Source organism: Rhinolophus ferrumequinum, chromosome 6 (assembly GCF_004115265.2).
Source record: "Rhinolophus ferrumequinum isolate MPI-CBG mRhiFer1 chromosome 6, mRhiFer1_v1.p, whole genome shotgun sequence".
In the NCBI taxonomy this organism is placed as follows: domain Eukaryota; kingdom Metazoa; phylum Chordata; class Mammalia; order Chiroptera; family Rhinolophidae; genus Rhinolophus; species Rhinolophus ferrumequinum.
In genome coordinates, this window is record NC_046289.1 from 1,474,296 (window position 1) to 1,712,729 (window position 238,434).

Here is a 238,434-nt window from a genome sequence, read left to right on the forward strand (position 1 = left end):
CCACCGCCCTGCTCTAGGCAGCCCAGCCCCCCAGGGCCGCCTGCCCACTCCTCTGCCCTGCTCAGTTCTGGGGCCCCATGCAGCTTGCCTTGCTGTGTCCTAGGGGCCTGGCTTGCTGTCCCCACCCTGGGAGCTCAGGTCTGCAAAGTGGCTTTCCCAAAGGACCTCAGAGGCCAGCGCCACTTCCATTGTGTGTGGCTTTGGGTAAAACTTTCAAATACCAGACCAATTACAAACGCTGTGATAGCCCTAAGTGTAGGTTTTATTGTGTACCTCTCAGCCGCTCCAAACCCCCAGAACCCACACACAGAACCTCCCTGGAGCAGGCCTCCCTGGAGGGGGCTCGGGCATGGCCCCGCCTCCTGCCCTGCGCCTCTGGCTCTGGGTCCCACAGCCTGGACTGCACTTGGCCTCTGGTCCATTGAGTGCAGGGCCCGGTGCCGGCCTGGGGAAGAGCTGGTGCTCGGAGGGCGGGCAGAGGGACATCCTGCCTAGCCTCTGAGGGTGAGGGCATTCCAGCTGTGATGTCACTCTCGCTCTCTCGGCCTCTCAGAGGCAGTTGTGGCCATGACGCATTTCCTCCTCCTGTTCCTGTGATTCACCTGCACTCAGGCCGTCACCGCATTGCACTGGCCTTCCCTCAGCTGGACGATGACCGGCTTTGTGGGGACCCAAGGGCAGGAGGGAGCCGTGGCGGGGCCAGCCCATAATGGCTGCAGGTGTTTCTGCTGCTGCCTCAAGAGGGGCCCCAGCTGCCTGCTGGGAGCAGCAGCCCTCCCCACCCTCAGCACTTTGCAGTTTACATGGCTCCATCTCCCCATTGTCTCAAGGAGTCAGGGCAGGACCTGGGATTTTCACATGGCTCCCAGGAAACAGCCTCCAGGGACCGTGACTGCCCAGTGAGGGAATGGGGACAGGCCTCTGCACCGCACCCCGCGCTGGCCCAGTGCTGACCCAGTACCAGGCTTTAGCCCCAAGCCCCAGGCGGATGGAGGAGAGTCTAGGTCCCTCCCCAAGAGTGTGAGGGGACAGGCTGTTGAGGATGGTCCGGGGATGGGCACAGCCAGTCCTGGCGCTGTCTATGAATCGAACCTGCCTGGGGAAGGTCAGAGGTCAGAGGCAGCCTGGGAGGGCGTGGCCTGCCTGGGCCAGGAGGTGGGCAGAGCTGAAGGAGGTACCACATCCCAGCCAGACAGGGGCAGGGAGACTCACACACCCCTGGGTGCTGTGCGTGCTCACCCCAGCCTCACAACAGCCCTAAAGGAGGCTGTTGTCACAGGTGGGGGCTCAGGTGCACAGCAACACGCCCAAGCTCTCCTGGTTGGGAAGGCTGCAGGGGACCTGGCTTCTTCCCTGTGTGCTGGTTCCCAGGCTGGAGGGACCTCGCAGCCTGGTTCTGCCTCTCGGGGCCGGGAAGGCCACCTCCCGAATCACAGTGCCCCAGCCACAGTGTCCACCCCTGAAGGGGTCCAGTCTGGGTCTATCCTGTTGCTGGGGGCCCAGGAGTTGCCCAGGAAGCGTGAGGGAGAGAGCCCAGCAGGCACTCAGCCTGGTGCTGGGCGTGCCCAAGCCCAGCTTTCGGAAGACGGAAGACGTGAGGCCGGACGACTCCAGGCCTGCCAGGACTGGCTGAAGTGTCTATTTTTACATCCACACTTCCTGCTGCTTTTCCTGTTGTAGGGAGAGACTGGTGCAGCTCCATGGGGCCTGGAGTTTCTCTGACAAGCAGGAGGCAGCCAGGTAGTGCCTGCGCCCTGAGCGAGCAGGGGCCTGTGTCTGCTGTGAAATGTGTGGTCACACACAGCCCCAAAGGGCCCTCCTCCTGCAGTTGGCCATGGGGACACCTGTTTGCCAGGAACATAGAGGGCGGTGGCAGGAGCCAGGGATACTGGAAGAGCTGGCTTCATGCCCACAGAGGGTGGCACTGAAGGGTCTGAAGGAGCCACTGCCCCCTTGCCTGGTCTGTCCTGCCCACTGCCCTCCTCTCACCCCTAGACTCACTCTCCAGGCCCTTCCTACTGTGAACCCAGCCTAACAGCAAATGTAGGAAGAACCAGGGAGGAAGGAAAGAGTGGACAGGAGGAGCTGGGGATGGAGCTGCTCACCCTTCTTTCAAAAGAACTTGATCATGAATTCGCCAAACTGGGCTCTGGATCCTGGGTGTGGGCCCTGGGCAAGGAAGCTAACTCTCCGGATGTCAGCGTCCTCACCTGTGACATGGGGCTGTAGCAGTGATGATCTCAGCCTTGCTCGGGGTCATGGCCATGGCAGGAAGGCCCTTAGGTTTTCTGCCACCAGCACTAAGAAACCAGTTCCGGGAAACTCAAGCAAAAGGGGCTGACCGGAAGGAGTGAAACTTCTCCCAGGTTGATGGAGACGCTTGACCAGTGAGCCTGGAGTGCTGAGATTGGGGGCCTCTTCCAGCAGGCCACTGTCTCCATGGGCACAGCGGGCTCAGTGCCGGGGCCCCCAAAAACGTTTTTATTTCTTCTAGAATCAGAAAGAACAAAATGTCTCAATGTATAATATGAATGTATTCATCTTTATGCTAACGCAGTTGTGAAATGTGGGCCAATATGGAGTCAGATTTCCAGAAGGGAGATTCTGATCGGTCAGCTTGAGTCAAGGACCTACACTGGGACCAACAGCTGAGGCCAGTGGGCAGGGTGACCAGACTCAGGCCTCCAGGTAAAGGGAGAATGGGGCGTGGCTGAGAGCCCCACAGTGGGGGTGTATCCCTGTAGGGACACTGTCCTCTGTTTGCCCTCTGCACTCTCAAAGGTGGACAGCACAGATGGGTACTGACAGCAGGAAACCTGGGCTGCAGACAGGGGCAGACCTCACCCACCAGCTTTGGATCTGCTGCCCTCAGAGCAGCCCAGCAGAGACCACTGTGACTGGGGCCGTTTTCAAGGTCAGTGTTGCCAGCACTGACCTTAGTCATGGGAAGTGTCAAGGACACTCCCGAGCACCCTCTAGTTTGCTGGAGGTATCCCCAAAGTGAGGCCTCCACCAGGCCTCCCTCATAGTTGGGGTGGGGTGGGACTCTTCAACCAAAGGGATTTGGGATGCGGTACAAGGGGCGGCCATCCTTACTGGCCATGGATGGCCTTCTTTGGTCCCCTCAAGTTTCTGGTGATTAAACAGGTTTGGACCAACGGTGGGACTCTAGGGGAGCCTTTTCCTCTCTGAGCCTGGTTTTCCTCTTCTGTAAAGAAACTCAACTGCAAGGACGAACCTCAGCATTGTCAAGGTGACGGGGACAAGAAAATTGGCAGGAGAATCACAAGAGGCAGGGACAAATTCTCGAACTAATGTTTTCTGAACCCTCAGTGTTGGCACTTGCTGAGTCCCCCAGGGCAACTTAGGGTCTTGAATGGAAATGTTATCCCAGCCCTCCCACCCCCCCAGCCACCTGGCCTGCACTGTCCAGAGGCCTCAACAGACGTGGGGGGACAGGCCACCTTTCAGCCTGCGGCTGGGCTCTCCAGGCCCTCCAGCCCTCCTGCGCTCAGCCTCTGAGCACACAGGCTTTCTTGGTCTCGCAGTTTCCAGCCCTCCAGTCATCCCCATCGGGGTGCCCTGCGCACCACGTCAGCCCAGCTCATCCAGAGCAGACAGGCTGGGAAGCCTTCCCCAGGTCACAGAGCCCCTCGCCCCTCCTCTGTACACCCAGCACCGTCCGGACGCTGACTGCCAGCCAGCGCCAGGATTGTGTCGTGCCCTCTTCACGGCCACCCTGAGGCAGCGCCGTGATGCTCATCCCCATTCAACAGATGAGGAAACTGAGACTCAGGCATCATATCGCTTGCAGGTCAGTATGCATCACCTCTTGAGACGTCGCTTTGGTCAAAGCAGCTTATAAGCAGTAGCTTCCGGGCTGGTCTCTTGAGACAACCGTTCTAGGGCTGGCTGCGTCCAAGCAGTGTCAGGTATGCAAGGAAGCATGGACCAGGTCCCCCTGCCAGGCCTGCCCCTCACAGGCAGTCTCCCTGCCCAGTTTGTCCCACTTGACACTCAACCAGAGTGGGCTGTGGCCAGGTCTGTCCCCCAGCCCAGCGGGGAGCACCTGAGGCCAGGCCAGGACCCCCAACCCCGTTCCTCACAGGGTCACACATGGGTGTTAGCAGGGCTCAAGGGACCCCACCCAGGCCTGCGGCCTCCCTACTGGCCCCTTCTGCCCCAGGGCCCACTGTTGCCATCTGACTCACACACACACACACACACACAGCATTCAGCCCGAGCTCGGCCTGGGCAGGGCCATGAATAGCCCCAAATCTCTGTAAAGCATTGGCTCCTTCCCATGCTGTTTGTTTGGGGAGAAGCACCTCTGCCCCGCGTGGAGCCCAGTGCGGGGGACACTGTGGGCCTTGTTGCCAGAGCTGTGTTTTCACAGGATGGCAGGCCAGGGAGCAGGTGGGCATGCCCCACCCCTGAGTGAGAACCACGCCTTCTGGGGTGGTGGGCACACACCTCTACTTTCTTCCAAATGTTTCGAGTGGTTGTTTACACTTAGCACTCTCACGGCCTGGGAGGGGTGTTAGTGAGGTAAAGCCACTGAGGAACAACCAGCTTCCTGCAAAGCCCCTGACTGAAGAGCTTGTCCTGTCTCCAGAGATCCGAGCAGCCTTTCTGTGGGTCAAGTTCTTTAAGATCTGATCCTAAAAGTAAGAGACTAGTAAACAAGTCTAATCCTGAAAGCCTGGCCAGAAAGCGGATAGGACCATAGCCTCCGTGAGGCAGACAGAGGGCTGCAGGGGTGCAAAGCAGGATGGACGCCAAAGGGGCTCAGAGGGTTGTCCTGGGGGAGCCTGCTTACGGGCGGCCGGGTGGGCTTCCCTGGCAGGGCCAAGAACAGGGCTGGGAGTCCTGCAGCAAGACTTAGGGACGGGTGCTGCCAGGTCCCTGGGGGCTCCGGCCCCAGTCCTCCTTTATTTCCTGGATTCCGGGAAGGCCCGTGTGGGGACAGAGCCCCAAAAAGCAGTTTCCCGGCTCTCGGTCTCACATAGAAAGGTGCTGGCTCAGGTAGTAAATGGCCATCGACTGTGATTGGATGGCCATCAGCTGTGGCTAGTTGACCGTCAGCTGTAACCAGTGAGCCATTGGGCACTAATATAACTGCCGTGGCTAGGCTAGCAGATAATGGGGGCTAGCAAGAAGATGGTGGCTGAGCCTGCAAGCGGCACAGTGAGGGTTGAAAATTGTGTTGCACCTGGTTCCTGTGTCTCCAACTCAGCCACCAGCGAGAGTACAGTGGTATGACTCCCCTACCTATGGCTCCGTGGGTGTTCCTTTTTGGCCTCGCCATGTCCTGCGTTCTTATGTGGGGAGTGGGACCAGAGACCCCGCCTGACACCCTGCGTAACACTTGGCGTAGTCAGCAGGATCCCCTGCAGGCTGCCCCGCATGACAGCCCCAAACAGGGCTGTGCCGATCCTGCAGCTCTGTCAGCCCTTCCGGTGGCACCGGGGCAAGCCCCCCACATGGCTGGCTGGGGCCTCTGGGAGTGTCCGGCCATCTGGAGTTGGGGGCTGGCAGGCAGGAAGGCCCCAAAGCCTCACAGGACAGTGGGGAGATGCAGCCAAGGACAGGGTCGTAGAGAGGAGCCACACGGGGAGGCCGGGGCTATTTGGGGACAAACAGACAGTGGCGGTGGCCACACCTGGGCTCTGGCCCTTCTCAGTCTGAGAGCTTCTTATTCACCGGCCTTGTCATGCGGGGTCTCCCGCTCCCCACATAAGAACACAGGACATGGTGAGGCCAAAACGGAACAACCACGGAGCCATAGATAGAGGAGTCATACCACTATATTCTTGCTGGCGGCTGGGTTGGAGACACAGGAAGCAGGAACCACATGATCTGCAACCTGCCATCCACTTTTCTGCCAACCAACAATCTCACTTGCTAGCTGCAATCCGTGCCTCTCTGCAATCCACAATCCGCAATCCACAATCCGTTTGCCAGCCACCATCTCGCTAGCCCCCATTTGCCGCTAGCGCAGCCACGGCAATTATATTAGTGGCCAATGGCTCACTGGTTACAGCTGACGGCCAACTAGCCACAGCTGATGGCCATCCAATCACAGCTGACGGCCATTTACTACCCGAGTGAGCACCTTTCCACGTGAGGGCGAGAGCCTGGAAACTGCACTCCTGGTTCTGTCCCCACAGGCCTCCAAGCTCTTTCCAGCTGGCGAGGTGGTAGGTCCCAGGCTGTGCCCCGCCATGTACTGACTGGGCAGTCATCCGTTAGCAAGACCGTGACAACCAGTCCCATGAGACACTGGCACTATTTAAGGGTGCGGGGCAGCCTGCGGGGAAATTGCAGCACAGGGGAGAGGACAATGGCAGATTGTGAGGGTTCAGTCTTGGGTGCTTAGGGAGGAGGGGGGCAGAAAGGTGGGAGATGCCCTGAGATCTCTGAATGCTTCAGTAGGGACCTTGTTACAGTGACCCTCGGGCAGTAAGCATTTCAGGCTGAGCAGTGGGCTGCATCTAAACAGAGAGGTGATAGGGCAGTGAGGGTGTGGAGAGGGAGGATTATGCCCAGGGCAGGAACCCTGGGACTCTGGGAATGAAGCCAGGGGTGGTGGAGTAAGGTGGCAGGGTCCTGGGAAGGAAGCAGGGAAAGTCACCACCCTGCCTCCCCAGCAGGCCTCACTAAAGCAGCCACCCTTTCCAGCCAGCTGCCTCCAAAATGCCACAGCAGCAGAACGCGGAGGGGGCCCTGGGCCTGCCAGGGCTGTCCTCAGGAGAGTGCTCGAGAATGGGTCCAGGTGGGTGGTAGGACTGCTGTCTTGGGTCAGGGGAAGGAGGAGTGAGAGGAGACATGGGCTTTGGCACCTATTGGTGACTTCCAGCCAGCGCATGGGGCAGAGCTGACTGGGCACACGAGTTGGAATACACATGGGGTGGGGAGCTTACTCCCACACCCCCAGTAGCCTGCTCCCCCCAGGAGTGATGAGAGGCGGGTCTTGCTGCCTGGATCCCCCAAACCCCCTGGCCTGGATCAGGAGGATGGGAGAGTCAGTTATCCCAGTGACTTCTCACTCGGGGACCCTAGAACAAATAGGCCAAAGCAGACATGAATTTTCCTCCCACCTCTGGTAAATCTGCCCAGAGTAGGCACACCTCTGGGCACTCTGCCAACCCCCAAAACCACATGTGGGGGAGTCGCACAGAGGGGTATAAGCACCAAGCACCCCTGCAGAGCCAGGCCACATTTAAGGCAAATTCTCTCCAAGCTATTTCACAGCCCTCCAAAGGCAGGTCCCTCAGTTACCTCCCAGGGCTCCACCCAAGCAAGCCAAGAGGCCAGTCCTAGTTAATGGGCCCCTCTTTATTCCAGCTTTATCAGCTAATGGCAGCTAAAAGCGATTTTACACAAAATAATGTGTCAGAGATCATTTATCCTGGGCACAGCTCCCAAATTCCAAGCTGCAACCAAAAGCCAAATGTGCTAGTTAATGATTAAGCCTCTGAAGTCGGCCGCCTGAGGGGCAGAGCACAGGGAGAGGTTCCAGGCAGTCCCGGCAACAGACTCCGCCCAGCAGGAACCAGTTCCTGCCCAGCGGGGGAGGGGAAGCGTTTCTCCACCAAGGAAGAGCTAAATGTTGTCTAATCTGGCACCGGGATGGTGGCAAACTGGCTTCCCATTGTCTGTCATGCAGCAGGTCAAGGTCGTGGCTAAAGATGCACACACCTGAGATCTGGATGAAGGCCCCCTGGGAGATCAGAGCTCCCCGGTAACAGGCAGGGGTGTGTGGGGGGTGTGTGGGGGTGAGTTGGGGGGGCTGCCACTACTGCCCTCCTCTGCATCAGGGGACATCCTCAGGAAAGGTCTTGCATTGCACAAGGGGCTTAAAGCACATGAAATAAATGGGTGTAAGTGAGCACCAGAGTAAGGACCTATTTGCCAGAAAAACTATTTGGCGACAGAAAGCACATGTGGGCTGTTCTCCCAGGTGGTCAAGAGTTTTGGATTTACATTCTGCAAGACCTAGGCTCCAATCCCAGCTCTGCCACTCTTCAGCTGTCACATGATGTCTCTAGGCCTCAGTTTCCTCATCTGTAAAATGGGGATGTGGAACCTGACCTCAAGGTCATCCTGAGGCTTAATGAGATGACACATGGCACAGGGTGAATGATTAGCAGCCATTGTTTTTTATCACAGTTATGATCACAATAGGATTCTGTTCCTTTTTGCAAGGTGCTCTGACCACAGCTTCCTACTCTCCATTGGTGTGTCTGCTGGTTGGGGTTGGACAGTGATTAGGTTCAGAGTTTGGGGCTGACTGAGGAGGCATGGGGGAGTGGAAAGGAGGCACCAGTAATCTTGTCTTCTGGGGGGGAGGGGGCCAGGAGTCAACGTGAAAGTGTATATGTATGTCACAGCTGTTTGATACATAATTCACGTACCATAAAATGTACCTTCTAGAGTGTACAGTTGGTGGGTTTAGTATATTCACAAGGTTGTACAACCATCACCGTCTAATTCCATCATTTTCATCATCCCTAAAAGAAACCTTATACCCACTAGCAGTCATTTCCCATTTCTCCCACCTCACAGCCCCTGGCAACCACTAAGCTACTTTTTGTCTCTATGGATTTGCCTGTTCTGGACTTTTCATATAAATGGAATCATAAAAAACGTGGGTTTTGTGTTTTTGGCTTCGTTCACTGTGCATCATGTGTCCAGTGGGGTAGCAGCTGTCAGTATCTCATTTTTTATGGCTAATAATATTTCATTTGTTCATCCATTCATCCACTGGTGGACATTTGGGTGGTTTCCACCTTTAGGCTAGTGTGAATAATGCTGCTAAAAAGCATCCGTGTACAGGTTTTTGTGTGGAGGGATGTTTCCACCTTCTTAGTTGTATACCTAGCAGTGGAATTGCTGGGACATGTAGGAGGAACAGTGTTATTTAAAGTCACCCAAAAAGCAGTAGAATAAACAACAGTAATTACATAACTATAAAGGTAGGAGGGTAACGTAATTTATTTAGATCTCCATCTTTCATATTAAGGAGTCCATAGTGTCTGAAATTCGGTGAGTCAGAGACTGGAGATAGACATGTCATTGCAGAGCTGTGGGGGCAACTGCAAGCAGAAGTAAGCACGGTGAGGTAGAAGGCCGACCCTGGGAGACCCTGGGGGACTCTGGGGCAGGGAGGTGGCTGGGCTCAGTGTGGCTTTGCAGCAGTAGCACCTCGTGTCATTCGATTTGTGACCATGAGTATGCTGCTTGCATCAGGAAGACACTGTGTTCATTACACAAGGTTTGGAGTCACCGTCCATTTCAGAACTGAAGATGTAAGTTAGGAAAATCGGGTTCCATGTACCATTTTCCAGGGACAGAGCAAGACAGGTATGTGCACCAGCAGTTGGCTTCGCCTCAGCACGTCATCTGCCTCCCTCTCTCTTCTGCCACTAGTCCTTGGTCCACCCCTGACACAGGGTCGGAAGGGGGTGTCCTTGTCTTCTCCCAGGGGAAAGCCTTCCAAACCCCTAAAGGCCTCTGTCCTGTTCCCTGAGCCTTGTCTTCTGCAGGCTAAACTTCACCCACCCCCTCAGCTGTTGTGGGCAGCCTCTAAGGTCCCTTCCGGCCAGGAGGCCTGGGGCACTCGGGTGTGCAAGGACATATAAAAGTGATCTCCTAGCCTCTGTTAGGAACATGCCACCCACCCACTCATCCATCCAACTTCCCTTCCTTCCATCCTGCCTCCCGGCCTTCCTCCCTTTGTTCCTCCCTCTGTCCCTCCCTCCCTCCTTTCTTTCCTTCCTTCATTTGCTGATGCCTCCTGGGAGTCAGCCCCTTGGGACCTGCCCTCAGAGAGTACCCAGTGCAAGGACTAGACTGACCTGTAAGTCAGCAGTGACCACATGAGGTGACAAGTGCCAGGGCAGAAGCCACCCTCCAGAGCATCAAGGCGGACTTTGTGCTTGGGGGAGACAGCAAGGCAGACACTTGAATAAAGAACCTGGGAGCCTGGGCAGCAGAAAGCTGGAGAAACAGGGCTAGATCTGACCATCTCGGGGCTGGGTCAGAACCGGTACAATGGTGCCCTCAGCAGCATGTGATTCTACAGCCATCCCCAGCCTCCCTCAGCGGACTCTGTTTTCAGGGACCCTGGCAGACACCCTCCAACACTAGGATCATACATGAAGTGACAAGCTGGGGCTCTGGAGCCCCTCCAACCTGGGTCCCGCCTGCTTCCCCAGCGGGGTTTCAGCCTTGGGCAGTGACTTTACTGAGCCTCCATTGTCCACCTGTATAAGCAGGAAAATGAAAAATAAGTACCATGAAATGTTCTTGGGGGTTCATTTGACAAGAGTTTACTGAGCAACCGTAAGTCAGACACAACAGTTCTAGACTCTGCGGGTGGAGCTGTGGGCCAAAGTCCAGCCCCAGGGCCTATGAATTAGAGTGTAGCACACAGTAGGGGTGCACAAAACAGTGTCTGTGCTTGTTACTTTCTGGAAGCTCAGTACAACACACCAGGCCTCACTGGACAGGGCAGTGAACCCACTCCAGCTTCATCTTTCCATTGTGGGCAGACCCCAAACCCATCGTGAGGAAAGTGCCTGAGGATTCTGCCCAGTGGAGACACTGTGCTGACCGGGCTGTGGTTCTAGAACCTCCTTTCCCCTTAAAAAAGAAATCAGGACCTCAGCTGTGGGGTGGGGACACAAAATGAATGGAAGATGGCCCTGCTCCTGTAGGCCCCACCCTGTTCAGGGAGAAGGAATGGCCTCCTTTTCAGCATCCTGGCCCCTCAGGGGCCAGTCACACCGCTGCCTCTGAGGGAAGAGACACGCGGCAGTGCCTGAGGGAAGAGACACCGCGACGCTGGGTCTTGTAGGATCAGGTCCGTGTGGCCGAGTTGGGCCATGTTGCTGGTGGCCATTGTGGAAGTGACCTACAGACGTCCCACAGCAATGGCACCTCTGCCCGAACTCTAGGCTGCCTGGCCTTGGGGGCTGCCGTACTGCAGCGTCTGGGAGGGGGTGGCTGGGAGTGGTGGAGTGTGACTCTGGAGGTGAGGAGTTAAACTGGATCCCCTTCAGGGAGGTGAAGTTTTGCGGAGGGACTGGGGGGATGGGCAGGCGAGAGAGGCTGAGCCAGGGTGGTCAGGAGCGGGTCAGAAGGTCTGGGTGGAGGCGGAAGCCTGGAGATGTCCGCTGAGAACCCTCCCAGGGCGGGGGCCTGGGAAAGGCGGAAGGTGCCGCGGGGAGAGACAAAGCGCCCCTATTGTCCGCATTGTCATTGTTGCCACGTCCATAGCCCTGGATCAGAGGAGTAGGGGCTGACTTCCGGCGGGGAGGGCACCCCCGCAGGACCCTGCCGCGTAGCGGGGCAAAAAGCCCCCACCACGGGAAGGAAGTGTGGGGTGCAGAGAGGGCCCGCCCGGCTACCAAAGCTGGCCCCGCCCCCGCCGTCGAGGCCACACACCCCGCGAGGCCCCCTCTCCGCCCCCCCACCCCCGTGCCCGGAGGACCCCAAGGAGCCTCCGCGGTGGATACCCGCCCACCTGCCCCTCCTTGCCCGGCGCATGAGGTCCCTAGCCTGTGTGCTCTCATCCTGGCACAGGGTCCTTGGCAGGTACAGTGTAGCACCTGCCCCACTCTGTGTTCTCTCTGCCCGGGACAGTCACAAACCCTGGCGGAGGAGGGGGAATGGGAGATTCCTAAAGGCTGGACCTTGTCTGAGCCTGGTGCCAGGGTGAGACCATCAGGACAATAGGAGAGGTTACAGGAATGAAGAGGGCTGCGGCCTGCCCACCTGGTTAGTGGCTCTTCCTGGCAGAGTGTTCCATCACTACAGCTGGCTTTACCTGGGCAGGTAGGCTGCTCAGGGCCCTTCACCTGGACCCCCTTCTCGAAGCAGGAAGCACTGTCCTCAGACCCAGGGCGAGAACATCAGCCACCACCATCACAGTGTCTACCTGCTGACCTGCACACCCCTGGGGATTATCGCTCCACTGATGGGTGATTCCACCTGAGCAGCCAGTGTCCAGAGACTGGGCCCACCTCTAAACTGGCCAGAGCCCGCAACAGGCTTGGTCTAGCTGGCAGAGGGTGACCAGGGGATGGGCCAGAACACGGCTGCAGCCCTGAGGGGCCCACACAGCATCTGGTGGACAGGGGCCAAGGGTTGAGGACAAGGGTATCAGTGGTGGAGGGCCCTTAGGTTGGAGGGGCTGTAAGAGGCTTCTGCCTCTGAGCTACAGAGCAGGGACTGACCTGGTCAAGCCCCTTGGGCTTCAACTCTGGCTTTGCCCCCTGGGGCTGGGCTGGAGCTGGGGGTGGGGGCAGGAGAAGAAGTGCAGTCATGTGTTTCCAGCACTCTTGGGGCGGGGAGTTAGGCCACACCTGAGACTCCATCTGTGGGGCATCAGAGGCCCAGTTCTGTGCCCCGTGTACCCTTCTGATCAAGGCCAGGGGCTTCCTGCCCAGTTCTCTGAGGCCAAGGCCTGGGGGTAGTTGGGAGGTGGAGCCTTGGGAGCTCTGGATGCTAAGAGACGGTTGGAGGAAAAGCTGGTCCCAGGATGTGGCCTCAGCAGCAAAAGCTCTTGGGAACATCCCACAGTGGCCCAACGTGGTCACGGGACACACCATCTCACACCCACTGCACTCACAGGTGCCCTCACACTGCACACCCAAGGCCAGGAAAGTGGCACCAGGCTCAGCAGCTCAGTGCAGCTGGCAGACCCACATCTGGACAAAGCTCTGCACCGCCTCCTGCCTGGGGGACACCCCCTTTCTCCCCTCTTAAGGGCAGTTCAGAGATTGGAGGCAGAGACAACGGGCCTTGAACGCCATGAAATGGGCCTTGGACCCCTTGAAAGTCCAACAGGGGTCGGACTTTATCCTGCAGGCAACTGGGAGTCAGAAGGGTCCCAAGGTGGCCTGGTCTGATCTGGGTTTCAGCAAACTGCTGCGGGAAAAGTGCAGCTGGGGACAGGTGCCCAGTGAGTGGCACTGCTGTCTGTGGAGGACAGTGGGGGTTGGGCTGAGCAGGGACTGAGGGGCTGCGTCAGTAGGGCTGGGGCTGGGGCTGGGGCAGCCAAGGCCTCTAGCATTCGCCCCAGAATGCTTGGGGATGGCTCATGCCACAGTAGGTCTTTGGGCCCCCACCCGTTCCCTGAGACCCAGCAGGGCAGGTGCTACTCAGCTTCCTAAAAGCTCTCTTTGGAATGTGCTCTCCGCAGCCCACACCCAAGCCGGCCAGGCTGCTGTGCACACCCAGACGCCCAGCTCCAGTCGGGCAGGTGTGACCGTGTCCCCAGGACGCCCTGCACACTGGCCTGTTACTGCAGCTCCTGGAGCCTTCCGGAACCCAGATCCCCACCTGAGATCAAACCGAAGACCTGGTTTAAGGTCCCTCGCTTGGCTTTTAGCCTCCCAGTGCTGCCCCACTTCACTGTGTCCTTGGGCCAGCCCCTGACCTGCCCTGGGCCTCAGCTTTCCCATCTGTAAAGTGAGAGGAGATGGACGATTTCCCGGAGTCTTCCTCACCCTCCTCCCCACCCTGTGCACTTCTGGGTGCCAGGCCCTTGTTGAGAGATGGGGTCACAGAGGGGTGCAGACACAGTGGAGGGACAGACATGTACTGGGAAGGTGGTGCATGCGACAGTGGGGACAGAGAAGAAGGAGAGGGTGGAAGTCAGGGTGGTGACATCGGAGTTAGCCCTTGAAGGGTGAGATGGGGCACAGCTTGGGGTTGCCTCCCTTCCCTCTCCCCCAGCACCAGCACCCAGCACTGCTCTTGCCCCCAGGCCTGGATGACAAAAGGATAAGTTACTAGAACACATAAGTTACTAGCAGCAGCTACAGGTAACTACCTACTAGTAGGAGTGAAGCCTATTGAATTACAAAGGCCTGACTCACTGGAACTTGGTTTGCCTTTGGGCAGCATACACCTGGGCCTTAAAGTAAATCTCATTATCTGCAACTCACAGATGAGAAGACTGAGGGTCAGAGTGGGTGCAAGTCCCTGACTGTCAGTGCATAGCCATGTAGGGTGGCCTTGAGCCAAAGTTGGGTGGGAGGGTAGCCCTGGGGACTCAGAGTGGGCAGGGTGCTGAGGACCCCTCCCTGCAGCCCTGGGCAGCCCATCCAGCAGAGCCCTGGGAGTGAAGCCTACCCAGGGTGACCTCTCAGGAGAGAGGAGCCAGGGCCCAGCTCACACTCTTCCCTTTGGCCTGCCCGGAATTTTAGAGCAGGAAGTGGGGCTGAGCTCTCTGAGGCTGTGTCTGGCTGTAAGGAGTCCCTGCGATAAAGCTGTGGAGTACTTACTTAGCCCAGTGTCCGAGGTAGACAAGGTGAGAGGTGGGTGACCCAGGGACAGACGCACAGAGGAGACAGTGTCTAAGCTGAGCCTTGAAAGCCCACTTGAATTCTAACTTGTGAAGACGGAAGAAAGGGCATCTTGGGGTCAGGTGACAGCAGGACAAAGGCATGGGGTAGGGAGGTGGGCAAGGGAATGGCAAGGGGAGGACGGGGCAGCCAGACAGCCTGAGGAGCTAGAATGGAGGTGCCAGGGGCACTAGGGAGCAGACGAGGGGCTCCTGTAGCACCTGGGACCCCTGAGGCCCCTGAGAGTTCACTTCTTTTTGTTTAATTTATTGGGGTGACGATTGTTAGTAAAATTACATAGATTTCAGGTGTACAATTCTGTATTACATCATCTATAAATCTCATTGTGTGTTCACCACCCAGAGTCAGTTCTTTTTCCATCACCATATATTTAATCCCCCTTACCCTCATCTCCCACCCCTCACCCCTGAGAGTTCACTTCTGAAGGGGCACCAGGGAGGCCCCACTTTTGTTTGCCTTCAAGGCCAGCCTCCTGGGACAACATTGCTGCCCAGCTAGTGGCCTCCGGCCAGGAAGGCATGGGGGCAGGGAGGGCAGGGCTTAGGGACTGGGGGCCCACACATACGCATGTGTCCACACACACACAGCCTTGGGGGAGTCAGCTCCACAACCTCCCCGCCCGCCCAGCTGCCTGGTGGAAGAGATGCATAGCCTCCGAGGAGACTCGAAATCTGAGTCTGACAACCCACCAGGTGGATTGTTTTCCAGGCCAGCAGGCCCCGTGCCAGCACCTGCAGGCCCAGGCGTGACTGTGTCTGCTGCCCCGCCTCCCACCTGGCACTGCTGGTGCTCCATTGCACTGGGCCCCGGGCAAGGGTGCTTTGATGGTGGAACTGCAGACAGTCACGTGTGCCCGCAGGTGTGGGTGCACCTGGAACTGAGCTGAGGCTGCAGGGGCACCAGGCCCAGTGCAGCCTGTGTGAGATTATCCATCCTCTCTGGGCCTCAGTTTGCTCATCTGACAAATGGGACAACAGTGCTCACTTGCTAGGGACTGCTGTGAGGTTAAGGTCATGTATGTAAAGACACCCTCGGGAGCGCACTGCAGGGAACATGTCACAAAACAATGTGTCACCTGACAAGTCCACTCAACCTTTGGGGAGGTGGCGGGGCAACTGGAGCTGCCAGGAAGGCTTCCAAAAGGCAGGATTCTGGAACGCAGGCTCACCTTGAGCCCCTCCCGTGTCCTTCCGTCATTGGAGCCCCTCACCTCTCCTTCAGCCCCTCTCCTTCTGTCTCCTACTGGGCACCTCCTCTGAGCCCTGAAGTGTGAATCTGGCCATTGGGACCTGAAGGGCTGGACCCCTTCCCTGCTAGCTGTGGCCTGTCGCCATCAGGGGAGAAGGTCACCTGCATTGCACTGTCTCTATCCCAGGGCCTGTGCCGATTGCCGGGGTGCCTGGTGAGTCCTTCTGCAGCCCCTGCCCAGCTTGAGGCCGAGGCTCTGGAAGCCCCTGGAAGGAGCAGAGAGTTTCCGTTACAACCTCCAAAGCACTTGGCATGTAGCTCAGCTCGTCCCAGGGCCTAATCACACAAACAACATGAATAACATGGACTCCAGCAGCCTGCTTGCCAGGGACGGTGCTCCCTACCCACCATCTCATATCTGGACAACCACCCAGCCAGGGGCACAGGAACTGTCACAGCCACCCACTCAGGCTCCAGTCCCTGCCCGGACACTTAGCAGCTGTGTGGCCTCAGGCACGCTGCTCAACCTCTGACTGTTCACTCAACCTAAAAAGCAGGAGTGATTATTGTAGTTCCTTCCTTCTCGGGTCACTGATTTACCAAGCTGGTAAGTGCCTAGAAAGGAGCCTGGCTGTTAGGGCTAAACGCATGGTTTGCAGGTGACACGCAGCAAGAGGGTGAGGAAGCTGCAGAGAGAGGCTGGTGGGAAGAGAGCCACTGGCTCCTTCAGTCAATTACTCATTCCCTCACTGGTTTGTTCATTCAGTGTACTTATGAAGCACCTATAATGTGCTGGGTACTGGGCAGATTTCTCCCTCATAGAGCGTTTGTTCCAGAGGCGAGAGGCAGACTTAAAACAATATGTAGAATGCCATCTGGGGTGCTCTGGAGAATGTTAAAGCAGGAAAAGGGCGAAGGACAAAGGGTGTGCCTGGTGTCGGGGAGGAGCGGGTGGCCTCACTGATGGGACCGTGGGGAGCACAGACCTAACTGAAGGGAGGGCGGGGCGTGAGCAAGGCTGGCTTCATGGGCCCTTCACTCAGGCCCCGCCCACTCCTGCCAGCCTTGAGATTCTTAATAATTTTATCTTTTCCCCCCATTTCTTCTACCTCCCCCACCCCCCCGAACTCCAGTTCAAGCCGTTGTTTCTCAGTCTAGTTGTGTAGGACACAGCCCCCTGGCCCGTGCTGGTGTTATGAGCCTTGCGCTCCCCCCGCTCAGGCAGTCGGTTGCCAGTCGTCCGTCTGCTGCTCACAGCAGCTCACGGCAGCTCTCGCCGGCTGCCGGCCGCTCACACTGGCCACCGCCCACTCATGGCAGCACACAGTGGCCCATGGCAGCAAACAGCAGCTCGAACTGGCAACCCTGGTGTTATGAGCATCGCGCTCTGACCAACTGAGCTAACCAGCCACCCCTACGTTGTAGTACATTTAATGACACTTTTCTTTCTGCTCCTTGGATGAGGAGTCCCACATTTACATTTTGCTGGCTCTAGTTATGTGGGATTTGAGGGAAGGACTTCCCAGGCAAAGGCTCAGAGGCAGACATGTGGTTGGCATAACTGAACAAGGCGGCTATGTGGCTTGATTGGAGAATGCAAGGTGGAGAGTTGCTGGGGATAAGGTGAGAGAGGGCACAGGAGATGGCATTTGTGTCAGCCCTGTAGGCTGTGAAGGGCCTTTGGCTTTTGCTGCGTGAGATGGAGAACCAGTGAGAGTTTTGAGAGGGGAGTGAAATGATCTTATTTATTTTTAAAGGATCACAATGGGTGCTAGGCTGAGAATGGACTCAGGGTGGGCGGTGGTTGGTGGGTGGGAAGCGGGCAGCAAAAACAGAAGCAAGGAAACCAGTATGGAGGCTGTTGTAGTGATCCAAGTAAGTAAGGGGTGATGCCACCTTGGCCTGGGGCAGTAGCAGTGGAGGTGGCGAGACCTGGTCAGATTTGGGAGATGTTTTGAAGGGTAGAGCTGAAAGATATAGCCTACTTATAATGATTTAAAATTCATGGTCCAAAACCGCGACTACTTTTGCACCAACCTAATACCTTGGATATGGGGTATGAGACAGAGAGGACTTAAAGACAACTCTGAGGTTTTGACCTGAGGGATTAAAAAGATGGGGTGCCTTCAACTGATATGAGGAAGACTGTGGGAGACATGAAGGTGGGTATATCAGTTTCCGATTGCTGCTATAACAAATTACTGCAAACTTGGTGGTTTAAAACAACCCACATTTATTCTTTTATGGTTCTGGAGGTCAAAAACTTGAAATCAGTCTCACTGGGCTAAGGAGTCAGCAAGGCTGGTTCCTTCTGGAGAATCTGTGTCCTTATCTTTTCTAGCTTCTGGAGACCAGCTGCAGGGGTCAGGACCCCTTCCTTACATCCATCACTGTAACCACTTGTTTCTGTTGCCTCCTTTTTATAAGGACCCTTGTGATTGCATGTAGAACCCACCTGAATGATCCAGGATCATCTCCCCATCTCAAGAGCCTTACTCAATCATACATGCAAATCCTTTCTGCCACATAAGGTAACACCCACAGGTTCTGAGAATTAGGATGTAGTTATCTTTTGAGGAGCTGCTATTCAGCCTACACAGGGAGTTAGAAACCAGGGGTTCAGTTTTGAACATCTTAAGCCAAGATGTCTATTAGATATGCAAAGAGAGATGCTGACAAAGCAGTTAGAGAAAGGAATATGAAGTTCAGGGGAGAAGTAAATTTGGGAGTCATGAGTGTGTAAACAGCATTTAAAGCCATGAAACTGGATAAGATCAGCTTGAGATCATCATTTCATCAAGTTGAAGAAATCTCCCCCACAAAAGAAATCAGAGAAACAAGGAGAGAAAAGAAAATTAAAAGATTAAAACAGGAGGCCCAACATCTGAATGTCAGGAACTTCACAAAGGGAAAAAAAGAGAGAGAAAAAACAGGAGAAATGAAGTTATCAAAGAAAATTTTAAGAAAAACTTTGAGAACTAAAGGATCTAGCTATCCTAATAAAGAAAAGCCCAAGTTACCAGCACAATTAATAGATAAAAATCCACACCAGTGTACTTTATCTTAAAATTTCAAATCAACAGGGATAAAGGAAAGACTGTAAAAGCTTACAAAGAGAAAAAAACAGATCATCTTAAAGCAGATTATCCTAAAGGATGAGGTAGCAGAATGGCTTCCACAGCAGCACTGAAAGCAAGATGACAATGGAATGACTGTCTTCAACATTCCAATAGATGATGATTTCCAACCCAGAGTTCTATACCCAGCCAAACTATCAGTCAATTGTGAGAACAGAATAAAGACACTTTCAGAATGCAAGATCTTAAAAAATGTACCTCCCATATTCCCTATGTCAAGAAGCTACTGGAAGACGTGCTTTGCCATGAAGAGGAGGCAAACTCAAGAAAGCAGAAGATAAAGGATCCACCAAACAGATATCCCATGCAAGAGATTCAGTGAGGAGACTTCCCAGGACAACAGCTCTGCACCAGACTGGAGAGTAACCCATCCAGACTGCAATGTATTATATTAACTTCTCAAAGAACAAAAAATTATAGAGGAAAGAAAATGTAATCATAACAGATTTTTTTTGCTATAATTAAATATATATATTCCTTTAAAATCTTGCCTTCTATAAATCCATTCACTAAAAATAATGGGGCTTACAGAGAAAAGAGGGTTAGACATAGACTGTTCAAAACCTATGGAACATTTTTAAGACATTGGGTTTATCAAGGTATAATTTATATACAGTAAAGTTTTTCCTCTTGAAGTGTATAATTTGATGAGTTTTGAAAAATGTAAAAAGCCAAGTAATCACCACTACTATCAAGACAGAATATTTCCATCATGTCAAAAAGTTCCCTCCTACCCCACTGCAGTTAGTTCCCCGTCATCTTGCAGCAACTACTATATCTGTCGCCATGATATTTCTGTCCCTACAATATTCCATAATGTCATAAGAATGGAATCATACACTGTGTAGTCTTTTTTGTCTGACTCCTTTCACTTAACCTTATGCTGCTTTTAGATGTAACCATTTTGCTGTGTAATCCATTAGTTTGTTCCCTTTTATTGCTGAAGTCATATTCCATTGTAGAGTGGTACAATGTTCATCATTTGAATGGAGGTTGTGTTATTTCCAGTTTGGGGTTATCACGACTAAAGCTGCTATGAACATTCACTTACAGGTCTCTGTGTGAACTTACATTTCCTTTTTTTTTCTCCCCCTTTCTTCTGGCTGTCCCCCCACCCTCCCAGTTCAGGCCGTTGTTTGTCAGTCTAGTTGTGTAGGACACAGCTCCCTGGCCCATGCTGATATTATGAGCCTTGCGCTAGCCCCGGCTGAGTCAGTCAGTCACCAGTCATAGGTCGGAGGCTCACAGCGTTCACGGCAGCTCTCACTGGCTGCCGGCCGCTCACGCCGGCTGCCGGCTACTCATGGCAGCACACGGTAGCCTATAGCAGCGCACAGCAGCACACGGCAGCTCACGCCAACCTCTGGCTGCTCACAGCAGCCCAGCTCCAGGGAGAGCTGTTGTTCACAATCTTAGCTGTAGAGGGTGCAGCTCACCGGCCCAGGTGGGTTGAACCCGCGGCCTTCAGCGTTAGGAGCACGGCGCTCCACCCGCCTGAGCCACCGGGCCGGCCCTGAACTTACATTTTCATTTGTCATGAGTAAACGACTAGAAGCAGGACTGCTTCTCATTTTACACACACACACACACACACACACACACATACACACACACACACCACATTTCATTTTAAAAAAGTACCAAACTGTACTCCAAAGGGGTTGAAACACTTGGCTTTCCTACCAGCAGTGTATGAGAGTTCCAGGTGTTCCACCTCCTTGCCAACACGTGATATCGTCAGTCTTATTCATTTTGGTCTTTAAGCAGGTGTGTGATGGTATCTCACTGACGATGACTAATGATGATCCTTTCACATGCTTACATGTCATCCATATCTCTCCTAAAATGTGTCTTCAAATCTTTTGCTCATTTTTTATTGGGTTGTTTGTCTTACTGAGTTATAGGAGTTCCTTATATATTCTGGATGTAAGTCCTTCATTAGGTTTGTGTTTTGCATCTTGGAACTTTGTAAGCAGAGCCCTAATTAAAACAACAACGATGCTGATAAAAGTACTTACTAACACAGTCATTTCTCCGCTGGTATTAGCACCTAAAATCACAGCTGCTCCCTGCTTTGCGGCCTTAGCCTTCAGGCTTCTGCATCTGCCTTGGAGATGTTGACCCTTGAAGACGTTCACCTCTAAAAGAGACCAGATTCATCAGTAAGAAAAATACAATCTAGAGGAAGATTTCTTTATCAATCAAAAAACAAACAAAATGTTTTAATCCGAGGGACCATCTTTGCAGCTTCCTCACCAGCTCATTTGTTTGGCTTTCCCAAACAGATTAAACTGGAGGGGAGGGTAGTGGTCCTACACCACACTATTTCTGCACTGGCAGAAGGCTTCTCTGGGAGATTTTTTTTTTTTGGGGGGGAACAGGACTTTATTGGGGAACAGTGTGTACTTCCAGGCCTGTTTTCCAAGTCAAGTTGTTGTCCTTTCAATCTTAGGTGTGGAGGGTGCCGTTCAGCTTCAAGTTGTCCTTTCAATCTTAGGTGTGGAGGGTGCCGTTCAGCTTCAAGTTGTCCTTTCAGTCTTAGTTGTGGAGGGCGCAGCTCAGCTCCAGGTCCAGTTGCCGTTGCTAGTTGCAGGGGGCACAGCCCACCATCCCTTCTGGGAGTCGAACCAGCAACCTTGTGGTTGAGAGGACGCGCTCCAACCAACTGAGCCATCCAGGAGCTCAGCGGCAGCTCAGCTCAAGGTGCTGTGTTCAATCTTAGTTGCAGGGGGCGCTGCCCACCATCCCTTGCGGGAGTCGAGGAATCAAACTGGCAACCTTGTGGTTGAGAGCCCACTGGCCCATGTGGGAATCAAACCAGCAGCCTTCGGAGTTAGGAGCATGGAGCTCTAACCTCCTGAGCCACTGGGCCGGCCCCTCTGGGAGATTTTTGAGCTTACCTATTTTCTTAAGACCTTCACATATTGCTAAGGGCCCCTTTGGAATGCTTGTCCCGATAGCTTCAAAACATTAACACGCTGGAGAACATTGTGCATGAACAACTTGACTTCGGGTTGTATTGACGTCACTCCCCTGCTACCAATCACCTGTGAGCTAATTTGCATTAATAAAACACCTGTTGTAGCAAACATGGTCTGTACATAACTTAGCAGTAAACAGCATTCACACGGGCACAATAATGGAATCCTGGATATTGTTTAAATCAGAAGTATGATGTAACTGTATGGTGAAAATGGAAAAGATGTGTAAGGGAGTGTGGGGACAGAGCCAGGAGAGCAGTTTCCAGGCTCTCGGCCTCATGTGGAAAGGTGCTGGCTCAGGTAGTAGATGGCCATCCGCTGTGACTAGTTGGCCATCAGCTGTAACCTGTTAGCCATTGGCCACTGATATAACTGCCGTGGCTAAGCTAGCAAGCGCGGATTGCAGCTAGAAAGTGCTGTTAGCAAGTGGATTACATTGTGGACCATGTTGATCCTACTTCCTGTGTCTCACCCGGCTGCCAGCGAGACTGGGGTACAGGAAGACCCCTCATTGGAGTATTGGCGGATATTTGCTTTTGTGTCTTGAGCAGCCACCATCGAGAATATAGTGGTGTGACTCCCCTATCTATGGCTCCGTTGGTGTTCCTTTCCTGCCTCACGAGATCCTGTGTTCACCTGCCGGGAGCGGGAGCGGGAGCGGAGACCCTGCATTATAGGGAGTAAGACTGCTAAAGCCTCATCTGCCATAGTAGTTAGTCAATAATATCTAGAATTGAAAAATCAAGACATACCAGGATAAGCATAATATTTATAAATATGGAGGTAAGACTGTGGGGACAGAGCCCCAGGCTCTCGGCCTCATGTGGAAAGGTGCTGGCTCAGGTAGTAGATAGCCATCAGCTGTGGCTGGTTGGCCATCAGCCGTAACCATTGAGCCATTGGCCACTAATATAACTGCCGCGGCTACAGAGGGAAGTCGAGGAGAGAGGAGGAGATTGAAGGGGAGTGGAGGAGAGTCGGTCGGTTGGCAGCAAAGCGGACAGCAGGTCGCATGTCGTGTAAACCCAGCCTCCAGTGAGACCATAGTGGTATGACTTCCCTACCTATGGCTCCGTGCGTGTTCCTTTTTGGCCTAGCCACATCCTGCGCTCTTGTGTGGGGAGCGGGAGCTGAGACCCTGCAGGCCGCCCCGTATGACAAATGGCACAGCGAGCAGGGTCTCCCGCACGACAAACACACACGCGTAAAAATTGAAAGAGTCTGGCCCTGGGGCATGTGATTCTGAGACGGGCCTGGGCCTGCTGTTTTTCATCAGAAGCCTTTGCATACTATGAATGAGTCATATTTGATTAAAAATCAAGTCCATGAATTATTATGATAAAAATAAGAATTTTGAACATAAAGTTAGGTGTATTGTCTATACAGAACTATTTTTGTGTGTTTGGGTTTTTGAAATGGAACTTGAATTCTGACTCCAATCACTATGCTATATATAGAGAACATTAGTGACAAGAAGCAAGTGCTGTGCTGTCACCTATACCAGTGTGTCTGTGTGTGTGTGGACGCGTGTGTGTGTGTTGTGTGTGCATTCCCTTCTGGCCCTGCCAGACACATCTTTCAAGACCAGTGTTCTTCAGCAAGGCTCCGTACAGCCTTGACGTGCCGTTCACACCTGCCTCAGCTGAACCACCCTCCCTGCTCAACCAGGCAGGCTTAGGGGTCGGCGAGTCCCCTTCACAGTCACAGAGAGGCATGTCCGGTGTCCTCCTGGTTCACATTGGAGGAGTTTTCTACATGTGTCCAGAATCGTCTCAGGCACCCCAGTACACATGGTAGTAGTCACACTATCTCCAAGTACCAAGAGGGTCAAGCCCGCCGCCAGCTGCCTTCTTTGGTGTTGGCAAAAGGACAGATCCCCTGTTACTGCTTGAGTTCATGTCTGTGTGGGGGTGTCTGAGGCGCGTGAGCCAGTGAGAGGAGACGCTGTGATTCAGCCGCTGGCGGTGTTTCAAGGTCAGGCTGGCATGCCTGGGCACCCAAGGCTACAGATCAGTGGAGCATAGTGGCTCTGGAGACAGGGACCCTAGTGGTCTGGCAGCAGTGTCTCACCCAATACAGGATAACAGCAAATGGCTGTGTGGTATTCATTGTGTGCCACACCCATCATTTTATGTAATCCAGACAAAGATCTTTGAAGTAGGCACTGTAAATATCCCCATTACACAGATGAGCAAACTGAGGCAAGAAACGTTGGGTAACTTGCCCAAAATTACACAGGCAGAACTGAGTAGCCGGTAGTCTAGCTCCACAGTCCAACTTCCTAAGTCCTATGTGAAAGCACATTTTGTTAACTTCTTCTTATAAAATATTCAATTAGTTATTGCAAAATGAATTCTAAGCTCATAAAACGAAGCAAGGTGTGTACAGAGTGCAGGATTTAGAGTCAGAAGAACTGGGTTTGAATCTTAACTGTGTCTGGGGAGGCCCATCTCCTGGGAACGCATCCAAACCCAGTGAAGTGCCCTGGTGGGAGGTCAGAAAATGGATCCGGCTCCTCCTTCCAGGCCTTGGACAGTCTGTGTCACTTGGCCAAATGTCATTGCTCTCGGGGTCAGGCCTCCTCTTGGTGACTCTTCGTATAATTTGCTGGTGACCTGCCCTCCCACCTCCCTCCAGCCCTGGGAGTGGTAACTGTCCCATCTGTGCTGGTCCTGGAGTTGTGTGCTCTCTCTTTGGTCCCCCTACCCCAGCTCCTGTAAGCAGTCCCCCTTTGTAAATAACCGTCCTGGAATTTCCCCAATTTGCGGAAGCCATCTGTTTTCCCACAGGACCCTGACTGATGTGACAGCATCATGAATAATGGTGGAAAGTGGAAGCACCTGAAGGGTTGGAGAGCACGGCGCGGTGGGGGGAGAGGAAAGGTTGATTAGGGTCCCTGCACAGCGGCTTGGAGGGAGGTGAAGCAACTAGTGGAAAGGATGTTGGGGAAAACCCACTGTGGGAGAATGGGGGAAGGGGATTCCTGGGGCAGGATGCGTGAAAAGAACTAAAGACCCGAGACTAAAACGCGTTAAGGCACGACCTCCAACGAGCTCCCTGCGGGCAGGAACTGCGACCTCAGCTTCAAGTCTGGCACAGACACTGTAAAGGTCGGAAATGAATGAATCAATGAATGAACCCAGGAGCATTCTGGCGCAGACAGATCCCAGGAGGAGGGGAGAATGCGATTTAGGGCTCAGACGAGAGTAGTGTGTCTGGCAGACCCTCTCCCGGCGAGGAAACCCCGCCCCAGGAGACCGCCCACTGAGGCGGAGCGTGGGCTTGCGATGCAGGGTTAACCGCAGGGGACAGGGAGAAGTGCGCCTGAAACCGCAGCCGCGGGGGGGGGCACATGGTCAGGCTGGGTTCGAGCCCCGGACACCGAGCAGGGGCCTGGACAAGTGCCGAGACCACTCTGGGGTCCCCGCAGCGATGAGCTGGGCACTTGCTGCGTCCTTGGCACGCGGATTCCTCTCCCACAGGCCCCACCCCTAGGGCGGTGACCCTGCCCGCACCTGCGGCGCAACAGGCCTCTGCCGGAATGAGAACAGCCTGGTCGGCTCCCGGGACCCCGCCCTGAGGTCCCCACTCCTGGCATGTGACAGCCGGACAGGAACGGTTGTTCTGCGCCAGGGCGGCGGTCGCTGGGTTTTCGCTGCATTTCCTGAATTGTGACAAGAACAGGTGGAGGCGGCGGTGGGAGTTAGGCGCCGACTCCGTGCGGGGCGGGCGCGGGCGACCGGGTGCCTCCAGGACCAACAAAACATGCAGAACAGACAGATCGCTGGCTGTGTTCGCGACAAGTTCCTCTTTTCCAACCTTGATGGCAAAAATACCACTTAATGCCCTAGTGGAATGAATGGAACCGCGACTGGTCCGCAGCCAACACTTGTGAAAACAGGTTTCCCGAGAACTGCGGGGGCGGAACATGAACCTCCGTCCGCACTGTCACCACCCCAACACTGGGGGAGATGGGGTCACCGGGAATGCGGGCTTGAGGGCTGCCTGCGGGTGGAGTGGGAGGGGAGGAGTTGGCCTGGGGCGGCTGGAGGTGGGGGCACTGTCTGGCAGGGGAACGGAGGCCTGAGACTGGGGAGCAGGACGTCCAAGCCCCAGGGGTTTAAGTACCCCTACGCCCTCAAGGCTGTGGAGAGCCACTGAGGGGTCCCACTGGGGTGGCAGGGTCTGATTTCTGCTTTAGAAACACCCTTCTACCCGTAGGGAGGCCAATTGATGAGATGAGGACGGCTTTGGTTGGGGTGAGGCAGGAAGAACAGCGGGCGGGATGGGGGGCAGAGACGCCCAATATCTGGCAGGAGTGGGGGATGGATGGCAGGGATGGGTCCTGGCCCCCGATGGACAGGGTAGGGGGTCCTGAAAGGTGCCCTTCCCCAGGGAGGCCTGGCAAATCGGGACATGGGCACTGGACCTACCTGCGCCTGCTCACTAGGCACGCAGGGGGCTCTGGATGCCATGCAGCCTGGGCCGCACCCCAGTCCCCCAGCCCTGGGCAGAAGCCTGCGGGCCATTCCCGGTCTTCCCTTTCTCTTCTCCCCAAGTCCCACCCTTCAAAGCACATCCCAAATGGGACCCCTTCCCCAAATCCATCACCTCCACCTTCAGCCTCCTGAGGGGCCACCCTCCTCCATTCTTGCCATATTCCACTGGGTACTGGAAAACATAAATCAGCTCTCTGTACTCCCCTGGAAAATCACCAGTATGAGATCCAGACTCATCGTGTCCACAAACCCAAACCTGACCTCACTTCCTTCCACTCCCCTGCCCACCCACGAGCCCCCAGCGCTGCTGTAAGCTCATCCCGTCGCCTGTTCTTCACACACTCCCCACCTGGACGCCCCCACCCCCAAGGCTGCCTCCTCCTCCATATTCAGGTCCCAACTCAAATGTCGCTTTCTGGCAAGAGCAGTTGTCTCCGTCACATTATCTGGCTTTATTGTATTTTCAGTGCATTTACCACTGTTTGAAAGTTATTGCTTTTGTGTTCTTGTTTTTATCATCTTTTCCTCTGACTGGAGTATAAGCTCCGTGAGGACAGGGACCTGTCGTGCTTGAGGTTGTGTCCCTAAGGCCTGGACTAGTGCCGGGAACACAGGAGAAACCCAGTCAACACTTGTTAACTGAGCAGGCTTGCTGGCCCCTGGGGGAGACAGGTGTGTTGCCAGGTCTAAGGTGACAGGTTGTGACGAGTGACCCAGGACTCAGCAGTGTGGGAGAAGGCAGTTGGGATGAGTTCTCCTGGGGGTATCTGGAAAAACCTTGAAAAGAGGAAGGATCTGAATTGTGACAAGAACAGGGTTGCACTTCTTGAGGAAATTGACAGAGCACTTCGAGACATAGGGAGGAGGGGATGGCCAGGGTTTGTGATACATGGGGTATGAGATCCAGGTGTGCGGTGCTGGGGGCATGGGAGATTAACATGGCAAGGTAGACTGGGGCCGTGCTATGAAGGGTCTTGTCCTGGACAGAATTGTGCCCCCCGCCCCCCAAGAGTCATATGTTGAAGTCCTAACCCCTACTATACCTCTGAATGTGACTGTATTTGGATATAGGGCTCTAAAGAGGTATTTAAGGTTAAACAGAGGTCATATGTCTGTGCTCTAATCCAATATGACTGGAGTCCTCATAAAAAGAGAGAGACACAGGGATGTGTGTGCACACAGAGAAAAGACCATGTGAAGAGCCAGCAAGAGGGTGGCCATCCACAAGCCAAGGAGAGAAGGCTCAGAAGAACCCAATCTAGCCTGTACCTTGATCTGGACTTCCAGACTCCAGAACTGGGAGAAATAAATGTCTGTTGTTTAAGCTGCCCAGTCTGTGATCTTTTTTGTTATGGCAGCCCTAATAAACTAATACAGGTCTTAAGTTTTAAAAATTTTCATTTTAAATGCTAATATATTCACCTGGTTCAAAAATCAAACATAGAAAGTAATAACGACCAGAAGATCAAGGTCAACATCAATGATGATACATCAAGTTGATAGTGTGTGCCCTTCATATGATGTGATGAAAATGGCATTTTATCTCTGTGGTCTTCCAAAACAAAAACAGAAACCTATTAACTTCAGTTTAATCATGAGAAAAACATCAGATAAATCTCAAGTAGGCACATTCTAGCAAACACCTAACCAGTCCTCTTCAAAATTGGCACGGTCATAAAAAACAAAGTCTGGGAAACTCTCACGGCCCAGAGGAGCCTAAGGAGACATGATGACTAAATGCAGTGTGGTGACCCTAGCTGGGCCTCTGGGACACAGGACATTGGGTAAAACTATGGAAATCTGAATAAAATATGGGCTTTAGTTTATAACAATGATTCAATATTGGTTCATTAGTTGTAATAAATATACAACACTAATGTAAGGGGAAACAGGGTGGGATGTGGGAGTAATATCCCCGTATTACTGTTTTTCATCTTTGCAAGCTTTCTGTAAATCTAAAATGTCCTAAAAATAAAGCTTATTTTTCAAAAGTAATAGTGGAAAGTCGTACTCTGATTTCTGTCCCTTATCTACCCATTCCCACGTACAGTCATTGTTTTATTAGTATTCTGTGGATCCTTCAATAATTTCTTTATGCAAATATGAATCAATAGTGATTTTCTTCCCAGATAGCCTTTTTATTTCCTTTAAAGGGTATTTAATCATTTTTAATATGAAATAGTTCAAACATACAAAGTAGAGAGAAAAACACAATGCACCTCATATACCGATCACCCGTATTCAACAATTACCAGGAACTGGCTGCGTGTTCTTCACTGATCCCTCCCATCTCGCTCTCTCTCCCTTTTGCTGAGCTTTTTAAAGCAAATTCCAGGCCCCTGACATATGTGAGTGTGCATCTCTGAACAATCTGGACATCTTTTCCCATCACCTAAAGTCCGTATCCCACCATCAACGGTGATTCCTGAAGGGCCTCTTGTGAACTTCAGTCTGGGTGATAGAAGACGTAGAAGCGCTTTGAAGGGCGGAGGTGTGTACGTGTGACCTAATTATGTCTGTGTGTGGGATGGTTTGGGCATGGATGAGGTTAGAGCAGGGAGGTCAATTATGAATGCCCTTGGTCTAGATGCCAGGCGATATGGCCTGATCCTTGGCGTTTGCGGGAGGATGGAGAGGAAGAGGACCAGGTGGAGAGCCTCCAGGGCGAGCCACGGACCAGCCTGGCCTCAGGTGGATGCCTGCCTAGAGGATAGAGGGGCCCTTCATGTGAGGGTGGGGCAGCTGCCGCTGTCTGTGCCCACAGGTCCTGCAGGCAAGAGTAGGCCCCAATGGCTAAGACTCCCCTTTTCAAGGGAGTGGGCTCATTTTGACCACCTCACCAAGGTGGCACTTCTCTACAGTGCCCTGGCAAAGCCTGTCCCTTGCCTGGCTTAGTGGGCCAGCACCCACCACTTCAGGACTCATGAATATCAGCATGTCAGAGCTGAAAGGCCCTTGGAGGTCATGGAATCTAACCCCACTCCAGTTATAGGTGGGGAAAACTGAGTCTCAGAAAAGGGGTGCAAGTCCCTAGGGCCAGCCACATGGGGAGTCAAGCAGAGCTGGAATTAGAACCCGGCTATCTCACTTCCTGCCTATGACCTCCTATTACCTAGAGCTTCCTCTCCTGTCCCAACCTTGCTCCCAGAAGAGATGTGTCATGAGCCAGTGATGCCCAGTGTGTGTTTAAGAATCCCTGGGTGGTCCCTCTCCCAGGGACATTTGTACATTAAGCCTGCTGCTCATGACCGCATAACTACTGACAACTGCTCTTTATGGAGCAGCTACCATGTGCCACCAACTGCGCTAGGAGCTTTTCGTACATCGTGTCTGAACCTCCCCAAATCCTATGAGCCAGGCATTATTATTTCTGTACTCTGCCATTATAGAGATAGGCAAATAGAGATACAGAGAGATGTAGCTCGTCTGAGGTCATACAGTGAGGGTTTGGAGGAGGCAGTGTCTAACTGAAAAGTCTACACTCTCAAACACACACCCCCTCACAGACCATAGTCCCTGAAGAACAGGGTTGGTCCCCATGATGGGGACAGTGGTATCTCCCTGGCCTCTCTCTTTGCTCCCCAGCTCCACCCAGCAGCCTGGAGCGTCTTAGAGGAGCAGACAGGTTACAGACAGAACCTGACCACCACTTGCTGCCTTCTTCAAGGACCTGGGCCCTTCCCAAGGTGGTTTATGGTCTTTGGTGTTTGGGGCCATAAACAGACCTCCACGTTCCGGGTCCTCGTGGACGTTTCAGTAGTGCCTGTGGAGTACATCAGTCACAGTCTCATCTCTGTCAGCGTTCAAGTGATTGGCACAGTGTGGAGGGCATAGAAAGGATACCCGCCTGCTTGGTAGCTTTTCCTAGGGTCTGCTCGGTGCCCTACCCTGGGCTCTGCCCACATGGGTGGTCTTGTAGAGGTCTCTGTCACTCAGGCGCTCAGGCCAGAGGTGAGGGTGTCACTGGAGAGAAGGCTGTAAGGAGAGACCTGGAGCCAGAGATGAGGACTGGGCCCTCGGACGTTCAGCATTGAAGGATGCTGGCACAGGTGGGCACAGGCGTTCTAGGCCGGGGATACTGCCTGTGTGGAGGACCAAGGCAGGAGAGCTGAGACGTGCCCCGGAACGCCCGCTGGCCTAAGGAGCAGAGCACCGATGGAGCCGCAGAAGACGCGGGGGTGGGGGACAATCAGGGGCCCAAGGGACGGAAAGCGCCAGGCCCACTTGGGGGTTCACCCTGAGCAATGCGGAGCCTGGTCACATGGATGTTTCGGGGCTCACCCACGCCCCTCGTATGTACGCAGCCCCTTCTCTGCAGCCCTGCGAGGCGCGGAGAGCAAGGGGTCAGGCAGCGGTCAGACGCGGGCGCGCGCAGTCGCTGTGGTATGCGCCCCGCCCCAGGCCGGCCTCCGGGAGCCGGAGGTTCGAGTCCCGACCGTGATGTGACTCGCCCCAGGGCCCCGACCTGGCCCTTCCTTCTTTGGGCCTCCGTTTCCCTATGTCCGAGGTCTCTGAAAGTATGTGTTCTTGGTCCCGCGCAGCCATGGGCCCACAGGCCGACACGCGGGGCGGGGCAGCAGCTGGGCGCCCGCAGCGCTCCCGCCCCTCCCCCCCGCGGGAGCGCGGACGCGCACGGGCGCGCTCGCACCTGGCCGCTGCCGAGAGTGAGGTTGGGTGGGCGGGGTCGTGAAACCCCGCCCCCGGCCCCTCCCCCTGTCCCGCCGAGCCAATCGGAGGGGGTGGATGGCCCGGTGCGGGGCGACGCGCTGGGGGCGGGGCCTGCAGGGGCTGTGGAGAGAACCCGCGGGCGGGCGACGCGAGGCGGTCGGGCGGAGGCGGTGGCGGCCGGTCCCGGGACAGCGACGCAGCGCGCCGGCGGCCGCGACAGGGCCGGCTAGGCTCCGCAGCCTGCCGCAGCCGCCGCCTCGCCGCTGAGGGCCCGAAAGCACGGCGGCGGCGCGCGGCCTGTGAGGACGGCCAGAGCGGCGGGCGCGGCGCGGCGCCGAGCGTCCTGTCAGGCGGCTGAGGGCGTCGCGGACCCGCGCCGCGATGATGCCGGTGGGTGCGGGCGGCGGCGGCTTCCTCCGCAGGCCGCCGGCCAAGCCTCCTTCCTCCTGCGGCTCCCCGCCCCCGAGGCTCGCGCGAGGCCGGGCGGGGAAGGAAGTGGCCTGGCGGGAGCGCCGGGCCCCGGCGCCCCCCGGGAGGGCAGGTGGGGGCGCACCGGGCTATCAGCGCGGGCGGGGGTCGGGATCTCGGGGTCGGCGGTGGGGGCGGGGGCGGGGTCCGGGCGGGCCACCCTGCGCCACCGGGACCCCGGCCGGCGCCCCTCAGCCACGGCCCTTCCTGCCGAGCCTCCCCGGCTGGGACTGCTCGGGAGGGGAAGCAGGAGATGAAATTGGAGCCCGTCATTTTTCCATCCATCCTGGCGGGTGGTGGACGGGGAGGCAGGGGTGTCGCTTGGCGCTCGCCCAGTTTCGGGGTCTCACCGCGCTTCTGTGACCGGCGCCTGAAATTTGCTGGGTTCGCGTTCTGGGAGTCGGCGGTGTGGGCACCCCCAGGTGGTGTTCCCACGCTTGAAACCCACCTTTTTCCGTAGTGCTGCCCTGATTCCGAAATCCTGTTGTATTTAGGAGCTCACCTAGGGAATGGATTTACAGAGCCGTTTTAGGAATTCCCTTCGATTGTGCTTTGACGTTTGTACGTTTTGCTTTAATGAGCCTGGTTGTCACTGCGCTCTGAAGGTTGAGTGAGGTTCATTTGTGGTGGTGCCGCCTTTGTCCTGCCCTCAAGGAGGCGTTCTACCAGACAGAAGACACCGGTCGTTAGACTTGCCATGCTCTTGCCGGACCCTTTCCTGCAATCTAAATAGCAGTGGTACTGAATTATAATTTTTCTACTCTGGCTTTTTGTGAAGTAAATGTCATGACTTATAGGAAAAAATGTAGGACTGGTGGTAGCCAGTTGGATGTATTGGTTTTCTGATTGCCTATGTGCTAAGTAAAATTCTCAAACACATTTATAGTAAAGTAACAAAATCATTCTTTTAACATACAATTTCTACATTGAGAATCACACTTCAGAAGGAAAGTGCTGTTTCTCTGTATTTTCTACTCGAACACTGTTTTTCTGCTATGCTGCACTCAAGGACATTTAGATTAGATTTTTTCCCCTGGATCTTTCAAGTCATTTCCTGTCTCTTGATAATCTCTTCGCCCCTTTTTGAACCGATTCCAGTACATCGTGTTTGCAGAGTCTTAAGGTTTGACCTAGCTGATCCTTAAATCCTTCTTTGGCATTAGGGCTTGTTGAGTTTCTAAACATTTGGTTTTAAATGAACGATTGTCTGGTAATGGAAAGAGAATTGGATGAGCATCAGAAGATTCAATCAAGTACTGGTTCTCCTACTTTTTAGCTATGTGACCTTGAACAAGTCAAGGCCCTTGAGCCTGGAATTGGCTCTAAAGTAGGGATGAAAACATACCGATTGCCGAGGACCGTCCCTAGGATCAAAAAGAATGTGTCCAAAGTGCCTGTCAAACAGAATGCCATGCAAATATTTATTATTGTTGAGATGGCTCTGAATTGTCAGTTTCTAATTTTAACCTTGCAAGTTAAGGCATTTGGAAACTGTTCCCTCCCTTATTCTCACTGGCTGGATTTGGAAAAGGCATTATGGTGTTTTGGAATTTTGAAAGCAGTTTGAGTTAAACCTGTAAGAGTTGATTGATGTATTATACTACATAATATTGTAATATTGAAGGATACCTATAGAATTTTGACTGATTTCATCATTGTTTAATGTTTAATTTTAAATACCCTGTTAAGAAACTTGGCTTATATTTTTCATATGGTACGTTCAGACATTTTACCTCTATTCCTCGTGGTTAGAGTTTCTAGTCACTACCTTACCAGGTTCCTTTTTAAAGAAGTTTACTTAGCTGGATCTGGGAAATTTCATAATACTCAAAATAATCAAATACTGTTTTTAAAAAAACATTAACTATTTGAATTATTTACTATTAACTATTAACTATAAACTAGTAACTATTTAAAACACACTGCTTTTGTTTTAAAATGCCTTCTGGAAACATTTTACTTCTCTTAGTCCCTCTTTGTGGCCTTTACTTTTGTATTGCCTTCTTGATCCGTAAAAATACTACTTGTAGGATTGAGTTCTATCTCTATTAACAGTCAAGGTTGGCTATAAATTTAACCCAAGTTTTAAGAACATGCATGCAATTCTTACTTGATACCATCCTAAACTACATATCCAAGATATAAATAAGATTGTCTTCCTTTATTGTCTATTTTGTATTCATTATCATGATCAATCATCCAAGCAAGATCGGCTCATATTTTGCATAGTTTGTAGTGAGCAGCACTTCCGATAGGAATGTAATGTGAGCTGCATAAACCGGATGTTAAATCTTCTAATAACTACATTAAAAAGGTGGTATTTTAATAATATCTTTTATTAACTCAACATGTCAAAAATCCTATCATTTCAACATGTACTCAATAAAATTTAATATGATATTTTATGTTTTTTCGACTAAATCATTGAAATCTGGTGTGAATCCATTGTGAATCTGGTGAAGTTTTACATTTTATAGCACATCTCAGTTCAGACTAGCACATTTCAATTGCTCAGTAACCACACGTGGTTAGTGGCTACCATATTAAGCAACACAGGTTTGGAGTATATTTTAATTTATTTGAGAATTGGCAGTTAGTGTGTAGTGCCTATGGTAACTTTTAATTGATCAGGTGGCTTACTGCACCACCCAGTCTCTCAGCTGTGGGGAATAAATGGGAGAGAATCTGGCCATGTTCTCATCTGACACAATAAAGTCTTTGTAGAAGTCTTCAGTTTGCCTGTTACATAAAGTTCCATGATTGTCTTCTTTTAAACAAAGTTATATTTTGGAAATTTCCCTCATTGCAATAATGTTGAATGCTAGCATCTGTAGTCATTCACCTTTTTGTCAGTGGGTGAGATTTTAAAAATGTTTTCCCAAGAAACAAATGGGCTATGCTTTAAACATTATTTGTTGGCTTGTCCCTAAGATCTGGGCCTAAACGCATTTAGGCTATCCCTAAACAACTTTGATAGAAATAAGAATTTTAATAAAAATAGCCAGGCTCAGCATGAAAAGGATGAAAACTGTCAGCATCATTCTTTATGAAAGAGTGAACATTTTGCAGCTGGTAAAATATTTCGTGCAGAGGTGAAATATATCTGGGGAAAGGCACTAAGGACACTTTCCTCTTCAAAGGAATGTTAACTAGAGTAAAGGAAGTTGTATGGCTCTGATATGTGTTTTACTTGCAAGAAAAGGAGCCTGGTGGTAGTGTTTTGGTGGTGTTAGCAGTGGGCCTCCTTACGTGCAGTAGACTCCGCACAACGTGACCAGCTGATTCCATTTGTTTCAGTCCTGGGAGCCCTTTCAGCCTATGCATTATAGGCTGTGGGTTACATTAATTTGTGCTTAATATTTAGCTCTCAATAAACAAACATTCACTTATTTCAGATACTCACTTTCTCCCCAACAATGTAGAAACGTTTTGAGGTATTGGAATAGGTCTTTCTCTTTTTAAACCATCAGCTGTAATGTAATTGATAAACAACAAACTGAAAGTAGGGAGACTTAGCTTCTAGTCCTCTCTTGTTAGTAACTGTGACCTTTGGACTTAATCTCTTTGGGCCTCAGTTTCCTGTTGTAAAATGAGTTGGTCCTGGTGATTATCGAGTGGTTATGGCTGATCCTGAACTTGCTACATAGCAGATGCTTCTGTGAAGGTCCATAATACTTCTATTGGCTTCCTTGGAGGTTGAGGCAACCTGCCACTCTTCGTTTCGGTGGCCTTTTGGTGAGCCCAAGTGTCTGTATGATCGAGCAGATAGGAAGAGCTCAGAAGATGTTCACTATTATTGTTAATAATTAAGTCACTTGATAGGCTTGAATTTATAGCCTAATTCAGTAAACAAAACACTGAAGAATGGAGACGTTTTTAAAACAAAAACAAAAAACTCTAGTTTTTTAAAACCTAAATTACAAGCATAATATTACCATTTTAAATAATAAAACTATTTCTAGCCTTCAGCCTGCCCAAAAAAATCCTAAAGGGAAAAACAAAGTCTTGATCATACAAAGATGTGTATATAAAAGCTTTTATTATTACAGTCTTATTGAACTTAAAAATAGTCTATATGGATAATTCCTCTAAAGGCTACAGTATTAAATACAGCCATAACGTTTTGCAGCTTTTTGACTTCCTACAATGTAATTTAGGAATTGCAGTCGGTGAATGGTGTTTGTCATTAGGTGAGAAGGCGCTGTGTCATAGGTTCTGTGGTGGTGTCTCCATTCTTAAGGAGAACGGAAGCTCGCAAGGTAAGGACACTGGGCTAAGGTCCCCGGCTAGTAAGTGGTGAAACAAGGTTTCAAAACACACTGTCTGACTCAAAGCCTTTGCTCTGGGCCTGTGTGCCAGTGACTTAAGGGAGTTTGCTGTAGTCAAGGCATTTTGCTAAAGGGGCTAATTGAGCTTGGCTAAATTTTACCCCCACCCCATGCTGAGCTCCAGTGGAGCTTAATATTTAAAAGATCCCAAGGTGAATTTGTTTTCATAAAATGTGATAGTTTTCACCATCTTGAAGGCCAACTCTATTTTAAATGTAAATGTGTTAAATGTATCTTTCCTTTCTCAGCGTCCTACTGTGAACAGTCTATGCAAGTGTATATGCTTAAGAGTCACTTAGGACTTTTAGCATGATAGGAACTTAAAATATCACCAAGTTATTTACTGACGTTATATAACTGGCTGTCAGCATGCGTTGTGTGTGTGTGTGTGTGTGTGAGTGTGTGTGTGTGTGTGTGTCCAGATGGTCAGTAGTTTCTCAGTGAAAGTGTGGTGGGATTGGTGCCTTGAAGTGCGGTTGCTATAGTTACTTCACAAACTATCGTTCTAGGCTGAACGGAGGATCAAGTTCTAGTATGACACTTTCTTGGCTTGATTGCTTTGTTTTATTTCTCTGCAAAGATAGCTATATGACTGTTGTTCACACTAATTGGTAAGCAAAACCTGCTGTTACTGGATTTTGTAAGATAAAAATCTTTGCATGTGACATCATGCAGAACAATAAAAGACTGGAAAAATGAGGTAGTTTTGATTTAAATTAATAAGTGACATTCGAAATATTAAGTGTACAGTTCAGTGCAGGATCTGGCTAGTGTGTCTAGAGTACATGTGAACTGAAGTTTTGGCCTAACCATGAGTTACGACATATGTTGTGATTATAATCATCGTAGCTCAGCAAATGGATGCGAAGGTCCTGTGGTAGGAACACGCCCCGCACGCTGGAGAAACACCAGGAGGCCCGTGTGGCTTGAGCAGACAGGATGTGAGGGGAAGAGTGGAGATGCAGTCAGAAAGGGGGCGGTGGGGGTGGGGGTGTAGGATCTCGCAGGGCCTTATGGGCTACAGTAAAGACAAAGGGCGCGGAGAGAGATGTCTACTGGGAGAAGTGAAACACAGTGCTTTACTCGTTGCATCGTAAGTCGTTCTGAGTAGTGGGCATTGCCTAGGTGACTTCACGGCAGCAGATAAGAGTGTGGGCCCTGGTGTCAGTGGGCTTGCGTGGTGATTCTGGCATCACCATTTATTGGCTCTCTGACCTTGGGTAAAGTTACTTGACCTCGCAGTTCCTTGGCTCTAAGCAGAAGATGGTAATAGTAATCTTATAGGGTTGTTAGTAGGATCAGGTAGATTATTACGGTGAAAGGTCCCTGCTGTGCAGGAAATGCTCAATAAATATTAGATATTTATAATAAGTTTCACTTGCTCTGGAAAGCTTCCATGATCTTTGCCTTGGCCAAATCCACCTATAGAGGCATCCAACCTGGTGGGTTTTCTTTTACAAAATAGAATTCATGTACCATAAAATTCACTTTTTAATGTCCACAAATCAGCAGGTTTTAATGTATTTACAAGGTGGTTCACCATCACCACGCTCTCATTTAAGAATATTTTGCCTGGTGTGTCTTTGCAGTACTTGGCATAGCTGCAGTCTGAAACATTTGTTTGTGTGACTGATTAATGTCTGTTTCTTGTCCTAACTATACTTTTCGTGAGGGCAGGAGCTGTCTCTCTCTATTTGCCACTGACTGGCCACGTAGTTGGTGTTCAATGATGGTTGGTTGAATGAAGATATGATATTGAAAGTAGTGTTGGACCCCATTTTGAAGAGGTGTGTGTGTGCTGTAACAGGGTTCACATGTGATCCTGTGGATGATCAGAAACGACCAAACAAAAAAAAAACAAAAACAAAAAAAGAAACCACCAAACTTTTTTTTTAATACTTTTTTTTAAATTGGGGAATATTGGGGAAACAGTGTGTTTTTCTAGGACCCATTAGCTCCATGTTAAGTCATTCCTTTTTAATCTAGTTGTGGGGGGCGCAGCTCAGCTCCAAGTCAAGTCATTGTTTTCAATCTAGTTGTGGAGGACGAAGCTCACTGGTACATGTGGGAATTGAACCGGCGACCTGGGTGTTATGAACATGGCACACTAACCACTGAGCAAGCCGGCTGCCCACCAGCGACTCAGCTCCAAGCTCAAGTTGTTGTTTCTCACTGGCCCATGTGGGAATCGAACCGGTGACCTTGGTGTCATGAGCGCTGCCCTCCAACCACTGAGCCTACCGGCCACCCCCACCAAACATTTTTAAAATGTGGAGTGATACAGTCGAATTTGTGTGAAAGAGAATTCTGGCACCAGGGGAGAATAGACTGTGGAGTGAGGGAAACAGAAAAGGAAACAGGAAGAGCAGTTAGGAGACCAGTTGGTGCAGGCGGGACTTGAAGAGAAAGATCCAGTCAGTAGGAGCTCACGTAGATCTGATGGAGTGAGTGTGAATGTGAGTGTGAGTGATTGTGTGTGTGTGTGTGTGTGTGCATGCGCATGAGCAAGTGTGATGGCTCGCATGTGTGTACATGTGAGTGTGTGTACCCATGTGTAAGGTGTTTATGATTGAGAGAGAGGAAGGAAGTACAGTGGCTGGAGTTGAGGATAACAAGTTTATTGCTTCTGCAGCCAGGCTTGTTTTTCCTTTCAGTAAGATAGAGAACACTTAAGAAGGAATAGATTTAGAGGGCTCTAGGGGAAGAATGAGTTTATTTTGCCTGTGTTGAGCTTGAGATACCTGCTGTATCCAGAAAGACATTACTATGAAATCTTAGGGTAAAATAAATATGTCAAAAAAAAAAAATTTGTCCTATATTAAGTGGTTTTTAATGTGTATTTGCCGTTTTAGATTGCTGCCTGGGAATCTGTGGCGCACCACACACGTCATCTTTTGTGTTGTGAGTTTGCCTATCAGCCCCACCCTGAGCTCCCACTAGACCAAGCTTCCCTGGGCAGGGGCTGCCTGGGCCTCCCTCCCCCATGTCTGCTCCCAGCACCTGGCGGAGTTTATACGCACACCTTTATAGCAGTGTAATCTGGGTCTCTGCATTGATAGTTTCTGTTTCGCTTTTTACTCTATTGCATGTTTATATTTCTATCTAATAGCAGTCTTGAAAATAATATCAGTAAATAATGGTTAACCTCACAAATGATCAAGGTATAGACAGATTTTTGTGGTAGAACTAGAAATGAGAAGTGAGGTTTAGTCAAATGTGAAGGAATATGAAATAAAATTTGACAATTTTAGGATTAACAGGAAAAAACACCCCTACAGTAGGAACAAAGGTCTTTTATGATAGGAAATACAAATGTGAAATGGTATAGCATAGTGGTTATCAGCGCAGACTCTGGAGCCAAGACTGTCTGGTTTCAGATTCTAGCTTTGCCAATTGCTAGCTCTGTGACCTTGGACAAATGATTTAACCACTTTGTGCCTTATTTTCTTCTTTAAAATGGGTTTAATAACAGTATATTTCAAAACGCTGTTGTGAGGACTGTCAAGTGCTTAGAGCATTCTGTTAAGATATGGAATAAGCACTCAATAAGTGTCTGCTCTTAAGTTTTGTCCGGCAGCCGTAAGGCTTCAGGCAGATGGGATTCAGTTGGAAAAGGCTCGTGAGTGCACTTGGTCCCCCTGAGGTACGGATGCTCCGTCCTGCAGGCTGAGAGGACTCGGGGGTGATGGCAAATCTCTCAAGTTGGTAGGACAGAGAGGGAATGGTTAAAGTTTACCTTCTCTTTCCAGTACCCTCTGTTATGCAGACCACAGTTCAGAACTAGAGTCAGTGGTTTATCACTGATAGAATCACTTACTGTTGTATCCGAGCTGAAAAGCTCTCCCACTTCTTTCTGGCTTTTACCTAGATGGCGCCTTCCAGGTCACCTTGTACAAAATGCCCTGCCCTTACTGCGCGTATTTCTCATCCTAGTACTTATGTCCACCTGGCATTTATGTGTGGAAGGTCCATGGGAGCAGGGCTTGCTTACCTTCCCCAGGCAGCGTCCCCGTGCTGAGGACGTCGCAGGCCTGGGAGGCATCAGCAGGCATTTGGTTACTGACCGGCCCCAAAGTGTGTAAGGTGCATCACTCAGTGCTGGGTCTGTGAGCGCTGGGCAGTCCCTGCTCTCAGGGAGCGCACAGTGGGAACAGTCATGGGAACAAAATACCATTCCGAAAGAGAAGGAACCCACAAGTGACAAAGTATGGTGTGGCACCGTGGCGAGAGGCGTCTTCTCAACCGTGGGATGTCGGGAATTTGCAGAGGTGATGGCATTGGAGTGCAGTTTAGAAGGATGAAGAAGACTGGGTGGAGGTGATTGGGAAGGGCTCTTAGGTAGAGGGCGTGACATGCGCCGGCCACTGACATCTGATTCCCGGCGGTGTGGAGGGGGGAAGTGCCCGAGCAGATGAAGCAGGAGGGAGGTTAGAACGGTACGGGGAGGTTGGATTCTGAGGGCCAGCTATGACCTGCATAAGAATTTGAACTTGATCCTGAGACAGATATGAAACTGTTGAAGGTTGTTCTTTTAATTGTGGTAAAATATGAGAAAATAAAATTTACCTGTTTGTAGGTAAATTTTTTTTTTAACTTTTTATTTATTTAAGTATATTTTTCCAGGACCCATCAGCTCCAAGTCAAGTAGTTGTTTCAATTTAGTTGTGGAGGGTGCAGCTCACAGAGGCCCATGCAGGGATCAAACCGACAACCTTGTTGTTAAGAGCACCACGCTCTAGCCAACTGAGCTAACCGGCCGCCCACAGGTAAATTATTTTTAAGTGTACAGTTCTGTACACTCATATTGCTTAGCAACCATCACCACCACCATCTCCGCAACTTTTTCATCTTCTCAAACAAACTCCAGTTGCAGAAATTTAGTGGAGTTGCGAATGCTCCAATTTAAGTTACCGTTGATGCTTGGTGTCTGGAGTCAATGAGAAGAGTGTTAGGATAAGACGGATAGTCGAGGCAGAGAGGATCTCTGAGTGGTCCGAATGTTGTCAGGGAATCTGGCGTTGAGGCCACCGTCAGTGGAGAACCCTCGTCAGCCCTCACTTAACCTTCATTCTTGACATGTTGCACAGTTCTGATTTACCTAACTTCTAAATCTTTAGACGCTCCATCGAGGTGGCTAGAGAGGTGTAGCTGTGGGCGCACAGACTGCTGGAAACCATAGAAAGGCACAGCTTTCCACACAACCTGAGGTTGTGATCAGAGGGTGGGCATCCTGCCTCAGTCAACACCGGAGATCTCACGAGTGCACATTACACACAGGGTGGTAGTTCAAGTTCCTCCTGATGGAATGAGTCCTCAAGAAAAGAGTCAGTAATGCCAGTAATGTAGACAGCAGCTGGATACATTTTAGGTGAGCTCTGTCCAATAGAAACAATGTGAGCCACAGTGCAATTTTCAAAGTTCTAGTAGCCGCATAAAAAGAAATTAATTTTGGGTGGCCAGTTAGCTCAGTTGGAGCCATGTGTGGCCAGGGGCCATATCGTATATGTAAAGAACCTAGAACAGTTCCTGGCATATAATAAGCACTATAGATGTGTGCTGTTATCCCCCAAATATTTATTCCAAAATGTTAAATGATTTTGATTCAGTACTACATTTTAAAGACATTCTTGCTTTGGAGACTGCTTAATTTCAGATCCACATTTAACAGGTTTTCACAGGTAAACAAAAAAATGTTAAACTGATTCTGTGAGGATACTTTCTAATTGACATTAGGTAATTAATTTTCTTGTTTGCTGCAACATTGAGGCTACTTAACCACCAGAGAAATAGTGTAATTAATAATTAAAGGGTTTAGGATTATAATTAAAATTAGGAAAATTTGAAAGAATCTGCCTACCCCCTGGCTCCTAGACAATCTCCACTGCCCTCCGTGGCTGACTCCTTCAGTCTCAGCCTGCGTGTGGCTTCCTGACACCAGCCTCTGGATCAGGCAGCCCTTCTGTGGGATCTCATGACACTCTCAGTTTCCCACTCTAGTTCCTGGCGTCTCTTCTCTGTCTCCGCTCCAGGTGTAGTAAGGATGGAGATGGGGCCTGTCTTGTTGACTGGCTGTGCCCCGAGCCTGGCCCAGGGCCAGGTTGGGCTCCCTAAAATTTTCCTAAATGAATGAATGAGTGATCCTGCAAATGGGTCCAATTTGTGTTGTGTACAAGGTAACACTTTGCTTTCACACTCTGGGTTTTGGCTTATTGTGCCTGTTATACTGCAGTGTCTTGCCATAAAACAAATAAACCCGAGTCCACTTTATACTCTTACATGGTTGTTTGTCTCTAGCATTGGGAAAATCCTCAAATATCATTGTTAACAGAGAGTGTCCTGTGGTCCAATTGGTTTCTGTCAGGAGTCCTTTTGGAGAGTTGCTAGTAATTAGATACTAAGGCTGATATGGGGTAACTGGGAGGGAAAATGGGATAGTTTTACAGTGGTAATAGTAGCTGTTCATGCTTTGGTAGTAAAGTCAAAGTAGCTACTGGGTTCCATGACTAAATTTAATGGAAAAATGAACTTTTCTGTTTGTGTTGCCAGCTGTTTTTGTTATGTGAAAATTTAGTAAAGTCTTGATCTGAAGCTTTATGGTTAATGATACAATGGAAGAACCCGTTTCTAGAAGTTTGAGGTATTGGATAATATTCAGAGATGACTGGTGCTAGAGATTACCAAGGTCAAAATTCTGCACTACTGTGGAGTCAGGCGAGACAGGACGATACACTTGAGGTTCTCAGGTTTTTGGAGGCTCAAACAGACATTTAGATCTTTGTGAAATCTCACCGACTTCATATCCCACCCCCTCCCCAAGTAGTACCTCGCATACGCTACGTTTAAGTGGCTTATACTTTTGTTACGAAATTTTCAATTTCTTGTGGGTTGAAGCCTTATTAGTTTGTCATAAAACCATGGGTTACAATCTCTGTTACCACAGAGTGAGGAGGCGGCCAGACAAATCACTGCTAAGATCCTTTCTAGTGCTGACTTCTTATGATATGTTAGGGTGGAATAGAGGGGCCTGTATTCAAAAGACCTGTTAGGGAAGCTTCTGGAGAAGCAGGTGGGCTCTGAGCTTGAGTTGCACGTGAATTCTGAGACTGAGAGAAGCCAAGTGGCCCAGGTAAAGTGAGAGGCAGCTCTATGCAGGGTGTTGGATTTGTCGTTACAACAGATAGGTTTGTGCCCCCACGGTATGCTACGGCATTGTGAAAAATGTGAAGGGCATAGTAGGGAAGAGAAATGTAGTACCGGAAAGGTGACATTCAGCAGGTGTGTACGCCACAGTGCTTGTTTGCTTCTATGATGTGCCAGCACAGGGCTCGGCGTTGGGCACAGACAGACACGGTGCCTGTCCTCAAGGGGTTCCCAGCCTAGTTGATGGAAACATGCAGACAGGTACGTGATGGGACAGAGTGTTCGAGGACGCAGGCTTTGGAATCAGGTAGGCCTGGTTCCAGGCCTGGCCCTGCCACCTACTAGCTGTGTGACCTTAGACAAGTTACAGAACCTGTTGGAGCCTATCTGCTCATCTGTAAAATAAAATAATTATGGTGTGGCCAAACAGGAAAATAATATATAGACTACGAAAGAATGAATACAACTGTGTGTTCTCATGGAAAAATGCCCGAAATATGGTGTTGGCTGAAAAAACAACATTCTACCTTATGTGGTCTCACTGTAAAAAGAAGTAAAGAATTTTATGGTGTAGAAAAAGGTCTGAAAGGATAGATACCAGCTGTTTAAAGTATGGATTTTTACGGGGACTATTTTTCATTTCCTCCATTGTTAGACTCTTTAAAAAAATGTCTATTAATTTGCCACCTGAAAATAATAAAGATAATTGTTTTAAACAGTCAAAACCCTCACCCTCTTCCCAAGATTTCTGGCAGGACTGATGCGTGGAGGACGCTCAGCACGAGGTCTGGTGCAAAGGGTCAGTACGTGGGCACCACCGCCGTGTCTGCTGGACGTAGCTGCTGGAGGAAGACTCGTAGGCCGCAGAGCCCGTGCAGGTTGGAGTTGGGTTCTGAGGTGTGAATTCCAAGGCCAGTGGATGGCTCAGGTGTAGGTAGGAGCTTGGTTGTCTGGTGGGGCCCAGATCTGGGCCTTGGAGTCCTCGTGGGCCATGAACTTCTGCTGCTTTAGGTCAAAGAGCCAAGAGCTACCACTGGGTCACATGTACCAAGCACACATGAAGCCTCTCCATCCCCTCCCCCCATTCTGTTGGGAGAATAAGAACATTGTTCACCTCACCTTGAGAGAGGTAGCCTGCCGACTTGTGATGCCTGTCTTAAAAGAGACCTGGGCCTGCTGGGCAGGTCGTGTCAGAGGCTTTTGGAGTTTAGTTCCTGGGTTTAGATTGGGCCTTGAGCAAGGCGTCGGGCCTCTCGTGACCTGCTCCTGCAGCCTGCTGCTGTTCAGTGGGGTGGGGCGCCGACCTCCTCACGTGCATGTCATAAATCCTTCTTTTCCTTGTTCCTGTCAGATGAAGGATTCGAAAAGAATTTTTTGGTGGTAGGATTGATGGGTCCTCTTATAAAGCTTACCTTTCACCTGCTGCTTAAGTAGATGGTGAATCTTCATGAAAAAAAGAGAGATCTGTTCTGTGGGTTTTTGTTTTCTCTTTAGACCTGACTTTAAACTATCTGTTGCTTTGTGGTATTCCTCTCTGGAGAGTGTTTTACTGTGTGTGAGACAATGTAGTTTTCCATAGCCATGATTTAGATTGGGTGCCATACATGCAGGTATGCAAGGGAAATTTTGACATTTGCCTGTTGTCCTGGCCGTCTGTCATTAGCTCCTTTTTTCAGTCAAAGTGGCCATGTTTATTCTTCATTATGTGGTCACCTCAATTACTGTATCCCTGTTGAATACCTTGGACTTATTTGTTATGAACAGAATTGTGTCACTTAGTTTACATTTTCCAGGGTCCCATTGATATTTATGGAGCCCTCTGAGAATATTTTCAAAGCATATTATAGCTCCATTTTGTGATCAGCTTCTGTTCATAATTTGCACTTGATTATGTGTTCCTGTGTCAATTTTGTTTCATGATTCTCTTTTGTGACTAAATTTCAGTTCATTTCTATAATTTTAAAAGTCCTGGGGATTTTTCCTAACTTTTCAATGCCCAAATTATAGTCAGGTATTTAAATAAGAGGGAGAGGAAATTAAATTTGAGAGAATAGTGTATGTCAGGCTTCTTGCTAGACATTTTACAGACCTTCTCATTTAATATTAAGTAAACAATGTCACTAAATAAACTGCTGAGAGGGAGGCAGCCTGCAGGGCTGAGAATCAAGAGACCTGATTTCAGCCTTGGTTTTGTTACTAATAAGATTTATTAACCTTGACAAATTATTTCCTTCTCTGGGCTTCTGCTTCCTCATCTGTAAAATGGGGAAAGTGGTGGTTATGGTGGTTAGATTAGGTTCCTTCTGGCTCTGACATTTAATGACTGATCTTTATAATAGCCTTAATTTGAAACTCAGCATATCCCTTTTAATTGAATTGAATGCTTACAAAAGGATTAAGAAGCTTAATCTACTCTAAGATTTAAGAAGCTTAAATTTATTCTAAACTAACTCAAATTACCAAAAAATATTTTTTATCTTTCCTTTTCCCCCCACATAACTTTAGTGACTATTGGGAAAAAAAAGAAAATCAAGTCACCTATATGATGTGCTCTTAGATTTGCAGCTAAAAATGTGTGCTTTTTTTTTTTTTTTTTAAAGATTTTATTGGGGAAGGGGACCAGGACTTTACTGGGGAACAGTGTGTACTTCCAGGATTTTTTCCAAGTCAAGTTGTTGTCCTTTCAGTCTTAGTTGTGGAGGGTGCCGTTCAGCTTCAAGTTGTTGTCCTTTCAGTCTTAGTTGTGGAGGGCGCAGCTCAGCTCCAGGTACAGTTGCTAGTTGCAGGGGGCACAGCCCACCATCCCCTGCGGGAGTCGAACCAGCAACCTGCGGAATTGAACTGGCAACCTTGTGGTTGAGAGCCCACTGGCCTATGTGGGAATCGAACCGGCAGCCTTCAGAGTTAGGAGCATGGAGCTCTAATCGCCTGAGCCACCGGGTTGGCCCCTAAAATGTGTGCTTTTAACAGGAGTAGTTCGAATGTTACCTTAGGGAACACAATACCGTGTTTCCCCGAAAATAAGACCTAGCCGGACAATCAGCTCTAATGCGTTTTTTGGAGCAAAAAAAAAAAAAAAATTAATATAAGACCTGGTATTATATTATATTATATCATATTATATTATACCCAGTCTTATGAGACCTGGTCTTATAGTGAAATAATACTGGGTCTTATGTTAATTTTTGCTCCAAAAGACACATTAGAGCTGATGGTCCGGCTAGGTCTCATTTTCGGGGAAATAGCGTACTTCATTTTTGTGTTAAAATATGGATCCTTGTGAGGACATCCTGAGTACCAAGCCAACAATAATACGTTAAGTATTTTTGAGACCAGAGGGGAAAGAAAACGTGGGCACTGTAGGAGGACAGTAAGACTAAAGGAAGATGATCTGCCAACCTGAGCCCCATTTTCCCTCCTCTTCTGGATGGAAACAGCCAGAGCTTTCAACTCGGTGCAGAGCTGGGACTGCCCTGTGTTTGCTGAACAGGCTTGCTGGGGGGCTCTTGACCCTATGGAATGGAGGCAAGGCGGGGATTCTCCCCCCGACAGGATGTCCCTGCTTCTCACACCTGCCTCGGGGACTGGATCAGTGCTGCTGACCTTTTCTCCCTACGCCCGCCCGCTTTTGTTTTGGTGGTAGTTGTAGGCTCTGCCTGTTTGCAGGCAAAGGACTAGTCAAGACCTGGGAGGAAGTGGGGGGTGATGGAACAAGCCCAGCTTTGCACCCATGGGGACTGGTGTCCACATCAGTAACTGCGGTGCCCCCGCCCAGGGCTGGACCTTCCCGACGCCTCAGGGTCCTCATTTGTAAAACGATGATGGTTTTAGTGCCTGAGTTCATTTTGGTTGCCAGTGGTGGAAACCAGCTTTTACTTTCTAACATCTTAGAAAAGAGGGGATTTGTTGGAAGGACACGAAGGGAAAGCTGAACGACTAAATCTTCAGGTGGAGCAGCAACTGGGACAGCTCTGGGGGCCTTAGCAGCAGGCGTGGCAGACCTGCTGTGTGGCACAGCCGGTCTCGTGCGTCCGCACCTGCTCCGTCAGTGATGCGGCAGCGCCTCCTTCACAGTCTGCCCAGTTTCTCTGCGTGACCTCCAGGGGCCTCACTTGCCCTGCATTCTCACACCCGCCTCCTCAGGGCTCTTCCTCCTTCAGCGAGGACTTTTCTAACCACCTTGTTGAACGTTCGCATTGTCCCATCCCCGCTGTCCTTTGCCTGCAGTTTTTCGCCATCGTGTACATCGCCCGCCAGCATACCATGTGTTCTGCCGACTTACTCTCTTTCCCCAGACTGTAATCAGACTCCACGTGGCCGGAAACCCTGTGTGCTCTGTCCGTGCTGAATCACCAGTGCCTGGCACATAGTAGGCACTCAGCAAATGCTTGTGGACTGAACATTTTTGTCAAGTATCTTCCTGAGTTGAGTCAGCAATGGCAAGAGGGGTGGGCATCTAAAGGAAGGATGGTGCCTGAGAACTTGCCAAGTGTGAGTCCCAAAGAGGAGGGGAGACCGTTGTCATCTGAAAGCCATCCCAGTGTGGGTCTCAGTTTGCCGTGAAGACTGAATCAGTTGGTGTGTGACTGCCTAGTAGGTGCTGAGAAAATGTTCATTCTTTTCCCTTTCTGAAAGCGTATAAGTTCCTGACAATATTAACATTCAGAAATTCAGTCATTCTCCATAATAGAGGTGGTTGTAGAAGAGGTGGTAAGGAGAGATATAGAAGAAAGGTAAAAATTACACTGTGTAAAATAACTACTCATACGCAGCCTCGTGTTTTACTAAGTGATGGAATACATAATTCTCTCTTCAGAAGGAATGGTGTTGACATTTTGCAAATTGCACACAGGTTTTTATAGAGGCTCTCTGGTATCTGCGCAGACCCAAACCTCAGGACCCAGGTCAGGGCGAAAAAGAGGCGAGGTCAGGAGAGTGGACAGGCATCAGTTTTCATCTGCGCCTTTTTCTCCCGGAGGCAGTCTAGACTATTGAGTACATTTATCTGTGGGTTTTATAATGAATGTACTAATTCACTCTTTTATATTCATACTTACAGTGTTTACTCTTCAAAGGTCATGTACCTTATATGTATAAAGTGGGTTCTCCCATTATTAAAAAATAGTGTGATTTTATATTCCTATCTGTTAACTTTTGGATAAAGATTGTTTCTTATAGTTTCATCAGGGTGAGGAACTCGAGTAGCTGTGTGGTTTTGTTTTAAGTGCTCGTGAACTTGAGCAGTGTTTGACTCCTGAGCTATTGGAGGAGAAACCTAAGCTTTAGACTCAGACACGCCGGCACTTTGTAGTCATGTGACCTTGGGCAATCCTTCGGGCTGTCTGCAGTGACGGGATCCTCCTAGCACCTGCTCCATAGGCCTGTTGGGAGAGGTCCTTGATGTAATATGGGTAAACAGAAGCCCGTCCGCCAACACAGTGAGTAAGCACTGCCATAATAGCTATTTCTATAATTAATAAGTTGTAAAAGTCCTTTGATGGTAAGTATCTTGTTATAAACTTCATTCTGATTTTAAGCATTTAAAATATGTCAATATTAGCAGAGTTTGGGGAAAAAAGAGAAAAATTTGTAGCTCTGTACATACTTTACCTCCAACAAGCAATTTTCCTAAGCATAAAATGTAACAGGCATTTATTGTGAAAACTTATTTAAAAACTTTGAGGTTTCACTTTTTAAAGTTGATAATGAAGCTTAGGTAAGCCTTTTTTAAAAAAATAAATAACAGGTCTTATATGGAGATTAGTAAATGAATGTTTTCCTTTTCATAGTGGTTTTTAGATCCTGGCTACAGTTGTTATTGAACAGTGCTAGCACTGGACTTGTTCTTCCGTGGAACTCACCTAATTAGGTGAAACTTCATCCCCCGTTTCACTCTGCTGTAACAACGGTGGTCTGTCTCGTTTCCTTAGGACGCCTTATCATGGTCTAGGTCATTAGTGCCTGATTTAGATCCCACAAGGCCTCAGGGACATCTGTTTCAGCATTTCCCTTTGTAAGTGGCATAGATAATCGCCAGGCACTGGAACTTCTGTTTTCCATACTTCAGTTTTACGTAGTTTTCTAAAGATGAGAGACATTTTGAGAATAGTAACTCAGAGCATTATAATCAAATTCAAAGTAGTGTCCTTATTTTCAAAAGCTGGCTCAAATCTGAAAGAGAAAATGGACAGTCATCTGTAAAAAGATTGGAGTGCTATTGGACCTAACTTTCCTTTGTAAATTTTATTCTGGTTTTGTATCAGGCAAATAGTATTTACTGTGGTGTATCTATACGCATGATTATATTCAAGTACTCTTCAGAGACATAATTTGCTAATTATCACTGTTGTTTTAAACTTTGTTTCCTACTGACAAAAGGATTAGTATTCAACTTTTGGTATTAACAGACATGATAAGACAGGATTTGTGGAACTATAAATGTTTACTACTTGAGAGAAGAAAAATATATACAAGGAAATGATATAATGTTTATTTAAAGTTGTTTCCATTGGGAAAATATTTTACTGACTGTATAATTTGAATGATTGGCATAGCTAGATTTTTTTTTGGCCCTGCCCCGCCCCCCATTTTTTAAGCCGTTGTTTCTCGGTCCAGTTGTGTAGGGCACAGCTCCCTGGCCCATGCTGGTGTTTTGAGCCTTGCGCTCCCCTGGCTCAGGCAGTTGGTCGCCGGAGCCACAGCAGCTCACGGCATCTCTCGTCAGTTGCTGGCTGGCCACTCATGCCGTCTAGTGGCCACACGCCAGCTGCCGGCCAGTCACTCACAGCTGCCAGCCAGCGCTACCACTGGCCACTCACGGCAGCACACAGCCACTGGTGGCAGCTCACACTGACCTCCGCTGCTCGAGGCAGCCCAGCTCCAGGGAGAGCTGTTATTCACAATCTTAGCTGTAGAGGGCGCAACTCACTGGCCCATGTGGGAATCGAACCCGTGGCCTTCACTGTTAGGCGCACAGAGCTCTAACCGCCTGAGTTACAGGGCCTCCCTTTTTTTTAATTTCTTTAAGAACAGCTTGAGTGAAGTATAATTCACAGCCCCTGGCAACCTCTAATCTACTTTCTTTCTCTATGGATTTGCCTGTTCTGGACGTCTCATGTAAATGGAATCGCACAGTATGTGACCTTTTGTATCTGGCTTCTTTCATTTGGCATAATGTTTCTAAAGTTCATCCATATTGTAGTATTCATTTCATTCCTTTTTATGACCAAGGTAATATTTCATTGCGTAGATATACCACAGTTTATCCACTTGTCTGTTTGGGCTGTTTCCACTTTTTGGCTATTATGAATAATGCTGCTATAAACATTTGTGTTCAAGTTTTTGTGTAGACATGTTTTTATAATTCTCTTGGGTATGTTCCTAGGAGTAGATAGATATGTTTTTTAAAAATACTATAGGAATATATTTTCTTGAAATTTACAAAGAAATACGTAGATAGAGGAAGCCTTATTCTGAAAATTGTTGCTACACCTAATTTAAATTTTGAAAGGTCAAGAAAATTTAATTAGAACATCTATATGGTTTTAGTGAGATTATAGTTGATTCATTTAAAAATGCATTATTTTTTGTTCTGATTCCCTTGTATAATGATTAACTTTGCATCATAGTTTCAACTATAAAACTAGGTAAAACTTTTGTTAATTGAGAGGTTAGTAAATAATGAGGAGTATGTTGTAAGTAGGAGGGTTCGTCTTAAAACTTCTGCTGTCTTTCGTTTTTCATTTTGAAGCCGTTTAAAGTAGTGGTCTGTGTCGTAGCTTTGGAGTCAGACCAGGGCTGAATCCTGCTCTGGTATTTGTTAGCTCAGTGACTTTGAACAAGTCCTCACCTTCCCCAAGCCTCCTTTCCCTAATCTGTAAAATTAGGGGTGGTATGTGTTTCCCAGTTGGTGTGAGAATTGAGAATGTGTGAGTACATGTCACAGTACCTGATAAGCAGCGCTGGGAAGCCGTGACAGGACTGCTTTTTGTCCCCAGTGCAGTGATTTTTCATTTAATCCTGGTGGGTTTCATGAGGCCCTGCGAGCAGTATCTTTCAAACTTCTTGAACCATGACCTACACTAAGAAACACCTTTTACAAGGTGACCCAGCGATTCACACACATATGTCTACATATGCATATATATAGTCAGAATTGCAGGAGACAGCATTTACCCTTACATGTGTACCCTTATATGTGTATTTTCTATTTTAAATTAATAGACTTTATTTTTTTAGACCAGTTTTAGGTTTACAGAAAAGTTGAGCCCCAACAGTTTCCCTGTTATTCACATCTTGCATTAGTGGGGTACATTTGTTATAATTGATGAACTAATGCTGATACATTATTAATAACTGAAGTCCATAGTTTACATGAGGCTTCACTCTTCGTGTTGTACAGCCTGTGGGTTTTGACCAATGTATAATGTCATGTATCCACCATTATAGTGTCACACCGTGTAGTTTCACTGCCCTCAAAGTCCCTTGTGCTCCCTTTGCTTATCCATATCCCCAACCCCTGATGTTTTTTTAAAATTTATTGGGGTGATAGTGGTAAACAAAACTACATAGGTTTCAAGGGTACAATTCTATAATACATCATCTGTATATTGCCTTATGTGTTCACCACCCAGTCAGTTCTCCTTCCATCACCATATATTTGACCCCTTTTACCCTCTTCTACCACCCTCCTCCCCACTTACCCTCTGGTAACCACTAAACTGTTGTCTGTGTCTATGAGTTTCTGTTTCTTTATTTGTTTTGTTCCTTTGTTGCTTTCAGTTTTTTTTTTTTTTTAAGATTTTATTGGGGAAGGGGTACAGGACTTTATTGGGGAACAGTGTGTACTTCCAGGCCTTTTTTCCAAGTCACGTTGTTGTCCTTTCAATCTTAGTTGTGGAGGGTGCCGTTCAGCTTCAAGTTGTTGTCCTTTCAGTCTTAGTTGTGGAGGGCGCAGCTCAGCTCCAGGTCCAGTTGCCGTGTCTAGTTGCAGGGGGTGCAGCCCACCATCCCTTGTGGGAGTCGAACCAGCAACCTTGTGATTGAGAGGACGCGCTCCAACCAACTGAGCCATCCGGGAGCTCAGCGGCAGCTCAGCTCAAGGTGCCGTGTTCAATCTTAGTTGCAGGAGGTGGAGCCCACCATCCTTTGCGGGAGTCGAGGAATCGAAATGGCAACGTTGTGGTTGAGAGCCCACTGGCTCATGTGGGAATCGAACCGGCAGTCCTCGGAGTTAGGAGATGGAGCTCTAACCACCTGAGCCACCGGGCCAGCCCCTGCCTTCAGTTTTATATCCCACATATGAGTGAAGTCACATGGTTCTCGACTTTTTCTGTCTGACTTATTTTTTTTCACTTAGCATAATAATCTCAAGATCCATCCATGTTGTCACAAATGGACCCCTGATCTTTTTATGTCTCCATAGTTTTTTCTTTTCCAGAATGTCATAGAGTTGGAATCATACAGCGTGTAGCCTTTTCAAACTGGTTTCTTTCACTTAGCAATATGCATTTACGTTTCCTTCATGTCTGTCTGTGACTTGATAGCTCATTTCTTTTTATCACTGAATAATACTTCATTGTCTGGATGGACCACAGTTTGCTTATCCATCACCTACTAAAGGACATCCTGGTGGCTTCCAAATTTTAGTTGTTATGAATAAAGCTGCTGTAAACATTCACGTGTAGGTTTTTGTGTGGATGTAAGTTTTTAATTCATTTGGGTAAATACCAAGGATCTCAATTGCTGGATCCTCTGGTGAGAGCATGTTTAGTTTTATAAGAAACCGCCAGGCTGTCTTCCAGTGGCTGCTCTGTGTTGCCATCCCACTATCAAGTTCCTGCTGCCCCACGTCTGACCAGCCGTGGTGGTGACGGCATTCCCGATTTTGGCCATTCTGATAGGAGTGTAGTGGTATCTCATTGTTGTTTTAATTTTCAGTTCCCTAATGACATGTGACCTTGAGTGTCTTTTCCTGTGCTTATTTGCCATCTATGTATCTTCTTTGATGAGTTGTCTGTTTAGATCTTCTGTCCATTTTTTGATTGGGTCCTTTGTTTTCTTATTGTTGAGTTTTAAGAGTTCTATGTATATTAAGGATACAAGTCTTTTACCAGATACGTGTTTTTCAAATGTTTTCTCCCAATCTGGGGCTTGCTTTTTTGTTCTGTTAATACTGTTTTATATTATTCTATTCTGTTCCATTAAAAAACAAAGTAGCCCTGAGACCCTAATTGGTTGTACAGCCCACTGGTAGGTCACAGCCTGTGGTGTGAAAGTCCACAGTGTTCGTTCTGCTTCCTCGTGTTCACGTAGACAGCGTCACGGAAGCAGCCGTCATTGTGGGAGCGGATTCCCAGCTTTGATGACCAGGGTGTCAGAGTTGACACTGCCCTTTTTCTATTCTCGGAGATTCTTTAAGTTTGAGTGAGTGGATGGAACTTGATCGGCTGTATCGCCTCCACGCCCGATAGTAATGACACCTGCCGGCATGGAATGCTTCCTGAATTTTGCATTCCTTCCAGGTTTTGTCAAAATGAATGTGCTTTTAAACACAGTAAGGCGGAAGGGAGCCCAGGTGTGTATTTTGTATTTCCAGGAATAACATGTAACCATATTTCCCAAATTCAACTAGGTAAGAGGGAGTTTTTGCATGATGGAATGTGGTTTTAAATGGTAAATCATTAAAGCAGATAAAAACAGTGACTTGAACTAAACAGAATTGATATGGTTATTGAGGATGTAACTTAAGGACTTTTTAGTTTGAGTGGGTGTCTGCTCTCATGTACGAGACACTGTAAGTGTGTGCTCCTGCCGTCTCACGTCTCATTTATTTAGGAGAAATTTATTGCTCTCCAAAGACCAGTTCTATTTCTTTGCCAAAATAATACAGATTCAAATTATGGGAATTGAACTTAACATGATCTTACAAAACTATTCCTCTATTTTCTTTAGAGTTAATAATTATTTTCCCCAGAATTTGTGGAAGGGGGAGCAAACACACCCCAGTGCCCTGCAGTGCCACCTTGTGGAGAGGGGAGGCTTTCACAAGGCATGTCCGTGCGTGTCTAGGTTTGAGTGAAATCTGACAAATGTCCATCATATAGATGGATGTGTATGGGCTCCTGATTTGTCACTAACAGTTTTTAAAAGATTTTTTTCTTCTCTCCAATGTGCACTAATTCAGTGATTAGACGGATGAAATATGAGCCATCTTTTTCTGTAGATGAGACCTTGAAGAAGAGAAGGCAGGCACCTGCCCTTTATGTCTCAACCTATTGTAAAAAGAAACTTCATACGTAACTGGGGGAGTTTACTGAGCGCCTACTCTGTCCGGGGCACTACTCTAGGTAGTAGTGATACGGCACTGAACTAACTAACATTCTTGCTCACGAGGAGCCTCTGTTCTAGTGGGAGGCGACAAGATAAACAAATAAATAGATAACAAATGAGGTGGTGGTAAGTGCTAGGAAGAACAAAATAAAGCAGAGTGAGGGGATAGAGAGTGATAGAACATTGCTGGTTTTGACTGGTTAGGGAAAGCTTCCCAGATAAGGTGACAATTGAGCAGAGGCCTGAGATAAGAGAGTGATGTAGGCATGTGAGTAGCTGAGGGCAGACTGGTCTAGGTAGAGAACAGCACGTGCAAAGGCCTTGAGGCAGGATTGGCTTGCTCTGTTGGGAGAATCGTGAAAATGCCAGTGTGACTAGAGCAGGGGTGTGAAGGGAGGTATGATAAGAGGTGTGATCAGAGCGATGTGTATGTGTGATGCAGGTTGTGTGGGACCTCGTGGACAGTACTTAGGACTTCAGAATTTGTTCCGAGAGGGGTAGGAAACCACTGACGGGATTTGAGTAAAGTGCTGTACCTGAAGGGCAAGAGCGGAAACAGACCCATGATGTTGCCCTTGCCGAGACCTAGTCTGAGAGGCGGTGGTGCTGGGGCCCGGGGAGTAGCCGGAAAGGAGGGTCAGATTCTGGGGATACTTTGAAATTTGGGTTGCTAGTACTGCTAATGCATTGTTTGCGGAGTGGGAAAGAAAAAGGAGTCCAGGGTACCTCCCAAGTCTGTCTGATTTGTGCTCCTTGCTCTGTGAGTGGACAGAGGTTCCGGTGTGTGCCTTTGTGCCATTGACCGAGGCGGATTCAGACATTCAGACATTCAAGGCGACGTCTTAGACCCAGTTTTCCTTACAGCCCCGACGTTGCTGAGATTCTAGATTGGTGAACAGTGTTGCCGCATGTTAGGGCCAGAAGAGAGCTGAGCGTTGGTTCTCCTATTGGGGCAGGCGGCCCACTGGGAAGCTGAAAGGGTCTTCTGATGTCCCCCTAGCCCCACCCCAGTGGATCCTTTCTGTGGCTATTATGTGCTCATAAGCTACCAAGTATGTTTTACAAGTTGCTAGACTTTTGTATCGCTTTTATGATCTGGTTTGAACTCCATTATTTTTTGTTATCCCTGAGCTCCTTTTCCCCTGGGAAGTGGAAGTAGGTAGGGTTGGTGAATGGTGGGCTCCAGTGCTTTAGCTGAGTGGTCAGGGCTAGAGCATCTGAGAGATGCCGTGCTAAAGGGCGTCCTGTCTCTGTTACCTACTGAGCTTTGACGAGAAGCTGAGACCCAGAGACGACTGGGGGGGGCAGTTTCCCCAGGCCATCACAGCAAAATCAGCGGCAGAGCCAGGACAGAACGTGAGTGTCTCACTCCAGGCTTCTTTGTGCTGCGTCAGTAGAGTTTCTCATTTCCTTTTCTGGAAGTTGATGGTTCTTACTTTTTAAAAACAGCCTCATTGAGATATAATTTATATACCATAAAACAGACCCATTTTGGGTGAACGATTCAGTGATCTTTAGTAAATTTACAGACTTGTGCAACCATCACCACAATCTAATTTTAGGACGTTTCTATCACCCCAAAAAAGAAATTTTGTGCCTATTTGCAGTCACTCCCTATTTCGCCTAGTTTCTGTCTCTCTGGATTTGCCTATTACAGACATGTCCTATAAATAGAATCATATAATCTGTGGTCTTTTGTGTCTGGCCTCTTTCACCTAGCATAACGTTTTCAGGGTCCATTCATGTTGTAGCCTGTATTAGTACTTTGTTCCTTTTTATGGCTGAATAATATTCCATTGAATATATGCCATGTTTTATCCATTCATCGCTTGGTGGACATTGGGTTGTTTCCACATTGTGGCTGCTATGAATAATGCTGCTAGGAACATTAGCATATGAGACTTTGTGATGAAACATATTTTTATTCTTTTGGGTAGGTACCTACTGGGAGTGGAATTGCTGGGTTATATGGTAAATCTGTGTTTAACATTTTAAGAAACTGCTGAATGGTTTTTCAAAAAGGCGACAGCATTTAATATTTTTCCTACCAGTGTATGAGAGTTTGTTTTTCTGCATCCATCAACACTTGTTATTGTCTGTGTTTTTGACTGTAGCATCGTTCCTTTTTTTGTCGTTCTGGGTGGTTTTTCCCAGCTTTATTGCAATGTAATTGACACGTAACATTGCACACAGTGGTGATTTGATGCATGTATGTAGTGCACATAGTTCCTATTTTGTAATGCTTCTACATCCTTAATTTGTGCTTTGTTTTCATCTCTTTGGACCAAGAACATGCTTTACATACCAAGTCTGTAAACATGGCAGATTACTTAGATGAGGGATTGATCCCAATGGCTTTTCTTTCATCCACACACATTCTTGAAAGTACGGATGAGGTGGCCTCTTCGGTGGCTGCCGTGGCCGTGCAGGTGCCTGCCTGCTGGCCCTCCTCCGTCTGCGTCCTCTGAGCGCCGTGCACGAGTGTGTCCAGCGTGATGCTCTGTGGTGAACTAGTGAAAGATGCATGGTTTGTCCTCGGGGGCCGATGGGCGTTCTGGCGTTGTCAGACTTTTTTTTCAAATAAAAATATGTGCAGCTTGCAACACAGTTAGATGATTTTAAGACCAGGTAATGGGTCACAACTCCCTCCTGTGAGTTGCAAATACTGTACCAGTAGAGGATGTAATCATGAAAACCACTGATAATTAGCATAAGAATGTTGGACTAAAAATAGCCACAGCCTGTTAACAGGGGAGCAGAAGAGGAAGCCGTGTCTGGGACTGGGTCACGATGGGTAGACAGTAGGGGCAGGGTATACTTCTGAAGGGAGGGGACATTTGGGGGCGATGGAGACGGGGTGGGGCAGACAGAGCAGCTGGAGGAAAGGCACACAGAGGGCCTCATCCTCACTTGCTTGTTACAGCACACAGTATAGATCTTTGTGTTTTTCTAACTGTACATAACCAAGTCTTGGATTTTCAACATATTAATTTTTTAGGAAGGCTAAACATTAACTTTTTTTTTCCTTTAGTTGTTTCTTTAGTTCGCTTAATCCTTAACTCTATTGGGTTTCATCTTTGTTTTATACATCCTATTAAGAAAGAGGAAAAGAGCACTACTCATCAGACTGTGACTGACGTACTATCATTGTAAGATATATTCTGATTTCAAAGATGTTATAAGATAAACAAAACAAAATGCTTCTAGAATCAATGCTATATGATACTTGTGTTGCAGATTCTTTTTCTTTTTTTTAAGCTAAGGAAGTCTCTCTGGAATAACAGTAGCAGTCACATGCCTTTTCATCTTTAATTTTAGTGATGCTTTAGCGAAGTATGGGTAATGCCAGCTTAATTTATCTTGAAAGCTTTTATATCTGTCATGACTATAATGAAATTGGCTTTGATTGAATAATAGAGATGGGGGAAATTTTGCTAAGATGAGGAAAGATAGAGTTTACTGAAAACCATAAAATAGAATTAAAAAGTGAAGTAATGTTTAATGACCTTTGTGTAAGTTTTCTGGACGTTTTTAGCTTTTAAAAATCAATATTCAGACTCACAACTCTGCCAGCCTGTCTCTCCTCCCCCGCCCCATCATGTTGAACTTATTCATGAGCTGAGAAGTCATGGTAATTCAAAAAGTGCCCCAAAATAGTGTCATGCCTTCGTTCATTCTGACAGCAAGTTCATAAGGACTCTGCTTTTCAGAGCAAGTAAGCACAAGCCATGCCTTTCTGAGCGTTACAAGGGCTTCTCTGTGGCCATGGTGGGGAGTGGGCCTGCAAGACACTGGTTCTGGAAGAGTCCCGTCTTCCAGAAGCAAATGATTCTGTAAGCGTTCCCCAGCTTATAGTATTGAGAACAAACTTTGGCACACTGTGGTAGACGGGCCAGGGGTGAGGAACAACAGAGACGGAAGGTGAGAGGCAGGGCGCTATTCTCACCGGCTGTTAGTGAACTGTGGGGACAGCCCTGACGTGAAAGCCTTAAAATCGTTTCACTAATTTGAAATTCTGATACACAGAGGGTGCCAAAAAATGTATACACATTTTAAGAAAGGAAAAAAACTATATTAAAATTGTAATATATATCGATAACGAAAGATGAATACAAGTCACATTTGACTTCTGCAATTACAAGAGGTGCTCAAAGTGGTTACCATCAGTGTAATTTTAATACAGCTTTTTCCTTTCTTAAATTGTGTATACATTTTTTGGGCACCCTCTGTATAAAGCATGGTTTAGGAAAATATATTATTAGATCTTGAAAAGCTAGGCTATGAAATCACACAAGAAAATATTTACCAAGAGAAGTATAAAATACAGTATGTAAACAAAATAAAAATACATTCCAGTTGTTCTGGTGACACTGTTCTATCATTAAGGCCCTTTCAGTTCTGGGCTTGTCTTTACTGGATCTAGGAATTTCCTACGTTAGTCTACATTCTGTTGGTTCCAGGACACTTATTTCAGTATTCAAAAGCCCCCCATTTTTAAATAAATTCCTCTTATGGGTTAGTGAGCAGAAAAAACTTTAATTTCTAATAAAGTAGAAATGTGTTTATAATATCCAAGTACTGAAGGAAAAATGCTTGTTTATTAACAGACTTGCTGTGTCTTGCTTAGATTATGTGCCGTGTTCCCTCAGCTCTATGGTATGGTGGAGGTTTTATGTTTCCGTGTGGTTCATGGAGCCGGCCAGATTGTAGGGTGCCTCCCATGCGTCAGATGCGGGCGGCAGTGGGAAATGGGGGATTGAAAAGCGAGGTGCTCGGAGGAGCGCTGAGCAGTCTAGTGAGGGGAGGGACACGTGTTAAGGCTGTGATGTAATAAAGATACTTGTGAGGACTTCCTGGACGGAACGTGTATCCTCCCTGTGAGAGGAGGTGGTGAAGGGAGGTTTTGCAAAGGCGGTAGAGAGCACATGAGCTGCGTTTTGAAGGGTGAGTAGTTTACAGGCCACCGGAAGAGAGCTCGGGCCGAGGGACAGCAGCCTGAGAGAACGTGATTGGAGCTGATGGAGCAAGGTGAAGGTTGGTGCAGGGAGGCCCTAGGGCTGGAAGGCTGGTGTCTCTGGGTTTCTTGCGCAGTCTGTCCCATTGATCCGTATGCAGGAGGCTTGTGAGGAGTCGAGTTGGCAGTTTATTGTGTAGTCGAGGCTTTCTCAGAGGGTATTCTGTAGACATCAAGCCCTATGAGAGTCTCTGAGGGGAAAAGTTAGAGATTCACGTGAACAATACTGTTAGACTCCTGTTTTCATGTTTATATTCCAGAAAAAAATGTTTTGAGAAAGGGCTGCTGTCTCGCAGCGCAGAGCTCCCGGATATTTTAAGCAGGGAAATGACCTCACTTGATTTACGTTTAGAAAATGAACTGGCAATGCTGAAAGGTAGGTTGGTGAGAGGAGAGGGTGGTTAGGAAACCAGTTCATAACTATTATCAATTTTGGTTACTTAAAATTGACCAAAATTGACCAGTTCATAAAATAGAAAGATCTCACAACTTAGGAATTTAGGGCACTCCTAAGAAAAAAGTATTTTAACAATGAACTAAAATATTTAGTTGACAGATGAGGTTTTGAGAGGAGAATTTGGGGCAAATGCAGATTTTGTTGATTTGATCAAAGATTAAACAGAAATACTTAAAAAAACAAACAAACAAACCATAAATACTTTATATTTATAAATATATATTTATATTTCAGTCTGATGAAAGAAAATCTGGTTTAAATTGTACTTTAGGAGCAATATATATTTTTTAAATCCCTAGGATCTCTTCAGATCTTAGATCAAAGTGTTAGGATTTTTAAAGACAAAAAAATGCTAAAATATTTTTATTTTTCTCAAATACATTATGATGTATTTTTATATTTAAGGGCCATTTGCATTTCTTTTACTGTGATATATTTTCTCAGAAAATTTAAAAAACTATATTGGAATTTTGGTCTTTTTATCACAATATTAGGAGCCCTTTATATATTGAGATTAGCCTTTTTTTGTACTATGAATTGCAAATATTTTTCCCCAGTTTGTCTTTTTCGCTTTGTAAAAGATTCTTATATTTCTTGAATATACCAATTTTTAAAGTGGTGTCTGGTTTTTGAGTCAGTTAGGGAGGGCTTCTGTACACCAGGGTTATAAAAGGAACTTGCCTAGTTTTATTCTAGAACTTTTATGACTTATATTTAAATATTTGATCTGTTAGAAACTTCTGCTAGTGTATGATGTGCAGTGAATCCATTTTTTCCAATAGGTATTTTAATTGCTCAGAAATCATTCAATGTACAGTCTCTTCCCTCCTCGATTCTGACTTACCTCCTTCATCATTTACCATTGTCTGTTTCTGGATTCTATGTCCCATTGATCTATTTAGGTACTAGTGCTATATTGTTTTGAGGCCTTATGATATCTGGTAGTGTTGGCTCCCTTCCTAATGCTCTTCTCTTTTGGAATTTTTATTTTTTTACATTTTAATTTTTCTACATGAATTTTGTAATCAGTTTATTAGTTTCCCAAAACTAATCCTGTAGGCATTTTGGCAGGAGCGGAGGTAGGGGTAGAGGTGGGTGGAATGGCGGTGGGGAGGTGGGGGTCACTTTCAATTTACTGATGAATCTCTTTATGATGACTCTAAGTTGTAGCTTTAATCTTTTCTCTTACAGATGATATTAACCGTGTTCTTGAGCAACAATGAGCAGATTTTAACAGAAGTTCCTATAACACCAGAAACAACATGTCGAGATGTTGTGGAGTTTTGCAAAGAACCTGGAGAAGGCAGTTGCCATTTAGCTGAAGTGTGGAGGGGAAATGGTATGTATCAGGCTCTACAAAGATTACTAAGTACAAAAAATTTAATGTTCATCAAATGCAGAATATTGTTTCCAGTTCTTAGTTATCAGTGGTAATAAGGAATTAAGTGATTAAAATAAAAAGAGTATTATTATGTTACACGGGGATAGGGTGTTACAGGAGCTTTTTGTAAAGAAGCATGTTATGTGATTTGATCCTTCCTACAGCCATCTGAAAGAAGCAGTGACGGTAGGTCCAGCTCTGTGGAGTCTTTTTGATACCACTACTAACCAAATAGAGTTCTGTCCATGGAGACCTTCCAGGGTTTGGTTTGTTACATGTTGAGTTGTCCATCTACTCTTTTTCTTGTGATAACTTCATGAAGGCAGAAACAGGATGTGTTTCCCTGTGTACAAAACCCTGTAAATGGTAGACCCTTCATAAATATTCATTTATTAAAATTAGAAGAGTAAATACTGGCACTTACATTTAAGGACTTTGCCAGCTAGCTGGGCAGCGTAGGTAATATGATTATTGAATACAGAAAATGCGCAGAATAATTTGGACTCTAAAGTAGGGCTTGAATTGAGATAGAATAGGGTGCACTGAGCAGGACGAGCAGTATGAAGGCTGGACCAGAAGGATATGACCGTGGTATTGAGAGAGAGCAGGCAGCAGGGTAGAGACTAGACCAGCTCACAGGCCTGCAGCATCGGTGGGGCTGGGGGGTGGCGGGTTACCCTGTATTCAGCCTACGGGAAGAGGGACTGTGTGGCAGTCAGGGATGGGTCTTTGTTGGAAAGTAAGGGAATGACCAACTGGCACATTTTGAGTTTGAGGTGATAATGAGATGAGCACCCAAGTGTAAGTGTGTAAAGGGCACTTAGGGATAATCAGTGTAATCTCTTTTGTTTTACATTTTTTAATTGAGGTATAGTTGACAAACGACATTATATTAGTTTCAGGTATACAACGTAATGATTCAACATTTGGATACGAAATGGTCACCGTAAGTCTAATTAACCATAGTTAACATCCATCATCATACACAGTTACAGAATTTTTTTTCTTGTGATGTAAACTTTTAAAATCTGCTCTCTTAGCAGCTTTCAAATATGCCATAAAAAGTGTGGAACACTTCATGAATTAACGTGTTACCTTTGCACAGGGGCTATGCCAATCTTCTCTGTATTGTTCCAATTTTAGTATATGTGCTGCCGAAGCAAGCACTCTTTTTAATTTATTTTAATCATAGTTGACATACAATATTATATTAGTTTTAGATGTATAACAGTGATTAGACATTTATACACCTTACAAAGTGATTGCCAAGATAAGTCTAGTACCCATCTGGCACCATGCATAGTTGTTACAATATTATTGACTATATTCCCTGTGCTGTACCTTACATCCCTGTGACTAATTTTATAACTGGCAATTTTGTACTTCTTAATCCCTTCACCTTTTTTGCAACCCCCCCACGCTGAGGCAGTTGGTCTCCAGTCGTAGGTCAGATGCTCACAGCAGCTCTGGATGGCTGCTGGCCACTCACGGCAGCCCACAGCAGCTCACGCCATCCTCCGGCTGCCCATGGCAGCCAAGCTCCAAGTCAAGCCGTTTTTCACAATCTTTGCTGTAAAGGGCGCAGCTCACTGGCCCATGTGGGAATCGAATTGGCGATCTTGGCCGTTAGGAGCACCGCGCTCCAACCACCTGAGCCACCGGGCTGGCTGATATTAATCTTGTCTTTAAAATTTTTTTTTAGTTCATAAAAGGAAACAATAAATTTTTGTTAAACAAGTGGCTTAAGGCAAAATTGGACTTAATTTTTATAAAGTTATGCTCAGACTTGGTAGATTTAAGTAAAGGTTATGAATTCATTTTAATGAATGTAAAAAACTGTAAAACATGAATTTTATTGATAATGTTGATTAATTAAAGTGACTAAAACTAAAGCTATGAACACCACAAGTCAAAGCAATGTTAATAAAGATAGAGCTTAAGACACAGTTTTATGCAAAACTGAGGGACACGATTAGGCTTCAGTATAGGCCTCACAATTCTAAAATTACAATACATGTGTTTTTAAAAATCTTTATAGGCCTGTATATATAATAAGTGTTACTTTCAAAACTAAAAATTTAATGCTCACTTTGTGCTTGTTTTTTGCTGTAATACTCAGTTCTGAGTTGAGCTTGAGCTAGCACACACAGATTTCATTTTCAGCTGAGATGAAACTGTTTCTGTCCAGGCCCTCACATTTGTTGAGTAAGGCACAGTTTGCCTACACAGGTGGGAAGGTGAAAGGGCGGCAGCACACTGTGTCACAGTTTGGTGAACGGTAGGATTTTCTTTTTTATAGAAATCTGGAACTTTTCTAGAACTCTAGGGCACCTTGAATCTCACCATGAATGTATGATAGGACTGCAGCTCTTAAAGTTCATTCTCTTGATTCAAAGTCAAGTTCTTAGACTGAGCAGAAGAGTCTCTCCCCAGCCATACACATGTGTTAAAAGGAGAGAAATACTGTCCAGTTTTGTCCTGCCACTCCCCAGGTGGTTTTCCGTAAGCCTCGGGACCTGCTGATATCCTTCCTCACTTTCAAGCACAAGCACTAGTGGGAATATCACAAGATTTCCTTTTTCCCCCTTTGAATTGAGATAAAATTCACATAACATAAAAATCACCATTTTAAAGTATGCAGTTCAGTGGTTTTTTAGGACATACACGGTGCTGTGCAACTGTCACCAAACTCTGTACTTCCCCAGACCTTCCCCCCTCTGCCCGGGCAGCCACTGTATTCCCTTCTGGCTCTGTGTATTTCATAGTCTAGGCACCTCACATAAATGCGATTGTACAATATGTGGCATCTTCTGCCTGGCTTCTTTCACCTAATGTTTTCAAGGTTCGTCCATGTTATAGCATGTATGTCAGTAATTAATTCTTTTTTTGCTTTTTGGCTGAATAATGTCCATAGTCTGTTACATCACATTTTATTTATCCATTCATAAGTCAGTAGACATTTCGGTTGCTTCCACTTTTGGGCTCTAGTGAGTAGTGCTGCTGTGAACGTTGGTGTACAAGTTTAGGTGTCTGTGTGGGCTCCCTGAATTGCCAGCAAGCGTGTGTCCATCCTTTGTACATCTGATTACCACCTGTAGCATTTTAATGAATAACAAAGTTCGACCAATTTGTTGATGCGTTTATTTGAAGAGTGGGAGGCATACTGCTTCATGGTAAATATAGTAGTAAAGGGCATTTTTTTCAATGTTGCTTATTTAATGTTGTAAAACTGCTCTTGTGTTTATCGGTTACCTAAATTATTTTCCGTTCTTCACACTCCTGCTTTTATTTTGTTAAAGTTAAAATTTAGTGCTTGTAATATTCTTGAATTCTAATATATGTGTACATTTATTTATATTTATTTTTATTCACTTTTTAGTTTAGGTAGGAATTATTTTGTTCTGAGATAAATAAGATGTGGTTTTTTCCTAGAGCGCCCCATACCCTTCGATCATATGATGTATGAGCATCTTCAGAAGTGGGGTCCACGGAGGGAAGAAGTGAAATTTTTCCTTCGACATGAGGATTCCCCAACCGAGAGCATTGAACAAGGTAGATAAGTGCTTTTTTCCTCATTTGTTAATTTTTGCCATAAATTGTTTTTAAATAGTAAATATTAGCATAAGTTATTCACGCTGTTTTTCCCCTTCACTCACAGGTGGTAAGAGGGAGAGTCGTATTATTGCACGTTTCCTTGACCTGGTCAGGTTTCCTTGATCTCTTTTATTTCAGTGTACAATTATTTCATGCCTTTTAGTCACCCAGCTCTTTCTTCCTTCTCAGGACCCAAAGTCAGTCCAATAATGTGCCAGACACCTGCGAGGATCTGCTGTCTAAAAGAATTGTTTTTTGATAAATACCAGACAGATCAAATACCTAGATTTTAAGAATAAAACCATGAAAGGATTAGAAACATTCTGGGAAATATGCTATTTTTTTATGATGAACAGACCTTTCTAAATGTTAACACTAAACCATAACGGAAGAAACAAACTGAATTATTAAAAAACAAAAAACTGGGGCTACCGGATGGCTCAGTGGGTTAGAGTGCGAGCTCTTAACAACAAGGTTGTCGGTTCAATTCCCGCATGGGATGGTGGGCTGGGCCCCTGCAACTAAAGATTGAAAATGGCGACTGGACTTGGAGCTGAGCTGTGCCCTCCACAACTAGATTGAAGGACAACGACTTCACTTGAAGCTGATGTGTCCTGGAAAAAACATGTTGTTATCCAATTGAAAAAACACACACACACACAAAAAGCTACGTGGCAATAACCACTCTAAGCAAAATCAAAAGACAAATTATAAACTGGGAAATCATATTTATAGCTCATTGCATTATATCATATTGCAAAGGAGGACTAATTTCTTTTACATATAAAGAGATCCTAAAAACGAATAAGCAAAAAAAAAAAAAAAAAAAAAGCAGCAGCAGCAAAATGCACACCAAACATGCAGTTCACAGAAAAGGAAATACCCGCGGCCCAGAATACACGAAAAGCTGTTTAGCCTTGCTCCTATTAAGAAACGCAGGGACAGCACTGAGCTGTTCTAGTCCACCTGTCATACAAGGGTTACAGCGTGTATTATAATACCACGGTGTTGGCAAGGGAGCTGAGCAACAGGCACTCTTCCACTTGTCGTGGGAGTGTCAGTTGGCAGCTTTGGTAGAGGGCAATTTGGTAATATTCGTTATGCTTACACAAGCACAAAACCTTTCACCCCAAATCTCACTCCGAGAACTTATCCTAAAGCTGTGCCTGCACACATCCTGAATGGCTTACACAGTGTCACTTGCGGAGCATTGCTGGTAGGAACAACCGAAATGTCTCCCAAGGGCGTCGGGCTAAAGAAATCCTGGTACATCCAAACAGTGCCCTGACCCCCGCCGTCACCTGGACACACGTTTTACTTTCTGTGTGTGAGACAGTGGAGAAACTGTGCGTCCACATTGGCTTGTGCACGTGTGAAATAGCTTTGGGAGGACATGTAAGAAACTGGTAACGTTGCTGGCCTGGGGGGAGGGAAAATTGTTACTCACGTGCCTGCTTATTCCTTTGCATTTTGAACCATGGGGATATGCTACCTCTTTTTGAATCAAAATTTAAAGAAAATAAGGGAATCTTTTTTTTCTGAAAGCATATACACTGTGCAGTTAAGAGACCCGTAATTTGTTATTTAACAGGATTGCGGTTTATTTGTAGTATTAAAAAAATAAATAATGGAAGTATATCCTTCTGTAAAAAGAGGATTTCTTTATTGTAAATTATCGCCCTTTGTTTGTATTTTAATTAAAGGATATTTTTTGCCCCTGGGACGAGTTATGATCTACTTTAGAATCGTCTTTCCTAGCCGTCCGTTCTGTTACAGTGCTGTATGCACTATTGCTTCTGAGTTTAGTCCATCGGCTGCTGGTCATCTGGAATCAGGAGGCCAAACTCCTGGTCCAGCACTTCATCCACCTGCACCTTAGCCAAGGGCCCTGCCTTTGTGCAAAATCCTGCTGTGAAGGATTCGACTAGCGGACGGTCCAAAAGCTGTTCCAGTCCCGAGAATTTGTATTAGCTGCCTACCTGAGCTATCCAAATAGGTATACCCTCCCTTACCTAGCTATACTTTTTACTGTTATCAACCTGATGTGTGTACATAACCCTTAATGGCCTGGGCTGGTGAGCTGGGGGGAGGGTCTTCCTTTATTCTCACTTTATAAAATTGAGAAGTCTTAGGGATACTTAAGAGAACTGTCCAGAGTCATAAGGAAGGTGACAACACTAATCTTCCAGTTGACCTTCATGGTCACACGTGGTGCTGCTCAATCTAGTTGCATCGACATGGCAAGTACAAAAGACGAGTGGGGAGAGCAGGTGACGAGCTATGAGAATTAAGGAGCCTGCCCTCAGCATGGAGCAATCAGAGGGGCATGCTGGGGGGATGGCGCTGGAGTGAGCCCTGAAGAACGAATGCAGTTTGGAGGCAGGGGACAGGGGCGTGTGGTGATGGGAGGTCATCTTCTCCCCCGCCCTGACTGCTGCGGGGGATTAGGTAGCATTGGAAGAAGGAAGTTCACCACACAACTCCATCACCTTTCACAACTTGCAGCAGAGTCCTGCATCCCTATTTAATGCTTAGCTTCGATGGCATGTGTGACAAGACCCTACCCATCCCTTCGACCTCATCGCCCCTTCTTTCTCTCGTACCACATCTTTCTTGCATATTCATTCTCTCTCCTGCCCTGACTCAGTAGCCCATCCGCCCCACAGTAATGTCCTACCCTTGGCCTTTTCCTGCCCTGTGCTTATGTGCATTCTGTCTCCGAGCTCAAGAAAAGGTGGTGGACAGAACAGCTCACATGGCCTCTTTGGTCCCTATTTTGTTTTTGTTCACTGAACTTCTCCCCCACCTTATACACTAAGCAGCCGGAAGTGAGGCTCCAAGACTGACGTTGCCTCTGCTTCCCACGTGGCTGAGGACCAGGCAGTCGTCACCCATTGCTATTACTGGTCTCGATCATATGAAATGACAGTTCAGTTGCATGCCGTGTCACCTACATTTATTTAGGCTCTTTTCATCATCACCCACCAAGGCCCCTTTATGGACATTCTCTTCTTATTTATCCACTATCTTCCCCATCGGATATACTGTGTATCTGTTTATATGTTATATAGCTTTGCTTTATACATAAAGGAGGAAGATTATTTCACCCCCAAGAGCCAGTCTTTGCCCCCTTGGAGGTGATGTCACTCTCTAGGAGAAAATGCGTGGTTTAAGGTGAAGCCGTACTTTCATAATGTAATTCTTCTTCCAAGTTTTCAAAGTAATAGGGAAGAAATAGACAAAAATGTTTTTCTGTCTTTTTAACATTAGGTTCATGATCCTTTGAAATCGTGTATTCTCGGTATTAAAGCTCGGTATTAAACTCTGGGGGTGAGAACTCTCCAAATAGCATCGAGTAAACCTGTGAAGACGAGCAGACATTCAACTCTCAGGACTCTGTGTGTGTGTGTGTGTGTGTGTGTGTGTGTGTGTGTGAGAGAGAGAGAGAGAGAGAGAGAGAGATATTTCAGATGTACCGACATTGTGCGTCACTCTACTTTGTTTAAAAAACATGACATAGAATTGTTCTAGTTTAAATTTGAAGGGCTTTTTTAAAAAAGGTTTTAATTTTTGCGGAACAAAGGAAAATTCATGACTGCCCAAATTGAAATAGTGTCCATCTCAACTTTTAATACTATTTGTGAAGATCAGTTTTTTGCATGTTTTATTATGGATATTAAGTTCTATTTTAGTCTCTTCTAAAATATAAAAGCCTTTAAAATATTTTAATAAAAATTTAATGTGGTAAAATAATTATAACAGAAAATTTACCTTCTTGACCATTTTTAAGTGTTAGAAAGTCAGCTTTATGATTCTGAAATAGAATGTTAAAAGAAAAAAATTTCATTTAAATAACTTTGTATATACAGATTAATTGTAAAACATTTTTTCAACTGTACTAAGTCTGGAGTTCAACTGGTTTTTTATACTTGTGTTAAATAAATATTTGAATAAATAAAGAAATGGGAGAATATTGTTTGTCTAGTATGTCTTTTAGTAAGTTCGGTCCTTTCATTTCTTTTATTTATTTATTTATTTATTTATGTAATAACTTTTTTTTAAATTAGTTTCAGGTGCACAAAACAATGTAATAATTAAACATCATTTATATCCCTCACGGTCCTTTCATTTCTTTAGGTGGCCGTCAGACCCAAGAGCAAAGAACTCCGAGAAATGTGATAAGTGTACCTGGAGAAAAACGTGCTGAAAATGGGGTAAGCAACAGTGAATTACATTAATTTTTTAAATTGCTTTTTACAAGTGCTAATGAGTTTGGGATATAATTTATTCTTAAAGAATTATTTTTTGGGAAGCAATGATCATTTCTGTTGAGTATTTTAAAATTTTGTATGAAGCCATAAAGCGGCAAGCACTGAGTGGTCTCACCATTCCGCACCCTGGCCCCTGCGCTGGGTGGTCTGGGCAGAGCAGACCCTCCCTCCCTTCCTATGTCGCTGCCCATGGCACATCCTGGAGCAGCAGCTGCCACCTCTGTGCATGTGACAATGGCTCTAGACCTTCCTTCAGGTTGAAAAGGCAGAATGGCTGGTGGGTTGAGTGTTCACAGTTGTCTCCAGGAGAGGGGCTTCCTTTGTCACATGATGTAGAGCTGGAGAGTAGGCCCACATTGAGTGTAGGTGAGGAAGTGTGTCTAAGCCGAGGGGGTCTTTCTAAGAAACGTTGGTGTGCAGTAAAAGAGTGAGCAGGTCGGGACATTGTCACCATGCTCTTTCCTGGAAATTTTTGTAAGAACCTTTTCCAAGTAATTTTAAGGCTAGAGAATTAGTTTCTTTTTCTGGCTCTGCCACTGACGAAGTAGGTAATTTTGGGCAGGTGACTTCCTAGCACAGTGCTTGGAGCAGCCAAATACTGGTAAGGACACAGTCTGATGTCTAGGCCCCGTATTCAGGCACTGGCTTCACAACTTTCTAACCAGCTAACTTTGAGCAAGTTACTCTGCTGCTCTGCTTCCCAACTTACGATTACTGAATTGCTGTTTTAGTTCTTTTATTGGCTACTGTTGTGACTGTAAATGATACCCTTAAATCTCTCTCTCTTTGTACTGTCAGCTTTGAGTCACATCTCTGTCTCCCTCCCTGTAAGACGAGGGTATTTGCCCCAGCCCTTCCTCCACCTCCCCTTCCCACCCACCTTCCAGCATTTTCAGTTGTACTTGTCGAGGTTGATAGTATGTTTTGCTGTTATCTAACTAATCGAGCCTTTTATACTTTGTGGATGGGTTAGAAAGTGAAAATCGAGCAGTGTTTATTATTTTAAATTTCACAGTCACCACTGTGAGGACAGAGTCCCAGAGAGCAGTTTCCAGGCTGTCGGCCTCGCGTGGAAAGGTGCAGGCTCGGGTAGTAGACGGCCATCAGCTGTAACCGGTTAGCCATCAGCCACTGATGTAACTGCCGTGGCTACACTAGGGGCTTGGTTGGTTGGCAGAGAAGCGGACGACGGATTGCGGCTAGCAAGTGGGGTTACCAAGTGGACAGTGGATTGCGGATCGTGTGGATCCTACTTCCTGCGTCTTGCCCGGCCGCCAGTGAGACTGGGGTGCAGGAAGACCCCTCGTTGGGGTACTGGCGGATGTTTGCTTTTGTGTCTCAACCAGCCGCCAGCGAGAATATAGTGGTATGACTCCCATATCTCTGGCTTTGTTGTTCCTTTTTGGCCTCACCATATTGTGTCCACCCGCAGAGAGCAGGACCAGAGACCCTGCATTACAGCCACTGCAGAGCTGAGGTGAAATTAGATTATATTTGCTTCGCTTTGGTTCCAGTACCCTCATCCTGTGCCATTAGGAGAAGCCCTGCTAATGTCGGACTATGGGTTTTCCTTCCTTACCCTCCACTTCCTAACGATCGTTCCTCGAGTCCTCTTCTCACTTTTGCCGTCTGATGTGCTTGTCCGCTCCAAATCTCGAGCCTTTGTGGACTCTGCCAGGTGTATCTGCATCAGAAAGTCTTCATGGGAGAGGCCCAGACTAGCAGCAGGACTTTTGCTTCAGAACATGTGGGGTGGGACCTGGAAACTGCCCACATGACTCTCTTGCCCTGTCAGGTTTGGGCACCCCTAAGCCGTGCACACTTGTCAGAAGTATCCAGAACTTACTTGTCCAACAGGATTTTGAAGATCCGGTTTGACTTTGTGCTATTTTAAAGGCAAATTGGTTTATTCTCATTGTTGTATGTGCCTGTGTCGGTTCCCAAGACTGCCCCCAGTGTCACTAATTTGCTAGGAGGACTCACAGGACTCAGGATACAGTTGTCCTTGGGGCTGTGACTCACTATAGTGAGAGGACGCAGGGCAAGGTCAGCAAAGGCAGAAGGCACATGGCAGAGTCCAGGGCAAACGAGGCACAGGCTCCAGGGCCCTCTCCCGTGGCACCGCACAGGACACGCTTCACTCTCTGGCAACGGACTGTGACCGACGTGAACCGTCCTCCTGGGAATCTCCAGGTGCTGGCCTTGCCTGGGAGCAGCCACGCCCAGGAGGAAAGCAGGTGCTTAGCACAGCCAGAGCACAGTGTAGGTGCAGGGAGCCACCGGACTAGTTTGGGAATGGAGGGGACCCTGAAGTTCTGAGTGCCCGGGCCAGCGTTGCGGGCCTGCTGTGTGAACGGCTGTGCACCGCACCCTTTCGGTTCTGCATCCTGTGTTCTCAGGCAGCCAGGCCAAAAGCTGAGGCACTTTGGCTTTGTTTCTGTGTGCCCCACATGTTGCCGAGGTCTGTTCATCCTGCCCCGATGCTTTCTTCTAAGAGCTTTATAGATTTAACTCTTACATTTAGGTCTGTGATCCATTTTGAGTTAAATTTAGCGTGTGGTGTGAAGTTTGGTCCAAATTCATGTTTTTTATTACTTGCAGGTGTACAGAACAACATACTGATTAGACTACACCCCTCACAGCCTGATCACCCCCCAGTCTACTACCCCTGACACCCTACATAGCTATTCTAATACCATTGACTGTATTCCCTATGCTGTACTTCACATCCCGTGACTGTGTATCTATATTTAACTATAGTTGACATGCAGTATTATTTTATGTCCGTTTCAGGTGTACAGCGCAGTGGTCAGGCGTTTATCTAATCTATGAAGCGATTCCCCCCATAAGTGCAGTACCCGTCTGACACCCTACGTAGTCTTTACAACATTATTGATTATATTCCCCATACAGTACTTCACGCCCCGTGACTATTTTGTGACCACCAAGGTGTACTTCCTAGTCCCTTCACCTTTCTCACCCCCCCCCAACCCGACTCCCCTCTGGCAACCATCAGTTTGTTCTCTGTGTCTATGAGTCTGTTTCTGTTTAAATTCATTCTTTTGCGTGTAAATATCCAGTTATCTCAGGACCATTTAGTGAAAAGACTGTTGTTCCCCCAGTGAATTGTCTTGGCACCTTGGTCCAAACATGTTGTCCAGACAGTTGACTGTAAACGTGAGAGGTATTTCTGAAAGCATTTATTATTAACATGGTCACTCAGTCTCCCTGTTTTCCATATGGTATTCAGCTCTCAGCTGTGCTTATCGTCTCCCCGGCCAGATAACATTTCAGTTGTCTCGAGAACAAACCTCTAGACTTCTGCCATCACCAGGACACAGAGTTGGGGAGGAGATCTAGGGATTCCAAGGCTTCTTAAGTCTCTTTCCCTCATTCTGCCTATTTAGGGGCTCTGCATGGCCTTTCCCTTCCCAGAGGGACGTGATGGAGTCAGTTCCCAGTCTCCTGAAGATTCTGTGTTGGAACCGGGTTGTTTATCCAATCTTACTGTTTCTGGCTTCCAGTTTGTCTCAGCTCTACTAGGGTGGCTACCTCACACCCATGCTCTTTCCAGCTTCCAGACGTTTCTGTTGTCCCCACTCCCGTGAGTCTTGTGTCACCGTTTTCTATTATTTGATGTTGAAAATCCCCTTACTGTCATGTAGTGGAGTTATGGTAGTTAATGAAAGCATGATGAGATAATCCTATTTTGATCAGAACTAGATGTGGATTTCTTTTCATTTCTCTGTTGGAAATTGTTGAATTTACTGATTCTGAGGATTGGCATCTATCAACAATTCTGGAAAATTCTCTATCACCTCTACAGGTATTCTTCCTCATTCTTTTTTCTTTTTCTTGAACTCTGATAAAAATCTTTCATTTTATTCTCCTTGTCTCTTAATTTCTTTTTTATATTTTCCCTTTCTTTGTCTCTTTGTACTGTTTTGGATAGTTTATTAAGATATATCTTTCAGTTCATGAATTCTGTCTTCAGCTGTGTTTATTTGGCTGTTTAGTACATATGAGGTCAGACAATTAAATTCGCGAACTCATCCTAGAAAAAGTGCCCCATGCCTCATTGCTGAATATCACTACGGTCACTGTCGGAGTACTCCCCTTGGGAAGCTATGCACCGACGCCAGCGCCTTGTCCACCCTTCAAAGCGATTTTGGAACTCGTTTTCTGGAATGGCCATCAGAGCTGTCGTCATATTACCCTTGATGCGCAAAATGTCATCAAAATGTCTTCCTTTCAGTATTTCCTTTATCTTCGGGTAAAGAAAGAAGTCATTGGGGGCTAGATCAGGTGAGTAGGGAGGGTGTTCCAATACAGTTATTTGTTTACTGGCTAAAAACTCCCTCACAGACAGTGCCATGTGAGCTGGTGCATTGTCGTGATGCAAGAACCATGAATTGTTGTCAAAAAGTTCAAGTTGTCTAACTTTTTCATGCAACCTTTTCAGCACTTCCAAAACGTAAATTTGGTTAACTGTCTAGTTGCTACAAATTCGTAATGAATAATCCCTTTGATGTGAAGAAAGGTTAGCAGCATTGTTGCAACAAGTTCGCGAACTTGTCAGATCTTGTATGCTTCTATTTATATAAAATTCTAGAAAACATAAACTAATCTCTAGTGACAGAAAGTAGATCAGTGGTTGCCTGTGGACCTGGGACTTAGGAGAGGTGCGAGGAGGTGTGGGCGGAAGGGATTACAGAGGAGCACAAGGATATTTGGGGAGTAATGGGTTTGTTCATTTTCTTGATTGTAGTGAGGTTTCATGGTGTATACATTTGTCAAAATTGTACACTTTAGATGTGTGCAGTTTATGATATGTTGATCATACCTCAATAAAGTAGTTTTTAAGTTCATTAAAATTTTCAATTCTAGAAGTTTGTTTTTTCCCCACCTTTTTTTGGTTACTCTGCTTATATTTTAAGCTTCTTGTATTTCTTTAAACACACTAAACATAGTTATTTTATATTCTGTAACTAATAATTTCAGTATCTGCATAGGTTGCTTCTGCTGTCTTTTAGTTATGATGGTTTGATCATGTGTGCTTTGATTTTTTCATAATGAACTGCTCACTTACTTGGAACTTTACTTGTAAGCATTTTTGAGGCCTGGGTAAAGGTAGGATTTCCTGAGAGGTTTGCACATGCTTTGGTCAGGAACTGGTCACGCAGCTAGGCTCACTCTGGTCCCCTTTGTGGGTCACAAAGCTTGCATGAGGGCTGTATAGTGGGTACAGATTCGAGGGCAGTTGTCCCCTCTTCACTCAGACCATGATGGACCTGCTGCCCCCTTCTGTGGGTGGGGGCGTGTTTCTCATTCACTCCACACTCAGGTTATAGCTCCTTGGGGTCCTGGACAGATGTGGGCATATCCTGTTGGACTCTCCACCCTGGTTGGTCCTCATCTTTCTCTCTTAATGCCAGGCTTCAGCTCCAGAGAGCAAAGCTTCAGATGGGCAAGCCACCTTGGTATGCCCTCAATGCCTAGAGCTTTTGCTATCTCGTTATTTTTGGCCCCTGTGGCTTCCTTGCTGTGTGTCAGCTCAGCAATGCTTTTAAAAATAGGTTTTTATATTTTATCACCTAGGTGTTGCTGTCAGGAATGTTGTTCAGTGTGTCACACGGGCCACACTGTTGAAAACAGAGCAGTTCCCATAGTGTTTTGCTTGTAGCTCTCAAGTGGCATATAGTTGCTTTTTTCTTCCTGTTACCTGTGTTCTCTGATAGCCTGTTTCCCTGCTGATCTTTCTGGCCGTCGTCATTCCTAGCCACTTGCCTTGGGTATAACTGTGTGTCGAACTGAACTGAGTTGATAAGGGTGGATTTGAAGCATAAGAGTAATTCACATTTATAGGATTAAACAGCATGCTGTAGTATTATTGCAGGGATGGGAGCTGGTGGACATTTCAGATATCTGATGGCCTCTCGGCCGTAGTACTCTGTGAGACTTAGCAATTGTTGGGATGAAATTGTCCAGCTTCAGAATACAATGAGATATTAGAGAAACTCGATTTTACCGAGTATTTTACGTGATAAAAATAAACCTACATGTTTGTAATATATCTTCATAGCATTATCACCTACTTGTTTGTTTTGCTAAATAGGCGAGTAGAGATACTCTCTAAACCTGAAAATGTATCACTTTGAAGAGGTAGGAAAAAAGAGGAATGATTTAATGTTCTAGAATATTATGTGAGCATGGATATATTTTATCCTAATTCTTTTGTCAGAGTTTTGTTTTAGAGATGTTGGTCATTTTTGAAATGATATACTTGAGAATCCAGTTATACTTTAAAAAACTAGTTATTTTAAATATCTCGTGGTGATTAAATTACAAAATAGGAAACTGGCTGTTTGCTCTAATTCTTTATTTCTTTCCTGTGAAATATACATACAGAAGAATGTATAAAACATGTACAGTTTAAAGAATTACTTAAAAAACAAACCTACTTGGGTAACTACCACCCAGGTTTAGAAAGTTCTCCCTTTATTCTCTTTTTTTTTTTTGCTAAACAAAACTTTTATTGAGTGAGAAAAATCCCAGGAGGCTGTCTTCCAGAGGTTCTTGAGCCTCAGACCTCAGGAAGTGGGGCCCCCAGGCCGATGACCTGTACTGCCGTGCTGAGTTGTAGGTCCTAGGCCCACGTTTCTAGGTTGCGGCCTGGCCGGTGGACTCACGGGCCAGAGCTGCAGTCCCCACAGCCTGGTCTGTACAGGTGGCCCCTGGGGCAGGTTTGTGTGCTTGCGGGCAGAGCCCTGGGACAGACTGCTGAGTAGCGTCTGGCTTGGTGTCCACTTGGAGAGCACTGCCCAGGGCGGGTCCACACGGCCTCGGGCTGCTCATGGTACCAGGTAGATGAGGACGTCACTGGGCTCCCCTTGAAGGGCTGCCCATTCCTTGGGGGGCCAGGCTTGGGGGCCAAGCTCCTCATCGGGCTTCCACTGAAAGAGCTCTCCCCCACCGCCCCCACCAAGGCCAGGAGGAGGTTCCCAGGCTGGTGAAACTGGTCCCAGTCTCCTTCAGCAGCAAACTCAGCGTGGAGGTGGCAGATGTCCTCGAGCATGGGCTCCGGGCTGAAGCTGAAGGGGCCAGTAGCACCACAGTCTTCTCCCTCTGTGTCTCTGGGCTTCTCCCTGCCCTCCTGGGACATGTCGCCCACCACGCTGTACCCTGTGTACAGATTGTACTGGAGACCCTGTGCTCTGCTCCTCTATTCTTTTTAAAGCAGTTCTACCATGAGCAGTTTATTTTTTTTTGAGACAACCAAAGACATTATAAAAGCAAGGTGTTTGGTGGCGGCTGCTTGAAAAGTCTCTCTCAAATTCCACAGAAAAAGAAAGGGTGTTTTGGACCTAGGTGGGTAAATAAGTAAATCACAGCACACTGTGAAAAGTGTGGTAAAATAGAGGAGGCCCGGATCTGAGTAACTTATGGAGGTGGAGCTCAGGCCAGAGGGAGAACACGAAACTCTCTGGTGGAAGAGAGCTGTACACGTGTTGGTGACAGTGGAGCCACAGTGTGGGGACAGGAAGGGGCTAGAGGCCGTGCTGAGGAGGGAGCAGAGCTGGGCGTTGCGGGGGGAGTTGGGGAGGGAGGATGGTGCTAAGAGCCTGGGCTCACTTCACAGGATTTTAAGTAAGAGGAAGACAAGCTCAGCTGTTTTGGGAAGATGCCTCTGGCGCTAGTGTGGAAGAATTCTGTGTCCTGAGGGTGGGGTGCAGTGGGGTGGGGGTGGCTAGACGGGGAGCCTGTGTGAGGTCATTGCTTGCTGTACTTCACAGTAGAGTAACAACTACGTACTTGAGTCTCAGAGAAGCTTATTTTCAAAGGAAATATTTGAAAATGAAATGTTCAAGGTTATGGAGATATATGCATAAGCTCAAAAGGCATCCCCTTATCTACAGACTACAATTTAAAAGAAATGTCACTTGAGATGACAGCATAAACAAGATAAATTATTATTAGCTAACAGAATGCTCTTTCTTTAAAGAAATCTTAAACATTTTATTTTGTATGTGAACAGTTATTACCTTAGGAAACAAATTCCTTTAAAATCATCTCAAGAAAAATGATCAGACCTAAGCCTTTAAAATTAGTCCATTTTAATTCATGTGTGTCTGCCTATAGGAAATTGTTCCAGGAAAGTCAAAGATGGAGTTGGCTTATGTAGCCCTCCTCTAGGATAACAGAAGCAGTGCTAGGCAGGCCCCTCAGCTCTCCTGCCTCCTCCAGGAAGCCCTCAGTGACGCTGGGCAGGTGACATGGTCTGTTTTGTCATTTCTCATACCTAGAGTTCTCATTCTTCTGTTTATTTTATTTCTTCATTATGACATGCTAGAACCAAATTATCTTAGTTTTACGTTTTTCAAGGTGGGGAGACATTAATCCTTTCCTGTTAGATTAACGCACCTGAAATTGTTGATGTTTGACCATTTTTGATCTACAAAAACAGCACTTTCATATAGTTCAAACTAATAATAAATCAACAAATGGTATCTGGTGTTAGGTTTCCTCTTTGATACAATAAACGGCTTTTGGTTAGGATCAATAATATGTGCCTATGTCACAACCCGACAAGAGAAAGCTGGGAGGGCAGTACCTCCTGGGTGATGGAAAGAATCTGGTTTGCTGCTGTCAGGAGACCGGTTAAGATTCTGACACTGCTTCTGACCCATGTGAGCTGGGGAGAGCTGGTCAACCAGCTGCCCAGAGGCTCAGCTCTCTCATCTGTAAAATCAGCTTCTTTTCCTCAGAGGCTTTTTGTAAGTGTCAACTAAGATTAACTGTAAGCTCAGGTATGTATAAATGTCTGACATACTGTAGCAAGTGCTCATGACATGTTGAATCTCTAGAATTCAGACTTCAGTACAAACACTGAGTTCTCTCCTATCTTTGGAAGTGATGTCAGATCCTGAGTGTCAGAACAATTGTGTGAGAGATTCCTTAGAAGATCAGGGAACACTTCAGGAAGCAGATAGCATTGCCACTACATCTGACGGGAAGATAGAGTTTAGAAAGTGGAAGAAGGGCATTGTAGACAGAAGGAAGAATGGGAGCAAAAAGATGAAGGTGGGCACGTGTTGGCCCTAGCATGGAGAGGCACACACCTCTGTGCAAAGTATGAGGCGCTGTTACTACAGAAGTAAGGAATTGAGGGACGAAGCCAGGTTTGGAAGGAAGGGAAGGAGTTTGGTTTTAGACATGCAGAAGCTGAAGTGCTGCAGGCAGGGTGTACAAATAAAAATGTGACCGCGGCCATGGGAACTGGATCTAGAGCTCCTTTGGAGAGAGACCAGGAGTGGATGGCTAGGCTCACCGATAGGTAAGGGGTGTTCTCCATCGAAGCTGAGTGCAAAAAGAAACGAGGAGGACGAACTGTTGAACTATACCGTGCCGTCTCATTGAAACGTGAAGGCATAGGGAAATCATTTTTTTCCTGAATAATATTGCGGTACTATTCTTGTCTGTTATAACCAAAGATGGAGTTACTTGGTTGAGTATTCAAATCAGCATATCAGGATTAGAGCTGACATCTAAAGTGACCCGTTAGCCACTAGATGTTTAACTGCTGACCAAATCCACTAGTCTTCTCTATTAACTGATCACCAAGGAACAGATGTTAGGGAAACAAACAGCATTTATAGTTAAAACCTCTGTTGATTGCACATAATCCAGTTCTCTTAAACATATGCTCATAAACATTCTCTTGGTTCTTTGGCTTGTGACGGTGCTGTTGGGAATAACAACCAAACTCCTGTAAGTCACGAACACTAGAACAATACAAGTATCTAGAGTCTCCATGGGATTTTACAGCAAATGAATGTGGTGGTTTTAAAATATGCCTGCGGATTCTTCAACACGCCTCCCTTCCAAAGTGGAGCTAGTTCCCCTCCTCTCCCAGACTTAGTGACTTTTTCCTAACAAAGAAGATGGGCACAGTGACACCATCTGACTTCGAGGCTAGTTCACAAAAAAGATAGCTTCCCCCTGGCTCTCTGTTGGATTGTGAGCTCTGTGGGAGGCCAGCCAGCATGCCCTGCTCAAGCAGGCAGGAACTGAGCCCCCTTGGGGAGGAACTGAGCCCCCCCCAAGCAGCTGGCACCACTTGGTGCCATGTGAGTGAGCCGGGTTGGAATCAGATCCTCCCGCCCCCATCAGGACTTAGGACGACTATGGCCCTGGCTGACATTTGACTCACCCTCAGGAGATGTCTCAAGCTGGAACCAGCTGCCCGGTCAAGCTGCTCCTGAATCTTTCACCCGCTGTGAGCCTTCACGAATGTTTACTGTTGTTTCAAGCTACGAGTGTAGGCGTGATCTGTTGTTACTCAGCCATAGAGAACTAATGCGCGTACATATCCTGTGGGACAGATAAAGGTCGACTTGATTTCCAAGTCATTTTCACAAATGTAAAAACATGAATTGAGCAATGAAGACTTAATTGTTATATAAGTTTAATGTTTAAGTAATAACAGAAATATGGCTGGAAAATGACATGTCATGTCATGAGTTTGTCGTACTTGCCAAGGGAGGAAAAGCAGCTTCACGTTCATGTGCTTGGAGGGAGGGACGGGGTGCGAGGGGATCTTTCTTTGGGAGGACTTCAAGATATAGATTCTTCCTTCTGCATCATTCACCAGTTTCTCAACTTTTAGGGACATTGCAGTCAGACTGAACTTCAAAATAAAGTTACAGGACAAGAAACCTTCCCTAGGGTCACCAATCTACACGAGAGAGCACTGCAGAGTGGGCCACATGCACAGTGGGCCAGAGGCTGCGTAAGGCGGCCTCCTCCCCATCCCTGATGTGTGTGCTCAGAGTGCCATTGGCCGCATCCATGTGTCCCGTCCAGATCCAAGTTGTGCCATATCCTGTTCTCTGCGTTCAGTAAGTTGGTGACTGTTTATTTCCCTGAAACTGTACTGTCAAAGTATCACTTCTTATAGAGCATTTATTTAGTGTGTTTTTGGATGAGTCATGATACCAAAGAAAAAATTGGAAACTGGTGTAATTTTTGAAGACCCATGATAGTGAAGATCCATTAACAGACAGTGTACAATGTGATCACCTGTTTTCGCTATGATAGATAAAATTGCAGACTTTGCTGTTTGGGCATGTACTGGAAACATACATTTGATACATATTGCAGAATGTTTCAATAGTACGTTAGGTGGGGTGTAAAACCAAGTCTTACTAAAAATCGACAAAAGCATATTACTAGTAGCTTGTGATGGGAGACGTGTATATTGCATAATTGTCTATAATAGTTTGTTTTGAGAAACTTTATTATGTTTTTAATAATGGAATTACTGTAACAACAGTTTCAAAATTATATTTAAAACATTACCCGAGGAGACAAAAATACATTTGATTAAAGCCATGTTATCAACTGGCTTGTTATCTAAAGCTTTCAACCATAATTATCAAGTGAGTTATAGTTGTCTCTTCATATCGTAAAAAATCTAGCTCTTATAACCTGTTTTTCAAACATTATTTTGATAGCTTTATGACTCATGACTCATACACATAATTAGTACAAATGAGACATTAATATGGGAAATAAGCCTCCTTTTCGTATCTAACTTTTGGCAAATTGTGGGCCATCTTACTGATTGGAAATCTAATCGTAGTATATTTGGGGTTGATGGCTTAATTATGGACATTTTTATGCTTACTTTTTTCATTACTTATCAAAATACCATTTATATGGAATTCTTTCTTTGTCAAGAGGTTAACATTTTATTTAAAAAGAGGATAATTTTTAAAAAGAATAAAAAGGATAATTAAAATTTAAACATTGACAACATCAAGTGTTGGCAAGGATGGTGCTGGTGGGAGTGTGAAATGACAGTTCACTTTGATAAGCAGTCTGGCAGTTTCTAGACACACCTACTGTACAACCCACCTGTTCTACTTCCTGACATTAATCACCCAAGAAGAACCCCAGCACTTGTTGACATAAATCCTGGTACCGGAGTATTAAGATGGCTTTATTCCATTCCTCGTAGCCAAAATGTGGAACAGCCCAAATGCCCATCAGCAGATGAATGGAGAAACAAAATGGTCTGTCCACACGACTGGGCAGACCATCCCTGCTGAGCAGGGAAGGAACAACACGATGAGTCTGTAAAACATGGCCAGGGAAGGAAGCCAGACACAAAGAAGAGCACACTGTGTGTGGGATCCCGTCACTGTGAAATTCTGGGGCTCACCAAGCTGGGCCGTCCTGACCCACCACCCAGCGCAGGTCACTGGCTTTGGGGCAGGGGCAGGGGTAGGACCACCGGGAAGCACAGTAGGACACTTTCTGGGGTGGTGGCTGCACTGCCATATGCGGCTCTCAAAACTCATTCTGTGGTATCCTGCGAATGGCTCCATTTTAGCGCCTGTAAAGGCATTAGTACAGTTGGTCTGAAAAGTAAACATTGATTCCACTGTTGTCATTTCATCTTGTTAACTTACTGACAGTGTGGGTGTTTTTGAAATTTTTTATCTGAAATGGACTAGAATATACGAGGTTGGACAATTAAGTTCGCCAACTCACCCTAGAAAAAGTGCTGCATACCTCATTGGTGAATATCACTATGGTCACCTTTGAAGTACTCTCCTTGGGAAGCTACCACGTTTCCCTGAAAATATGACCTAGCCAGACCATCAGCTCTAATGCGTCTTTTGGAGCAAAAATTAATATAAGACCCGGTCTTATTTTAATATAAGACCAGGTTTTACATAATAGAATATGTGTAATGTAATATATAATATAATATGATATAATATAATACCGGGTCTTATATTAATTTTTGCTCCAAAAGACGCACTAGAGCTGATGGTCCGGCTAGGTCTTATTTTTGGGGAAACACGGTATGCATCGACGCCAGCACCTAGTCCACCCTTCAAAGGAATTTTGGAACTTTTTCTGGAATGGCCGTCAGAGCTGTCATCGTATTATCCTTAATGTCCTGAATGTCATCAAAATGTTTTTCCTTTCAATATTTCCTTTTTCTTCGGATAAAGAAAGAAGTCATTGGGGGCCAGATCAGGTGAGTAGGGAGGGTGTTCCACTACAGTTATTTGTTTCCTGGCTAAAACTCCCTCACAGACAGTGCTGTGTGAGCTGGTGCATTGTTGTGACGCAAGAGCCATGAATTGTTGGCGAAAAGTTCAGGTCGTGTAACTTTTTCATGCAGCCTTTTCAGCACTTCCAAATAGTAAACTTGGTTAACTGTTTGTCCAGTTGATACAAACTCATAATGAATAATCCCTCTGATATCAAAAAAGGTTAGCGACATCGTTGCAACAAGTTTGTGAACTTAATTGTCAGAACTTGTATGCTTATCAGTATTTTTAAGTTGCTAATTTTAAATTTAAATGCCCACAAAAGTTAGAAAACCATGTTATATATTTGTCTACTGTGAGTGTTGTGTAATAATAGTTGTATCTGAAATTTCTATAAAGTCAGTAACAATAATATACAGAGGGTTTCACTTCTCATTTCGGTTCATTGTTTTGGGGTGGGAGGTTTTAAAAGACATCTCTTTATTTCACATCCTCAGTTGCCATAGGATTGGACCCAGGGTATCTGAGTGTGGTGTTGTGAAATGTCCTGCTTTGCCCAGCTTCTCCCAGGCTTTCTAGGATGGGTGCTAGGCTGAACAGCACGCTTTTACAAGAGTGCATGGTGGCATTCCATGACCTCACTGCAACATTGGGAAATGCAGTTCTTATTTCCCAGTGACAGTGTAAGGATAAAAAGCGAGCTCAGGGTCAGTTCCTCACAGCTGAATTTGCTGGGTGACCTGTCAGTGAGATAGATCCTTGTCTCATTTTTCAGAACAGGCTCATTGAGAACAGGGAGGAACTGCATTTTATTGCCTGCAGTGTCTAGGAGTCCATCCAGCACATCGAGGATAAACGAATTATCACGGTCACGGTGTTGTGGTGCTGGACATGGACACCACTCAGAAACAGCAGTTTCTGAGTCCTTCACAATCACTGTCAGCAAACAGAGGAGCCGCAGGAGTTAGGGGCATGGTTAGCAGGGGCGTGATGGGGGCCAGAGGAAATGTGGGTTAATGAGGTGTCAGGAAAGATCTGGAGAGGCAGTTACAATGGTGAGGAGGACGTAGGCTTTTCATAGGAAGACAGGGTGAACAGAAGGCTGCTATCTGTGCACATTGGAGGCTGGTTGGGTTATGGTGAAGGGTGAGGAAGTACCGAGTCACTTACAGATCCATTCAACAAACCATCACTGATGACTGATCACGGACTGGGCCAGGTGCTGTGGGAGCCGGATGGACTGGAAGTCTCTCTTTAGCTAGAGGGTCCCTGGGATAAGTTTCCTGTGAGGAAAGTATCTAAAAGTTTATTTATAAGTTATAGAAATAGTCTCTTATTGTTCCACAAGTAGATTTGTGGAAGTTTGGGGATGGAAGGGGATAATGTGACCAGATAAATGATTATGAAACAGAGAGGAGAGGTTTGTTTTTCTCTGCTCTTGGGGGTGGGGTGGCGAGTTAGACCTGGAGTTGGGTGGGCCATGTTTGTTGTGGAAAATGGGTGATGTGAGGGATAGGCTGGAGAGTTCATTAGGAGCATCAGTACCTGGCCTGGAATCCAGACTTCAGGTAGACGTTGGTGTGGAAGGGACCCCAAGCCCAGAGGGGAGGGACCCCAAGCCCAGCGGGGAGGGTGTTGGAACGGAGTGGTTGAAGGCTGGTGAAGCGTTTCCTTTTCTCTGAGCTGGTGTTTGTAGAGGCCTGCCCACTGTCACTGAGAGAACTCTTCCACTAATTGTACTAGTCCTACAAGTGGCTAGTCCGCTCTGTCACCTATAGTTGAACTCATCAGGTAGCTGTACCATAATGAGGGACCTCGATGTGCCCAAGGAAACAGGATTTGACTTCTTCTCATTAGATGTAATGAAAAGAAATTAGTGAGGAATGAGCTCATAGGTTTGTTTGAATAAATTGAGTTCATATGGAGTAAGATTGTTGGTATGGGGGTTAGTTTACATAAAGAGAATGCATTGCAGTACGCCCATCATAAAAGGATCAAATTTGCATTGAAGGTTTTTGTTTTCTTAAACACTGAAAAAAGTGCTTCTTTGGCTAAATGTTCACATTGAACAATTAAGGGAATATATACTGAAGTGTAAGATGTTGCATATTTGTTGACTTACTAGTTTATGGTAGCTTGCATTTTTATAACCCATTTAATACAATTAAACTATACAGGCATGTTTACTTTGAAATAATTTCTTGAGCTGTGCACTATGATTTATACTGTGTCAGTTTTCTGTGTCAGATTTACTTCAATAAAATTTTATTAAATTACTATGTACAAGGTGTGATCAAACAATACAGTGAATGTTTAAATAAAAAATTTTATTACAGTAAAAGACACATTACCATTAATCCCCCTTAAAATATTCCCCCTCGCTTCGAATACACTTATCCCATCATTCTTGCCACTTTCTGAAGCAGTTCTGGAAGTCCTCTTTCGCAAATGTCTTTAGTTGTGCTGTCGTGGCTGCCTTGGTGTCCTGAATCAATTCAAAACATTTACCTTTCATGGTCATTTTGACTTTGGGGAAGAGCCAGAAGTCACACGGTGCCAGGTCAGGTGAATAAGGTGGATGAGGACACACCGTAATGTTTTTATTTGACAGAAATTGCCGTACCAGAAGCGATGTGTGACACAGAGCGTTGTCATGCTGGAGGATGATTCACGGCACACTTACAACACACCTTCTCACAACCATAGCTCACACCCAACTGACTGCACCGAACAAGTTGAAACTTGTCACACACTGTTACTAAGGTTTGACTACTGCTTCCCATATTGAAGTGCCTTTCCGTTGAATGGCACTTCGCAGCAGTATTCACAGTATTGTTTGATCACAGCGGAAAGGCTCTGTGTCACACATCGCTTCTGGTATGGCAATTTCTGTCAAATAAAAACATTATGGTGTGTCCTCATCCATCTTATTCACCGGATCTGACACCATGCGACTTCTGGCTCTTCCCCAAAGTCAAAATGACCATGAAAGGTAAACGTTTTGAATGTATTCAGACATCGAGGCAGCCATGACAGCGCAACTAAAGACACTCATGGAAGAGGACTTCCAGAACTGCTTCAGAAAGTGGCAAGAACGATGGGATAAGTGTGTTCGAAGTGAGGGGTAGTATTTTGAGGGGAATTAATGGCAATGTGTCTTTTACTGCAATAATTTTTTTTTATTTAAACATTCACTGTATTGTTTGATCACACCTCATATTAGTAAATAAGATAAATACCTGAATTACTTATGACAACGTAGTATATCTTAGTTTTGCAGTTAGAAATACACATACAACACAACACATGCATAGAGCTCTCTCTTGTTCACAAGTGTAATTATCAGAATAATGAACTGTTATATTTTCCTTCTATCTTCTTCACATTGTTATTCTAAGCCATTAGTGGGCAAAGGAGACCAAAGAGATAGTTTTTGTTTTTTCTTTTAAGTTGTAAAATTAATGTTAATTGAAAGATTAGTTGAATGGACATCATTTTTCTCTAGTCAAAAATATGTATAAGGAGTAAAAATTCTGAAAGTTTCAAAAAATAACCTTTTGTTAGGACTGGAAAATCGCACTGGGTGGAAATTAGCACCCCTTTATTAGCATAAAACAGATTTGGGGCATTTAATGGTTCTTCCAGGTATTTTTTGGTAGAATAAACAAATTTCTTTTCAAATGGAAGTTTCTGTGACTTGGCCATTTATGATATCTAGTTTTGAAAAGGGACTTGCAGCCAGCCCGGTGGCTCAGGCGGTTGGAGCGCCGTGCTCCTAACACTGAGGTTGCCAGTTCCATTCCCACATGGGCCAGTGAGCTGCACCCTCTACAGCTAGGATTGTGAACAACAGCTCTCCTTGCCTTGGGCTGCTGTGTGCTGCTATGAACGGCTGCTGTGAACGGCTGGTGGCCAATGTGAGTGGCCGGCAGCCAGTGTGAGTTGCCGTGGGCTGCTGTGGTCTGCCGTGGGCTACCATGTGCTGCCATGAGCAGCCGGTGGCCAGTGTGAGTGGCCAGCAACCAGTGAGAGCTGCCATGAGATGCTGTGAGCGGCCGGCCGATGATTGGGGGCGGGGGGGAAGGTGGAGCGCAAGGCTCACACGCCAGCACGGGCCAGGGAGCTGTGTCCTACACAACTAGACTGAGAAACAACGGCTTGAAAAAGAAAAGGGGCTTGGACCATATTGCTTCCTCAGGATCCTAGATAAACAGAATTGGGGTTCCAGCGAAGACTGTTGAAGAATTCCTGATTCCATTTTCCAAGAATCAAGAATGTACTTGAACACCCTAAGCTTTGGGGGAGGCTGGAGTCAGAGGAACAGCGGTTGGAACCACTGGGCATAAGGGGGGTGGAAAGTGAAGGGCTTCTGAAAGTGCAGATGGGCCTAGAAGTAGAAAGTGGAGCTCCGAGGTGGGCCCTTGAGCCGCATGGTTAGAATGGAAGAGGCTGGAGGAGGACAGGCTTGGCTAAATCAGCGCCCTGCTCCTTTAGTTAGCTGTGTGCCCTCAGTGTGTCCCGTCACCTTTCCCCACCATTCCTCACCCGGTGCGAGGCTCAGGTGCCTACCACACAGACTTGTCACGAAGATTACATGATACGGTACATATCCCACGTCTAGCACAGTGGTACATGCGAGTGGCGTGTGTTCGGTCATGTGTGCTGTATGGGACGGTCCGGGACGAGGACTTGCATTCTGCTCTGCCCCCGTGAGCTGTCTCACCTGCGGCAGGTTACCTGAACTTCTCTGCCGTTTTCTCACCTGTAGAATGGGAATATAACAGTACCTCCGTGATAGTGGCATTACGAGGCTTAAATGAGTTCCTAAATGGAAAGTACTTAGTTCAGAAGCATAAAGCACATGGTAAGCACAATAAAACGCCCGATTTTATTGTTTATTATCCTTAACAGAGATCGGGGCCATGCTTTCAAATTCCATCAGTTGCCACTCCTCGAGGTTTTACCCTTTGGATTCACTTCCTGTATGTAATTCTCTGTGCGTAATGGGTTAGTCCTCGCTCTAGTCCACATATACGGTGTTTTTAACAAGGTGTTTGTGTTTTATAATCGTACGTATTTTAGCTTCTCGAGACCAGGTGGCAGTGAGATAACATTTGTCCTTAGATATCACCTACACATTTATTTTTTTTAAGTTGTGTATCCTTAAACATTTGATATCCCCGTTTACTCAGATACACCTATTAAATAGCCAGTGCAAAAAGTGGAATGTCACCTCAATACACATTTGCAAAAGTCTGCTTCAAGTTGGACCTCTTATTACATGTAGTATCTGGCATATTAGAAAAACTGTTATTTATATTTAATCAAAGCAGCCAACAATTAGGAAAGCTCTTAGGCGAGAATAAACTAATTTGTGTACTCCTAGTTTCTAGGGAACCTATTTAAAATAGTGATGTGTGCGTGCTCTGACACTAGAGACAAGCGATGATGCAGGTGCTGACACATCCCAGCCTGAGTGCGTTCTGTTCTCCGCAGGGTGGGAGTCCGCGTGTTGAACTGACCCTCTCAGAGCTCCAAGATATGGCGGCAAGGCAACAACAGCAGATTGAAAACCAGCAGCAAATGTTGGTTGCCAAGGTAAGGTTATAAAGCAGAGGTGGGCCGCGCTCAGTGTGTTCGCCAGCCGTAGTTTTAGATGGGCTGGCTGGTCCATTCCTAGGATCTCAGCACAGAAGTGCTGCGCGGGGTCTGTTGTCTCCTCTGAAATAACAAATGCAGGCTGGGCTTCCCGGCAGCGGGAAGAGCATCTGACCCTTGCCCTGCACACACACACTCCCACACCGGGAAGTGGTCGACCTTCCGCCACTACGGAGAGAGGATGCTTTCCGTCATCCTGGTCTCTTCTTTCCTTTGGGTGTGCTCAGCGGGTAGAGTTGGCATTAGTGTTCCAGCGGGAGCCAGTGATCCCTGAGGAAGATGCTGGTCACACGCCTAGAAGACAGTGACACTTGGCCATCAGGGCTTCCCTGTATGCCACTCCACAGGGAGCTGGCTTGGCTAATTACAGTAAGGCGACAGTTACTGCTCAGTACATACGCCGAGTTATACATTTGCTGTTGAAACTCTGACAGTAGGATTTAAATTTTTTCTAAATAATGATTCAGTTGTGGACTGAAAATAAAAAACCAGACCTACATGCCATGCCCGCTGGAAATGATTCATGTTGTAATGATCTTAAATGTTCTGAAACTGCTATCAAGAGAACATGTAAACATAACTGCCGAGGTTCATACTGCTTTCTCTGTAGAGATTCTTTTCTATTTTATTTTTAATTTTTCAATTACAGTTGACAATGTTATATTAGTCTCAGGTGTACAACACGATTAAACATTTATATAATTTACAGAGTGATCACCCCGTTAAGTCTAGTGCTCACTTGGCACTGTACGTAGTTGTTACCACCTTATTGACTATATTCCCTATGCTGTACCCTGCATCCCCATGACTATTTTATAAGTGCCAGTTTGTACCCCTTTTTCACCCAGTCTCCCAATCCTCCTCCCATCTGACAACCATCAGTTAGTTCTCTATATCTATGAGTTTGTTTCTGTTGTTTGTTCATTTATTTTGTTAGATTCTAATATAAGTGAAATCTGTAGGTTTTTTCTGTAACCAAATGTCCAATACAACTTTTTTCATTTATTGAAAATGTGTAATTCATGGCAGTATCTACTTTTCTGTAAATAATAGTTTAATTTGGACTTTTTAAAAGTTATAAAGTTTATTGGATTTATAAGACTAAAAACAATTAAAAGTTAAGTAAATTGGAAAGTATTTTATCTCATTAATAAGATTTCTAAGATGAAATGTACATAGTATTATGTAATTATAAAATTTTCTAAAAAAAAAAATTTCTAATTCTGCTTTTTCCTTTCCAAGTATTGATCCAAGAGTATTACTATTAAAAAAAATTGTTACGTGTTTGCAGCAGTGTGAATCACACGTTAATGCTGATTTTTATGTATTTCCCTCCCTTAGAATGCAGTGTATAATGCCTGCATAATCACACTTAAACCTCTCCTAGTCAGGTATATTTTATGCATACATGTGGGACCATGAATATTTAATGTTTGACTGTTATCCTTAAGGTATGTTTTCATATTAATAGGGAAAAAACTATTAAAGAATATTGCACATATTTTTACTTTAAGATTGTCCTGTTCTTGTCTGACTATAAATGTTTCATTAGTTTTTTTTAAAAAAATTTTATTGGGGAAGGGGAACAGGACTTTATTGGGGAACAGTGTGTACTTCCAGGACTTTTTTCCAAGTCAAGTTGTTGTCCTTTCAGTCTTAGTTGTGGAGGGTGCCGTTCAGCTTCAAGTTGTTGTCCTTTCAGTCTTAGTTGTGGAGGGTGCAGCTCAGCTCCAGGTCCAGTTGCCGTTGCTAGTTGCAGGGGACGCAGCCCACCATCCCTTGCGGGAGTCGAACCTGCAACCTTGTGGTTGAGAGGACGTGCTCTGACCAACTGAGCCATCTGGGAGACAGCTCAGCTCAAGGTGCCATGTTCGATTTTAGTTGCAGGGGGTGGAGCCTGCAACCATCCCTTGCGGGACTCGAGGAATCGAACTGGCAACCTTGTGGTTGAGAGCCCACTGGCCCATAAGGCAATCGAACCGGCAGCCTTCAGAGTTAGGAGCATGGAGCACTAACCGCCTGAGGCACTGGCTCCCCCTGACCCCCAGTGTTTCCTTAGTTTTAAAGAAGCTAATCCTAAAGAAAACAGACACTTCCTTGGACTGTTGGATAGAGGTTTATCACCTTACTGACCACCTTATCCCTTTTCAGTGTAAAATCCTCCGCTGGCCAGTGCTCGTTTCCTTTAGGAGCTTAAATAAGGGCCCTCCGGAGCCGCTTTGCAGCAACTGGAAATCTGGGACTGACAGCAGGAAGCTAAGGCAGGGGCTCCCAGGCAGGATGAGATGAGATTGTATGCTGGCGATGGGAAGTCAGGCTGATGGTCTCCTGCTGTAAGGCTTTCTGTGGGAGCATTTACACTGTTGAATGGTATAGCTCGGTGTGCACAGTAAAATCCACTTCAACAAACCCCCAAGCTCTTACCCTCTTGCACCTACTTACGCCCAATAATTTCATATTCATTAAGATAGGTGGTACTGAGGGATGCACTCAAACTTTTTTAGTGTATAAAAGTGGTTGTAGTTCCAATTTTCAGTTAGCTGTTTCCCTTTTGTTAGGAACAGCGTTTACATTTTCTAAAGCAACAGGAGCGCCGTCAGCAGCAGTCTATTTCTGAAAATGAAAAGCTTCAGAAGTTGAAGGAACGAGTTGAAGCCCAGGAAAATAAGCTGAAGAAGATCCGTGCCACAAGAGGACAAGTGGACTACAGCAAAATAATGAATGGCAATCTGTGTACGTGCTCGCAGCTCCACTCGCGTCCACACACACCAGGCTAGATAAAGTGAAACGAGTCCAGCCTCTGACACGCTCAGCCACACGCCAGTAGAATTGTGTAATTGTGTGATCAGAGCAGGCTGGAGAAAGGGCACTGAAGCCTCGCTCTGTTCACCTGGTCGGACAGGATGGGTGGTTGGGTTCGGTGATCTTAGAAGATCTCTTCAGCCCCAGTGATGCAGTAGGACGACCCTGTGTGACATATGCTTTGGGACTGGGGTGCTCCATGACTCCCATCATTGTGAGGGTCCCCGGTCATTACACTGCTCATGTTTTCTATGAGTATCGGAGAGACTGTACTGGTGATGCTCAGTTTTTACGTTTGTGAGTGCATCTTCTCTGTGATTTCCCTGATCAATCCAGCTAGTGCCTGCTTTGTGTTACGGCAGTAACAGATCTGGGTGGCCCTGCCCTTCCAGAGCCTTTGGTCTTTTGGTGCACTGGCATTCCCAAGTGGCCTGACTGATTAAAGAGTATTCAATAATGAGTGAAAATACACTTGTGTGCCATCTGAGCAGTCACATCATGTGTCCCAAAGGCTTGTTGAGACATGCTTTGGATTATACACATCATAGTACAGTCGGGCACTAGATGATGCTAGAGTTGAATTAAAAGTATAGAAATGAAGAAGACATCCCAAAAGAAAATAACAAACTACTGTTAAAAAAGAATATCAACTAACTGATTGTTCTCTTTCTTGGTGGGAAATTATAGCTGCTGAAATAGAAAGGTTCAGTGCCATGTTCCAGGAGAAGAAGCAGGAAGTACAGACTGCAATTTTAAGAGTTGACCAGCTCAGTCAGCAATTGGAAGACTTAAAGAAAGGAAAACTGAACGGGTTCCAGTCTTACAATGGCAAGCTAACGGGACCGGCAGCAGTGGAGTTAAAAAGACTGTACCAGGAGCTACAGGTAATGCGCCTGGGTCAGGCGAATGGGTATAGTGAAACACTTTCCGGGCTTTCTGCTCCATACACCAGAAGCTTCAGGAGCTGGAAACGAGTTAATGGACTCTAATTGAGTAGTAGGCACAAAACGTATTCAGTACAAAAGAATTTTTAAGATAGCTTTGAGATAATTCACATAATATATCATTCACCCATAAAGTACGATTTCATGGTTTCTAGTATCTTTAGAGTTCTGTGTCCCCCCACAGTCAAGTTTAGAACACTTTCATCACCACGAAAGAGATCCCACACCTCAGAACCGTTCCCGCCCAGCACTAAGCAACCAGGACTCTCCTTTCTGTCTATGGATTTGCCTGGCTTGGGCATTTCATATGTATGGGGTCATGCAGTGTGTAGTTCTTTGTGACCTGCTTCTCTCACTTGCCTGTTTTCAGTACAGAAATTCGGCACAGAATTTACTTGGTGATATAATGAACTGATAAAGAATTAAGTTGTAGATGATGTTTAAGGTGTCTGTAAACTGTTTTGATGAGATCGATGCCTGCTGTTAAACCTTCGTGTTAGCATGAGCTGCTGTAACAATACCATAGACCAGGGCTTAGACAACAGACATTTGTGTCTCGCAGTGCTGGAGGCGTGGAGTCTGCGAGCAGGGTGCTGGCAGATTCGGTTTGGGAGGCGGGGCTGCCTCCTGGCTCGTAGACGGCCACCGTCATGCTGTGTCCTCACAGCTCTGGTCTCTCTTCCTCTTCTTATAAGGACACTAGCCCCTTCCGGGGTCCCACCCTCCTGACCTCATCCAACCTGATGATCCCCCAAAGGCCCTACCTCCAAATACCATCACATTGAGGGTAAGGGCTTCACACAGACGTCCGCTCCGTAACACTCCTCCAGATTTCCATTTCTTAGAAGTTGTCATCCAGCAGATAATTTTTCAAGCTTTGCAATTCTATTAGTGCTTGGTAGAAAACGTATTATATCATTTTATGAAATGAGAACATTTAATTACAGAGTAAAATCACTGTTGTTGCTATTAAGTTTTCTCATATAAATGCACAGAAATAAAATGAGAATTTATGACTTTTTTACACTTTAAACAATTGTTAAAAGTGGAGGATTTTAAAGGGTTTTTTGGGGGAGGTCTGAGGAATGTACTATATTTAATTTATATTTATTTTTTGCTACAGTCTAGGTTAAAAGTTCGTCCCCTCCTGACAGTCCACACATGCAGTGTGTGTGCCCTGGTACCGTGTACCTGAGACAGGATGGAACTCACCCCGCGTGCCGTGCACTGTTGTTTTCTATTTTTTATTTCATTTTTTTAAAGTGCTGCTTGGAGCCCACTAATGTGACATACGGACATTCTGTGCAGCACTCGGGGCCGTCCTCTGTGAATTTCTTGCTGCCTCCGGTGAGGTGCCTCATTCAGTGGACAGCGTGGGGCATGGTGGGGAGCAGACACCTCTCCTTAGGTCCCAGAAGATGTGTTTGGGACAGGTGTCACTGAAGCGCCATTCCTGACAATGACAGCCCTGGGCCTCGTCGTCACTATCGGTGCCAGTTCTCTGGATGCTCTGTAGAGGACGCCTGTTTGCAGGGAGTGGCTCTTTTGTTTCCTCTGAGTAACCTGCTCTGGCTTCATCTGCACTGTGACTATTTAGCACACAGTTGACAGTGCATATGTGTAACTGCAACAAGAACTTAGTTACTTTCTCTTTTTTTTAAATATCTCTGCCAGTGAGAATGTGACCGTTTAATTATTGCAGACATAAAAATTGTGTTTTTTATTTTGCAGATTCGGAACCAGCTTAACCAGGAACAGAATTCAAAACTCCAGCAGCAGAAGGAACTTTTAAATAAACGCAACATGGAGGTGGCCATGATGGACAAGCGCATCAGCGAGCTGCGTGAGCGTCTGTACGGCAAGAAAATCCAGGCACGTGGGAAAGAAAGTATTTCTGTGAGATACGCTACTAAAAATCGCACATTTTCACGATAATGGCATTTTGTTCTCCGCATGCGCCACAGGTGATAAAACATCAATTGGCCATAAACCATACAAAACAGCAGTAGAAGGAAGTTCTCTTTCTCAAAGAGGCAGTAGATCCTGGAGCATGGAATCAAAACCACCCCTGTGGGCAGCCGTGGGCTGTGCCCTGCCCTCCATGTGCTGTGCGGAAAGGGCTGTCCCTTCCCCTCCGGGAGCTGTGGCTCTGGCCTCGTAGTGCGAGGCTGGGCCCCACTCTGCACTTCCAGCTGTGCTACATGGGTGAAGGCCGTGACCGTGGCAGCCCTGTGTCCCTGCTATCAACTGACTTGTCCTGCCCGCCCCAAGGAACATTGTGAAGGTTCTTAGAGAGAACCCAGGTGGAAGGGCTTTGTAAACTCTCGAGCAAGTTTCTGTTAGTGCCTTTAAAAAATCTTTAACTGGTATTTTAACTTTCAAATGTAACAGATACTCACTGAAAAAGGTTAAAACAGTACAGAAATATTTAAAGGAAAATGTGAAAGTCCCTCCACCCTCTTCTCATTCTTGACAGATGATGGTTGTTAGTGGTCCCAGTCTTTTGCTCAATACAGATAGAAGGTATTTAACTTTTAATTGAAAATGGAATTGTAGGAATTGTATCATCCATACTGTTCTGAACTTAGTCTTTTTTTTTTTAAAGAATTGCAACATGGGTATTTCTCCAGGTCATTACCTTATTCCTTTGGTAACTTGTGTACAGTACCCCACATCCCACGGCCACTTTGCCCAGCCCTGTTGGGCAGGTATCCCCAGGTCTTGCTGTTACTCTTGGTGCCTTCATGAGCACGTGCGTGGCTGAGAGCCTGTGAGAGGCTAGCTAGTGAAAGACTGCTGTGCCTTGTCTGTGGCTGAATGTGACCAGTAGAGGTGCTCAGGGCTTGAGGGAAGTCGTGCCCGAGTCACAGCTGATTGGCACTCTGCCCTCGGGCGTGCAGACTGGGACAGGCAGCCGAGCTCGCTGGGACAGTGTCCCCAAAGTCCCCTTATCCACACTCAGTAACTGGTGCTCTTGGGGTCTGACAAGCATCCTTGTCAGTTCTGCTGCTCTGAAGGTGGCTCTCAGGAGGTGAGCTTTGGCCTTCTGGGGTCTTTGCCTGGCTGCGATGGCTTAGACGAGAATTGTACCTGTGTGACTGTCTCAGGTGGGAAGTCTCTTCTGTGTGTGTGTGTGTGTGTGTGTGTAGAGAGAGTGATCATTGATTGACTGGCTGATTGGTTGATTGATTGATTTTAGGGAACGGGCTCACACAGTCGTGGAGGCTGGCACATCCACAATCTGCAGGGCAGGCCTGCAGCCTGAAGACCCAGGGAATTGATGTTGCAGCTGGAGTCCGAAGGCCATCTGCAGGCAGAACCCCCTCTTCCTCAGAGGACCTCAGTCTTTTTCTCTTAAGGCCTTTGACGGATTGCATGCGGCCCACCCCCACTGTGGAGAGCACCCTGCTTTACTCACAGCCTATTGGTTTAAATGTTAGTCATATCTAAAAACTATCCCCACAGCAACGTGTACATGTATTTGTCCAAATAGCTGGCGCCGTTCTCTAGCCACGTGGACACATTAACAAGTTGTTTGTTGTTGTTGGGCCGTGCTGTGTGAGCAGTTAGTGACGAGGCTTGGTGTCCTTGCTGAGAACAGTAGGGCTGCCTGCAGGGACCTGAGGAGAGCCCCGCCTGGTGCCGCCCTGTCACTGGGCCCTGTATGGCTCCATCAGTCCTTACAGCAGCCCTGTCCTGACCTCGGGACCCAGCACAGAGGTCCTGAGAGGTTGTCACTTGCCTGAGGCAGCCCAGCCAGTATGGGGCAGAGCCCAGGCGATGACCGGTGCCTCTGCCCGCCCATGGGGAGGGCGTGTCCCCCAGAAAGGGGGTGCGTAGGGAGGGGTGTCCAAGGAAGCAGTTGTGATGTGTCTATAGCTCCCAAACGATGGGTGTTCTCAGAGAGGATGGCTCAGGACCGGGCGAGGCCCTTCTCTGAAGCCCTGCTTACCTAGATGCCCATTTTCCGGGGTGAGGCTCTACGTGGGGTCTGAGCAGGCCGTCACACGAGGCCCATGCTGGCCTTTGACTTAGGAGAATCGTGACGCTCCTTTCTTCCCGTTTTGCAGCTGAGCCGCGTGAATGGCGCGTCTTCACCGCAGTCGCCCCTGAGCACGCCTGGCAGGGTTGCTGCCGTGGGGCCGTACATCCAGGTCCCCAGCGCCGGCAGCTACGCAGCCCCGGGGGACCCCGTAAAGCCCCAGTCTCTCACTATTGCTTCAGGTGCTGCCCATGGGAGATCCAAACCCGGTGAGTGGGAGACAGTAAGGGAGTGGGGAGGGGAGGCTGTGGGGACAGCATTTGGGAGTCATGTGCCACCACTGTGCTGATCCCAGAAATAGAGCATGTGGCCGCTCTCCTTTCCCCACTCAGCGTGGTCTTCATCATCCAAAGGCCCTTGGCCCAGTGACCGTGTGGTGTGACGGGCCTCGGGCCCCCAGCACTGGGCTATGCGTCACTCTCCTCAGGACTTGTCAGCCCAGGGCTGGCAGGGTCTCCATGGAGAGTGCCCCCCTTCCTGGAGGGAGGCACCATTTTCAGCTGGTGCACTAAAAAGCCAGGCCTTCTCCATGCTGACTTCCTGTGTGATGGGGCGGACACGTCTCCTTGTGACACTGGACTAGAGCACAGGTCTGAGTGTCATAGCATGCCTTCGTCTATGACAGCAGGACTGTGTGGTCCTGTCAGGCCTGTATTTAGAGGACTTTTCCAGGACCGTGCAGTCTTCTGTTTATTGGCCTCATGTTCTCTTGCCTGGCACCTCTGAGTAGCGACACCTCTGCTGCTCCTGCTATGGGGCTCACGGCTTGTCCCGAACCAGGCAGGAGAGGGCATCGCCAGGCCTCAGGTCTCGACCAGGTCTCAGCACAGGCTGTGTCTGGCCGGCGTGACGCTCCAGGTGCAGCTTTCTCTGATAAGCTGTTATCTGTAGTTTGAACCACTCTGTACGTGGAGTACTTGTGTGTCTGTTTCCAAGAGCAGATATTAGCACAGCCAGCCACTTCTGTGCTGCCTTCATTTTAAATGCTTCTCCGGGTGTGCAGGCCCCTGCCTCACGGGGCTTGCAAGGAGAAGACAGCCTTACAGGGAGGGCCCAGAGAAGGCGGCCTCAGGAGGCCAGCACTAGCATGGTCTTCCTGCTGTGGAGTGAGGCGACAACACAGGATATCTGGGTCACGCCCACTCTGGGGGCAGAATCTTAGCCCAGATGTGCAACTGCGGTCAAATAGCTCGGTGGGGCCGCTACTGTCGGCTGTTCTGGTTCCAAGTCACTCAGATGGCTGTGGTAAAGCCAGAGTGACCAGCTCGTGGGCAGTGTCAGACCCCAGCCGTTGGGCCTGACCGCGGCTGCCCCAGCACTGCGCAGACCGTATGAGCTGGTAGGCTGGGGAAACTGCCGCCTTACATTGCTAGAGCGACAGAGGCTGGGCTTTCCAAACTGAGAAAGGTCTGCTTATCACACCGGACTTGAAAAGATGCTGCAGGGACATAACTGTGTCCCTCCCTCCAGCAGACAGGAGTGGTGTGTGGGCCGGGCCACACACTGGTGATACTCAGGGAGGGTCTAGCCAGTGCTGACACCGCAAAGGTCATGGCTTTTCTTTTTACCAAATGGAGGTGATTGTCTGAGTTCATTACGAGGCTCTTAGTTTATCTGCAGTACAAGAATCCCTTCGTACTTGAAGTTGATTGTCCCTTTATAAACCAAATGGTCCTCCTATACCTTTTGCCCCATCCCGAAGAAAGGAAATTCCTAGTCCCTTGTTAGTCCTTTTGTGGCTGATTTCCATAAAACCTCCCGTGGCCGTGAGAGGTCAGAAGCTGCTAGACAGCCACATTCCCGGTGACCCCGGGAGAGGTCATGGGAAGGAAGTCCGCCACCGCAGCCGGCCATCTGCAGTGGGCTCTGAGTTTTCACCTCGGTGCCTCTGGGTGAACCTGTCTTTTCTGTCCACTACCTCCCAGTCTCAGATGTAAGCAAGGGGACAGGTGAGCACACCCACTTGTGGCCTGGACGGGGCGGACAGGCCATGGGGAGCAAGGTGACGTTTGGCCTGGGGCCTTGGAATACCAGCAGGGCTGTTCCAGCAGCTCGGCTGGCACCGGCTGGAGCCTGCGATGGAGTAACTTAGCAGCATAGCCAAGCTGCTGCAGAGCGTGTCCTTGGTTTTGGAGCAGCCCAGGTGTGGCTGCCAGGCACTCCGCCCCGAGGCTCTGCCCGTGCCGCCTGCTCCACCTGTGTCCAGGGCAGTGTGAGCTCGCTCCTCCTGTCTGCGAGTCGCAGGCCTGGCTCCCGCGCTGCTGTGGCAAGGGAGAGGAATTTCCCGGCCACTTCTCTGTCACCCACCTGCCAAGCTAGGGGCAGAAGGGGCCTGATCTCGTCAGAAGGGGCCACACTGTCCCACAAGGCTGACGGCTTCCGTCCAGCCTGTGCCTGCTGCGGCGCGAAACGAGCCTGGTCAGAGCTGGACCCCAGCCCCCGAGGGGGGAGGGCCTGGGGTGCCGGAAGTGCTTGCACCCTTTTTTCAGTTTGGAAAAGGCTCTGTAAAATCATCTGTCAGTGTCTTCCTGTAAACACGGGTTGACTGGCTTTCTGATCACTGCCGCAGAGTGACAGCCTGCTGCTCTAATCAGCGGGAACAGCCTGCTGTGATGGGGCAGCATTGGAGAGGGTAGAGACTGCTAACAGATTAAAGCTGAAGTTTTCTTTTCATCCTGGAAGTATGGAAGCAGAACGGGTCAAACCTGTATGAAGTCAAAGATGAGTCGTTTTTACTGTGTGTAAGTGTGTTTATGAATAGTGCTAGAGTAGTAAGTGCCGGTGCTTATTTTATTCACTAGTGTTGATGGTGATGGCTTTGACCAGTATTTAAATGGGTTTCTGGTCCTCTGGCCCCTCTCCCGGGCTGGTCATCACTGGGCTCCGCACAACGAGCACCTTGCAGGCAGAGGCTGCCCTGCGTGCTGTGGTGCGCCCGCCAGCATGTGACGAGGGCTGGTCGGCAAGGAACTGGCCGTGCGGCTCCGTCAGTGTGATGGTCCAGACAGTGACTTTCGCTTCTGACAGGGGGTACTCTTATGTTAGTGCAACTCATTTCAAGAAAAATTTTACTTAAATTGTGTGTTCTTTTCAAGCCAATGATGGAAACTGGCCAACATTAAAACAGAATTCTAGCTCTTCAGGGAAACCGACGCAGACTGCCAGTGTGGACCGGAAGGGCTCGAGCGTGGAGGGACCGCTCAAGCAGGGGACCGTCTCTAGCCAGCCTGTGCCCCTGTCAGCTCTGGGAGCCACGGAGAAGCTGGTAGGCTCTCTGTCATTATCCCTGTAACACACAAGCAAGCTCCTAACCAGTCACTGTTCGGCCCTCGTTTTCATCTAAGGGGCAGGAGGTGTCATGAAGCAAATTACTCTTGTTAGTGTCCAAATTATACCCAGTCTGAAGGAGTTCGTGGGCCCTAAGCACCGAGCAGTGTGCAAGGTCTTTTGGTTAGGGGTGTTCTGTTGCAGACAGATGACAAGCCCCACTGCGTTTGACCCCCACACCCCAACCCTCTCCTCTTGCCCTGGGTCACAAGCCCATTTAAAGGATTCTAAGTCTGACTTTGTATTCTTGTGACTGGATGGAAATATGCTTCACTTTTCAAAGGATGACTTTGTTTTTCTTAACATCTAACTTCAGGGCATCGAGATGGGTAAAGGGCCAGCCCCAACCCCTGGTGTCGGCAAGCCACTGCCTCAGAGCTACGGGGCATACCCTAGTCCTGCGCCCGTGGGCCCAGGGGCCACGAACTCCCTGGAGAGGAGGAAGGAGGGCAGCTTGCCCAGGCCCAGCGCAGGCCTGCCCAGTCGACAGAAACCTGCCCCGCTGCCCGCCGCGGGCAGCACCCACCAGCCGGGCTCCTCGCAGCAGATCCAGCAGAGGATTTCTGTGCCACCAAGCCCAACGTACCCGCCAGCGGGGCCACCTGCATTTCCAGCTGGTGATGGCAAACCTGAACCCCCACTGACTGTGGCCATCAGGCCCTTTCTGGCTGAGAAAGGGTCAAGGCCCCAGTCCCCCAGGAAAGGACCCCAGACCGTGAATTCAAGTTCCATATACTCCGTGTACCTGCAGCAAGCCACACCGCCTAAGAACTACCAGCCAGTGGGGCACAGCACCTTAAATAAGTCGGTCAAAGCAGGTACAGTGGTTTGTACTCTCCTTCTCTTGGGGTCAGGAAGTCATACTTTCACTTAGGAAAATGCCACTCCATAGCCTTATTATTTGGGCCACATCCATTTAGAATTGAAATTAATTCTTACATAAGTGTGGCCTTAGGCATCCATGTGCGATGGGGTCAAAGATGAAATGCACACAGCAGTTATGCAGGTGGCTCCCAGTTCCCTGGCTTCCTGTGTGAGCACTCACCTCCCTGCGTTACTCAGGAAATCCAGCTCCCTGAAGGGTGAGATTTCAGGGTGTCCTCTTTTTCTCCTGCTTCATGATAACTTGTGCAGGATCTCTGCAGGGAGCTGGTGTAGGGGACTCTGCCTGGACCTAACCGCCCACCTCATGGCAGGTGGAGGGCTCTGCTTGGACCTGATCCCCACCTCCTGGCAGTAGCTGAGCTGGAACCCTGGGGCAGTGATGCGAAGGGGTGTCTGCGGCTTTAGGAGCCGCCTCCAGAAGAGGCTCCGGTGAATTGGGGGAGGGGAGGTCAGTTCTGGAGGCAGAGGTGTGCGAGGAAGGCTGGGGAGAGATTTGGACCAGTTCCACCCTACAGCGGTCAGCGGTGGTTCTGACCGGATCGTAGGGTCCTACACGATGGGTCAGGGCTTGTGTCCTCAGACGCTCTTGGGCATGGGCCGCAGCTTCCCGACTCTGGTTCAGGGGGTGCTGGGGGTGCCAGCCCCCCCATGCCCAGGGACATCCAGGTGGAGGCACTGTGCTTAGCTGTGGGCAGGGCTCTGGCCCGTGCCTGGAGAGATGGCCACCCTTCTCTGGAGCTCCTGGGCCCCCAGGCAAACTCTGCCTGAGGCGGCCTGTGCTTTCTGCCATGGGACTTCGTCCGAAGGTCAGATGCATGTCCGGAGGTGATGTCCTTCTTGGCCAGAGAACCAGAACCACTTGTTTGGGGGGATCAAGTCCACTGCCTTTTTTTCTTTCCTCATTTGAAAAAGCCCCAATTCTGGCATCCCAACTGTCCAAAGCAGTAAGTTAGACACTCTACCTTCCAGCAGGAATCAGTGGGGCCCTGTAAACAGAGGGCTCCGTGGGGTTTACATTCGGGCTCAACGACCGGGCCCCACCTCATGTCAGCAGAGGTGCTTGGTGACAGGATGACGGGCTCCCAGGACCCGCAGGATGCTCACGCCCTCTGTCCCTGTGTCTCCTCCAGTGTACGGCAAACCTGTTCTCCCATCCGGTTCAACGTCCCCGTCACCCTTACCGTTTCTTCACGGGTCGCTGGCCACAAGCACATCGCAGCCCCAACCACCTTCGGAAAGTGCCGAGAAAGAGCCTGAGCAGGACCTCCCCGCCCCGCCGGGGGAGGGCGGCTCAGGCCCCATGGAGAACCTGCCTCGGCCGCTCAGCCCCACGAAGCTCACGCCTATTGTGCACTCGCCGCTGCGCTACCAGAGCGATGCGGACCTGGAGGCCCTGCGCAGAAAGCTGGCCAACGCGCCGCGGCCGCTGAAGAAGCGCAGCTCCATCACGGAGCCCGAGGGCCCCGGCGGGCCCAACATCCAGAAGCTGCTGTACCAGCGCTTCAACACCCTGGCCGGCGGCATGGAGGGCACCCCCTTCTCCCAGCCCAGCCCCTCGCAGGACTTCACGGGCACCCTGGCGGACCTAGACAACGGGAACACCAATGCCAACGGGAACCTGGGGGAGGCCAGCCCCGCCCAGCCCACAGCCCCGCTCCCAGCCGAGCCTGCCCCAGCCTCAGATGCCAACGACAACCAGCTCCCCTCCCCTGAGCCAGAGGCGCTCACCAGTCCCCAGACCACGCACCAAACAGCTGAGCCTGCCGAGGACGACAACAACAACGTGGCCGCAGCCCCGTCCACAGAGCAGGTCCCCAGCCCTGGGGCCGAGGCCCCCTCTCCAGGGGAAGAGCAAGGCCCTCCGTCACTGCCCCCCACCGTGCCCCTGCCGGTGGCCTCAACGGTGGGTGTCGCCCTGGACCAGGGCCCGGCTTCCTCCCGGTGGAGGACCCACCTGCGCAGCTGGGTGCTGAGCAGTGGGGCTGTGCACACCCGGCCCCCCCTTCCCTGAGCCGGTCACTCGGCACACAGATGGGTCCCACGAGGGCTGGTGGCACAGCTCTTACTAGAGGCCCCAGCAGGGAGGCCCCAGGTTTCCCTGACGAGGGAGCTGCCTCTGGAACAGCAGGGCAGGCAACGGGAGGGGTGTGGGGGACGAACCTTCTAGACAGAGTCCTTGGGTGGAAGTCAGTGTTGGTGGAGCAGAGGGTTGGGAGCCCCTGGCAGTTGGTAGGAAAGAGCTGTAACTCCAGGGCTGACAGCACTTAAGCTTGGCTGTCACCCACCTGGCTCCCTGCATGGGTGCCTCATGGGCCAGGGCCAGCCCGAGGCAGTGTCCCCGGAGCACGGAGCTGCATGTGGAGGGACGGCCCCTGCTCCCAGCCAGGCCGGGCTCTGGGCAGGTCACCGTAAGTTAAAGCCACTTCCTCCCGGCAGAGCAAGCGGACCAACCTGAAGAAGCCCAACTCGGAGCGCACGGGCCGCGGGCTGCGGGTCCGCTTCAACCCCCTGGCGCTGCTCCTGGACGCGTCCCTGGAGGGGGAGTTTGACCTGGTGCAGAGGGTCATCTATGAGGTAGGCTGCGCCCCGTGGCCCGCACCCTGCCCTGCCCTTCAAGCCACCAGTGCAGCGCGGCGGCTCACGCACGCCCTTGTCCCAGGTAGAGGACCCCAGCAAGCCCAACGACGAGGGCATCACCCCACTGCACAACGCCGTCTGCGCCGGCCACCACCACATCGTCAGGTTCCTGCTGGACTTTGGGGTGAATGTGAACGCCGCGGACAGTGACGGCTGGTGAGGCCCGGGCGGCGTGGGTGAGGACGGGCCCGTGGCACCCCACCCCACCCCACCCGGCGGGGCTGTGAAAGGCACGTCTGGGGGTGTCCCTGTGCTTGGTTACGGGCATTGCAGGCGAGCGTGCCAATGACGGCTCTCTGTTCCCTGCGGCGGGCGCGGGTTGTGTGGCCCGCCCTCAGTTTCAGGCAGCTGTCTGCTCTGTGGACACCTGGCTTTCTTTCATTGCAAAATACACACAGCCGGCCCCGTCGTGACCATTCAGGTTGTGTGTCTGTGGTGGGAAGCACGTCCGCACTGCTGGGCGAGGACACCTATTGCTGGGCCATCTGTCAGGGCCCCTCTTCAGAGACCTACCTGTGCTCCAGTTTGGTAGTAAGAGTCACATGTTTGAAGGGACAGCAGCACAGCCCAGCCTTTTCCCCCCAGGACACCATTGCACTGCGCTGCCTCCTGCAACAGCGTCCACCTCTGCAAGCAGCTGGTAGAGAGCGGCGCTGCCATTTTTGCCTCGACCATCAGCGACATTGAAACGGCTGCAGACAAATGCGAGGAGATGGAGGAGGGCTACATCCAGTGCTCCCAGTTCTTGTACGGTACGTGGGCCCGCGGGAGTGCTGGCCACTCCTGGGCCAGGGAGGAGCCCCGCGCTCAACGTCAGGTGCAGCCCAGGGTGTGCCGTCCCGTGGGGTTTACACTGTCCCTTAAGCTCATTCCCGAACCACGTCTGCAAACCCATGTTGTCAGAAGAATTCTGTGTCCGATTGCTGAGAAACGGAAGTCCTTTCTGTTTATGCAGATGCCGCCCCTCTGGGTAGGGAGTTGGCACAGGGGGCCAGGCAGTGCCTGTCCCTGTACTTCTGCTGGGATGCACCCCACACAAGTGGGGCAGGAAAGAGGCCTGTGTGGGCCCAGGCTGTCCCAGGGTCCCGCCAGGGTTGGACCCCCCTCCCCATCCTGTGGTGACCACTGACAAGTAAAGCACGTGGTCTGCATTGGGCTGCTTCAGTCAGGGTCACGCTTTTCAAGAGCCAGAATATCTGTTCTGTCTGAGGTTTGAATGGTCACGGGTCAGCGTCCCACACCTGACTTGAGAACCTGTGGGCCCAGCCCTACATTTGGCCCCCAGGGCAAACCCGTCAACTGGAGCAGGCCCAGCTCCCAGTACAGAAGCCCAGCGGTGGGGCTGGGGACGCTGAGGCAGTGACCACTGTGTGGGAAGGAGGGAGGTGCCTGTCCTGGGACCCCACAGGTGACTTCTGGCCGTGACCTTGCTCGGTCCCTGGTTGGCTACAAGAAGCTCCTTCACTGCCCTCCGTGAGCAGCCGTGCCACTTCTTCATTCACCGATTGGGAAGTTTGTTCTCGGTGTGAGGCAGATGTTTCCCCTAAGAAACGCCTTTTAGAACAGCACACCTGTTTGCCTCTGGACACAGCTTCAGTGGCAGCGCTCCGCTGGGACATAGAAATGACCTGGCATTCAGCAGAGGGCAGCAGCTGGGCCTGGGGACCGTCAGGCTGCATGGCCTTGGCTCTGCCTCTCCACCCTCAGCATCGCGGGTCGGGTCCTGGAGCGGGGCGTGCTCTGCAGCCCGTCCTCCACGGAGACCTGACCATTTGCTCTCTGGTCCCAGGAGTGCAGGAGAAGTTGGGTGTGATGAACAAAGGAGTGGTGTACGCTCTGTGGGGTTATGAGGCCCAGAACAGCGACGAGCTGTCCTTCCATGAAGGAGACGCCATCACCATCCTCAGGCGCAAGGACGAAAGCGAGACCGACTGGTGGTGGGCCCGTCTTGGGGACCGGGAGGGCTACGTGCCCAAAAACTTGCTGGGGGTAAGTCCTCTGGGTTCGCTCTCCCAGGGTCTGACTCAGCTTCTACACCTTTCCTCCTGAGATCATGTACCCAAAATCGGCTGTCACAACACGGCATAGCGAGGGGTCCAGGGGCAGGACACTGCCTTCTCCACGCCTCAGCGCCCCGGTCAGTGGGCATGTTTGCCGAGGCTCACAGCGTGGGAACAGCAGGGCGTCTGCTCGAGGCCTGCTCAGTTTCCTTATGGGGGACTTCAGTGAACGCCCAGCCTCGCCCCAACCAGAACTCTGCATCCCAGAAATGTCTTTCATGGGGAGGTGTGGAGCCTGCGGGTTGCCCCCTGTCGTGTCCGTGCGTGCGGCAGGCACTCCAGAGCAGCTTGCCAGCAGTGAACCACAGCTGCCTGCCCTGGGCGGGGGGCGGGGGGGTTAGTGACAATCACTGTAGGCGGTACCGAGGGCCATGAGATAGAGGGGTGCGGGCGCTGACAGAGTCAGGGGGCATCTCAGGAGGAGGCTGACAGCCGAGCTGACTCCTGCCCAGTGCTGTCCCCTTGTCCTAACTCCGTTCCCTGCTCCCCAGTTGTACCCTCGGATCAAACCCCGACAGCGAACGCTCGCCTGAACCTCCCTTCGGAGCACCGCACAGGCTGGCCAGGGCCGAGGAGCCCCTAGGAGGACCCTGCCGTCTCCCCAGGAAGCTGAAGCTAGAAACGGCTCTCATGGTGCTCACTTCAGCAGACCACACCCACAATGTGAAATTCCCGAGGTTTCTAGGTGAGGCCCTTTCTCCATTTTTGCCTCCAAGACCACTGAATTTTGCCAATTACTGTAAATCCAAATAAATACCCAGCTTTCTAAACAACGAGCCCTGTTGCCAATAGAAGCCCTAGAATTAACCCCTGGTTGGTTGCCAATGATGCTCTTACTGACCCCATTCTCAATGTCACCTTCACCCCACCAGTGAAGCCTACAGCTATGAGGTGTACCCCGCCCCTGCTAGAGCCCTGCCCCTGTCACTGGACATCACAGAAAGCCACCATCTTTACTCCTCGGCACACCTTGCTCCTTCATTACCAAAGGAGCCCTGTAGGGACACTTGTGTCCAGTGATGTTCCTGAGCGGGGGCCCCACTTCCTGTTCTGGGTGTTGGTCTTGGTCACCTGCAGGCTAACGGTGTTGGGCCGGACTTCCAAGCCAGTCACAAGGGCCCCTAAGGCCAAGTGACCCACGGCCAGGAGCCTCACCCAGCACTGTCCCCTCCGTCGCCTCTTGTTGCCCAGGTTGGTTCTTACCTCTCAGTGTCACTCAGCATGGACACTGTAGCCACGGGCCAGGGAGCTGAGGTCAGTCAGGGTGGGGTGGACGTGGGGACTCCTGCACGTCGGATGGGCCCCTGTGGGGCAGGAGGGCACACCTGGCCTCCCGTCTGGGCCGGCCGTGCTGCAGTAACCTTTGCCCCAGCTCCAGACTTAAAGCAAGTAAGGCCCTTCGCTGACGTGTACTTGTACGGACAGGCTTTTGTATTCCAGAAGTATTTTTGGACTAGACCATTCAGAACTCCCAGAATGATGTTGGAAATGGTTTTTCTCATTAAAATCCAGGCCCTTAGGCTTTATTTTCCATGTACGAGTCTGGTGTATAATTTACATATAAATGTGTACAGGCCCATTGCTGTAGCTGATGACTTTTAAGCATTGATGTCACACTGGTGACAAACAATGGACACCTGGTGGGGCAGCCGGTGCTGCTATGTAAATATGCACAATAAACGTGTCTCTCCCCGCGGCTGCGAGTCATGTGTTCTGGAGCCAGAACGGAGCCGTGCAGGAAAGCTCAATGATGGGCAAATACAGGCTCTGTATTTTCAAAATAGGTTTTAATCAAGCTTTATATACAAACTGTTGTACAATTATTTTAATAAAGTGAAAAGTACACAACAAAGCTGGCTCCTCCCCCGTAGTGAAGCAGCAAAGTTTTGTTCCTTGGCCCCGATTAGTGCCAGGTTACAGGAGTCCATGGGGTGGTACCCGGCTGGAGGCTGCACCGCCCACATCGTCTCTGTGGAAGAACTAATGAAACGGACGTCGAGGGGCAGAACCTTCTCGTAAACCCAGCCTCGTAAAAGCATGGTCTAGATTAGGCTGAAACCAGTTAAGCAGTAGTGGAGCTGTCTCTCCCACCCCTAGTTAAGTATCAACAAGAAATTACACAACTAAAGCAGGAAGCTGTCCGGAGTGTTAATGAACGGTGTGCACACTGCACCAGGTAAGCGAACACGCGTGTTTCTCCCAATACTTGCATTTCCCAGCGCCGTGGGCTTAGCTGCCTGCGTGGGCGCAGCTGATGGGCCAGCCCGTGTGCGCTTACTGGTCCCGAGATTCGTAGAGGAGCTTGGCGGCCTGCAAGGTGACCAGAAAGAAACACGGAGGACCAGGCCTGGTCCTGGGGCTGGTTGGGCACCCCAGCCAGGCCTGCTGCCATACCTTGTGCATGGCCACCAGCCATGCAGTCGCCTGCCTCCTGCTGGCATGTGCGTCCTCCCCGGCTGTCAGCTTCAGCTGGTTCACACCCTCCGCCCCGGGCACTGTGTATTGCAGGGACATGCCCGTGGCCCGCGCATTACCTCCTGGAGGAGGGAGACCAGGTAAGAAGGCTCAAAGGGAACCCCAAGCAAGGTCACAGGATGGGAAAAGGCCTGAGTCACCTGGCCTGGTGCCCTCTAGGGCCCGGGACAGATAATTCGCACCACATCACTGCGCTGAAACGCTGCTGCGTCTCCTAGTCCAGGTGGGGATTCCAGCCCTCAGGAAACCTGACAAGCAGGGCAGCTCCGCCCAAGCACACCTGTCTGCACCGGCGCCAGGCCCGGCCGTCACAGCCACCCCCTGAGAACCGGAGTCAGAGCTGAGAGGACAGCAGGCAAGGCCTGGCACCCGACAGGTGCCTGGTGGGTGATCTCCCACAAAGATGCACGTGCGGGACCAGCCAGCTGGGACACTGCCCGTCTCTGGGCCAGGACCAGCGGCTCCACCGATAACTCTGTTCCAACATCTGCCTTGAGAACCAACCGCTCACGACATGGCTCTCCCCATCACGAAACAGGAGAGGCCCGTGGAGACCAAGCTGCAGCGAACTTCACCCACAGATTTTTACTTTGAGACTGGGGGCCCGACTCTCTCACAGGCCAGCAGGGGGCGCACCCTGTGGCTGGGAAAGGCCTGCTGACCTCGGGAGCGATCGCAACTGTAAAGTGCTGTCCCCCAGGGCCCAGAGGCCGCCTCAACTAACCTGTCACATTCCCACCTGCGTGTCAGCATGGCTTGTCCCAACTGGGCTCCAGCAGGAGTTCCTCCCATGCTCTGCCCACCAGCTGCTTCGTAAGTAGTTTTATTGGCACACAGCCATGACCATGGGTCCCTGTCTCCGGCTGCTTTGCACTTTGTGACAGTCTGGCTGGCCCTTGACAGGCTAGCGGGCAGGCCCCTCAGGGGCCCGACCCCATGGGAAGCAGTGCTGCAGATAGGGGTTCTAGAAAACCTGGCTGGGCGTGACTCAGTGGACTCCTAAAACTGCCCTAAGGGGGCACACAGTGCCAGAGTCCCAGGGCCCTACCCAGGAGAAAGGCCAGAGAGGCTTCACCAGACCAGCTGGGGTGGTGACCTCCTCCCTGGCCTTGGACCACCTGGGCTGACCCCCAGGATGCCTTTAACTACCAGCCTGCCACAGGCAACCAGCTTGGTGCCACCAAGGGGGCAGGGGTGGCAAAACACTGGCCTGGCCCTCTCGCCATCATTCCGGGGCTCAGACACTGGGAGCTGGCACCCCAAGAGGGACCTGAGGCTCCTGAAGAGCACGGTGAGCGACTGCTAGGGGCAGGAAGGTGTTGGGGGAGCGGATCCCCGGACTCAGCCTGCCCAGGGCCAGCGGAGACCCACAAGAAGCTGACACACTGGGTGACGCTTCCCCCCTTGTGGTAGAAGAACTGAGCCACTAAATACATTTCTTCTGGGGTGTTTTCATTTGTGCTTTAGACGCCTATGTCATGGACCAGTCACCCCTCTCTTTCCATCAACCACAGAAGGGAATGTGCATTTCACAGAGGCCCTTGGCATGGAACCCCAGACAAGCAGCAGAGGCGGGGCGCAGCATGGGGGCAGAGCGAGGGGCATGGCTGACCTTCAGAGGCAGGCTGGCTCCCCAGGAGGCTGGTGTAAGTGTGAATGTCTTTCTCTAGACAGGAAGGTAGGCAGGCAGCAGAGAAGAACAATCAAGTCGGATCAGAAAACAGAAAGCAGGGCGGTTAAGTCACATGAGTTCTGCAGCACCCTGCGGGCGCCGACCCACTTTCACGGGAGACGCTACTGAAGCGCGCACTCAGCTGGAAAGACTCAGACGGGGCCACATGCTCTGGGAGTTCGCCAAGGAACGGGAAGGAGTTTCATTTGCACAGACGCTGGGCCGCGCCGGGGAGGGCCCAGTCAGCCAACTCCAGTCCCTGGAGGGACGCTACCTGCACGTGGAGCTTTGTCTTGGGTGCAGGCCACGTTCCTCAGTCATTTTACACGCTAAGCACCTCATTCACCTGGCGAGTTCCTAAAGCCACTTGGTAAACAGCTCACAGAGCAGGACAGGCAGGCATCTCGGTACCCGTCCCAATGCTGCTGTGTCACCCAAAAGTCCCCTAGGCTGGCACCACGTCTCACACTTAGCCAAGGGCAGGCAGCATTTACCTCCAGGGGGAAAGCCTTCTGTGAGAATCTGCACGGTCGAAATGTGTGCGAAATCGATCTCGTGGCGGCTGTCCCCATCCAGGAGCAAGTACCTAGGAAACAAGGGCGTCCAAACACGCTACACGAGGACTCGATGTGACAAAAGCCATCGGTACCACGCAACGCTCTGCCTCTTACCTCTGGTTGTTGGAAAGACGGCAAACCATTGTTTCTGATTTCTCTGAGTTTCCAAAAGTTACAAGGAAAGTGGCTCCTTGGGGCACAAAAACAAGCGTGAGAACACAGCCAGCCTGTCCTCGCCTCGCCCTTCCCGGCAGGACACCTGGCTTACCGCCCAGGAGCACTCTGAGCTGCTTGTCGTAAAACTCGGCCTCCTTGTGGGACACCAGGGCACATGGGCCACACTGCCGCACCGGGTCCACGAAGCACATGCGCGGCAGTGCCACCTTCTGGCTGCAGCACTTGTCACAGAAGCACTTCCCGCACCTGCGGCAGTGGTGCTGAGGACGGAGGGGCCGGCCGTGAGCAGGAGCCGGGCACACGCACCTCCCGACACGGCCCGGGCATGGAACCCGCCGGTAAGAGGACAGGAATGCCGTGAGGGTGCCCGGCACGGCAGGCTCTATGAACCACGGCTAGGATGTCCCCCGGGTCCCACGGGTGTGGAGCCGTCTCCTGAGCTCTCAGGCAGCCCACCCACGGGGACGAACAGGGGTTCGGGCCATGCTTCCAGGGAACCGGCCCTGGGGGAAGATGTCTTTGTGGTCCCCTTCTGCCCGAGGGCCTCAGCTCACCTTTCTGGTCAGAAAGTCAAACTTGGTGTCACACTGCATACATCTTGGGCACTAGGAGAGAAGGCGACCGAGTATCAGAGCCCCGCTCTGTCACTGGCTAAGTGGCCGAGGCCGGGCTAAGGTGTGTGGGAAAGCCAGCCTCCCTCCCCACAGCAGCTCGGGTGGCTGTGCCCAGCGGGCCGCGGTGTGGGGGCTGCCCGAGGGCACTGATGGGACAACACTGGGTGCCCAGTGGCCCGGGTCATGCCGGGTGGGTGGTGGTTTGTGCCTCCGTCACCACGCTCAGACCAGTCACGTTAGGGACTCCCTAGCCTGTGACTGGAGCCAAGGGTCAGCGCCATGAAATGGCACTGCTGGTCCACTGCAGGAAGGACATGATGGCCCCACTGCAGGAAGGACACGATGGCCCCACTGCAGGAAGGAAGCAGAGGGAGTTGCTGGGCTGCGGGAGCCGAGCACCAGTTCTGCTTGGCCACCGAGTCCTGGAGCACGGAGCAGAGGCTGCAGCAGAGCTGAGTCGCCAGGTGCTGTCTAGTGCAGGACTCACCGGGGCTCTGGCGGTGGGGCTGGCCATGCTGGCAGGAGAAGCTGCACGCATACGCGGGTGGTCAGAAGGCTGACGCCCTCAGAGTGGGGACTGAGCAGTGCAGCCCTGTTCCAGGTGCCGAGGTCCAGGGACTCGAGACAGCCACATTACCCCCAAACCAGCCTTCCTCCAAGCTCAGAGCCTGACCTGAGAGCCGGTTCAGATCCACCACCAGACGATGGTCGGTCTGTCCCAGCAGCGCCCGGACACAAATGCAACTTCAGCCCACTGGCACCGTGACAGCAACACCGCGCCTGCCCCAGGGTTCACGAGACAGACCAGGCCATGTGGCCCCAAGGGTCAGCAGTGCAGGCCGGTCAGGCGGCCGGGGCCAACAGGCCTGTCCCCGGGGCCTTCCCTTCGCAGGATGGAACTTGCCCCTGCTCTGCACTGCCCTGTCCTGGGGCCCGGCCTCCGAGGCGAACAAGGGAGCCGCTCTGAGTAAGTTCACGATCAGCGCCCAGGGCCCACACATGCTCCAGGAAGGAGGCTGGGAGCCTCAGCCGGTGTGCCCTCTGCTGTGGAAGCACAGGGGTCCAGGCTGGGCCTTTCCAGACCTCACTCTGCAGCGGGAGGGGCAGCCCAGCCCCACCCAGCTCTACGTGGCCTCCCAGCACTGGATGCGGTGTCTGAGCTTTTCAAGATCCTGTGACTAACGTTTTCTTGTTTCTTTTTTGCTCTTAAGCTGCTTTCTGGAATTGGACATGAGCCTGGCCCACCCTGGCCTTCCAGAACCATCTCGAGTCCCCGCCAGCTTCAGGCATGGGCTAGTGCTCACTGCACTGCGGCTGCTTCCGCCCAGCCTTTCCACTGCCTCCCACTGCTGTCAGTTCTGGAAGGCTCCGGGTGTGTGCACAGGGCCACAGTCTCCCATGACCCCAGATGTCCGCCAGCCACAGAATCCAGTGGAGAAAGCTCCATGGGGCTGTAACCAGTGAGGCTGGACAGACAGGAAAGCCGCACAGGACTGACCAGGTCCCAGGGCAAGTGACAGCTCCCCGAGGCCTCCCCAGGCGGCATGGCCGAGACGGGGCCCTGAGTTACTCTAAGGCTCCCGTGTTTAGAAACTCTAAGACCAATTTCTAAATGTAAGACCACACAGAATTTAAAATGTGCTCCATTAAAAATAGAAGTTTTTTATTTCTCTAACTAATTAAGATTATTCAGAAAACTGGGGCCGGCCCGGTGGCTCAGGCGGTTAGAGTTCCATACTCCTAACTCTGAAGGCTGCAGGTTCGATTCCCACATGGGCCAGTGGGCTCTCAACCACAAGGTTGCCAGTTCAATTCCTCGAGTCCCGCAAGGGATGGTGGGCTGCGCCCCCTGCAACAATGGCAACTGGAGCTGGGGCTGAGCTGCGCCCTCCACAACTAAGACTGGAAGGACAACCTGACTTGAAAAATGTCCTGGAAATACACACTGTTCCCCAATAAAGTTCTGTTCCCCTTCCCCAATAAAATCTTTAAAAAAAAAAAAAAAAGAAAACAGACTTTTAAACAAAGTAATATTCTGTTGAGAAAAATTTTGTTTTTTGTTTTTTTAAACTTTTATTTATTTAAGTGTGTTTTTCCAGGACTCATCAGTTCCAAGTCAAGTAGTTGTTTCAATCTAGTTGTGGAGGGTGCAGCTCACAGTGGCCCATGCAGGGATCGAACCAGCAACCTTATTGTTAAGAGCACCGCACTCTAACCAACTGAGCTAATGGCTGCCCTGAGAAAAAGTTTTAAAGTTGTCAACAGAGCAATTTATGAAAAGAGAACTGAGTAAGGAAATAAAGCAATGGGTGAAGATGTGAGAGTAAAATGACCACCAAGGACCTAACAAATTGTCTGAGCCACAGCACAGGAAACAAAGCCCAGCCCCCTGGGACCCGAGGCTCCCAGGAACTGCTCCCTGGGGAGACAGAATGTACCGGAGTCCAGAGAACAGGTGTGACCCAGCTCTTTCCACCATACGCGGGGACAGGTATCTGAGATGCCAGCCTTGCCCTCACCGCTAGGGCAGGCCAGGTCAAGTCACCAGGGAGGAGTGAGACCTGTGGGACTGACCCACCAAAGAGCCTGGGCGAGGGTACAGGTGGGGACCCATGTTCTAGGGCCCTGGTCAGCTCACTCAGGCTGCAGAGCAGACACACACCTGCTGGGCATGGCACAGACAGGAGGGAGGAAGCTGGCTTCCGGGGGACGGCATCCAAGGGTCCCTGGGTGGCTACAGGCGCTCCAGCACCCAGCACTCTCCCCTGGCTGCGGCCAGCTCCCTGCTGTTCCCCTCAACGGGGCTGGGACCAGGCCCAGGCAGGTATTGTAACCAGAGCCACGAGCAGGAAAAGACCCCAGGAAGGGCCAGGGCACCAGACCTGGTCAAAGCCTTCAGATCAGAAGGGGCCCCGGGCACAGAGCTGTTGGAAGGCCTCATGTCTCTGCTGACCCGCTGCCCCCAAAGGTGCCCAGGGCAACTCTTCAGAACCACTACCGTCCCCAAAGGACAGCTGGCAGCGTCTCTCCCTCAAAGGTAAAATAGTCCAAATACGCAGGGTTTGGGGAGTTTAAAGGAACGTTCAGAAAAAAAAGTTACTATAAAAAGAGTAAAGTTTTAAGACACATGCTTACCCTCCCTTTGAGACTGGAGTGTGACAAAGGACAGTCATGCCCTCCCACCTGGCTGGGTGACCCCAGGTTCTCACACTAGACCATTTCTTAGGTTTCTCAAAAACAAATAAGTCTTAAAAATAAATATCTTTATTGAAAGCTAACCCTTTTTAAAGAGTAAAACCTTAACTCCTACAAATATAAAATGAATCCGTGTCACAGGTTTAACTTATCAATTAATGAGGGGCCCACTGGGATGCTGGACACCCGGGGCCCAGGAATCCAGGAGCAGACAGGTTGAGCAAGGGAGGAGGGGGTGACGGAGGCCCCGGCTGCTCCCGCGGGGGCGGGGGGGGGGGTCACTGCAGCATTGCCGAACCAGACACACCTGTGCGCGGTCACTTCGACGACAACGTACAGGCCTGTCAGGATGGGCGTGCAGGCCTGGGAACCGCTTGTGGCCGCCTGCTGTCCCCATTTCTCCCAGCAGCAGCTCCTGGCCAGCAGACGGGCCACGGGGCCCCTCACAGCTGAACCCCCCACCGTTAGTGTTCTGGGAAAGTGTTCTGCAAAGAACTGCATACGACCTGGATGAGACAGACGCCCGGTCAGCCCGGCCAGGGCTGCACATGGAGCCGTTCCCGTGCTTCACCTCAGTCTTTGGCCTGTTTGTCCCCACTCGTCACTCAGAACAAAATGCCCGCTAACCTGACTTACCACTTTAGTTAAGCTTCCCTCCTTCCCAGGAGCCCCTAAACTATGACACCCCCCCCTCAGCCTGAGACAGGCTGACCTGCGGGGTACACCCCTGATCTGCTGTCAGGTCACACGGCCTGCACCCCCACTGCCTGTACCCCTACTTCCACCTCCATCTGCTCATCCCCCAGCCCGTTCTCTTCAAGCCCGGGTCCCCCATTCCAGGAGAGCCCCTTTCTGCCTGACTGTGGAGGCCTGCAAATCTCAGGTCGCGGCCTCCTCCCTCCTGAGCAGTGCACCCACCCCGCCCTGTGCACTGACCTTGTGGAACGAAATCCTCACCTACGTCCCGACTTGCTTTTTATTTGACACACCTGTGCTCTCTTCTCCCCAGCTCTGCACCTACAGAGTGTCCCAGCGTCACAGTGACAGCACTGCACTGTCATTCCTGGTTATACCCAGTGTTGGGCGGGGAAGAAGAGTGGGGTGCAAACCCGCATGGACTGCAAGGATAAGACTCAGTATTTTGGGTGCTTGTGCCTAGTCCTTAGGGCACAGCCCCAAGCCCACTCTCCTTTGCCTTCGTCACTTTGAGGGCAGTCTGTCAAGACCCCGAGATCACTCCCAGGCTTCCATGGAGCTCCCACGTCCCACCTGCCTCCCTGCCCCACAAGCTCTTGGGGGCAGAGACCGCAGAACCCTTGGGGTTCACACTAGAGAAGCGATCCTCAGTTATCTGGGGTGGGAACCCCTCTGAGAAGCTGAAAGCTAGATGCATACACACACCCCCCCCAGTTTTCCAGCACTTTAAGTGGTGTCCCCGTGGGCTAATAACCGGCACAGGGTCAGGCCCTCGTAAGTACTCACTAGACATGGAATGGGCTGGCCTCACACTGACCCAGTGGAAGACGGAGCCAGAGGACAAATGGAGGACCGTGTACTGATACGACTGACACTAATCTGCACAGCAAAGAAGTGGGGGGACAGTGGGCGGAAGCTCAGAATGCCATGTCCTACCCAATTCGCCCCGCCTGTTCCCAAGCACCACAAATAAACCTGTTTCTCCCTGTGGGTCTGTCCATGCGGGAGTCACCTCCCCACACACACTGATCCTAGCGTCCTGGGAACACTGGACGGCAGAGGGCAGCTAATAGTGTCGCTCGGCGAGTCCCCCAGTACGTGTGCCACACCCTCCCCGTGAGCTGGCCAATGAAGGCCAGACTTGATTCTGATCTCCAGCCCAAACTGCTCCATTCCAAGTTTCTTTTCCTCCAGAACACTCTGGTTATTTCTGGACTCTAGGACCATGCCCCAATATGTTTTAAAATATACTTCCTCAAACCCAGAGAAGTCGTCCACCCTCACTAGGTCCCCCTCCTCCAAGCTCACTGGGCTCCTAGGGCTTTCCTTGGCTGTTCAGACCCCCGTTATTCATAGTTCTAACAGGCGGGGCGGGGGTTCTCGAGGGACACCCTGCCAACACTGGAATGAGACTTCCGTGAAGGAGGGTGTGCCACAGATTCAAGCATTTCAACCCAACTTTATCAGAATCTCACAAGAGTTCTCAAGACAGCCTGGGCTTGGGACACACCTCAGCGCTGACTTCCACACCCAAGGCCCACCAAGAAAGGCAACTATGCAGGGAAACATGAAAATTCTTTTAGGAAACACCCAAAGGGCTGAGCGACCATGTGTGCTCCCACACACACGTGCAGGCCCACGCAGCTGCGCAGCACACCTGGCTGAAAATTTCATGGGGGGATCAAATGGAGAAAAAATGTCTAAAGAGGCTCCTGGGGGAGTGGGTAATGATGGAAAAATGCTGTGACTCACTGGCCTGGCCTGTGGGTGACGCCCTCCAGGTGACTTCCGGGTCAACTGCAGATACCTACAGATATGCAGCCTGTCCCGTTCCCCCCCCCAAGGTCCTGGGGCCCCCTTTCCCATGATGGAAGAGACCAATTGGCCTCTATCTTCGCAGTCATTCACCGGCCTCCTCCCATGTCATTTTGAGCTCTCTCGACTTCTCCTTGACCCGATAACATCTGCCCGGCTCCCTCACTGCAACAGTTAAGGGAACTTGGTGACATATTCATTTATGAGGACAAGAGTCACGCTCTTGCCTTTTTTCCCTTTGATTATCTTTTAATAGCACTAACTAGGGAGGGGATGTGAGGTAAGTTACATCCTGTGTGTTCAAAGAGTACAAGTGCCAAGGGCAGAAATGTAGAAAAATGCGTCAACGGGGAGAAGAAACCCAGGGAGGCCGTGGCCAGCCCTGCTCAGTGACCACCCACACCCCAACGACTGCCTCGTGTCCAGGGCGACTCCGACCCTCCCTGTGTGCTGGCCTCTCTCAACTCAGAGGCAGCTGCCATCTACAGGCGGAGGGCCAGGGCTGGCATCAGAAAGCGACCAAGGGGCAGGGCTGGGCGGCTGTGTCCTCCTCCGGGTTGCCCTGCCTCCAGCTGCAGGCACTTCTCCGCCCACTGCATTAAAACACCTGATTTCAATCCTCCGCTGAAAACCTGCCACCTGTAACAGTGATTCTCCGGAGAGGAAAAGCAGTCCATCCAATACTAACGGGGTTGTAAGTTAAAGAACTTCAAAAAAAAAATCACAGCACTTTGATGGGGTCACACTAATGTGGGATATGAAACAAGGAACAAACAAAACAAACACACAAGCTCATAGACACAGACAACAGAATGGTGTTTAGCAGAGGGAAAGGGGGGTGGGGGAGGACGACGAGGGTAAAGGGGGCCAAATACATGGTGAGGGAAGGAGACCAGACTTCCCGCGGTGAGTACACAGCAGGGTACACAGATATTCATACTGTAAAGTTGTACACATGAAATTTATATCATGTTATTAACCAATGTTACCCCAATTCATTTAATTTCAAAAAATCACGGCACTTGGATGTCTTTTAGACATCTCCGATTTACAGGAATGCATGAACTCCTCTGCCTGGCTTCGCGCTGACAATTACTGACTTATGGGATGGAGTCCCAAGTCCCTGGCAGGACACAAAAGGGCCTTCAGAAGGTGCCGCGCCCACCCCGCCAACAGGGCAGCTCGAGGCCTCCCTACCCCAACTTCTCGCAGCCTCAGCTGCTCCTGCCGTTGCAAGCAGGTGCAGCTCCCCGCGCCGGACGCGCTTCTGCTCGCCACCTGGAGACTCCGACTCCAACCCGACTCTGCGCCAACATCACTCGCCACCCGCCACCACGTCCACTCACCCGGAGAACCCCAGCAGAGAGGTCTGTACGATAAATGAATACGAGGCTCCGCTGCCCCCGAGGTCGTGCAATTCACAAGTGACCTCCCGGTGGGCAAAGCCTGGGGCACATCAGGAAGGGAGGTCCGTGCGAGCGGCACAGAAACTTAGAGGCGGGGAGGTGGGGGACACCGGAGCCCCTAGAGAGGGAACCAGGCAGAAGGCAGAGTGCCCAAGGCCCCGGGCGGGGCCGAGCGCGGGCAGCAGGAGCCCAGTGGCGCGGAGCAGAGGTGCGCGAGGGAGGCCGTGAGGGGCCCCGGGGAGGGCAGCTGGGGCCAGAGGAGGCCAGCAAAGAGCAGAGGGTGGGTCGGGCTGGGGAGGGGCGTCCGAGAGACAGGGCGAGCCCGGGGCGCGGACAGGGGTCGTGGGGAGCGGACGAAGATTCCGAGCCAGGGCTGGGGGCGAGGTCCCGGGGCGCGGACCGGAGGGGCGCTGGGCGCCGACGGGGTCCTGGGGCGCGGACGCAGGTCTGGCGGGCGGCCGCGACTTACCTCCTTGTCCGGAACCCACTGCGGCTCCTCCAGGCCGAATGGGCTGCCGAAGGCCCGGTGCTCGGGCACCATGCGCAGGCCGCTGGGCGAGCGCACCAGCTTCTTGGCATCGCTGCGTGCGGCCACCTCGGAGGACATTACGCCGCCTCAGCGATCGCCCGCCGCCCTCACACGGGCCCTCGCCCCGCCAGAAGCCCCGCCCCGCTCGTGCGGCTGACGGCGCCCGCACCCAATCGCCAAGCCCAGCCAGGAATGCGAGCCAATCGGCGCCAGGGCTCCGCCCCGTTGCTGCGCTCTCCAATCTGTGCAAGGGCACCACCTCTGCCAACCGGAGGGCAATCGCCAATCGTCAGTGAGGGCGGGCCCGGGCACGCTCCGCCCCTCTAGGGGCGATTGAGACTTTGGATTGGCCAGTTAGTCTGTGACGTAGCCGCTACTTCCTCTCTGATTGGCGTATCTGGCTCGGGGCGCCTAGCACTCATTGGAAGAGGAGGTTTGAGGGGCGGGACGGCGTGAATAGTGAAACGCGCGAGGTGGGAGAGGTGGCAGTTCGGAGGGGCCGGGGTAGGAGCAAGGGAACGTGGGGAGCGGAGGGTGGGAGGTGGGGGAGGGTTGAACACCGGAGTGGCCTTGGGCACAGTGGAAGCCAGGCGAGGGCAAGTGGGGACCCCTGCGGGGGCCCGAGGGGGACGGCGGGGCCGCGGGTCACTGAAGCCCCGGGCCCCCGAGGCCCTGAACCGCGATCATCACCCGCGGGACGGCGGGCAGAGGGACAGCTGGGGCGTAGGTCCTAGCGGGGTCCTGTCAGTGGGAAGGAACCTGGGGCCAGTGCAGCCTGGACTCGTGAGCGGGGTGAGAAGGTTGATCCTCGGGGCTGTCACCCCGCAGGGTTTAGAGGCCACCCAGCTTCAGGGCCAGTTTGGTCTATGGCAGTAGTTTAGGGGCGGTGGGGTGAGAGGTGAACCAGGACCCTGTGAAGTTGTGGTGTTTTAGAGGTGGAGACAGGGCGGGATCCAGGGTAGTGAGTGACCAGTCTCTCCTGCCCAGCAGCTGCCTCCCAAGCTGTCTGGACCAATCGGCACTGTAGGCTCTTGGCATCACGACCCTCGCCAGTGCCAGACCAGACCCTGCGAGTGTGAGGGTGCAGGAGACCTGGTTCTTGAAGCTTCAAAATAGCCTAATATTGTCCAGGTCCATATAGTATTCTCAACATCGCAAGGAACAGTCCTCAGTTGTGTACGTCCCATCAGCCAAGATATTGGGACTTCACGAGTCAGCAGAGCACTGGGACTTGGGGTGGACAGTCACCCTGGGTTTGGCCCAAGTGGCTGCTGGTCTTGGTCCTCGCGTGTCCTGCCGTTTTGGGAGGCCGTGAGGGGATTACGGAGTGGCTTGCAGGAAAGCTCCTGGGAGACCCTGGGTTGAGTTTGCGGCAGCCAGCAGGCCCCTGGAGGAGGCCACCCACGTGGCTGGCTGAGGGCAAGGCCTGGCTGGACACAGGCTGCGTTGTTCTTCATTGAGGCAGCTTGGTGGTCACCGAGGTTCCGACCCCCTCAGCATCCTTCAAGATTCCAAACTCACTTTTTCCACTCTTTCCAGATTCCCATGGAGACACTTTTAAGGGAAATTAAAGTGGCGAATGCAAGGGACACTTCATCTGAGTAAGCCCAGTGCACGTGGATCTCCAACTTACACAGCGTCCTCGCCCAGGACAGGTGGGTCAGGGCAGGGCCAGGACTCGGGCTGGAGCTCATGTTCACTTCTGGCACTCTCTGCAGGGCACGAAACGGGACAGCCATGTGCTCTGGCAACCAGAATGCAGTAGGTGGGGTGGGGGGGCCTTCGAGTGCATCAGTGTGTGGATTGAGTCCACGATTTCTGAGTTACCAAAGGACCGCTCAACAGGAGTGCTGTCTCACACTTAACTCAGTGGCACTCCTGGTACGTAACATCTGTCCTCCAACCTCTAGGCTGCCGGTGAACCAGGCCGCTGTCACTGCTACACTCGCTGAGGTGACAGCAAGTGCATCAGAATTTCTGTCCCTGGGAAGTTACTCATCTTTGTGGTCAGCACGCTGAAGAAATGGATTTGGATCAACTGGATCTGAATCCCAGAATTATTGCTGCAATTAAGAAAGGTATATTTCTTGGTACTTACATATATGCAATAGGTGTGTACCTGTGTGGGTGTACATACGTGTATACACTTTAAGTAAAACAAGTCACCGAGGTCGCCTGTCCCTGTCTCGGTCCCCACTTTGCTCACTCTTCCCCGAGACAGTCGGTCTTGATTGGTTCACTGATGCTGGACCGTGTGCGGGCTGTTTAGTTGTGTGTGTGTTTAACTGAAAGGACTATTTTAAAGTTAATTTTATTTTCATCCAATTAACATGTGCATATCATCTAAAAGTGAACCGTAACTGCTCGCCACTTGTGAGTCCTTTAGCAATTTTTTGTAATTATATCTGGGTTTCTAGAGAATGTGCTTACGTTGCTGTGTTTAGTGTGTGGGTATCACCAGTTACTCAGATTCCTATACGGGGTGAGGGCTGGCTGCTTGTACCCCACAAGTACCCCTACTTCCTCCACCTCTACCCCCACAGTTGGAACACAGTTTGGGTCATCCCAGATGTCAGGGTTGTGAGTGGGGACCTAATGGCCATCTCGGAACCAGAAGGGGTTATGACTGTTTTTTTCCTTGTACCACCTTTGTTTCCCGCGCCCACCCCCACCCCCACCCCAGTTAGTAGTTGCCTCCTTTTTCACATGCTGCGTTCTCTGGGTCCTTCTCACTGATTTTTCCCAACTCCTCCCGTCAGTTTGTCAAACAGTGGCTCTTTTCTAAATGCTCAAAGGATGGGACAGCTCACCCACTCTGCTTCCTGGCATGTCCATCCCCAGCTCCCTGTGCGGCTGACGTCCTGGGGCCTTCATCTTCTGTCTCCAGGGCATGTTGTCAGGGATGCTTCCGTATTAGGATGCTGGTTGATCCACCTGGGGGTTGGTGCTGCAGCGTGTGGCAATGTCCTGCGTGGGGCAGGGTCTCAGCCCTGCTCGTCCACCCTTACTTAGCTGTTGCTTTTTTCAAAGAGTGTATCAGAAGTTTTGATTTTCCTTTCATCCAGTCTGACCACATTTGTGTTTTAACTGGAACATTCAGGGCATATGTACTTAAGGTAATTCCTGATAAATGTGGGTTTAACTCTCCATTTATGTTAAGCTATTTGTATTGTTTTATTTGTGTGTTGTTTTCTCTTTTTTGCCTTCTGGCCTGGCTGGATATAGTTTTAGCAGACATTTTATTCTTTCTACTAGTTTGAAAGTAATGTTCTTTACCCAAACCCAAAATTAATTTATCGACTCTCCTCCCAAATTACCAGGTCCTCTGGATGTATTAAGTGTGATATTCCGCCTCCCCCCGGCCCCCGGCCCAGCCGGTGCCCATGACGCTGTCACACTCACACGTTCTTTTCTCTGTTAGCCCTGCTGGCCACCCCGCCGTGCCCGCCACCGGCTGGTGCAATGGGTATCGTTGTGGCTTTCCTTGCTGCACCCCCTCCCTCGTGTGTGGTTCCCCACTCACCCCCACCCCGGCTCAGCCTCTAGTGCATGGTGTGCAGGCTTCCTGACAGATGTCTCCTGGCGTGGGACTGGGTAGCCACCTAGGAGAGGCTGTCTGCCCACCTGGTCCCACTGCTGCAGCTCAGGGGTGGGCCTTCCCCAGGCCCTTTCCCTCCTTGTCCTGCGGTCATCATCACACTCTACCCAGGGGTTCAAGAAGCAGTGGATCCAGCCCTGCCCACCGGGTCCCCAGAATTGGAAGACAACGCACCTCTTGTCACTGTTGTGTTGCCTGGCCTTACTGTAGTCTGACCTTGTGCTGTAATTTATTTGTATAATTTCAGCCAAACTGAAATCCATAAAGGAGGTTTTGCATTTTTCTGGACCGGACTTGCAGAGACTGACCGGCCTCTCCAGCCCTGATGTGCAGTACTTGCTGAGCACAGCCTCCTCACACTTGCGGGGCCGCAGTGTGTTCACAGGTGGGCAAGGACAGGTCTGCTCTGCCAGCGCGCTGGGCGTAGCTGGAGCCCTCGTCCCTGCCAGGAGCCGAGGGCCGTGTGCACAGCCAGCACCGAGGAGGAGCCGCGGGACGTGGTGGCCGCACGGGGATGGGGCCGTGCTGAGGGCCCTCGCTCTGTGGGTGGGTTCTGGGAAGGGCGAGGCCGAGGGGCACAGGAAGCAGGGGGAGTTGGCAATCAGGCGGAGCCCAGGCTCCCTGTAGCTGGCAGGGGCCACGGTCCCGCCTCTCCCTCCGGCCCCGCCCACCTGCCTGACGCCCCGCCCTCCCCAGCCCTCGACCTGCACCGGCTGGAGGAGAGGTTCCCCGCGCAGCACCAGCGCCTGAGCCTGGGCTGCCCGGTGCTGGACGGGCTCCTCCGCGGCGGCCTGCCCCTCGACGGCATCACCGAGCTGGCGGGACGCAGCTCGGCCGGGAAGACCCAGCTGGCGCTGCAGCTCTGCCTGGCGGTGCAGTTCCCACGGCAGCACGGAGGCCTGGAGGCCGGTGAGTAGCTGCTAGGTTGGCGGCGGGCAGGGGTCAGCTGTGTTCTTGGCCGTGTTCCATCAGGGTTGGGTTCCTGCAGTTCGCATCCCCGCCTTCGCCTTCACTCCGCTTAGCGGTTCCTTCGCGAGTGAGGGGACCTCTAGGAGCCGCGCCCTGCTGGCCAGCCCCTGCCCCACACGGACCTGCAGGTGGTCCCAGGCACTGTGGGGCTGACATGCGTTCACACAGCAGCAGCTTGCAAGCCGTTTGGCCCAGAGCCACGTGTGCAGGGCGACAGCTCTTCACTTGTAACTGTTGGGCAGGTGAGGTCCGAGGGCAGTGGTGCGGGGCTCCCTGCCAGCTGGTGTGTGTGCCATGAGACCCGCTGGGCCTGGCGTTACAGGGGGTTTTCAAGGCTGCCTGTTTGGATGCCCAAGCGTCAAAAATTCAAGTTGTTTTTATAGAATGTGAGAATATTAGCGTGCACGTGTTTCCTGGGAGCTCCTTGGCTCTGGTAAGAAGTCAGCAGTGCCACCGTGTGACTCCTGAGTGGCTCCTGAGTTGCACACGACTCGGGATGGCAGCACTTTGCCACTGCCACACCTCTGAGCCCACCTGTTACCTCACTTTCCAGACGGGGCCCTGGAGCCAGAGCTGGCACCTGCAGGGTTTGGGGACAGAGGCAGGGGCAGATCTGGACCCGCCTTCTGAGGCCAGGCCCTGTTGCCATCTGTCGCTGAACCTCAGCAAGTCACTGTCGCAGCTGGAATCCCGACAGGGTGGGGAATCCCAAGTGTTCCCCTTTGATCGCGGTTAGCTCTACAGAGCAGGGACCGAGCCTGCCAGCCACACTGGCCATGTGGGTTCAGGGCAGGGGTCTCCTGACCAAGTGTGGGGGTGCTCACGCCAGGGGCAGGTGTTGTTGCGTCATCCCCTGTCCCTGCATCTCTGGGACGGGTGCGGCCGAGGAGGCGCCCTCTGCAGCGCCGTCAGCCTGTCTGGTACCCAAGGAGATGGTTTACCTTGAGGGTAGAAGTTGTCACTTCACCCACAGAAGAGCTGCCGTGAGACGAGACTCGGGTGCTCAGAACGGGTGGGAGTCACCTCGCTCCCCAATGCCCTGGGCACCGGTCTGTGGGCACATCGGCTCTTTGCTGCGACTCAAGCTGAAGTCCTGCCCATCTGCTGTCTCAGGCAGCTGGGCGGGATGGGGGCTGTGCCAGGTGGGCTGGGTGGAGCAGAGGTCGGGGGGACAGGTGGGCAGAGCACAGGCTCAGCCGTCAGGTCGCAATCCTGAGTCTCTCCTGAGCCTGGTCACCTTCCTCAACAATGACCCCTGATGTTCCAGCCCAGTGGGGTCCCCGGGGACCCGTTTTCTCCTGGCAGTTACCTGTTGGCATCTGTTCATGCTGGGTCCAGGCCCAGGTCTGTGTCTGTACTCAGTGTGTGCCTGGCACACAGTGGGTGCTTTCTCACTCCCATGGCTACTGCTCCTGCTTGGGACCAGGCCAGCTCACATGGCCTGGACCCTCCCCAGGGTCCCTCCTGTGTCCCTCATTCCAGGACACGACAGGCCCAGCACATACCCCGACTGCCCACGCTCTCAACCCCCAGCCTGACATGGTCCTGCCACAAGGAGGCCGCCTCATCCACTGCTGGTCTGGGCGGGGAGGTCTCAGACCCCCTCCACTGCCACTGTCCCATCCAGGGTCTCTTCTCTTGGTGACAGTCACATGATCTTGGGTGGATTACTCGTGACCTCTGCAGGGGACTGGAATCCACTAGGGGTCTGAGGCCCATGCTCCCAGCTGCACCTGTCTCCATGGAGCCTCCCAGGTCAGCCAGACGTGGGCAAGGACCCCAGCACTGGGAGCTGGTGGACTTGAAGCTAAGGAGCTGAGCTCCCAGGTGACAGTGAGTTCTGGGGACATGGATCGGAGGCAGGAAGAAGAACCAGCGGGATGGGCTGCTGCTGGCAGGTACAGAGGTCGGTGTCAGGCTGACCGGTGCCCATTTTCAAAGAGGCAGGTGTCAGGAAAGGAGACACACACGCGAGCATCCCAGTGGCAGAGGGGAAAAGGAGACATCCTGGCAGGACGTCTCCATGAAGAGGAGAGGCCCCACGGCTACTGTGACCACGTTAAACCACGTTTCCTCAAATCAAACCTGAAAGCCCTGATTTTGAAAAGAATGGCAAAGAGGTCTGGAGTTATTACAAATCCTGTGTTTAAGAAAACGTGGAGCCCCTCTCTGTCCAGCCTGCTGCCCTCGGCTGGGGTCTCCTTACAGGCCACCTCCCCGCCAGCTTGGTGAAGCCACTTTGGCCGCTCTGGTGGGTGGGGACAGCTCTCCCAACAAAACATGCCCAGATGGGCAAAGGAGCTTGGGGGCCCACGCACATGCAGTTGCCCTCTCTCCTGGACCGTGGAGGACATGGTCACTCCCAGCTGCGCAGGGACTGACGTGGGCTTCCTGACGGGTTCGGCACTGCCCCCAGGAATGATCTGGAACGTGCCGAGGAAGGCTAAGGAGGTGGACTTGCTCAGAGTCAGACTGGAAGGGATGCCTTCGCTATCTTGCACCGCGTCTCTGTTTGAAATTCTGTGGGAACAAAATTAAAAGTTACGCACGCCCTCACAAACAGTGCAACACGGTGTGTGTCCATCTGCCCAGGGCTGCGCCATGCATGACGCAGTGATGGCCGGGAAGGTCAGCTGTGGGCCTGGAACCCTGGTGGAGCACAGCCAGTGTCCAGCCAGATCACCGGCCTGTTTTTTCTTTTATAATTGGGACGTGGTTCACATACATAAAATATGCTCTTAACGTGTGGCATTCTGGGTGGTTTAGTACGTTCAGCAAGTTGTGCACCCACCACCACCATTTAATTCCAGAGACCCTGTTCCCCGTCGTGTCATTCCCAGTTCTCACCACACCTCTCAGTGTGGACTGGCCTGTTTTGGACATTTCTCAGGAATGGAATCAGACGTGTGGCCTGTGTCTGGCTCCTTTCACTCTGCACCATGTCATGTGCCTGGCTCGTCCATGGGGGTACATGTCAGTGCCTCGTTCCCTCACGGCTGAGTGACACTCTGCTGTGTGTCCACTGGACTTTGGGTTGTCTGCCTCTTGGCTTTTGTGAGCAGTGCTGCTGTGAGCGTGGCTGTGCCCGGCTTCCGGGGACGTTGGGCTCCTTTCCCCTGGCTGGGTCACATGGTCACTACATGTTTAACTTTCTGAGGACCTGCCAGGCTGTTTTAAGCAGCAGCTGCACCACTTTACATTCCCACCAACAGGGTTCCAGTTTCTCCACGTCCTCGCCAACACCTGTCTTTTTGATGACAGCCGTCCTAGTGGGTGTGACGTGGTCTGGCTGTGGTTTTGATTTGCTGTCCCCTAATGACTAATGGCAGTAGGCATCTTTTCATGAGCCTGTTGGTCATCTGTGTATCTTCTTTGGAGAAATGTCTATTCAGATCTTTTGCCCATTTTAAAATTGGGGTTATTTGTCTTTTTGTGGTTGAGTTGTAAGGGTTCTTTATATAATAAGGATACTAGAATCTTGTCAGATAGGTGATTGGCAGTATTTTCTTTCCATAGGTTGTCTTCATTTTCTTGATGGTGTCCTTTGAAGCACAAAACTTTTGTTTGATGAAGTCCAGTTTATCCATTTTTCTTGCTTGTGCCTTCTGTGTCGTATCTAAGAATCCATTGCCTAACCCCAGGTCATGAAGAGTTACCCATGTTGTCTTCTGAGTTTTACAGTTTGGGCTCTCACATTTGATCCATTTGGTTTAGTTTCTGTGTATGGTGTGAGGTAAGGGCCTAACTTCGTTTTGTTGCACGTGCGTATCCAGTGGTCCCAGTACCATTTGTTAAAGACTTCTTTCCCCATTGGATTGTCCTGGGACCTTTGTTGACAATTAGTTGCAGTAACATTGGGGCTTATTTAGGGTGGTCAGTCGCTGGTCGTTGGCTGCTGGACTCAGTGTCCATTCTCTGGTGCAGGACCCCAGCCGTGTACTGGCCTGGTGTTCAGGCTCCCTGTGGCATGTTGCCCGTTACCTGTTTACTCGCTTTTCCAATCGCAGCAAAGACAGAGTTCTCACCATGGAGCTGGGGTCATAGCAGGAGCCCTGAAAATGGATCCAGAAAACATGTGCCCAGTGGAGCTTTTGAGGGCATCTCCCTGCATCCAAAAGCCCGTGGGCCCTGATAATCCATCCACTCACTGCCACTCGAGACGGCCTGGGGGCAGACTCATGGGGTGACGTCCTGTCAGTGAGGTGGCTGTGGGTAGACCAGCACCCGCCTGCCTCCCTCCTGGACCCAAAGGGAAGTCCCTGGCGGGCAGAGGTGCAGGGCTGTGTGGCGGCCACAGGCCGGTTTCCCCCTGTGCTCAGCGGCACCTCGCTCCCCAGGGGCCGTGTACATCTGCACCGAAGATGCCTTCCCCAGCAAGCGACTGCAGCAGCTCATCTCCCAACAGCAGCGCCTGCGGACAGACGTCCCGGGGGAGGTGGTCGGGAAGATCAAGTTTGGAGACCACATCTTCATCGAGCACGCAGCCGACGTGGTGAGTGTGCAGCAGGTGGGGCCCCACGTGACCCCGGTCAGTCACCAGTGCCAGTGACGCTGTGATGGACGTGCATCGGATAAACATGATTCGTTACCTGAAGTTCAGGTTTGACTGGGCCTCCTGGACCCTACCCATGAGGAGTGGGGAAGGGAGGGCACCTGACATGGGTGAGCCCCTCAGTCCCCTGGAAAAGGCCCCGGAAATTGGGGTAAGCACCTCCTGCCCACCTGGCCACCATGAGGCGACAAGGACAGGACCCGCTGTCCTGACAGGAGGACTCGGTGGTGGGTTTTACTTCTGCCTCTGGAGGGGAAAGCCCCCTTGTTGGGGTACAAGGGGCCCCCCCACCTGGCCAGGGCCTACCGGGCACCAGCCTGGACAAGCTCCCTCAGATCGCTCACCACCACCTGGTTCATCGCTGGGGTGACACCACATCTGGAAGTGACCAAGTCCTGTGTTCCGTCCCCAGGGGGCGAGGCTGGGGCTGCTGGGGAGCTGGGCGGGCCAGGCAGGCAGGGGAAGCGGAGACCCGGTCAGCGTCTCCACTTAGGTCACGGTTTGGTGGAGGGATGAGCCATGACTGGAAGGGACTCAGAAGGAAAGGTGGGAGGTTGAGCAGAAGCCCGTGCAGCAAAAATAAGTCCAGGCAGGCTCTCTCCAGCGGCCTGGCTCCCCGGGCTTAAGAATTGTTCTAAAAAGAACTTCCAGTGAAGAATAAGGTGTATAAACTTTAATTTTTAAAAAATTTACAATAAAATACATTATCACACACAGCCCTGGAATAAACGGCACGTGGGGTGGGCAGCTAGAGGCCTTTCCCATGTAGGTTCAGGACACAGGTGGCCTCGGGTCTCCCCGAGGCAGTGGCTGTCCCTGCCCTGCCACCCTTAGGGGCCGAGCTGGCCGTGGCTTTGTGAGTGCTGCATCCTGCTGAGCAGTGTGGCTATTAGTGTGACAGTGTTCCAGGGCATGGGGACATGGGGATGCGGGAGAAGATTAGTGCTGCCGGCTCCCAGCTCCAGGGCCCTCCAGCCTCGGTCACTGTGCCCTGGCTGTCACAGGGCGGGCTCTGGCCTCCATAAGCAGCGTCGTCCTGGGTCTTCCAGGCCGGACCAGCTTCACTGCAAGAGAAAGAGGTGGGTCCGGACCAGGCATTTCTCAGTCTTGTTCTGGAACCAGCTCCGGGGTGGGGGCAGGGGTGGGAGCCCTCTCGCCTGGTGTCTGCCGAGACAGCGGTCGGCTTGCTGCCTCCGCGGAGGCCAGGGCCCTGCTAGGGGGCTTCTGAGGGCAGGGTCTCCGCGCGAGGCCCCTCTTGGAGTCCTGGCCATGAAGCATGCAGGCAGGGCTACCGCCTGTCCCCCCGCCCCGGGCCCTGGTGTCGCGTGCTGTGACGGGAAGGGGTGCAGCACTCACATTCATGTTAGCGTCTTCTAGGCCACTACTGCTGCTGTCGTTTTCCACAAAGAGAGGCTCTACTGGGGACAACCTGGAGATTGAAGTACAGAACTCACTTTCATTTCAGAACGAGGACCCACTTGACAGCTCTTAATGGTTCTGGAGGGATGGCCAGTGTTTGGCCACCCGGCACCAGGCCTGAGAGCCCAGGCCAGCAGGCCATAGCAGTCCCCAGGGGCAGGTGTGAGGACGCCTGTCGTCCCAGAGCCCAGCCAGGGCTGAGGATGCACAGGCTGGCTCAGGAGCCACCTGCATCCTCCACCCCCGGTCCCCGCCCGCTGTCCACTGCTCGGAGGACAGCCGGGACACAGCCCAGGTTCAGGGCAACACTAGGTGCAGGACACCTGCACCCCCCGCCCCTGGCCTCCCGCCCTGCTGCCTGCCTCCTGCCTCTGCCTGACAAGGGTGCCATACCAGTTACCATGGCAGTGACAGGCTGGCCGTGGCCTGGCCACGTGGCCAAGTCCAGGTGGTCACCCAGGTGTGGGGCCACAGAAAGAGAGAGGCCAGGTCACTGTGATGGCCCCAAAGGCAGAGGGGGATGCAGGTGGCATGGGCAGTGACGGCCACCTCCCTCGGCCCCCAGGACAGCCTGCTGGCGTGTGTGAGCAAGAAGGTGCCCGTGCTGCTGTCCCGGGGAATGGCCCGCCTGCTGGTCATCGACTCGGTGGCAGCCCCGTTTCGCTGTGAGTCTGACGGGCCGGCCTCGGCACCCAGGGCCCGGCGTCTGCAGGCGCTGGGGGCTGCACTGCGCCAGCTGAGTGCCGCCTACCAGAGTCCTGTGCTGTGCGTCAACCAGGTAGGCACCCTCCCCGCCCCCCACGCGGATTCTGGGGAAGACACTTGGGGAGTGGGCGGCAGCCCCCGCAGCTGACCCTGCTCTGGCCCTTCCAGGTGACGGAGGCTGTGGAGGAGCGGGACGCGGTGCCCGGGCCACCAGGGTGAGCAGGCCCCTGGGCAGGGGGTTGGGGGTGGTGTGGCCGCAGTTCTGAGTGACCAGACTGTCTCCTGCCTCAGGGCCCGGGAGGAGCGGCTGTCTCCAGCGCTCGGGATCGCCTGGTCCAACCAGCTGTTCATGAGGCTGATGGCTGACCGGCGCCGCCCTGAGGACGCCAGCGCCATGCAGGGCCACCCCACCCGCACCCTGAGGGTGGTCTTCGCCCCTCACCTGCCCCCCTCGTCCTGCTCCTACACAGTCACTGCCGAGGGCGTGCAAGGGACGCCTGGGACCCAGTCCTGCTGATGCGACAGTGGCAGGACTACAGCCAGGTCCCGAGAAAGCTTCTCTGGCTAACTCCACGGTGCAGGTGACCGAGGCATTCGGCTCAGTCATTGCTGGGTTACGATCTCCTCGAGGGTGTCAGCTCTACGTTCTCATTGCGGGAAGACAGTGAGCACAGAGGACCCCGCCTTCGTCTCCCTGGGTCCTGGCACCCAGCTTTTAGAGCAGAGCACTTGTCCCCCACCGCTGCACTGGTCCCTGCGGGTGTGTACAGTGGTCTCCTGGAAGCCCTGGCCCCAGAAGGAGCAGCCTTCTGCATCCTGTCCACATCAGCTCCCACCCAGGATGGGGGGCCAACAGCTTCTCCGGCGCCTGGGGCCCTGCCCAACGGGGTCTCCACCATGCCCCCTGTGGGCTGCTGCCCTCCTTCCTGCAGGCTGTGCCGTTCCCCACTGTCCGGGGCCATGGTCACGCGAGTCCCTCACTGGCCTCACCCCCTTGTTGGGGTGCCTCTGCCACCTGCCACCGCTGGGCAAAGGTGCAGACAGCGGGCGCCGGCTTGTGAAAGGTGGCCCATCTGCTTGGAAAACCAGTTTGGGGCTAAAAGAGGGCAGCGTCCCAGCAGGTCCTCGGTGCCTCCCCAAGCCTGGCCTTGGGGCGGGACCTCAGCCCTGGCCTGGCGGGGCGTCCACCCTGGCAGGGACACCTGCACAGACCCAGCTCCTCACTGCGGCCCGTGGGGGCCTTCCCTCCAGATGAAAGCGGGACCCCCGTCAGCACAGGGGCCTGCTGTATCTGGGTACAAACCAGAATCTGACCACCTGGTCGTGAAGACACGAGGCCCAGCAGTCACCGGGGCCGTGACTGCCCAGCCCAGAGGATGTGGCCTGTGCGTGGGCAGAGCTGAGTGGGGGTGCCTCCCAAGCTGCCGGGCACAGCGTAGACCTTCGGTAAATGTGCTGTGGGGGCACAGCTGTGGCCCCTGCTCCCTCTCAGTGGCAATTTGCACTGGGCCAGGCACTGTCCTAAGTCATGAATCCTGGGAGACGGGTCCTGTTAACTGTCCTTGCTAGGGGAAACTGAGGCACAGATGAGCCAAGTGACTTGGCCATCCTACAGCTCTGTGGCACACACCACGACCGCTGGGCCGGTCCCAGCACTGGGAGAGGGGCTCTAAGTCCCTGTACCTAGACTGACACTTCCGTTTGGACATGTTTCTAGGGCGCATGACCCATTTATAACTTTCCTCACATTTTCAAAGTAGTCTGTGACCCTTGAAAAAGTTAAGAATAGTTGGTGAACTAGGCAAGTCTTTTCAAGATTGGGCTTTTACAAAGAGCATTGGCAGAAGTGCAGGGACTTCACACGAGGAAATAAAACACTTTATTTTTGTCATTAAATATAAACAATTCCAATGATTTCCTAGTGAAGTCACATGAATGACGACAAAAGAACTATAGCTCTAAGGCAGAATGCACCATAAGCCGTGCCGCACAGCTGCCCGTCGGCTGACGGAATGCACAGGTCCTGGGGTGCCCGCCCACCGGACGGATCTGAACACCGACAGTCCCTAAGGAGCCTGCACCTGTCACTATGCACCCCCATCTCAGACACCCTCACCCCTACCCACTGAGCATTTGTTCTACACTGTAGAAACCACTGGTGCCCCCCAGTAATGTTGGGGAGGGAATTCGATACGCTGTATCAGCCCCGTGACGTGGATGATGGCATCTGCGCAGCCAGGCTCGCGCTGCTGACCTGAGCCCGTCTTTGGTGGGCGCTACCGTGTGCCGCTTTACAGTACTCAAGTCTGGTCGTACAGTGCACTGCTCCAAAGTAGAGACATCAGAAGTTGGCCTCGTGTGGAACAGCCTGTGAGGCTGACAGTGAGACCCGTACTATTATAAACTGTATCCTTAGCAATATTTGATTGTACCACCAACACTGAGTTTCTAATTACGTGACATCCTAGCAGCTTTTTGACCCAACAGACAGGATTTTTAAAATTCCAGAATAGAACTGACTTGCTCCAATATTGTAAACAAAGCACAAGCTACAGAAAGCGCCCCCTCCCATCCTCTGCCTTGGGGAGGCCCGGGAGGGGTCGGGAGGCTGCTCCTCCAGGACCTCTGCCCTCAGACAGACTCCGCTGACACACTCATGGAGGTGGGCCCTGCGGACACACAGCTGTAGCCACTTCCTGTCTGTCCCCTCTGGGGGACTCAACTACATGGGAGCGCGGGCTAGCACCCTTAGGACCCCCTCACCGGGACAAGACATTGAGGAGTGGCTGAGCCCCGTGCTGCCCTCCTCGAGAAGGAATTCAGACTGCCAGACTGGAAGTGGGTCACAACCTGGTTCTTCCCTACTGTGCGACGAGTTCACAAAGCAGGAATCGCAGAGGCCAGTGGCTCCCTGACATGAACGGTGCTGCGACCTGGTCTCAGGAGGCCCCCTCGCCACTTACCCGACACTTTCTGCACAACCTGCAAAGCCACGACGACCCTCAGAGGGAAACGGCCAATGGGCTGCAAGCCAGCTCAGGTTGGAAAAAGGCCCCTGTAAGGACGGTCTGCTTCCAACAACTGGGAGCTTAAAATTAAACTCTGTTCTGAGCTCATGTTTATTCTTCCTAAGTGGCCTTTGCACTCCAACTGTCACTGGGGGCACTGAGTGGGTTTTAAATGTCCGGTGTCAGTTCTGTGGCTGGGGAATGCGGGGAGGAAGCGGACAGCTCCGGGCCCTCTCCTGACTGTGCCGCTGCACTGGGGCAACGCCACGTGTGAACCCGAAGTGTGCACCTCAAAGAGCCAGTGTCTACGCAGGACACGGCTCTGCTCTTTTTTCTGTGGTTTTGCACAACCCATCGGATTGTTTAAACACCTCCAGAGAGCATTTAGAAAATACATGCTCATGTATGAGAACCTGCAAAACCTAAGTGCATTGGGAGCCCAAACGGAGCCCAGCCGGAGGGGCCAGGCTGCAGGGGCCGGCCAGCCCACGGGAACAACCCCGGGCTAGAGCGGCATCTGGGGGCAAAAGTGCATTTTCACCAACAAGCAGCCTGTGCCACAAGGTAACATTTAAATTATAGGAAACTTAAAGAGAATTTGAAGTCCAGCCTCGCTGGGACAAAACCCCAGTGCTGCTGCTTCCAGCCCCAAGTCCACGCTTAGGCTGAAGGGTACATGGAACCAGGGCACCCCTGGAATGAGACCCCCAGTAAATCTGCAGCGAGTCACCCAGAGAGCCCCCACAGTGGGAACCCCCAGAGAACCAGCAGTGAGTCCCAGCAGAATCCCCCCGCCCCCACACCGTGAACACCCCAGTCAGGCACCAGGTTGCCCCTTGAGCACTTTCCCCAGCCCAAGGCTGAGCACGAGGGAAAGGTCACCAGAAATAAACAAAAACTAGGGCCTTTGCTGATACCGCCTGCATCGCTGCATCAAAATAAACACAGAGCCTAACAGCATTTCCCAAGGCCGCTCAGTTTTTCCCACCGAATCTAAAGGATGACTCTTCAGCTCATCAGTGTGGAAGGACGTGCCCTGGAACGGTTGTCTGGAACGACTGTCCTGTCATTTGTTTAGTGTCTTCTGACCCTACGGGTGAGGCCTATGGCCCCCTTCAGGGATAATGCCTCAGGATTGATTTGAAAATGTTCCCGTCACAATCCACCCTGCTACCTAACTCCACAACAAATGCTTTTCAATGAAAACATGCACCTCTACCTACGGGGCCAGGAGATAACAGGCTCCAGGGGTGGCCGTGGGTGCCCAGGAAGTGTCCAGCAGGACGGGTCTGGAGTAGGACCCAGGAGCAGTGCGCAGAGAGAGTGGAGGCCACCGGCAACTTATTCCCTTGTCCTGTTTCTCATCACTCATTTCCTCTAAATGCCAGGTGCCAACCACTGCCGCGGCTCATGAGATACTGCTCTCAAGGGGTGCAGCTTAAGGTTCCAGATTCTTGATTTACAGCTCATTAAGTACTGTATTACAAATACTAAAATTTAAAACAGATCTGGTGTTGTGGCAAAAAGTACATGTGTCCGTGACCAGCGGCCGGTTCCGAGCGTGCTGAAGCCAGCTGCCAGGCCACGTCTGCCCTGGAGTCCCCGGGGCCGGCGCGCCTGCTGGGTCTCATGGTTGTGCTTCGGCCGCTCTCAGCCACTAGGAAACAGAACTCGGGGCGAACCTCCCGTGGGTGGTGGAGGCCACTAGCTAGAAAAGGAAGCGAGCGGAGGGGCCTGGCGAGCAGTGAGGGCCTCGGGTTTATCTAGCTCGGCCTCGGCCCGCAGGGGGCCAGGTCAGTGTGGCTGGCACTCAGAGCTCTGGAGTCTGCTAGACAATTATCTCGTTCCTGCATGAAAAAAACAAATGGAAAAATTATACTTCACCAGTACTTTGAATGACGCCAACTTCAAGTGGTCTCAGCTCTAACAATAAAGCTGCACGGCTCTAAGGCAGCACAGAGTGAGTCCTGGTGCTCAAATGGGCAGGAGCACACCCCAAGAAAGGGGAACGAGAGTACGGGTCCTTGCAGGCTCTTTAAAACGAAGCGCCTTCTTTTACTGTCATTACCAGGAGCGCTTAAAACAGAGCCTCCTACCAATGTCTTGTAGCTTCTCACCAAAGGCCTGGTGAGAAGCACCCCGGAGAACAGTCACCCCCGTGGGTACTGGGGTGACGAGGGGTCAGCGTATCTGCCAGGCCAGTTACTGTCGGTGAACGTCAGTGTATCGGCTGGACTGGGAAAGCTGCTGGCTCAACAGGTGAGGTGGCCAGGAAGTCTGGTCCCCAGCAGACGAGCGGTAACCGCTAAGACACAAAAGGTTCTCTTTTGCATGAGTTCAGGCTGCCTGGTCTGCTCGGCGCACTTGAGGAATAGGGACCAGCCGTACCCCACGGTCACACCAGACATTTAAAGGAAACAGAAAATAAGCAGGCACTTTTTGATGGTGAACAGGCCCACCAGTGTTAAGGGGACCTGTCCATGCGAGACTCGCACAGCTGACAACATGATCAAGGCTGTAGTATCCAAGTGACGAGTCAATGACTAGTGTCAGTCAAGTTCTGAATGGCTTGAAAACATTGAACAACAGCTTGACTAGACAGTAAGTTAGTTATAAACTTGTTAAAGGCCAAAATCACACAAATCAACAATACAAATTGGAACTGGCCAAGTGTTGATACTTTACCAGAACACTTCATTTTTAACTAGGTCAAACTGTAAAGCTCATCGATGAACACACTGAGAACGTTCAGAGTGTGACTGTCCCCACAATTCAGTCAAGTGAGTGCAGCGTAAGACGTGTCACCATGATGCCTGTCGTCTAAGAACCAGAAACATGCTAGTGTTGGCAAGGCCCTGCTAAAACGGCAGGGGTGCAGCCCGCCTGGCCTGGCCCAGGCGGTTGAGGGCATTGGGGGGCAGGGCTCCTTACTTGGAAATGGTCTTCCGCTGCCTTGCCACCCACGTTAAGGACATTCAGAGAACTGGCACGCTTCATGCTGCAGCCGGGACAGTGGACATGCAAGGACAAACGATCAGCACACTGGTCAACCAGGAGCAGGAAACACAGCAAAGCCACCCCGCAAAGGCCTGTTGCCACCAGGGGCCTCTGGGACCAGCCCTGACGGACTTGGGCCTTCGTCTCACTAGCACTGGGATGTCCCCACCCAATTCTTAGCATGGACGTCCCGTGTACAACTGTATGTAACGCCCAGTAGAGAAAGGCAGTTTCTGTGTGTCTTTCTCAGTAAAAATGGTTTTCTTAAAGCACCATATGCAAACTCCTAGTGCCACTATATTTTCACTTGTTAAAACCTGGCTCGTAGGAGCCAAGAGGCTCTGCCAACGCAACCCGCTGACTTGAACCAGTGAGTCCACATCAGACAAGTGTCAGCAAGGGTCCCGTGTAACACTCGTCACCCTAAGTGACATGTTAAGGAGAGATACGCTTGATACTCGCTGTTGAGATCAAATAAGTGCATTTATGTATTTTTTAATATTAAACGTAGGAAAAACATTCTTCATTAGTGAAACCCTGAAGCTATTACTTCTCTGCTTAGAAATCAAAGCTTAAAACAAATTTCACTTCACATTTAAAGAAACATAGTGACTTATACATATGTTTAATTTGTTCTCCCATGAACCCCTTTAAAATACGTGATGAAACACCCTATGAATTACCTACAACCTGAAATTAAATTATGGACAATTGTAAAACAATTGTAAACTTACTGTAATTGCTTACCACCACAGCAGATGTCCTGAAACAGAAAGTCACCTTAGCTTTTAAAGCTAAAATAACCACTATCAGGGGTCATTTCTAAGTGTTTCCAACAGGACCTGTCATTCTGAATTTGAGCTACCTATGACATAAACAGCGAATGCTGACCTACTCCGACGTGAAAGCATGGCTGTGAGGCCCAAGCACAGGTATGAAGGTTAGTGCAGACAGACAGACACAGGCCCGGGTACCGAGGCCCAGGGCACGGCCCACGTGACCGCCAGCACCACGAGAATGGCCTGGCCAGTGCCAGACACTAAGTTCTCACTGAATAAACTACACCAAAACAAAGACCTTAATGTGTTTGTCCCGAGTAACACCCACTCCCACAATGTCCCAATCAGGACAAAACAAAAATATCTCAATGAGTCCCACACCAGTGTTGCTCAAGTTCTGAATAAGTGTTTTGCTCCTTAGAACTACTCAAGAACAAAGGATAAAATCAAACCAATTCACAAGTAAATTCTATTCTGGAAGATTTAATTATTCTATTACTTAATTGGCCAATGAACTTTTTCTAAGAAAGCTACACAACTTTTTCCTTATAAAAAAGAAAGAATAAGTCGACTCCCTGACTCTTCCCAATGGCATCCACACTATTCACCTGAGCCTGTGGTTGTCAAAACCAGAAGTGGCCAGTAATTCACCGGAAGTGGCAGTGAGTCACCTGAAGGGGCCCAGTAACTCTCCGGCTGTGCCCCACCCCACTGGGAGCTGCAAACACTGCTCCAGAAATGCCTAGTAAGTGATTCTCACAACCGGTCCCGGACCAGCAGCACTATGACTACTGGGAACTTGCTAGAAAGGCAAATTGGAGGAGGGGGAGCCACTGTATCAGAAACTCAAGGGTGGAGCCCAGCAGCCTGAGTTTTACAAACCCTCCAGGAAATGCTGATGCATGCTCACTTTTGAGAACCCTGGTCCAATTGATACAAATTGTCAATCTTACCTGGAAAGATTATTCCATTTTACATATTTTATGGGATGAACTGTCCAAAGTCACTTAGTTTTTCAGAAAGTTCATTAAGATATCATCTCAAATAAGACAGTATATGAAAACATGAGTATATGCAAGTGTATGGTCTATTTTATTTCACATCAGGCCAGGCTGGCAAAGTGTTATCAACACTGTGCGTCTTTACCATATCGGGGCTCACACACTGTGACATCATGGTGAAGACAGAAGGAAAGACATGGCAGAAACGAGAAAAATTCTGAGCGGTCACCTGGGAAGAAAGGTCCATGTCACAGGACCTAGTGCCAGAATTGGATTTTGCATTTAAAATTCTTCAAAATATCTAGAATCTCATGTAACCAGTGCGACTGCACTGGAGGAACTAAATGATGGCCTGTGGAGAGCCCTGCGAGGCAAAGCCACCTCACTCCTTGGAGCCGTCACAGGAGTGGGAACTAAGTGATCGCATGACAATCTGTTCAGATCCTCGTGACACTATAAGGAAAAATGTCTCCTCCTTCAGAATTCAGAGAGGCCGATAATAAGTAGCCTATCGTGTTAGTTCTGGAAATTCATAAATAGTTTAAAACAAGAGCACTTTATGCCACAAATTTAGAACTTGCTTCCCCAACTCCACATTCACGTGTCACCACAGGCACTCGGGCAGCCGCGATCGGCGGTGATGCCCCACGCACTCAGGGTCCTGGCTGGCTTCACACACAGGGTCTTCCAGGTGGTTTTCCCAGCAAATGTCACGGAGCTCACAAAACTCCTCCACAGAAAAGGGCTCGTTAACATTTCTGAGAACCAGGGGACAGCCACTCACAAAACCCAAATCGCTCCTCTTGCATCAAAAGCCATCAAGAGACCCAGTCAACCACAAGCAGAGAGCTGCTAGGGGCACCAAACTGAGGGCCCCCGGGCCTCTGCCCTCATTGTGCAGGGCCTGCTCCCCTGCTGAGGGGCGGGATTGGGGTACAGGGCTCTCAGCAGTTAGACCCCAACTAACAATGACAGGAATGAGACTGGACATACCTTAAAACAGCAAAGGCATGGAATTTCATATTTCCAGTATGTTATCCCAAGGAACTTGGTCTCAGCCCTAAGCTGTTAGAATTCTTACCCACAGAACTTAAAGTAGAATCACATTAAAAATAAGGTTTTACTAAGAATCAATCTTTAAAAAGTAGGTGCCATTTTGAAAGTTAACAAGTTTCACAGAACAGCTGACACACCAGTGCTTCTGTGAGAAATACATCCTGAAACAAGAGGTATTTACACCAGAAATAACCCAGTAACCAGGGCATTTGCTAATACTCTACCAGGAGGACAAAGAACCCTCCTTCCAACATACCTTGTAAGAATAAAGAATATCTTAGAACCAATTTCCTTTGACAACTTAAATGTTACTGTTCAAAACGCATGACTGAAACCTTTTTTGAAACACAGAAAACCTACCAGTTTTTAAATCTCCTAAAGAAACTCCTCATAACAAAGTCTTGAACTGTGACCCTTCTACTTAAAACCATTTTCCTCCCGTATTAATACCTGTATGAAATGTAACATAGTCGTAGCTAGCTTTTGATTCAAAAAAAATTAAAACTAATTTAAACCTAATGACAATTTAAAAAATAAATAAAGCATATCTAGAATAAACAAGTGAATATGCTCAATGTTTTAATATTAAAGCCCTACTATTCATTGCTAAGGCTTTCTTTCAACCTGTAACAAAATCAAAGAATTCTACAAATTTCTTTTAAAGGCATCAGCCCTTCTAGCCTCTAAACAGGAAGTGCACAATTATTCTCAACCTATCCTGGAAAAAATTCAGGCTGAAACTACTAAAGCTTTTCATTGCTAAAACATGGAGAGGAGCTGGAACGTTTCCTGCGGTCTGGGTGAGACGCTGTGCTGGAGAAGAAATGCCTGTTAGACACTGCGCGGCGGGCGGCGGCAGGAGATAATTACCCAGGGTGCTTTGGCTCACTCTCTCGGGAACTTCCTCCCTTCAGCTTCCTAACCAGCTTCTCACTGCTGCGTCTAATTGAGGCCCGGAGTTTGCTAAAGGAACCACTGCGTTTTAAAGATCCAGTGCCATCCTGAAAAAAACGTGAACAAATGTGAAGCTGCAGGTGGTCCTCCCTCCCAGCCCCCACAACGCAAAGCAGGGCAGCGCCAATCACATGGTGGCCGGTTGCTCTTCTGTGACTGCTGGTGACGTGATTCCCACAGACATTACCGATTTGCCATGTATGTAAGTGTACTTTAAATAGAAACCTATACATTTTAAATTCCATCAAAGATAACCTAATGATCATGAAAACCTGTGAACATGCAAAAAAATCAAACAAAAATAACGTCCCCTTGGGGAAATTAATTATGCTGCTGTTTTGAAACAAAAGATAACACACACACACACAAATCTCAAGAAAATTAAGGCAGCTTCAAGGACTATCACCAAAATTAAATTCCACTTTTAATAAACATGAGTGTGTCTGGTCCACATAACAGGTATGGAACCCAAAACATTTAGATCTGACAGAGGTAACTTCCTTTTAACAATTTAATCTAAATGTAATACTTAGACATACTATTTTTTCAGTATATTTTAATGAACAGTTTTATCAAGTGTTGACTATAAATATGAGTGGAAAAGTAAATAAAATGCTCCTTCTATAAAGTAACTAAAAACCCTCAGACACCTTGTAGAAAGTAAAAGTGCCCAGCTTTCATCATAATTGATTCAGACATTAATAAATGAAACATTTGGCAGTATGAAAATCAAAAACACACAGCGAAAAAAATGTGTGCATAGCAACTTTTATTCTCAGAATGAATCATTTCGTAAGATTAACAGTCGCCCCCGTTCCTTCTAGAAGCTGCGCGATGCTGTATTCAGTGGAAAGAGTGAGAGGCTCTAAGCAGACAGATACTGAGACACAGGTCAGTTGGAGTGAGTTTATTAGAAGTTAGAAAGACACAAGTACACAAATCACTCAACACTTAGAGATTAGTAGAGAAAAGCAGAATTGCCAAAATTCTACACACAGACTAGAGAGCAAATGCTACTGGAGTGTGACCCTAAGGGGAGCGCCGGGCCCAGGGCGGCCTCACCAGGCCTTTGGGTACAACGCGGGAGTGGCTCATGCCCTACTCTTACAGCCTAGGAGTGTCAACGGGCACCGTCATGCCATTGCAACAACACCTGTGGGAAACTCTGAACTACCTTTTATCAAAGTGAACAGCTAATCGCTCTTAACTTTTAAGCTCATGTATTACACAGTAAGTGGTTTTTATTAATACAATTTTATATTACTAAGTACATATCTGGCAAAGCTACAAGTATACAGAGATGAGGAACCCCTCAAAAAGGACAGCAGCACCGAAAGGAATGGCCGGTCACAGAGAGGTGTAGCTCTGACAAGAATCCTAGGGGATCGCTAAACACAGCAGTGAGCACGGAGAGGAGGGGAGCTGGAGGACGTGCCGCCCGTCATGCAGGAGACAGTGTGAGAGCCACAAGGCAGCTAGGCCTGTTAGACAGAAACGGAGAGAGAAAGCCCAGGTGAAACGTGAGCAAAGAGCCGCTTTCCTACTAGCTAGCATGGCATGGTTTACAGTATTTCTAGGTCACAAGCTCAGAGCATGTTGAATCACTTTCGTACTGGGCTTGCCTTCTGCCTGCTCTGGCGGCCCAGTAGACAACAGGTACTGGGTCTTGGGGTATCTTTTACATAATCTAGCCTAGGTACTCCTAACCATCATCAAAATAAAATGCAACATTTTCAGAGCATGGATGAGCACTGTGGTAGGAATCTCCCAAGTAACTGTACGTAAAGGAGATTCCACAAATAAAACATCAGTAATGACCAAGAAAGGCTACACACAGGAAGAGCTCATTCAATAAAGTTTTGAGTTTGTCAGAAATCCTCTCATAGCACTAAACTAGAAAGTTCTCTCTGAAATCAGGCAGGACTTCCTCTTAAAAACACTTAACATTTTTAACATTTCAGGAACTTGAAGAAACCACTGACTTTAGTAGCCTCTATAGCACATTCTAAACATGCAGTTGATAATCCAAAATAAAATGAGTTATACAAAATGGATTTCCACAGGCAGAAATGCATCGTGGGTCCTGGGGGACTGGAGACCCGACAGTCTTGTACCGAAGCCCCAGACGGCAGGGACCTGAGCCCCGGCCAGTTCTGACTCACCATGGGACGCTGAGCAAGTCATTTAACCAGCCCGAGCTTCATTTTTCTCATCTTTAAAATGGAAAAATAAAACTTGTTACCAACTCCCCACAAATGTTGGGAGGACAAGAAAACATAAGTTGCTTCTCTTCAGAAAACGGATGTTAAAATGTTAACGTAGTTCCGTAAACAATATCACTCCTGCCGTTCATTTCACAGTTCAGTGCGACACTGCAGTAGGGCGATTTATACTACTCGGGCCCCAGACACGCGTGTCCTAGACACACAGCGGAGTGTGGGAGAGTAATTTACTCCGATTCGAAAGGACCTCAATGTCAAACACCCCCTCCTCCCTGTGGGCCCGCAGCAAGCTGACCCTGGGCTCTGCGCGGTGCCCGGTGCTGGGGGCAGGTGAGGAGGTCTGCTCACGCCTGCACTCACCTCCTAGAGTCCCACCTGTGAGAACCAGGGCTAAGAACAGCCCCAAACCCTCCGGGACCCACGCGGATTTCTATTCACATGGCTTGAGCGCTGGGAGGTTTTACCGCATCCTAACACCTTCACAAAGGGTCTGCTTCTTCATATTGCCATGAAAGAGTACTTACGTCAAAAAGTGAGTTTCTAACAGAAATGAATAGTGAAGTGTATACGTTAAGAAATGTGCAGCAGTACTTAGTGTCTTGGATTTCTGGTGATTTGGGTTTTTTATTTTTTTAGTATATTCTAGTTTTCTTCCAAATATACTTTTTAATAAAAATTAACCTATTTCTAAGGAACAGTATATGCATTCCCCAGTAATCCTGGACAAGAGTTTAGGGTATGAAAAGCTTTTAGGAATACAGCATGGAGCAGTGTGTAAAGACTGGGGAGGCGGGAGTGGGCTACTCCTGACGGACCCAGGAGAGACGGGCAGCCTTCCAGAAAACGGAAAGCACAGCGCGGCTCCCCGGGACTGTGACAGGGGTGCTGTTTCCCACTGCCCCGGTACATGGCTACAAACACAGCACGTAATAACAGCATGGCCTGCAGGCTCCCACATGGCCCGGGGTGGACCTGGGGTCCAGCACCTGACACACGTGGGCCTCCCAGGTAACCTGAAGCCACATGGACGAGGGTAAGGGGAATCCAATTTTATCTAGAAAGGCATTTGCATACAACCTGTGCGTTTTTAGAAGCAGGAAACAAAAGAGAACTAACTTAGATGTGTCTTGACAGTGACTTTTAGATCTGTACTTCATACAAAAATAAGTATGAGGAAGTTACATTTTCACATACTTCAATCACCATCCTGATGGCACATCCTTAAGAGAACAGAATGTACTTCCCTAAACAAATCATCTCCCGTGTGAAGAATCTAATCCCTCATGGGAAGGCTCTGCTCGTGTCCAGGAACCTTCCTTTTCTTCTATTTTAATAGCATGTAATTCAGTTCTGCACTGAGCTGGCCTTTCAGGACCTACAAGGAGCGATTATTATAACCTAGTGTGTGACCTTATGTTTGACGACAATGCCCTTTGTTGTAACTGTTATTTCTGAATGCGGGGAACCCCGCCTCGTGGCCATGTAAATGGTGGTAACTGAGTGGAGCTGTCATGCCCGCTCCCTGCCACCTGCCCAACACAGCCACACAATGCTACTCCCCGTGCTAGCAGTTTTCAAACTTTTTAAAGAGCACGAGAATCTTTTTTAAAAAATTAAAATCCAATGCAGAACCCCAATATGAAAAAAAATCAAAATGGCATTTTCTCATTATAAACGTGTACCAAGTTCTTAGAATAACAAAGTGAAGCAGTAAGAACGGCACTACCTTTGGAAACCCCCACCTGAAATGTGAAGTGACAGTGGCAGTACGAGCTCTGCCATCCACAGATCTTTCAGTTCACTTCTGCAGGGTCTCGGTGCAGAGACCAATGGTTGCCGGTGGTAGCCACTGGCAACCATCGGCTTCTAAACCTCCGGGGTGAGCACACACGGAGACAGCGTGGGATCCTCGTCTCACACCTGGACTAAGGCTGAAGTGCGCACTGCAGGGTGTTAACGTCTAAAGCAAACGGGACCCTGAAAGTGGCTCCTTGGGTTGCACATAACTACACCTCAATGAAGACAATTTAAAAACACCTACACGTGCATACCACCCTTATTGCACCTTTTTAAATAGTAAAAGCAGGCTTTAAAAAGAAAACTCATGTCCACTTTGGGGAGAGCCTCAGATTACCTTCTGAGACTTGGAGCTTGCGGAAACCAGTGTGAGAGCCCAGGCCTCCCTGTGGAGGTGACAGTGGCTGAGTGTCAGCAGGGGCCTGGGGTGCCTCTCCCAGACTAACCGGGGCTTCATGCTACCCCTCCATTTGAGGACAGGGCTCCTTCCGTAACTCAAAGCAAGTTTGGGGACCGCTGCACGGAGGCCCTGGGATCTAGCCCTCTCCAGTCAATCGGCCCCATGACCATTCTGTGTGCCCTGAGACAGTCTGTCAAAGACGCACAGCCACACGTGTCTAAGTCACGTAAAAAGGTGCCCGGAGCCCAGTGTGTGAGCTAAGTGACAGCACGTTCCAAGTGAGGAAGGCAATGAGAGCTGAAAGGGGGGCCAGCACGCACTCCCAGGAGGGACTGCCCCCCCCATCTGTAACGCCAGCCCACGGGCCGGGCAGGATGCTGCCCAACAACCCCCCACGGTGGGATGAGAGCAGCTCCCCTCATCCGTGGGTCTGTCTTTAGACAGTAACAGAACTCTGAGTTGTCAATAATTTTGTTATGTGATTTCAGAGAAAGATTGACCTAGAAATACTGTCTTAAGAGAAAGTTCCTGCAGAACTTCATTCAAGAGTATCAAAATCTGCACGCTGGTGTCTAGACGCCAGAAGGACCTTGGCCTCCACACAGAGCATGCGGGACGGCAGCGCCAGGGAAGCACAGAGCAGAGTGCAGGCTGGATTTGGGGGGTGGAATGGGGGGAGGGGCTGTCCTCGTCATTTTACCTCTGGGTCGCTGCCCAGGGCGGTGAATGGTCCAAGCACATGCTGATTGGTTGTCTTGGCACAGGAAAACCCAAAGCAAGGAAGCTGCCAGACAAACACGGTCAAAAAGACGTTCTCCCTGAAATCCTAGCCACCAACAACTTGCATAAACGTCTATTGAGAATGCTAATCCTCACCAGATTGTTACAGCTATAGATTGTTACCTGTGTATCCCAAAGAATACACAGGTTCAAAAATATAGATTATAAAAAAGCCCAAAACTATCTGGCAAAACGTGCACAATTACAACTAAAACTGCACTACTGTGGCTTCAAAAAAAAATCAATAATGCACGTGGATGCGTCAGAGTGAATCGTGCATTCAAGCAAAATTTCAGATACCAGCTCGATGTACAAAAAAACTGCCCACGTTACAAATAGTGACTAGAAAGAAAATGTCCACAGGCCACCCATTCTGGCAGTCACTGGGCAAGCAGCGGTAGTGAGCTGCCACAGAAGCAGACTAGTGAGACCCAGGGGTGCGTGCGGCCTGGCCAAGCGCTGACGCGTCTCACGGGCACGTGTGCCGGGTCCAGAAGCCTCTGCCACGTGACTGTGAAGTGCAATGAAGCACGGACCCAAGTGGGAACGTGACATTCAGGACCGAGGTGGGACATGGAGAGCAGCCACCCCAGCGTTCTTGCTCTTGGCCTGCTCTCTAAAGACAAGTTCTATCTGGAAAAGCACTTCCCTTAAGGCCTTTAAATGAATTCTCACAAAGCCGACAGCGGCGTGCTCAGTGAGATCAGGAACACTGGAGTTAGCCATGGAACGGGAGGTGAAAAAAGCGAGTCAGTTATCGCCACACTAAGTTTGCTGTTAAAATACAACCCTTATGGATTATGCTCTGAATAACCAGGACACTCAATCAGCATTGAAGTGCTCAAAGTTGAGCTGAACAGCTTTCATGGATTCCCGAGAAGAAAATTACCACTTAAACAAATCACAGACTGAGTATTAGCAGGAGGTGAGAACAGAAAAGCTTCATGCGTACATAACTGGAGAGAAGCGGCAGGTCTAGCTCAGACAGGGAGACTGCCAGCAGCACCGCTGGGGGGGGGAGGCGCAGGGAGGTGGGGGGCAGGCAGCCGCCTGCAGCACTGGCAACGCCGTGGGCTGTACTCACCCCGTTCCACTCCACGCTCATACTCACTTCCTCGCCCCCGTCAGGGCCGCTCTCGTACTTGACCACGTCTGTGTTGAGGCTCTCCCGGCTCCGGCGCCTGTCCGAGCTCTCGGGGTCATTCAGCACCTCGGCCACCCTCTGTTTGTGAACATTGTCGAGACCCTGCGAGTCAGGCAGGGAACAGGGTTTCAGCCATTAGCACGTAGGTCTCACTAGGGATTGCCACACAGCTACGCGTCGTCCCCCGTCCCCAGGACAAAAGTAAACCGTCCTTAAACACTGGAGGAAAAAAGGGACAGTGGTTCTCAGGAAGGACCACTTCAGACTTGTGTGTTTCACTCTGCGCCCATTCCACCTCAAACTGGAAAACCATCAAGGAAGACTGTGCCCAGCGGTGGCTTACACGAGCACGTGGCCAGAAGGAAGTGTGTGCTGCACTCACATCTGAAATGCTTCAGAAACGGGACGGGCGGGCGGGCGGGCGAGATGCACAAACATGTGACAAACGTTTGTGACAATCCAGGTGGCGGGCGTGTCGAATTCGTCTCAAATTTTGTCTGGAAAGTTTCACGACGAGATGCTGGGAAAACGCCCAGTTTTTAGCACTTTAACACTAACCCCTGGTGTTTCGTGCCTCCACAGTAAGGACACGCATCGCTTTATTCTCGGTAGAACAGTTTAAAAACGAGCCACTAATTTATAGGAGGAGTTTTAAGAGCAAACGTCGCCTTTGGGAAGCAAGCACTCTCCTATTTTCTCAAAGATGTATATTTGGGTTAACACGTCACAGGATAAAAGCCAACAATGACTCCTCCACGTGTATTTCAGTCCAATCTGATGACAAAGGTGCCACGTTTTATGGGATTTCAACCCAACCAGCTCAGGCGGATGCGGCACCGTCGCTGACGTTCACCGTCCCTCCAGAGACACAAAGCCCAGACCACATGCTCCTGGGACTCTCCCCTGGCCCAGCAGGCGGGCACCGTCCTCAGGAAAGCAGTAGCAGGCCTTCCTTTACACTCCTGCAGGCCGCCTCTGGCCTCTGCTCCTCTGATAAACATCACTGGCTCTTCAGAACAAAGCTGTACTGCTGACACCACTCCTGATGAAAACAGGTCCCGAGCTAGAATGCGCAGCTTGTGCCCGGGCTCCCCCACCGCCACGCAGCAGCCACAGAGCGGGAGCAGCTGCCCTGCAGTCACAACCCCTGCCTGGGAGGACGCCAGGGCTTGGGAAGGGGCTGCCCTGGGCACGGCGGGAGAGCAGCACCGACAATGCCTCTGCCAGGTCTTCTCTCATCGCTCTGCACAGACTTTTGAAAGAAACAAATTCTAAGGTATATATGAGTAATTTTAATCCCAGACAAGAAGGGGCCATAAACCAACAACCACATAAGAGCCTACTTATACCCCATTCAAGGGAAGAAAAACCCATACCTGTCCCTTCAGTCCTAAAAGTAAAAAACAAAACTGCCATCTTTATATATATACAGAAAAAATTCCTTGCTCTGAAAACTGGTAATTTAAGGGCAAGAATGAAGCCTTTTTCCTGTATTTTCTTTACAAATTGTGTTTCAGCATAACTAAAACATCTCAGTCGATTAAGGAAAACGGGTCCATAACTTTGTCCTGCCAATACCCCCAGTAGATACACCATTTGGTTCAGCCGCCCACCCAGTGGGCACGCGGTGTGGCCTGTCTCTGCATTTAGACCTCTGTGCACATGGCTGCCGTGAACGTGTCCAGGCATGCTGCCTCCGCACTTCTGCATTCACCTCCGTGCCGGGTGACGGGGGAGCCCAATGAACACTCGCAGGGCTTCCGGTCACTCAAGACACGTAGAGCGGCCAAACGGCCCAGTCAGCGATGGGCAAGACCCTAGCTGAGATCCAAAAAGGTAACACTCTGCTTTCTTGTTTTCTCTCAGACGATAAACAAGTGTCCTTCTCCCAATCTAAATTCCTTAGTGCCACGTGTTCCGAATTTTTGTCCTTTCTGTGGAGATTTCACTGTTTAAAATGGCCCATGCGTGAAGGCTGGGATGTGCCTCCCGGAGCAAACCCTGAGTGAGACTGCCTTGAGGCGTGAGTTACACACGGTGCTACTGGCCATGAATTCGGGGTTCATGAACCAACAATCCATTCTAAATAAGGTGTCTTTACACAGAAACACACATAAAACAGGTCATGCGTTGATGAAAATGTGACCAAAGGCTCACAGGAACCTAACTGTATTATCTGCTAGGAGAATTTGCTAATTCATGTTCCCAGCAACTTTAGACAACAGAACTACCGTGACTAACAAAATCAGCTGTTTGTTTTGAGAACCTGTGTTCAGCTCCTTTTGGCACATACCTAGGAGTGGATTGCTGGGTCATATAGTAACTCTGTTTATCGCTCTGACGAACTGCCAAACTATCGTCCACAGTGGCCGCACCATTTTACATCGCCACCAGCAGGGCCCAAGGGTTCAATTTCCCCACAGCCTGGCCAACGCTCGTGATTTCCTTTTGTTTTTTACTCCAGCCGTCCTAGCGGGTATGAAGAGGGCTCTCGCGTCCTTTTGTTCTGCTTCCCCAATGACTAAGGACGCTGAGCATTTTTCACGTGATTGCTGGCATCTGTGTATTATCTTCAGAGAAATGTCTATTCAGGTCCTTTGCTCGTGTCTTAATTAGCTGGTCCTTTCGTCTTTATACCTTCTGGATCTAGGTTCTTATCAGATATGTGAGCTGCAAATACTGTCACCCATTCTGTGGGTGTCTTTTCACTTTCTTGATAGTGGCCTTGAACGCACAACCTTTTCTAATTTTGTTGAATCTAACTGATCGAGGTTTTCTTTTGCTGCCTGTGCTTTTGGTGTCATATTTACAATCTTCTAAACAATATAATCTTATTTGTACAAACTAAAAGATTTTCTATTTCTAAATCAAGAGTTCAATAAGTCACATAAAAAGAGAATCATTAAAGCCAAAGTTCTAACGGCTAAGTTAAAAACAGAAGGTTTCTAACCTGTTTGCGTGACCTCATCGCTGCTTCTTCCAGTGTTTCTGCAGCTTCAAATTTGCCCTGACGTCTGTAAAGTGCCCCAAGGTTTTTTAAAGTAGTTGTGACCGTTGGACTACAAGAAAGCATATAATACACAGAAATGTTAAATGTAAGTTTCACAGCAGCCACTATCAACAGCACATAATCTAAAGCACCAGAAGCAGAGGTTTGGTTACAAACCTTTTTTAAACTTCTAGGGTGCTCTTTTCAAATGCAAAATTATAAAAGCTCTTCTGTCTCCAGCGCCCTGCCCCCCAGCTGTGTGGGGCCGTGCATGTGGACGGATGCGGCCTGCAGACACCTCTGCAGGGCCAGACACGGCGCTGAGCCCGGTCCTTTCCCAGCCGCGGCTGCTGTCACAGAACCGTGTGCGGTGGGTCTGTCTAGCGATCACATGCCTCCCTGGAGGACATGGCGTTTTGGGTTTCTAATTCACTGTTTCCACAAGCAGAGGGGAGAACAAGCGAACCCAAACGCCAGCAGCGGAAGGAAGCCTGACCGTGTGATGGAGGACGAGGCAGACGGGGGTGGTGCGTTTCTGCATTCTCGACACAGCGTCTTCCAAAAACTAGAAATAAACCTAGTTCACTCAAACTGCACTTCATGAGACTCTTTCCCTGCTAGTGACAGGCTCTACTCCATGTCTTTGAGATCATTACACAGCAGTGGGAGAAATAAAGCATATGTACTTAACATGTGCTAAGTGCTATGAGGAACCCAGATGAGGGGTTCAGAGTTTTCCTGAAATAGGTAAACTGAGTCTTAAAAGACGAGTCAGCGTTAGGACAGGACAGAGCAGAAGAGGCCTTCCAGTCAGTAGGGGCAATGGAGGCAGCAGCAGCCTGGCTCCCAGGGCCGGCGTGGGGGTGCTCACACTGCCCTCTGCAGACACCCAGGCCCCGAGGGTGCTGACGAAAAGGGGGGTGCTTCAGCGTCTGCCCGCAGCGTCTGGACACAGGCCTGCAAAGGGGTGGCCTCTGCAGTCCGCTGACCTGTCTCGGTGGGTGCACCCACGGCCACCTGAACGGCCATGTGCCTACTTAGCGACCTTCTCCTGCAGCTTGGTGGTTGGCCTTGGACCGAGTACTGTGAACGGGCAGAACCCACACTTTAGCCCTCTCACAGTGGCTTTTGAATATGTCAATTATCTCATAAACTTACAGGATTTTTATTGGGTTTGGGGAGAAATATGGGACTGTGGAACCATTCCACCTGAAGGGAATGTGCACATTCAATGGTCATTTGCAAGTCGCCCTTTAAAGCACTAGCACCTTCCACAACTGTCTTGTTTTTTTAGTTAAAGAGACATACCTATCAACTTTGCAGGCTTTGTACCAGCCGCCATACTCTCCAAAAGATGTCCCATCCTTTTGTTTTCCCTATATTACGACAAATAATTTCAAATGAATAATTATCTTGAAAGCAACATATCCAATTTAGAAAATCTCCCCCAACACAGCCCTCTTACTTTGCACTCTTCTCTTTCTTCAGCATGCATCCAGATGGGTTTATTTTCGTCTAGGGAAGAAAACATAACACACTAAACTGAAGCATGATAGAGCCCCGCGAGCAGAAGCTGTCAGTTGTCAGTGATGACAAGGTTTTGCTGTTTTTCCTACAATCCTCCTTAGATATTACGTCTTACAACTCGGACAGGTGACGTCGACGAGGAGGAGAAAGCCTATGAGGACAGAACCACAAGAGACAAGCAGGAGTGGCCGTCACGTGAGCACTGTGGGTGGAAGATGCGGAAACAAAAGCGCCCAGACCGGAAGGCAACTGTCAACAAAACTGGACCAATGCTGGGGTGGGTCCCTACCAGGAAATGTTTTTAACGCTAGAATATGCACAGAACACTTGGGAGTTTTAAAATTTGAGCAACCTAGATTAAACGAAAGTCTAACAAAAAGTAAAATGCTGGGAGAAAAGATGCCGGTCCTTTAAGGTCTCCTTAACTTTTGAGAACATGAACACCTGCCATTCCTCCAAAGTTTCTAGAGAACTAACGTACCCACACCACGGAGGGTAAGCAGCCTTAAGAGTGAAGTGTATGAAAATATTTTTATGACATGAAAAAATGCTCAAGCTCCAAATATAAACAAGCGGCATCCATGTAAAGTATGGTTTGTTCCATACCTAGAGAGGCGCCCAAAGAAGGCAAGCCACTGCCAACACTAAGGACATGTGTGGGTGAGGAAAGCACAGGTGACATTCCTGTCCCCGGGAGCTGCCCCGCGGTGAGTGCCTCTCGGCTCTGCAGGAAGAGGCCTGCGCTCCCACCCAGGCCAGCTACTCGGCAACCACCAAACCTCGGTACGTCACTGAGTGCGCGGCGTCCTGGCTCCTAGAGTGGGGCGGGAGTGTTTGACCCACTTCACAGGACTGCTGGGAACACTAAATAAGACACACGTTAAAGCTGCTAATTGCAAAGTATCATGACCACCGTCATGTCACAGAAGAGAGAAACTAGTGGTAAATACTGGGGGTTTTGTTTTTTCAGGAGCAGAGGGCGTGTCAACCCTGCCTCCTCCTCACCAGAGATGTGCGTCGGCCTCCGGCCCCCGAACTTCAGAGCACTGAGCACAGAAGGTCTGCAGGGCCCTTCCTTACCATTAAACGTGTTTAAAATATAGTAAACATAAAGTGAGGACACGGGAGTCCTTCAGGCCTTAATGCCCATCATAGACACTGGGTTTAAAGGAGTGAACAGTATTTAACGAACGAACACTATTACTTAGCGTAGCTTTTAGCTGCATCTACCGACCATTGTGTTGCTTCATTTCCTGACAACAAACCAGGTCAGATTCCAGAGCACATGTCCTGAGCAAGAGAGGCCTGTGAAACAGAAGATCGTGCGCTGGGCTGAGTGTACAGCACACACCGGCATCTTGCCTGCAGGAAAAATGCCTCTGTCCCTCTTTTAACATTCGTATGGAGCATGAATCCAAGTATAGGAAAACTGCTTTTAACTAGGACCCAATTAACTGGGCTTCATGCTACCACTTTTAGTAGAAAGAAGCAAGCAAATCACAAAAAAACAAGTGCTCCCACGAACATAATCTGTGAAAAGCAGCACTAGGAGACGGCCTAGGATCACGAGACCAGCCCCTGCAGTCAGACGAGGAAACCTCGTAACCCCCAGGGATTCAGGGATGTCAGCGGTTACCCTGGCCTGCCCACAACTGCAAACACAATCCATTCTCAGAATGATGAATCTGAGGCATAGCTGTACTGTGACAGTGAAAGAGATTTACTGCTCTACTTATTAACAGAGGGAAAAAAACGAATGCACTTTCTAAAGACTTTTCAAAGGTGGTTTCTAGAAACTCTATAAAAGAAGAAATTAACCAAAACCTCTCTTTCCCTACACATTCTTAAGTGTAGAACAACTGTCCTCATTCTGAACACCTCATGTAATACCTAGTGGAGGAAAAAAATAAATGCCTTACGTAACACACAATTACTTTGCTTTATTGAGCAATTTATATCCTGTGAAATGTTCACTCCCAAACTGTGTATTGAGCACCTGTAATGCCAGAGAGAATAGAAAGGAGGCAGGTCCTGTCTTCAAGACAGTCAAGTAACCCGGCAGGCCTGGGATGGGTCGAGAATTTCCATTTCTGACAGGTCCTAGGTGGTGCCGATGCTTTGGTCCCTGATGGCACTTTGAGGATCTCTGGATTACAGAACATTCTAGAAAGCACTGATGACTCCAGGGAGGTTTTCTAGAGTTGGTGCATGTAGGTTGTGCCTGAAGCAAGCATGGACTCTGGAAAGGGCAGCGTGAAAAGTTGTGAGGCAGGTGGCCACCACCCCTCACCGGGGGTGCAGACCCCACTGAAATATCAGTAATGCCAGGCAAGCATGCAGGGGTCCCTGCATTCACCGCAAGATAAATGAACGAATGAGCCAATGAGCGCTCGGGCTGTGCCACACCCTCTCCTGTAAGCGCCATTTAGAAAATCGTTTCTAAAATTCGTAAATTCTGTCTTGGAAATACTTGATGACTTGGGTATTGCCAATTTCAAGCTGGGAAGCACGCGTAAGGCACCCTACAATCGTTATCTGCTTACAAACAGGAGTAGATTTCTTACCATCTACAGAACCAAACTCCCTTTCGTGCGCACGAGTAAGAATCTCTTTGTACAGCGTTTCTGCCTGCTTGAACTTCCCTTGCTTCAGGTAGCAGGACGCCTGGAAATAAAAGTAAACACTCAGGATTCTGCAGAAGCACACGAAGCACGCGTTCCTACCTACAGGTTGGATCACGACACTGCGGATTTCAAAGACAGCGTCGGGTGCTGTGTGCAGAGCGGTCCCTGTCAACATACCAGGTTATTCTTCGTTTTGGCCACGTTGGGGTCGTCGGGCCCCAGTTTTGTCTGGTAGATGTCCAGGGCTCTCTGATAGTAATACTCCACTTCCTCGTACTTGCCCTGGTTCTGGCACAGCAAGGCCAGGTTATTTAACTGCTTGGCGACATCGGGGTGGTCCTTCCCCAGAACCTGAGAACAGACAGTGGTGTCAGACAAACTCATTGGCTTTGTTTCTATCTTATCCACTTTGTGAGGGACCTTTCTCGGCATAAATATGACGGGGCGTCACTTCCAGGCCTTTAATCCTTAATGGCTCTGCACGTCATATAATAGTAATAACTGGAGCATAGTGAACTCTTCCTGTGGGGGGGGAGGGAGGTGTGCTCGTTTCCTGGATGTGCTTTAACTTCAGTTCTTACAGTAATCCTACCTGGTAGGTCCCATGATGACACACGCCCTGAAGAGGAGGAAACTGGCTTTACAGAGGCTGTGCTGGGTGCTCAAGAGCCCTTTCTGACCGGAGCTGCTGCGCTAGACTGGTTCCTGTGCGTCCAAGCCTCCAGAGGAGGTCCCCAAGCCTCCACCCCCGCCCGCACACCCCTCACGTTCATTCAGGCCCTCCTCGATCGCCCCAAGCCACTTCCCCTCACATGTCCAACTCCAGCTGTGCGGCCACTTCGACTCGCTGCCCCAGGTGCCCGATGCTCTCCCTGCCCCGCTCCCAACTACTTATCCTTCAGGTTGTTCTTCAGGCCCCTCAGAGGGGACTGCCCTCTCTCCAGCTTGAGGAAGACCTCAGCACAGCCACCCAGGTAACTCACCAATACATCACCTGCTTCTTTCCTTTCTTGGCAAACGTCACTGCCGAAAACTGTCTTGTTCATCTGTTTAGTCTTTTACTGCCCAATGCTCACACAATGAAATGTAAGCCCCAAGAGTACAAATTCTTTGTCTTCCCCAATGCATCTCAAATGGATGAATAAATACTAAAATATTTCCTCAGTACTTTGAACATGCAATTCGTTCTCTCAATTCTGTGCCTTTACCCAGATGGTCCCCAAGGAGGCATGTGGCACCCCGATCCCTTCCAGCATTCCCTCTCTCCCTGCCTGGGAAATGCTGAACTCAGTGATCTAAGACTCGTTCAAACACCAACCCTAGATTTGGAGGCGCCCTGATCTCAACTTCCCCCAAGCTCCATCCTGGAAACCAACGCACCCTGTGTCCCCAAATCTACTAGTCTTGCTCCAAGAAAGGGGAGGCATCTCTGATCTGTAAACCACCAACTCTAACTAAGCAGGGTCCCCAAGTCTCCAATGAACGTTTGTAAAGGAGTGATCGCAAGAGCACATACGTATGAGTGGATCTGGCAGACCACTGTACAGTTTGTAATCCCTCATTCCATACTTCTGTGTTCTCCGTCCCACAAAATCTGACAATTTTATTTCATAAATATGCAGATACTGTGTTTCCCCGAAAATAAGACCTAGCCGGACCATCAGCTCTAATGCGTCTTTTGGAGCAAAAATTAATATAAGACCCGGTCTTACGTTATATTATATTAGATAAGACCAGGTCTTATATTATGTTAGGTAAGATCCGGTCTTATATTATATTATGTTAGATAAGACTGGGTCTTGTATTAATTTTTGCTCTAAAAGACGCATTAGAGCTGATGGTCCGGCTAGGTCTTATTTTCGGGGAAACACGGTAGCAGCATGACCAAATTCTACCTGCATAATTTGATAACGAGCCCCTTTTCATTTTCCTTTCCCAATTCCTTGCCATGTGGCTCAAAACTAAACAAACTGTAGTAGCTGGTATTAAACAGCCAGGACACTGACAATCTACAGCTCTGAATTAATCTTTAGTTCTGAAAATAATGGTTTCATTTTTGAAAGCTGTATAAGCATATTTGGTGACTTTATTTTAAATGTTAATGTTTTTCTTATTGGCAGGCACATGCCCTGTTGTCAAATGAGCCTCTACCCTCAGAAATTCCTCCTTTGATAGAGTCACTTCTAGGCCACTTCAGACTAGGGGCACGCAGACGCTGACACCACCCTCGGAATCCCCCGACCCGCATGGGCCAATGTGGCCGTCCACCTTACTGAAGGAGCTATTTTCAGTAAATGGTCAGTCATGACGTATCACAGTGGTCAAACTGGAGACTGAAACACGGAAGGAGCACCTTCTCTCTGATCTCCAGAGCTCTCTTACACAGCGGCTCCGCTTCTCTGTACTTCCCTCTCTTGCCGTAAAGCACTGCGAGGTTGTTCAGGGTCGCTGCCACCTACCAACACAGAGGGAACCACAAAGAATGGTGAGTGACACCGACATAGTACGCACAGGAACATGGATTCTGCCACAAGCAAGAGAGCCATTCATGGGAACGCAGATGACACAAAGTAACAAGTCAACAGCAGTACAGTCTTGATTCTTTTGTTGTTTTGATTTGAGCCTAAGCAGGCAGTTTAGATGAACAGTTGAGAATCGCATTCCTTGGTCTTGATTTTGTTTTGTAATTTCACTGGAAGCCACAAAGCCAACCAAACAGATCTGTATGCAAATCTGACCAGATTTTAATAAAAAGACAACATAAATCCTTTAGAAAAAAATTTGTAGACGTGCATGTGATTTGATTTAGGATCCAAAAATGTAGCACGCAACCCTTCTGAGGTGGTGGCCACGGCCAGGTTACGGTGCGCTGGCCGTAATCAGCAGGGGCTGATCACTGGGGTAAAGTAGGAAGGCCCCTACCTGTGCCATCTAGTGGAAAGGCAGCTCTTAAACCTTCCCTGTTGAGTTTAATATTAAAATGAGTTGGGTAAAAAAGCAAATCAGGGAAAATAAAATATAAAATATAGAAAGAATGAAAGAAGCAGATACACGAACCGCGGGATGATCTTTGCCCAAGGTCTTTTCGCGGATGGCCAACGCATCATTCAGAAGATTAGCTGCATCTTTGTATTTGTTCTGGTCTCTAAAATGAAAAGCATACATTAAGTGTTTCAGATGCAGCTTACATCTTTTCACAATGTAATTTTGGAACTACAGAAACAAAGTTAAGCTTCAACCAATTAAAAAATAAGCCAGCTATTAAAACAGCTAAAAACAGCCTCGTGTGGGAGAGACTGCCTGGCAAGGTGACAAGCTGAGCCCAGCCCCCACCTGGACCAGCAGGTGACGCTGTCCACACCGCAGGGGGTCCTGCACAGCCCAGAGCAGCAGACGGAGCTTCATGTGGGGTCAGATGAACTGAATCCAGTATCAGGGCCGCGCTCTGCCAGGCAGTGACTGCATGATGGCTCTGGGACATTAGGTGCCCTTCTGCAGTCCCAGTTGGCCCATCAATAAAATATATTACCTAACTCACAGAGTTGCCATAATAAGCTAATGATATGCTACATGTGTACTGAACAAAGCTGGCTAAATAAAAACACAATACATTGCAGTGTCTTAATCTGGTACACAATTTGCCCCCTTGCTGTGGTGAGATAGAAACACCACCCGTCCCAGCCCCCTGGGCTTAAGGGTGCCAACTGACAACGTGACTGCAAACAAGTGATTTCGTTGGCAAGACCTGGTACACATATTTCTCAACTGAGTTAAAAACAGTTGTCCAGCAAGGCTTTGCCCCGCAGAAGCCAGACTGCCCTGCAGAACATGGAAAGTGCTCGTAGAATTTCCCGGATCACCTCAATTCTGGCCGAGTATACCTTTTCATTCTTCAATCATCCAATCAGACATTAGAAACTGGCTCAAAGGTTTTGTACAAGTCAGCAAGTATGAAATAGTTTCAAAAACTAGTAGCCAACTGCCTAGGAGTGTGGTGACAGCTAAATAATGAGATGAGGTACACTGATCACCCTCATAAACTGTGATGTGTCATAAAATGTCAGGGACTGTTAATTAGCCAGTGGCAGGGTCACACCAAGAGCTATTCACTCAGGACCGGTCCGGTGGCTCAGGTGGTTGGAGCTCCATGCTCCTAACTCCGAAGGCTGCCGGTTCGATTCCCACATGGGCCAGTGGGCTCTCAACCACAAGGTTGCCGGTTCAATTCCTCGAGTCCCGCAAGGGATGATGGGCTGCGCCCCCTGCAACTAAGATTGAACACGGCACCTTGAGCTGAGCTGCCGCTGAGCTCCCGATGGCTCAGTTGGTTGGAATGTGTCCTCTCAACCACAAGGTTGCCGGTTCGACTCCAGCAAGGGATGGTGGGCTGCGCCCCCTGCAACTAGTAACAGCAACTGGACCTGGAGCTGAGCTGTGCCCTCCACAACTAAGACTGAAAGGACAACAACGTGACTTGAAAAAAGGCCTGGAAGTACACACTGTTCCCCAATAAAGCCCTGTTCCCCTTCCCCAATAAAATCTTTTAAAAAAAAAAGGAGCTATGCAGTCAGGTGTGGCCCCAACCGACAGCCATCAGCTTCACCTGGACCCTGTGAGAAACCAGCCACATCCCCAACCTGCTAGGTCAAACACTGGGGATGGGCCAGCACTCATTTAACAAGCCCACCAGGAAATCTGAACTCAAAATGAAAACACAAGTACACCAGGTAAGCATTCAAATCCTAACAGAAAGTGGGCAAGATAACCACACTCAGAGAAGGACACAAAAGACTACAAATGTATAACGGAAGAAGTAAATTCAAACAGGAGGCTGCAGGTCCCTAGCGATAAGGCGCAGGAGATGGCCAAGGCTGCCCAGGTGGGTCACAGGGAGCGGGAGCGGGCGCCGGCGCCACCCTCCAGGCTTGCTTAATAAGCAGCTGATAAGATGTACCAAGTGTAAAATGTTTTAGGAACTGGTCCAAAAAAATCCAAAATCCTGAGCAAGCCTTACAAAGATGCTCATCAGTGAAGTATTAATGTCCCTTAATACAGGAACGATGACATAATGGATCCCAGTACAGCTACAGGATGCAACATGGACTATAAATGTGAGCACGCATGTAGCGCATTTTTTTTCATTTTACTGACATGAGGATCTCACACTAGTGTTCGAGTGAGACCGTGGGCTTCCCAGGACCCAGCGCAGTGCTGCGTTTGTGACCACACACCCTCACGTATGACAGTAGCAAAAAGCCAGTTATGTTCCACGTGCATTTTCTATTTCATTTAATTATAATAGTATCGAGTGTTGGCCAGAAATTCTCAGGTTGTTAGTAGGTATATACATTTGTGAAAAAAAACTTTTTGGAATGAATTTTAACACAATCTATCCAGATTTTACATGCAAATCCCTGTAACTAAGGAATTCCTACAGTTTAAGAGTAAATATCTGCAAATCGCAATGTCCATCAACAGGAAATTGTCTCAAAAATTCAGGAATATCCATAAAACAGAGTACTATGCAGTCATGAAAAAGACTGTCCCGCTGACAAGTATAGAGTTGTCGAAGTGTTGTTATGGGAGCTGACTTTTTTTGTGTTTTTTAAAGAAATCACTTATCTCTATGGCTGGCTGGCTGTATTATTCCATTTCTCTTCCCTGAGCCCGTTTCTCCTTCACTTGCACACTGCCCCTTTCCTTACTCAGGTTCCCATCTCCACACCCTCAAGATCCTACACGAGCCCCCCTACCTCCAGGCTCCGCCCACATTCTGTCCTGTGCACCTCCCTAAAATGACTCTTCTAAGACACAGCTCAGGGCCTGCTGTTCCCCACCGGCGCACTTCAGCCAGCCCTCGGGGCCTCCCTGGCCAGGCCCAGCCCCTGCCAGTGCCACCTCTTACTACCACTCTTCAGGTGCCAAGGAGCAGTGCCAAACGGTTCAGGAGTGTGCCGCGGACACACCCGTCTGCACGTGCTAAAGTCCTACCCACCCTTCGAGGGCCCAGAAAGCGCTCCCAGCCTCCGTGAGTCCTTCCCCAATCCTCTCAATGGGAAGGAACCTTTCTGTCCATGAACACACTTCGGTGTTATTTTATTAACACCGCAGTCTCCTGCTTCAGAAATTACATATGAATGCATTAGGTTGGTGCACAAGTAACTGCGGTTTTTGCAATTATTTTTAACCTTTTAAACTGCAATTACTTGTGTACCAACCTAATAACAGCCTGTTTTCTGAGCAAAGTTTTAAGTTCCTTTAGAAACAGACTGAGACGCTGGTCTCTGAACATGTCACGTCTGCCAGGCAGTAGCAGGTGTCACATTGCCACAATCCTTCCCTTGGCCTATGAGCGAGCATTCTAACTACCTCCATTTTCCATGGGGGAAACTGAGGCTCAGACAGGTAAGGGCTCTGGACAACAGCGGGTGTCTAGTGGCCACTTAGCATATACAAACTGAATTCTCCTGACTTCCAGTTCATTGACCCAGCTCCTCCTTCAAAACAAGAATTTCGTATTCATCCTTAAGGCCTTCCGAACCAGCCCAAAGTCTTTCATATGCTTGGGTCTCAAAAATGTTTGCTGAATTGAAACAACCAAACCTATGAGGAGAAATGAAGCAGGAAACTGAAACCCACACAACTGGAACGGCCACAGGAAGCCTATCCTGCTGTGTCAGTAATTTCTCCCTCCTCAGGCCCTGCTCACCTCATCTGCTCTATTTCAGGTTAGTTCAGCAAGAAGACTCGAGCAGATAAAGGGCCCCAATGCCACAGGGCAAACTATTTGCTTCCAGTCACCGTGTTTACCAAGGGCTTCTACGCTAGGAAACACATGGAGGGATTCCAGAGGTGGGCACGGAAGACAGCCTGGCTCTCGACACCCAGGACTCACTACCCAGGAGAGGAGAGAACAGAACTCTAATGACCCCCCCGCCAAGCGTGATGCACAAGTGTCACAGGACCGGTGGGGGCCACGGTGAGTGGAGCCTGGATTCTGACAGGAGAGGGCGCTCACAAGGCCCTAGGAAGGTGGGGAGGACACTGGCCGGCATAACCAGGCACAGGGTCTTGTGGGAAGAAATCAAGGGTTTAGTTTAACCGGAGAGAAGGGCACATGTGGGCTGTTCTAGAAAGGCTGCACTGGGTGGCTCCAGGAGCATCTGTGCCACGGGGTGACCCCCACGCCACAGAGCTTGCTGAATGTGTTTAATTTAACCGCTGTTTGGAGAGAAGTGAATGGTAAGGTCAGAAAAGCAGCTCATACAGGTATACAGAAATGGATGTCAAGGGCAAGTTCCTGAGGTGGACACAGAGACAGTACTCGCCTGTAGACCAGCGCCAGGATGTTCAGCATGGTGGCCACGTCGGGGTGGTCGTGGCCGGAAGTCTTCTCCAGGTCCTCCAGCGCCTGCTTGCAGAGAGGCACGGCCACCTCGTAGCGGCCCTGCGAGGCGTACTGGATGACCAGGTTGTGCAGGGTGCGCAGCCGCGCGGGGATCTCGTAGCCACCCTGCTGGGCAGCGGCCGCTGCACTGCTGTGCTGCTGCTGGACTACAGAGACACGTCGCCTCAGAGGTGCCAAGAGACCACCCAGACCCACCCGGTAACACAGCGTCCGCCTCTGGTTTTGGTCCAGGCCGGAGGGGCGCCCATCCACGGAAACCCACCCACACTCCCCAGGCAAGCTGGGTAGGCTCAGTAACTGGCCAGGGGCACGATGGGCCCAGCGGTGCAACGACACTGCTCTCAATACCAAGAAAACGAATTCTGCCTTTTTCAGTCTACAAATCCTCGATGGCAGCTGGACTGTGTGCGCATGGCTGCTTCCAAGGGGCTGGTCTAACTACTACTACATCCTAATGAGAAAAAGATCTGAAACTCTCTGGGCAACACAAAGCACAAGTGGGCACGTGCTCCTGCAAGGCAGGCTGCATGCATGAATGCCCGGAATCATGGGGTATGCTGACATCTAACCGCTGCTCCACTTACTTCCTTGTCCGGGGTCGTCGTCGTCATTCGGGAAAAGGTCATCCAGAGGTTCTTTGGTGGAATCAGTGTCTTTGTCCTCCTGTAAGACAGACCAGGGACAACCTCAGTCTTATGAGTAACATAAATCCTGTACTGTAAACCTTTGATATAAATGTCATGTTATTAAGTCTTAGAAAAGATGGTCCATTTTTCAGATCAAATATAAGATTATCCACAACTTGGCTTATCCATCAATTTAGTAAAGAGTACTAAAAACCTTGCTTGACTAGAACTCAAAACACTAAGTGCAGGCCAGGGCTGGCGAAACAGACCAGGATAGCATCTCTATGCTTTAGATTCTTCTTCTCTTCTAAGGAAGTTCAAACCGAACAGGGAAACCCTTACCTGAACCAATTTTATTTGAAAACCAAGTAGGTAAAAACCTGAAAACGGCACATCTGTGCACGTTGCAGCCTGGATTCACGCCTCCCACCCACCACCGCCACTCAGGACCCAGAGCACTCGGGAAACTCCCAGCTATACAAGGTGGGACTCATGTCTCCACAGCCCAATGGTTAGTGCAGGGTCCAAACAGTGACCTCGCAATGGGGAAACAGAAGACAGCTGACCAGGTGAGAAACAGCACTCCTGGGGACATAGCCGCTCGCCCGTGGGAGGGATCACCTGAGCAGCACACACACCCGTCCCTTTATAATGGCCTGCCTGGGATGTAGGAGCTGGTACACTTGAGAAGAATCATCACAGACCCAACTGAGGAAGGACTACAAGTGCTGACTGTACCCCTCTAAAGACCAATGTCATGACAGACAGACTCACTGGAAACGACCTCTCCCAGAGGAAAGACGACTAAACAGACATGACAACTACGTGCAATATGTGATATTGAACTGCATCATGAACTGGAGTGAAAAAAAGACTAGAAGGACGCAGCTGAGACAATTAGCAAAAGCAGGATGTGGACTGCAAAGCAGATGAAGTACTGTGCCTGTGCTAACATTCCTGAACTTGACCCTAGCCCTGGGCTCCATGGGAGTGTCCTCATGCGGATGCCCCCAGCAACAGCAGGGGATTGTGGCAGGAGGCGTGAGGACCACGTTCGGAGGAACAATCACTCATGTACACCCTGAAAGGGGGGCACAGCCACTCACTGCATCGTTTCTCCACGCTAGACAGTTTTTCAAAAGAAAAGTCTGAAAAGTCTGACCCATGAAACCAGCTCCATTGCCCAACGTTACCCAGTATTGTGGTGAACCACTGGCTGGCACCAACGGCTCCACTCATTCTTATCCCCACAGTAGCCTATGGCAGTACGTCTTTTAAGTCAACACATTTAGCTCTGCCTGACCTAGAGATGCAAGGGAGCCTAATAAAACAGGGTGCTATGGACTGTGTCCCCCCAAAACCCAGGAGCAGGAGACCCAGCCGGTGTCCTGGGTGCAGGGAAGGGTTTCAGAGACAAAGTCAAGGCCCACAGCACCAAAAGCTCCAGTTAGCCCTGCGTCTGGATTACGGATGACTAGATTGGTCACTGCTGACCTGAAGGAGAGTTCCAGCAGCACAACGGGCATGGAAGCCAGACTGCATTGGCTTACGACGTTCAGACCTCCACCTCTCTGCCCTGTACCTTACATTTACAAAGTATTTTTACATTTTCTGACCATTGTTCTAAAACACACATATGAAAAGAAGACAGAGAGAAAATGGATGACGCCCAGGGCCTCAATCCCAAGACTACAATCCTTGACCTTGCTAAATGCAGTCGTTAGAGGCGACAGGAAAACACTGACAGCTTTACTGAAACCACCTCCCAGCTGTCCGTGTAACTGTCAGCGCCGCACTCCGACAGAGCCACTTACGGATGGAGAAATGTCATCGTCGTATTTTTTTAACTGGTTCATGAATTCCAGATGTTTCTTTTCTTCCTCCAGCTGAGCCACAGACTGCTCGCTCTTCTGTAGCTTCTGCTGCGTGTTGGCCAGTTCGTCCCGCAGCCACTGGTTCTCCTGGCACAGACGACGGACCTGCGCACGCAGCTTCTGCTTCTCCGACTCAACGGCGTTCAGGTGGTTGGACAAAGCCATCATGACCTAGACAGACAGGAGAGTTTAGCACGGCAGCATTCTGTCCGACCAATGTGCAAGCGTGCTGTGCTTGTAACTCACACCCGCAGACACGGTCTCCAGAGCATGGAAGGCAAACTGCCACTTATTGCTACTTCTGCCCTTCAGGCACAGGCCAGCGCGGCCGTGATAAGGAGTGTGTGTTGTGGGACGACACGGGTGGACCTGGAGGGCACTGTGCCGAGTGAAATAAGACTGAGGACAACAGGCGCAATGGGACCTTGCTTATGTGTGGAATCTAAAGAACAGAATAAACAAATAAACAAAACAGACTCATAGACACAGAGAACAAGCTGACGGTTGCTAGAGGGGAGGCGGGTTAGGGGTGTGGGGGTGAAGGTGAGGGGGTTAGAAAGCACAAATTAATCATAAAATAGTCCTGGGGATGTGAAATCCAGTATGGGGAATATAATCAATAATGGTGTGAAGACTGTAGGGTGTCAGATGGAGACATATATAGGGGTGTGTGTGTGTGTGTGTGTGTGTGTGTGTCTGTATATAAATACACACATACGTACGTATGGTGCCAGAGGGGTAGTAGAGTTGCGGGGGTGATCACGCTGTGAGGGGTGTAAATGGCTAATCACTATGTTGTTCTGTACACTTGTAAGTAATAAAACAATGGCATGTGCTCAGAACATCTATAGAAAATATATTTGTCCTTTTCTGTTTGAGCATCTCAAATGCACTAACAATGAACACGCAGCTACTCTTCTGATAAAGCTCTATTCTCTGCACTTTGTATCTGGACAGCTGCAGCAGTTTCTCCGAGCCCCACTCCGACACGAGGGCGTGTGCACATGCATTCATATATGTAGAGTGCAGGTCACTCTGTGAGAGCGGGTGGGGAAGGGGCAGGCAGACCTCCGTCAGCGTAGGTGCCTGTCATACATGCTGGTGGCTCCCCGGGCTCTGCCTGTGGTGCACGGATTGGTTTCAGAGACAGACCTGCCTACAAGGTCACGGAAATGTCAGGAAGAATGGGGAGCTGGCTTCAGCCCGTTCCCTTCAGCCCACGCACCTGCCTCTCTGTCTTTACTACCCTCCTAGGTTTAGAACCTGAAGCACCATCAGGTGGGCGTTCTTTTTTTAACACTAACATCTGCCAAACTAAAAAGGATGCTCAGATTCGTATCGCTTTCCAACAACATAACTTGGAAAGCAATAGATTCACAATAACTACATGAAGTTAGTCTTTTAACTGAAGGCGATAACATGGGAGGATGAAGAATTCTAGAACCAGGGACAGGCAGTCACTTTGGCACAGCGAGATTTCCTCCGTGAAAGCAGAAACTGGGAACTCAGCAGCTGCACTTCTACTTTATTCATTCACCCACAAAAAGAGAGCTAAGAAAGGAAGACGCCAATGGGTAATGCATTGACTGACCTACAATCTGTTGGCTAAGCCAAAAGCTACGGGGAAGGGACACCTGGGCGTTTCCAGGTGTCTCATCTCTCCATCTAGCTCGACAGAAACACAGTTTGGTCAAACACACCAGCAATCTTGTCTTGGGGTACTGCAGGGGCCACTAGCTGTCGGCCACCACCCACGCTCCCTTCCTGCTTAGGCTTAAACCTGGCATTTCAAGTGGGCAAGACGACGTGCCCACTCTCCCTCACACTGGGTGTGAACGTGGAACCAAGTTCGGGCCAAGGAATTTAAGCAGTATTGTGCCCAAGCTGGAGGAAGTAAAGGGAGGAGGCACTGCCCTTCCTGCCCTTCCCCATCTAGAACGGGGTCCTGTGGCCGCAGCTGGAGCTCTGGCTCAGTCCAGGAGAGGCTGCCCGGGAGGAGAGCGGCAGGAGGAGGGGGCCTGGGCATCCTGATGACCGCAGCTGTAGACCTGTCTACAAGGGACGGCCTCCCGTGGTGTTTGTTTTACGCGCGTCTATGATGTTTAAGCCACTGGTTTTGTTTATGATGTGTGCAGCCCAATCAAACCCTAAGGACACACAGGGTCACCCTCCACTGGCTCTGCTTTTTAAAGTTTAGACGTGGCCAAATCAACCATCATTTCTATAACATACATCTAGGTTGATCTGTTACTCCATAAATAACTTCCCTCTAGTTCAGGTAAGCTGCATATTTCAAACGAAGTCTCCATTGTCCCATCCTGTCAAGCTCATGTTCATTTCTGAAACATTGTCACTTATACCTGTGCCTCACTCAGGCCAAGCTCCAACATTTCCAGTGACTTTCGGATCATGTTTGATTTCTCCTCCACCAGATTACTTTCATCATCTTTCTTCAAACACTTCAGTGTCTCCAGTAAACTTTGTAAAATGGAATTGTGCTCATTCTTCAGAGCTTCCAGCCCCTGAATCACTTGCTTTGTCTTAGAAATAATTTCATCCTGCGTAAGCTTCTCCAGTTTGTCTTCCTTTATGTATACCATTGTGGACATGTTGTCATACATTCTAGAACGGAAAAAGAAAAAAAATTAGACATCCCATTATGGGTTTAATTTACATCTTTAATAAAATACACATGTGAATACTTTCAAATTAACATTTTTATAGGTGAATAATAAATATGTGTATTTTTTATTACCCTGAAATACTATATTCTGTACTGTTTCTGTTTTTCCTTTGCAGACCAATTTAATTACTTTTCTGGCTTATGTCTGAATTTTTTTTAATGGAAGAAATGACAGCAATTGAATTAATGCCAAAGATTAAAAGTAGCAAAACACCCAAATGGCATTTCCAAAATACATAGTCTCAGTGAACTAAATTTTCTCTGAATGTTTGCAAGCTTTTTTTTTTCCCTGAATGAACTAACTGCAGAAGGGACAATAAATTCTTGGTAACATATTTACCAGACAAAGCCTTGAGACGTGGTCACAGCTGGAAGGAGAAAGAAAACCAGCAAGGAACACGGGAACAATCAGAGTGGCGGGAGGAGGACTAGATCCGTCTGAAACACGGAAGAGAGTGACATGAGCAGAATGACCCACTGTGTCAGACCAACCGAGAGAGCACAGGAGGAAACCACAGCGTCGGGAACTGACGTTAGAATACTACAGTGAGAAAGAAAATGGAAAGGGCTGAAGGCATATAAAACAGCAGCAGCAAAATGGTCATGGCTGCTGACAATAAGAAGTAGTTCTTTTCACTATTCCTCTAGTTCTGTGTATGTTTTTAAATCCCATAATTAAATTGGGGAAAAAAGGCTACAAACTGTGACCATTAAGAAAGCCCGTTCAGGGCGGATGGATTGCTCAGCTGGCTAGAGTGTGGGCTCTGACCAACAGGGTTGCCCACATGGGCCAGTGAGCTGCGCCCTCCACAACTAAATTGAAGACAACGAGCTGCCTCTGAGTTTCCGGAGGGGCAGCTGGATGGCTCAGTTGGTTAGAGCACGAGCTCTTAACAACAAGGTTGCCAGTCCAATTCCCGCATGGGATGGTGGGCTGCGCCCCCTGCAACTAAAGATTGAAAACGGCAACTGGACTTGGAGCTGAGCTGCGCCCTCCACAACTAGATTGAAGGAGCTGATGACTTGGAGCTGATGGGCCCTGGAGAAACACACTGTTCCCCAATAAAATTTATTTAAAAAAAAGAAAAGAAAGCCTGTTCAGGGGGGCAGCCAGTTAGTTCAGTCAGATCCTGTTGCTCTTGGCAACAAGGTTGGTGTGGTTCGATCCCCGCATGGGCCACTATGAGCTGCACCCTCCACAACTAGATTGAAACAACTACTTGACTTGGAGCTGATGGGTCCTGGAAAAACTTAAAATAAATAAAAGTTAAAAAAAAAGCCCATTCAGGAGTGACGTGGACAAAGTCAGATTATACTCGTATGTCAACGTCATTGCCTTCAGAGCAGCTCCACTACCTTACACCTCCCTGAACACAAGCGCTCCTGAAAAGCTGCTCTTGCTGGCGGTGTCTTACTGAGCTGGCGGCTCTGCGCCCAGTGCCAGCTCCAGGGAAGCATGCCCTCTCATCCTCAGACTGTCACACAGTCAAAGCTACGCGCACGTTTGCTGACGGGAAGACGAGTGTCCAGCGAGCGGAGCCAACACTAAGGTGCTGATCTGACCTGAGCTCGGCTTACGGTTCCTACAAGTGACACGAGGCACCGCCAGAGCAGGGGTCCCTAGCGAAAGGGGGAAAGTAAACATGAAGGTCCCCTCTCCACCTCCGACCGTGAAGTACTTGTGCATTATTTCCAAATGATTCACCTTATTCTTTTCTTTCCCAAACTAGACAGACAGCGTGTTACTAAAATGCACTCTGAGAAGGCCCTGGAATACCCAGACTGACCGGGGCCTCCGCCTCGGGGCACGCAGGCTGGTAGGAGAAAGCAAGCCAAGCCACCACGTGTACCAAAATCTGAAGGCACGGGGGCGGCGGGCACTTCCACTGGATGGGAGGCCAGTCTCATCAAGCGAGCACACCTTCTCCAGGCGGAGTGCGGAGGGCATTGCCAGCGTGGGAGCAACAGGGTGGAAAGTGCCCACTGCTTGTGAGCAGCTGGATCAGGCTGTGGGTCGTTGTGAACCAGCACTAGAGACTAGACTAGAGAATTAGAGGAGAGTGAGGTCCCAGGACACCTGCGTTCTGAAGGCAAGAGCCTGGGGTGAGGGTGAATAGGGCCGGGGCAGTGGTGAGAAAAGGGAAGAGGCTTCAGTGCCAGGGCCCCAGAACAAGGCATCAGAGACCACTGCTCTGACCTCCCGCCCTCTGCCAGCGTAAGGGGTGTGGCCTCGCCTGAGAAAGTCTAACCCTTCCAGCAACGTCTTAGAGTCTTTTCCAACAACATCAATCCAGGGGGGTGGAAAGGGAAGTCTCTAGACCTAGTAAGACATGACAACAACTTCATTCCTCAAACCACCCCTGGAAAATAAGAGCTCCTGGGGTATGACCAGGAACAGTTCGTCTGACAAGAGTAAATCCTGTCCAGTTACGACGACAGTCAGGATCACACCCTCTACATGTTCAGTGGTGGCTGAAAAGGGAAGAGAGGGCAGCTCTACTCATGTAAAAGAGAAAAAAGGGGAGAGTGGCAGAGGGTTTTAATAGCAGTAGAAAAATCATGAAAGATAGGACTTATACGCAGGGGAAAAAAGCAAACTGAAAAAGACAATCACTTTTCAGGGGATGCCTCAATTAACTATAATAAATACACTTAAAGGACCCCAGTTCTAATTCCTTCAGAAATACGTAACAAAACTGGTGACAGCGCACCGCAGGCTCACACACGTGCAAAGGCTTTAACCATAGACAAAAGTAACAAACATCACTTATGCGCACACAAAAATACAAGAGCTGCTTAAGGCAGGGTTTTTTTTTTTAACTTACTCTTAAAAGAAAATCAATGAGAGTCCTAAAGCTGGGGGGGAGCTCTCTTGACAAGTGGGATGGCAGGTGCGGTGCAAGCATGGACTCTGAATCCAGAGACCAGGGCAGAGCCTGGGGCGGGTGGGTAAGACCCCAAACCTCCTGGGGTCTGAGTAGCATACCTCCCTCCCGGCTGTTATGAGCACGGGAGAGTGTTCTTTGTGACAGGAGTGAGATTTACTTGCTCTAACACACCAGTGATTGAAAGAGAAATCTCCAAAGTTACAATTAACTGCTGCTGGGGAAGGTGGAAACTGAGAAACTTGGGAGTGGACAATTCTGAACGTTAGGCCGATGCTTTAAACTGAGCAGGACGGCTGCTATGTCCTCTGAAACATAGCAGAGAGCTTCAAGAAGCACTGAGCCGGGCAACACAGAGCGGCTAGACGTGCCTGGCGCTGGCAGGCAGGCCTTCGCCTCCAAACGGGAAGGTGAGACCCCCCCCCCCCCGCAGCCCACAGGCAGCAATATCCACTCACAGTCGGTATTCATGGAGCCCCAACTCTATGCCAGACACTGTCCCAGGCACAGAAGTTGGACTTAACAACCACAAAAAAAGTTTTTAAGAAAATGAAAATATTGTGGTATCTTACATGTTCCCGGGAAGAGGGAAGGTCATGTAGGAAAAACCAAACCATCAGGCTGGCTTCAAGCTTCTCAAGAGCAACACTGGAAGCAAAAGGCAATTAAACCAACACCTTCAAAACTCTGAAGGAAAAGTGTTTCCAATTTAGAATTCTATAGACAGCCAAACGCTCAATCAACAGTGAAAACAGAAAAATGACATTTTCAGACATACAAGATCTCAAAAAATTTTACCTTCCGTGCACCCTTTCTAGGGCCACTGGAAGACGTGTTCCACCAAAATAAAGGGAGGAGTCAAGAAAGAGAAAAACTTGGAATACAGCGAGAGAGACGACACAGGTGGGGGTCAGGGATTCCACTGCCAGGGAGGGGGGCAAGACTGCACCAACCCCAGGGCAAGTGCTAAAACCATGCTGGAATTAGCACTAGCTAAGAAAGGAAGTAAAAACCAGATAATTATTAACGCATAAGAAAACAAAAGGTTGAACAGGAAAAGTAACCGTGGTTTATTAGATGACTCAGCTATGCATGTGTACAGTCATAAAGACCTCAACGGAGGGGCCGGCCAGTGGCTCAGGCGGGTGGAGCACCGTGCTCCTAACGCCGAAGTCTCCGGTTCGATTCCCACACGGGCCAGTGAGCTGCGCCCTCTACAGCTAAGATTGTGAACAACAGCTCTCCCTGGAGCTGGGCTGCCGTGAGCAGCCGGAGGTTGGCGTGAGCTGCCGCGGGCTGCTGTGGGCCACCATGAGTGGCGGGTGACCAGCGTGAGTGGCCGGCAGCCCGTGTGAGCGGCCTACCGACGAGCAACTGCCTGAGCCCGGGGGAGCGCAAGGCTCCTAACACGAGCACGGGCCAGGGAGCTGTGTCTACACAACTAGACTGAGAAACAACGGCTTTGGCGGGGAGGGAGGCGGAAGCAGAAGCGGTGGGGGGGGGAACATCGATGGTAAGGTGCCATCCACCCAAAATTAAAATACAAATCCCACACGGAGTGGTGGAGATGCAAGGGCACGCCTGCACAGTGGTAGGAGAAGGAAGAGGTCGGTCCAAACTCTGGAGTGGGGAGTCAGTAACTGGCAACATGAGCCTGTTATTTACAAATGGTGGTAATTATGGAAAAACCTAATTCCACTGAAAACAGTTACTTCTGAGATGAGGGGAAAGGGAAGCAAGTGAGTGGCAAAAACCCAATCTTATGAAACTAAGAAACTAGCTGACTCTTCAAAAACGTGTGTGCACTGTTCTCACGACATCATGGCAAGTGTTCCTGTCCTCAACCTGACTTTCGACTGACGGTGTCAGTCTTGATCAGGTGTCCCCGGTGTAAGATGACGTCCTCTCCCCACACCATCCCTTCCCACACTCCACCCTCAGGAAGCGACAGCCACACTCAGCCACACTCAGCAGGGCAGGTGGGGAGGAGAGAGACTCCTGAAGAGGGAGTGTGAGCAAGCTCTTTAGAATTCTTCCTTCTGGGAGAACTGTCTCTTCTCTGCCTCTTCCCTCATTTATTTATTTAATCATTTATATCAATGTGGACTGTGGGTATTCGCATTCTACTTTAGGTCATACGTAAATAATACTAATTACTAAAAATACCATGTAATTTACTTCGTCGCTCCAATTGTTCCAGCCTCGGCCAGTGGAGCTCTTTCAGTTGGCTCCTGTGTCCCTGTGCCACGCTCCCATCCCTTTATTTCTGGGCCGCTTCCTTACTTTCTGGCACTAAGGAGGCTCCGGGCTCATCCTGTGTCCTCGCTGCGCAGCCCTGGAATCAGCCATTAATCCCAGGAGCCCTGGTCTGTTTGATGGCAGAATGGTTTTAGAAACCAAAATTGGGCCCAGTCGTCTTCCTTCCGAAACCCATAACCGCAGTCTAACCAGGAGAAAAACATCAGACACACCCAAACTGAAAGTTATTCCCCAAAATACTGACCAGTCCTTCTCAAAACTGTCAAGATCACCAAAAACCAGAAAAGGCTAAGAAACTGTCACAGAGCAGGAAAAGTGATGGCTAAATGCAATGTGACAGGGGTCCTGCAAGGGGTCCTGGGACTGAGCAAGGATTTTAGGGAAAACCTAGTGAGATCCAAATAAAATGCGGAGTCTGGCTAATAATTATGTCCCAGTGCTGGTGCCTCAGTGGTCACAGACGTGCGAGATGCTAACATCTGGGAAAGCTGAGAGCAGCTATGCACGACCTCTACTATTTTCACAACTTTTCTGTAAATCTAAACTATCCAAAATAAAGGCATTATTTTTAACCTACACACAAAGAGTACAAAAGTACATATATAACTTTGATAAAAACAAAACCAAAAAAGCATACATGTAATATGTATATTAAGAGTTCAGATCTGTCCAGCCTTTTCATTTCTGGAGCATTTTCGTATGCATGTCGTTTTATAAGAATAGAACACAGTCCATAAGTAAGTCGTTTAGCCAGCCCTCACTGTAATTCCCACTCACAGCGGAGGAGGCCGACAGTTGGAGGGACCTGGTCTCCCACTACCCAGAACAGGAAGAGAACCCACGCTCTCCCCACCCTGCTCTGCTGCACCTGGGATTCTACAGCCACAGTACTGTGTGCACACGCGCTGTGCTTCTGAGAGTTCACCAAGAAGTAAACCAAGTAACACCTAACGGGGCTGTCTGGCGTGGCAGGCAAAGAACTTCTTAAACCCTCAAATACAGAAAGGATTTGACCCTTTTGCCACAATAAAAATAGACCAACCTAACACTGAGACCAGAATAGAAATGCTGAATACACTGAGTATTTTATAAGACACAAAAATTAAACCAGAACTGGCTGGATTCTAAAGGCACTCATCAAGACTGCCCGAGGTCACACAGACTGAATTCTGTCACGCCACGGCATCTCGTTCCCACGTCCACGGCCCATCATTCCGTGTACTCCCTGAGGACCACAGACAAGACCTCACACACACACATTCTACTAACTAGCAGGCAACACAATTGTCAGTAGTCTGCCCAATTTTACCACAACCTCCCCCCCCCACAAATTAACAAAGAGCAAAGGCCAGAAGGAAGGAGCATCCCCTTGCTCACTTGGCCTCCCCTGGCTTTGCCATAGGAAATTCTGCCAGCAGGGAGGGAAAAGTGCATGGTGGGAAAAAAAGTTAAAAAAAAAAAAAGCACTCAAAGGAAAGTGTGGAATTAGATTAGTGGTGGTGGTTGCCCAACGTGGAGAATAACTTTTTAAAAAATCACTGAATTGTACACTTTCAAATGTTAAGTTTTATGTTATATGACCTGTATCTCGATTTAAAAAAAAAGGAATGTGGTATTAAAAGCAACAGGTCTGGACGCAGCACAGAGGGAAAACAGCCAAGAAAGCAATGAGTTATTCTGACAGTTCTTGGCTGGAAAATGATGTTCCTATAGACACAGCAAAGGAAGCACAGAAAAGGAAAAGGAAGATGGAGGGAGAAGAGAGAGGGCTTTACCTGGCAAGGAGTGGTAGCAAAATACGACACTTGAGATGTTTTTCTAAGAGAGATCCAAGCCGAACCAGTGGGAAACTGTGGCAGCCAGCTAGACCCAAGCCACCTCTACATATGATTGTAAGCCACGTGCACTGGGTACGGAGGGGGACTGACGGCGAGGGAGGGGTCTGGAGAAGCAAAGAGCCTCCAATGAGTCTGTGGAAAACAAGCCAAGTTTATTCAGGGAAATAAATATTCAGTCTATGGTCTGAATGAAACCTGATGCCCAAGCGGGTGGTGTCAGGAGGAAGGGGGCCTTTGGGAGGCGCTCAGGTCATGAGTGGAGCCCTCAGAAATGGGAGTAGTGCTCTTTTAATAGATAGAGACCCCAAAGACTTCCCTTGCCCCTTGGGCCATGTGAGGACACAGTGAGAAGACAGCTGCCTGGGAAACCAAAAGCAGGCCCTCACCAGACAATGAATCAGCCAGCTGACCATGATGTTGGCCTTCCCGCCTCCAGAGCTGTGAGAATCCATTTGTTTTATAAACCACCCAGCTTCTAGTATTTTGTTATAGCAACCCAAATGGACTAAGACATTCAGTATCTGGGAACTCAAGATTAATTGCAGGGTGTGTTGTGGATTAAATGATACAACTGTCAAAACTTTAAAAATTAAATGCATGACCCATCAATTCCTCTCCTGGCTATATAACCAAGAACAATGAAAGTATGTTTACATAACAACTTGCAAACAAATGCTCCAAAAAATAAAATACTGGACAAATGTAAAAACTTGTACACCAACATTTTGGCATTACACCTAACAGCCAAAATGTGGCAACTACCCAAATGTCCATCAACTGACGACTGGATAAACAAAAGAGAGTATAGCTACACAAAGGAATGTTACTTGGATACAAAAGGAACAAAATACTGATACATGCTACAACATGGATAATTTGCTACCTCAAAGAAGTCAGACAAAAAAAGGCCACATAGTGCGTAATTCCACTTATATGAAATGTCCAGAGAAACAGCGAGTAGATCAGTGGTTGCCATGGGCTGGAGGAAGAGGGGTGGGAAGTGACCGCTAATGGGAACAGGATTTTTTGAGGATGATGAAAATGTTCTCAAATAGACAGCTGTACAGCCCTTTGAATTTCTTCATATTTGAATCATATCTCATTAAAATATATCCAGATTTTTTAAATTAAATGATATAAATCAAAGAAAACAAAATACAAAACCCCACTTTGGAACCTAATCTATTTCAAGCTTTGTCAAGAAGTCACAAAAAGCTTCATTTCTCAGTCTTATCCTATGCTCTCCTTTTATTAAATAAAAACCTCAAGTCCTCTTCAATGTACTTAGAAATTTCCGAATATATAATACATGACCAATTGTGACTAAAAAGCAAAGTAACCAATGGTAATAGTAAAAGTAAAAATGTCGTATTTTTTGCTTCTGAAATTTCAGAACAAAAATTATATAGTGAAGAGTCAAAGGGGAATACAACTTGCTTGAAGAGAAGTGAAAACAAAACAGTAATTCTTGAATTTTCAGATGTCTTGGTTTTGTTCTGGTGGCGCAGGAGAGGGTAGGCAGTGGGGAGAAGGGGTGTCACTCTCCACAGTTTACATAACAAAGTTAAGGTTCATATTTAAGCAAAATCCAAAAAGGTCTCCTGGAGGGTCTCAATCTTTTTCAAACCATGACATCTTTGGATAAAAACACAAACACCATGTCCCTTTGTAGTCTGTATTACAACAGTGACTTATTTTATTTTCTTAACATAACACCGTGTTATAATACTAAATGTATTTTATCCAGCTACCCATTGCCTAGCCTTTCCCAACTAAGAATCACTCTATTCTACTCACGGGAGGCCCCATCGGTATCTCCCTCTGGGCTGTGAACTGACAGCTGAGAGACAACCAGAGCTCGCCAAAAAGAGCCCTTAGAGAATGGAATTGTTACTGACTCATCATTTTCTACCTTTGTAACTCTACTGATCTAATCTTCATCTAGTCTAATCTAATCTAATCTTTTCATCTCCTCTTCTAAACTTGAATCACAAGAATGAACTAGAACGAATGAACAGTGCTGGCCTAAAAATCAGAAAATCTATAAAGTGAGTATGTTAAAATCAAAGACTCCATAATTACAGCCTCTCTATTTCAAACCCTCCGTTTGCAGCCTAAAACCTCCTGAGCGATTCTACTGGAGGTGGCGCCCTCACAGAGTTAGAGCAATGAAGGCAGTCAGGACCCTGGGTTCTTCCCCCCACACCCCCAGCCCTACCCAGGTGGGCGAGTGGCGTTCTGTCCAGTAGGTCATCTGGGTCTCCAGTAACTAACCACACCACCTGCTGTGAGGTGTGCACTGCGCCTGCCAATGACCCAGGATACACGTGAGGGAAGGTTTACAAGGAGGCTGGCCCCCCACAGCTGCACAGGGCTCCCCCGGGGCCAGGCACAGCACTGAGTCATTTATTTGCCCTGAGACCAGCAGCCCATTTCTTCAGAAGCAGATTTTCAGCAGGAGACACTCTAGGGCGGAAGAGCACTACTTGGAACCATAGGAGAACATGCTTTTTCCTAAAACAAGGAGGAACAAGCGGTGTCGTGTCTCTATCAGAAGTCTTGGGTTGGGCGAGCAGAAAGGGAAAACAGCTTCGTCAGACAGTGACTAAGAGAACACATAAGGGTAACATGGGAATCCGATGCGAGAGAATATAAATAGAGAGTATTCATTCTGTGGTAGAAAGAGCATTTTTATTTCCAAATGAAAAATGTCAACAGATTAACATAATACCCTAAGACTAAATTCATGTGTTTAAGTGCTAATCAGTGGCACTTATATATGGAATAATATTCTTCCCTAACTAAAGAAAGGCAATTAAAGAAACCATTTTTAAAAATCAGTTCTCTCAAAAGAGGAAATGGGGGCCGGCCCGGTGGCTCAAGCAGTTGGAGCGCCGTGCTCCTAACGCCGAGGTCACCGGTTCGATTCCCACACGGGCCAGTGAGCTGCACGCTCTACAGCTAAGATTGTGAACAATGGCTCTCCCTGGAGCTGGGCTGCCGCGAGCTGCCGTGAGCTGCTGTGAGCGGCCGATGGCCATCATGAGCGGCCGGCAGCCGGCGAGAGCTGCCGTGAGCTGCTGTGAGCAGCCGACCAACGACTGGCGACCGACTGCCTGAGCCGGGGGGAGCGCAAGGCTCGTAACACCAGCACGGGCCAGGGAGCTGTGTCCTACTCAACTAGACTGAGAAACAACGGCTTGAACCCGAGTGGGGGGGAGGGGAGAGGAAATGGGAAAAGGGGCAACTCTCAGTATACCTGTCTATATCATGAGTTTTTCCAAAAGGACATGCAATTCTTTTATTTTCAATTCATACATTTTTAATGATTTAAAAACAAACAGAGACGACAACAGAAAGCAGGAACCATAAAAGAAAAAAGGCTGATCAACTGGACTTCGCCAAAATTTAAAATTATTGGGTGGGGTTAGAAGAGGTTAAAGGGGATCCAATATATGGTGACAAAGGAGCCTTGACACACAATGCAATGTACAGATGTTGTATTATAGAATTGTACACTTGAAACTTATATAATCTTATTAACCAATGTCACCCCATTGAATTTAATAAAATAAAAAAAATTAAAAACAAGAGAAAAAAAGATGGCACAAGCTTTGATTAAGTGAATAAAGTCTCTAATTTCCTAGAAAAAACCCACTAAATTTGTAATTTGTTACTCTGAATTTATATTCTTTCGCATCGGATTCCCGTATTACCCTGTGTGTTCTCTTAGTCACCGTCTGACAAAGCTGTTTTCCCTTTCTGTCAGTAGGAGGTAACAGGAGACCCCCGAGCACTCGCTCACCGTTGTGGGACTGTGAAACGTACCACCACTTCGGAAAAGTGGCATGTTCTGAAGAAGTTAATCACACATCTACCCTATGAGCGATTCTACTCCTAAGTATCTATGAGCAAAAGCAACGAAAACGTATGTCCACAGTCTTGTACAAGAATGAGTGCCCCCAGCTGTGCATCTAGAGAGGACCAACTAAGCTGGAATGGCCGCACAACAGGGCCCTGCTCAGGAATCAAAGGAACAAACCGCTGACACCTGTGTGACTCTCAGAAATGTTATGCGGAGTGAAAGAAGCTGGAGGCAAAAAAATATATATTGTGTCACCTCATTCATATGAAATTCCAGAATAAGTAGAACTAACCTATGGCTATAGAAATCAGAGCAGTGTTGCTTCAGGGGGGATGACTTGTGATGGCAAAGGGCATGAGGGAACTTTCTAGGCTCTATTTTGATTTACGTTCATCAAAACTGAATGGACAGTACATTTAAAATCTTCATATTTCACTATGTAAATTATATCTCAATTTTCTTAAAGGAAAGTTTGCTAACATTTAATGCTGTATGTATTCAGAAATTGTTACTCCAACGATAACTGAAAGATGGTTATGAATGGTTTTGTTTTGAGAACACAGTAAGATTAAGACGACCCCCCAAGATCATTGGTGTACCCACACCTTCTCCCAGTTACTCAGTCAAGCACTAATCTGGGTAGTAAAGGGATTTTGCTGACGTAATAAAGGTTCCAAATCAGCTAAACTTAAAATAGGGAGATTATCCCAGTGGGCCTGACCTAATCACATGAACCCTGTAAATCTGGGTCTAGAGGTCAGAGACTCAGAGTGTAAAATGAACTCAGACTGCGGGAGGTTCTCCACAGCTGGCTCTGAAGATGGAGGAGGCCACATGGCAAGGAATGCAGGCCACCCTTAGGGACTAAGAGAGCCCCCACCTGACAGCTAGCCAGCAAGGAAACCAGGACAGCAGGCCTACGGCCACAAGACCTGAACTCTGCCACCTGAATTCTGCTCACAGCCACACACACTCACAGCCACACACTCAGACACACACTCACAGCCACACACTCACACACACTCACAAACACACTCAGACACACACCTCAGACACACACTCACACACACTCACAGCCACACACTCACACACACTCACACACACACTCACACACAGCCACACACACTCACAGCCACACACACTCACAGCCACACACTCACAGTGCAGCCCACACACACTCACAGCCACACACTCACAGCCACACACACACAGCCACACACACTCACAGCCACACTCACAGCCACACACAGCGCAGCCCCCACACACACACTCACAGCCACACACACACACAGCCACACTAACAGCCACACACTCACAGCCATAGCAGCCCTGAATTCATGAGGATCCAGAAGCTGTGCCCAGACCCCCACCCAGACACTGTGAGATAAATATTATTGTTATAAACCACTGAATTTCTAATTCGTTATACAGTAAATAAAAAATACAAATATTACACTAAGACAGCTTTAGAACAGTATTTTGGTTAAAAATAATGGCTTATAGATGAACCTTGAGGACACTATGCTGATGAAATTAGCCAGTCACAAAAAGACAAGTGTGAACCCACTTACCCGAAGGATCTAAAGGCTCAAATTCACAGAGACAGAGGGCAGAAAGGTGGTTGCCAGGGGCTGGGGAAGGGGGACTTGTTATTTAACGGGTATTAAGTTGGGGTTTTGTAAGACGAAAAAGTTCCAGAGCTCTGTTGCACAAGAATGTGAATATACTTCATACTACTCATCTGTACAGTTAAAAATGGTTAGGATAGTAAATTTTGGTTTTTACCACAATTTAAAAAGAACAGAAATTATTTAAACATATTTTTCCCATTTGGTCAATAAAGAAATCCTCTTGAAACAGGCAGAAACAGTGGGTTTAAGAGAAACCTACCACCCGTCTGCACCGTATGAAGAGTGGGTGCTGATGCCCACCTATCCCAGGCAGGCTCTGTGGACACCAAGCACAACGCCACGTGGCCAAGACACAGCACAGGAGACGTGACCCCAACAAGTCAGCACACCGCGGCCGCGCCGCACCGCTGGAGCTTGTGAAACAAACCGGGGCGAGGGTTTCCAGGTGAAGGCAACTGGGGGGCTGGGCCCAGCTAGCTTATCGCCATCCATGACAGCAAGGCGGCCCAAAGCCTGACCTGCACGAGCCGAAAGACCTGCGCGAGAAGCCGCACCTCACTGCCGTCCACCTCTCTGTAACCAGCCACTTCCTGCACAGTAGAATGGAGGAGACCGCAGCACCAGTTTTGTCTGGTATGGCGCTAACTTCACTCTTATCAGTTTTATTAGGTAGGATAGCAAACTTCAGAGGCTGGGACATACATTTCCACATTACATCAGCAAAGTCAGGGAACTATCCAAGCGTAAAACTGAAGTAACTAGGGTATTTTAGAACCAAGGAGGATGGCCGGTTAGCTCAGTTGGTTACAGCGTGGTGCTAGTAACACCAAGGTTGCTGGTTCAATCCCCTCACGGGCCACTGTGAGTTGCGCCCTCCTTTAAATAAATAAATAAATAAATAAATAAATAAGCAAAGCAAAGAAAGGCGTATTTGAGTGCCAGCAACCAGCTTTGCTTACTCCACAATTCTGACTCAGAACCAAGGAAATAACTTCTACTTTACATACGCACATCACTCAGCTTAAAATGCTTGTCCTATTGATACTGACTTTATTCCAGTACAGGTAAGATCCCAAGTATATTCAAAAGCACAGATCCAAATTGCTTTCATCTGCCTCCAAAAATTAGTTAAAAATAAAATCCTAAACCTAATTTTTGATCTAACAGTGTAGGAACCAAGAGGCTACAGGGCAGAATGACACAGATGCACTGGAGAAAGAATGCAGGTCATCTCTGAATCAGCCCTTCCTTCCTTAAGAAGTAATGGTCTCAAGAAAAATGTAGGGCGTGAATAACCTCCTGGAAGCCAAATCCACTACATTATTCTCTCCAACTCTTCCTTAACCTCTTGGCCACTTTGAGACTGACCTACTCCTCTTCCCTCATTTCCCAGGGCTCATTCGTTGTCTCTACCAGTCAGAAGCCCTTTAGGAGAGGGTGACAGACCATGGGACTGGCTAGCGACTGACAGTATGATGAGGTCTCTCAAATCTTTGCCTGCAAGCCTAAGTCTTGGTCTTGAGGGCCTGATCTGCCTCTCCAGCTGCCCACCTGCACGTTTTGGATAGATTTACCCAACCCAAAACCAAGCTTGAGTGTCCTCCTCCTCCTCCCAGGCTCCCCATCTTGGTGGGTGTCACCAGCCAGTGAGTCACCATATTAGAGAAGAGCAAGTCATTCCAGATGCATTCCTTCAATACACATTTATTAAGTGCTTTCATGCCAAGCACCAAGAATGAATACGATCCGTAAACACCCCACCCTCGTGGAGATTATGGAGGTAAGTGGAGGAGACAGACAATAAACTAAATAAGAAAAGAACAAAAGAAAATTATGCATGTAATAGGTCGTGAGAAGGGCTAAGGACCACGTGGGGAAGCGTGGACACACCGATAACCCGAGGAGCAGACGGGATGAGCAGGGAGACGAGGGAGAGACGGGCGGGGGTGCTTCTCGGACATTGGCAAAAACTTCAGCAGGGCGTCATGACCCCACTCAGGTTTAGCAGTTTGCTCTGGCTGCCAACGCTACCCATCACTCTCTTCCCCCTGCAGCCCCACCCTTCCATCTACCCAGCCCCAAATCAAGGGCACTAATCCATCTGTTCTGGTCCTACTGGCACTACCCTAACTCAGAAGCTCTCCGTCCTCACTTGGGGTTAATGCTTTCCTAGCTAGTCTCCTCTCAGTTCAAAGCACCTGCCGCACCACCCGGCTCTTTCCGAAACGCCACGGGACTCCTTACGAGAATCCCCCGTCCTCCTTCCTCCGCGCAGGACGCAGGGACGCCCCAGGCAAACTCTCACAGCCTTTCCGATCTCCTCTTCCCCCTCTCCCCCCACCCAGCAGGCCCCTCCACGCAGCACCACCGTCCTCCGGAGCCACTACTTCCAACCCCACCCGTCATTTGGCCAATTTGTATTTTTCTTCCCATCTCACATTCGGAATCTGTCCTCAGGGCACTCGGCACCAGCTAACCTAACCTGCGGCATTCCTCCACTTCCGGCCTCCCTCCACACTGTGAGCTCCTAAAGGAGCGACTGTCTCTATCTCCATATCACCAGCTACTAATTAGCACATCACCTGCCATTCAGTTGGGTCTCTACAGACCATGTTTAAGACCATGTTTTCACAATCTTAATATGCTAACCATCTGACATTTAACACTTTCCTGTACTTTCATTTACGATGTTACTAACACTTCTTTATTACATAAAGTTCCGGTTTCTTACCATATTCCGCGTGTTTTCCGATTATACAAATCCTACATTTTATTGAACCTTTTACTTTTCTATTTCTGGTATTCTTTGTACACCATTATTTTGAGACAGTTTATAGCCCCACATGAAAAGCTACATATTGACTTACCTGTTTTTCACATATGAAACACGCTTAAGAACGTACAATTTTTAAGTCACCGTGGGCAAGGTTTTATTTACTGTGGCATAGTGAAGATATTACGTGCCCCTCCCCACCCCCCCAGTGGCATTTCCTTGCTGGAGACAATCACTGTCCTGACTCCCATGCTTATCCTTTTCCCTTTACCAGGTCCACGGTGCTTTGGGAAGACACTGCCAGGCAAGGGGAGGTCACCGGCCAGGGTCTTCCACAGCCCTGGGGAACACAGGGCAAAGGGCGCCAGGCCCACTGCAACATGAGGCTGCACTTAGACGGTGGCAGGAACCGGCTCTTCAGAGCACCTGCCCTCCCACGTGTACTAGTTCCCCACAATCTGAAATTTGCAATGCTTAGTATCATTGTATTCTTAGATACTTAGGACTCAGAACAATGAATCAATTTTCCCACTCCGACCTTGTTGCCAGTCCCTGAAATAGGTAAATCCAGAACTGTAATAAGATTGTGAGACTTGAGGATGTCGTTCCAATTTCCCGATGGGTTTCTCACTGAACTGTTACAATGTATTTTGAGGTAATGACTCTGATCGATGGCTAAAGGAAAAAGCCCTGGGTCCGTGCAGAGAGTCAAAGAACCAACTGCCCTTTTACACAACATTTTAAAAGGTTTATGTCAAATTTTCTGTTGTTCACACACTTTTAAAAAATGACTTTTGCAAGTACTCCTTATCAAACGCTTAATATGTAGTCTTAATGAGCTGTTTGAAGAACGAAACAGCAATAAGCAACACCACAAAATTTCTAAGAAAACTACCTGGATCTACAAAGTTCAAGTTATGAGGCCATGCAATCCACCAGGCGTTAATTTTACCTTTTTAATGCTTTATTTTAATATTTTTAAGGAAAGAGCTGCACCAAATCTGACCACCGCCTAACTATTCCAGGACCGGGCTACTGCAAGTTTAGCAGGAGCCCCGCGGGCCCGGGTGAACACCGTGGATGAACCGTTTCGCGTCTGCCTAGTGAACGCAAGGGTCGCGGAGCAGGAGAGGTTCCGCCGGCCTCTCCGGGGAACCCCGCACGCCTCCTACCCGCCGGGTCGCGCGTCGCCCGCGAGCTTGACAGGCGCGTCCGCCCAGGGCGGCGCCGCCGGAGAGGGCGGCGGCCGGAAGGAAGAGGGAGGATTCGGACAAAGCGAAGCCCAGCGGGCGCCCCTCCCGGCGCCCCCGCTCCGCCGCGCCGCGTTCCCGGGGGCGGCCACAGCCCCCCGCGCGGCTCCGGAGCCGCAGCTGTTCCCGGAACGGCCACCACGCCCGCAGCGGGGCCGAGCCAGGGATGCTGGGGCGGGGCTGCGGGACCTCAGAGGGATGGGGACGAGGCGGACCCGGGCCTGGAGGGACGGCGGCTGGGGACGGGGATGGAAAGGAATGCACGCGGACGGGGACGGGGCCCGCGGCGGAAAGCGGCCCGAGGGGACACGGCTGAGGCCCGAGGCCCGCCGCACTCACCGTGCTGCTCCCGCGGGCCGCGCGCTCGCGCTGTCAGCACCGGAGGCCACGGGCGCGTGCGCGGACCGGGAGAGCGCGGGGTGCGCTGCCTCGGCCGCCTCAGGCGCGGCGCCGCGGTCACGAGCGAGGGGCGCCGGCGCTGCCGCCCCGCAGCATCCTCGGCCGCCCGCGCGCGCTGTCCCCTCGGCTCCCTCGCGCAGCAGCCGTCCCGCGCCCCGCCGGCTCTGGCCCCGCCGCCGAAAATGGCGTCTCGGCGTCCCTCCCCCAGCTCGCGCCCCGCCCCACAATGCCGCGCGCCGCCGTGACGTCACCCGGCCCGCCGCCGCGGGTGGGCAGAGGGGCGAGGCGCCGGTCGGTGGCGGCCTCCCCTCGAGGGGGAAGGACTGCGGCGGGAGCACGGGCCGGCCCTGCCTCCCCTGCGCGGCCGCTCCCGCTCTCACAGCTCGGGAATAACGTGCGCTGTGTGCCGAGCCCTGTCTTCACGCGTCCTGTGCCCCTTTGAGTCTTTCCAGAACGCCGGGAGGGCTTCCTCCCGCCCTCTAAGGAAGGATCCCGAGGGGCTCGGCAAAGCCCAGGGGCCCCTCTCCCTCCTCCAAGAGCCTGGCCCCCCAGAATCAAAGCTCTGCGGACTTCCCAGGCCCTCCCCTCAGCACGAGGGCATGAACTGCACCTCAGGCGGGTAGGAGGGGAAGGGACGGCCGCCTGACCGCTGGTGCCTGGCCGAGCAGAGATGCCACCCACTGCTGTCCCACCCGACAGCAGCCATCGCCAGTGGCCACGACCTCCCGCCCGGCCTGAAGGGCAGTGCTTCCAGGTCAGAGAGCGCTGCCGGGCCTCATCCTGCTGCCGCCAGCTCTGCAGGCCTGACTCAGCAGCCAGCCAGGGGGACGTGCTGATTCAGTGGGCAGGGCTCAGCTTTCTTTGGCTGCCCCAGCTTGGGAGAACCCCCTCCTCCAGGTGCCTGCCGAGGTCTTCAGTGCAGGGCCCCACGGCATTATTAACCAGAGGGGTTCCTGAGCCAGTCCGCCACCCCCGACTTCCTTTTGAACGACTGTCCTCTTCAGATGTTATCACCCCGCACCCGCAGCAGGTTTAACCCTGCCATTACGCAGTGACCGGGAAGTAAGCACCGGGAGGTCCAGTTACTTTGCTTTCATTTAAAAATGCAAAGGTCTGCGAAAAAGGGAAGCTCTGCGGTGACACAGCGTTACTGGGCCCAGGGAGAGGCAGTGAATCAGAGTCAGCCCCTCCACACTCCCTTAGTGATCCCGCCACACCCCAGTTTGGATGTCACCTGCTCCCCACAACCACCTGGAGGCTGCGCACAGCAGCTGTCACCAAAGTGCTCTGGGGAAGAGCAGAGCGGGCTGCACGAGGCTCCTTTCTGCCTCTGTGACTCTGGGCTCAGCAACTGTCCCCAAGCTATTAAATTGGTGCAAAAGTAATTGCGGTTTTTGCAAATTCTTCTTTAACCTTTTTAACCACAGTTGTACTTTTGCACCCATGGGTGGCCAAGAGTCTACCTCACTAATATTGCTTTAGCCCACGCCGTCTGTCCCCATTGCTGCCACTCTATTTAGGCTTTATCTGGCTCTCTTATCCTCTCAACAAGTATTTATTTGTTGAGCTGCAGTGGTCCCCACGCTAAGAGCCAAGATTCGTTGGTAAACGGGCTAGTGAGATTCCTGCTCCTGCAGTGCCATGCAGAGAATGAAGGTAAGATGAAGTGACAGACGAGGCCAGGTGGACAGGGTGTGAACTGACAGCACTCCAGACACAACTCTCCAGGCAGGGGTGAGTCTGGAGAATTGGGGGAAACAAAGGCCAATTCATCCACTCTCTTCCGCCCCTCCGGGACCTGGAAACGCTGCCGTGTACCCATCCCCAGGTCTCACAGAGTCTAGCAAACGCCCACTCCAGCCGCCCGCCCGTGCTGCCCTGTGTGTCCTCAGTCACTTTCAGTCCTCTGATACTCACAGCAGCTCCAACAGCGGCACCACCATCCCCATTTCACAGATGCTGCCACTGAGGCCCTGCAAGTGCCAGGCTGCTTCCTGAGTCCCAGAGAGGGATCAACTCAGCTTTAGGTATCAAAATGCAGCATGGGTCAGGTGCTGAGGGGGAAGCTGTCGTCCCTCAGGGATCAGAGGACTCATGGAAGAGGGACAATCACACGGCAGGTGGGAGGGACCTGGGTAGGAAGTGCAGGAAGAAAAGCGCAGTGCCCCCACAAGGACGGAACAAACCACAGTCTCATTCGTCTCAAGTGGCAAGTGGAGGGATGCTGTCACTTGTTTAAAGCAGTCACCTTTTTACTGTCAATGTCCGTGGATGCGTTAGGGGCAGCCCTGTGGGAGACAAGGATGCTGGAATTTCCCTTGCATGCCGGGGGTGGGGGGTGGGGGGAGTGGTCTGCAGTCCAGTGGGTGGCCCCAGTCATGAGTTCCTGAAGAAGAGGGGAGGGGGGGAAGGGGAAAAGCAAGGGGGAGGAGGAAGGGAGGAGAGAAGCTAGGTCTGGTGCCTGCAGAACGCTTGCCCCTCCCAAACCCTCTCCCTCCCCCAGCCTGGGCACTGACCGGCCTGCCAAGGCTCACCAATGAGTGGCAGCTGCTCTGGGCCCAGAGAGGAGCCTGGCTTTAGGGCCAGTCTGGGCTCCTCCTGCCTCGCTCTGCACTGCAAGTCATGCCCTGTTTGGTATCTTGCTTCAGTTCTGAAAATGGCATTTATCAGAGGTCCAGGGTGAGCTGCCATCATTAAGCTCCACTGACTGCTCCCTCAGACAAAGGGGAAACAGCACCCCTCTGAGGTGGAAGAGGGGGGATGAGGAAGTGGGAGAGCTCCAGGGAGAAGCCCAGCCCTCCCTGTCTCTCTCACACATTTCTAGCTGCAGGGAATTGAGGCCTGGGTCCTGCTTGGTGAAGCTGGGCTCCAGCAGGACTGGCCAGAGTCCCCTGCATTCCTGCCTAGCCCCGCCCACAGGCCCACTGGGCCAGCCTGATCCCCAGACACAGCTGGGGCAGGCTGTCCAGTTCCAGGCTTCAACTGTAAGAGGGCCTGGAAGCTTTCCCTTTTGTGCTTCTGGGACCCCTGAGCTGCCATGTAAGAAGGCCAGCTCCTTGATGGAGAGCCCCGCCTTCCAGTGTCCCCTGGGGGCACCAGGCCTGAAGGAAGCCATCTTGAAGGGTCCAGCCCAGGTCACAGAGCCATCTGTGGACCCAGGATGTCTCCAGATGAGGACTGAGCTCAAGGGCAGGCAGGGAGGGACTGCAGTCTCTGCTGTAAAAAGAGCCATCTGGCTGTGTGTGTGTTTTGTACATTTAACACGGCGTGTTGAGCTCCAAATGTGGCCCTGGACCAGAGCCAGCTGCTAGGGATGGTACTACTCCCAGTGCCCAGGAGAATATTTCTTACTTCACGTCCTTGCAAGGAACCATGACATGTGTTAGAAAAAGTGCAGAGACTGGACCTGTTCCTGCGGTTATCTAAGCAGGGTGTGCCAGGAGCGGGGTGGGGGGGGGGGTGACAGCATCTGTGACTGAAACCATGTCAGTGTGGCTTGATAAACACTATGATGGAGATAAACAATGGGACCTGGGGGCCAGGTCTCAGGGACATGTCAGGGAAATCTGGTCTTCTGCATTGGAGATTTCCTCCCCCTCAATATTTTATTATGAAAACATTCAAACATACAGAAAAAAGTTGTGCAGTGAACACCCATGTACCCCCCTGAGACTCTGCAATGAATATTTTGCCCTATTTGCTTTATCACTTGTCTCTCCATTTCTCCAACCCTTTTTCTATCCACGAATCCATCTTTTTCTTTTCTCTACTTTTCTTTTCTTTTGGATGCATTTCAGAGTAAGTTGCAAACATCAGTCAGGTATCCCCAACCCTCCCCAGGGTACAATGAACTTACTTGCATCCAGTGCAGCAGGCGGGAGGTGAGAGAGGGTGAGAGTCAGCAAGGGGGCAGGGAATGAGGAGCCAGGGCAAGGAGAGTGTGAAACCAGGAGTGGGGAAGGGGACTTAAAGTGGCTGCATCAGATGCCATTTGAATGGACAGCTGGATGCATGGATGGATGGGAAGCTCCCAAGTAACCCCTCGTGGTGGGGTGGGGGGGGAGGTGTGTGTGCGGGCAGGTTGGTGGTAGGTGGCCAGGGGCATTTGTGCAGGAGTGGGGAGGGCATGCATGCATGCAGGGTCCTCACCATCAGCAATCGCCTGGCAGTGCAGGAGCCCCACTCTGGACCCTGCTCCAGCACATTGGGGACTCCAGGCTGCAGAGGGAGATTAGATGGGGGCGGGGGGTCACAACTCAGGTGGGCTGCTCAGACCCCATCATAGGGCTATGTTCCTGCCCCCATTACCCCCCATATACTGAAGCTCTGCACACACGTCACCCTTTCACCCCTAAACACTTTTAGCATGCGTATCACTAACGGAGTTGAGTATTTGTTTCTAGGGAAAACGTACGCAATGTGAAATGCACAGTTAGGCTACCATGGATGAGTCCTGACAAACACTTCCCCTTGTGTAACTACACCCCTGCAGCACGCTGGGCCCTGTGGCCACAGCACGTTGGCCACCCCTGATTCTCACCTGAGCCAGCCAATCCCAGAAGGGGGTGGACTTGTTCAAGGACAAGCTATGGGGCACCTGAGAACAGCAGATGGAGAGCTTCTTCCGGTTTTTACACAAAAATAGCCACGCAGGTGCCAGGTCTGTCCCACAGCAGCACAGGTTTCTCCTGGCCCCCGGCTGCAAGCCCCTCTATGGACAGGAGCCTGTCTGACGCCTGACCTCACGTCCCCAGGAGCTCCCTCCACAGAGCGTGACCTCCTCCGGCCTCCTACCACTTTCTCCAAGGTTGTTGGCTCCATCCAGTCAGGCCAGACTCCTGTCACAACTGCTCTGAGCCTTTGGGGGCACAGACCCCCCTTAATTCCTGTGGTATCTTCTGCCCCTCCTTGTTCCCACAGACCCCAAACCTGACTCAGGTTCTTGAATATGGTGGTTCTCAGTCAACGGAGGCTAAACTGAATGAATGAGTGAATGAATGAGGGAGGAAACCGTGGACACCCAGCTGCTGGATTTCACAGGTCCAGAAGGAATTCTGGTCTTCATCCGCCTACCCCTCCTAATTCTGCCTGCAGTGCCCGAACACTCCTGGATCCTGCCATGGTGGGGGCTCCATGTCCTGGGGCCTTCTTACCTTTGCCTCTGGCTGGCATGCTCAGACCTCAGCCTGGCTCCCTGTGTACCATGTTTCTCCAAAAATAAGACCTAACTGGAAAATAAGCCCTAGCATGATTTTTCAGGATGACATCCCCTGAACATAAGCCCTAATGCGTCTTTTGGAGCAAAAATTAAGACCCGATCTTATTTTTGGGGAAACACCGGTAGGAGCAGAAATGCCTGCTTGGTTCCACATATCACATCTTTGTACCTCATTGTCTAGAAGAAAGAGCCTCTCACCTCCCACCGTCAGTAAACTCCCCGGCTTCACTGGGCTTCTATCTCTCAGGTCACAAGCCCGCTTAGATCCCACCCTGGCCAGGAGAAGGCCTCTCGAAGCTCGGCTTAGCTGACTGTGGGGGGGGGCACCCTGGGAATATGCACAGCATGATGGGGGATGGGAATGGAGGTGGGGGCAGCCCCAGACCTCTCTACAGGTGCCTTTCTAAGCTCACCTGGCCCTGTTCCCTTGGGCATCACCCCCGGGGGTGGAGGTGGGAGGGACTTCCACACCAAAGCTGGGGTGGCTCACCCAAACCAGCCTGGGCCCCACATCCCACTTCTGAACTGGCTTCCTCTTTCCTCCCCCAGTCCCCAGCTGCCAGACACACCTGTCTGTGTAAAGTGCAGTTGTGGACACTGTTCATGCTTGTTTTCTCTCTCAGATTTCTTAATCTCCATATGATCTGGTGGATTCACAATCATGTTTGGGACAAGAGGGTCACTTCCGCCGGAATCGCCTCTGTGTTGGCCCAGCCAGGACCACACGACTCCAAAAATGCCCAGGAAAAGGAGGACCTGTTAGCAGGAGTCCCGCCGAAGGTGGGCTTATAGGGTCCCCCTAGGAGCAGCTGACACCCAGCCGATGGGGCAGCCTCTGTGCCTGTCACCTGTGCAGGGGGAAGGCCAGGCCCGTGACCAGGCAGATCTGGCTGCCTGCCTGCAGGAAGGGCCCTCAGCCCTGCACATGTTCAGAACCCTGGGACAAACTCTCAAATGTGCCAGGTTCTGCTCAGCTCCGAAGGTTGGAATGGAAAAGGAGGCAGACCTGACTAAGGAAATGCACAAATGGAAATGTCGTCAAAAAGGGCCAGAATGGAAAACCCCAACCTTCAGGATATCTGGGTGAGCCCACCTCGGATAGCCTGGGGAGCTCCACCTACGCTGTGCCCTTAGTCTCTACCTACTTTCAGCACCTGTAATCCTGTCTGCACAGAAACTCGGTGACCACAGGCAACCCTTGTCCCACGTGTTAGCACAAAGCACCTCACACCCATTTCCCATAAGCACCAGCTGGGGCAGGGACCACTGTCCCACTTTATAGATGGAGAAACTGAGGCTACAAGAGGGAAAACTGCAAGGCTTCAACTCAGATCCAGCCACTGGGCTCCACTTGAGTGCCCACTTCGCTGCTGCAGTAAATAATATTTAAAGCATTTACCCACATTCTCAGCTCTGGAGATTAGATTCAGGAAGAGGCTTTTAGCAGAGCCTCTGGAAATGTTCAGTTATTGATTCATTCTAGAAGCTGCTGATCCATCAGACATAAATGTTCTGCTTTTCCAGGACCACACATCAATCCACTCTCTTTCCTAAATACCCTTTGCTCCTCCTGTTTTCTCCTCCTTAGCTCTAAGTCGTGAACCCTTCAGAGTGTGGGCCACTGGAACAGCGCACCACAAACAGGGGGGTCTTAAAAAACAGAAATTTATTCTCTCACAGAAGTCGGACAACAAGGTGTGGGCAGGGCTCGTTTCCTCCGGAGGCTGAGGGAGAACGGGTTCCAGGCCCCTCTCCAGCTTCTGGGGCTCCACAGGTCCCCAGCTTGAAGATGTCTAACTCCCATCGTGGTGTCCCCCTTCCCAGGGCCTTCCCCTCGGGTGTCTCTGCACCTCCCCTCACCCACGCCGCTCATCCTGACAGACTGAACATAATTACATCGGCAGAGTCCATCTCCAAATACGGTCACAATCCCAGGTGTGAGGGGTTAGGGTGTGGACAGGGCTTAGGGGGCCAGCACTATAGTCAGTCCCTTCACAGAGCCAGCTGGTCCACCCGTCTTCAGGAAACAGATTTCTGATGCCCCGTTTTACAGGCAAATGAAGCACCAAGGTTATATAGAGACAAACCACAGCTCTGTTCTACGGGCCTGTGAAAGGCGAGGGAGAAACAAGCCAACTTTCCCCAGCTTGTCCTGGAAGATGCTATTCTGGGGACAGGTGGCAGGGGCCAGGGGCTGTCTCACTTACTCCCACCCTCTCCTGCCTGGTGAGGCCCCATGCAGGGTTCTCTGCGCTGCTCACACTCACCCGTCTCTTCCTCTGGACCAGAAACCACTGGGGCCTGTGTCCGCTGCAGCAGCCCCGCCTGACAGAAAGTCACATGAGCCACAATGGCATCTAAAATTGTGCAGTAGCCACAGTAAAAAAATAAAAAGCAGCAGGTGAAATTAACTTTAATAATACATACACACATATATCGTTTCTTCAGCAAATTTTATCAGAAATTATTTTTTAAACTGTGGAAAAAAACACATAACATAAAATTAACCCTTTTAACCACTGGAAGTTTACAGTTCAGGAACATTAAGTACATTCACACTGTCACACAGCCAGCAGCACAGAACTCTGATGACATTCCAAACTGGAATTCTATCCCTGTGAAAGACCCCTCCCCCCACCGCCCCCAGCAGCCACCATTCTCCTGTGTCTCTGTGACTGTGGCTCCTCTAGGGACTTTGGACAAGAGGGATTACACAGTATTTGTCATGCTGTGTCTGCCGTATTTGACTTTCTGTAATGTCCTCAGGTTCATCCACGGTATAGCACGTGTCAGGATTTCCTTCCTTTTTAAGGTTGTTTAATGTTCTACTGAATGCAATACATCCAAAGTATTATTTCAACAAGCAATCTATATAACAAATTACAAGAGAATTTACATTCCTGTCTTCCAGGGACACAGCCCCTCAAATGCCCTCCTTGCCTCCCAGCCCCCTCCTGCCCCCCTGCTGCCCAGCCCACACGCACACCTGCCAGGACCACAGAAGGAAGACCACGCCTATGGCACCCCCTAGGCCAGCACTGTCTAACAGAACCTTCCGGGACAATGGAAATAGTCCACACCTGTGATGTCCAACATGGAATCACTAGCCTTATGTGGCTACTGAGCATTTGAGAGGTGGCTAATGCGATTGGAAAACTGAGTTTTAAAGTTCACTGAGTTAACTGAAATGTAAATAGCCACGCATGGCGACGGCCCATACTGGACAGGCCACTTCTCACCACCTTCCTGACCAGCCCCTGCTGGCCAGCAGGCCCCCTGGCTGAGTGATCCATCCAGCCACAGCCCTCCCTTGCTCAGAGCCCTCACTGGCTCCTCATATACTCAGGGAAAAGCCAGCCTCTGTGCCGTCGTAGCCTGCCAGGCCCTGGCTGTGGCCGTGGCCCTGGCCCATCCCCTCCCTCCCTTCTCCGCCCTGGCTCCCACCGCCCCACCACACGGGCTGGCTGTCCTGCCAGGCACACTGTGGCCCCGCGGCCTTAGTCACTCATATCCAGGTCCGGATGCGGCTCCTTGCCATCTGCTCACCCCACACTCCCTAGCCCACTTGCTCTTTTTCCACAGCTCTGAGCCTCTGGTGACATTTTACATAAGTTCTTTATTGTATACGTTGTCTGCCCACGCTAGAGGGATTTCTGCCTGTTTTATTCACTGATGACCCTTAGTACTTTGGCAGTGACTAAAGTGGGGTAAGCCTTACTGCATTTTGTGGACTGAATGACACCTCCAACCGTGGACTCCGGAGCATTTGGTCTCCCTGCTGGCACCTGATAGGCCAGGGGGCGGGACCACAGCTGGCTGTCCTAATCAGAGCAGAGCCCTGGTTCCAAACTGCAGCTGCAGGGAGTGGCCTGGCTGTTCTGCCCTGTGGGGACCCGCTGAGCACCCCCAGGACCCCTCCAGGGCTGTTCTGAGGATGCCACGAATCCCCGTAATAAAACTCTGAGAATCATGTTCCCTACTATTATTATTTGGTAAAACGGTGCAGGGGCCACAGCTGTGCCCCCACAGCACATTTACCCAAGGCCTACCCTGTGCCCGGCAGCCTGGGAGGCACCGGGGCAGAGGATGAAGACACACTCAGCTCTGCCTACGCACAGGCCACATCCTCTGGGCTGGGCAGTCACGGCCCCGGTGACCGCTGGGCCTCGTGTCTTCACGACCAGGTGGTCAGATTCTGGTTTGTACCCAGATACAGCAGGCCCCTGTGCTGACGGGGGTCCCGCTTTCATCTGGAGGGAAGGCCCCCACGGGCCGCAGTGAGGAGCTGGGTCTGTGCAGGTGTCCCTGCCAGGGTGGACGCCCCGCCAGGCCAGGCCTGAGGTCCCGCCCCAAGGCCAGGACGCTGCCCTCTTTTAGCCCCAAACTGGTTTTCCAAGCAGATGGGCCACCTTTCACAAGCCGGCACCCGCTGTCTGCACCTTTGCAATGGGGGGGGGGTGACAACGAATACACAGAAATAAAGGAGCAAACAGACAGCTCTTCCCAAGGGCCTCCCCACCTGTGGCTCTACCTTTGTGTTAATCCTTTCACCTTCTACCCTGTGATCTGCTTTGACGGCAAACTGGTCTTCGGGTATGAGTGTGCGCTGGGTGGGGGAGGGAGGGATGGGCCCAGGAACTTACAGCCCTAAACACCTGGGAGAATCCAGCTCTGGACACCTACTGACCTGTCCATCCTCCTCATCCCCTCCTCCAGCAGCTCCTTCCGTACTTTTCCACCCAAGGACTGACTCAGGACAAAGTGAAGACACACCACCACAAATCAATAGCAGAGTAGCTACAAATGCAGCTTGAAACAGCCTGGACACTTTGGAACATTGATCACGTCATTTTCAATGGCATGAAAGGAAAGAAATGACTTTTCTGGGAGACCGGTGAGGTGAGCAGAATGTCTGAGCAGGGACACCGCCCAGCCAGGCTGCCCACTCCCCGCCCCCCCATGTGGGCACAGGGCCCTGGGCGCTGGCGCCCATCTCACTCACGGCTCCATTCCCAGTGCCTAGAACAGGGCCTGGCCTGCAGTGGGTGCTTGCGAGTATTTGTTGAATGAATGAATGAGCAAGGACCCGCTGTCCTCCGTCACAGGACCCCAAACCGAATGCCACCATGTGCCCTCTGCTGCGAGGGCTCATTACTCCCAGTCCGCGGTGGTGCGGGAGCCTCAGAGGGCTTATCAGCTGCCAGAGCTGAGCCTGGGGCCCAGTGTCCGTGTGCAAACAAACCGGCCTTCACATGCCACAGCATGGAGGACGTGAGGGCATCGTGCTCAGGAGGCTAAGCCAGTCAGAAAGGGCCAAAACCACGCGAGTCCACTTATACGAGCTCCCTGGAGCAAATTCAGAAACAGGAAGTAGGATGGCGGTGCCAGGGGCTGGGAAGGAGAATGGGAGACTTAGTGTTTCGTGGGGTCAGAGGTTCTGTTTGAGGAAATAGAAGCGATCCGGAGATGATGGTGGTGATGATTACACAACAGTGTGAGTGAACTTAATGCCACTGATCTGCACACTTAGAAATGTGTGTGTGTGCAGTCACACACACACCCCCACACACAGTCTCGTGTCCATTTGGCCTCTGGGCCTCACGGTGTCTCCTAAGTGAGGCTTGTCCACTCTAAGGGAGGTGGTCCTACACGAAGGTCAGGCCTCCTAAGAGGGACACCAGGAGAAGGGCTTCCCAGCAGTGTCGCAGGCACGTCCAGCTGTCACCAGCACCCAATGTCCCTTCTTCCTTCACAAGGGACAGAGCTCTGCCAGCAACCCTGGCTGACCTGCCTCCCCCATGCTCAGGCACAGGTTCGCCCCCACGAAAGCTGAGTGACGGGGCCACCTCGGGGCCTGGCCTGTAACCCTTGGCTGCCCCTCCAGGTTACCTCCCCTTCCGCAGGCTGGGAGGGCCGTGCCCTGGAGATGGCAGAGCTCCGGTCAGATGGGCGAGTCCCCTGTTCAGTGGTGGCCCCTGGAGAGCTCCTAGTTCTTTGGGCCTCTTGCTGGAGGCCCGTCTTGTGGCGTGGCAGGTTTCTGGCTGCAAGTGAGGCCCCAGAGACGTCAGGACAGGTACGCAGCGTGGGAGACGCCTTCCACAGAAGCAGAGGGAAGCCGAGGGGGCAGTGCCCAAGGAGCACTGTGTTTGTACATCCCCGCCTGAGATTCCGTTTTACAATTTGGCTATCGGGTTTACGGTGCTATTTCTTTTATCTGTGGTACTAGCAAGAAATTCCTTTTATTAAGCAGCACTTAGATATTACTGCCACCCATATAAAGTGGAAAACACGTCTGCAGTTGACACTTAAGGACATAAGCAACAATACACCGTCCACACGCAGCCCCGCGCCCAGCAGAGAGCAGGGTGCATGAATGGTGCCATTTGAACTATCCCACTCTCCCACTCCCTTCAGGGGCACGCAGCATACAGCTGGCCAGTGGGAAGAAGCACAAGCCCAGGGCCCCACGAGAAGGGCCCCCCAGGCAGATGCTGCTCCAACAAGCTCCCTGCTGTACGGGCAGAAGGACGACCCGCTGATGGTTATGAAACGCACCTGGCACAATGACGCAAACCTGGGAAGAAACGAAAGTGCCAGAGCACACATTCAGAAGGCATGTAAGTTGCTAAAAGGCAATTACTTTGAAATAAAACACAATGCCGGTGTGATGGAGTCCGAAGGGGAACCTAACAGGACTCAGCAACCTCTAATAGACGCATCTCGCAGCAGAGGGAAAAGTGCCGAGGACGCCCACACCCCCAGCCTCTCCTGGGAAAACTGACTCTCCATAAGGAAGGCTGTTCCCGTGCAGCCTGCTCCTCCTGCACTGCTCCAATCTTCTCACCGGAGGCACTATCAAAACGTCAGAATATGGCTCCGTGTGGTTTTAAAAACAGAAAAAAACATCAAACACAAAACTGTACCATACACTTCCCCGGAGTTCTGGGGTTCCCCATTAATCGGCTGTGGAAAGTAGTCTGAGAATTAGCAGAGCCCAAGGAGGGCTGGTGTGGGGCCCTCCTCCGCTGTGAGGCCTCTGGCACAGACAACCGCTGCCCTCGCAGTGGGAACCGCCCCAAGGGCTGGCCAGGAGGGCCATTCGCAGCTGTGGCCTTGGAGGGACAGAGGATTAGAACTCACAAGGCCACAGCCAAAGCGGCCCGATGCCTGAGCAAGGCCTCTTTGCAACTGGAGATGCAATTTTGTTGTTTGAAGAGCTGGGTGTGAGGCTGCAGGCCCAGAGCCAGTGCGAGCGACGACATTCGGGAAGGGGTAACAGGAGAGACCTCCGGGACTGCACAGACCATTCCTGTAGGTCCCGTGTGCCGAGAGCCATGGGACAGGAAGACGCCCAAGGCATGTCCTCCTCCCCCTCCTGGCCGGTGCTGGGGGCTCTCTGCTCCCTCCCGACAGGACAGGCTTCGGGTCACCCTTCCCTGCAGAGGCCTGTGGCACTCAGGAACCAGCCCTGTGAAGGGCATTACTAGCCACTGTAATTTCAGCATTTGCGCGGGCGGAGCCTGTGAAGCGCCAGGCACCGTCCCTACCCCGTCACGTGGAACCCCGCCCCTCATGTCGAACCCCTCCGGAGCTCTGCCAGGTGTGTGTCATTACAACCGGAAGCTGACCCCTGACATCTGCCTTGGAACGCTGCTCCCGTGCAGTTATGCTCTGAAGACGCCTCAGTGCCTCCCTGAGGCAGGCTTCTCCAATGGAGTATCAGGATTAAAACAAAACAAGGACAGACGTTGCGCTCAGATGCGTTGGCAGCGATGAGTCCTCACGGCACAGCTGATGGCCACCCCTGGGTTCTCCTTTTTTGAGTGAATATGAGCAATTGAAAAACCAATGTCCATAAACAGCACCCAACACACAGAGGGAGAAAGAGACTCAGTTTGTTTTACTTTTTAATTCAGAAAACAGGAGCATTAAATTTTATCACAGATCTTTTCTGGGAAAAGCAATATAAAATACATCACTGAGTAACCTTTCTAATGTAATTATTTCAAAGTCCATGAAAATACTTTAGTTGAATATGGCTGTGACAGAGTCATCTTAAAACAACCTAATACATTCTTTTTTAAAAATTTTAAGTGTGTTTTCCCAGGACCCATAAGCTCCAAGTCAAGTCATTGTTTTCAATCTAGTTGTTGTGCAGGCGCAGCTCACAGTGGCCCATGTGGGATCCACCGGCAACCTTGTTGCTAGGAGCACTGCGCTCTGACCAACTGAGCTAACCGCTGCCCCCCCAAAACAACCTAATACATTCTTTACTGGGCTACAAATGTTAGGGTCAAAATAATCTTGCTTACAATTTATTTGCATTTATTTGTGACTTAAAGGAACGCTTGCTACAATCATTTCATTGTAAATGTTGAAGGATCCAAGAAAGAGGAAAATAGCACTGTCATTTCTCGGTAATTCACAGAGAGCATCTAAGAACCTGCAACAGTCAACACCACGAGTCAGTTAAACTTTCTGGCATGAAATTGTGACTCCAAAAGGACGACACACAGGTTACTGAGATTTCCACTACACTTAGGTCCTCAGTTGCTAAAACTCCTCTGCAAATCCCCAGGGTCTAATTCCATAATTGATGTGAAGCCGAGACAACATAGAACCATTTGGGACTCTGGACCCTGGACCTCACGGGTGCTGCAGCCCGGGACCTCGGCCACCCTCCCATTGCTGAGGGGGCAGGACACAAGCTACCCCTACATCCCCTCTGAGCCCAGGACGCTCACTGTGGGGCACTGCTCCTTCTAGAGACAATCGTCAAAGGAAGCTTCACTTTTTTTTTTTTTTTTTTTTTACAATTTTTACTTTATGAGTCAAAGAACCACTTAACGCTTCCCTTTGTCTGAATATAGAACATATGTGCTTTGAAAGTCACCCTTTCAAAAAATATCCTTGAAGGTAGCATCTCTGTAGCCTCAGAGCTGATGGGCTCTGGTGGGGATAGAGCCTCAAGACTGCATGCCACACGTCACCTCGGTCACTCTGTCCTGAGACAAAGGACCTGCCCAAGGCCCAGCGCACTGTTGGAAGGAGGCAGCTGGCCAACAGAGAGCCATGGTCCCGGGCTCTCAGGCTTTCCTGCTGCAGGGGGCCCGGGCTGTCCGCTTCTGAAGATCTCTAGCTTCTAACTGTTACCTGCCTCCCACCCTTGACCAGAACTCATTTGAGTAAGTTTCTGTTCCTTGAAATCCCAAAGCTTGCCTCTAGGAGCCAAGGATCTCAGCAGGAAAATTTGGAAAGCTGCCAGGAAGGGCTATGGTTGGTAAAATCTCTTGTACGCTGTAAATACTGGTTGTGGGTCCCACGCCACCAGTTGAAGGCGGAATCCATCTGCTCAGGGATTGGGTAAACTAGCCATCCAAACGCTGGGCCACCAACCTGGGATAACCTAATCCCAGCATGTCCAGTGTGATTCAGGACGCCCCTGCTTTTGAAAAGGCCCCTTCTTCATGGCACACCCTGCGTGGTTGCTCAGTAGTCAGAGGTCACAAAACACGTTGCGCTTTTCATGTTCTCCCTCTGCCGTCACAAGTAGTGACGTGTCACATGTAACGTAACGTAGCTTGAACAGTTTGTCATGATGCAGTGAGCACACACACACACGTCTTTACCACCCACAGTAAAATCTGCTTTCCTGAAAAACAACTTTCCTTTCAAAAGACAATCCACTTGTCTTTTGCTGTTACTATGGAAAGTCACCGTCAAATTCTCTTACGAATTGATGTGCAAAAAGAATTAGAGTCGATAACACTGGAATTTGCTGTTTATTCCAACCTCACATTACCCAGGGAGAAGACGATCCTTAGATGACCTCAAAGTCAGTCGGTGAATTTGACGGGATGAGAGCAGGAGTTAAAAGCTCGGAAACAGTTCATGTCTCCTGGGCTTGCCCACGCAGCACCAACGGCGCTGACTGGGTTAACCCCAGCCGGTTACCACTTCTTTCTCACTTCTCTGCGGACGCACAGAGTCACACATGCTGGTGGCAGGCTGAGAATCTGTGTCTAGCAGCAGCAGTGGAGTGGATGATACAGTGGTATTTCCGTGAAACCATGTTCCACACTCTTGGATGCATGGACTCCTCTCTGGGGACCTTTGTTAACAGAACCTGGGCTAACAGACCACGGAGCGTGCCTGCCCAGGGCACTGTTCTCTGGGAAAGATGGCGGTTGGCAGCGTGCGGCCCTTGGGCACGGCTGGAGGTTCTCACGCTCACCCTCATTCATCGCACGGCTCCTAATGGCCTCAGTGGGTGTTTCTGGAATTTCTCCTTGATCATCTTCAGTGGCAGCCATTTAGAAGCCACAGAAAAATGTTACAACTCTATTGCCTCATTTTGGAATAAGAACTGTTTGTCCGTGGCTTTTGGTGAATTCCACATATCTGGTCTATCTTCACAGGACACGCTACTGACGTGGCCTGGCTGCTAAGGGAGGCGTCCCTCGTGCACGCCTGACCCCCACCCCCATGCCACACAGCTCCAGCACACAATACGACGGGCCTCAGCATTTCATAACCATGGATTCTACTTCAGCTAATGGTCATTTTAAAAGAATTTAAACAGAGGGACATGACCCAATGCTGATTTTAAAAGAATTTAAACAGAGGGACATGACCCAATAGCAAGCTGGGGAAACTTTGCAAACTGAGGCTCTACCTCGCTGCAGTAAATGCAGGTGCCTCTGCTGTCACCTGCGGTCTCTGACAGGAGCCACACTTGCTTTCACACCTGTATGTGCGAGCGGCCCCAGGGCAGCTGCATTTCATCAGGTCTCAGCTAATTCACGCTCAGTGGTCACTGAGGTCCTGGTAACACTGCAGGCAGCTTCCAAATCATTCCCACCCGTTGAGTCAAATTTTTCAGGTGAAGTTTTATTAATATTTTTATATTGTTCACTTGCAAATTGGTATCATTCAAAAACAAAAAATCCGGCACATAGTGCTTGGGTTTTATTTAACGTCACTTCCGTGACCAAGAGCCAGCTTGGCATCCAGTAGGGCAGAGCCACGTGGCCCATGGTGCACCAGGATCCACGTTCTCCCAGCCCACCCTGCAATGACATAAGCCAGGGGACCCCCATAAAGGTGAGGGGCTCAGGTCACTTACAGGTTTTTAGATCCCTCAGAAAATGCATTCCTAGACCAGCCCTTCTCATGGAAGCTTGGTTCACAGCGGGTGGGTCAGGGTGGGTTCTAATCGCTGGTCTTCTTTTGTTTCAGTCTCAGCTTGCTCCAAATCCTCTCCAGGGCCACTTTTCCCATGAAGAAGGTGATGGCAAAATTACGCTTGTACCAGTCTCTATGGAGGAACGGAAAAGCACAATGGAACACTCTGCCGGTAACGGTAACGGAGAACTGGCAGCCAGGTGTTGGAGGTGAGTGGCAGGTCCCTGATTTCTCCCCCACCTCCTCCCTTTCTCTTCCTTTCTCTGCCCTCAGTAAAGCTAAACTGTCCAGAAAAGCCCTCCTTGCCTCCACCTGGCTTTTCACCAGGCAGAGAGGAAGGCCTGGTGTACCCCGAGACCCTCTTCCCACTCCTGGAGGCCACCACAACCCTCCTTTGGTTTTTGCTAGAAGACTTCAAAAGAGCCCTCAGGCCTGGGGCGTCCCTGCAGTCCAGTGGCATTCTTGGAGGCACAACTGTTGAGTGATGGGGGCAGGAGCATGCTGGTTCTTTGGTGCTGGCACCTTATCTACATAAGAAGCATGTGACTAAAGCTCTCCATCCCGAGAAGCTAATTCCTCACAAGGGCCGACATCATAAAGCTCCCTCTTTTTCTAGATGATCTATTTGTGTCTCTAGAGAGAGAATTCCACAGCTTCTCGTACAAACACTAGGATGGAGTTCAGTCCCAGGCTTGCTGGCCTGAGTGACTTACAGAACATGCCGAAACTTGCAAATTCACCCAGCAGCTGATCGGGCAAAGCTTGTCAAGTTCCACCGCGGAACACACACGCCAGACTCTCAGTGCTAAGGCCTTGGAAGCTGAGATCCAAGTGCAGTGCTTTTCAGCAAATGAGCTAATACATGAACGTGGAACTTCTATCCCAGACTGAACTCCAGAGCTTTACTGGCTCTCAGTACAGAAGGAAGGAGAATGACCGAGGGTTTGAAAGAAGCAACAGCCAGAGGTAAAAATGCTTGTTTCCTGGAGCCTTTGCAAGGCTAGACAGAAACCCCTTTCCAAATGAGGACGATCTTTACATTTCTATCCATTTAAGTGATGCTAGAAATAGGAAACAGTGCCCTGAACAAATAAGAAAGACTTCCAGAAAAAAAATAAAAGTATCCCACCCAGATTAAGGTTCTCCTGTTAAGGAGAAGCCCGATTCCACTCCACCCAGACAACTTGATGTGACAAAGTGGAAGGGAAAAGGCAAACTAAGCTTTTCCTGTTTCCAGAGGGAAAGCAGGACAGGACAGGGTGAGGGACACAGAGGGGCGCTGAGGCCCCACTCCTGCCTGAGCTTAGGTGGGTGAGGCTGGTTCACTGACTCTGAGGGCCACAAAGCATACCCAGCATGACGCATGGTGCCAACGCCATGTCCCCACCAGAAACCAAAGGTCCACAAGAATGTGATTAACACTGGCTTGACTCAATAGCCCACTGGCTCAAAGTGACACATGGCAGCACCAGCATTCTGCTACCCTCCGGGATCCATCCAGCCTCGGCCATTGCCACCAAGCTCTAGCTCCTGCCTCACCTGCTGGGTCCGACATCATCACTGTCACATGGAAAAGCAAATCTCAAATATCACATTCTATCATTTCACCTTGAAATACACACCAGGATCGTTCAAACTTTTTTTAAAAAACACCATCATTGCATCTGATACAATGAATAACTTACCAAGACAACCTAATCTACAGTCACTTTTCCATTTCCTCTGTCAAAAATGCCTTTGTACATGTGGTTTGTCTGAATCAGGATCCAAACAAGGTCTAACCATTGCAAGAAAGTCTCTCTTAATCTGTTATAGTTCCCCCTATATTTTTTTTAAAAATTCCAGTTCCTTGTTGAAACTAGATCACTTGTTCTACAGACTTTCCAACATTCTGGGATTGTATTCTCAGGCCATCATTTTAAACATGGGCTCCTATGGACCCCTCACGGCCCACACGCACCCTCTGCCCTTTCCCTGTAAAACTGTTGTTAGATTGGGGGTGCTGACCACATACAGTCCTACTGTGTGGTGAGAGCGCCTCCCAGGCGGTGCTCCACGCTTCCGCCTCCATGTCAGGCACAATGGCAGCCGCCCCACCTTGTGCGGTGTGAAGACACAGGCCGGTTGGTCAGCTGCGGCCGCCTGGCGCGTCCACCGTAAGGTCCCCTTCAGCTTTCCTGCCAAGACCCATGACTCATATGGAAGGGAAATCCTCCCACTCCCTCAGGCCTGCACTAGCTGTCATCTACAGCGACCAGCGCCCCTTCATGCGGTCACCCAGAAGTGCAGTCAGGACAGCGGAGGCAGGGCAGGAGGGCACTCTTTGGAGTCTCCTTCATTTGCCAATTCTCAGAATAACAAGTGGCTGCCCAGCATTCCACAGAGGTGACCACGAGCCTGTCAGGATCGTTATGATGGGAAAAACATTCGTGTACCTCATGCATTTTAGTCCACTGCGGTCATTTTCTTTGTGTGACGGATATGACTCAGTCCCTGGCCCATGGAACCCTTCCACTGGCTCCCAGGCTGCCTTCACAGGACCCTGCTGGCCTCCAAGCCTCCCTGCTGTCAGACACGCGACAGCAGCTCATCCTGTGCTGTTCCTACCCCAACCACAATTCTCCAAGGAGCCCAGTTCAGTGGGAGGTGCTCTCTGGAACCCCCTGTCTAAGCATTATGGGTGCCACCTGCTCTGGGGCTGCCATACAAATAACTTGAGGCTGCCAATCTTATTGAAAAGTGCAAATACTAAGTTTACAGCAACCTCTGCCTTTCATGCAAACACGGGTGTCATTAAATTCAGATGAGAAAATAATCCTACCCAATATGGACGTGATACTCAAATTTTGAGGAGAAAAGAAAACACCTACCTGTTATAATGCATGTGCTTCTGAAAATTTTTACTTAAAAATTCCTTGTAAAAGTCAGCCATTTCTTCTGCGTTCAATGTTGCTTTTTGGCCTGAAAATACATTTCAACTTAAACATTAATACTTAAGGGAAAGGAATTCACGAACAACTATTGATCTAAGAAACGAGTTTAGCAAGTCTGCAGGATACAGGATCAATATACACGTCAACTGTATTTCTATACACCAGCAATAAACAATCTGAAAATGAAATAAAAAAAAATTCCATTTATAATAACATCAAAAAGAATAAAAGACTTCGGAATAAGGCAGAAAGGAAGTGGAAGACTTGTACACTGAAAACTGCAAAACGTAGTTGAAAGAAAGGAAAGAAGACCTACAATGGAAAGACATGCCATGTTCGTGGTTTTGACCCGTCTGCTGGTCACACTCGCGCCCCACATCAGAATGCCAGCTCCTCACGGCCCCCTGGCCTGTCACCTGGGGCACCACCGCTGCCCTCTGAGGCAGATGTTTGTAAACACCTCAGATCAATGAAAGAATGGATGCTAAGTGGGAGAAGAAAGGGAAGGACTAGCTGCCCGAGGAGGGGAAGACGCCAAAGGCCCAAGGGAAGGTGTTGAAGGATGAACAGGATCCCTCAGGGCAGAGAAAGGGGAGAAAGTCGTCACAGGCCAGGAGGCAGCAGATGTGGCCGATCAGAGGGCAGGAGAGGGGGGCTAGAGCGAGGTGAGGGCGCCGGGGAACGAAGCCGGGCCGGGCTTCAGGCCCCGAGAGTATCAGCGCCTCTGGGCAGCGCGCGGGGTTTGGGCCAGTCGTGCGGGGGGCTGTGTGCACCCCAGTAAGCTTCCTGGCCCCCATCTCCAGCCTCAGCACTGCGTGAGGAACTGAAGGGCAAGGTGTCCTCCCAGCACAGCGCTGAGCGGCTCCACCTGGACGGTGCTGCGGCTTCTCTCCTGCCGAGAACGTGGGGCACAGCAGCACCTCCCAAGCCGCTCGGAGACGATGTGAGGTCTAGCCAGGGCGGCGGCTGGCACGGGGCCTGGCACAGAAGCGCCCCCTTGCTAACACTGCTGGCAGAAGAGCAGAAGCCCCAGAGTTATCATAAGGACAGGCGTGCCATCGGCAGCCCCTGGTCCAGCTTTGGGTCTTGCCCCCACGTCCCCAGGCTGACGCTCGGCATAAGGCGGAAGCACCCAGAGTGTGACCTCCCCCCACGCTGCCCGAGCCGCATAAGTAAAGACATCCAGGCGGACCACTCTAACTCCTTACACACTGCTGGCCCCCGGCAGGCGTTTCAGAAGTGCCAGCTGACTTAACGGAGGCCACCCCATGGCAGACTTTTCCCCACCGCAGGAACATGGGGACGCTGGACTCCTCCCACACAAGAGTTAATGTGGGGACCGGCAGAGCTGAAGTCCTGGCCTTCTGCTGTTTGCTGCAGAACATTGCAGGGAACAGCCAGGATGAAGGAACAGCCTCATCCAAGCTGCCACTGCTGGGCACTGAGATGGTCCCCATTTTGCTGCAATGAAAAATAATGCTACAAGGAACACACAGGGAGTTCTTCTCATATTTGCCTCTAGAATGAATTCTTAGCTGTTTTGTGGCCATAATTCCCCTGCTTCTTGGCATATGTGTACTACATGCAGCTAAATCCTGGAAAAGGCAGGACATTTTCTACTGCCACCAACATCTACGAGCAGCGTACTGTCCACTTGCCCCACCAGCACTGAGCCGATCACCACAAACACCCCCGTGAATCCACAAGCAGAGAATGATGTCTGGCTCTGCTTTAATTCACACTGTACAATCTGGGCTTTGAATAACTTTTCTTTTTGAAGTCATGCTGTTCATCTACAAGTGTTCTGCTATTTTTGCACATCCATTAGGCTTTTTATCAAGTCCAGACTGCCCTGCCCCTTCATCTCTGCCGCGAACACCCCTAATCTTCTGTTCACGGTTGCTGACCCCTTTGTTGCCCGGCCGTCTGGTTTCCTGGGCTCTGCCCTTGCGCTGCCTCCAGCCCCCGTTTCCATGGTAGCAGCCACGCTCATTCAACCCCTGGGCCTCTGCTATCTGGGGACACCATCCCACTGGACAGACCACCTGAGGAGAGCCGCGAACTTGGGAGGTAATCTGAGGCCTGTTCACAGCAGAGAAGACTGAAGCGGTGGGGCAGAGAGGGGCTGAAACGAGGAGACAGCATGTCCTGGGTTCCCTTTGGTGCCAGTGACTGAGTGCAGGCCATACCTGGTCCTGGGCTGAGCCACCGCTGTGTCCCCTCAGCAAACTCTCCTTTACAGAAAGACAGGTCCAGGAGTCCCGACCCACAGCCATGGTCAGTTTTCATGCTCCTGAATCTCTCTCCCTTTAGATGTGGCAGAGACACCGCACTGTGTTCCCTTCCCTCTGCCTTTCGTGCTGGCCTTTCTTCTGGACAAAATACCCGTAATCATTTTCTCTCAGTGTCACTGTATGCCTCAATAACATTTCGTACTGTTTGTGAAATGGATGTCTGCGGTCAGAACACTGTTCAGACGGAAAATCCAAAGCTAAGTCTGCTGAGAGAATCATTGTTCCTCTAGACTTTCTACAAGTAGGAACTGAGTATTTAACTTTTTAATCCATAAATGATTGATTTTTAATAATTTTTCGATCCATTTGTAATCAATTTGTATTATAGGGAGTATGAATCTAAATTACTTTTGGGCCCAAAGTACTAGTTCCTCCAACATCATTTATGAAACAAGCCTCCTCTCCTCTCAGTTCTGCGTGACCCCTACATTCATGTATCACGAGTGCATTCTGACCCCTGAGGTGACAAACCTGCTTACCTCCCCTCCCCACTGCTGTCACTGCAGCCTGGTAATGGCTTAAACAGCTGACAGAGCGGGCCCCTCCCTTCAGGTGTGTATCCTTTCCACAATACATACTTTCCTGTTTTATTACCAAATTAACTTTTAAATCTCAGGCAGCCCTTCACTACTTAGTAATAGATAACTTCAATAGAACTCTGTGAAGTTAAGAAGACTCACAACAACCCCTCCCGTCTGTTAGGAGAGGGTCTGTTTCCAGAGCACTCCCACAGCAGGAAGCCCCCACCCCACCTGCTCTGGACTAGGAGGCTGGTGCATGCTACCTAAGGGCGGCGGCGTCTGTGGCCCACGCAGCCCGAGGCCTCGCTTGGCAAGAACAGCTTGGGGTGAGCTGAGAGCCATGGTGGTCGGACAGGCCCTTGGAACCCAACTCTCCAGGTCAGAAGCTAGGCCCGCCCCTCCACTCACTCACTGTGTAGTTTTGTTGAAATGACTTGCCCTCATCTGTAAATGTCTTTGTGCCATTGGTCACTGTGGGAAATAAAACAGATGGCATGGGAAAAGGACTAATCACAGCACCCAGCACCCAACCCCCAGCAGGACATGAACTTGTGAGCTGTGACTCCACGCCTGTGCGTTAGCCCAATGCAGACCTGGCTTTGGATTTTCCGTCTGAACAGTGTTCTGACCGCAGACATCCATTTCACAAACAGTACGAAATGTTATTGAGGCATACAGTGACCCTGAGAGAAAATGATTACGGGTATTTTGTCCAGAAGAAAGGCCAGCACGGAAGGCAGAGGGAAGGGAACACAGTGCGGTGTCTCTGGCACATCTAGTGGATGGCATGGGGACCAAGACATGAAAGAAGGGAGCTGGGCAGGGAGGGGGCACAGCCGTCACCCTATAACGGAGCCTTGGGAGGGGGTGGGGCTAAAACGTAATCCAGCAGCAACTGTCAGATTTGGGTTTGGCAGAGCAGCATAGAATGAACAGATAGACTCAGAGAGGGGCTGACAGACTACGTCTGAGGCCCAAGCAGGCCGCCACCTGCACTGCAAACAGTGCTTTATCGGGACACATCCCCCCCGAGACGTCCCTATTTTCTGTGGCTGCTTTCACACCACAACAACAGAGCTGAGTCGGTCAAACAGGGACCCCGAGGATCCACAAGGACTAAAGTACTTACCATGTAGCCCTGTACAGAAAGAGCTAGCTGACCCGATTTAGAGGTTGGAGGCCAAAGAACCAATTAGGAAGTTACTCTAATAGACAAGAATGAACAGGGCTGAACTAAAGCCATGTTTCAAGGGCAGCACAGCTCAACGATGTTTCATGCAGGAGACATGAAGGTGGGAGAGAGCCCCTAAGGATGATGCCCCAGGCTCATGGGAGCCAGGAACTGAGGTCAGGAAAACAGCCAGAGGAGCTGGTGTGGGAGAGGGGTGGCAGGAGCCATGGGACCCTGGAACACAAGTCCAGAGGTCAAGGGAGGTCGTCAATCAGAATGACTAGAAATACCAGAAGCCTCACTTCACCCAAAAGAGAGGAGGGAGCAGGGGGAAGGCAAACAATGAGCCACTGAGCACACCTTCAGAGCACCTGTTGCAAAGGGGCCGCGATGAGCACGCCCTCAGAGCACCTGTCACAACATCCTTTCTTTTTATGGCCTCATGTAGCTAGTTACTCAAACAAAAACATGTTAGCAGAAAAAGAACAAATGAACTAACCTGTCTCAGCTGTTAGTCCCAGGCCTTTAGCTTGTAGTCTTGAATGAATAAATTCTTCTTTTTCCTAAAAGAAGATAACTATCAGACAAGTTTCCGCCTTCCCGTTCCTGCCTGATTAGGCCACAGTTCACAGCGCTCTACGGAAGTCTGGGTGTGGGCTTCCTGAGAAGTGGCCTCGCAAAGCCTGTTTCAAACCATCTGAATTCAGTTAAAAGTTTCATGCTTGAAATAGGATTTGAAAGGAGATGCGTACTAAACTTTGGGAAGCACTGTTTGTTTATAAATCCCCAGAATAAGATAAATACACTCCATTTGACTTAGCCTGCCCAAATGGATGAACACAGAACTTAAATGCTTTTCTTCTCGATTAGAGTATTTATACTTCTTTTTCATATAATTTATTTATCAGTGTGCTGTTAAGAATTCTAAATCCTCGGAAAGAATGACAATATGTCACAGAGAGCCCCATTTCCACAAACACACACTCTTCTATACACATACAACACACAGTTCTGGTTCTGGCTCTATATGCCCTTCACTTCCAGGAAAGTCTCAAGATTTGTGAATCTATGAATGATCAATTTTAAAGTTATACGCATATTCCCATAGTACATAGGAGGTCGGACAATGAAGTTTGCAAACTCATCCTAGAAAAAGTGCTACATACCTCATTGCTGAATATCACTACGGTCACCTTCGAAGTCCTCCCCTTGGGAAGCTATGCACTGACGCCAGCACCCAGTCCACCCTTCAAAGCAATTTTGGAACTCTTTTTCTGGAATGGTCATCAGAGCTGTCATCGTATTACCCTTGATGTCCTGAATGTCATCAAAATGTCTTCCTTTCCATATTTCCTTTATCTTCGGGTAAAGAACGAAGTCATTGGGGGCCAGATCAGGTGAGTAGGGAGGGAGTTCCAATACAGTTATCTGTTTACTGGCTAAAAACTCCCTCACAGACAGTCCTGTGTGAGCTGGTGCATTGTCGTGATGCAAGAGCCAGGAATTGTTGGCGAAAAGTTCAGGCCATTTTCATCTAACTTTTTCACGCAGCCTTTTCAGCACTTCTAACTGTTAACTGTGTCCAGTTGGTACAAACAGTTGGTCCAGTTGGTTAACTGTTTGTCCAGTTGGTACAAATTCATAATGAATAATCCCTCTGATAGCAAAAAAGGTTAGCAACATCGTTGCAACAAGTTTGCAAACTTAATTGTCACACCTCATACATGTACACGTATGGGGAGGGGCAGGTATGGATGAGATACCACCAAATACGGGAAATTGTCCGTAAGTTCTTGGACTTTGGTGAAATGATGTTTACATAACTAAACCAACGTTACCATCAGCTAATTGATAGAAATAAGAGTTAAGTTCCTGCGGCATCTCACTCATCAGTGTAATATGGAAAAGACACTGAACAAACCTGCTACAACTGAAAGGCAAAGCAAATGCTAAGGCTAAGAACCTCCAGGTAGCCAACGGTATCATTCCTCATTCTGATCGGAAACAGAAAGTTACCTTACGAAAAGTCAAGTTCTGGTTTGCCCAGAACTGTTGGTTCCATTCTTGTGTTTCTTGTCTTAATTCTCTCAGCTTTTGCTCCGATGGTGATTCGTCTTCAGGGATGTAAAAGTGAACAGGTCGAAGGTTTGAGTATTTATCTGGGGGTCCTATCCAGTCATGGCAAGATTTCCGTGGAGGGCAGAATCTTGAAACCTTCAACAAAACGCATGGGGTTAACATACAACTAAACGAATCTCCAGTGTTACAAAATGAACAGTCCAGATTTACGAGAGGCCCTCCTTGTTAGCACCCTCTTTGGAAGACTCTGTGCCAGCAACGTCCAGGTCAAAAGACCTGTAATAAACACTATTGACATTAATGGGCTACCTAACACATCCCACGCTGCTGCTGGGGCAACTCGACACCCGAATGCAAAACAAGAATCCCTATTTTGCACCATGTACAAAAATTAACTCAAAATGGATCAAAGACCTGAATCTAAAACTATAAAATTTCTCAAATACAGTAGAAAATTGTACGACCTTAGATTAGACAAAGATTTCTTTAATACAAAACCAAAAACACAATCCATAAAACAAAAAATAGATGAACATGAGTTCACCAAAGTTAAAACCGTCTGATCTCCCACAGACACTATTAAGAAAGTGAAAAGACAAGTCATAGCCTGGGAGAAACTACATGCAAATCTGGAGAAGGACCTGTTTCCAGACTATATAGATTTCTCAAAGCTCGATAAGAAAACAGACAATCCAATTGAAAAATGGGCAAAATATCTAAATAAAAGTTTCTCCAAAGATATACAGATGCAAATAAGCACATAAATACATGCTCAACATCATTAGTCATTGGGAAATGCAAATCAAAAACCACAGTGAGATACCACCACACACCTACTGATATGGCTAAAAACACAAAACAAAAATATCTGACAATACCAAGTGCTGTCAAGGACGTGCAACAATCGAGCTCTTGTACATGGCCCATGGAAATGCAAAATGCTACAGCCACTTTGGAAAAAAGGTTGGTAGTCATTATAAAATGAAACATTTATAGGTTACTTAGCCAAGATGAATCAATATATATATTCACACAAAAACCTGCATGTAACTGTTTAAAGTAGCTTTGTTTTTATACCGCCAAAGTCTGGAAACAGCTCAAATGTTCTCCCACCAGTGACAGGAAAACCAAAGTATGGTGCATCCACACTGATACTACTCAGCCATAGAGACAACAGATAACACGGATGGACCGCAAATGCATCATGGTCATCAAAAAGCCACACTCAAGCATATGCATGGCTGTTTATAAGACCCTGTGGGAAAGGCAGGTGCTGGACGGGCTACAAAGGAATTTTCCGGGGTGATGAAAATGCGCTCTGTCTTGAACCGTGGTGTGGGCAAGTTTGTCAGGAGTGAATTTTACTGAATGTAAATTGGACTTCAATAAACCTGTTATTAAATTTAGCAGATCAGTTGAGTAACCAAAAGACCAGGTTTCCATTTGCCTTTTAAAGGATCGATGTCACCAAAACTCACGGGGGAAAAATACAGTTCAAGTCTCTTATACTTATTTTTTAAAAAGCCAGCTCTACCAAACGTGACATCCACCTCCAAGAACGGGAGTTCCTCCCACGAGCCCTTCCTCCCAGAACACGTACAACACTGCCCAGGCCCAGACAGGGTGGGCCACTGACCCATGCCAGGCCACAGGATGGAACGCAAAACAATACACAGAGCAGAGAGCCGGGCACCAACAGGACAGACCACGTGATTCCACTGCTGGAGAAACTAACCAGGTCCACAGTTGCTGGGGTGAGGGGGCTGGAGTGACAGCCTCGATCTTACTGGGTCAGGGACTGCGAAGATTTATACATTTGTCAAAACTCATTAGAAGTACACTTAACATGGGTGTATTCATTTTACTATAAATGAAGTACAGCTCGATAGTCAATTAAAATCCACTTCACCTTCATAAAGCTGGGTTTATATGAACGTTTGGTGGAGAGACACCCACCGAAGTTGAACGAGATACGGCAATTCTTTATGAACTATCATCAGAAAATTCAGGAGTTCTGGGCCAGCAGAAGTCACTGCCCTCAAGTGTCTTTACCTAACTGCTAGCCCATGACGGGTTTCTAAGTGTTCCCATGAGCTCTCAGAACCATGCCTTCCCCGTGGTGGGAGAACAGGGAGGCATTGGTGCAGGTGGGCAGCTCAGAGCTGCAGGGGAAGTGGGGAGCCAGGCTGACCGATCGCAGAAAGGAACGGCAGGGAGAGGGGGAGAAGTCTAGACACAGCTGTCACCTGCATGGCCACCGCTGCTGCAGGTTGCAGATGACACAGTTCATACCCCTCTGGACTATTGCACCCCGCTGACTAGTTCAGTATGACTATTTCATTCTTGCAGAATCAAACACCTTTGCATTTTTTTTTGAAGGGGAACAGGACTTTACTGGGGAACAGTGTGTACTTCCAGGACTTTTTTCCAAGTCAAGTTGTTGTACTTTCAATCTTAGTTGTGGAGGGTGCCGTTCAGCTTCAAGTTGTTGTCCTTTCAGTCTTAGTTGTGGAGGGTGCAGCTCAGCTCCAGGTCCAGCTGTCGTTGCTAGTTGCAGGGGGCGCAGCCCACCATCCCTTGCGGGAGTTGAACCGGAAACCTTGTAACTGAACCATCCAGGAGCTCAGCGGCAGCTCAGCTCAAGGTGCCGTGTTCAATCTTAGTTGCAGGGGGCAGAGCCCACCATCCCTTGCGGGAGTCGAGGAGTTGAACTGGCAACCTTGTGGTTGAGAGCCCACTGGCCCATGTGGGAATCGAACCGGCAGCCCTCGGAGTTAGGAGCATGGAGCTCCAACCGCCGGAGCCACCGGGCTGGCCCCAAACACCTTTGTATTGAATCATCTTTACTTTTGTCTGTACTTCTAGAGTGTCTCTCAGTGTCATTGGGAAGTCAAGTTGGGCTGGAAGAGGCACAGCCAAAGTGGAAAGTTCCAGATGAGAGGCCAGCAACTCGCACAAAAGGGATTGAAGTCTTCCTTCCTGCGTGAAAATGACAGGGCCCCGCTGGCAGACAGACAAGACATCCCGTCTGCTACTTAAGACCTGAAACTGCCCCTCATGAAATCTGCTGATTTCTAACTAGACTGACGGAAGAATCGTTTTTCGGAAGTGAAGGCAGGACCGTACCCACAGACCTTTAACATTTTATCCGTCATTCTATTCTAAGAACAATATCCGATCACCACATCTTCCTGTTTGCTTGTTAACAAAAGCACTTCTAAGAATCCTACTTTTCTGCAAATATTTCTGGACTTCTCCCCACAGCCTCTGCATCTGTGATATTTAGATATTCTTTGAAACTGAAGGTGAGTCACACAAAGAAGCCAGTGGGTGCAGAGCCAGCCATCGGCTGCGGACCTTCCCAACAAGATAAGGCTCCTTCCCTCCTCCCAGCAGAACAGCCCTTCCAGGTGTCAACTCTGCCAGCAGCAAGGGGCAAGGGGCATCCTGAATATGCATGTTTACCCGTGACCACGTTCTAGAACTGTGCCCGTTTTCTCTTCTGACAGGTTCCCTACCAGGAAAGGAGCCAGACCAACAATTCATGGCTTTTTCAAGCTACCCACACATCACAAAGCAAGCTCAGAGAGGCGCCACGGGGGCTTGGCTCTTTTCCACGTCTTAGTTCCTGCTGACATAAACCGCTTTCCGGGTGAGCTCTGTAAACCAACCCCACCCATCACCCTCAGGTCCCATTAAAATGGCAGAGACCTTCTCTCAGCGGCAGCAGACACAGCTCCTCCGCACTCGCTATAAACATACACTGTCGTTGTCCACCCAAGAAATGCCATGCTGAAAAGGGAGGAGAAGGGACTTGAGGGAGGAAAAAGTCCTTCTGCAAAAGGAAGAGTCCCTTTGAGGTGTGAATAATCACCGACAGGTATGGTTCTTAGAGCAGACATAGCTAATGCTTAGACGGGGGTGGCAGGGAGGCGTGTGGGGCAGGCAGACTTGCAGGCGGGAAGACATGCTAGAACCCAACAGGCCGCGGGCAAGCAGCCTGACAGTTCTCCCCTGTTCACGCGAGGACCATTCCTGTTCCTACTCGTCTGACTGAGCTTTCATTACTGTGTCTGGTGGGAGCTAACCCCCTTTCTTCTCGTTAACTGCAAACTGCCGGGCGGGGCAGCCCCACACTGAGTCCAGCTCTGCGGCCCAGCCTGGCTCCCGTCCCTTCTGCTTTCCCACAGGCTCCTGAGCTCACCCAGCACACTCCTCCCAGGGGCCTCTCCTTCGACAAGCCAGGATTTGTAGCAGGAGACCTTTCCCCAGCACCCCCCTTCCCAGAAGTGCCCGTACATAACACAAAGCTCTTCTTTGAGTTAAGGTTTCACCGCCAGCTGCTGGGGAAACTGACAAGCAATGATAAAAGAAACAAAAGTTGGAGAGATTTAGTGTTTGTGCTGGTGTCTCCAGGCCTACAGTCCTGACTCCTCTGAGATGGGAACCGAAAGCCTTTATCTCCTGGAGGCCTGGGGTCCCCAGCCTCCCATTCATCAGAACCAAGCTGGCTTTATACCAGGAGTGCAAGGTTGGTTCAACATCAGAAAATCAGTCCCCATGGAAGAACACACCACCAAGGAGGCAGTCGTCTCAAAAAAGCCACATACGATGGGGCAGCCGGATGGCTCAGTTGGTTAGAGCACGAGCTCTCAACAACAAGGTTGCCGGTTCAATTCCCGCATGGGATGGTCGGCTGTGCCCCCTGCAACTAAAGATTGAAAACGGCGACTGGACTTGGAGCTGAGCTGCACCCTCCACAACTAGGTTGAAGGACGACTTGGAGCTGATGGGCCCTGGAGAAACACATTGTTACCCAATAAAAATTAAAAAAAGAAAAAAGTTAAATACGAATGTGTTCAAGGCTCTGTCTAGAATGCAGTTGTCAATGTGCAGGAAACACATAGGCCAGGGAACATGTTAAATCACACCTTGGGAATATAATCAGTAAAATCCAGACAGTGGGAATTTCTAAAGGGCACATCCATTCCCCCGACCCCAAATAAACTGCTTTAAAAAAAAGGAAGAAAATGGAGTCAAAACATACAGATTAAAAGAGAAATAATGTGGAGACCTTCTTTGGATCCTGATAAAACAAACTGTAAAAGAAAACATTGATGACATTTCTAAGACAATCGAAGCAATCTGAACATTGGACATTTGCTGGGATTAAGGAATTATAATATTTTAGATATGAATTATGTATAATTCATAGATATGTATTATGATTACGTAATACATTATGATTACATAATACATATTTAGATATGTATTATGTTTACATATCTTTTTAAAGTCCTTATCTTTCTAAGATACATACTGAAATATTTACAAATGAAATACAATGTCTGATATTTGCCAGAAAATTATCGGGAAGAGAAACGGGATGAGAGTAAAGGTGAAATAAACAGCCATGAGTAGGTAACTGTAGAAGCAGGGTGTTAGATTACAGAGCAATTCTTTATATTATTCTACCTTCTATCTTTGTACGTTTTACACTTACAATAAGTAACGATAAGTTAATGTAATTCTCCACATTAACAGAATAAAGGGAAAACACGTACTCATTTTACGAGATGAAGAAAAAGCATTTGGTAACATGAGAACACTGGGAAAACTTCCATGTCAGTCCTCAATCTGCTGTGTAACATCAACTAAGTCACTTTACCTCTCTGGGTTCTAATTTCCTCATCTTTATAATTGATAATGGAGTTAAAAATGGTTTTTAAAGTCCTCCTGCCCCAGCTTTAATTTCTTATTTATTGTAAGCAAGCCTTTGAAATACTAGAAATATCCATGTTACCTTTAAATCCTATGACTAGTCCTCTTACCAGTTTCTCATCTATCTTGAGTTTCAACTTCCTCCTTATGATGTTTAGTTTGAATCTACAGTTGGGGGTTTGAAGAGCATTCTCCTAAATAAAAATGTAAGCAAAATATGAGATCAGTAGCTCCATTATTTGTTATTTGTAAATACTACCTATCCATGCTGAGGGCCTGTTTCTTTGATTCAAGAATTACTGAAAGAAAAATTTTAATTCATTATCCTCTGGATATAGTACCTGTAACATGTATATTCTTTATATGCAAGCATTATGTTCTTGAGAAAATCATTCAATCTTCCTGTGCCTAAGTTTTCTCATCTGTAAAATGGGGAAGATAAAGGCATGGACTTCGTAGAATTCAGAGGATCAAATAAGTGACCATGTGAACAGCACTTAGAACAGTGCATCCACGTGCTCAATAAGTGTTAACTATTATCATAAATGTTAGTGAAATTCAGGACAAGCAAATATTAATGCGTATAATGTAATCAGCGATTCTCTAACTTACTCGATTCGCCCTTAACATCCTGATGTTACACCTCAATAAACCTAGGAGGGGGGAAAAAAAATAGACAAACCAAGAAGATAAATAAGTAAGTACCCTGGCGCCCAGGCTGCATTCCAGCGCAATCACATCAGAATCCCAGGGCGGGGCCCCCAGGTTTTTTAAAGTTTTCCAGATGATTCAAATTGTGCAGACACGTTTGAAAACCAATGATGTAAACCACATAATTAAGGAATAAGCAGGTAAGAAGTAGTAAGAGAACACTGAATTTCAGTGCTGAGTTTTTAAGTTGGGTTTGGAAAGTGGTCCCTAATTCTAAGTTCTATAATATTTTTCTATTAAAAACTGGTGCCCAGTGATCAGAGAAGGGAATAAACTGTGTAGGTCCTGAAAGCAGGTCTCCTTCAGGTGGAGGGCAAAGAATTAATGAAAAACACAGGATGAACTAGATATTCAGGATTAAAATACATGTTTCGATAGAGAAAACAAAAGGTTTACAACCTGTCCCTTTTAAGAAGAGCTAATATTTAAAATCAAAGTTGGAAAGACAACAATCTCTCTGTGCTGCAGGAATTTAATTACCTGGAGAATAGGACATGGCTCAGGAAGTACAAAGAGGGGGCCCAACATAGAGTAAACACAAACTGCCCTGAGGTAAGAGCTGTCCTTTTACATCCATATAGTATCTAGAATAATGGGGCACACGTCCTGAAAAAACAACACAAGTCACAATGCTAGAAAGCTGGGCAAGGTCTGGCTCCACTCTTGGCAGCGTCACAATCATCACCTCCACAGGTGCGGCAGGCAGGGCCACAGGTGTGCGGCACTGGCTTCCTTGCCCCTGGACCACAGAAGGCTCTTCTTCACGATCAGACCCACGCCCGGTAAGACTGAAGCCATTTGCCCTCCCAGAGCATTTTCACAGACCTGTGCAGTATCTTTCTGCCCAAAGGCTGAGAGGAGTGGATATGTTCTGGGAACGGAGGTGGGAGCTGCGACTACTGTAACAGGGAACTGAGCTGAAGGCCCAGCATTGGGGGGACCAGGTGTCCTGTAACTTCTTGTCTAAACTAAATCAGACAGAACTTCAAAGCCACATTTATAAACCAATGTTCACAACAACAGACCAAAAGAAATGAAAATGTACAGGTAGGCGCATTTTGGAATTCTTCCTTGGCTGTTTTTTAATCCTTCTTTATTGTTTAAACCAGGCTTTCCAGCCGCCCTCTTTAGCCTGTTAGCAAATCTAGTGTTAGTATTTGTACGCTTTGTTTAAGTACTTTATCAACAGCCCGTTCCACACACACATTTTCATGTCACAGTTGGAATAAAGGCCTACAACGCACTTAAAACAAAACATCCTTCCCTAAAAAAGTACGATTTATAAAGACTGCTTGCCATTCTTTGCTGCTAAATCATTTCGTGTCCTTTAACACTTAATCTTTGTGGCTCTTTAGCCAGTAACATGCACATATGCACACACTGTTTCCAGAGAAGAAAGTCCGTTCATCCTGAAGTTCTACAGAATACGGTGACAAAGTTTGCCATCGCTTGAAAAATAGCACTAATAACCTTAACGAAGCCAAAACACAGACAAAAACAAACAAAACTACAGGCTGAGCACAGCAAGAGCTCTTTAAATAGAAGAAATAGTTATCCTTGGGGAGCAATAAGGTGCTAATGGCTGACTCGGCTGTATTAGCACAAATTCTGTCCACAGCGCCCGGCGCGGCGGCAGCACCCCAGGTGCGTGAGACCCAGGCGGTTGCGACAGGACACTTGGGGGGCTCCGCGGCCAGGAGCGCCTCCCCACGCTCCCCCTCTGTCCGACAGGCCGCGCGGGCTCGGGGCCCTGCTCCCGGGAGCTCAGCTGACGCAGGTGTGCGGGGCCCCAGGTGTCTGGAGGACGCGGCCTGGACCGGCGGCCTTGCGGTCCCCCCTCGCGGCCCAGCCTCTCCGGGAACCCCGCTCACCCGGCTCGGCGCCGCTTCCCTGCACTCAGCGCCGCGCTCGGGGGCGAGGTGACAGCCGCGGCCAGGGAAGGCGCGGCAGAGAGGAGGCACGAGGGCTCTCCTCAGAGTCCGCCAGGGCGCCATGGCCCACGTCCCCGCGCTCCCGCGGCGCACGGCAGAGTCGCGACGGCGCAAGGGGCTGCCTTACGGCAGGTCGCAAAGCCAGAGGACGGGGCGCGACGGGCCGACCGTGCGCTTCCCTCGCGGGGGACGGGCGGCGGGGCGGCAGGACGGCGTGGGCGGGGACCGGCGCTCGCTCCGTGGCCGCGGCCATACAGGCTGCTGCGCACAGCGGCCAGCGGCGGGCTGGACGCAGGTCGCGGTGCGGCGCGGACACCTAGGACATTTTTCCAGGGCGGCGGCCGTTCGGCCCGGGGCGGGGCTGCGGGGCCGGTGACATCGGGAGCCGCGGAGTCGCGCGGCGTCGGCGGCGGGCGCGCGATGGCGCGGGCGGCACAGGTGAGCGCGGCGCGGCGGCTGCGCGGGCCTCCTCCCTCCGCGGGGCGGTACGGCCTCCGCCGTCGGCGCGGACCCCTGGCCCGGCGCCCCGTCCCGCTCTGGCCGCGCGGGACCCGGCGCTGCTCCGGCCCCCGGATCCGACGCGGGCCGGACGGGGCCGGGCCTCCGGGGGGGGCCGGCCTCCCCTCCCTCATCCTGGGTTCCCCTTCCTCCCTCCGGCGACCCCGGCCCGGCCGAGCGCGGCCACCCCCTCCCCCCGCGGACCATTGTGAGGTCAGGGCCGGCGGGCGCGTTGGGGGGCCGGGAGAGACGCCCGGAGCGGCCGCTGTGGCCAGTAGCTGCCGCCGCCACCGTCGGCCCCTTCACCGGCTGCCCTGTTCAGACCTAGCCGGGAGGGGTGAGAGAGATGCAGCTTGGGGCCCAGCTCCGGTACCGCACCCCGTAAAGGGCTGATCTTCCACCTGGCCACCTCACCTACGGGAAGCCACGACCAAATCAGCTTAGACCTCTTCTGGGTAAAGTGATGGGAGGGAAAGGCGAGCCGGGGAGGGAGAACGTGAGGCAGCCTGCCGTTCGTTGCCTCTGGAGGCGTGTTCCTGGCTCGGACACCCACAAAGGGTTGATTTCCATCTGTTTCATAGAAATCCAAGACTATGAAAAAAAATGCATTAAGCCATTCTGGACTCCTAATGGGAAACTAGTGAATGAGTTATTCATACTTGTCACATTTTGTGGGGTGTATTTGGCAGGGGTGGGGAGCATAATAGGGTCTGGGGGGTACTAGGCCTCCAAAGCCCAAGCTGTTAGCATCACCCCAGGCCCCTTGCCTTCCCTGTGGAATTTTATGCCTCTTCAGGGAAGACTTGTGAGGTACTAAAAAGGTGGGCAGAGAAACAAGGTAGATTTGTACAGGTGCATAAAGGCTGGAGAGAAATGTAGACGTGAGGACTTCTGGGGTGTCTTGAGAACCCCAGGTGGTGTCTGTTTCACTTAGGGTCGGTGAAGAGGAGCTCTTGGGCAAGGTGGGATGCTCAGATAGTAGGGCTAATCTTTGGAGGCTAGAAGAGCTGCTGGCTTACGTAGTTACATAGGGGGGCCCTGCTGGTGCCAGAAAACCAGTTTTTGGTGTTAAGAACTAAGATACTTACGCCCTTTCCAACTTCGTGCCATGCGTATGAAGGTACACCTGCTCCCTTTTACAGTTGAAGAAACTTGACATTCCCGGGCCCATAGCTTCCACTCACTGGACACTGCAATCACCCCCATCTGTTCTTAATCACTGTGGTGTTTAGGTTATTTTCAGGAGCAGGAGTTGATTAGTCACTTCTTTCTGTACTCAAGTATGACTTCAGTGGACTACAGTAATGACAAGCCCTTCTTCTTGAATATATCTTTTCAAAATGAGAATTTGAGAATAAATTAATATACAGTTACCATCCTGCAGACTGTGGTGTAATGTTACCATTCTTGTCCTCTCTTAGTGCTTGTGAAACGGAACACAACCAAAGTATGGATATGGGAAACCAACATCCTTCCATCCGCAGGCTTCAGGAAATCCAGAAGGAAGTGAAAAGTATAGAACAGCAAGTCATTGGCTTCAGTGGTCTGTCAGATGACAAGAATTACAAGAACCTGGAGAGGATGCTGACGAAACAGCTCTTTGAGATCGACTCTGTAGATACGGAAGGAAAAGGAGATGTTCAGCAGGCCAGGAAGAGGGCCGCGCAGGAGACCGAGCGTCTGCTCAAGGAGCTGGAACAGAATGCCAACCACCCGCACCGGCTGGAGATCCAGAGCATTTTCACAGAAGCCCAGTCGCTGGTGAAGGAGAAGATCGTGCCGTTTTACAGTGGCGGCAACTGCGTGCCTGTTGAGTGCGAAGAAGGCATCCAGGATATCATTCTGAGGCTGACGCACGTGAAAACGGGAGGCAAGATCTCCCTGCGGAAAGCACGGTATCACACTTTAACCAAAATCTGTGCCGTGCAAGAGATTGTCGAGGACTGCATGAAAAGGCAGCCATCCCTGCCGCTGTCCGAGGACGTGCATCCTTCCGTAGCCAAGATCAACTCCGTGATGTGTGAGGTGAACAAGGCCAGGGGCACCCTCATCACATTGCTCATGGGCGTGACCAGCAATGAGACGTGCAGGCACTTATCGTGTGTGCTCTCGGGGCTGACCGCCGACCTGGACGCACTAGACGTGTGCGGGCATCCCGAGATCCGGAATTACCGAAGGGAGGTTGTGGAAGACATCAACAAATTACTGAAGTATTTGGATTTAGAAGAGGAAGCTGACAGGACCCACGCGTTTGACCTAGGACAGAATCATTCCATTTTAAAAATAGAAAAGGTCCTCCAGAGAATGAGAGAAATAAAAACCGAACTCCTTCAAGCCCAGAATCCTTCTGAACTGTACCTGAGCGCCAAAACAGAATTGCAGGGTTTGATTGGACAGCTGGATGAGGTGAGTCTTGAAAAGAACCCCTGCATCCGGGAAGCCCGGAGGAGAGCCGTGATTGAAGTGCAGACCCTCATCACTTACATTGACTTGAAGGAAGCCCTGGAGAAAAGAAAGCTGATCGTGTGTGAGGAGCACCCGTCACACAAAGCCGTCTGGACCGTCCTCGGACACTTGTCCGAGATCCAGGAGGAAGTTCTCTCATTTGACGGAAACCGAGCTGATAAGAACTACATCCGGCTGGAAGAGCTGCTCACCAAGCAGCTGCTGGCCCTGGACGCAGTGGACCCGCAGGGGGAGGAGAAGTGCAAGGCGGCCAGGAGGCAGGCGGTGCGACTGGCGCAGAACATCCTCAGCTACCTGGACCTCAAGTCCGACGAGTGGGAGTACTGAGGCCAAGGGGCGCCCGGGGCGCCCGCCGCGCTTGCTGTTCCGCACTTTACACAGACGTCCATGTGTTTGCAGAGCTTTCCGTTCTCTGAGCCTCCCTGTGATTTACACGTGCATATTTCAATCTCAGTATTTATGATTTAAGCAAATTATATTCAGTATCTCTGCTGCTTTTGATATCGCAAAACAAATATCATTACAGCACATTAACTTTTCCATTGGATCGTTATCTGTATGTTGTGTGGTTTTTTAAAAATCAAAATGGAATACGGGCAGCTTTTGTAATTTTTAACTGGGTTGTACAAGCATTAAAATGCAGATATTTCAGAATCTAGCACTAGACAGCCTTGCATAATCCTAGAACAATTATGAGAAGGGAACATTTTTGGTTAAGTAGGAGGAGAGCCCAAGCGCAGAAGCAGTACACTGTTTTAGTATGCTAAATAAAGCAGGAGGACTTTATCATTTTTAAAGCCTGATTGGTCCCACCCCATTTACAGGTGGGCTTGGGTTTTCTTTTTTTGGATGGTCTGTTCTTTCATAAACTTTTTGTTTGAAAAACAATGTATTCCCCCCCATACTCTGCATTGAGAGAGAGGAATCTTAACTTTTGTGACATAAGAAAATTATGACAATTGATAGCAAAGAAATCTTCGAGACTGTATTGAAAAAGGGATAAAACACCAGCTAATGCCTCCAGGTTGTTTTGTAAAATCTCAACTTGCAGTTTTGCTTAGGAAGGATGGGCGCATTAAATGAAGTTAATGGACCTTTAGGAAAAAAAAAGGGAAACACCCAGACCTGGGGGGGGATCATGGGAACTGGAGCGCAGTTGTCAATGTCAGGAGATATAAAACCAAGCAGACGAGTCTGAGTGAAAGGCGGACGAGCCTGGCGGGGCCGCACAATGGGCAGACGTGTTAAACATACTCGGTGCCACGGGACAGCGCACGGGAACAGGAACGGTCAGCCCTCCCCGCGGGACCCAATCTTTACAGCTTGTCTGAGGAAGGCAGCCGTCGGCTACTGGCATCTTGAACTTGGCACAATGGGACCAAGCAGTAAAAGCTGCTGTGAGCACCAGCCGTGTTTCCCCAGCTCACATCACTAGCCCCTGGTGTTTCCCTAGTGCCAGAGCCAGCAGGGTCTGTCAGGGCACGGGGTTTTTTCTGCGAAAGGGTATCCATGTTTCTGTATACTTTCTGAGGACCCAATTTTACGGTTGCCTTTTAATGTGAACAAAAATTAGAGTTGTGAAGTGCCTTGATAACGAGTTGGTCCCAGCATTACAATTACCAGACTGTTCTTTCTGTAGTCACCTTTCACAAGTAATCCTGGTCCAGTACATCTCTTGAACTCTATAGTAATCCTTTGCCATCTTTCTGAGATACTCATTTGGTAACTTTATGTAAACAGCTAGAAATAAGATAGATAAAGAAATAGCCCTAAATATGCAAAAGATGGTAAAAGTGTAACCCTAGACAAACTTCCCTTTGTGTCAGTATTGCCCAGTAATGAAAAGCCTGTGATACGGCCTCCCTACTAGAAACGTACATTGAATAGTAGGGTCGAAGGGCAGTGCGTCCCTCCCAATACACACCCAGCTCCTGGCAACTGAGGGGTCGGTCAGCATAAGTTTTATTTCAGGATTGCTATTCTGTATCATAACTTTAGGGTCCTCTGAAAATCAAAGACTAAATGCAGGTGGTGTCTGGTTACAGCACCGGAAGTCCAGGCTTTACTCCATTCAGCTCAGATGCCTGTGGTGGCTGTGCTTCATTGTGAATTTCAGGTCTGAAAGTTAACCCTCAGCATTTCCTTTCAAAGTATCCATTGTTCTTTGAAAACAGTTCTAAGGCTGTGTTCATTTCACACATGTTCCAGAGCTTTGAGCAGTGTGTGTGCATACGGGATACTGAACTTGGCCATGGTCATTTTGGATTGCTCACTTGGGTTATTCTGACATCAAAACCATCAAATCAACCTTGACTGCCTGGTAAGACAAGACGTTTCCTGTGTTCAGTCTGTTCCAGCTCCTTGTAGCTGCTTAATCTCCTGAAATGAGCCCTAGTGACACTGGATTTAGCTTTTCTTGTCCCTCATCGGGAGCCGTCTGTGTTAATGTGGGCTGCCGCATGTAATCTTTAAATGAGGCTCATCACATTGTATTGTATTTTTATGATCTGACATGAAGAGAATCTGTAATGGAAGCAAAAGCTAGCCCTAAGAATGTCTGGCCTTGGGTCTGCATTAAACGGTGTAGTCCATGTTCGTGCAAAAACTGCTGGGAACATTTGTTTTCTTTACCTTCAGTCAGCACCGCTTCAAACACACTGCATCCAGACAGACTGAAGTCAACCTGTAGTGAAGGAGCCACGAACATACGTGGAATCAATATGTGCACTAAGTACAGTTCAGTGCTTTATTTCCTTAAATGGCTTGGTGTATGTGACATAATGTAGTATATTTGAGAAGTTGAACCAGTTTTTCTCATTTGTTTTATTTTGCCAATTTTTATCTGGTTTTTCAGGGTCTGAGCTTAACCTGTACATAGTTTTTCTAAGCAAAGCTTTTCAGCTTTTAAGTCATCTGGTACGTTGGAGAATAACAGGAGACATATTTGCCGTTGATTTTGATGTATAATACAGGCGTGTCATTCCAGTGTGTTGGTTCCTGCCTATTTATTTACTGTATGACTCTTGTAATAGTATACCTTAAATATTCAGTATGATTTTGAGATATACATAGTAGTTGACCCTTAATTATGAATGAAATAAAAAAGAGAAAAAGCCTTAGCTTATCTTTGCAGTGGAGGAAGGGTGTGATTCTGAGGTGTGAGCTCTGTTCTTAGGTTTTCACCTTCACTACCTGACGACTTGGGTAAGGAATGACGTTACACGTTGGCCAGACACACTGAGGGTGGGCTCCATAGCTCCAGTTGGTGGCGGTTGTCTAAGGAGGTGGCAACACAGCACAGGCCAGTGAAGGGGTAACTTCCTATTTAAACAACCCAGGAAGGTGGGGGCCAGAGAACGGCTGCCACGCCCGGGGGATGTGGCCTCACGCCCTGCCTCTCCAGGAGGGTGCTCCCATGAGGAGGTGAGTATGTCTGAGTCCTTCCAGAGTTTCTGCACTGCCCCACCCCCAGTGCTCCCTGCCCTTGAGGACGAGTCACGTTCACTGTGGGCATTTGCCTGTCTTTTGAAAACCCATCACACCATAGCAGTCAGTGGTTTTTTCCTAGCCTTTCCCTCCGTGGACTTTTCTGTGGCCTCTCCTGCCTGCTGCTATCTTTCAGGTGATCAAATAGAGAGGTAGAAGCAGCCTCCTGAGCCATGCACATACATGGGCCCAGAACTGAAAAGCAAGTTGGACAGGTTAAAAGGAACCCTTTCCAGGAGGCACTTGGATCACTTACGGGCATTAGAAACAATGTAACCAAGCGCCTGAGTGCACTTAGTGCTGTGCTAACAACATACCCATCACACGTGTCTCCCCAAAGAAAACAGCCTGGGCGAGGCTCCAAGGGACAGGAACCCGCCGGCCCGACCTGTCTCAGGCATAAACACCTAGACGTCAGGAGAACAGGGCGAGTGCCAAGGCCAGTGGGCTCCACAGGCCAGGGAGGGGCTCAGGCCCGGAAGGCTGGTTAGGAAGGGACAGGCACCCCAGAGGGCTGGGCAGCAGTGATGTGCAGGGACTAAGGGACAGTGGCCTGACAAGCTTGGCTTCTGCTTCTGGGATGCGGAAGTGCCAGCCGGAGTGCAGGCAAGGCCCAGATCAGGGCCTGAGGGCGGGGCTGGGGTTACCCAGGCTAGTGGTATGTCTGCTGGTCTTACAGCTGCTGCTGCTGTACTTTCAACGCTTCACTCTTCAAGCTGTCATCCATGGAAGCTGTGTATGTGCTGGCCCTGTGCGAAGCATCTGACGTGTGTTTAATGCCACTTTGGTGATTACCTACGTGGGTGGTCACCTGCCCAAGGAACTGCCTGAGGTGGCTGGGCTAACTGGACCTTCCAGTCTCGCCCACAGTGGAGCTCTCCACAGGCAGGGCCACCCTTGGGGGCGCAGTGTGGCTGCCAGGCCTCTAGGATTCTAGAAGCTCCCCGTGTAGGACCGGTCGGTCACTGGCCGGAGGTGCAGAGCTCAGGCTGGAACCCCGCAGCTTGCATGGAAATGTCAGCTCAGCCGCTTCCAGACGGGGTCAGCTTCAGTGTCTTCTGTCACGGGGTCCGAGGACTCAAGGACTTAATACCACCGAGAGCTCCAAACAGCAGGAAACCTTTTAATCAGAAATATAAGAAACACTGCCTTACCCAGCGTCTTCCTGTCCCCGTGTCTTTCAGTTGGGAGTTTTAACTGGGAAATGTACCCTTCCAGCTTCTTCTCTCCCCTTGGGAAAGAAATAATATATTAGGTTGATGAGATTGGTCTCTCCCCTCAGGACTCAGACCTTCCTAAGCCCCCAGGCCCCCAACCCCCAGGCTAAGAAACACGAACTGTGTCTTTCTTGTCAAGCCATCGTCACAGGGAATGGCTTCTCTCATTTGTGTAGGAACCCTTTCAACTCTCGAGCAGGTTACTTGGTTACTTCCTTCCCTGTTGTTACTGGTCCTCTCTGCCGGGATGGTCCCACCTTGTCCCTTAGGAGTCTCGGGGCGGGGCTGTGTGGTCCTGAGCACTGGTGGAAGGGGCAGCCCAGCTGGGCTTAGACTGTGGGCTCTGGCGCCTTCACCCAGAAGCCTTCCCGCTGTCCCCGAGACAGTGGCCGCAGCCTCTGCACCTGCCCCCTTCCTCCTGGTGACTCTGGGCCCACTGTTTATCTGCCGCTCCCAGGCCAGGCTGCAGGGCCCTTGGAGAGAGCACCATCTCTTCATCTTCATCACGGTGGCCTCGGGCCTGGCGATAATGGGAAGCAGATACCCTTTGGATGAACTCTTCTTTAGAAACGGTGTCCCCAGCTCCTGATACAGAATAACTGCAAGACCATTTACTGCGGAGACGGATGGAAACCTCAGCTCTTTGCATAGCCTCATAAAGTGTTTTAGATAAGCTGCCTGTGCTGACCAGGGTGCAGAGAACCTTGGTTACTGATCCTGCAGCCAGGAACCTGCATCACTGTCAGGAACTCACCTGTGCCACCTCGTCCCCATGGGTGGGTCAAAGCGCCGTACCAAGGCCCACGTGGTGGGCTGCCACCCCCTCTGACCAACCACCCTTGGCTAAGCGCCCAGCTGGGTGATAAGCCGAGGGACACAGGCAGCCCCCACATGGGAGCCCCCACGGGGTGTACTGCTCACAGGGTGGAAATGGGGGTAGAGGTCCAGCCAGGTCCCCGAGGTCCCAGCGTAAGCCACTCTATCGCCATCTCAGGTTGCTCTGGTCCCCCAAGGAAGGCAGAGAATGGAACTGCCTTGTCCAGTCACGGGCTGACCTGCTGCCACCTGATGGCCCTCCCTACACAAAGGGACTGGCTCCTGTGCTGCTGTCATGGGTCTGTAGCCTGTCCAAGTTGACCTCTGAGTGGCCAGCAGACACCGCTGGCTTCAGACTGAGCCAGATGAACCCAGAGGGCGACCCTCCCACCTACAGGGGAGCACAACCTGATGGGGCAACACGCAGCCATTCATTCTTGTCTCCATCCAGACCCTGAGGACATAAAACTGCATCCTGGCTGTACCCTCAGCACCTAGAACCGTACCTGGCTCAACCAACAGATATTGTGAATGAATGAATGAGTGAATGAATGAGTGGACGAAGACAGTAAGCACCAGGGGAGTTGGCAGATAGGCAGCCGAGGGGGATGGGATCGCCTCCTGGGTCAGGGAGGGCCTCCAGTGTCCATTCACAAACCTCCATGGGCTCCTGTCCTCGGGTCATGAGGGGTTGGCATGTGTCCCCAGATGCGTCCTGTGTCCCAGGAAAAAGGCAGGAGTGGCCGGAGAACCACAGCCTAGGCATGGTGAGTGGTGTGCCAGGAGAGAGGGTGTGTATGTGCCCCGCATGCCCAGGGCCCAGTGCCAGGAAGAACCCACTCGGGAGCAGGGGTGTCAGGGGCTGGATGGCAGGGCCATGGGCACATTTGGGTCTTTTAGGATTAGGTGCTTTGTTGAATTTCACCCTGGTGGCAGCAGTGGGGGCTGAACTGGGAGCAATGGGGCTAGGGCAGGGGAGCCAGGAGGGAGGGTGGGGCAAGAGAAGCAGGCAGAGTGTGGGACCCAGGGGAGAGGATTTGGGGAGCACTGAGGAAGGCACCAGGGGATGGGGGACTTCTGAGTAGGAGGGGCTAGCCATAGGGACAGGGTCACATAACAATGCAAGGGACAGAACCCCCTGGATCTAGCCGAATAACAAAAGGAGCTGGTATGAAAGGGGCATGGAGGCCAGCCACGTCCCATGGGTCCAGGGCAGCGAGGCGTCTGGCTGCTGGCTCTAGGGCCTGAGGTCTTGTCTCAGCACCATCTGCCAGTCTGCCCACACTGTCTGCTGAACTCATCATGCTGCCCACCCCAATGGCTGACTTTGGCAGGCCCAGGGCACTCTCAGTGGCCCTCAGCTCCTGGGTCCATATGCCATACTTTCTCTGGGAGGCCCAGGTTTCCTTTTCCTGCCCCTACGCCCAACCAGCCACTCAAAGGAACGGCAGGTGTCCTAGGACCAACATGGCTAGTAGCGTGACCCTGTGGTGAAGTGCCCTGTGGTTAGGGGCCATGTGGTCTGGGGACAAGTGTGCAGGCAGACCAACAGCCAGTGCAAAGGCCCTGCGGTACAGCAGCCTCTGGTGGCGTCAGGGGGGAAGTCAGGTGAATCTGCAGGCCTGGATCCCACGGGGAATTGCTGGTTGTGGGGGAAGCCCTGGGTACCTGGGGAGGCAGAATTGCATCCTAGACCAGAGGCTCCCAAAACAGAGAGCCAGGTACAAGCAGCTCTCTGGGACTGGGCACTACTGGGGGGGACCCCCTCCAGGACCAGACCACAACAGTTCCACCAAGCTTGGCCTGGTGACTTTGGCCATGGATGTCCTTTGAGGTGCTAGGCTTGTGCCCTGACAGGCTTAGAAGGGGATCCCAGGGCGGCCTTCCAGGTAAGATCCCAAGAGGCTTGTCTGACCCCACTGCATTGGGCGGGGGCGGGCTGCGAGGCCGGATGGAGAGAGAGGACCCCAGACAGACCCGCCCCAACACCCTGTCCTCCGCACAGACCGGCCTGCACCGCAGCACCTTCCTGACCTTGAAGTCTCCGGAGTCCGGGGCGGACCTCCGTTCTGAGCCCCGCCCGCATGTTTTATGTTTCTGTGCGACCGCCCGGGGGCGCCCGCGGTCCAACTTCGCGGAGCCCAGGACCTCCCAGGCGGAGGGAGCGGCCGGAAGGGGCGGGGGCGGCCCGCCGCGCAGCTGTCGCGTTTGGGCCACTGCCGGGCGCACCTGCCCTCGAGATGGTGGACAGGTGGCCGCGGCGCCACCTGGCTGCGGCTTCTGCCCCCGAGCGGTGAGTGGGGCTCGTGCTGGGCTCCGTGACCCATCACGCCGCCACCGCGCACCACGATCTAGGGTCCCCATGGAGCCCTGGGCGTCTCACAGCTTCTGGATCGCCCCTCGGAGCTGGGGATCTAGTGGGACCTTCTCAGGCCCTGGCCCGCTGACCCACCAACATCCCACGTGGCCCCAGACCATCAGGGTGGAGGCTGGGCAGCCTGGCAGGCAGCGGGGTGTCCCTGCTGTCTGCCTCATCTCCACGCAGGCTGGGCCCTCCCTCCCTCCTGGGTAATTAGACCTCAGCCTTGCCGGGTAAGCCTAACGGCAGTTACTGCAAATGCCGGGGCGGGCCGTGCGCTCTGTTTCTCTGGCCTTGGACAGACCCTCTGGAGCTGGGCAATGCCCATCCCCTCCTCTGCCTCCGGGCCCCACTGGGGCGCCTGTGTTTTTGAGTCTAGGCCAGGAGGACTGAGAAAGTCTGTGGAAACTGGAGGGAAGGAAGGTGCTGGAAGATCTACAGCATGCGGGCAAGCCAGGGCGGGGGTCTGGGCCCCAGGGGTCAGGAAAGGCTGCTGTGGGCAGTGGGAAGGGAGGGCTGGGCCTCCCCCAGTGTTCCTGGGGCTCAAGGCGCCTGTGAGGCCCTGTCCATCAGGCCGCCCAGGACCCATCCCCAGGGCCACAGGGGGACCCCACACTGCCCTGTGGGGTCGGCAGCAACCAGCACAGCCCAGGTAACGATGCAGCTGATACCATGTAAGGCCAGTCCCTGGAGGCTGACTCCATGCTGCCCACAGCAGCCAAGCAGGACAGGCGGTGAGGGGCGGTGGCATAGGCTCCACCAGCCTCGTTCGCTTGGCAGGGGATAGGGGGGACTCCTGGCCTCCAGTCTGTCCTCTTGGTGGCAACAGCCTCTGCCCAAGGCAAGCCTTGGTGCCACTGTCACTTCAGTCTCAGGAGCAAGGCCTCTGCCCTGTGGCCTCCTGCCTTGACCTTTCTCTCAGGGCCCCCAGCACACCCCAGTGCCAGCCCACCCACTTGCCCCTCCATGAAGCTCCCTCTCCCTCCCCTCTACTGTGTCCCTGCCCAAGGAAGTTTGGGGGGGCCTCTCACCACCCACTCTCCCCCTGCCCTGAGCTCAGCCCTAAGGGCACCCTCTGAGCGTGCCCCACACAACTTCATGCCACAGAGAGGCTGTGAGCTGCCTGGGTGCTGTGCTGGGGGTGCTGGGGGCTCAGAGGTAAGCTGCCTAGTAGTGCCTGCCTGTAAGCCTCGCACACCTGCGCACCGGCTTAGGCGTTTGTACTGAAGGGCTGTGCTGCTAAGAGCTCAGGGCCTTTCCCAGAGGCCTTGGGATTCTAGCACACAACAGCTTCCCCCAAGAGTGGCACTCATAGGGGTCCCAGCTACTGTGGCCCACCTGTTCCCCACGCCCCTCCTGCTCCTCAGAAGCCAGCTCCTGTACAGGGTGGGCTTGGAGACCCCTGGCTAGCCCTGTGTTTTCAGACGGAGAGGCTGAGGCATGGATCAAGGGGCCCAGCTGTGACCCCCAGAGGGCGCCTGGGGGTTCGCCTTCCAAGAAGCGGCCCCAGCCCCTCCCAGTTGGCCCCTCCCCAGGGAACCCATCACACTCACCCCTCGCCTTGCGCGGTGGCTCCCTGTTCAGGGATCCTGAGGTCTGCTCCCTCCCAGATACCCAGACTCCACCCTTTGCCGTCAAATGAGGAAGGGAGTCAGACTGGGCCCCAGGGCCCCAGGGCCAGCCCCTCTGCACTCCTCCAGACACCAGAGACGCTGTGAGGCCTTGGCCAGGTGTCTGGGCCACTGTCTGTGAAGTGGGCAGTGACACTGCTTCGTCATGGGGTTGAGTTCAGTGAGGTGCACACAGAGCCGGGGGGTGAAGGGGTGGGGGGTTTCGGGGGGAGACACTGTGTAGAAAGGAGCCCCGCAGGTCCCACCGCCTCCCAGGGGAGGCGGGGCTGAACTCAAGGCTCAGGTCTGCTGGTTTCAGCCCGCGTGACCCCTAAGTCCTAGGCCAACAGTCCCAGCCCCTCCCTCCTCCAACAGCAAGCAAATGAAGTGCGGTGGGTCCCTTGCCAGGGCCTCCAGGCCTGGCTCTGGGCTTCACAGCCTCTGGGAGCCCAGTGGGTCCTGGAGCAGAAGCTCTGTACTGCAGCCTCCTCTACCCTGCCTGCGGGCAGTGTGACGCCCTTGGGGACTTGAGAGTGGCTCCTGCAGCCTGCAGCCTCACGGAGCACCTTGTGTGCTGTGCATGTGTGTGTGCATGCATGAGCTGCGTGTGTGACAGTGTGGAACACATACTCTGCCAAGGCCCGTACTAGCCTGCAGGTGGGCAAGGTGCCTAGGGTAGAGGAGGGCTGGGGTGGGATGCCTGGAGTCTGGCTCAAGGTGTCCTGGGAACGGGGCCCAGAAGGAAGCCTGCGCAGCAGCGATGGTGGTGCCATGGCAACAGTGCACAAAGCACTGGCCTACTTACACCCCACCCCCTCGCTCTCTGCTGGGGGGGGGCAGGGCCTTCAGGGCTCCTGGGGGGCCACGTGCCCAGCCTTTGGGGCTCAGGGCCCTGGAAGCCTTGGGCCTCCACTCGGTCTCCCCCTTAACCATGGATGCTAGGCCAAGCGCATGGAAACTGTTTCTGTTTGATAAATGGGGGTGGGGAGTCTAGAAATGTCCAGCACCCAGTAGGTGGGTGCTCAGCCACATAAGTTCCCTCCCCGTCTCCTGGTGGGCTGTGGACCCAGTGGTTGAAAAAGGGCTTGGAGTTGTCCAGTCTGGAAATGTTGGGCTGCTGGGTGACTGCAAGCCCTGGAAGTCCCTACACCTCCAAGCAAAGGCCTCAGGCCAAGGCCCCCAAGTGGGAGTGGGGGGCGCGGACACTGAGGGCAGAGCCGGAGCCACCCGCACACCCCGATGGAACAGGCTCACGGCAGGCAGGCCGCTGCCCTTCATGTGCTGACACCCTTTCAGCCTCTGTCATCCAGGTGGCCAGGACAGGTAAGGAGAGAGGGCAGGTAAGGAGGAAAGAGACGCCTGGGCCTGACACTAAGCTCTGCTGACAGCATCGGCTCACCTGTGACTGCCTTCTGCACCCAGCCTGACTTTCAGGTCCTGCTGTACACCCGTTGCCTCCTCCTGCAGGAAGCCTGCCTGGCCTGGAGCCCTGGTGTGCTCAGAGCTTCGGGGATGGGAACAAGTGTCTCCAGTGCCCAGGGAGGCTGAGCAAGCCACTGGAGGAGAACAGAGGCATGTATGGGGCAGCCTGAGGGACTCTGGGTGACCTGTGACATCCACATGGCCCTGGGGCCATTGGCCACCCTGCAATACCTCAACCATCAGGGTCTCAGGCAGCTCCAGGAGGAGGGCGGGCTGCTGGCCAGCAAGGCTGTGAGGAGGCTTTGTGGAGCACCTAGGCCCTGGGGACAGGAAGCCCTTGGCCCCACAGGGGTGGATGTCACCTGACACCATGCTTCAAAAAACAAATGTTTTCCTGACCTCACCTGGGGAGCCAGCCAGCCTGCTGTGTGACCTCAGGCCCAGGCTCCTGCTGGGTCACAGTTTCCCCACAGGGACAGACTGTGGGTGTCGGAGAGCAAGCTCAGGCCGAGTGTGTCCTGCCCTGCCCCCGCCCTGAGGCCTACAGGTTGCTGTGACCCCTCTGTCCCCATTCCCTTCCAGACTGGGAGCCCCCAGCCATCACCCAGCTGTCCGGTCACCCCTTCATCCACCAGATGTTCTTCTGCACCCCCAGGGCCATCTGTGGAATGAATGAAGGAGTAGGGTGAATAACTGACACTTGGAGGGGAGCAGCCCCCTGCACCCGTATTTGGATGGGGGTTGGGGTTGATGGTGCACGTGCACACTCCCATGTATGTGCCCCCCAGACACCAGCTGCAGCCGCCCTCCTTCCCCCACCTCAGCCCCCCTTAATTTATGCCGTAAGGGGGGCAGGCCACTTGCTGGTGCCCCGTCTGGAAGAGGCTTTGTCCCCAGGCCGATTCCCAGCGGCCGCCTTTGGGAAGAAAGGGCCCTTCTCTGGCCGGTGATGAGGTCACCCTTCGCTGCTGGGTGCACACAAAGGCCGAGGCCCACCCCCCCCTCCTGGCAGCTGCCTCTTTGTCCTCAGCTCTCAGCCTAGGAGAGACCCCAGGGGCTCCAGCTCAGCCTTAGCGAGGCCTGGCCTTCCTCCTGGGAAGGGGGAAGAGTAGGGGAGGGGACAGGAGCAGCCTCCTCCCCTGGCTTTGCTCCTGATGAGTGACAGAACCTGGGGAGGGGCAGACCCCACCCCAGATGCCATGCTGGGCCCAGGGCTGCTACGCGAGTCTCGGGCTGGTTCGGTGTGTGGGGGGGTGTCTGTGTCCCGCTATCTGTCTGGGTCCTCAAGACAGGCAGGCAAGCTTGGTGGGGCGGCTACAGGCAGGGGAGGGTGAGCTCAGTCATGGGGAGGGGCTCTGGAGGGTAGGTGTTTCATCTGGGTGCTGAAACCAGTGTCTCCCTGGATTCCAGGACACCTGGCATGTGCATCTGTACATTGGTCTGTGTGTGTATGTATGTGCATACGTGTGCACTGCATACATGTGTGTGCACACGTGTGTGTGCATGCCTACGTGTGTGGTGGGGTGAGGGGCTGAGGCTCAGAGAGGGCAAGTCCTTTGCCCAAAGCCACCCCGTCCGGGCAGTGTGCTGAGAAACCCACACCTCTTCTCCCTTCCCGCTTCCCCCACTGTGCAGTAAAGAGGATCATGACCCACCCACCACCTCTCTACAGACTGCAGCGGCCAGGGAGCCTGCCCAGCGGGGGTCAGAGCCACCAAAGCTGTGAAAACCCCTGGGAATCCCAACGTGAAAGGCTGGCCACGTGGCCTGGGGACTCCACTGCTGTACTGAGTGTACTGACGGAGCACGAAGGAGATTTGGTCACGTTCCGGGCACACAGGAAGCACGGAGTTTAGCAGGTCCCTGGGCATCACAGTGACATCACACAGGCCTGGGTGGGTGCAATGTGGGTCTCTCAGGGCTGTGGGGGTGCTGGGGGCTTTGGACGCCCCAGTGGAGGAGGCCTGGCCAGGGCTGAAGGCGCTGCATGGGGCCCTGGGAGGGCAAAGCCTGCTGACCAGATCTAGGAGCTCGGTGACCGGCTGTGGGATGGGAAGGGCCACCGCCGAGCCCCTCCTCCCACCAGCTGGCAGCACTCGGCCCAGAGCTCCTTAGCAGTCTCTCCACGGAGGGAGGAAGTGGGGCCTGAAGAGAACAGAACAAAACCCTTCATCTTGTCCCAGACAAACAGAGGCCAGGCTGGACAAGGGACGGCAGGGGCTCGGAGCCCTGCAGGGCGGGGCTGCAGGCAGAGCCAACCCTGGCCAGTCTGGGCTCCAGGTGGGGGGAGGGGGGTTGAGCCTGGTGGCTGAACCCCGGGGCCAGGCACAAGCTCTGTCCAGGCCCCTGTGAGAGCCCTGCCCTTGGACCTCGGGACCCGCCAAGAAGCTTTCTCAGGAAGTGTGGGTCAGCCGTAGTTGTAGGAGCCCCTTTGGCCACCCTCTGACTGGGTGCCTAGCAGGTGGGCCCAGGTCTCAGAGGACACCAGGGCAGGCGTGGGACAGATGCAAGGGAGGAGCCTGTACTGGACCCCTAGGGTCCAGGCCACCAGTGCGCCTTCACGTTCTACGGGTGGGGGGCAGCAGAGTTGGGGGATGGGGTGGCCTGGGTCCCATCCTCCCTCTCCATGAGAAGCGTCTCCTTCCCGTTGCCTGGTGCCTGGAATGTCCATTGTGCCGGTAGCCTAGCAACAAGCCTGTGTCGCCCACTGCCCCAGCCCGGCTGCCCCGCATTCCTGGGCAGGGCCTGCGCCTCCACAGGTCAGGCTCATCAGCCGTGTCCCGGGGCTGGGAACCTGCAGCCTGCGTGTGCCGCAGCCCAAGTGACTGAGAATGCCAGCCTGTGGGTGCTCTCTGAATCCACACAGCCTCCTTTCCGACCACCTCCTTCCCTGGTTCCCACCCATGTACAGTCACTTTCTTGGCAAACTAAGGCAACGATAGTGACCCAAAGCAGCCAAGTGCCCACTGGGGTCGAGAGGGAAGGACTGGAAAAGGGCAGAGTGGGGCACCCGTTGCATCTACATTGGTCCAGGACTCCTGGTGCCAGGCAGTTAAATGGCTGCTGTCCATCATAAGTAAGTCATACTGCAACGAGATGGATTTCTGGCCGGCCTCATAACACCAGCTCTGCGCTCCAACCACCTGAGCCACCAGCGTCACTGGTTTGATTCCCACATGGGCCAGTGAGCTGCGCCCTCTACAGCTAGATTTAAAAACAAAAAAAATGACTTGCCTTGGAGCTGAGCTGCGTCCCCCACAACTAGATTGAAAAAAAATGACTTGACATGGAGCTGATGGGTCCTGGAAAAACACACTGTTCCCCAATATTTCCCAATTTAAAAAAAAAAAGATGGATTTCTAAGCTATTTTCTGGGGGCACTGGAAGAGTTTCGGGGCTGTGGGTGGCAGCGGGGCATGGGGCAGAGAGGCCAGGGGTGTGGGGAGGGCCCGGAAGGAGAAAACAGGATGCTTGTCTGTAGTTGGAGAGGCCAGAAGAGGCGCTGCCTCCCAGAAACCTGGGACAATGCTTCCTCTGGGGCTGGGGGAGGGGGGCCCTGCAGCCCCACAGCTCCCTGCTCCTCTCCTGCCCTGGGATGTTAGGGGCCGTCCTACAGACCCAACTTTAATGACAGCTCCTGGGTCTGCGGCCATGGATCCGCCCTGAGAGGAGCTGACAATGGGTGGCTTCCTGTTGCCCTGGCGAGGACTGGCCTCCTATCTCTCCCACCTGAGCCACAGCACGTGACCTGCTGGCTGCCTGGCCACCCCAGAACGTGCTGTCCTCCCAATGCTGGAGAACCAGAGGGTCACCCGGGCCCCGACTTTAGGGGAGCCTGGTGGCCCTGGGAGAAGAGGCAGGGAACAATTATGGGGCACCCAAAGGGTAGGGATTTCTTCCCGGTCCAGAGCCTAGAACAAGTAAGTGGTTAAAGCAGCCTGGGGCATCTTTCCTTTAAAAAAAAATTAAACTAACAAGTTTTTATTTTGGAAAATGTCGAGGAAGTGCAGGGGGGCTCACACAAAGCAGCCGCTCCCAGGGTCTCGCCTCTATCCACCCCCAGGGATTTTGAGGCAGACCCCCCCCACTGTCACTTCACAGCGTCATTAGCAAACCCCAACATACCACTTACTCAGGCTCCACATTTCCCAATCGTCTCATGTTATAAAATGAGACCCACCCACACGTAAAATAGCATGAGGTCCGCCCACAGCGGTCCTCTGCTGCTCCGACCCTGGCCTCTGCGAGGTGGAGTCCCCTGGAGACACAGTAACCTGGAGAGAAGGATCTGGGGACTTGACGCAACCATTCCAACCCAACTGAGGTGGAATTAAGTTCTAAAGGACGACGGCGCAGCCTCGAAAAGAGCAAGGTAGGGACCAGCCCGGTGGCTCAGGCGGTTGGAGCTCCATGCTCCTAACTCCGAAGGCTGCCGGTTCGATTCCCACCTGGGCCAGTGGGCTCTCAACCACAAGGTTGCCGGTTCAACTCCTCAAGTCCCGCAAGGGATGGTGGGCTGTGCCCCCTGCAACTAGCAATGGCAACTGAAAGGACAACAACATGAAGCTGAACGGCACCCTCCACAACTAAGATTGAAAGTACAACAACTTGACTTGGAAAAAAGTCCTGGAAGTACACACTGTTCCCCAATAAAGTCCTGTTCCCCTTCCCCAATTGAAAAAAAAAAAAAAGCGAGGTAGACCATGCCAGAAGCTTCCATAGAGCTGTGACGGAGCTGCCTAAGTTAATAAAGTTGTGCTTTGTTTCCAGCAAAAGGAAAGAAGAACAGTTTGAAAGTCTCCAGATCCCCTGGATCTGACTGCTGGGCCCCCACCCCCAGGGTTCCTGATTCAGCAGGTCTCAGGTGGGGCCGGGATTCTGCATTTCCACTGAGTACCTAGGTGACTACATACTGTGGATTCTGAGGACCTGTGACGTCACCCATCTCAGTCCTCTCACCCTGGGAGGATGGTAAGACACCAGGAAAAAGCAGATGGGAAATGAGAAGGACATGGGGATGCCCTGCACCTTCTTGCCAGACGGGTAGCAAATTTAGCTGTGAGCTTTCTAGTGGCAAAAAGGGACAAACATGAAACCAAACTGGTGCTTCTCAAACTTCAATGTTTGAGTCACTTGGGGAAGTCGTTAAAGCACACCTTCAGATGAGGTGGTCAGGGGAGATCGAGATTCTGTCCCTACAAGTGCCCTGGAGATGCAGGTGCTGTGGCCCAGGGACCAAATCTGAGTACAGCTCAGTGCCCCCGGGCGGAAATCCTACAGGTGAGCAGCTCCGTGACTCCAGGCACCAAGACGCCTGGCTGACCAGGAGAGGAAGTCGTGAGGCCCGTCGGTGCACCAGCCCAGGAGCTCTGCCTCTCTGCCGGGGTCACTTCTGGGTGCTTCAGCGTTTGCCCACCAGGGTGGCCAGCAGAGAGGCCTGAAGGCCAGGCTGCGAGAGGACACTTCTACCTCTGGGGGAAGGGCAGCTTGGTGGAATTCATGTTGGGGAGGATACACTATGATATTGCTCTGGAGACAGGAAGTGGAGGGGGGTTGCTGAGCTTTGGATCCTGTCAAAGAAAAGCCCACCCAAGCATCTCTTCTTCCCCTGAAGCCGTGTTTGAGCTCAGACAGTGAGGGCCCTGGCTCTACGTCGTGTCCCAGGACACAGTGGTTTCTGTCTGTCCATCCCTGAGGCAGCCGGTTGGCTGTGCTGAGCTGGCCGGGAGGAGGGGCTGGGAGCCCAGGGAAGGACCTGAGGGTGGGGACTGAGAGGGTCTGCCAGTGCCAGGTACAGAGGCTTTGTAGGAGGGGGAGCGGGGGGTGCGGGGGGCAAAGCGGCTGCTTTCCCTGTGTGATCCGAGTGGGGAGGAGAGGGGCTGCTGAGGAGGGGGCTTCAGGCCTGAGGGGCCAGAGACATGCGCGCCCAGAATCCTGGGAGAGGTGGGGGCCCGCTCCCCACTTTTATCAGCCATCAAAGGAAGAAGAGCCCAAGAAGGAGTCAGAGGGGACTTTGGGCCATTGCATAGGAGCCACCCCACTCAGGAGGTCAAGGGCAAGGTCAGCAGGGGCAGGCAGCAGGGCTGGGGTAGGGCTCCACCCTCCCAGCTGAGTCCAACTGTGCCTGGAGCTGGGTCCTACCCTTGGCCCATGCGTGGGGGCTGATGGGTCCTGAGGAGTGGGGACAGCTGCAGGGTGGGCAGTCAGGATGGAGCTGCCTGTGGGTGGGGGCAGAATTGTAAATGGGGTGCGGAGAGCAAAGGAAGTGGGAGGGGTGGAGGGCCAACCATTAAGAGACTCCCTTCCCTGTCCCCATCTTCCAAAAATGTGCCCACACTTGGCCTGGCCCCTCTTTAAAGGGACAGATGTCGGGGAGAAAGCTGATTATCATCTAAGGCTGGAGGCTGTGACCGGAACTCTCGGTTAGCGTGACCCAATTCCGAGCTATTCTCAGCCTGGTGGGAGCGGAGTAATTCCCTCCCGCCGATGCTGTCTTCGCAGGCAGTCTGACTTTGAAATGCCCTCATCTGGGACAGAAACACTGCACAGGGAGGATGGCCGGGCTGACAGGGTCCTGCAGGCCCGTCCCTGCTCGCTGAGGACCCACTGTGCAAGGCACCCACTAGGGCAGGAAAGGCCCCACTGGGTCCTGCCCTTGTGCCTGCGGCCACAGCTCCTCCCTTAAACCCACAGGGTCTCTCTCGAGGTTAGGCCATGGGGCCATAGGCTTGAAAAGTAACCCCCAGTGGGCTTGCCCTTGATGCTTGTGAGCTGTGGACATGAGAAGAGCGTGTGCAGGCCAATCCACGTCCTGGAGGAAGGGGACCTTCAGTCAGCTCAGATCCCACGCGTGAAAGCCTAGCTGAGAGCAGCCAAGCCACAGATTTGAGAGGAACTGACTTGCTTTAAGCCTGAGTTGGGTTTTTTTGGGGGGGAGGGAGGGTATTTGTTATGCAGTATGTCTGTGGTGACAGCTAACTAATACACCTGCCTCGAAAGTTGTGGCAGTTAACTGAAGTGCCATCTGTCCATACCCAGCCAAAGGTTCTCATAATTTTCAGTTTTACCACACAACTAACTATAAGCAGTGACTAGATGACCTGTATTTGTCAGAAAAGTTTCAATGTCAAATCCTCTCTCCTGATTTCCTGATAAACAATTCAAGGGCCCCTGTAACAAAAAGCTATTTATTCAAGTACCTCAAAGCACAAAGGACATTCTCAGATGGACCCAGAAGTGGCCCGAAAATTCTGGCCTTTGATTCTGAGAGAATGGGGGGCTTCCTGGAGGCGGTGGCAGCACAAATAATAATCAGAGACATTCTGTGACCACCGACTGTGCAAAGGTTGATGCCCCCTCCACCCTCCTGTAGGCACTGTGCCCATACTTCTCTCTGTAGGAGGGAGGAAAGTGGCTTCTCACCACAATGCCAGAGGGAGGATGTGACCCCCGAGGGCAGAGTGGCGTCTGACCATCCCTGTCAAGGGTGGGCTGCCTGCAGGATCAAGTCCAAATGCCTTGTCTTTCTGTGATGGCAGGGGCCACCTCCTGGCGAGGCCTTCTTGACACCCCTCCTCTCCTCCCAGCACACGGTCCAGCCCCCTTTCCTGGCTTTGCTCCCACCATGTGTGTCTCCCCTACACTCTGTGCCGGTTCCCGGGAGCCCCTCCAGAGCAGGGCAGGCTGCCCAGAACACCTGGGTCCTCAGCACCAGAAGAGTGCGGCTCACAGCGGCTGCTCAGCCCACGTGCTGGGTGACAGGGCACCACCAACCCCCACCTGCTTGCTCCCACCCGGGGACACTGGGAGCAAGGGCAGCCCGGGACCCTCTCCACCCAGGCCCCGCCAGGAGGCAGGGACACCCCCAGGCTGGCATGTGTCTAACAGAGCCTGCGCAGAGGGGGGGACTGGGCTTGGGTGACCGGCCTGTGCAAACAGGGCAGGTGGTTGTCAGCCTAGGAGGCTGGAGCGTCTCCTGCCCGAGACCTGCCCGTTCTGCCTGTGAAGGCCTCCTGCTCACCCTCCAATTTCCTGTAACCCTTCCAGGTCCTGCGTGGTTGTCACGTGTCCTGCGCCTGCTCCGGCTACAGGGGAAATCTCTCCCCTGTGGCCGCTGTGCTTACAGCCTAGGGCCTACGCAGGGTGGGCGAGTATGTGATGTGGGGTCTCGCTGGGTGGCACAGGCAAGAGGCCTGGGGCCCGGAGCCACATCTCCTCTGGGCCTGTCTCCCCGCCTGCAGTGGGATGGGGTGGGCAGGAGGCAGGGTCTTCTGGGCCTGGGCCCCTTGCAGCTCGCCCAGCCCCAGCCTGGAGTCTGGTGCGCAGGTGGCACTGGGAGAACAGACCGGCAAGTAACCACAGTGAGGCCAGAAGCAGCTCACAAGGAGGGCAAGGCCCCTGGGGCACTTCCTGGGGAGCCTCTCATTCTGGCCCTCAGGCGGGATCCTGCCTGGGGCCCTCGGAGCTGGGGAGCCAGGGTCCGAGGCAGCTAGTCTCTAGGCCTTCTGGGGCTGACGCGGGAGTGGGGGCTGCGGGGGATGTGGACGTGCCCCGTCTTGTTCGGCAGGGGTGCGGCGGGGCAGCCGGGCAGGGTGCAGGAACTGTCAAGGGAAAACTGAGTGCCAGAGGTGAGTGTCTGGGGCTCGGAGGGGGGTTTTCGGGTGAATCCTTGCCCTGTGACCAGCCCCAGGCTGCTGACTCAAGGAGGTGACCGTCACTGAGCAGGGGATCGGTCACTCACTCACCCTGGGCCCTGACCCCGCCTCCCTGAGCATCAGGCTCCCCATCTGCAGAACTGGGACCCGCTGGGCTCCTGCTTCTCTGCCTGCAGGGGCTCCCAGGCTGGGGACAGCTCTGAGGGGTGATGACGTGTGGGAGCAGAGGACATTGAGCAGGACGCTCCTGCCTGGCGCTGGGGGAGGCATGGAGAAGACACATTTGAGATGGGCCTTGAAAGATGCACAGAATTCACTGCTGGCCGAGCCGAGCTGGGCCTGGACGGCCACGTGGGGTGGGCTGGATGCCCAGGGCCTATGGGGCCGCCCAAACGCCAGAGTAGCTCTGTGCCAGGTGCACCGTCATCAGGGACAGCAATCCTGGTCCCTGACCTCTAACCTGGGCCCCCCCCCCCCCCCGGTCATCCATCCTGGGCTGGGCTCTGCCACTGCCCTCCCGCTCACACAGACCCAAGCGCAGGCCCAGCATGCGAGTATCAGACACCCCGCCGGCCTTTCCCCAAGGCCAGGACAAGGCTCTGGTCCCTCCTCCCTCCTCCCTCCCCAGGTGGGGCATTTGGTCAGAGGTCAGGACCCTGAGGGACTCTGAGGGGACACAGGTCTTGCCAGGAGGCTGCACAGGAGGACATGGAGGAGGAGAGGCCACCCAGTGGTCCT

At 50.5% G+C, this 238,434-nt stretch overlaps 6 protein-coding genes, 2 non-coding genes and 1 pseudogene across 37 annotated transcripts; 4 read left to right on the forward strand and 5 right to left on the reverse strand.

Annotated features, from left to right (window-relative positions):
• Positions 1-31,011: 31,011 nt before the first annotated feature.
• On the forward strand, positions 31,012-105,794 carry PPP1R13B (protein phosphatase 1 regulatory subunit 13B). 4 transcript variants are annotated; one of them, XM_033107474.1, is made up of 17 exons: positions 31,012-31,241; positions 60,781-60,928; positions 64,403-64,522; positions 68,702-68,778; positions 87,399-87,500; positions 90,119-90,293; positions 91,050-91,246; positions 93,038-93,178; positions 95,377-95,557; positions 98,444-98,613; positions 98,992-99,493; positions 100,691-101,463; positions 101,997-102,134; positions 102,220-102,353; positions 102,783-102,949; positions 103,987-104,186; positions 104,749-105,794. In XM_033107474.1, the coding sequence occupies exons 1-17, from the start codon at positions 31,233-31,235 to the stop codon at positions 104,788-104,790; spliced, it is 3,276 nt and encodes a 1,091-aa protein (XP_032963365.1). In that variant the 5' UTR covers positions 31,012-31,232; the 3' UTR covers positions 104,791-105,794. The 4 variants fall into 4 exon arrangements, with proteins under 4 accessions (XP_032963365.1, XP_032963363.1, XP_032963364.1 ...); XM_033107472.1 differs by having other exon boundaries at positions 31,125-31,241; positions 93,038-93,202; XM_033107473.1 differs by lacking the exon at positions 31,012-31,241 and adding an exon at positions 31,265-31,392 and having other exon boundaries at positions 93,038-93,202.
• On the reverse strand, positions 62,031-62,137 carry LOC117024368 (U6 spliceosomal RNA). The gene has a single exon (XR_004423437.1). It is a non-coding gene; the product is annotated as a U6 spliceosomal RNA (small nuclear RNA).
• Positions 75,496-75,997, reverse strand: LOC117023041 (dCTP pyrophosphatase 1-like; annotated as a pseudogene).
• A 231-nt stretch (positions 105,795-106,025) lies between the features above and the next one.
• Positions 106,026-117,525, reverse strand: ZFYVE21 (zinc finger FYVE-type containing 21). Of its 3 annotated transcripts, none has more exons than XM_033107476.1 (8): positions 117,334-117,525; positions 109,693-109,743; positions 109,230-109,398; positions 109,076-109,151; positions 108,899-108,990; positions 108,345-108,398; positions 106,652-106,794; positions 106,026-106,567 (listed from the first exon to the last, which is right to left on the reverse strand). In XM_033107476.1, exons 1-8 carry the CDS (start codon positions 117,469-117,471, stop codon positions 106,532-106,534), a joined length of 759 nt encoding a protein of 252 aa, XP_032963367.1. In that variant the 5' UTR covers positions 117,472-117,525; the 3' UTR covers positions 106,026-106,531. The 3 variants fall into 3 exon arrangements, with proteins under 3 accessions (XP_032963367.1, XP_032963370.1, XP_032963369.1); XM_033107479.1 differs by lacking the exon at positions 117,334-117,525 and adding an exon at positions 116,656-116,838; XM_033107478.1 differs by lacking the exon at positions 108,345-108,398.
• Positions 117,526-117,843: 318 nt separating this feature from the next.
• On the forward strand, positions 117,844-129,645 carry XRCC3 (X-ray repair cross complementing 3). Of its 3 annotated transcripts, none has more exons than XM_033108582.1 (9): positions 117,844-117,866; positions 118,933-119,048; positions 119,304-119,471; positions 121,239-121,376; positions 121,688-121,900; positions 126,298-126,452; positions 128,497-128,709; positions 128,805-128,851; positions 128,928-129,645. In XM_033108582.1, exons 3-9 carry the CDS (start codon positions 119,417-119,419, stop codon positions 129,151-129,153), a joined length of 1,047 nt encoding a protein of 348 aa, XP_032964473.1. In that variant the 5' UTR covers positions 117,844-117,866; positions 118,933-119,048; positions 119,304-119,416; the 3' UTR covers positions 129,154-129,645. The 3 variants fall into 3 exon arrangements, with proteins under 3 accessions (XP_032964473.1, XP_032964471.1, XP_032964472.1); XM_033108580.1 differs by having other exon boundaries at positions 117,845-117,897; XM_033108581.1 differs by lacking the exon at positions 117,844-117,866 and adding an exon at positions 118,058-118,185.
• On the reverse strand, positions 127,158-182,101 carry KLC1 (kinesin light chain 1). Of its 21 annotated transcripts, XM_033108564.1 has the most exons (18): positions 181,346-181,482; positions 164,846-164,943; positions 164,183-164,444; positions 161,763-161,993; positions 159,907-159,985; positions 159,243-159,468; positions 154,972-155,059; positions 154,268-154,369; positions 152,092-152,265; positions 151,855-151,954; positions 149,229-149,278; positions 149,072-149,139; positions 147,725-147,833; positions 144,715-144,876; positions 138,348-138,478; positions 134,576-134,642; positions 127,869-127,941; positions 127,158-127,576 (listed from the first exon to the last, which is right to left on the reverse strand). In XM_033108564.1, the coding sequence occupies exons 3-17, from the start codon at positions 164,441-164,443 to the stop codon at positions 127,894-127,896; spliced, it is 1,896 nt and encodes a 631-aa protein (XP_032964455.1). In that variant the 5' UTR covers position 164,444; positions 164,846-164,943; positions 181,346-181,482; the 3' UTR covers positions 127,158-127,576; positions 127,869-127,893. The 21 variants fall into 21 exon arrangements, with proteins under 21 accessions (XP_032964455.1, XP_032964457.1, XP_032964461.1 ...); XM_033108566.1 differs by lacking the exon at positions 134,576-134,642; XM_033108565.1 differs by lacking the exons at positions 127,158-127,576; positions 127,869-127,941 and adding an exon at positions 132,471-133,491 and having other exon boundaries at positions 144,742-144,852.
• Positions 177,769-177,842, forward strand: TRNAT-AGU (transfer RNA threonine (anticodon AGU)). The gene has a single exon. It is a non-coding gene; the product is annotated as a tRNA-Thr (tRNA).
• Positions 182,102-197,492: 15,391 nt separating the features above from the next.
• LOC117023012 (cytochrome c oxidase assembly factor 8) lies at positions 197,493-215,295 on the reverse strand. Of its 2 annotated transcripts, XM_033107399.1 has the most exons (6): positions 215,109-215,295; positions 212,637-212,720; positions 206,743-206,940; positions 205,226-205,289; positions 200,678-200,768; positions 197,493-197,940 (listed from the first exon to the last, which is right to left on the reverse strand). In XM_033107399.1, exons 1-6 carry the CDS (start codon positions 215,229-215,231, stop codon positions 197,835-197,837), a joined length of 666 nt encoding a protein of 221 aa, XP_032963290.1. In that variant the 5' UTR covers positions 215,232-215,295; the 3' UTR covers positions 197,493-197,834. The 2 variants fall into 2 exon arrangements, with proteins under 2 accessions (XP_032963290.1, XP_032963291.1); XM_033107400.1 differs by lacking the exon at positions 212,637-212,720 and having other exon boundaries at positions 215,109-215,293.
• Positions 215,296-215,481: 186 nt separating this feature from the next.
• Positions 215,482-221,240, forward strand: BAG5 (BAG cochaperone 5). Of its 2 annotated transcripts, none has more exons than XM_033107397.1 (2): positions 215,482-215,606; positions 217,088-221,240. In XM_033107397.1, exon 2 carries the CDS (start codon positions 217,116-217,118, stop codon positions 218,457-218,459), a length of 1,344 nt encoding a protein of 447 aa, XP_032963288.1. In that variant the 5' UTR covers positions 215,482-215,606; positions 217,088-217,115; the 3' UTR covers positions 218,460-221,240. The 2 variants fall into 2 exon arrangements, with proteins under 2 accessions (XP_032963288.1, XP_032963289.1); XM_033107398.1 differs by lacking the exon at positions 215,482-215,606 and adding an exon at positions 215,820-216,121.
• Positions 221,241-238,434: the final 17,194 nt, after the last annotated feature.

What these genes read in the sequence shown, in the direction of transcription:
- PPP1R13B (XM_033107472.1), top strand. An exon ending in GCCGCGGACAGTGACGGCTG is followed by an intron (nt 102,354 to 102,782) that starts GTGAGGCCCGGG and finishes TTTTCCCCCCAG; the next exon opens with GACACCATTGCACTGCGCTG. An exon ending in TGCCCAAAAACTTGCTGGGG is followed by an intron (nt 104,187 to 104,748) that starts GTAAGTCCTCTG and finishes CCTGCTCCCCAG; the next exon opens with TTGTACCCTCGGATCAAACC.
- ZFYVE21 (XM_033107476.1), bottom strand. Translation starts at nt 117,471, where the DNA reads ATGTCCTCCGAGGTGGCCGCACGCAGCGATGCCAAGAAGCTGGTGCGC. An exon ending in GCTCAGAGTGCTCCTGGGCG is followed by an intron (nt 109,152 to 109,229) that starts GTAAGCCAGGTG and finishes TTGTGCCCCAAG; the next exon opens with GAGCCACTTTCCTTGTAACT. An exon ending in AGAAGGCTTTCCCCCTGGAG is followed by an intron (nt 108,399 to 108,898) that starts GTAAATGCTGCC and finishes CTTCCTGTCTAG; the next exon opens with AGAAAGACATTCACACTTAC.
- XRCC3 (XM_033108582.1), top strand. Translation starts at nt 119,417, where the DNA reads ATGGATTTGGATCAACTGGATCTGAATCCCAGAATTATTGCTGCAATT. An exon ending in TATTGCTGCAATTAAGAAAG is followed by an intron (nt 119,472 to 121,238) that starts GTATATTTCTTG and finishes GTATAATTTCAG; the next exon opens with CCAAACTGAAATCCATAAAG. An exon ending in GGGCCGCAGTGTGTTCACAG is followed by an intron (nt 121,377 to 121,687) that starts GTGGGCAAGGAC and finishes CGCCCTCCCCAG; the next exon opens with CCCTCGACCTGCACCGGCTG.
- KLC1 (XM_033108560.1), bottom strand. Translation starts at nt 164,443, where the DNA reads ATGTATGACAACATGTCCACAATGGTATACATAAAGGAAGACAAACTG. An exon ending in CGACGACCCCGGACAAGGAA is followed by an intron (nt 159,469 to 159,906) that starts GTAAGTGGAGCA and finishes GTGTCTCTGTAG; the next exon opens with TCCAGCAGCAGCACAGCAGT. An exon ending in AGTGAGCCAAAGCACCCTGG is followed by an intron (nt 134,643 to 138,347) that starts GTAATTATCTCC and finishes TCCCGGCTGCAG; the next exon opens with CATGAAGCGTGCCAGTTCTC.
- LOC117023012 (XM_033107399.1), bottom strand. Translation starts at nt 215,231, where the DNA reads ATGGCGCCCTGGCGGACTCTGAGGAGAGCCCTCGTGCCTCCTCTCTGC. An exon ending in GGGAAGCGGCGCCGAGCCGG is followed by an intron (nt 212,721 to 215,108) that starts GTGAGCGGGGTT and finishes ATTTTTATTTAG; the next exon opens with GAGAATGCTCTTCAAACCCC. An exon ending in AGAACTTGACTTTTCGTAAG is followed by an intron (nt 205,290 to 206,742) that starts GTAACTTTCTGT and finishes ATCTTCTTTTAG; the next exon opens with GAAAAAGAAGAATTTATTCA.
- BAG5 (XM_033107397.1), top strand. Translation starts at nt 217,116, where the DNA reads ATGGATATGGGAAACCAACATCCTTCCATCCGCAGGCTTCAGGAAATC.